General features: G+C 30.5%; 7 protein-coding genes across 13 annotated transcripts; 5 read left to right on the top strand and 2 right to left on the bottom strand.

Annotated features, from left to right (window-relative positions):
• The first annotated feature begins 55,516 nt into the window (after positions 1-55,516).
• LOC130450901 (M-phase inducer phosphatase-like) lies at positions 55,517-61,018 on the top strand. The gene is made up of 3 exons (XM_056789611.1): positions 55,517-55,733; positions 58,310-59,335; positions 60,085-61,018. Exons 1-3 carry the CDS (start codon positions 55,684-55,686, stop codon positions 60,338-60,340), a joined length of 1,332 nt encoding a protein of 443 aa, XP_056645589.1. The 5' UTR covers positions 55,517-55,683; the 3' UTR covers positions 60,341-61,018.
• A 10,920-nt stretch (positions 61,019-71,938) lies between these two features.
• On the bottom strand, positions 71,939-88,083 carry LOC130451308 (EH domain-containing protein 3-like). Its single transcript, XM_056790249.1, has 2 exons — positions 86,537-88,083; positions 71,939-77,354 (listed from the first exon to the last, which is right to left on the bottom strand). The coding sequence occupies exons 1-2, from the start codon at positions 87,939-87,941 to the stop codon at positions 77,155-77,157; spliced, it is 1,605 nt and encodes a 534-aa protein (XP_056646227.1). The 5' UTR covers positions 87,942-88,083; the 3' UTR covers positions 71,939-77,154.
• Positions 88,084-88,615: 532 nt separating this feature from the next.
• LOC130451295 (mitogen-activated protein kinase p38b-like) lies at positions 88,616-108,619 on the top strand. Its single transcript, XM_056790233.1, has 7 exons — positions 88,616-88,860; positions 91,855-92,032; positions 102,637-102,780; positions 105,156-105,390; positions 106,143-106,222; positions 107,038-107,290; positions 108,118-108,619. Exons 1-7 carry the CDS (start codon positions 88,757-88,759, stop codon positions 108,174-108,176), a joined length of 1,053 nt encoding a protein of 350 aa, XP_056646211.1. The 5' UTR covers positions 88,616-88,756; the 3' UTR covers positions 108,177-108,619.
• Positions 108,177-166,143, bottom strand: LOC130451294 (beta-1,3-galactosyltransferase 5-like). Of its 3 annotated transcripts, XM_056790231.1 has the most exons (4): positions 165,989-166,092; positions 140,967-141,035; positions 123,439-123,579; positions 108,177-109,604 (listed from the first exon to the last, which is right to left on the bottom strand). In XM_056790231.1, exon 4 carries the CDS (start codon positions 109,600-109,602, stop codon positions 108,511-108,513), a length of 1,092 nt encoding a protein of 363 aa, XP_056646209.1. In that variant the 5' UTR covers positions 109,603-109,604; positions 123,439-123,579; positions 140,967-141,035; positions 165,989-166,092; the 3' UTR covers positions 108,177-108,510. The 3 variants fall into 3 exon arrangements, with proteins under 3 accessions (XP_056646209.1, XP_056646208.1, XP_056646210.1); XM_056790230.1 differs by lacking the exon at positions 123,439-123,579 and having other exon boundaries at positions 165,989-166,143; XM_056790232.1 differs by lacking the exons at positions 123,439-123,579; positions 140,967-141,035; positions 165,989-166,092 and adding an exon at positions 110,797-110,899.
• A 583-nt stretch (positions 166,144-166,726) lies between these two features.
• LOC130451336 (uncharacterized) lies at positions 166,727-187,814 on the top strand. 2 transcript variants are annotated; one of them, XM_056790293.1, is made up of 5 exons: positions 166,727-166,839; positions 167,044-167,124; positions 172,129-172,644; positions 175,979-176,112; positions 181,467-187,814. In XM_056790293.1, exons 2-5 carry the CDS (start codon positions 167,073-167,075, stop codon positions 181,575-181,577), a joined length of 813 nt encoding a protein of 270 aa, XP_056646271.1. In that variant the 5' UTR covers positions 166,727-166,839; positions 167,044-167,072; the 3' UTR covers positions 181,578-187,814. The 2 variants fall into 2 exon arrangements, with proteins under 2 accessions (XP_056646271.1, XP_056646270.1); XM_056790292.1 differs by having other exon boundaries at positions 175,979-176,118.
• A 1,724-nt stretch (positions 187,815-189,538) lies between these two features.
• Positions 189,539-233,544, top strand: LOC130450674 (arginine kinase 1). 3 transcript variants are annotated; one of them, XM_056789198.1, is made up of 6 exons: positions 189,539-189,782; positions 189,970-190,116; positions 231,461-231,639; positions 231,710-232,021; positions 232,078-232,454; positions 232,511-233,544. In XM_056789198.1, the coding sequence occupies exons 2-6, from the start codon at positions 190,073-190,075 to the stop codon at positions 232,721-232,723; spliced, it is 1,125 nt and encodes a 374-aa protein (XP_056645176.1). In that variant the 5' UTR covers positions 189,539-189,782; positions 189,970-190,072; the 3' UTR covers positions 232,724-233,544. The 3 variants fall into 3 exon arrangements, with proteins under 3 accessions (XP_056645176.1, XP_056645174.1, XP_056645173.1); XM_056789196.1 differs by lacking the exons at positions 189,539-189,782; positions 189,970-190,116 and adding exons at positions 220,089-220,161; positions 224,423-224,490; XM_056789195.1 differs by lacking the exons at positions 189,539-189,782; positions 189,970-190,116 and adding exons at positions 220,098-220,161; positions 224,419-224,490.
• Positions 233,545-245,796: 12,252 nt separating this feature from the next.
• Positions 245,797-270,269, top strand: LOC130451845 (adenosylhomocysteinase-like 1). 2 transcript variants are annotated; one of them, XM_056791159.1, is made up of 12 exons: positions 245,797-246,039; positions 246,569-246,613; positions 247,282-247,366; positions 256,323-256,457; positions 256,631-256,803; positions 257,142-257,340; positions 257,626-257,776; positions 265,640-265,792; positions 266,647-266,812; positions 268,566-268,812; positions 269,360-269,480; positions 269,559-270,269. In XM_056791159.1, exons 1-12 carry the CDS (start codon positions 245,944-245,946, stop codon positions 269,563-269,565), a joined length of 1,578 nt encoding a protein of 525 aa, XP_056647137.1. In that variant the 5' UTR covers positions 245,797-245,943; the 3' UTR covers positions 269,566-270,269. The 2 variants fall into 2 exon arrangements, with proteins under 2 accessions (XP_056647137.1, XP_056647136.1); XM_056791158.1 differs by having other exon boundaries at positions 256,311-256,457.
• Positions 270,270-288,358: the final 18,089 nt, after the last annotated feature.

The following is a 288,358-nucleotide window of genomic DNA, read 5'->3' as shown; positions in this document are numbered from 1 at the left end:
AATGCGTGTTCTATAACAAAGAAAGCACTATTATATGATGATGTACAAAACTATACAGTGTACAAAGTAAGTGATCTAGCACACTGCACATCCAACTCCATCCGTCGTCTTCTAACCATCAGTACAAATTATTTTTTTGTCGACAAAATCGCCTAGTATGGATTTTGATATATAGTATCAGTACTTGATAATATATGTTTACAATAAAATATTATGCCCTATTTCTTATTATTATTTTATATTTGGACTCCAAACATTTCACTACTAAGTTATCCGAATACATTGTGGTTCATAAAAAATGAGTAACATTTCTGGTTCTGGAAATAGCACCATAACGCAAACACTTGAAATCTCTTAATATCAAAGAAGTTAATTTCAATACTCTCAGCTGAAAGCCATTTTGGGTAAGGTTCTGAAAGAAAGAGAAGACAAATCAATTACAGTTAACAAACATATATAAAAATGAGCGCCCCAACAGATAACAACGTGGAAATTCTGAAACAACAACAGGATTACGGAAAAACGAAAGTTCGAGTCCCACCTTAATTGTTACTCAGTTATATATACCCTAAGTACTAGATGGACTAGGAAATAAGAAATAAGATACAAAAATTCAAACAGAATAAAATTTCGGACAGATAACTACGAAAATAGAAATAGAGGGTACTGAAACAGAAGTAGATGCTTCCGAAATAGACCTATAATAAAACTGAAGGAGCTGAAATAAATCCAATAGTATAGGAAACAAATTACCGGTATTATGTGACGAGTAATGGCGTCATTAACAAAAGAAATATCTGCGGGACCAAGTTGAAAGTTTTTGAAACAATATACCTATAGACAAATATGAGGATCGTAACAATGAGAAAACAATTTAAGCAATATTCAAGTATATAGAATAATTATGGCTGGATTTATCAAGTACGAATGGAAAGTAGTAGAAAATTAAAAGAATATGGAAAGAAAATTTATAAAGGAATGAACGAAAAGGAAGACCAAAATTAGCAAGGTACAAATCGAATGTAGGAGTACTAAGTACGAAGAGAAACGTGGAACGAAATAAATACACTTACACACTTATGGTGCCTACTGATTACTTCCATACATAAAAATAACTATTATTAATGATATTTACATTTAGTAGAATTTATCATAACTTTTATATGCATAATTTGAACGGATTTAGTTTATTGAAAATTATGGGACACTTGAACAAATTTAACGTTTTTTTTACAAACACATGTATAACCATATATCTCATGTGAGGCCCACATTGGCAATATGATGTGTGAAACTCAATATATGTTATTAATGGCGATCTTGGTTATACACATTATTAAAAAATCAAAGCAGTTTCCAACGAACATCTGTTTATATTTCGTATAAGTGGTCCAAGGACAGTGGCATCATCGTCTTCGAATAATCCATTCTTCCTACAACATGTAGCTGGCTTCTTCTCAATAATATATCAACGGGTTTTATACAAGGGTGAAATAAAAGATAGTTTGGTAGAAGCCAGAAAGAATTTTCAAAAAGTAAAAAGACTGGAACGTTTTTCTTAAAAGAAAAATTCAATGATATTTTTCATTAGGAAAAGTTAAATATATTGGAAAACTTGCCACTGCAACTATTATTATATATTATATATATTTTGGCACGTATATAAAATATGTGAAGCCACGTTACACTCTCGGTTTACAAAGGATAGCTTCGAGAGAACAATCCGAAAGCCCAACCGCTGTTTTCTGTTTTCTTATAGTAAAAAATCATGAGACAAATCGTGCGAAAAGCCAATAAAAAAGATTGTCACAACCTTCGATAACTAAATACCCACTAGTATTATAACATATTTAATCCACATATAGGCAAACGTAAAATCAGAATAACGAAAATGTAATGCAAAACTGAATAGAGAGGTTATAGCAAATGTGAAAAATATGTAACGAGGGACTACCAAGATGTTTAGGAATATTTTATTTAAAAGATGGATATAGCTTATTAATACCCTTTCAACTTAGAATGTTCATTGGTCATTGACTAACAATATGAACTTAAAACAGGTTTATTTTGTGCAGAAGATTCAGATACATTTATAATTAACGTTGAACATATCTAACAAATTTTTATCGTTCAAGCAACATGTAATAGGCTGCACCTGACTTTCGAGAATATTTGGTAGAATAAACTCTAAATAACAAAATATTCTTGGCAGAATAAAACGGAATAGAGGAAAACTTCGGTCCTCTTTCGAATGTTTCGTCATTCTTCAAACAATTGCATTTTTGATAACGTGCATACACGATCTGAAAAAAATTGATAAATTAAAAAAATAAATCAATGTTTTATAGCGTAGGTAAGAAAAAATTATCTTGAATATTTATGTGACTAAAAGTAGCTGCGTACCATCAAAAATTGGGATAAGAAAAATTATGATTTTAGAATAAATTTTCCAAACAAAAATTTGATAAATGATCTCTTATTGGAATAAGGAATGAGGAATGAGGAATGAGGAATGAGGAATGAGGAATGAGGAATGAGGAATGAGGAATGAGGAATAAGAAATAAGGAATGAGGAATGAGGAATGAGGAATGAGCAATGAGGAATAAGGAATGAGGAATGAGGAATGAGGAATGAGGAATGAGGAATGAGGAATGAGGAATGAGGAATGAGGAATGAGGAATGAGGAATGAGGAATGAGGAATGAGGAATGAGGAATGAGGAATGAGGAATGAGGAATGAGGAATGAGGAATGAGGAATGAGGAATGAGGAATGAGGAATGAGGAATGAGGAATGAGGAATGAGGAATGAGGAATGAGGAATGAGGAATGAGGAATGAGGAATGAGGAATGAGGAATGAGGAATGAGGAATGAGGAATGAGGAATGAGGAATGAGGAATGAGGAATGAGGAATGAGGAATGAGGAATGAGGAATGAGGAATGAGGAATGAGGAATGAGGAATGAGGAATGAGGAATGAGGAATGAGGAATGAGGAATGAGGAATGAGGAATGAGGAATGAGGAATGAGGAATGAGGAATGAAGAATTATTAACCCTTTCAGGTGAAATTTATCACAGCAAGGGAAATATTCTTCACATTGATCTGTTTATATCTGTCAGAGGTTAACCATCATAAGTGCATTTTTTCCACAGTTGAGATTTTCACCTCAAGTGCCCCATATTTGATTTGATTTTTTGGACCTTTCAAAATTTTTACCAATTATTGTTTTAACCCTTCGCCGGGCGCTACGCCGTCCGTAGGAAGGCAGACAGGTATTTTGGTTATTATTAGGAAATGGAAATTTCCGATTACCTTTTGGGTTAAAGTTATTCTATCTGCTATTCATCCCCTGCAATAAAAGGGTAAAAGTGATTCTCAGTCGTTCAATGAACAGTGAACAGTAAGCATTGAAGTGAAAGTTGTCAACTGTCGTTGTGTGTAGTTTTGATTTCATCTATGCATAATAATGATGAAATCAACAAAGACACCAAGAAGCCAGAAACGATTATGGATTATAATACCACCAAAGGAGGAGTTGATACTGTCGACAAATTATGCTCCAGTTATTCGGCGAAAAGAGTAACAAGAAGATGGCTGATGGTAATTTTTTATCACATAATGAACATAGTTGGGATCAGACGCAGATATTGTTTACTTCAGGATTACCATCAGAAGCTCCTGATCGAAGAATTATCTTTCTAAAAAATCTAGCTCAAGATCTGATGAAAGAACAATTGTATGCCCGGTCAGAGATAAAAAATCTTCCCATTGACGTGAAAGGTTTTCTAAGGCCTTCGTTTTCCGAAAAGATCTATTGAAGACGTCGAAGAGACGGCTACCTCTTCAGATGCAGTGCCCACAGAAAAGCGGCTAAGAGGTTCGTGTAAACAATGCAAATCAAGAAAATCAAACACGACAAAATCGTGTGAAAAGTGTTCATAGTTTGTGTGTGGAAAACATTCCAAAATAATATGTGAAGATTGCTTGCACGCCATGGAAGGTGTTAGCGAAGGTAGTTCATAATACATTTTAATAATATTGTGTGATAAAAATATAATCTTATTTTGAATAAATTAATTTAATTTTTTTGTTAATATATACTTTTTGTAATATATTGTCTAATAAAATTATGATCATGATAGCAAATAAAATCATCCCTAGGAGTGAAATTGGTAAGTGAAATAGAACAAGATTTGTACGCCGCCGTCCAGAATACGGTTAGCGCCTGGTGGTGTTGCAAAACCTTTAGCGCCTGAAGAGAGGTGGGTGGAGCTGATATATATATATATATATATATATATATATATATATATATATATATATATATATATATATATATATATAAATCGATGGATCACTAAAAAGAAAAATTAGCTTATATTATATATATGTAAGAATAAGCGAATTCTTTTCATCATATGAAAATAACAAATAAATAAAAACCAAAGGTGTTTCGCCGGCATTGGCACAATCAACAAAAAGAAAAAAAATTTATGAAACCCACACTAAATGTGAGAGTTGCTAATATAGCAAACCACGCACATTTTCTCACACGAAAGTAAACTTAATGGCAAAATTAAAGTATACATGGAAAGATTATTATAATGAGTGAATAAGATATAAGTGCATAGCCGTTTTATTCGATTCCTTATTTGATGGAGTATGTACTGGATAAATCCCTTGTTCATTGAACATAAAAAATAAAAACAAATAAAAAATATTAGTAATGCAACAATAACTGATATAATTTACCAACAGAAAAAAATATTACTTTAAGAGTAGACTGAAGTACAACGAACGTATATAGAGGAACAAACTAATTATTAAAAATAGAAATAAAAAATAGTTACTGACTAGAATCTATTACAGAACTTAAATAGAAAATAATGGCATAAAAAAGGCATCTAGAAACAAAGTAAAGATATGGAAAACAAGGTTGTCAGATAGTTTTTTAAAAATTTCTAAGCTCAACATTCAATTGCTCCCCTTTATTATGTAAATTATTAGCTAGTCAGTCTTACCGCCTGATTAACTTCACGTTCATTTTCTTAAAAACTATGAAGAAAGCCGTAGAACAATATCTCAGAATCACGTCGCATTTCACACAAAACAATTCGCTTATCAAAAAAGCCACTACAGGTTGGCTATATTTTCTCGTTAAAAACTTGGAAACAGCTATTGACAGATACCGCTCTAGCAGCCTACAACGACAAGAAGGCTCTTTTAACAACAATTCATCAAAAGAGCATTAAAAGAACGGTAGGTGGAAATCCCTACTTTATAATGGTCCGAGGCAATGCTCTCTCAGAAATAAACACTTCCAATATTATTAAAGGGCTGACCGCAAGGAGAAATTCTATCACCCCTACAATGGTCATTGGTATTCGAGAAAATTATTACTAGAATCAGCAGCGCTGGATTCACAGTCGTAGACTACACGGATGATCTGATAGTGGTATTAGGGGCAAGCATGAAGACATAATCTCTGCCAAAATGGTTCAAAGCTAGCGCAAGCAACTGGATTGGGCATTTGTGATTCAAAATGCAAGTCCTCCGAATCACTCCATACGTACGTACGTACATTACTACTGTAGTCTCATGAGATGCTACATCAATAACTGAACGGATGGCTAAAAAATCAGATGGGAGTCTCAATGGAGAAATACTCCAAATCTAAGAAAATCCAAAGGATCCATAACCATTTCAGTTACTACTCTCTCAAATGCCACCGTAAGACGATAGAGATGGCAGAGAGCGGCAACTGCAAATTTCGCAGTAGAAGAATGAGTTAAAAGTTTTATACCCAATATTATCTAGGCTTAGGTGCAGAGTGGCTGAAAAGCTAAAACAACTCTTTAAAAAATCTACAAAAAACTATTTCCTGTCCCGGAATAATGGAACGATAATTCCATGCCAACCTATACATTAACTTTCAGAGGTATTTGTGTATGTGTCTCTACGAATAACTCTAACAATCATCCAACAAGGATAGTTATGGCGGCCCGTATACGCTCAATTTAGATCACGATCTGCGATACAAATCAATGATCGAGGGTCCAGATTAACAATGTACGATGGTGTAAAGGATCACAAAATATCTAGAAATTTTGAAATCTTGATTGCGATCCCGTCAAAATGGACTCGTCCACCTCTTATTGAAATTTGACGCATTTTCTCTTACATTTTGAACACATTCCTTGTTTCTGAATTTTTAAGAATGATCAAATTTTCGTTGGAGCACCGTGTATAGTAGTGTGACATTAAAATATATCAAATCAATTTTCTTGGTGTCACACTTCTACAATTATCATTAATAAAAAAATAAAGATATTTAAGAAATTTATGTCAACCTAACTTACAAAAAATATCAGTGATTTTTAGTTTGGCTGATAGATATATCCTACTATCTAGAAAGTCAGAATAGATAGATAAACTGAATAAAATACTCCATAACTGGAAGAATAATCATTGTTATTAAAAAATAATGATTCGTCGTTAAAAGCTATGGATAATTGGTAATACAAACAATCTTACTGTAACAAATTATGACTGTTTTTCTAATAAAAGCAATAATCATTCAATATTTGGAATTGTTATTTATTCTTATATGGTGTACATTTGTGGTTTTGTGGTTTTGTTTTGATAGCTATTGCTTTTGGAGTTTGTACTGCTACGTTAGTTTAGACATGTACTTAATAGCTTTCAGGACCGTCAAGGTCACTTGGCTAACTAGGAGAATGTGAATGTGCTTTCTAAAGAGGTTTCTATCCAAACACAGAGCATATTTGATCATTGCTAGCAACTCGTCCTAAAAAAGGGTGAGTGAAGTTCCTATTGGTATCGAAGCATACATTTCGGTCCACAAATGTCTAATTTAATTCCTTGCTCTAACTTCGAACCATCTGTGTTCTAAAGAGATCTTTATTGACCCATGATTGACGGTCATTAGTTCTTTGAATGGGATATCTATGTCTATCATACCGTGCAAATGGTACATTGATTTTTCACTATTTTCCAGTTTCATCATTTCTATAATTCTTAACCGATCTGTCAGATATGCTGGCTTTTTCTGTATGGATTAGCCTGTGGGCGCCGTTAAATGCCTTAGCGACTCTAAGGCTGTAGTGAGACAGGTTGTTATTGCCTCTGTAATATCCAGATAGATCAGTTTATGAATATTCTTCAGTTATTGTTTATTCAGTTTTCGACCACCAAACAAACGCTGAGTATGTAATCATGGGTTTGGTGACTGTTTGATATACCCAGTATACCATTTCTTACTCTGTCCGCTATCTCTATATCTATTTTTCCTTCTTACATTATTAAATCCTCCACATGTTCTATTTTTTGATTTACTAACATTCTGTTGAATTTCTTGATATTTACTTCCATTCTATTGTCTTGAACTGAATGCCTACTTTTTTTCCATTTTCTTAAATTTATCTGCCACTATTACTTTCTGTAGCCAATTATTGTTTCCATTTTCTAGTCTAGCTCTTCTCTTTTATTGTTTATATCATCCTATCCATGACAAGTACGAAAAGAAGAGAACTAAGACTTATTTTACCCCCATCTCCATCCCGACTTCTTCGTTCTTCTTCTGTCTATTTTACCTTTTCCTCTTATATTTTCATATATGCCTTCTGTTATCTCTGTTATTTTCTAGTGATGTCTATTTTCCTATCTACTATCCCATACGATTTTTCCATCTATTGAGTCGTGTATCTTTCAAATCGATGAATGTAATATGTGATTCCGCTCCGTATTCTAGTTATTAACGAACTGAATATAAGCATATTGCACTGTAGTCATCTCCATTTCTATGTAGTAGTATCGGTTGATTTTATTCTAAGTCTCTGGCTATTTGATTTATGTTTCATGCTAAATGGAATATTTTTGATAGGCACCCTTTTCCTGTTTGCCTTGCATACTCGCTTTTCCTTATCGCTTCCTCCACTTTTTCTCTCGTAATTTCCTCTCTTCTATCGTCGTATAATTCCTCTTCATCCTCCAATTCTTCTACATATTTTCTTTACTTTTATTTTTGAAATAATTTTTTCATGTAGCTTTTTTGGCTCAACCATTTTCCCTATATTTTCTGTGCACCATCTAGTTTGGTGTACCTACTTTATTATCCTTTTCCCGCAAATTATCTACCTAAAGAGACATCAATAAATGAATTTTGATATGATAATGATACACGAGTTTTAGTGATATATTAGACAGATTCGACTACTAATTTGATGTAAGTTTATTATTGTAAATTCTTCTCCTACAGATTATAAACTAAAATATCAATTAAAATAGCCGCACTGAGCCGTTACAAACAAATACATCAATGAAAACTTGAATATAACATAGTTGCGTTTCTTAATAAAAGAGGTTATTAGGTTACTATTATCTTATGTTTGGAATCAAATTGCGTGTGTGCGAAATTATAAATAGACTATTCAACAAATAATGCATAATATAATCCGAATATGAGTTGAATTTTCATACATAAGTAATAGAACACATGACAATTTCATGCTTGTATTAAAAAACACATAATGAAACAATTTTCTATTCGTAGAAAGTCATATCATCCCCCTGCGTTGTCATCCATTAAAATACATTTAACCTACATACATGTTACCATTTAATTGGCAATAGAATGTGATTATTTAACATTTAACTAATTCAATTCATTGTCATACGTCATTTATCCCCTCATCAGTGCGATACCACGAGCACGAGCCATTATATCCACAAAATACTTCAAACAACGCATTTGGATACTATTTGAAGATCGTAAGTAACACTTACCATATGAATGTGATAGTTCAATTATTAGAAGTATGAACATTATTTACAAAATTTGAAATTTTTCTTTCTCAATTTGCAGTAACAATCTTTGCTTGGCACCATTTCTATTGAAACGCTGCCTCATACCTCTTCCTTGATTTTTCTGGCAGCAGCGACAGACAAGCAATATTTATTAATTTTCCTATATCAATTTAGGTGTTATACAAATCAATAATTCCAATGTTTGTCAATTGTTGATAATGAACGAACTGTCAGCTTGACTTTGTTGATAAAATAACAATGCTTATAGTCCAACCGGTCAAAGCTGCCCCATAATTTGATGCGAAAAGTATCAAATATATTCAATTGATAAAAATTTGAAAATAAACTCTGCGGAAATGGAAACAATCTTATCTTCCTCACGGGATATAAGTATATTTAGTAGTCTTAAACTTTACTGCCAGCCTTCGCTCAGGCTCAATGTTTTACCCGACTATAATAACTATTAAGCTTCGACTATATCGTCAAAACTGTGGTGGCTTTTTGTCGTTGCTTACGTCGCGTGTCTACTTTTTTTGTGAATATAACAAACGTGAAGAAATTTAGCAATCACTCCAAATCAGCTTGTAGCTGATGACATATTGGTATAAGGTTGTATAAGAAACAGATAAAATGTAAAAGTTATATGGCATAGTAGAGAATATTTATAGAACTTGTAATAAATCTTAATTCTTCACTTTCTACCATAATCTTTTCTCTGTAAACTGATGATTTTCTATGCCCCAAGTTTTAAATGTTGTTTTTTCAAATACGCGTCTTTCTCTGTAATTACTATTGTATTTTTTGTTAGTACTATTCCTTTTAATCCTCACAATATTTAATAATATAGGATACATGATTATATAAAAGGCAACGAATCTATTACAGATTTTTCTTGTAACCTATGGTTTTACCTACCAACGTCTTTAATCACGGCCAGTTATTGAAAAAATTTCCTTCACGAATGATTATTATTATTGACAGAAAACTGCTGAGGAGCAGAGGAAATTGAAGCACTGAAATTTGTGAAAATACGTAAACAAGTATGAACAATGTAAACACGGCTACCCTCTAGATGTATACCAAACGAAGCGGCGAAAATTTTTAAATAGATATGCGTAGTTTCTTCATATTATAGAAAACGAACTTAACCTAGTCTAGTTATTACTATTATTCCGGTCAATTGAATTATTTTTTAAATTTGTTAAAACCGAACACTTAGAATGAATTAGAAATCTACAATAATCCATCACTATATTTAGATTTTTGTTAACAGAAATATTATTAATCCCCGCAATTCACGTCATCCGCTGCAATTTATAATCACTGAATTTTTGGTATCTCGTTTTTTCAAAGTCTTCCAACATAAGAATCGTAAATTACTCAAGACCCACTGGGTTGTTAACCAGAGTTTAGGAGATTAAAATTATGAGTAGGTTTGCAAGAGAAAAATTGTGCATCGTAAACGGGTATTTGTCATAAATTGGAGTAAATAATATAACAGATTATACATATATACAAATAACAAACTAATTGAAATTTGTGTTCTTCAAGTATGATTGAATTTGTGCACAAGTTTGTGATAGTTATGGAAACTATGTGCCGGTCTAGTATATATCAGTGAATAGCTTTGTCCAAATATCTCTATTTACCAGGTAAAGACATGTTTTATTCGGTTGCATTTGTAACTAGTAAATTTTCTAGCTCACATTTAATTTTGTCTGTTGTTGATTTACGGACGTTTGTTATATTACTTGTCTTGTAAATAGACTCATAAACCGACACCAAAATATTCTCATTTCTTAGAAAATAACAAAGCACATTTTTTAGATATTCCTTCAGGTACGAAATTATAATCCTCGCCATGTCGGCATGACATCATTTTTAGAGGTATTGAATTATTTTTAATCAAATATTCAAAATAAATTGTGATAAATATTGGTTTATATACCCTGTATAAAAGTCTATAGACGTATATAGAGTTTCCCTCAAAATAAACAATTTTCACTGTCCCATAAATTATGATGAAATCGACCATTTAAGTTTTGTAAAATAATGGGCTGTTCCAAAAAGAAATGAAATATATATATTACAAAAAATATTTAAAATGAAAAAAAGCTCCATAACATATTTTGGAGACTATGTACAGAGTTAAAGGTCCACCACTGAAAGACGATTGAATAATAACAAAATATATAATCAAGAAGCCTTCTTCACAAAATTTTCCTTTGATGAGTTTGAGTTTTTGTAAATAAGTCTTTAAATTTAGAACAAAGTTCAAGTTCGAATATTATTTCTTTTAAATAGTCTATCAGTATTTCCAATCGCGAATTTTTACATAAAATAATATCTATACAATGTGTCTCAACTCAGAAATATGATATCATCGTTGATAGGGTTGAATGGTAATAATGTCATTGATAAGTACTATTTGTATACAGCAAGTTTTACATAATTGGCATAAAAACTTTTTTTCCTTATCAAATACTAGAAAAATTAAATTAAAAATATTCTGGTACTAAGACCACCTATATATATTTTCATTTTAGAAAACAAACTACTTTAAATAAAAAACGGTATTGCTGTGATATTTAATCTATCATCAAATTTTTGAGGTTTAAAATTTTAGTCTGTTCTTTTGGATAAATTAGTTTTATTATTGTTTATTTAACTGAAATGTCCAAGATTGAAAGCTTAAAAATATGGAAAAAGAACAAGAATAATACAAGAGTTACGCATATATTAATAGAAAACTACCCCGACATGCTCCATATAGCAAAGTACTGTAATTTAAATGAAAATATAGTTTAGGGGGAACAGGCATGTAAAAAAAACAAATTGTCGACAAACTGCCTTTAGTGGAAATATCAATTTGAATACATTCCTATCTATTTAAGAAAATCCCATTATCCCTACCAGAAAAATATCAAATAATATTGAAATTAGCCAGTCGTTAGTTACATAAATTACATCTTTAGAAGATCCTTACAAATTTTCAATCCAAATATTGCGATTTGTGAACAAATTATGAATTGACTAAACGTGAACAACACTATAGTAGAACATTCTGTTTTGTCAAAATGATGGGGTGAAAGAATAAAATTATCGAAATTAGGCTGAATATCTGTGATTTAATTGTAAATATTATTTAAATTAGAACCGTTGTAATACAAAAACTTATTATAGGAAATCTCCGCCTAATATACCCGTAAATTATATTATATCAAATAATAATATATCAGAATCCAAACAGTATCTGTCATATCTTCAGATCTCAACATGCAGAATATATCAGAGTATAAGACAAATGATCAAAATAACAATCAATAGAAAATATTTATTATGAAATTAAGACTATGATATCGATAGATGATGTTCTCAGAAAGTATAAAAGCCGATATTAAGTTGTAGCACTCAAAAATTTCCAGAGCTTTGAGAGCAAAAACGCTTGGAACAAAATTTCAAAAAATGATTTATGGAATAACTGAGCATCCTCAGATTCAATCTCTAGTATTTTTAAGTTGAAAACGATAACTAAATGATTGAGAAAAGATCTATTATATATAATAAATTTATTTATTAACATATCTTTCAACAAACTATTTACGCCTGAAAAAAGGCTATAATGCTATCCCGTTAACTATTGACAGATTTAACTGAGGTGGCTTGTAGCTTATTCCACTGTATCTATTTCAGATTAATCTAAATCTAAATTCATTCTCCTGATGCCTTATTCTCTATCAGCTTAGACACAATCTTTTAGGTAGTTCCTTGTCTAGTGCAGTGCGGTACTTTTATATGCCTATGGAGTTTACAATCCTGGCTAACAGTTTTAAGCGTTTTACTAATTCTACTTATCGAGTCTGTCGACAATTATGGAGGTTTCCTTGTCTTTGACCAGGTAAATTCTTCCATCATAGACTAGAATTAAGCTACACGCATTTTTTTGAGTTCACTTTATTTATTCGCGAATAGATACGGCACCATTCTTCCAGTCTACCCTACTTGATATAATTATTTTGAATTTGTAGTTAAAGTTATATCTTGTGACTATTTTATCGATAGGTTACCTTATCCGCTTTTAGCTCCGCAATTAGCTTACTATGGTCCGCACTATCCATGTGGGTATATTAAAATCAAACCTATCGAATTTTCAAAATATCAATCATTAAAATGGTTAGGTTACGCTAAACTTTAATGATGAATAATAAATAAGTATAACTAAAAAAATAACGTCATAATTATACTGACAGTAGAATTTTTCGATCTTATTTACCAGTAGTAAACATTGTTAACACGTGTAGCATCAAAAACCGTTAGTTAAATAAAAATTATTCGCCATTTGCTTCTTTGACCTAACTTAACTGTGACCTAATTTTATACATCAAGTGTTGCAATTGTTTTGCTCGTTCTGCAATTCATTTATCTCTTAATGCGTCCAGTGTCATGTTAATGTTATGCAAAAAATATTGTTAAAAAAATATGAGGCTGTTGTTTTTTTTATCAAAGTAATCCATTCATGTATTGATTCATTTATATATTATATTTATCTAAATATAATAAAGAAAATAGCAAAGGATACTCTTTTTAATATATATTCCCAGCCTTATACTAGCTATACTAACTATATATTCATTCAGGAGGAATTAATTAACTGAAAATGGTGGTATTAAATTTTATAATCATTACTTTGACGTAAAAACACAAACAATTAAAAAAATCACTTATATAAAAGAATAATATTAATATATATTAATAATATATAATTATATCAAATTTATCATTAGTTAATTAATAATTCAATTTAATTTTACCTTGTACCTTTATTGTTTAGTTGAAATTTTTTAGGTAAGTATACTAATTTAAATATTATCTTATACTGATTTCTATTCATCGTTTATATTTGTATTTGAAAAAAAACTACTATAACTGTATTCAGTATATCTATAAATATTCTAATCATTTCATTTTTATCAATTATTTTATTATGAGTATGCTTCCAGTAAGAAGCGAAACGTTATTTTACCATATAAATAAATGCGATTTATTTATAGAACTAAACATCATTTTATCGACCTACGAACCCACAACAAAGTTACACTGTACAATGAAACCTTTGGTTTCTGAAGTATATATCTGGATTATAGAAACGCGTCAAAACGTGAAGTGTTAGTGTAGTGGTAGGAAACATTGTGCTCCGTGAATTGATCATGGTCTATTTTCAGTTAATGGTATTTTTAATGAATAATTAAAATAATAATTTAATCGTTTTTTGCTGTTGAAAGTGACTACTACTACTACATTGCCGTTATAATTATCAGTACACTAATATAATGAAACATTCTCCAAATTGTCAACTATTCCCTGATTTGATTTCTAGCAGTATACTGAATATAATTTAAGCGACCTTCTATATCATATGGATATTTTACACTGTTAAAAATGCTTTAAAATTGAGCGCTCGTTATTTACAAAGAATAAAACAAACAATTTTAATAAAGAGAAGTATTCAAGAGCTACAGAATATATTTAGAATGTCAACAGAAATATGCTTCCTGAAGGAACAGAGGCGAAACGGGTTAGTTTCACAAATATGATGCTAGATCATAGATCTTACAAGGAAGAAAGGGATGAAAAATAAAAAAGGAGTACCAAAAATTGGCTAGACCCAATACTCTTATTCAATGAAGAAAAATAGTGCAAACAATTGAAAGACGATAAGAAACAAGTCATTCTCAAAAATTTACAGTACATACAAAAATAATGATTTGCCGACCTCAATGATAGTCTCACATTAAGAATGAAATGATAATATTTGCAAAAACTTTTCGTGACATGTACCTAGACAAAAAATTAATGATGTGTTTGGCAATCCCATACCTAAATACAACTGTCTCCAAACCATTCGTCATCAATTTGAGATTAGTAACAAAACCGTCTTTCTTGAAATGCCTATCTTAACGATTGGTGCTGTACTAGTCTGCTTTCATATAAAAACTATTTTGTAATTATGGTGGGAAATAAAAGGCAGATTTTTCATATTAACCTATTCTAATTATGATATCGAAGTTGCCAAAATCAAGTGTGACGGAAAGTAACGAGTAAGTTGATACGAGCAAGACGATGCATGAAAAAACAAAAAATTAAGTATACCTTTGTAATCCCTTTAAACTAGAAGCACAAAATAAAATAAAAACTATTTTGATCGGAGTAGTTGTTCCAAATCCAAAGAATTTTACATAATTTGAAGATAAAGCCACTGAAGGATAGTATAGAGTTTATATCAAAGGAAATTGCTACGTGTTCATTTCAATATTCTATAGAATTTCCGTCCTATTATTTTCAGAAATAAGAAATATCCTTAAAATAACATTTATCAAGTGGATGGTTTAGATTTTTTTAACGACTAAAAAATTCTGATAGCTGTTTTAACTGTGTACCATCTCAATTTATATCTGAGAGATGGCATCTTTGTCCTTGGCTTAGACCCCACATCCACATTTACATCCGCTATTGATGTTTTTAAAGTTGATCTCTTGTGAGTCGTGAGAGAGAGATACTACATAATGACTAGTGTTCCTAAAGCTTCACGTTCATGGGCGGATGTCGGTTTAGGTTTAAATTACCACTCGACAACTTCAATTTAAGTTATGTGTCGATGAGAATCTAGACCTTTACGCAACAGTAACTATGCCGTAAAAAGTCGAATATCAGGATGAAGGTGTAAAGAAATTTATAGGTATCTTAAAAATATTTAACTTTGAAAACAGTACTCAATTGGTCATATATGTTCTAGGAGGTATCATATACATCGATACAATTTGGAATACCTTGTTTTAGAATTTACCCATTGTTATAAACTAATTAGATAGTAATAAATCAATCAATATAAATACATAGCACAAGCTAATACCATCCTCACGACATATCCATCTCAACTTTTTTACCGTCTTAATTCTTTTTGTCATATTCGTTACATAAGATTGACATCATTAATTAATAAGTACAATTCATCATTCAATAAGAGCAGAATCCATTTGAAACTTATCAATCCACAATTTTTTTGTGTTTTCGTATCAAACGAGGTATGGGTATTAAATAATGGTAACGGATGGCGGAAGACACGGAAGACAGTCGTTACCATGAAATTTTTTGTTACGAATATAATGTCCTTCTACTATGAACAAATCTGTACAACAATCTTCAATTCGCATTAGAATTTTTCTTGTTTTGAAAAGATCGTATGTGTAAGAGTATAAAATTCACACATTGCATTATGTGAAATTTGACGTGAAACTTGGAATGCCGCAATTGAATTCATTAAAAGAAGTATGGTAGTGAAAGTTTATACCATGTATATGTTTTAGGTGGTTGAAGTAATGATAAGTTATAGGTGAAAGATTTTCGACTTGGTTGTTGGAGTCAAAAGATTATGTCTGGCAAATTTTATGTGTATATTTCAATACGCATAAGTAAAACAATATTTGAATTCGTTGAAGCTGTAAAAGAGAGAGCTAAAGTCCTAGAGGATCTGATAGAAGACTTCCAGAACTATATCAAAAAATAGCATTGATCGTTGTAGGGCTAGAGAAGGGATATATACTGAAGGTAAAAATAAGTCGAAGTGTGTGAAATAAAAATGAAATATTTTACAGATTCTCGTACCTTATATTACAAACAAAAGCGAAATACTCAAGAAATTAGTACATTGTAAAAGTTGACGCATCCATTTGAAAGCTTGACTTTCACTCGCCAGTCTATATTTAATATGATTCTTTAAAAGGTATAAGGAGTTTCTTAAATTGCCTAATGAAATTTCCCTCAAGGATTGAGTCTTCGGCTATATCTGAGGAAGTTAGTCTTCATTGGAGCTGAGTACTGTTTAGACATCTCGCTTGAATATGAATGGAACGTATTTTGGCTTTGGCCGGTGGTCTCCATAACACTCCATATGGTACAGTGAAATTTTATACAGCACGCTTTTTCTGTCACAATTTAAGACGATGTGTGATGTAGTCAGATATAACTATTGTGCAGTTTATGTAAACATAAACAAGAACAACTCGAATTCTATAATTATTGTTTTAACTATAGACACAAGATATAATCAAGTGTGAAGTATATTGGTATCTATCTTACACATACACACTTAGCAAGTATTTCAGGATATAACATTGAAGAATTTAGGAAACGAACTGAAATAAAAGCACATTTCCAAGTTTTACATTAAAATCTCCTTTACGGATATTATTAGGCAAGTACTATTTACTCATTCCCAATCGGGTTATACGATCACTTTGTATACAACAACGAGGTCCACATAATTGATTATGTTCGATAAAGTGTTAAATTTATAATTTCTTAAAATATTATGTCATGCATTATGACTGGTTATAAACCATTGGGTCATTTCAAAAATACGTACGTGGGAAAAGTAATGAGACGAAATTTTAATTTGCTAAAATTTTATAGTAGTCAACGTCGACAACAATACACCGGCGCGGCGGGTAAGTTTTCTACTCTTTGTAGTAGCCCTAGAAGTCTTTCACTGGTATAGCTTCTAATTGATCGCTCAAAGTCATAAAACAGCTATTTTGACGTCGTCGTCGTCGTCATTTCGTTCACCGTCCAGGTCACTAGGCACTGGGTAAAAAATTATATAGAGAAGATGTTTCCAATCAAATGCTCTATTCTGGTTTTGGCTCTAGTTATGATGCCACGCCTTTTGTTTTGAATAGCACGGCAAGTTATCTCTTAAGGCAAAAATCTACTAATAACATCATATTTCTGTCACAAACCACGGTACACTTGATTGTTTGGACTGGAAATGTTAGAACGCGAGCGCGGGCGTTAATGTTTATAAATTACACTTTGTAATTTGTTGGATTTATGTAACAAACGAAGGGGCCAATGCGAGCGCGAGCGTAATAGTTTATATATTGACCTTAATGATAGAGACGCAAGATATCAAACCAACTTAGTTAGCTTTGTGTACACTGATGAATTTTTTGTACTTCGGTGGAAGAAACAAAATTTGAAATTCACTTTTACTCTAACTTGGGTCGAATATAAATCATATACCTCATTAATTCTGCAAAATCAAGGTATTAACATTACACTATCTCTACACCGACACACAATACATTGTAGTCGAGCGTTACAGTAACCAAGGTACGTTTTCAAGTACAGAAGGTGAACTGTTGTCAACTTACCTTATGTCTACTGACAAAAGTGCACCATCCATTTTTGAAGATGATTAGTAGGCTATCGAAACGTGCGTCAGCTATTATAATTTTGAGTATCGACGTAGTGGTAGTAAGCAGAGTATTCAATATTTCAGAACATAACAACATATTAACAACTTTATCAAAGAATGAAAATGAACAGTTTCTGATACCATATTAGTGCAGTTACTAAATTTAAAAATTTTTAATAAATAAAAATCACCTCGTTAAAAAATTTTGTAGATTAACTATTTATATTTATACCATATATGTACATCTAGTGCAAAATTTTAAAGTTTTTTTTTTGGAAAAAAACCTAATATTTCAAATTGAAAAATATTATCAATACCCAATCTACAGATAAAAATACGGTAATTTTTCTTGAGGTAAATTCTATGAGGCCGGTTTTGTTAAGGACTCTTATAATGTGGGCGATGCGTGGGAGACTTTTTAATAGATCTAGGTTGGGCAAAGGAACACGTACAAAGACCTATTGATATGTAACTTGAAAAAAGTTTATAAATTCTCTGTCTTCAACAAACAGGTAATGTATAAGAGCATCACTTAAAATAATGAACTTGTGTAAGTAGAAACACTACAGGGTATAATTAAAAGATGAGGATCCCTTGATTTCTATGTCAACAATTAATTTCAATTCGAAAATGAGAGATCTACTGTATTTATGTTCTTATAAGATTGAGATATATTCTAAAAATAAGCACATGAAATACAAAGCTGTACAACTTGGCGTTACTGACGTTCTTTCTAACGCTCACCATATTCAATGGAGGTTGAGTAAAAATTGTTTATTAATAATTTCTTGTTAGAATCTCCTTATATCCAACTCTTATTATCCCCCGCAAACACATCTGTCATAGATACTAGTAAACCCAACCATAAGTTTGTATGTTATTCCAGTGAATAATACTCTGAACGGAGTAATATGGTACCTTTTCATCCGAAAACATGAAATCTGTAATATATCAATAGAAAACAAAGCTCATCCAATTGATTTTCTGATGAACTTATTATCATATTGCTAGAAAAATTGTGAAACAAAGACATTTTCGATATACTCAAGTTGCATTCATAATAACATCTGATATTCATATAGTTACGACAAATTTGATTGAAATATTACAATTCAATGTGACAACGAATAACAATAGATTTAACATTCTTTACACCCTCGTATGCCACTTGACGCTGAAAACTGACTTTTACAAAATACCGTTTCATAGCTCAAACTTAAACTACCCTAAAATGTCAACTGTTACTTAACACAAGGTTATAGGTGTAACTACGTGAATAGGCAGGAAGAATCCAGTGTGTTGAATGCATTCATAAAGTACTCCAACAATTTCAATGTATGAATAAGTACTTTTTATTTCCTGTACACTCAAAACTATTGCTGCTCTTAAAAAAACGATGATTGAGTTGGTACCTGGTTTAAATGAACTGGATGCGGACAAAAAAGTCTCTGTAGTATCCCTGATCAGTTCCGCGTCAATCTTTTGTTCCATATGTTTTCGTCTCGTCACAACGACATCCTTCACTTCACAAAAAAACTCGTTAGATAATTTAAATACGAAATAATTTTCCTCACCTACCATATGCATATCTTTGTTTTCTGTTCAAAGTTATGAGAATTGATGGCTTGATAATCATATGCCATAACCAACGTTACAATTAAAAAAAATTATCAACTGCAAATTTTTCCTTATCTGAAATACTGGGAGATCATTGTCGGAGAAACATATTGTAGAACTAAGTCACATTTGCCGTATCCCATAGACATATGAAACAGAATCTGAGATTTTTATTTTGAAGATATACGTAAACAAGCGTAAGTGCGTGATTGCTGCTTATTGGTCGCCCTTAAAACTACAATGAAGGACACCTGCTGCCGACGTATCCTTTAACAAAATTGGAATCAGTGTCAAATTTAACATTGTTTTTATAGATATTTCCATAATTTTTTTAATGGAATCAAAATGTTTTGAAAGGGACGTCATCCAAAACACTCATTTGTTCAACCTATAAAGCTGTACGTTAAACATAATTTCTTCTTTGTTAACACAATACACAATGTGAAAAGCTGATCTTACTTCTCTATGTTGAAAGCCACAAAATAGCCAAATTTGAAAGTGTTGCCCAACATCGGGTGCATACCGGACACACAATCGATTTCAATAGGACCAAAACTATCGCCCAGCTCCGCTCCTTCAAGTCCAGGATTATACCAGAAGCTATCGAAATAGAGAAACGTTCAAACTGTCTTAATACATGGGACAATAACCAGATATTGTTGGCAATTTGGAACACCTTCTTCATCCACTACACTCCAATACCACTCCAACCAACAACAACATTTTCTTTATAACCCCCCGAGATGCCGATATCCACACATATATTACCCCTCCCGCCAATGATATACTTCCCCCGCGCGAGAAACCCCAAAATCATATCCAGGCGACTAGCTCCGGAGTTATTTCAAGACCGGCAATGAGTGTGTTGGTGTCAATAGTGTTCTTGATGATAAGCATATTATTTTTATTTTTACAAAATAATTATATTGTGAAACGTATTTAACAAAGACAATAAAAATCACACATATATCACCCAGAGTTCAATCCGTCAATGCAAATTGCACATTGGAAATTAAAAGCATATCTTTTTTTATTAAAAATATTTGTTAATATTTATTTTTATTTTTATATTTACAGAAAACATCACAATATATATATATATATATATATATATATATATATATATATATATATATATTTCGAGATATGAAATATAAAATAAAGATGATTTAAACAGTTCAACAGTCCTCTATCACAGCATAATTTTGACCTATATGAAGTATATAAGAAGAAAAGAAAAAATCTTTCAGCTTTAACAGGAACGACACAAAATCAATGTTAGAGTTCAAATAAATAGCCATAATCAAAACGTTATGTATAGGCAAAACTTTGCATCACCATACGAAAGGATTATTTGAGGGTACTAACCAAAATAAAGCGTTTTAGATTGAACGGTTATTTGTTTCAAATAAATTTTTTTGAAAGATTTTCAATTCAATACTAAACGGTTTACCTTCAGTCTCTGAAGACGATAACTTGGTTATCGAAACATACGTCAGACAGTGTAATTGTGAGTGTTGATGTAGTAGTAGTGTAAACAGTGTGTTTAGTATGATAGTCGCCAACGGTTCCAGAGATTCCAACAAAGTACAATGTGAAAATATGTATAAAAGTATTGTGTGAGAATTGTGGCTTGTTGGAATTCATCCACAACATTATCAAATTCATAAGCTCCAAAACTCAAAATTCAAATTTTCTCGTGACATAAATATGGATTCTGGCTGCTATTCAAATGGTCCTGAATCTATATTGGTTAGTTGATAAATTACAAAAATGATTTGAATATATTTTAATAATTGTGGCTTATATATTATTATATCCATATGTTTGCCTTCTTGAGTTATATCATTAACGAGAAATAAACCACTCAAGGGTATTAAGTGACTTGAAATAATATTTTAATTCTATTATTTAATTTGTTTCTATTAAATTCTAAGAAAAGTATCTGATAACGCTAATGAAAATTCCAAGTATTTTGCAATGATTTTGTTTTATAATACGGTAACGGAATCTGAGTTATCGTAGATGACACTTTCATAATTATTGTATCTTAACTATTACCGAAAACGTTTTATCTACCATATTTACATAGTACTGAAAAAGAATCTTTAATCTCTACCTGAGCTCTTTAACGATTCTTAAAACAAATGATTTGGAATGTTGTAATTTCCTGTTGTTTACAATGCTTTATTTTGTAGAATGAAAATGTTTCATAGAGTTAGGATATGTAATAGTTAAGGTAACGGCTTGAATACCATGAACGTATCCATATCCTTCCTCAATCATTTTCTTATACTTATTCACAGATATAATAAAAGAAGAAACTGCTTTTCACGAAGTATATCTAGTTTAGTAGAATAATATATTATTTTGCATTAAATACATTACATGAAAAAATATTATAGAGGTGATTGGTCGAAGGAATCACCAAACATGTTTCGAATATTCGAATATTTCTTAATTCTTAACAATTTCATTATCGATATCTGTTGAAGTATATATATATATATATATATATAGTAATTTAGTAGTGGGAGAGTGACAAATCAATTAGCGTTTAGAATTACAGCTAAAAGGATTCAACGTAAATTTGATTAAACTTTTTGTGCATAAGTTTTTCGACACACTCTACAGTAAATATAATAACTATAAGATATTTCCCAGAAAAAATGTACGCTTCTTTGAGTTCACTTAAAAAAACACTTATCATTCCTTTATTTTCAGCATGAAGAATCGAAATTTGATTACCCAACTATCTTAATAGTTCCTATTAAATTTAAATCAAATTTATCCGTTGGCCCTCCCACGCTGTGACAACAATGTAAGAGGCGGGTTGATAGTAAATAATTAATCACTGTAGGTTTATATAATGTACTAAGCTTGCAGTTTACAGGTATCGACTTTTTTATATCTGTGTATGCTTAAGAAACTTCAATTTCAAAAGGCGCTAGCTTCCTTTGGAAAATATATATCTAGTTCAGGTTTAGAAGGAGAGTTTGTTGACACCCTAAATATAACTAAATGGTGTTGGCAATGAAGCAACAGAAGAAGCTATTTCACGTCTTATTAACTTTTGAGATCCTGCAACAAGTATAAGGAAATTTCATACTTACATGATTTATTGATAATAATTTATAATAAAATAATATTGAAAATAAATGAAGATGACCTAAGCAGACACAATCGTGAGATTATGACAAAAAATACTAATATAGTTTTTTTTTTGGAAAATGTAACGGAAAATGGACGTTGTTGTAATAGATTGACCATCATTTCATGCAAATAAAAAATGCAACGAACTAAGAAAAGACACTATAAACAAACGCTCACCTTTCACTGAGTAGCAGAGTTTAACCAAATTTTGAAGAAAATCCACAAAGCGGTATTGGATGATATGCCCAAGCTAGCAGACATAGTAGGCATTTAAAAATTGCGGTACATCGTATATTAACTGAGACTTTGGACATGAGAAAGCTGTGAGCAAGAGGGGGGTGGCGTTTGCTCAAAATGGAACAAAAACAGCGCCGTGAAGATGTTTCCATCGAGTGTTTGACAATGTTTCCCAAAAATTAAGTCGAATTTTTGCGCCGCTTCATAACTATGGATGAAACGTGGATCCATCACTTCACACCCGAAACTAAAAAACAATCAAAACAAAGGACTGACAAGGGAGAACTGGCTCTAAAGAAGGCAAAGACCGTTCCATCTACAGACAAGGTCATGGCGTCGGTTTTTTGGGATGCGCGTGGAATAATTTTCGTTGACTATATTAAAAAGGGAAAAACTATCAACGTCGAGTATTATTAGAAATTATTGCAACTTTTGACCGAATAAACCAAGCAAAATCGGCCGCATTTGGCTAAGAGGAAAGTGATGTTTCATAAAGACAATGCACCAGCTCACACATCCGTTATTGCAATGGCCAAAATAAATGAATTAAAGTTTGATTTCATATCTCATGGGCCCTATTCGCCAAATTTAGCCTCCTCGGATTATTTTCTGTTCCTAGACTTGAAAAAATGGCTTGGTGGTCAAAGATTTTCCAATAACGATGAAATGATGTTGGCGATTTTGAGGAGCTTGACGATTCTTGTTATAAAAAAGAGTATCCAACTTATTGAACATCACTGGGAAAAGTGTATGGAGCTAAAACGTTGAAAAATAAATATATTTTTTCCAAAATTTTTGTGTTTTCTTTGTTGGACTTGGTACTTCTTTGTATGGTATTATTAAAAATTTCAGTATGTAAACCACAAAGCAAAATTATATTCTCTTGTCGAGAGAGTAAATAATCGACTTATTTTCGTACAATGATAATACATTGAAGTGTGAATTTTCTGTAGACACGTCGTAAAATCATTCTCATTTAAAAATTATTTTTGAATAATTTTTCCGTCCAAAATATGCAGTAGATATGATAAATTCTAAGTAAGCTTTTCTTTGTTTTAAGTAAACACACAACATAAACTTCAAACTAATAAGAGCTGTCGAATCTAAAAGTTATTAGCTTTTTTATATTTTTAGATTTTATATTTGAAAATTGGAAATTTTATACTTTTAGTATGAGGTTTGTCATTTTAGTATTGCTAATAGTTTGTACTAGTTACACTTGGGTTGGGTTTGGTAATCCTTGTTTTTCTGCTGACCTAATAGTGAAAACAATTTGTTTGATTCATATAACTCGATCGGTTGTCGAATTATAATTTGCTTATAAAGGTTCAAGGAGTTTGAAAAATTTATTTCGAAATATGTAATATTAACATATTAAAAATCAAAAATTAATAATTCCAAAGTAACGGTCCCGAGTGGACTTACGTCGATTGTTGACAATTTGTGTAGAAATAAAACTTAAGTTTCATATAATTTGATATTAATAGGAGTGTAACATTAGATATACCAATTTTCAATAATTTAGTAATAAACAGAACAACAATTTAATTGTGAGTGTTGGTTTAGTTCTAGTGTAAACAATGTGTCAGTAAGATGTTGTCTAGACGTAAACATTTTTTCAAAAACGAGATGCTCAAACAAATTACAGTAGAACAGCTGCGACTCGAAGATACTCACAATTATACTCAAATCTAAAGAAATTCAACTACAATGCTTCGAAATTTTTCCAGTCACTTGGTAAAGTAGGAGTCTGTACGTCCTAGAAGTCAACATACTGCTACAAAAACAGTCACTGTCAATGAAAAAGATGAAGTTTTAATCTTTTAATGTATTGGATATAATGCAGAGATAAACTAAACGTCTCTTTTTCGAATACTGATGAGAAAAAACTGCAGCCACATAATTATCTACACATCTATTCAGAATTTGTCACCACAATACGCATCTATATATTGTCCAAATTTGGCATGATAAACAATATGTTATTCTAGATTTTATAATGATGCGGCAAAGTTTATCAGTCGAGGAATGTTTAATTGGGAAAACAACTATTTGTGGGAGTCTAAAAATTCCCGTGCTAAGAGAACCATGCGTCGCCGTATATGATTAACATTGGTTGTGGTGTTATAGTTCCTTTTCAACTGTCAACTTCTATATTTGCATTTCCATCCAGAACATATACAGTTTAAGAGTAGAGAATACAACTCTCGCCTTACATTATTTTCACAAATTGACCAATACTTACGCGAACAATGGATTGATAGTTTGGTTCTGGTTGCAATATTTTGTATTTGTTAGTTTTTGGCGAATGAAGACATTAGTTTACAAAAAAATTAATTCTCTTACAGAGTTACGACGTAAAATGAAAAAAGACGGGATTGAAAGTAAACATAATAGAAAAAGGGTTATTTAGTATTTACTAATAGGTATTATGAACATTTATTTTTTCAGTTTATCAACTCTGTTTTTTATTTTGTTATTATTACAGATTTGTAGAAGATCATTTTTTATAAAATCAACATTGATTCAACTTTTCAATAAGAAAATAATTTGAAAGCCGTTCGAGTTACGTGAATCCAACAATAGTAAATCTTTTTTGTAATATTTTCCGCTTTTTATTGTTTTCTCATGAGTTTCAAGCCGAAAACAAAATTTGCTTTGCTTCACAAAGAAATAAAAAATTGTAATTGTCGATTTTCAAATAGGAAATGTGCAAATATGAAAAGTTATTGCAGAAATTAGAATCCATATTCCAATCTTTGAAAAGCCCCATATCTAGGATGTTAGGTATGTTAAGAGTAATCATAATATTTAGGTCCTAAAATATATGATCAAGAAATTGGGCATCTCCAATTAATCATTTTGTAATATTACAAACATGTGTGATAATTCTCGTAGTTAGTGAAGCACAGCAGATGTTACATCCAGCTAAAATACAAGCACCCCCTCGACGTGATACGTCGCGACATCAAATAGGTTTGCAAACACGTTTGAAAAAGTTACCACAATTTTATGACGCCATTTTGAAGATCATCTGTGTAAATGAACGTTTTTAAATGTCAGCAAATAGAAACATTGCACTAAGGTGTTTATAGTGACAAGTTAGTAGACTTTTGTTTTTTTTTCATCCACTTTTTCACTACATTCTTCAAGGAAAAAATACCCTGTGTGAAATTTTTAGATTGCAAATGGAACATTTATCCCCACATAACTGTGGGTAAAAATTTTTTGTACAAGGAGGCGACTTATATGAAATAAAAAGGTACCAACAACTATCCATTCATGCCCGTCCCATTGTTTTTAATTATTGTACCGTCTATATATTACAGACCCTTCATTGTTTCCTAAAAATATATGGTAATTAAATTGATAAAAAATACCCTAGGTACCGGTTATTCTATCGTGGGTCAATTTTTTATGTAAATCATAGGCGGGTCATTTGGATGGTTCTCGACGGCTTATTTATTAATTTAAATTGAATGATGTATTTTCCAATTAATAAGAATTGAAATGACATCGCTTATAGAAATTTTCAGCATATAATTAATTCTAAACTCCTGAATTAGCATTTAAACCAGACTCCTTTCTATTGTTTTTTTTTCTGGTATATAATTTAACTATACGTATGTTCTTTAGATTAGTAAAATCTCCTCAAATTATAGCAAAATTCTCTAGTCTACTTCATCTACTCAGTTACAGTTTAGGTTTCTCTTTACTTCAACGGATTTTACCAAGTAAACAATATATTAATCATTCATAATAAGATTAAGGACCGCCACTGTTAAGAATAGTAGTTCAAAAGGTCATTCATTTATTCTTATTCATCTAAATTGGCATAAGGAAAGAAAATCCCAGCCTCCCTTTTTTGACCTTCTTTTCGGTTGCTCTATTTTAGCGGAACTACCTGAGATCTCAGAAAGTTTTGGCGGGTGCGAAAATCAAACGGTTAATCGGAAATACTACCTGATAAAATAATTTTATAAACATGAGTTGAAAAATCTTTGACCTCATATAACGAATAGGCGGGATTTTGAAATAACACAATGAAAATGTCATGAGTTGGATAACTATACATAACATTTTCAGTAAAAAAACTATTCGAATGACATGAAAAAGTTATTTCAAACAGACTTTAGACGTTATTTATGAAATTTAATTACATTTTTTACTTCATATTTTATTTTCTATGCCAAATTTTTTTGGTGATAAATTTATCATAAATAAACAAAACAAAATGATAGTATGTATATATTTTTTCAAAAATGTAGCCAAGTAAATAAATCACAATCTACTATAACCTCATTTATATTAGCTTAAATTGAATAGAGCTGTATTAGAACCGAAGAGATATTCACAAATTTATAAATTTATGTAATGAACAGTGCATTTCCAAATAGTTATATCAAATGTGAGTAAACAGAAAACGTTCCAACAATAAATTAACCGAAGATCAGTTACCTTAGGAAAAATCAGTGTTAAACTGGCAGTTTATTCAATGTTTTTAAAGACAACAACAACTAAAATTCTAAATTATTTATCAAGTTTCTTCCCTCAAAAATACTTCCCTCTCGTTTTCTCCTCATCGTAATAAAATGTGGTAGTATCGCCAGTTGTCCCGGAATTAATATTATTTGTACAGATAGTTATACATTGTACTTCCTATAGCTCGTGTCCCTTTGTTAAGAAGTAGGCCCCTTTGGTTAAGATTTGTCAATCTTGAACGTTATGCCAAGAACGCAGCTGCTCGACTTAAGATCTCCCAGTTTTTTCTCCCTCAACAGCAATTTTCGGTCTCGGTACTCGGATTTGTACGTTACCGTTTCTACGAGGAGCAGACAAAAATTATCTAAAGAGAATGAAAATATTTTTCAGATACTGATTACATAAATGTATTAATATATAATATGTGAAATATAAGAATTAATACAAATTGCTTAGTAATACATAAACTAAAAAAGGAAATTATATATTAAATATCAACTACAAATCATAAATTATAAAGTTAGTATCATTGAAAAGCTCGATATCCAAAATACTAAACATACTAAAAGTATGGAAAAGTTGCCATAAAAATTATACCTATTTTTTCCTCAAATAAAAGCAATTAGTACACTTCACAAGTTGAAGCCTCTTGTTTCATAAGTGTTTATAAATAATTTGAGAGAAGTACGTCTAGTATCCGTCTTTTCTCATAGATGCGAGTTATGTTTGCAAAGAAAATTCAATAGTTAAATTCAAATCCATTGTTAGTACAAGTGAACAAGTAATAAAATTATTGAATACAATTATTTATCAAGTGAATGTTATCCATCAACTTACGATATCCTGAACACGATTTTTTTTACATTACATACATATTCGCTTGGGCCGAAATGGATCTATAATAATTTCTTAAATTTATCTTTTGTTCGGGACCTGACTATATATATATATATATATATATATATATATATATATATATATATATATATATATATATATATATATATATATATATATATATGTATATAACATACAGTTTGTCTTCTTAAGTTGGAACCATATAGACAACTTTTTTTCTAGTGCAAAAGTTAAAATGCAATCATCACATATCAATTTTTTAAATTTTTTAAAACAGTTTTCAAAGTTAAGTTGTTTTGAATTAAAAGTTATATTCAAATATGCAACTACAGTCATTTATTATGAAAAGTTTTGTGATTATTTATTAATCATTCCGTATCAATTATTCTGGCTGGATATAACTTATCTCTCTTACCTGTTAAAAATATGATAACCTTTCTATTTATTACTATTTTTGAACAACCTTGCATAATAATTATTCATTGTAGAAATTGAAAAACTCATAAAAAGAATATTTATTAAAGAGAAACAAACATAATTAAATTTTAATTCAATGTCCTACAGCTTCGACATATCTACTTTCTCTTTGAAAACATTTGATTGTTCTTTTGTCAAACTCTTGTATTACTTTCCGTATCATATTTGGAGTAATATTTTGGCATTCTTCAGAAATAATCCTCAAATCCCCTTTTCAAATGAATCCCTACATTTTATTGCATATTTAGAATCAGGAATCAGCACTTTACAATAATCTAGTGTTGTGATGTGTTTTATGGGGTATTTAAAAAGTTATAACCAATTTTCTATAAAAATCATAACAAGTTTAATACCCTGTACAATTTAGAAGAAATTCAAAAGATCTGTTGTAGGCAAAACATTCTAATAGTAGTCAAAAATCTCGAAAATTATTTATTCAGTCAGTATTCATCGATTGTGATACAGGGTGAATCAAAATACTAATACATTATTTACTCGGATTTTTCAAATGAATAATATATTTGATGTAATTTTTATAAAGCATTTCCTATACCTAAAACTGTTAGTTCTAGGGATATTTTGATTTTTCTGTGCAAAACAATGATTATGTACCTATATCTAAGATAAGTTCTTGAGACATTTTTTCGACAACAAAGCAAAATTTTATCAAAAAATGTAATTATATGATGTAATAACTATTTTGAAAATAATTGAAATCAACAAGACAGACACAAGATGGAAAAAACCTCTGATATGAGTTTATTGATACTCACAGCTCATTTGACTTTATTTGGAAAGTTATTCCAGTGAAGACAATAAATACCAAACTTACATTGAAGTGAAGTTTAAAACTAATGTCAACCATATTTTTTGTTTTCCAATTAGGGTTAACGATTGAAAACGCCTCAGGGGATAGAAATACTTATTATATCTCCAAAGAGTAGATAATGCCTCAAGAAACTACCTATTGAAGAGAAGCATTAGTGAAAATTACATTGTCCGACCATCAGTCACCCACGTAATGTTCTTCCATTAGTAATTGTTATTAAATCTATTGTGATATGTGTGGAGATATATATTTCACGGCATTCTGGGGACACAGAAATGATAGAGTATTCAGTAGAATCGGCGGAGGTCTTCCTTCACGTGACTAATACGTCAGGATCAATATTCATAGGAATAAAATCAAAATGTGTCATTTCAGTAGAAATAATCGTTTTGTCTAATATTCCAAAGGTTGGCCTATCACGAATTGGTAATTAAAAATAAAATTTAACTTTTTATAATTGTTTTTTTATTTATATAATTAATATCAACATATTTAGCAAAACTCTTTAGATAAAAATGTCTATATACTGAGTGAATAAGTTGAGGAATCCAAAATTAATATTATTGTCCTACCAACAACTTATTTAGTTTCCTTTTTCATATATCCAAATTTCATCTTTTTTTTCGTCTACAAATATAACTTTGCTCTATATTTTCGAATAAAACACATTTCGGCTAGCAATCTTTGTTCGTTCTATTGAATTTTTATACTTAAAACTCAAATGTTTCAATAACACCCATAATAGGTATTTCCTTATTTTTCAGTCATTTTGACAGTAACATGTTTCCCTGAAAAGTAAAACCTAATCTTTATAGTTAAATATATTCTATTTTTAACACTTTATTACCAATTTTTTCTACCAGTGTTGACATAAATCATGAAATGACAAGACTCAGAACCTCTATGATCAAACTGACATTAAATTGCCAGTTTTTCAAGAATCTCAAGTACACCACTATGAATATTGAACGGTCTTATATTATTGTTTCACATATTTATTTACTTACTTTGTTCATACATGTTATATAAGATACTCCGTACTCTCATTTTGGTCCCCTGGGGTATATTCTGTGTTTTCAGTTTTAATCGAGGTAACCGACTGAGTGGTATTGGGAAATATATAATATAAATAGAAATGTCCTTATATAGATACGCTTTTGATTTTTTATATCTCAAAATATTAAAATTTGTAACAAACTCCTGTGCCCTTGAATTAAGCTATGTTCCAGCTAACTTCTGAAAATAACTGGTTTTTAATATACACTACCAACCACTAATAAGCTGTAAAATAAGCATTATAATCTTCCCGTCTTACAGAATTTTTGGTATAAAATGTCAATGTCAATTTAAAGAAACTATTGCGTATGTCTTGTAGTTGGTCTTGTCTTGTGAAGAAGACAATCAATCTTATATGATGATTATGTTCGATTTCTATTGATAGAAGATAGTTGGTATATATATATATATATATATATATATATATATATATATATATATATATATATATATATATGAATTGTAAAGAAGTCTTTTCCAGCTATATTATGAGCGGTTTCGTATTGGGAACGTGGCAATGAAACACCAATGTGGACGAGCTTTCGAATACTTATGTATTCATCGTCTGGGAAATAATTCAGATTTTCGGTGGTTTTGGATAGTATTAATTATTGTATAAATTTTCAAATTCATAGGACTCAAAATTAAAATTGACGTTGATAGAAATATTTATTTTAATATATCAATAAACATTTTATATATCAATTTCCATTTTTTAGAAAATTAGTTTTCTTCAGAGTTATTTTACACAGTTTGCATTATCATATGTAAATGAAATTCTAGGCTGACCTTGGAAGTAAAAACCTATTATTTTCATTATATGTTGAGTTGGTACATAGTCTTTGTAGTCTTTTCTTCAATTGGCTTTATAAAATCATTGTTTTTCTTTCCCTTTACTCCACCAATTGTCATATAATTGAACGTCTTCATTGGAAGGTGGAAAACGGGAAGAGAGAAAGTTATGTTAAGACATAATTAAGTAGTGTATTAAGTATAAATATAAAGCTAGAATTGGAAAGGTTAATTACAATAAATCCCATGCATGCACTTTGACCTTTACTGAGTAAATATTCTATTTTTCCTCCCACTATTATATATTTGATAGTTGTCTAAACTTTTTTTCTTAACAAAAAATTTAAAAAACTATCCCCTCCACTCTATCTGGTTCATATTAATGAGCTGTGATAACTTAACTAATTTTTTTTTTAATATAAATTTAAAAAGACCAAATATTTATTTAAGCTGGCCAATTATCAGCGTATGCTTGTCGACCATGCACAAGTAGAACTTTCTAATTTTTGAGCGAATGGGGTGCTAGAATTCCTCAATGACCTTGAAAAACTTTAACATTGATAAAAAGTTTCCTAACGCTGATCAATTAATAAGACCAACTGGTATTTTCTCACCAAATGATTAACGAAATTCCGCGTGGTGCTACGATCGCGGGGGTTATATTACTTACCTAATAAAACATTCAAATAATCTAAGAGAAATTACATATAAAATGTTGCACTTTTAGCAACTGCCAATCTATTTTAAACTTAATCCAACTAATTATTTCGGATAGGGCTGGCTGTCTAATACAAAGGGCAGATTAAATAGTGAATGGGTTTTCCAAAAATAACTCAATGATTGTTTCTCAACAGACATTTCAAATGGAAAAGAAATTAATTCATTTTAACAAGAAATTTCCCAGTCCTTAGCAGCTTTCAAGAAATATTATCAGTTGAGTCAAATAAACTTGAAGGAGGATTATAGAAAGAAAATATTCAATTATGAGTTTGAAGTAAAAAAGATATCGTATAAGGATATATATTAAATAGTTAGATTATAAACGGTCAGATTATAAGTACTTCTAAAACAAAATGTTGAAAAAGTTAACTCAGTAATAACAAAATCGAAAAAAACTTTTATAAACCTTCCTAGCTGATATTGACATAAAAACATAAGATAGACTCCTTACTATTGATGAGAATTGCTTTTTCTTACAAAATGACATGTTGACCTAATATGTTACACGATGTACGAAAGTTCGATACCCGCCAAGTTCGTCTGGATTATACCCAGATGTACCTGTATCGATAACGCTTATATTTTCGTCGTGTATACGCATATAAAACGGAAGGGGGTGTCGCGCTTGGTGAATCACCACCCGACCGAGTCTCCATCTGTCCATCTGTCATTTCACCCTCGGTGCGCATAAACTTTCATTAAAACAGTACACATGGCAGTGAACGTCGTTCGGCCTTCAGCCCCCGCAAAATGAATTGCGTTATTGTCAGACTTATAGAGATTTCTGATTTAGGAGTTATTTATTATCACTAATCTACATAATCATGTTAGCATCTAATAATTAACAACCCTAACGTAGTTACGGTACTGCGTTCTACAACTTCTGCTCATGTGATTTTATCATAAATAACAAAAGGTACTGGTCACTTCTTGCGACAAACTGTACAGAGTATATGATGCGACAGATCCTATATGAATATCCCAATACCTCTCTAGAAGCTTGGTGCAGCAATCTGCACAAAAAATACATATTCCAACTAAAAACAGATCTTTGTATAAATTCTATTTTAAGTGTGAAATTTCCATTCTACCAAACTCCTCCGAAAGTACTCGACTGATTCTCATGAAATTTTGTGTGCATATCGCATAGGTCTGAGAATCGACCAACAACTATTTTTCAAACCCCTAAATGTTAAGGGTGAACCAATTTTTTTTTATTTTTTAGATGATTTGCCAGGTATGCTAGATCTCCGATTATTCTGCTCCGTAAGGTTATCCCACCATGGTTGTGTAATGGCACACGATTAATGAAAAACGTTATTAAGCCCAACTTTTTGAATGGCAATTTTCAAGGCAAGATTCTATTGCTGCTACGAATTCCTCAGATTCCTACAAATGAGCCAATTGAATTCAAACATATTAAATTCCCAATTAGATTGGCTTTCTCAATGACGATCAATAAGTCACATGGAAACACCATCTTTTTCCCACGGACAACCAGTTTGTTTGTATTGGCTTAAGACGGACTCACCAAGAATATAGTACACTCTATTGCGCTGAGAGATTGATCTTTATTTTTTGCAACTACCATAATTAATAGCAAAAATATGAATAATCATTTTTGATATTTAGATAGCTTTCAAAAATTGTAATTGAAAATGTATTCGTTACTTTAATAAAGAACAATTTATTAATCCAAATAAAGCATACTTTCATGGTCAACAACGCTTTCGGTTATAAATACATCCCTACACACTTATAGTGAGTTAGTTATTGTCATTGAACTAAAAAAATGTTTCCTAGAAATTATTTATATGGCAAAACAACGTTTGCTCGGTCAACTGGTCGTTTTTATAACATAGTAATTATGTACCGTTTTGAATTGTAAGTAAGTATGAGTGAGAAATATACGGACTGTTTTCAAAAATGATAGAAAAGTCTACTTCTAATTCGAAATTACTTATTTATAATTATATTATATTTCTTCTATTTATCATAATTTCATTATTTAAATTAACGCGCAGTAATAAATAATTTATTGTAGAACAAATTATTTCCGGTGACTCAAATGTTCTAGTTTCGCCGTAGAAGAAATAGAATTAATATAAGCTTTTCTATACAAATATTTTTTCATTCTCTATATGCTATATTTATAACACGTGGCAACAATGCTAAACAACAAAAATGGGGAATGTTACTTTAACTCCATTGTTTTAAACGAGCCTATTTACAGATGAGTTAACCCTTGTATAATTGACCTTAATCATGAACACTAAAACTGTCGACTTGTTGAAATTAATAAAAGTTGCTGGTGTTATTTTAACGGACGCGTTCAGGTTCAACAAGCGAATTTAAGAAAGAATCACCCATTTTGTTATTCAGTCAAATAATTATTCATGAATAAATTATTATAATGACGACTGCTTGTCAAAAATAAGAAATATACTTTAGGTATTAACTTACGATCTTATGAAATTATATAATAGTATATAGCCACTAATAGAAAAATATTGAAAGATTGGAATAAAACCAGAAGTAATCAATGTTTTTTATAATACAAGTGAAAATTATTGTAGCAATTCAAAATCCAAGAATAATAAAGAATAATAGTGTGTTGTATATAGGAGGAAGGTTCCAGATGTACTTGGTCTGACCTAGAGATGGCGCTAGTTGCTTGAAAAATACCAATGTATTAGAATTTACCCAATCTATACAGCATATGTTTCAAGTTTAAAGACGCCAAGTTTTTTATTATTTCTTTTGCAGCTATCAATAGTGGATGTTTTCAGAGTTTAAACGATGCCGTACGATCTGAGAAAAACAGCATCACAGTGGTCGACCAAATGAGATGATGACTCCAGAAATGTTGAAGAAAATCGACAAAGCGGTACTGGATGATCGTCTACTGAAAGTGCGCGAGCTAGCAGACATAGTAGGCATGTGTGGTACATCGCATATTAACTGAAAATTTGGACATAAAAATCTTGGTGCTGCGTTTGCTCAAAATGGAATGAAAACAACATCGTGGTGAAAATGTTTCCATCAAGTGTTTGTCAATGTTTCACAGAAATAAAGCCGAATTTTTGCGCCGTTTCATAAACATGGATGAAACGTGGTTCCATCACTTCACACCCAAAACGAAAGAACAATCAAAACAATGGACTAAAAAGGGAGAACTGGCTCTAAAGAAGGCAAAGACTGTTCCATCTGCAAACAAGGTCATGGCGTCGGTTTTTTGGGATGCGCGTGGGATAATTTCCGTGGAACTTGAAAAAGGAGAAACTATCAACGGCGAGTATTATGCGAACTTATTGCAACGTTTGACCGAATAAATCAAGCAAAAACAGCCGCATTTGGCTAAGAAGAAAGTGTTGTTTCATCAAGACCATGCACCTGCTCCCACATCTGTTATTGCAATGGCCCAAATAAATGAATTAAAGTTTGATTTGCTACCTCGTGGACCCTATTCGCTAAATTTAGCCTCCTCGGATCATTATGTTCACAGACTTGAAAAAATGGCTCAGAGATTTTCCAACAATGAAGAAGTGGTGTCGGTAGTTAATGGCTATTTTGAGTAGCTTGACGATTCTCGTTATAAAAAAGGGTGTTGAACTTATTGAACATCGCTGGGAAAAGTATATGCAGCTAAAAGGAGGTTACTTTGAGAAATAAATATATTTTTTTCCAAAATTTCTGTATTTTCTTTGTTGGGCCAGGTACATCTGGGACCATCCTCGTAAAGGCCACTATCATTTTCCATCAGTTTTCCCAAAATTAACTAAATTGCTAAACATTTTGTACAATTGTTTTCTTATTGTAATCATATCATTACTTTTATCTCATTGTAAAATTGCGATTTGAGAATCAAATTCGATAAATAAATATTTTTTGTGGTTTATTGATTTTCTGGATTTTATTATATTATTATACTAGGTTTGTGTGAAAAGTTTCCGATAACAATGAAATAGGACATTTTTTTTAACATAGTCTTGTAATTTCTCCCTATACCTTATCAAGCATAGTTGCATAATACTCTCCTGTCGAAAACAAATCTTTAATGACGGTTCGATACTCAATTTTTTTCTATTTTTATAAAAATCTTTAAAACGAGTCATTTATACCATTGACAAACAGTAACTAAGCGTCCTAAATGGCTGCAATTTTAGTGAGAATTTCTCAACACAAGCGCAAATACATTGAGATTGAGACAATCCTCATATATTTTCCTTTTGGGTATATTTTTTACCAAAGTTTCTTGAGCTCCTAATTGATATTTTTTATTGGATTTCATTTTATTTTATTCATTCACCGATATTTTGACAATAATTTTAACAGCTTTAACCATAGTTTTAGATTGCTTCGATGTGATGGTAGGTATGTTATGTAATTCACCGAATACTTTCTCTCCCCTTCTCCTCTATGATTGTTCTCACTACTCTATAGGAATTTTACCGTGAGTTTTCATCTTTGATAATGTTTTTTGAAATATTTTTCAAAGTAAATGAGTTTTTAATGTATTTTCGGTGCCCTGCTCTGACAAAAGCATAGTGTTCGTCCTACGTCGTAGGAATTTCCATAAAACCGGCGACGATCGGTACACATTTGTTCTTCTTGCAAAAGAAATTCTTCGAAACAGTCGTACTTGGGGAGTGCTTCCATCAAATAGTAATCTACTTCGCCACAAGGTCGATTTTTCCACACTTTTATATCTGGGATTCCTAAATGTTGAAAGATACTGGATTCACTTGGGTTCCCCTAGTAAGTAGCATAGCTTCTGTCTTCTCTGGTGCTAGTCTAACCATATTTGTTACCATCAGAATTCCCACATTTGCTTTTTCCATAAGGTCTGCCTCCTCTTCATCTACAACCACCAATGCTGTTATTACCCTATGAAGGTAACGTCTTTTACATGTTCTTCGTAAGCAGATCATTAAATAGGATATTCCAAAGTGTAGGGCAAAAAATGGTGCCTTGTGGGACACCGCTGATTATTCCTACCTTCCTCGTTCAGAAAGGTATGAGCTATCGGATCGCAGCATCACATATATGTAATGTAATGCATGTAGAGACTGTCTAGCTTAGCCGATTCTTATCCAACTTTTTGGTTCCTGGGATTCCACCGCTTGTCTCTTGCTTTCTCAGCTTGTCGTGTTTTACAATTATATACATATATATAAATTAAAATATTTCTTGATGTAAATGATTATAATGAGATTCATATATGGGATAGTGTTTTATTTTTATCAGTCAATTGAAATGAAAATTATGGATAGGGAACTTATCATACTAATCAAATTCATATCAAGTATTATTTATGGTTTGTTTAAATCGATGACGTTTAAATTTCTTAACGAATTTCTTTAGCAAGGCCATCGTGTAACTGAGAGATTTGTTTGTACGGACATTCTCTGAGTGAATCAATTGTTATGAAATAAATGCAATATTTCCCATTACATCATCTAACAATGCTTTTTGATACAGTCCTGACCCCTGCTCCCATGGGAACCATTTTTTGTCGACGAAAATATGGACCGACCTTTATACCTTTAACTGTCTACCGGTGCCTAAATATTTTGAACCTAATTAAGTTTTTCGATTAGCAAAAATTCGAGTATTGACATAGCCAATGATGTGTGTCTTAGAATATAACTTATAATAGAGGGAGCAAATTTTTGTCCCAATTATCTATTGAATTCAGGTGATATTTATCTAAATTTTTCATGTTTAGTAGCATTTTTAGGACAAAATCTAAATCGATTGTGCAATTTGCAGAGTAACATAAATTTAGAACATTTATGGAAACTGAATTTGAATATAAAGCACATAGACCTTCTGTTATAGTTTATTTTAAATATTCTTACAGTAATGAATATTTATTTTATTAATGAAACTCAAACTCAAGGAATCAATGTAAACATTAATCTATATAAATTTTGAAATTCTATTACCTATAATTAGATTTTGTATTTAAATCTGACATTTATTTATTCAAGTGATACAATTCTTCCCACTTACTAATTCTAACAATTCTGATAAATATTTAGTTGGTTTCAGTGCAATAAGAAAATATCAAAGTTCAACTAGTTAGACTATTCCTCTATTAGACTATTCATCTTGCACATACAAATCTAACACGAAACATCTATCAGCATCAACATCTATCGTTGTTTAGGAGTGGTAAGGGGTAGTAAGAGTTCCAAAAATACATAAAACTATACGAAATAGTTGATTGGAAAAATACTGTGTATATTTTTATGATCACTAAAATTAACATAGATGTTGATTTTTCTTAAAAAAGCTTTTACTTTTAGCGATGAAGTACAAAATTATAAACGCATATCAAATTTCCGATTTATGTTCGAATGGGCAAGAAACGAATCGGAACTAATATCGGCTAACGACTTTTCCTTCAAACTGTTACCGAAGTTGATAAAAATGTGGGCGACATATGCATCAGAACCGTATGAATAAATACGGGGAAAGCCAAAGCTACTTGTGATTTTCATGCAACGTTCGTTCTTCTCCTTTTCGAGGGGCGTGTGGGTACAAGAATATATGGGTTGCGGGTATAACGTACAAAAACTGCCATTTGGTTCAATGTTTCATTAAAACAAAATACGTTTGTTCGTTAAAGCAATTTCGCAAAAATATAAATCGGGCTAATTTTAATTCAACCAATTGCAAAAGAAAGAAGAATATTGGAAAGAATGCTTGTACAATTTTCCCACATAAATTGTACAATGGAAGTGAAAGATTATGAAATTTCTTTTTTTTTTAATTACGATATTATATACGATAAATTACAAAGATGTGAAAAATTTTTACTGCATATTTACTGCATATTTTGTAATTACAGAACATTACGCCGGTTATTTCTAGTACTAGATTGTGTCGTGGCAGAAAGCTGGTCTGCTCGTTGTACATATGCGTCCCTCCCTCGCTAAAACTGTCATTCGTACTGTTCTCAATCCTTTAGTAGTCGCCGAGGTATGGGTGAATGAGTATGGTTTTTCATTACAAGTTGAAAGATACTTACTTCTGACATTCACCCCTAGAACGAACTGCATAGATGACTGTGTACTAGTATATTAAATTTGCCTCGGGTAGAACAATCGTACATAAACAGGGTTAACCAAGTGACCTAGGAGACGCAAAGGTTTATGATTAGTGAACTTTCTAGAGAATTTCAATACACTTGTTTTCTGCATAAAATTGTGACCTCGAAGATGCAGAAAATTGTGTGTCTTTCCAAAAATGTTGAGCAAAAAGGCACCAAATTAAGCGCGTCAGCCTTAGCATTTCTCACTCGGTGAAAGGAAAATAGACTGTTGTTACTGAAGATGAGACTCGGATCCAGAAACCACAGAACAGAACAGAGCATGGATATGCACGCACTCCCTCAACAAACAAAACATTTTTTGTATATATGCTTGAAAGAAGATACTAGATATTCCTTAGAATGCCATAAATAGCCCAGATTCTGGAATAAAGTGTTGGAAACTATTGAAAACCCACTAAATATTCACAATTTGGAATCAAGGTAACTAGTTTCATTAGCTTCGTTCATATCATCAGCGATTAAATTGTCATAATACAGATTTCTGTTGATACGATAAGCTTGAAAAAGTTTATTATATTTTATTATATTGTTATATACCAAACGTCCTATAGATTCATATACTCAAATTATTGATTATTCAACGACCCCGCGAATTATTTTAATAGCGGCTATAGTGCAACCAAACATTGCACGCCATGTGTACACTATAGTGACTTGTAATCAGAGGAGAGGGCATCTGTTACGATATAAAGTTTGTGGGAGCAATGATCTAGGGTTGAAAATAAGGAACTTGAATACAAAAACACTTTATACATCCAATATGCAGTTTTTTCGGACATTTTAATTAATAGCCTTCGCGAGACCATAAATGGAAAATCCGTTTTAGCATAATATGAAATTACTCCTTACTTTTTTAAAGGCCACATATTTTTCACTCACTACCACAAATTTTATTTCCAATATTTGTTAATCACAAGGAAAGTGGAGTTTTACAAAAAAATTTTCACAAAAGGTATTTTTATTCCCATAATAAATCACAGTCGAGAAAATATTTGAAAAGTAACAATTCCAGTAGAATAAATGTTCACTGCACCCATTAGGGTATATTTCTGTATAGAGTAATACAGTTATACAAAATTATATTTAGAAATAGACAATTTTAATTTAATAATACAATCGTAACTTGTTGGGTCTATTCTTCATTGACGTACTTGAGATACTCACAACTTTAACAAATCTCATCAAACGACCACCGCGGCACCGTATTCGCTTGTATTCTCTCCGTCCCATCCGTTGATTTTGATAACTTTGGTATAGTTCGTAGCTTTACTATAAAGCGAGTAGCGTGTAGAGGTAGGTATGCACTAGAATTCTTTGAAGTACATCAAGAATTTTATTAGATTAAAAAATGTTCTATTTTTGACTATGATTTTGATGTATTGACGCCACCTAATTTATTGTCTCATATATTTTTATATCCGATGATGATAAGTGTGGAATTTAAATCGTTCGAATAGCATGCTACACACTATTGGGTCTGTGATCAAATATTAATCTGCCCGAGAAATCCTTACTATTAACGTCTATACCACGTTCTATTTTTTAAAATTTTTCCCCTAAACTCGAAAATCATAACCCCTGTTTCTCTTTGATATAGATCAAGATCGTATTTTCTGCATACTGTGCTCTCAAACAACTTAGTAAATTATTCTTTTTTTCCGTTTCTCCCGCCTACTTCATTCGATTATACTTATCTTCTACTTATAACCAAAACGAAATATAAATAAAAATAATTTATATCAAATATAGTGAATAGAAAAACCCTAGCATGTACGTATAAGATTACATAGAAAAATTCGTCTGTTTTTCGATGTGAATGAGTGATATACCATTGATTGAAATAGTCGATTAGACCCTTAGCAATGTTACCGTTTTTCTAACGATTGTCATACGTCACTGCGTAACGTAAGGAAGTAAAAGCTGGCGCTAAGCGCCAAAGTGAAAGACGTTAGTTTTAGCGCGTGAAAATCACATACCGAATCAAGTCGGTACCTATTTACTGGTATGTGTGGGTCGTATACATCCCTAACGTTATAGCACGTGCTGTCAACGGACACCTCTTATCTTTGACTTTATTTTCTATATCTTCATTTGAAATGCCAGAAAATAACTTCACAATTATTTTTCAAAGTAAACTGAGAGAAAATTTTATTCGATGCTTTATTGCGAAAAAAATCTGAATTTTAAAATCGAAAAATTTTACCTGTAAATTGATCAAATAAAGATTATTTGATTGTGAAATGAAAAAATATTACGTATCTACAAACCCACGGATATTGCCGAATTAATCATAGCTAATTAAAGTCACATTATTTGTAATAAGTAACTTATTATTTGCGTTCCTACTAACCACTTCTTACTATGACTCTATCACTGAAAACATATATACATAGAAAGTCAAATACCGGGTAAAAAGGATTTTAATTCGATGTTATATGGCGCACATATCAGGGAATGAAATTACACTCCAATTGGGTAAGGATAAGTTTCTGCTCACAAACCTTAATCTCCACAATTCCTTACTCATTGTTTAATGTGTCTAGGCATATTCGTAACATCTCTATCTCCATAGAATAGCAAACGGAGGCTGAGGAAAACAGTGTAAATTTATTAACTTTATACTAATTATGTCCCATACATGTTCCGAGGATCTATAGAATCAAGGTGAATGAACGCTGAAGTGAAGAACCATAAAGTTCTAATGTTTCTTCATATTGCCTCTGATGAAGACTAAAGATGACTTTGAGACATAAGCAATTTTGTTTCTCATACGAGGATTGCTACTAAGCTTTGAGATAGACAACTAAAAACAAATAACTGGACATGGCTTTATTGTTTTTCAAAATATTTCTCATTAAGATCAATAAACTTTTACATACGTTTGAACCAATTGTCGAAGTACTTATTCCATTCTGATTGAGGTACCTCCAAAACATGTGATTTCGAAGCATAAACCGCTTCTTTTGGTGTAGAAAAACGTTTGCCAAACAAGGACTACGGCAGAAGACCCATCGATTAGAAGCTTTGATTGTTCAAAAATGTTTTTGTATGAACTTTTGTGTGAACGCTCGCATTGTTCTGGTGGAGAATTATTCGTAAGCTACGATTAATTTCCCTAATTTTTTCGAACGCCCAACCATTCAGAATTGACCGTTCTACGTTGGTCTAATGGAACAGGTGACCAAGTGCTTCGTGTGCGAACAACTTTTGTTGGATTTGGCTCGTCTTTAACCTCCCATACAATCAATTGTTGTTTAATTTTTGACAGCCAAATGTTCATGACGATCTTGCAATATTAGCTTACGCACAGTAACAATGCTTTCTGGAACAACAGCTGATTTTGAAAAACCTTCGGTGCTTTATTACCAAAAGTCAAAGATAATTTATTGGCATACTGCTGTTAGTTTAATCCATGTCATAGAAAATTATCGCACGAAAATGTCTATTTAATCTCATTTTGTAACCAAAATGAATGTTTCAAGTATCAGTAAACAACTCAAATAGAACCGTTCTGAGTACGTTTACCATTAAAAATGTCATATTTTATTATGGCAATGTCAGATTTGACATATTCACCTCAGTGTTGCCATATCTCAAAACTTGAGTAGCAACCCTCGTACCATAACTCCAAAATGCATTGCATGCATGTATAGACAAATCCAGGATACATCACTGAAGATGATAGCTTGTGTTTCATTTCCGATTTCACGCTAGTCGTTTCAACCGCCATTGGAATCGATTTCTTAATTGTTGTAGAAGATAACACCGACCGAGCTGGATATTAGAAGTCTAAACCTTCTTATCTATTCATAAATTCACTTTTTGAAGACCATTCCATCTTCTAACAACCACTTAGTTAGTATTGTGCTTTGCGATTAGAAACAACGCTTAAATCTAATAATTTTAGGCCTTCCATTGTCCTAATCACTTGACCTGTGCCTCTAGCTCTTCGTGTTCGGACTTCTTAGTGTTATGCCAAATAACATTGACTACAGTATCAACAATAACCAACAATTTTTCGAAACGGCAGCCCAGATTCCCGAAGATCTCTCTTGAGACATGATAAATACTAATAAATTCTTGTGAGGCAACCTTCAAAAGTAGTATATTCAAATAAATTCTGCATTCTGATACAGCAATAGGCCGGTTCGTTTAGTACTTATATTTTCGGCATATAATTTAATCCATTACTTGTGGTGAGGAAACTGCTAAAATGCAAGCAACCAATAATAGAAATGGCCACTTTCATATGTGCACTAATGTATAATAAACTATGACATGGTGCAACGGCTTTTTTAAAATAATTTTAGTGGTACTTAATTCATGAAGTTACCAGTTTAATTTTACTTTGATGTTTTTTGTTAAACATATTCTTGCCACAGCTATCATTCTTAATGAGGGGGAAATTTTCATTTACTTTCATTTATTATGATTGTCGAGATGGACAATATTTTTTTTCCTTAAGTTTTTCATGTCCATGAAAATAATAGTATGTATAATTCGTGAACCCAATTAATAGTAGTTTTGGAAGGGTTGGGTTTTCTTCCATATAAATGGAAAATAAGAAAAATAAAAGAATGCCTGATCTAGCATGAAACAAGAATATAAACGGAAAATATACATACATATGTGTAGGTAAATTATCGCCTTAAATTTAAACATATAATTTTAATCCTAAAACCTAATAATAAGTTTAATTAAAAACATCTTTTTGTATTGATATTCATAGTATTTTTAGATGATTAACCATCTCTATGTATGGAGAATAGCCAAGTTCATTATATTATTATAATCGTTTACAAGACACGACAAACAAAATTCGAAACATACATAAACTCTTAACGCTCGCCAATTGTTCATATCTCTCTTATAATATAATTAGAAATTATCACACACAGAGGAAGTTCTTATCGTCTTGATTTGGATTCACTATAAAATTTGCTCCAAATATGTTCGCCTTTGGTCGTTTCGCGCTAAATATAAGGTTAATTTTTGCCGATAAAAATAAAAATAAGACCTTGAGAATAAGTTGCGTTGTATCATAACATGAACAAATGATATAACTATATGAAATTATATTATCAAATGTTTAAACAATTATATATTTGGTGAAATATATTATAGGAGGAACAAAGTTCAGGTAGAGTATTTCATCAAATAATCAGAATATTCCAAATTTTGCTAGTGCATAAAATAACAGATTAAGCGCAAAATGATAGTTTCATTTTGTTACACATTTTGTATTTTTTTATATACTCCGAAACAAGTGTTTAGGAGTGTGTGAACCTACCATACTTAAACCTAACAGTGTCAGCAGAAATATTCTATCAATTCACATTTTTTTCTTCAACCAATTCATTTTTTCAACTATCCTATGATGTGACTTAAGTTTAATATTCCTCAACATATCGTTAACGTGCAATATCTCGTTTTTGTTAGGTTTTTGGATAGTTTATAATCTGAGTGATTTCAGTGAAACAGTTAAATGTGTTAACTATGGATAAGAAACTTACTTAGTCCAGAAACAGAATTCAAGTTTACTCGAAGTTCTTTCAATGAGAAGAAGAAACCTGTCGATATACTGATATCCCGGAACCCTTTGAAGCAATGAATCAAAGCTATAAGAAAACAGAATAGCGATTATTCGTTGATTCTTAAAAATCTGAAAGCTATTTTTTGCACAACGGGATTTACAAAATACTCTTGTTTCCTTTGTGAGACAGCAGTTCGAGAGAGCATCGTTATACACGAGAAGAAAGGCCTATTCGAAATAAATATACTTCGGGCAAAATTAACATCAAATATAACTCGTTGGTAGATCATACATACACATATACATTATTATGCCCCTTTTACATATTGAACTGAAAACTCAAAGAGGAAATATTTGTTGACTCACAGATTCGTAAAGTTTTAAAAGATCCCCAGTTTGAAAGTCTCTCTTTTAATTGAAAAACTGCTTGGAAATAATTCAAAAAGGATGTCGAGAAGTTTTGAGAAAATGAAAAATGAAAAAAGTATAAAGATGCTTTCACTGGTTTATTAAAAAAAGTACCACAGATTGTAGTGAATATCTCATTGAATATTAAATTCCTCATCAAGGAACAGTAGACAGAAGCAAGGAAAAATATTGTGAGCATTATATGTAGTGTTAACAAAGATGAGTGCTTATTTTTGCTCAATTTGATCGCTTTCCACAGAGCACTGTGCTGATAAAAAACTTATTTGTTGAAATTACTGAGCTGAATTAATCGTTTAAATTGCAACGGAAGTACATTTAGAAGAAACGCATCTAAAACCAAACCCTTAGTATAATACTTCGGCCTCTCTTACTTAATCGAATCAAACAAGATTTGATAGAATCATAAAAGCCAAAAATCTAAAATACCTTTTCTTGGCTGAGATGAAATTTTCAACTTTTTTAAAACATCACGAATATTATTCCGCATGCTCAGATTACAAATACTGACAAAGAAATAATAAATTCATGGAAACATCAGGGTTGCTATTTTTCAATACATGTATATATATATATATATATATATATATATATATATATATATATATATATATATATATTAATTGTCGTCCGTTATTATTTAACTAACATAATATTTGTATGTGAAAGTTTAAAAGAACCAAATATTCAGAATCTCAACTTTAATGTTTGATCAGATAAATGGCAGAAATTGTTGGAGGAATTCATTTAGTTTTAATTTAAAGTTGAAGTTCGATCGTGACAACATTTACAGCTAAGTTGCACCCTACTGCCCCCGTATTTAAACACAAGGGCTTTAAATAAAACCTGCTATGGGTTATCCTCATAAGAAGTTTATGCAAAATAATTAGTTTTTTCACAAAACCATGAATATGTGATCTGAGAACGAACTTGTAATTGATTCACACGCGTCTTATTGTAAAAGTTGATTGTGCCAAACAGAAAAATGTTCGCCAATTTTGGAATGGAGTGAGAAAAGATATGAAACCACAACGTCTCTATAACCAGAAGCTGTTTTTAATTGGAAGATAAATGAATTTTCATTCATACAATATTAATTTTTTTTTTAAATAGATTAATCAATGTTAAAATTCTTACTTTTCTAAGACCAAATTATTACAATTATTTTAGTAAATTTCGTTAATTTCTTATTTCTTAGATCTTTTGATATGTTTATGTTTCTAAATATTCTTGATTTTAGGTCTCTTCTGTTTCAAAATTAGTGTTATTAATAATTTTTAAAAGATAGATAAAAATTGACGGTTTGACTTTTCTTTAAGTCTTTATCAAAATATTATTATTATGGAATAGGTAGTATGTTAGTTAGTTATCAATAGATGCCTTGAAAATTTTAATTTTCTAAATATAAATATGTAATCAACGGGAATAATAGATAAATCATGTTTTTTTTGACGAATATTTACTGACAAACATATTCGTATAAAATCAAAAGTACGAACCTAATAAAATGCTATCGGCTCAGTCACTAAAAACACACCCAAGTGGCGGGATTGATGCAGCTAACAGGAAAAGAGTAGGGCTCAGTAGAAAAGAATAGTGAAGATGAATTGTGACATCTAAGACTGAGTTTGAGGTCATAGCACCGCTGATGATGTCATCATATTCCTGATATTTAAAATCGTGCAAACGAAAAAGAATCCAGAACAAAAACAAAACTTAGTTAAGTCTGATATAAAATTCTAGAATTGGGTTAAATCTGCATATAACAGCAGAATCCGAACTTTAGATTCTGAGCTTCATATATAAAAATCTAAAATACTCAATTTTATTGATAATGATTGTAAGAACGATAAAATAATGTTTTATATGAGTCCGCCGTGTATTATTTTATGGGGACGTCATTTATGCACCTACCAATAGAAAATAAAATGTTACTTAAGCTTAAAAATTTGGAGGGAAATCGCTGCGTTACATTTATATAGAAGATAAGAAACTTCAAAGTTTCGATACTAACTGAAAACAGCACGGCCAAATAGGGTAAGAATTTTATATAGAAAAAAGTCGTTACTATTCGGTCGCCCAGAAAAGAATTTCTTGACATTTTTTGATCTGTGATATAGTTTATTGTCTCAATATAAATATTCATTCATAACAATAATAATTGCTTTATAAATATTACTATAAATAAGTGCATCTCATTTAATTAAAAAGTCAACAATTGCATTAGATAACATGAGTAATATTCTTAACTACTTAATAAGTTCACTGACTTGCAAACATGTTGTCAACGGGATAGAGAAATACGTTCTTTCATGCCTTATTTATTTTATGTTCGTTAAACGCCGCAAGTTGCTTTAACATTAAAACACAATACTGATCATAAACTGCATACTTCTTATAATAATTCAGAAAATTTGTATCTTTATGAACTTTTTTTCCATTATAATTGTAAGAAAGTTTATTTCGGCAAAAGCTTCGAACAAAACTCACTTCCGGGTCTGGTGCTTGGTCATATTTTTTTACATAAATAATACTTTATTTCCTTCATTTGTAATAAAATACTTGTTTAATGTCACTAATTCCTATATTCCCTCCAGCCTTGCCCAACATTGTGTCCATACCGGGCACACAATCGATTTCAATAGAACCAAAACAATCACCCCACTTTGCTTCTTCAAGATTCGGATTATTCGAGAAGATATCGAAATAGACAAATATATATATATATATATATATATATATATATATATATATATATATATATATATATATGGTGGCTAAACACCCCAGATGGGGTAACGCCGCTCTTACGAGCTTTCTAGATCTTTTTTTTTCTTTGTTTCGGTGTAGATCAGTCCCCATTCTCTTCTGTTTATATCTTGTGGCACATATCCTGCCAGGCTCGTCTATCTTTCGTTTTTTCTTGCCAGTTCCACATCCCAATTCTCTTAAGGTCGTCTTTTACCTCTTGCCACCATGTAGACCTTGGTCTTCCTCTTCTTCTAGCACTTCCAGGGGTACAATCTAATATTGAGTACGCTACTGTTTCCTCTCCTGCTCTCCATACATGTCCCAGCCATCTTGCTCTTTGTTGTTTAATTTTTCTTACTATGTCCTCTTTAATTTCTTGTGCTATTTCATGGTTCATTCTTCTTCGGTACTCATTTTCTGTTAGTTTTACTGGTCCTAATATTGTTCTTAATATTTTTCTCTCAACAATTCTTAAGTCTTCTTCTTGCGTTTTTGTCATAGTCATAGTTTCTGCAGCATACATCATGACCGGTCTAATAACTGTTTTATATATTCTCATTTTTGTACTTTTTCCTAGTATTTTGTTTTGCAGTAGTTTTTTGTTAGCGTAATATGCCCTGTTAGCTGCTGTTATTTTTTCTTTGACTTCTACCTCTTTATTTCCGTCACTACTTAAGGTTGTTCCTAAGTACTTGAATGTATCTACTTCCTCAAAATCAAAATTTCCAATTTTTATTTTCTGTTTACCTCCTATAATACGTTTATCTAGCCTCATTATTTTTGTTTTCTTTTCATTTATTTTGAGACCCATTTTACTTTCTTCATTGTACACTGTATTAGTTTTCTTAGTTTGGGGTGTATTCCCAGTTCTTTTAGTGCCGACATAAGCTTACTTCTTTTTATCGAATCAAACGCTTGTTCAAAATCTATGAAGAGTATTTCCACTTCCATTTTATACTCATGCGCTTTCTCCATTATCTGCTTGACCGTATGGATAGCATCTATTGTAGATTTTCCAGATGTATACCCGGTTTGGTACTGTCCAATTATGGTTTTGGTTTGTTTTGAAATTCTTTTATGTATGAATGTTGACAGTATTTTGTATATATATATATATATATATATATATATATATATATATATATATATATATATATATATATATATATATATATATATTATATTATATTATATTAGTCTATTTTATAAATATTGAGATGTCTGCGTCACAATTAATACAAGGTACTTGATACATAATATTACTTATTTTGTTTTTTGTTCTAATGGATTTCAGTTTATTGCGGATATGTATTTTCATTCAATGCAGCTTTAACTTTTTGAATAGCTAAGCATGGGTCTGATAGTTGGATAGATCTATCAACCAAACTTATTACACTGATCTTTTTTGTGACATTGGATGAGACGGTAAGGCATTGTGAATTTTCGATTTTTTTGCATCTGATGGCGAAATAAAAGTTGTTCTTCCCAACATCGAGCTAGATCATTATTTTGTTTTTGATAAGAATTCGTAGGGTGTTGTTTAATTTTTTTGTATGTTGTCTTATCGTTTAATAATTTCAACATTTTATTATTATAATCTTCTCATTTCATGATAACAATTTTATTAGATTTATCTCCTTTCAAAATTTTATTGATAAATTTTTTTTAATTATATTTTGGGGTTTAATATTGCTCTGTTGCTGTTTGTTTTTCAATTTAATTTTGAAATTAGTGATAATATTACAAGTATAAGAACTTATTTTGTTCTGAATTTCGTTATTTAGATGATTGATTGGTGTTGCATAAAATATTTGATATTTGTCACAGGTAATTCTTTGTCACTAAAAATATTTTGTGCAAAATCGGGACCTAAAGATAGAACTTCTTCCACTTCATCTGCACAAGCCTGACATTTCCCTTCGACCGATTGTTTCAAGTATTCAATCCCATCTTACCCCATTATATAATTATTTGAAAAATATTTTGAAATAAATTTTATACCAAAACAAATACTTTATCAAAAACACATGGGATTTCAAAGAAAACCTTAAAAATATAAAAATTCCTAGCAAATATGTATTTATTTCGTTAGATGTAGTTTCGTTATACACAAATGTTCCTACTGCATTGTGAAAAATATATTGTTAAAAAATGGGACAAAATTAAAGAATATACAGAAACACCTCGAAACGAATTAATAAAAGCTATAGAACTCACTCTAACAACAACGTACTTCAAATGAAAATGAAATATATAAACAAATTGATGGTTATGCTATGGGAACTTCCATTTCAAGTGTTATAGCACAATTAGGAATGGAAGATCTCGAGGAAACTGTCCTTAGCAAACTTGATATAGATATAGATATTTCATTCTTTTTTCGATATGTAGATGATTGCATTACTGCCGTACCAAAGAATCAAATTTAAAACATAAATAAAAAATTCAATTCTTATCATAAAAAACTCAATTCACAATTTAAATCGAAGAAAATAATAAAATCAATTTTCTTGATGTCACATTATATTAAATTAACAATAACATAAAAACACAATGAAATATGAAACCAACTTAGTCATCAAGATATTTGAACTTCAATTCATGTCATCCAATGTCACAAAAAAGATCAGTGATAAGTTTGGCTGATATATCTACCCAACTATCAGATCCTGAATTTAGATACTTAGCTATTCAAAAAGCTAAAGCTAAAGAAAAAAGTAAGCAGACACTACAATCAATTAAAAAACAGAACAAAAAGGAAACATCAAAACATAAAACATTTTTCCTTACCATATGTACAAGGACTTTCCTAACAACTATTAAATTATTTTAATAAGTATGAAATTAGTATAAGCCATAAAGGACATAATACGTTATCCAAATATTTCACTAAATTGAAATCTAAAACACCAAAAAACAAAAGAGGTAATATTATACATCAAGTGCCTTGTACTAATTGTGACGTTGTCTACATAGGGCAGACCTCTCAATATTTAGAAAATAGACTAAAAGGTCATCAATACGATAAAAAAAAATAAAACTGCGTTAACAAACCGTGGAATATCAAAAAAAACATAAATTCAATTATAAAGATTCGAAAATTCTTGGAACGAATTTAATACACGAAAAAGAGAATTTTTAGAAATTGTTTAAATTCATAAAAACGAAAAACCTGTGTTTGATAGAAAAGGCCTAAATAATTTAAGTAAAATTTATGGCTCTATTTTGTAAATTCTAATAAAACTACAAATAATTTGAATGATCAAGTACTGTTACATATTTAAGATGTAAGGACTAAGGAAAAATCAATTTTACTTATTAGAACATTTTCTATTTTCATTTTATTCTTATTTTGATATTCATGTTGTGGGTGATCTATTGATTAATATAAATGCGCAAATTGTCAGTGACAATATCATATTTTGATAAAGACTTAAAGAAAAATCGAAACGTCAATTTTTTTATCAATGTTTCAAAAATTATTAAAAAAAATTAAAATAGAAGATTTAGATACATTAATATATCAAAAGGTCTAAGAAATCAGAAATTTATATTTCTTTAATTTCTTATTTCTTAGACCTTTTGATATGCTTATGTTTCTAGATGCTCTTGATTTTAGGTCTCTTCTATTTCAAAATTAGTTTTTTCTAATAATTTTTAAAAGATAGAAATAAATTGACGTTTCGACTAATTTTAAGTCTTGATGATATTGACACTGACAATTTTCGTATTTATATTAATGAATATCTTGATAAAGACTTGTACCACTAATAAAACTTATTTACTAATCCAAAACTTATTTCGGTCATTTTTAATATTATTACAGAACAATCTAAATATTTCCTATAATCATAAATACACCTGGGCTAATACAAGTTTTCAAGCTTTTATTGGTCTTTTTTAACCATAAGCTGTAGGTACAGAATAATAGATAAAAGGTTTGGATTGGTCCAAAGCCTTCAGTATTTAAGATTACATAGCTGTATAATAAGATCTATAAGTACCTCTTTGCCAATAAAGAATTTTTTTTTATTTCCAAGAATCTCTTTCCAACAAATTTCACCGAACATATGATTTTAGGTTTTTCCATATAAGTAATAAGGAGGTCCAAGTTGTGTATTTTTAACAGCTTAGTTTAGTTGTAACTTACAAGGTGCAGTGTGCAATTCATTGTGGATTCTAGTGTGATGATGGAAAATTTGGAAAGCCACGTAAACGCCGAAAAATCGATCTTTCACATTGTTAATGAAAAATATTAATATTCGATTGTTACGAATCATTAACAGAAACATTTATCTAAAAGTGGTGATGATTAGTTAGTAGTAAACTTGGTATTGGAATATCTACGATTTACAGAGTTATTAAAGAATAGAAATGTGGAGAATTTTAAACCAAAATATCAAATAGAAAACCATTTGAAAGAAAAAAGGAAAGTACATGTGTTCTTCTTTGAAAAAGAATTTCCAACATTAGATAAAGTTGTTGTCACGGTTTAAGATGATAAGGATTGAAAGAAGTTTTCGCTGGAAACACATTTTTTATAAAAAGAAACGATATTGGGAAGAAATTACTTATTAAAGAAATAAGAAACCAAAGAAGAAATATATTTTTCTTAGATGAAACATGCATCAATGTGGGACATACACCAAATAAATTTTGGCAAAATGAAACTGTTACAGGTTGCAGACAGTCTTTTTCAAATAATTTAACCTCTAGTTTGAATCCACCAACAGAAAAAGGGCGCAGATTGATAATAGTACACATCGGTAGTTCAAACGGTTTTGTTAAATGTGTTTTATTGACTCGAATTGACTTGTTTCGGTGAATACCACGAGGACATGAATGCTGATATTTTTAAAGGCTGATTCGAACAAATGATAGATCTTCTTCCTCAGAACTGTATAAAAGTAATGGATAATGCAAGTTATCATTCAAGACTTTTGAACAATTGCCCACAACCAAGTGGCTAAGAAAGATTTACAGAATTGGCTAAATTCAAAGAACATTAAGTACTTACTCTCGGTTTTATGAGAGAAGAACTGTATTTTTTTTGTTTCCTTCTTAAAGAAAAATTCAAGAAATAAGAAATTGCAGAAAATAGTGGAAAGACGGTGGTTAGATCTTCATCATATCATTGCGAACTAATCTCGATTGAATTGGCATGAGCATAAATAAAGGAAGCGGTTTCGTATAAAAAAACAACTCTTGTAATATGAGTGACGTTGAACAGTTGTTTCGTTTTCCAATCAACCTCACAGGACTTCCGAGTTTGTGCATGTCAAATTAACCGTTCAATAGTGTACACTGTACGAGGATGTATTGCCTAGTTAGCCTAGACCAGTTCCATTCATAAACAAAATATTACGATATACCATAACAACGAACAATAACTTATTAGAAGTGTCAGTGTAAAGTGTGACGTCAAAAAAGTAAACCAGAGTTACGCAATAAATTAAAAGAAAAAAGATATCCACCGAATTTGGAATTGGAGTATCGAGCCATCATCAAGTATTTAAAAGGGTTAAGAGGTAAGCAGACTTACGAAGATATGCTTAATACCCTTGGTAATCAATGTCCTTCGTATGCGACCATGAAAAATTGGACTGCAAGCTTAAAAAGAGGTAAATTTTCCATTGAAGATGATGACCGATCGGGATGGCCAGTTTCTGTGTCAGTCCCCGAAAATATCGATGCAAATCATGACATTATTTTATCAGACCGTCGAATTAGGCTAAAACGAATATCTGAAGCACTAAATATTTCATACGAACGCGTTCATCATATAGTTCACGTCAATTTGGACATGAGAACAATTGCGGCAATATGGATCCCCAAATGTTTGAATGTTGATCAAAAGCGTGCAAGGGTAAAAGCAACGCGTTCGCTCTGTGCTTGATTTGAAAACGATGTAGACAATCGATCGAATGGCGACACTCTGGTTATCCAAGGCCTAAGAAGTTTCGTGTCCAAAAATCTGCTAGAAAAGTTCTTACTTCAGTTTTTTGAGATTGCCATGGATTTATCATGATTAATTTTTTGGATAAGGGTAGAACAATAACTGGAGATTACTATTCGACACTACTGACCACTCTACGGGAAAAAGTTAAAGAGAAATGACGCGGAAAGCTATCCAAAGGTGTTTTGTTTTTGCAGGATAACGCTCCTGCACACAAATCTCATGTTGCCATGCAAAAAATTCGTGATTTATGGTTTGAATTACTAGAACACGCCCCTTATTCACCAGATTTGGCTCCATCCGACTATCATCTCTTTCCTCAATTGAAAAAAAGTTCAAAAGGTCGTAAATTTTCTTCCAACGAAGAGGTAATAAAAGCTGTGGAGGTCTGGTTTGCAGAGCAAGAAGAAACATATTTTTTAAAGGTCTAGAGACGTTGCAGGTTCGCTGTAGTAAATGTATCCAATTAAGAAGACAATATCCTAAGTAATATAATATTTTGACAATGATTGGTTCTATAGTAGGCTAAAATTTTTTCAGTATATTCTCGTAAAAACTTCTAAAGCCCTTTTTTCTTTTGACTGGTACAAACAGACGTTTGCTCATTAATATTAGGAACTCATATATGAACAGTTCAAATTCAAAGAAATGTACTATACCAAAATTAAATAATTTCTTATAATGTAATTTAGAATAATTCATAATATACTTATTTTTGGAAATGTAAATATCAAGCGAATTCTAACCTGCACCTTCGCCGAAAATTAAACTGGAAATAGTCAAAAATTTATTAGCCAAATCTGTGAAAGAACATCTCTAAATTAATTTTTTTTACAATCTATGGACAAACATTTAAAAAATTGATAAAGATTATGCGCATAAATATAAGAATAGTTCTAGTTTTCCAAATTCTTTTTTCTTGGAATTTTTATTTTATATAGTCGTTATACTAATTTAATGAAGCTTAGTCTTATACGAAATGGGAAAGTGGAAAATGTATTATTTTCACTCATACTTTATGAAACCATATAGTAAAATTATGTGAACAGTTGGATACTCTTGTAGATTCTACAACTAGCCGAACCAGTGGAAATAAGTGAAAATATTGGATTTCAAAATTAAAAGTAAGGTGTAGATATATTTGTGAACTATAAAATAAAACAATATACTTAGGCTGATTGATGATACGAGAAAAATTTCTAGAAAATGTGGTTTTCTTGACTTGCAAGTATGTTCCTCCAAATGTGACAGTCGAACTAAACATAGTAAAACTTTCCAGTGTCAATAAACTCAAAGTAGAGGGGATTCTACAGACAACCATCAAAACATCCCTTTAACAACCGATAAGGGTGTATCCCCACTCTTAAATCAAAAAGAGGTGTGGGACAGACCAGTTTTAGTAGTTCCGTTGCCTCGTTCACAGAGTGTAGTAGTCAGTAAGTGTTTGAACTCGCGAGAGTACGTTAATTCGTAGAGCTCAAGGACGCTATAAGTCTTTGTACTAAGTTTACTATAGTTTTTGTTTTTGAGTTTCTGGAATTGTGCTTTTTGGATATATTTATATATCTATATATATATACATATATACAGACTCACAATGTGGGATTCTCCTAACAGTGGTAACTGTCGGACATGCCAGTACAGCAGGTAAGAATTTGCTTGAACTTGTTAATATTATTAAAAACATTTCATTATACTTTGGGTTTTCCTGTTCTATAAATTATGAAGATAATAACTTACACAGGTATTTTCTTACATTGTAAACATTAATTCATAATACTAGAAATAAACTCCTGGTGAATTTTTTAAAACAATTTAATGATATAAAAAGTCGTATTCAGAAATTTCTATGAACATTCGTTGAACTATGTTTTTACAAATAAAAATAATATAGATAATATAATTCTATATATGTAGTTTCTAATTGATACATAGTAACGATTATAAGTAGTTATTCATGTTTGTTTCATCCGTTAAAGTTAGAATTCACACCAGTCAATCAATCAGCTGGTAAATTCTTAATTCCCTTATGAAAAAGTTAAGTCGAGTCATAATAGAATGAATAGTTGTTGGCGCGAAAAACTTTTGCATTTATATATATATATATATATATATATATATATATATATATATATATATATATATATATATATATATTATATATATATATATATATATATATATATATATATATATATATATATATTTATATATTTATATATAGTTTTTTATATAAAAGGATGATAGAAGTTGTTGTACATGGACATCCAGTTGACACTTAACATACCAATTCACATGTACTTATTTGAGTAAATATTTCATTATTATATCATTTATTTATCTTTTTCTAAATTATTCATATCAGCAATAATAGATATCATTTTGCATTTTCGCATATAACTAAAACGTGGCTTCAATAAAATTTATCTCTTTTCACAAGATCTATAAAATACCTGCCTAGGAACTGGTCTATGTTAAATTGCGCGGGAATAAGTCTGGAATGTTGAGAGTCACTAACCCCAGAAACAGGTACCTTCGCTTTATGGAATATAAAATCGAAGCCGTGTATTTTGAATTCAACAACAGTAAAATCAACTTATCCAATGGATTCTAATATTTAGTGATTGATTATTGAACCTATATGTTTTTACAGTTAACAGTACACTCACTACCTCTTCCATTGTTTTCATCTTTATTATTATAACTCACTTGTTAATAGTATTTTATCAATAAAAGCTTCATATATTCTTCAAATCAATTAATGTAGGGGGAAAGTTATGTTTTTGTCTATAATACAATATTTGAATATCAATACATCTAAATGTTCTTGATTTTAGGTCTCTTCTGTTTCAAAATTAGTTTTTTTTATAGTTTATAATAGAAAGATAAATTTTGACGTTTCGACTTTTCTTAAAGTCTATCAAAATATGATATTGAAAATAAGGATAAAATCAACTTAGAACTTTGTTTCAATAAAAATAATTAATTTTTCCTTGGTTTCCACATTAATGTATTAATATATCAAAATATCTAAGAAATAAGAAATTGAAGAAATTTATTTGAATAGCTCGAAATGTATTCACTCGTAGCCTAAAAATAGAATATGATTCGTGCAAGACAGACTGCTCTTGTGCAATAACACGTGTTTTTTTCTTAGTTCCTTTAAATTTATCATTATAAGGGCGCCAAAATGAAAAAGGCGCCATTCTTTAACGCGGGAATAATTAAGTGCTTATCTGTATTGTTATTTATTCACTTAACTCTGTTTGGTTTGAAGATATGAAACATGAAGCCACGGACACTAAATAACAACTTAAATCAACGTTCTCATTCTTAGTAAAATAATTGATAATTGATGTGGCGATTTATAATATATATATATATATACATACATACATATATATATATATATATATATATATATATATATATATATATATATATATATATATATATATATACAAAATTGTATAGTGCAAATTTTTGTAAAGCCTTTTTTATCATTTGTGGTGGATTTCAATATCGAATAAGGAATTGTATTAAGAATTATTTTAGAATGAAATTATAAAAATCACGTTGACGTGGCCTAAAATTATTATCAAAATTATATCCTTAAAAATAAAAACACTGACCTCTAAAAGCTTTATTTATGATAAAGTTTTTCCGCTATTGATTTAAATAAGTATTAAAGAATAGAGCCATCTGATGGAAACTGAAATAAGTTCATCAGTTCCCAATTTTGTACATTGTATTTTTAATAATGTTACTTGCAAGTAGCTCATTTTGTATTGAATACAACAAAAAGTTATATACGATTGATTTTAATCATGGGAAATGCTAAAACATAGTTAAAAAATTCATTTTTATAATACTTGGTTTAGATTTCTGTTTCTCTGTAATGTCATATATTTAATGGTTTAAAATAAATCAAAATTGTTTATAAAACTTCTATCCAAATAGAATTGTTCGACACGAATAGCTAGTTTCAATTGCGGACATGAGCGTTGAAACAGCCAAGTTAAGTATCCTTTTTCATTGAATATACTATCCCAACCCATACATTACAAAAAGTCACATTATATCAGAGGTAGTGATTGGCGCTAATGTTAGTTATTTTTAAGTATGACCTAGATAATATATAGATATTTGATTGAAAAGACAAAATCCTGTATATAAACTAAGTCAAATTATCCAACATCCATTGAACCATTTATATTTTCCAGTACATCAAAAATGGCCTGTGATTCAGTGGAAGGGCCTTATCTAGATAAAGAAAATATGCAGCCTTTCAACCACATGAAAAACGATGAGCTTTCTTTATATGATAATGGGAATGTGGAACCTTATCATCCTTCATCTCCGTCACGTTGCCGTCGTCCTCTCGAAGAACATGACTCCAATTCTCTGGATTCTGGCTATGGTGCCAGCTATTATGGTGAAAAATTTTTGTCCTACGCCTCTCCAACAAGAACAACTACTGCATCTTTTAGCTCAATGTGTTCTATGGAAGACGAATTTTTGGATTTTTCTGATGTCGAACCCTTAGAAAAGCCGTCACTGCCCCAGGATTTCAAGAAATTGATATCAAATCCTCTAGTACTCAAAACTAAGCCTCAAAAAATTTGCTCTCCAAAAGATACCATAATCAGACCATTATTTAGAAGAGCTTTATCCTTGCAACCACAGAGTGATAACACACCAAACAGCAGTAGAGTAAGAACTAGTCTGTTCAAAGGGGACCAGGAAATGCGATCTTTTAAAAGACCCGACCCTCCTAATAATACTACAGTCGTCGGGGTGAAAAGGTCTAGGATATTTGATGACGATGATGACAGCGATGCTTCAGTTCCGATGGCAAGACCATCCCTTCAGCGAGCTTTCTCTGTCACAGAAGAAAGTATAATGTGTGCTGTACAGAGATCTGCGGTCGAACCTGATCTTATCGGAGATTTTAGTAGAAGTTTCAGTCTTCCTTTAACAACAAGTCGTCATCAAGATCTAAAAGCTATTACTCCACAAACTTTGGCAGCTCTCATTAGAGGAGAATTTAGTAATACAGTTACCTCCTATAAAGTTATTGATTGTAGATATCCCTATGAATTTGAGGGAGGACACGTAACGGAAGCTATTAACATTTACACAAAAGCACAGTGTTTGGAACTTTTAGACTCAAGACCACCTGTAACTGAAAATTCGAGGCATATTTTGGTGTTCCACTGCGAATTCTCCAGTGAACGAGGCCCTAATTTGTAAGTGTTCATTTTTTATAGAATTTTTATGATCATCAAACTCAAAAACTTTCCGAAGAATAAACAGAGTTTTTAGATGCATTGCAATCTATTGCAATTCAAGTTCAAAGTCATAGTACTCCAAGTTTTTTATTTTATTTTAAAAGATAGTTTAAGTACAATTACAAGCAGTACTAGTTCTAAACAAAACAAATTGTCTACTGTATGACCAAAAAAATAGCAATCAAATCAAAAGGAATCCATCATCATCTACAATAAATAACTTTTAAAAAATTCCTGTTTTTTTTGGATATAACTTTTAAAACTAAACACATGATTAACTACAACACAAATTACCTCAACTTTGAGTAATCGCGATAATAGTCCATTTCAATAAGATGTGTTAAAAGTCTTCTGTTATCAGCAAGACTATGAAGATGTATTGGTACTAAAAATACACTATCAAACCTAGTGAGGATAATGTCTGGTTTGATGTGTTTTTGGCAAAATTAATCCGGAAATCTTATGAAGGAAACTAGTAAATTTTGAATATTTGAAATTACTTACAGTCAAGTAGCTAATGATAACCTCAAACATCTAGCCTTTTCCTCGTTAAACTTGTTTTTGAAATTAAATTTATAGAATATACTATGCGAGAAGATAATAAGACAAAACGGTTATTGAGTTGCTTCCTAGCTTTAAGATGGTTGAGTAAATGTAATTATGTAAGTGTTTTGTGTCATATTCTCAAAGACCAAATCCCTTTACAGATATCGTTTCCTGCGTAAAGAGGATCGCAATAGAAATGAAATAATGTACCCATATCTGCATTATCCAGAAATATATCTCCTAGAAGGTGGATACAAGAAATTTTTTGAAGAGTTCTCCGAAATGTGTACGCCAGTCGCTTACAAAGAAATGTTGCACCCAGATCACGAGGGAGATCTTAGACATTTCCGATCAAAATCGAAAACATGGAACTGTGATTCACGTCAGCGTCCAGGAAAAAAAAGACTAGGGATGTAAATATTTCCAGGTTTATTGCCATAAATTTTTATAGTACAAATAATTTAATGATATGTTTTTGGTTCCTAGTAACTTTTACCTAAATAACAGATCGTTAAGAAGTAAAGTGGAGTATGTATAAAGAATATTGTTAATATATCTGTATTTCCCACAACTTATCAATAAACTGGGTATTAATTATAATCAAATAAAAAACAACACTCATATTCAAATACTGTTACATAAATAAACCAAATAGCAAAATTGTACATTGATTTTACTAGAATTATAAACATTTTATCATGGACAAAATCTAACTGTATTACCAATTTTGCTCATATAAGCTGTTCATGTGAATATTTATCCATTATTAATTATATGCTACAAAAATTTTATTTATATGTAAATGGTCGGTAGTAAATACTAAGCTATTCCATCCTCAATTATGAATTGTGGGCTTATTTTTTTATACAAAATAAAAAAAGCATGACGTTTGTCAAGTCAATTCTTCAGATTTTCAGAATATACTCCAAACAAATGTCACATTCTAAATGCCATATCATTATATCTTTAACAGATCTCAATTTATAGATAATATTTTTGATATTTAGTTTCCTTTTCAAATTATATCTATTTGTATAGCTTTAAAATTTTGTGCACTTGTAGCTCTTGAATATGTTTGAATCACTTCAATTTCTGTAATGGGATGATTCTGGATATATATATATATATATATATATATATATATATATATATATATATATATTTCATTATATTGATAATGGATACTGTAATTTCTTCCACCTCATTTTTTGTTTTGTGAAGACAATATTAATATGTGTTATCACAGTTTCTTATAATGATATAAAAAATATTCACTATTTTCATAAAATATCCAATAATGTGTATTCTACTTAACAAATCAATTAAAATATATAATACAGATTCTTGGGAATTTTATAACTAGAATAAAGAGAATCATTAGTCCATACATAATAGCAACTTGAAAAATTGTTTCTGCTTGCATTAATATGTTTCAAATCAGACAAAATAAATTTCTAAAATATAATTTCAATGCCTATTCGTTGTCTCAGAAATGCTTTAAATTGATGTGTTATGTCTTTCACACTAGCTAAATATTTTCACATGCCGAGAAATCACATGAATATTGTTATTAGTTACAATGAAAGCATTTTGGTTATATTCTTTGAATTTCATTATAAATGCTATTTACCGACATTACTAGTAAATTGCTAAGATTTAAATTAAATATAATACTCCCTTAGCTTCATATTTGTATAATATAAAAAACAGGGAATTCAAACCTGTCCACGTAATATATTTAATATCAAAACAAACATTTTTAACTCTGAAAACAGTTGTATTTTCAAAAAAAAAGTTTTCTACATTTTACCTTTAAATTTTCATAAAACAATTATTCCTAATACTCATCTTTGATTCTTAATATCCCATTTATTTATAAAACTTGTTTTATTGAATCTATGATTTTTTTCAATTTTACAATAATACAACAATCTTTATGCCGAAAATTAGACTGTCATTGGGACAACTCATTAGGCAAATAAAAGTTACTAAAGAACTAATATACTTTTATATTATGATGCACCATATTGGCGCGTAATTATCTAAGACATAGTCTTTTACTATGTATATATGTACAGAGAATTTTTTTGTGAAAATGATCTTAATCATTATATTTGATCTCAAATTCGTAAGTGCCAAAAACATCTTGAATATTGATAGAGAAATTATTTTGTACTCTAACTGCCTATTTTTTTTATATGCTAAGTAATCAACATTTTGTCACGAAGGTGATTATCTTTACCTAAGCACTACTAATAATTTTGAAAAATATGCTCAATATGTCAAATATTGTTATTGGATTGTTTATTCTTACTTAAATTGAGAGAATGTTTTATTAAAAATTTGCAGGTGGTAACTATGTAAATATGCAAAATACAGAAAAATTTCTATGTTATATCAATGTTCATAATTGTGGAATTGAAAGTTGGACAACTACTGCACCAAAATTGTTCAATAATTGAATGTATCCATATTCATAGAGGCAATAATTGGGTAACTAGTCACAATTATGAACTTTGTTGTAACTTTATAAACAGTATTTAAGCTTTGATAAGGATTATTTTCACCAAGTAACTGCTTAGTTCTGTCATTTAATGCCAGAGAACTGAAATGCAATGTTACGTCAACCAAAGTATCATCATTTTTTTAAATATTTTGACTGGGCCCAGCCTATTTATTTAACGTGCAATTTTTAATGCAATAAAAATGTGATGGTTATTTGCACCAGGAGATGCCCTGTTTGTAATGACTTTGCAAATATATTTATTACATGTTAAGATATCGATTTAATATTATTGTGTGCATTTTTCAATTTTTTTAATTGATTGCAAGTGTGTATCATATTATTCTTTTGTAAATTAAAGTGATTTGTCTTATTGACAGACTGAAATTTTCATAGAATTTGTAATGTAATGTGATAAGTAATATATATTTTTTAAATCATTTATTCTATTTATTGTTTTCCTTTTATAATTGAATGAGTAGAGTGTGGAGTGGAGTGTAGAAGTAAGGATAAGTATTACATGGGAGAAGGAAAGTGAAGTGGCCAACTACATATGATAAATGACAGTTCAAAAATCTTTCAGAATGGCGCAAGTGTAGACAAAAGGTATGGTATGAATGTAGCAAACTATGATCAGGTTAACTGGATCATGATCTGAGTGTTCGGAAACTGACCCGGTGTACATTCATTAATCGGGTCGCAGTCATAGATTTGATCTACCCTGGCAGACATCAAAAAGACCCTGGAAGAAAATGATTTGTTTTATAGAAATATTTGACATGGATATATTCGTTTTCATTTCTGTTACCAGAAAAATGCTAGTAAATAATTTGCATCCATAAAAAAACTGAAGAAAATTAGAATAAACCGTGCAATCGAAAAATATACTTCTAGGAGAAAAATGGAAGCTTTCGAATAAATATAGAAGTAAATAGTTTTAATTCAATTTTTAACATCTAATTATGTCAAATTTTCTATATGCATTCCTCCAAAAACCCAGAAAAAAATTATTACTTAAGGGCGGATCAGCTGCCCAAATGTTCGTAACTTCTGTGCATGTATGGTAGAAAATTCTAATTCTACAAGAAAATTGAATCAATTTAAAAGAAATCACACATTATTTTCTTTGGTTTCATTTGTACTACCTATAAATTATCATTAATTAATTTGCACCCCCAGGCAAAGTGGAGAAAACAAAAGTAACGGGCGTTACAAAAAAAGTTAGATTGTAATTAAAAAAAATCTTATGGCTAAAACTAAAATGAAAAATTGATATCACAGTTCATTATTGAAAATTTCATTGTACAAAATTGTGAAAAGTTGTCCAGGGCCTAAAAAATATTTGATGCTTTCTTCAAAATTCACCCTGATTCTAATGTAGCACCACCCTTATTTAATTTTGACGGACATTTTTTTACATATACAGATTGTTTTCCTTACCTGTACTCTCCATACTTTTTAAATATAGTAAAGTTCATACTTTATGTGAAATTATGATAGATAGTAAGTTGTGTTGCCTAATCAACAGTGCACTCACAAAACGTGGCAATTCACAAGTACATGAGCGCGACTATTTGATTTAAAATCTTGACAAATTAATCAGTGGTGTGGCAATCAATATGGGAAATGGTGATTAGTAAAATCTCTGCGCTTTCTTGGCTTTGTTGTGATGAGCTTTGTTTATTCAATTAAATTAAAAGAAAAACGCAAACAAAACGTCGAAAACCAACAACAATTATACGCACTTAATGATTATTCGCCAAGTATACGAGTCGTTTGAGCCCGGCTTTATATACTAAATATATAAATATTAAGGGACTAGGCAATAAACCAAATTTATTAAATATAAAGTCTATAGACTGGGGTTGTCTCTCAAAGTTATTTTTCCAAACATTCAGATCTTTTGATACAAGTATAACATTGCGCTTCATACCCAAAACATTAACTAAAATATGTTGAGTCGATTCAAAGTTGTTAAAAGTCTCTGATATCTCTCGGATGTCGAGACGATTATAATCTAAAATCATTTCCACCATCTTTTTTTTGGTGTTATCGTCGTTAACAGAGATGGATGGAAGAAATGAAATGTCAACGGGGAAATTAAAATATATTGAATGACTAAATGGCGGCCAAAGTGGTTAAGAGAGGGGATTGGATTTGAAAATAATTGGTGTTTAAAGAGAAATGTAAGACATGGCTTTCGAAGCAATGAAGAACATCGAGTAAAACTGGGAGAATAGGCTGTTAAAAAAATGGAACGGAAACTGGGTGAGTTAGTGATCGTGAAACAATGACAACTGTTACTAATATATGTATGAAAAAAGTGTTTTTTGTCAAAATACTACAATCTCTGGAGAGCACAGCAGCTCATTCAAACATCAAACAATCCTCCTCTAACAGTAAATCGCCATGTTCTAATGGATGAAACTCCCTGGACGGTGTATTGAAAATTTTACAAAGCATTCCAGGAGGGCGACAAAAAGGTTCTGCGCCTAGTTAAATATTTCTTCTTCGTCCTACTAAATTTTAGGCAGATTGCCTGTTCTTCTTCGCAGCATGCATATTGCCTCAATTGATGGTAAGATTATCACTCCATCTTTTTCGTGGCCGAGTTAAACATTTTGGAATGGCGATTTCAACACCGATATAGGCACTTATTTCAGACCTGGAAACAAAACGCCGACGAAACATTACAACAGTTCAGTGCCGAAATCATGTGCCAGGAAAAAATGGATTTCAAATTAGTATGGAAATACCCTCATTTCGACTATGTCTAAAACTATCCTGACTTAACTTTTGAATACGAAATTATATGAACAAAAATTGAAGAAGGGCATAGGAACAAATTTTTCCTACTGAATCAAAATTAACAAGCAAATTGATGGCCGAATTCATTGAAAAGAGAAGAAAAGTAGAGTCCAGATGCCCTTAAGAATATACAACTTAGTAATGAAGACATCGGATCACTTTTTGGGTTAAAAAAATGAACAACGACCCAAATGGCGATTGGATTTTTTAGTCGTACAGCAAGGAGTATTAGAGAAATTATGAGAAAGCGTAGATGATAAGAAGGGACCCAAAAGGATCGTACCCACATCAAGACAACGAGAGGTGCTCACGTAGATTCATGATGGGACTAGTGGAGCTCACAGAACTCACTTACAAAACTGGATAACGGAGAGCCTGTCATACACCATTTCCGTTATATAGACAAGTAAAAATAATGGTCAAAGCTCATTTGATACATTTTGAGCTCTACTTAAAGGCACTAGTATACGAGTAAGGAGGTCATAGGTAAAGCAATATCCTTATTGTTGGCAGTTCTCCATCGAAGAAGGTTGTAAGAGTCAAAAGAAAACGTTTGTCTCCGTCTTAGTAGTCGATGAAGAAGGTCTGCTATAAAGTAATGGACCAGAGATAACTTCAGAAATTTTAAGACTTTCGATATCGTTATTGAGTGGAGATTTAGTGGAGAATTCCACTCTAAAAACCCTTCTTATAGATAAGGAGAAAAGTTTTTTCTTCTGCCACATAGATGTTAGACGAAGGAAAACTAAATTCGAAAACCTGCGATAAAGGAGAAACGGTCGCCAGAAAGTTTTCTCACTCAGAACACTTTAAATTTCTTTCAAAATAACTGCATTGGTCAATTTACATTTTTTTTATTAAAGTTTTCTGTATGTTTTTATAGTACACTTCTGTAAAAGAAGCTATTCCAGTGTTCCCTGAAAGACTACTCCTCTAGTTTTTTATATTTGTATTTTTCTAGTTTTTTTTTCATTTGTATTTTTCTAGGTTTTTTTAATTTCATTTGTTTTGGTATTATATTATTATATATTCGGTATTATATTTCTTTTTCTTTTAAATTTTTAAATTTATTTTATTTCATCAAAAAACAGTTTTTTCAAATTCATAGAGAACAAATTTATCCTCCAATATCGAATTTTATTCTATATATTATATCATATATTTTTTATTTATTATTATCTTTATTTATATGAATATGTATACCATTCATTGGAATTAATATTAGTTGTAATTTAACAATTTTATTTTTTTTTGCAGTTTCAAGTTTAAGTGTTTACACTTTTATATTAGCTGGTTGATCTTCAAATTCTAATTATTCATTATTGGAAAGTTTACGTTCTATTGTTCAAACAATTTCTTATAAGGTTAGATTAGCTAAGATTCATTTTTAGTGTTAATTTAATTGATTTAATTAAATATCAAGAATTTATTTGATTTATATATTTATTATTGCCATTATGTTTTATACGGTTAGTTTCTAGTTTAGCTGAAACTAATCGGACTCCATTTGATTTTGCTGTAGGTAAATAAAAGTTAGTTTCAGGTTTTAATGTTGAATATAGAAGAGGAGGATTTGCTATAATTTTTTTAGCTGATTATGAAAATATTTTTTTTATAAGAAAAATATATATTTTTTGTTTATAGGTGGATATTTAGTGAGGTTTATTTATTTTTTTAAATTATTCTTTTTTATCTTTTTTTATGGCTAAGGTTATTTACTTATTTCATATATTATTCACTTTTTTTGTGGAATAAGAATATTTTTCTTTATTCTAATAATTCAGTTAAATGTTTTTAGTATAAGTTAACACAGAATTTTCGCATTTACAGGAACAAGTAAACATTAAGTTAAGCTTTAGGAAAAAATCAGATGGCGCTCATAAGTAAATACTGTTTATATATAATTTTTGAGTGAACCACACTCGTCTTCACTGTAAGCTATCCGGAGCCTAAGGTTGAATTGAGACAGCCGAAGAAGATAAAATTGTAATACTCAATCCAAGCTAGGAATTTCGAGGATCGAGTATTTCAGAAGATTTGTGAGATCTTTGGAATTAGGAAGAACGATATTACCTCTTCACACCTCAAATTGGACTAACATTAGCGAACATCAAACAATTGGGACGAACTCATACCCTTTATCCTGATGGCTTTCCAATCGGCTGTATATAAGACCACGGGATGAACTCTAGCTAGTATCGATTTTGGAAGAGAGCTTCGGTTAGCAAGCGACCTTCTATTTGGTACTCATTAGAGTTGGAACTTGACGCCGACTATAATGCCTAAAAACTTAGTCGAAGATTGTGATGTGGTCTACTATTCATTTAGACAGGTTACTCTCCTTCGCGAGTCAGGCGGAACAGATTTAAGATGGCACAGCGTGATAGGTGAACATATGCCATGTGACGGCGCCGGTCATAACTTAATGTATTATAGATTATAAAAGATTGTGGGTGGCTCCATTTAGAGGGAAACATTTGTGCTCGATGTTTCTTAGCTGTAACTAGACGAACAAAGTTCCACAATGTTCTGGAACTATTCATATATGAGGGCTTTCACATGAAAGCAATTAGTAAATATTGAAGAGTGGTACAAGACAATCCAAGGCAAGTATCAAGTGGAATATCTAGTGAAGTGTTAGTAAATTGCTAACAGTTGTAATTGTGGTGTAATAAAGTCTTAAGTTTTATCCTCGAACCCAACCCGGGGAATGCTACAGTAGTTTATATGTCGCAAATTTAAAAGAAAATTCCTCAATTTGTGCTTACCAAGTATCTTTGTTCTATTTTAAAATCAATGAATTACGTCTCTGTAAATTTTCACAATTATCACTCTATAATGCAAGTAGTAAGTAGAGTAATTGTAATTAATGGACCATCAAATATTTGAACATTCAAGGAATGAGTCATGTGAACATAAACGGCTTGTTAAACGACTAGATTCAATGACCGAAAACCAAAAATTTCCATTTAATGCTAATATTGAGATTTTTATTGTAAACCTTGAAAATACTATATCACTAAAGTTAGCAGAGTAGAAAGAAAAAACAATAAGCGGAAAAATAAGTGCTAATTAAGTACCATATTACGAAATTTTCCGCTGTGCTCGTGTGGCCTCGGTAGGGCCTATATAATTAAATATACAGTAAACGTTGATCTGTGTAATCACTGTAAAAGAACTATCCCAGTCATTTGACTTGAAAATACTTGCACAACAACATATATGATGAAAATAAAAATCGCCTTTATATTTATTGTTTCATAAAGTATTGCATGTGTATACAGGAAAATATACATTTTACATGCATAAAAAATTTAATTAACATGTATAAGAGCTCAGACCTTGTGATACCAACTATTTATGGCAAACTACTACCATCATCTCCGCTTCTTTGGGATACACTTATAGAATAATAGTAAAAAATAAGATTACCTTGATTAGTCTGTTGGGTATCATCAATTAGTAGCACAAGAAAATTATTACCTATTTTTTTAGATAAAATCTGTACTCCTGGTTTTCATGCTGGAAATGTATCCATAATTTTGTTATCAATATCTTTTCTACTGATAGCGCCGTCAAAACGTATTATCTGACAATGTGCTTTTTAATGCATTTAAAGAAAGGAAAACATCTTTTCCACTTAATTTTCGACATTGGTGTTACACAAATAATATCCAACGGTTTGTATGTGAGCTTCAGATATTACTATTCAGTCTACGACGCTTTTATGGCATTTTTCATGGTCGTTTGCGACTGTTGATAATGTCTACATCAATCGTAAATCCTGCCGGCACTGTGAGGTACGTGCTGTTATTATTTTCTTTACATTAGAAGCGATTGATATTTATCGTAAAATTTGTGCAGTAGCCACCTTATGTCATTAGTAACAATTTGGTGGCACATGTTAACCAAAAAATATAAGAACTATTTGAACAGTTTATGGAAAAGGAATGTTGCCGGTGGTTTTTTTGCCTTTTGGGAACATAATAAAATCAAAATTGTATTGAGAGACTTTGGAAAAACTTCTGCGTGCACTTCATAACAAAATACCTGGTATATTAAATGAATATATCATTTTACTTCATGATGATGTTCGCCCACGGCTAATTAAACATAAGATCTGATCAGTTGGGAACAAATTGATCATCCTCCTTACAGTGTAGATCTAGCGCCCAGAGACTACCATATGTTCCTTAAGAAATAGTGGTAAACACGATGTTAAAACGGCTGTGGTTGAGTATTTAAGTGTACTGATGCAAACAGTGTGTTAAGTAGGAATATCACTGAAGGTTCTAAAAGTAGGAGTAATTTTCAAGACAAAGAATTCTTTGGAGACGAAATTTAAAATCTAATAAGACGATATAGCAAGTGCCTTAATATTGGTGGAAATTATACTGAACATGTCGAAGAAAAGGATTTCATATATAAATAAAATAATTCATATAAATCAAAATTGTACGCACCTACTTTAAAAACGCGCCTCGTACATGTATTTCCGTTTTTGATATTACTACTGTGGCATTTATCTCTATATATTATTTTGTGTCAATTTTTTTTATTCTCAAAAATCATTTTGGATGTAATTTGGATTATAAAATAATTTTTTCTGATTGACGTTCTGAAACATTTGTCCCCCAATATCTGCATTAGAAAATTACAGTTGAAAATAATGACGGTTTTATTATTAACATAAACAAGATCTCAAAACTAATTGATTTGTAATAAGATTGTTTACACTGTTGAATAATTGTTTTAACCTAGTTTCTCTTTGTCGTTTATCTAAATCCGCTTTCGTTACAGATATGTATTAAGTGAAAAAATATGTATATATGTTTCTGTAAAAGCCTGAATATTGTAAAATCCCAGATTTTACAGGAAAAGATAACTATTTAGGTTTTTGTAAATCCCAGGTTTTACAAATAGAGGTCAGTAAATTGTTTGACAGATGATCCTGGCAAGCAGGTGAGAACTATCATATTGATAAGGAAAAATATATAAAAGTAATTTAAAACTACACAAAACGAGAACAAAAAGAAAATTGTTCATTGCAGATGTATAAAGCGTTTTAATATTTTGAGTATAAGCGATAAAAAAGTTCATTGGACCGATAAAAGATGAGAATGGAGAAATCAAGTATTACATTGCGAATATTTATTAACGTTCTTGCTGTTCCGTAGGATAGAGGGATGGAAATGCTCAAGGAATGTTGTCACAAAACAAATGAAATATAAAAAGTGACATCAATTTTTTGTCCCCTTAAATGAAATTAAACATTTTTTAACTATAAATCCTTTAAATGTATGCTGAAATCAACTTGAATGGTGATTTAAATCCGCGTTTGATTGGACTAGATTAATTAAATTTGATTAACGTTTTTTAAACCCTCGTACTTTTACTCCTCGCAGTTTTATTCCCATTCCGGTTTTTCGCGAAACAAATATCAACAATATTTATAAACGCACGTGAGTAATTGAAATATATTAATCAATATGCATTAATACTCATTATTCAATTGGCTAAAAGTATGAGCTCAAACTTTGTTTATTAGGATTCGGTCATTAGTTTCAAAATTTGTTTTGTCTAAATAAGAAGATATTTTCTAATCAAGTATCCGACTGCTAAAAAATATATTTTTTTCTGTGAATAATATAGGGAGACAACATATATTTTGTCAATATTTTTAATAATATTTACTCCTACTTGCAAAGGATTTTAAGATATGTTGAGTTGGATGGGTTCTAAATATTTTCTTATTTGCCACAGTGTTACACCAATAGAAGTACATATTTCCATTATTCCATAAACTATAGCACACTAAACATTTGGATTTTTTGTCAAAATAAATATTTTGCGCCATGTGAACTACATAATAGATACATGTTGGATTCCCTAATATCTTAATGTACCTGCACCAAAACATCTTTTGGACTAATTTCATATTAAGTACAATACTGTATATATCATATAAATTTATTTTCACCCATTCGTATTTACCTGTGCTGATCTCTAGTCCGCCCCTTACCCATTTGTTATTCAATACAACTATTTATCATCACTGCGAAATCTGGAGCTGTTGGAGTGTTCCTACAGTAAAACCCAAATAGTTACATCTCAGTATTAAAATCCATCATGTGGAGCATCGTGCTCTAATTTTATATTTACGTCTAAAAGAGTTGACCCCAACGCAAATTCATTGTCTTTTCTGACAAGACAAAGAAATTTTTTTAGCAAGATTGGTAATAATAGATGAGTCATGAATCCATTATTATGATGTAGAGATCAAAATTCAGAACGAGTAGTGGGATATCTTGATAACCGTATGTTGATATGCCAAAAACGCATTTTTAATAGATTACCTGTAAAAGATGTTTATTATGTCAATTTACTTCCACAATTACGTGAGATAATAAAAAAGAAACTCCGAAAGAAGCTGCGCCACGGTGTTCTCTTGCATTACGATAAAGTAACCAGTCTCTGAAAAGTTGATCATCTGCGATATTCTCTAGATTTGGTCCTCAGTCATAATCGACTCTTTCTAATTCTTAAAGAACACATACGTGGTAAACCATTTTCTTCAAATAATGAATTCATACATGTAGTATATCAGTGCTTTGTAGATATTAATCAATTTATCTTTTTTTTCATTCCAAGTGGGTCAGGGGCGGAAGAAAGCAATGGAGAAGGAAGAAATAAAACAAATGATATAACATATAAATTCATTTATTTTTTCTTTTAAATTATTCACTACTAAATAATGATAGGATATCAAATAATATTAACAAACTCTACAAGTGCTTAACAACTATAAATGTATGGGTGAAATAATATACAAAAATATATTAAATTTGTCAATAATTTAAATTCATTCGGCAGTTGAGGGTATGCTCCAACCCAAATAAACATATTAAGTGACCTAAGTTAAACTTATCTACAGTGTGATTTATAATACAAATATACATGCTACGAATTTATTTATCACATTGTTCATAGTAAAATTGCCAATTAAATGGGATAATGGAAGATCAATACTTGGAAAAAAATAATGTAGGAAAATAAAGTTCTACAATTAGATCTATAGAAATGATAAAAGAGGATAGATATTTTTTCACACTGCCACCCACAAGTGTCTGACTACGTGAATTTTTCTTTATATTTTTATAGTTGTATTTTAATGAAATCTAAGTATAGTATCTGGAAAATACTTTGATCCACAAAATCATACCTCATTATATAACTATAATAAGTTGACTTCCGTGTTTTTTTAATTGAAAAAAATAGGTAAAATCATAGAATAATTCATGAGACAAGAAGTATAATTAATAGATATTGTAGAAGTTAACTAAAAATATATGAGATAGATTAGGTGGCAAAATTTTCGTAAAGCTGTCACATAGGCTAGTCTTGAGACTAAAAAAACTATTATTATTAAAATGTACGATGACTTGCTAATAAATGGTAAAATTTTTCTTGGTAGTCACAAACTATTGTTTAGTAGTTTATAATTATAGGTTGGATAGAATTGTGAACCTCTTTATCACATTAAGAGATACAAAAATATGAAAGTATATTTATGAGTAATATAATCTTATAAATTGCAACTGTTAGAAACAACTTCAGGTTGTTTTTGTTGTTGTTTTTATAGCCTTATTCTAGCTTTTTAAAAATCATTAGAGCAAGTCCAATCAGTTACAGTGTAACAAATATCAATTACCTACATTAGATTTGATTGTTACAATTTTTTTCCGAATATGATCCGCCAATATATTAGATTATTATTTAGTTAGAACTAGTATTACAAAACTTTTGGTATTTGTAAAATAAAGCAAATGTAAATATAATGTTCCATACATATCTCGCCATTTTTCATTATTGTGAACATGGTTTTTTAAATTTATGTTTGAAATCATTTCAAAAATATTGAAAAGAATTTAAAATTGAAGTAATGGCAAATCCAGTAAGAAAAACAGTTAATTATCCAATCCTTACAATTGCTCCCACAGTATGTTAAGACAATATAAAGAAAGTGTAAAAGAGATTGGATACTTTTGATTAGGATATACTGTTCTATCATTCATTACATTCACATATACTGCTTAGAATTTTATTCAGTTCATATTGTTTCAATGTCTTCATATATACCTAATTCTATAAATAGCATCACTAAACATTTTTAAAAATAACTAGTGCATAGGAGTTAATATTGCAAGCCATGTAAAAGGAGATTTGAGGAGTCTGTTTTAAAAGGTCTTATTTTAACTATCCATTTGAAATTACTTATTCAAGAGCGAATATTTTGTGTTGCAAAGTTGCGAATTGTTTGAACTACTCTGTCGTAACTGAACATTTCCAATATTATATTAAAAACTCCTATAAAATGGTACATAGTTCTTGTCAGTTTATATTTGCTATGACTACACCCTGTATTACATATTTCATGGAACAGGTAAACACCCTTGCCATATTTACAATTAACACCAACCAAATATTAATGGCGAATGTACTTGTTACAATCTGAAATTGTGTTACCATAAATCTGTTTTATTATTGGTAGTTATCATCAAAACAGCAAAAATTGAGGACTACGGTTAAATACAAGGAAAAATATTTAGATGTTGTTGTATTAACATGTGTAGAGTAGGTTTGGTTGAGAAGCTGGTTTAATTTGTTTTAGTAAAAACCTTTCACAATGTGCACATGAGGCTATTGGAGAGATTTATGAGAATCGATGGTACAAATAACATCTTCTCCAAAATTATTACAGCGATTTTAAAAATTTCAAAATTCTTCAATCACACATTCTACTTGTATTTCAAAATATATGCTAGCAGTACCGTGCCCAGTGGTAATGATGTCATAAACTGATGCTATATTGTACTAGTGAAAAACAACAACCAACATCTGATCGTAATCAGATTCACTAGATGAGTCAAACTGTGTTTAAAAAATGATACTAATTGTTGCGAAACCTAACATCTCCTTTTTTGATATAGATTGTAGTTTATATTTTTTGTTATTACATAATAACTTTGGAGGTCTATACGTTCCTTCAGATATATTTAAGTTAGAATCGTGAAATTGTAAGCAACACAAGCACTATTTTAAATATGGCGCTGATATATAACTTAAACGTGCCGACCAACAAAATATTTCTAATATCATTATCACTGGCAAGGATGCTGTTGTAAGTTCCGGAATATAAGCTCCTTATTCCTCAAACAACTGGAATTGAGGAATTGAGAGAAGAAAATAACTTCTCCAAATTCAAAAGAATGAAATGTTGATTCAGTACAATGTTACAAATTGATGAAAATTATGGTCAAATATAACAAATTACTTTGCCACTCATCACTCAGTCCAGATCTGACATCTGGTTGTTTGCATACCTCAAAAGAATGTTACTGTTTTGTTATGTGTTACACCAATTCTGACCAGTCATATTTGATTGTTATCATTGTATCTACTTAAAAATTAAACTGCGAGAAGCGAAAATCACTTTTTGGGCGAGAGAATCACATTTTTAGCAAGTTCTAAATATAAAATTGTAATTATTTAGAACTTCAATTAAAGATGAAAATATAGCCCCTAAATCAAATGAACCACTTCAATAAATAACCTTCCAAAATTTTATGTTCTCTTATCGAATTTATACTTCTCTTCATATCTTCAAAAAAAAAAAAGAAAACGGCGAATCAATAGGAATTCCGTTTTTGTTTTTTCGAATAACAAGGGAAGTTATCCAGACAATAAAGATATAGTCAAAGTCCAAGCCTCATGATCTTTCTGACTCATTTGGAAATATAATTTAAATAAACATCTCTACTTTGGAATTGTTATTTTTAAATGATTGGTTGTTCATTTGAAACAGTGTACCTACTTAAGTTAGTGTAGAACTAAAAATGTTAATGCAAATATATTAATTCATTTTGCTAATTAACAGTTCAGTATGAATGATATGGATACTGATTATGATAATCTAGTGATTAAATTGAAATGAAACATCAGTAGAAATTAATTCAGTTCATTAAATTTTCTGCTGCGTGCAGATTTTTTTATTCTTTTTTCGATATGGTAACACCGGAAAAACCAATGCTTTTGACTTTTGATTTTGATCATGGCATATCTAGTATCAGTCACAATTTTCAGCTCTATTTCAGTTACTGCAATATCGAATACATTTCTTATTTTTATTGTGCTAATAGTATTTTAAATTAAATTTCGAATTTGTCGTAATTTATTCCAAGTAATCCGTACAATATAAAAGGACAAAAGTTTTTAATAAACTGAAATAAAATTCTTTTTTTTGAGTTTTAAATATTTGTTGAGTTTAAAAAGAGTGTTGGATTATATAATTGGATAAATATTACAAAAATAGTTCAATTTTGTATAAAGATCAAAACATCCGCAAATGTATTTTAATATAAATAGTTTAAAAAATTATTTAAATATAATATATAACGCAAAAAATAAATAATTAAATATAGTCGTAATTTTATTCTCGAGTATTTGTTAGTATAACTCTATTTTTTCTAGGATCAACTTAGCTATTGAAAATATTTGAACAGTGCCCTTCCAAAGGCACTAGGTGTCAAAATCAATTTATAAATGCTGAGACAAGGTTGATAGTATAGATGAGCTTCTTTCTTTATAATTGAAATTATAAAGCTGTTAAAACTAGCAACATATTGAACTTCCAAAACATGTACGTTTCCAAAAATTGTTCTTAAATATGTAGAAAGTTGGTGGTGAATATTTTTATATAGTCAGAAGCCTAGGTTTCATAAATGGGAATGAGAAGATAAAGCAGGCATTGGCATCTATAGTTTTCAAATAATTATAAACAAAGAATTTCTTTAGAATCTTTGAAGCGAAACATTTTTTATTCATAGCAGAACCTGTCATCTAAAAAAAGGTATAATTTTATGGACAACCATTAGAGCCATCTGTGCATAGATCTGATTAAAGAAAATGACATTATTTGGCCAAAGGTTCAAAATGAATTGTTTATTCTCCTAGTTCTGATGATGAATTAGAAAGTCTAAGCAGTAGCTTAAGTGAAAATATGGATTCAGCTTCTGATGAAGAGGATTTAATGGAGGTAACAATATTATGTACAACTAAGGTTTTCTCTTATTTAACAAAAACATATTCCCTTCATAACTAATTGAAAACAGGTTTCTTTTGAAGACAGTTGGTTGCTGATGAAGTTTCAGGTGAATAATAGAAATATTCACTATTGTATAGTATCAGTAACACTGAAAACGATGTTATGGTTAAACGCCGCGACGAAAAAAGTTTGATTTTGTTTTCCCGATGATATTAGCAACTCCAACAGACTACATCATATAGAAGAATATTCTCAATTAATCAAAGAACTAAACAAAAAATTAAAAAACCACCAATGAGATTACCGCTAATAAAATAGTCTAACTTTCCTTATTCCTCACTGCAAAAATGTTGAAAAAATATTTTGCACAAGCAACAGCTTAACTAATATCTCCAATTTATACTTTTTCATTATGGGAGCCTTTCAGTTTTAATATTTTATTTTCTATAGAAAAGTTTGTATTCCATCCCTTACTATTTGAATTTAATAATATGTTAAGATGTTGCTAACTCAAATTGTTTTCAAACTATCGTGCAATTTGTGAATATGACACTTAATGTCTTTGGTACCTTCAGCTTCCAACATTTTTTTGAATTTATTATTACTTTGTAAAAATTGTTTAAAACAAAATCAACAACATTAATGTTAAAGCAAATGAGACTGGCAGCAATATATTTTGTAAAATTATTTAATCTCCGAATATTTATCAAAGCGAATCTGTTTTGCAGCAGCAGTAAAAGTCGATACTTCTAGATATATTTGATAAAATCTATAAAATGAATAGCACTTGCGGATTGTGATACAAAAATAGTGAAATTAACGTTTTGACGGTGGGATTAAATGTGTAGGTAACTCTGACGGTAAATCATTATTATCAATTTTAATATTTATTAAATGCATAGCTAAAGCAAATTCTTCCTCGTCTAACATACCGTCTCTATCCACATCTGCTAGTTTCCAAACCTTGCTAAGTACTGAGTTTGGAAGCTTCGACTTCACCATTTCACGTTTTGCAGCTGAAATAAACGAAATAAACGTCAGTACTCTAGACTCACCAAGCTTTTAAATCGTAATTCAATTTTAATCTTATTTTATAATTGTGAAACACTGACATCATATCATATTTAATGAAAATTGTTGCAATTTTAATCATTCATGTTAATATTTTATTCATCTGTAAGATTGTAATAATTTTAAAATGTGAAAACCATTGATGATTATAATCCTTCAAATTTTCAGATTGGTATGTCAAAGGACAAAGAATGAACTGAACTATATACATTAATCGATCACCCTGTATACCCGTCCATGGTGTATGATTTTGATAGCCAAATCTCCGTTTAACTGAATTGAATCTTTTTTTATATACTGTATCGTGTAAAAAGTTATATTTCGATATGAACACCCAGTAAAAAAATATATGGTTATAGTATGTATGTAAATGGTGATGACTATTTTAATTGCGAGTAATAAAAGAGGCCTATAAATGAAACTGACGTTGACATACAGACAAGGTAATTGTTATCAGTAGAATACTGATGAACAAATACCAGATAAGGTTAAAGTACTATAAATTATCAATCGATTATTGTATACCTCCGGTTGTATAATATTTAATTACAACAAAACTACATACACAAAATTATACGTTGATAAATGTTATAATACGATTTGTTAAGAATAAAAAACTAGCAGAGTAGTTTTGTTTGTATTTTATCCTGTATATTATTGTAATGTTACGTAAGGTAATTGCATGGATTTAAATGAAAATATATCTGTGTTTTATACAATATTTGATTGTATAGAAATACAATAAGGAAAAAAACTAAAACAACAAATTCACAAACCAAAGTTTATACAGTGTAACCTAACCATTTATGGAATAACACAGTTTGCGCCATTCTTTTAGAAAATTATTGAAAACTTCAAATTTAACTAAAACATAAATTTACATTGACGTAAGTCTAGCATAATATCTACTGTTTTGTTAATAAATTTTTCTTAAACTGATTTTAACGAGCTATAAAAATTGGGCCCTATTTCCTAAATCATAACTTAAGTTGTCCTTTTGGACCACTAAATTTTCATTGCTGGTGTGAACCCTACCCATTCGGATTATCTAGGTAACCGCTTACATTTTAGTATGGTCAATTATGGTGAAAATATATAAACAAATTTATTCTATAAGCGGTTTCCATATTATATACAACCAGATGACATTTTTAGAATTTTTATTGACCAGTTTAATGGTAATATACCAAGAATATATAAAACTGACTTCCACATTACTGATTAATTAGTTCAAACACACACACACTGATCGCATGTAGTACTCATGTTGACCTAAATAACAAATGATTTTGAAACTTATCGACCATAAGTAGTAATTATACATCATAAAAATAAGTTCCAATGATTTAATACCCATATATTTTGGACTGAACCAAATGGTAATCTAAAAAATATCTGAAGGGAGAAAATATTGCAGGAATGGAAAGGATGAGATATATGAGGAATATGATAAATTCAACGAGAGCAGAATCCAGGTGAAATATTTTTTCACACTATTGGCTAAAATAATCTACGGATTCTAAATGCTGGTTCTTACTAGGCGAGTAATTTAGTCGATTACAAAGTAATTTAGTAACAAAACGTGTATTAACAACAGAACAAGAGCCGAGTAGTGTACGAAGGTACTCCAATTTCATTTCAATCTGTTCTTGTCGGAAGTTAGAACTTATGAAAATAAAGAACGGATTTTAAAAAATGTACAAAGTACAATCAATATATATTAAAGAATATATAAGATTAAAAAAGTATGAAGATAACAATTTATTCTTCAGAAGAGTCTCTTATTACTGCAGCTGTCATGATAAGATAGGCTTGTAACTCGGGCGAGTATTGTCACTAGCGTGCGTTGTCACTGACTAATCAGTCGAACAAATCTGAACCTGTGCAATACCTTGCAGAGCAAAAATATCGCTGGAGGGAAAAAGCAAAAATATATAAAAATCTTCATGGTGGAAACGGGACTAAGATAGGAGAGAACACAAATCGATATATCCAATAGGTATAAAACGAAGAACGAAGTCTGTGATTCGTGACTACTGTAAATTTTTTTTCTAAAATTTTTATGCTCTTGGACTTTTTCTTCGGAAATCACATTTCAGGACTAGGAAAAATTACGTAAACATTACACATAATCATTTTATGGTTATTAATACACAATTTTTATTCGTTTGGAACGAAACTATTTCATAGAATCTTATCGAGATTATTACCTAACTGTGCAAACAGTTGATAGAAATGCAAATGATAATATATCGATAAAATTGAGTCAAGTATGTAGAGTTTTTATAAACTGGTACATTGAATCTGCCGAGATATTACATAATATCAATTTTATGAGTCATTGAATACATTTATAAAAGTGCTTAAAGTAAACGTAACTCGAGTCTTGAAGCACGATATTTTCCAAAAAATTATTCGGTCTTTTATTCTGCCACAATTGTATAGCATCAGGTGGATTCAAATGTGGTGAATAAATTTACGGATAGCAGGCTAATAATAGACCTGGAATGTAGACACATTGCAAGAAATATATTTCGTTTACTAATCCTATTGTGTCATAATACAAAGAAATATTCTTTCATTTAATAGATTTTATTTATCATGTTAGTAATTGTCCTTAATGCTTATGCACACGGCATATTTTTAATACGCAGACTATTTAGCAGTAGATATGTGGAAAAATGTTGTTTTTCTTTAGTAATACATACTATTATAGGGACCTCAACCTTATGGAATTGTAGCTATTAATCGAGCGAATACATTCGTAGTTTTTGAAATATTTAAATTTCATAATACATATACGTAATGAATATACAAACCATTTCTGCTTTGCCTGCTTTGGATACTTTTCTGTTAATTTCATTAAGAAAATATAAACCCGAAAAACATTGATGTTCAAGAAACTTTGATAAATTCAAAGGATTCAGTTTTCGCAGTTTAGTTACTTTAAGAAGTGATGCGTGAGCGTGCGTATGTTGACACATTTGGAATTTCCGAACAACTATCAATTATTTCAATAAATATGATATTAGTAAAAGTCATAGAGGACATAATACATTATCCAAATATTTCACTAAACTAAAATCTAGAACACTAAAAAACAAAAGAAGTAATATATATCAAGTGCCTTGTACTGATTGTGATGCTGTCTACATAGGGCAGACATTTCAACATTTAGAAAATAAACTAAAAGGTCATCAATATGATATAAAAAAATAATGAAGATTCAAAAATTCTTGGAACGAAAAAGAGAATTTTTAGAAATGGTTCACATTCATAAGAACGAAAAAGCTATAAATACATACAATAAACACCAAGGAAAAATTAATTTTTCTTGTTAAAACAGATTTCTATTTTGATTTTATTTTTATTTTGATATTCATGATGTAGGTGATCTATTAATTAATATAAATACACAAATTGTCAGCGTCAAATCATATTTTGATAAAGACTGAAAGTAGCCAAAACGTCAAGTTTTTATCAGTTTTTGAAAAAAACAAATTTTAAACAGAAGTGACCTAAAATCAAGACGATTTAGAAACATAAACCATTGGATATGGATATATGGACTATGGCATTTCAACGCCATGCCAATAGGGCTCTGTAATACGTCCGCGACAACATTTAAAATACTTATGGAAAACGTTTTGAGAGAGGTTTTCTTAGAACACATGCCTGGTCTATTTGGACGACATCGCAGTATTGGGGAATAAATTTGACTAATATTGGAAGAATTTAGGAGACGTATTTACGTTGAACCCGAGGAAATGTTAGTTATTCCAACTGAGTCAACTATCTAGGTCATATAGTAAGCAATGAAGGAGTGGCGGTGGAACCAACCGACAAACATCAAGCTAGGAGTTTCCTTGGACATTGTACATATTGTCGAAGGTTTATAAGGAAATTTGACGATATTGCCAAGTCATTAATTCGACTCACAGAAGAAGCAAGACCTTACCACTGGAATGAAGACCTTAGAGAGACATTTTACCACGACGCACATTTTAGGATATCCAATACCAGAGGGGGACTTCATTCTTGACACTGACGCAAGTAACGTAGGAAATGAAGGAGTTCTCTCACAGATCCTAGAGGAGCCAAAGGTAGTACTGAGATACTTGAGTTAAAGTCCTTTCGAAACCAGAACGACACTAATGCGTTAAGGAAGAAAACTTTTGACGGTAGTGACGTCCGTGGAGTACTCTAACCAGTATCTATAAAAAAAAGTTCTTGATCCGGACTGTTCATACAGTACTCAAGTGGTTAATGCAGTTAAACAATCTCAAGGGCCAGATTGATCGGCTTCAAGATTATAGTCAACATCGAACATCACGCTGGTGTGAGCCACCGAAATGCCGACGTCATCGAAGAATGGTCACCCACCAGTCCAGTCCGCTTTCGTACAGATCTCTTAATATCAAATAATCATTGTCTATTATTTTTAACTACATCCGCGGCTTCTATTTTCCGTCGCAATTGTGGAAGATAAGTAATTTTTTCCATGTAAACTAATACCTTAATTTGCGACCAAATTGAAAAATCCAAAGGATTTAAATCAGGGCCTCTTGGTGACCAAGCAAACTCACTTTCACGACCAATCCATCGATGCGGAAACTGTTCGTTTGTATTGACGAACTTGTATATGTGGAATAATGTGGTGGGGCTCCGTCGTGCAAAAACCCCATATATATTATCTTAAAGCGAAAGGTATATCCTCTAGTAATTCGTGTAAATGTTCTTGAAGAAAATCTAAATAAAGAGGTCCATTTAAATTGGTTGGCAGTTCAAAAGGACCTATTAAATACCCACATATTACACCACACCAAATGTTAACCTTAAACTCGTGCTGAAAATATGTTTCCCTCATAGCTTGTGGATTTTCAGAATCCCACAAATGATTATTTTTATAATTAAATATTCCTCGTCTGGTAAATGTTGCCTCATCAGTAAAAAGAATTGTATCCAGAAAATCTGAGGTAATAAATTCTGAACAGGAGTGTAATGATATGGATGCAATTTTTCCCTCTTCAGTATTCTAAAAATAGATGATTGGCTTATACCTGTTTACAGATTTAATCGGCGAGTACTGATATCTGGATTCTCCGTAACAAAAATTAAAATTTCATCTTCATCGGCAGTGATTTTTTTTTGTAGCACCGTGCTCAGTTTTAGAGCATAAAGACCCCGTTTCTCCTAAGCGGTTGTAAAGATTTCGGTACAGTTTGTAATTGGGTTGCCTTCGATTTGGGTATAATTGTGAATATCTTCGAGCCGCAGCTGGACTACTATAATTTAATTGAGCAAACGCACAAATCATATTGCGCATCTCATTATTGGAAAAATCGTTATGCCTAGGCATTATTTGATAAATAACTATTACACTTGTTAATTACTAGATTGTTAATAAATGGTATACTAATGTATTACTTATTCTTATTATTATCCAATTTGTGCTTCTTCACAAACTGTCTAAAGGGACACAAGCCAACTTAAAAAAAACGAAAAACTAAACTCTACTTAAACTGTCTAATAGCGACACAAGCCTACTTGAAAAGAAAACGAAAAATTAAACCACGGCTTAATTCACGAATGTGATTTTGATATTAAGAGATCTTTACGAAAGCGGATCATAAAGTGTATTGAAGTAAGTGGTGGGCATTTTGAGCATTTGCTTTGAAGTTTTTTATTTTTGTTTACAAATTTGTTATTGTTACATATTTAAGGAATAATAAATTTTTTTTATGAAAAAATTAAAATTTATTGAACTTTTTAGAAGCAAATAACTCGATAACCAATTAAGTCACACGAATCAAAGAATAACTTTTTTTGTAGAATTTAACGCTTTTTAATATTTTTTTATTATTTTAGTTGTAAGTCTATCCCCTCTATTAGCAATGTTAAATTAGAGTGAAAATTATGATTCCTCATGCCAAAAAACATAAAATTGCCAATTTTCAAAGAGAAATTGTGAAAACATAAAAAATTATTGCAAAAATCAAAATTTAAATTTAAACTTTGAACACCCCACCCCGCATCTAGGAAACTAGCAATATTTGCATAAGGTATGTTGAGCAGAATCATCATATTTTGAGATCTAGAATCTACAGTTCAGAGATTGGACATTCTTAATGAATCACCCTGTACAGTACCAAAAATATAATCAGTGCTCGCCAAGCTTTCATGAATGCCTGTCAGCGAGTATTAAGGTGCCTGCAGGTAAAGGGAAAAGACTAATAATCGTCCATATCGGAAGCGAAGAAGCATTTTTAAAAGAAGGTTTGCTAACCTTTCAGTCGTGCCCCATACGGGAGATTACTACGAGGACATGGATTCGGATGTTTTTGTGGACTATTTTGGTGAAATGATAAAATATCTTCCGGCTGATTCAGTAGTAGTTATGGATAACGCAAGTTATCATTCTCGACGCATAGAGAAGACTCCAACTTCATCTTGGAGAAAACAATAAATTGTTGACTGGTTAACCACTATTATATAGTATTGAATTTGAAGATAATTTGATAAAAAAAGAACTATTAGCTATAGCAAATTTACACAAACATCGTTTTATGAAATACGTCCTGGAAGATATAGCAGAAAAACATAGTGTAACTGTGCTGCGCACATCGCCATATCGTTGCGAACTGAATCCTATAAAACTTATATGGGCGCAAGTGAAAGGATTGGTAGCAAGACACAACGCGACATTCAAAATGACGTTAAGCTACTGTTTGATCAAGCCATTAAGGAGGTGATATCAGAGAACTGGCGAAAAGCATGTCATTAAAGAAGAGGAGAAAATGTGGGATCTTGATTACTTGATCGATCGGACCATGCGTCGACCCGTTAATTATAACGGCAAGAGGAGATGACAGTTCCTCAGATGACGAAGAATATTATGATTTTTTATAATTCAATTTCTGTATAATGTATTTTTTGTATAATGTTCAATAAAAAATAAGTGTACCTGATACTATGTACATAATGCCCAATTTTTATTCTGTTAAAATAAAATTCTTTCCTTTTTACGAGTAAACTCAAAAAATAAAAAAAATATTTAAATATTGCAAAGCCCACATAATTAGAAAACAATTAACCAAAAATTGTGATGTAAGTATTTTTATAACGTCAAAAAAATTCATAAACTTTAAGTTTGAGCGCTGACGTGCATCATTTGTTCTGAAATCAATGCCTCAAATTTTTTTCAAATTTTCTTCAACTATTGCAAAAGACACTCAATAAGTAATCTATTAACAAAAAATTGGGATGTATTTTTTAAAACATAACAAAATTCATGGAAATGTAATATTGAGTATGTAATAGTTCAAGAAAATTAGGAAAAAAACTCGGGGCTTCGATTTCAAAACTAACGATTGCGTCAGCTTTTAAACATAAAAATTATTTTTTTTTGGTGCAATAAAAATACTTACATCACAATTTTTGGTCAATTGTTTTTTAATTAAGTGATCTTTGTAATAGTTTTCTTTTTATTTTTTGGATCTTTGGTTCAAAATAGTGAAATATGTACGAAAACGCGCGTTTAAAAATGTTTTATCCACTTAATCTTCAATTTTTGGTAGTAAAATTATGTAGCCCATTATAATGTAATTAAATGTCTTCTCTATTAACATTTAGTTTATGCTGTAAAAAAATATTTGTGGTCAAAATCCGTTTACCACACCTAGTTTTATTTTTGTCTAAAGTTCCAATTGTATCGTAATTGAAAGTAATTTTGGCACTTGTATGGATATTGTAGCTAATTGCAGTGAGTCTATATAGTTAATATACTTCATAGTATTTATACATAGCCAATGTAAAGTTTAACTTTTTAATTTCAAGTGTGACTCATCAATTCATAGATTTTTCATATTACTGTAATCAAGAATATAGCAGTCTGGCCCTAAGCACATCTAATTAATTTATTAGTTTCATACATTCAACCAAAATCTGTCCTGTGAATACTTAATTTCTGTAGTAATGTCAGTAGTATTCATGTAATAGTGTTATTAACTTTTAATAATGATAGAACTAGATGGTTAAATCTGATGGAGTTCAGTAACTTTATGGTTATAACTATGTAAGATCTCAAGAATAGTAATGGTAACAAGTAAACTTTGAGGGGAAGGCACATAAAGTAAAATTAACTGCCACATTAGCTTCATTCCTTAATGTGTAAACTTCATCTACCACATATATTTTTAAAATTTAGTATTTTGTGTCTGGATAATTCAACTATGGTCTTTTGAGTTTCACTGTTTCCATACCCAACAAGTACATAGTTTCAAAACTTGTAGAACACTATAGTGTCCAAGTGTATTATCTGAAAATTGGTCATGACCTAAGTAGCAAGTTTCATGACCACAAATATAAAAGTTTTAATGTGAGCAAAATGAGAAAATGTTTCATAATATTCTCAATAAGTCAAGAAAACTATCACAAATATCTAGGATTACATCAACTAATTAGCTATGAATTTTAACTAAATAAAAAAATATCTCCAAGTATTTAGAATTAGTTCAATAGTAATATATTATCTAATAAAGTAGCTGAAACAGATGAAGGTAATCACTGCTGGTAATAAAGTTATCGTCTTCAAAGACTGAAGGTAAACTTAGTAAAGTAGTGGTGAATAGTGTCTTAAGTCACTAGTACTAAAATGTTACTGAAATATTAAGTAATTTTCAAAATTCATTTAAAAAATTTTTCATTCCAAACATAAGGATTTCACAGAAAATATTCTTACAGATTACACTATACTACAATAAATGAATATCAGTTTCTTGTCTACAAAAAATAAGGCTTCGATTTATAACATTTGAAATTAAATTGAATGAAAAATTAATTTTCATTGCAGTTTTAAATACACATTCTGTTTTTTCTATATGCAATTGTTTGTCCTGAATATTAACCAATTTTGATTGCAGCTAATTTGGCAAGAAATGTCCTAAAATTCAAGACAAACACTTATATAAAATTATCTAACTAGTTTGAGTTTCATGTTTATTAAAATCAATCAATTTCTGTACTTTGAAAGTTATATAATCTGACATATTTTGTTTTATTTTATAGATTAGTTAGATATCAATTTTCAACAAACCCATTTTATTACATACAACAAAATTATATTCACCTGTTCCTGTAATTTTTCCATCCACAGGACACAATGAATTGAATATTTCATCATATTTAGGCTTCTCTCTGAGTACTATCCAGTCTAACTCTCCTGCTCCAGCATCTATACCTTCACCCCTCTTATAGCCAAATGGTGAAATTGTATCTTTAACATTTGTAAATACTCCACCTTGAACCATACCATCACCATTCTTAGCAGACTTCTCATCTGCTTCCAATGGAATTTTTGCCATCAATAATGATATATCATCAGACAACATTCTTTCAACTATATCTAATAATTTTGGTTTTATGGGATTGAATTTACTAAAATCTAGATTAATTAGAACTTCCTGCATTTTTTTTAATTCCGGAAAATCTCCTGGAGAAATATGATGCTCCCTTTGTAATTTGTCATATATATGACTTAAATTCTTGATTAGTTCTTTTTTCTTTGAATCCTTACCAAATACCGAAGGCATCTCTTTCCTAAGTTCAGCTATAATATAGGCATGAACCTGTGCGAGTCTAGCTCGTTTTATCAAATCATTTAATTTTCTAAGAGCAGCATTTCTTGGTAGTGATTGTAGATCTTTAAATAAGTCTTGTTCTTCATCCTCAAAAAGTCTCCTATTTACATCATATCTTAATGGTTGATCCCAAAATGAACCTATATAAACTCTAGCCACTTCTGGTGTTTGTAATACTTTTCCCAAAGACCACATAAGAGCTCCATATACTCTCATAAGTTGCTGGTGATCTATCATATCAGCTTTATTTAAAACTATACGAATTTTATCATCATGACCTCGTAGAGCTTCTATTGATCTTCTGAATTCATCAGAAATATCAAGTTTATGTGCATCAAAAAGAAGGATAATTCTATCAACTCTTTCTGCAAACCATTCAAGTACTCCAGTGAAATCATATCCTCTGTCAACTCTTTGTTTTTCTCCAGATAGTATGCCAGGGGTGTCTATAATTGAAATATTCTGTAGTACTGGAGAGTTTACCAAGGAACATTGAAGACGATTAAGAAAAGCATTGCCAAACTTAGACAGAGGTCTAAACTGCCTCTTAGGGTCAACCACAAGAGCATTGCCTGGTATCATACCTTCTTTATCATCATACATCACTGCTATGAACCTATCAGTTGTAGGTTCTGGGCCAATTCTTATCCCTGGAAATTCCCTTTCTAACAAATATTTTATAAAAGTGGTTTTTCCTGTAGAATACTGCCCTACCAAAAGAATCATAGGCTTTGCATCAAAATCTGAATCTTCCAACTTTGGAGAGTGAAAGTCATGAAACTGATAATGTTCTTCAAGGGGTAGAAGTTTGTTTTTGTAAATATTTTTAAGTCCTTCCACCACATTTTGATATATTTCTTGTTTACTATTATCCTTTGACAACCAACTGAACATTTTGAACTATTATTACACTTTCACTATAAACTATTATAAATTTCAAATGATACTTTCACGAATCTATTGCAGAAATGATTACAGAAACATATCTATTAGTAATAATAACTTGGAAACTCCCACTCGGTACAATCAATTTGTAATGTTGGTTAAACTGTACTGACACGTCAAATTGAAATTAAGTAACAAGGTTTTGCAAAGGTCGACCCATTAATACAGAATATTTTTGTGAGAATTATTTTTTGAAACACCGCAAAGGCTTGTTTTCGAACAATTGATAATTGATAATATTTAGTAAAAAGAAAATCTTAAGGCACTGAGATACTTATTTTAAGATTGAAATATATTTGTTACTGGCACTTGACTACTGTGCTTGACAGCAAAGGTTGCCATTATTTTTGTAAAGAACTGATGAAACACAAACTCTGAAATTTACAGCAATGCCAAGCCGAAGAAATATGTAGGTCACAAATTGAAAAGAATTAGTTTTGGAGAATTTCAATTGAAGTTTTAAAATTATGCACTGCTTATCAACTTAAGAACTGTATATATTTGTGTTACTAGGCTATTTTATTACTTTGTAAAAACACATGAACTTGTTGTGGCAACAGCTTTTTGATTTTCATTGAAAGATGATTGTCACTGTCATTAGTAATGTATATTATTTCTGTCCTCGTTTTATTCACCCCCTCAGATAGCATCTGTATGCGTATCATCTTATCTCTTTCTAGTGTTACCAGTTTGTTAATTTTATATGAAGTGTTTAATTGTGATAATAGTTAAACTTTGAAAATTTATTATATATATTTTTGAAAATGTCTAATTTTCACAGAATTGAAGTAAATAAAACGGTGTGGGAAGTGCCTGATAGATATCAATCGCTATCCACTGTAGGTTCAGGTGCATACGGACAAGTTTGGTAAGTAATATTTGGACTACCACTGATCAGCTGTAATGAATTACATTAAAATAAAGTCAATTAGAGGCATATTTACTAGTTTACACAAAATAACTATGTGTTTAAATAATAATACAAGTCTTACATATATAAAAATATGAGATTACTATATAATTTATACTTTATTTACCTAATATAATAAATAAAACGTACATTGCTTGGTATAAGTATGTTTAGTGCTACATACTAGATATATTTCAACATATTCGTATTTATAATTTTTTCAATTTATTTTCATATTCGAGTATATTATTCTGCTTTAATTATATTTTAGTTATTGTTGTTAAAATATATTTTTGTTGTTATTTGCTGCATAACTTTTTTTAATATGCCAACTCATAAAATAGTGTTAATTATTGGCCAATTCATTTTTAAATGCATTGAACTCTGGTTTATGAACAATATTTTATTTGCTGAACTCATTATTTAAAGTTTTCACTGTTACTTTTTCAATATGTAAAAGTTATAAGACACCTGCACCTTAATCATTCAAATAATAGGGTCTTCTTAATTCCAGAATATTTATTGAAAAAAACTCTGTGAAGATTTTCAATATTCATTATTGTAATCCTAGTGAAAACAAATCAAGTTAATGGATTGATTACATTTTCAGTATGTTAATAGAAAAATGATTAGTTGTTTGAAAACTTTATTGATTGAATATGAAATATTGACCATAGATGTGGTATACCAGCTAGCTTTGATACAGATAGAACTTATAATAAAATCTATTCTGAAAAATATTATTTTCCAATAGGTTATTCAAAGTATATAACAGAATTATTTTGGATACTATTCATAATTTTTTCTTTCAGTCCCCAAGAACATTTATGTGTTCTGTTATAATCATTTTAAAATTCTCACTTGTTCAGAGTTTTTTTATTACCATTTATGAATTCAGATTCAAGGTAAATGGCTTATGAATGATATGTACTATGTACTATTTACAGTCCTAAAGAGTTGTGCTGTTGTATATTGATAATTTTTGAAATGTCATATCAAACTATATAGAATTTTTAAATAAAAATTATATTTGATACATTTATATAACATTTATGGAGAAACATCTCAATAATCAAATTGCCAAACCTCTAGAATGTTTCTATTCTTTCACATTAATTGATTTTCAATTTAAATTCTGATGGGGATAAGTTTGAAATATCACTAGATTTTAGGTCTGGTTATATTATGAATTTTATAGGTTAGATTAAGCTTGGTCGTTACGAATGATGATAAATATTTATTGCTGAATATTTATTGGTTAGATTATGAATGGCATTACATTAGCTAGGTCGTTATGGAAGGAACTGAATGTTTGTTGGTTCAATTATTTTTGTAGTTATTCTTAGTAATCAAAACTTTGGAAAATTCATAATTCATAGATTGACATACATAACAAACATGTCATGCCAAAGTTTTGAAATTCCTTATTTGAATTATGACATCAAGTACATTGATCAGTCGAAGAGGTCACTCACTAATCGGATAACCTCTCACAAAAGTGATAACAAATTATATCCTGATAGGTATTCTTTGGTTCAACTTTTAACTGGACAATGTCACCTAAAAAGCCATCTCCATACTGTAGGGATCACTGATGCAAGTAGGAGGAAAAAACTGCAGACCATGTTCCTGGTGAGTGCATTGTGCTGACACGTACAAGGTTCAAACACATCAAAGTTAGAAGATTCAAGCAACGATCCCACCAACAAGCTTCATCATTTCAGAATCTCGCTCTTCTTGGTAATATTGATCTTGATAATCGAACTACATCATCTTCAAAAAAAAAGGAAATAGATATTCTTTATGGTACTTGATTCTATGAGATATATTTTAGATGTAATTCATTTGCTTGAGAATTCATCTGTTTTGTTACTTAATCTGGCTTGTTCAGAGCATTATTTAGTTATAGTACATGCAAAACGGTATTTTCTTATGGCTCCTTTTGCCATCTTGATTCTGACACAAATATGCTTGTCATCATACCCCGTTTCTAGAAATTTGGTTGATACTTTTTAGACTATTTTTTATTTCACTAAAAATTGAATTAATTGTAAAGTGTTAGCAATTTTCATATGATATTGTTTAAAGATTCAGGAAAGTTTAGGAGTAATTGATTTTATATATGGCAAAGAAACGCCAAAGATGTTGCCTTTGCACTTTGGAATTACAGAAATTTTGAAAATTTATCCAGGTTGCTCTATTTGGTTCCAAAATGACAGAGAGCTGAGAATGAAACTATTAGAAAATTGAAAAAAATCCGATTTTTGAAATTGAACCGCATTTTTATCGAATGATATTTTGAAAAAATGTAGCACAACCGCTAAAACTGCGTTGTTTCGTAAATATGGTAACAGCTCCAAATTGAATTTTCTCCAAATTTCTGAAAAATAAATTTTTTTCGGACGAGCTATGGTAGAAGAGGGGGGAAGCCTCGAAAAATGTAGAAAAAAACTAAAACAACTCAGAACAACATAATAAAAATTTCTTGAAATAAAGCTGGAAGTGGGATATTAATTATCTTAAAAATAATTCTTTTCCGAAAGCAATATTCTGGAAAAATTAAGAACAAATTTGAAACAACCTAGAACAACGATTCAAATTGCGATAGCTCGAAAGTGTGTTGCTTTAAAATTATGTCTCGCAAAATTTTTTTAACGTCATATTTTGGAACAAAACAGACTATCTGCTAGAATCGCAATACCTTGAAAATGCTGGAACAACTTCCAAAATTTCCAAAGTGTGATGCCAACTTTTTGGGGGTTGTAAAGAAGTATAACTAAGAAAGCTATTACTGTTAGATATAGAATCACTTGCAAGTTTGACTTATTTAGCTTATCTCAGGTCCAAAAATAATTAATCATTGTATGCAAATAAAACGACTAACCATGGAGACGATGCAAAGACTGGGATTATATATAATTAATTATATACAAATAAATACTTTTATTTCAGCTCTGCATTAGATACACAAACAAATAAAAAAGTAGCAATAAAGAAATTAGCCCGTCCCTTCCAGACAGCTGTCCATGCCAAGAGAACCTACAGAGAATTGAAGTTACTGAAACATATGAGGCACGAAAATGTAATAGGGCTGTTAGATGTATTTTATCCAAAACACGATAATAGTCAGGTTTGTATACGTGTATAATAATAATAATAATAGCTTTGTTCGGGGGTCTGATTTCGAATCAGTTTAGGGACCGATCGCATGCGCACTTTAGCGAACGACAATTTTGTGCGCATGCGATCGGTCCCTAAACTGATTCGGAATCACACCCACGAACAAAGTTAATATTGTAAAGAGATTAGGTAGATTGGTCCGATCAATAGGTTATTCTCGTTTCCTTTGTAAAAATATCGTGTTGTCGAACACAGTAAAACAGTTCTGATAGTGTTCGATTATATTCCAGAAAATAAAATTGGCTATAAAAACGTCACAATTTTATGTAGAGAGTTATAAAAGTTGATTTCTGTTTATCCATTATTAAATCATTTCAAACCTCCCGATGTATTACAGTATCATAAGTTTGTTTAATAATAGATTAGTAACAACTGCTGGTTTGTTAAATAACAACTGGTTTTCATAAAAGTTATCTATGGCATTAGTTAGGTAATTAAACAGCTGTTGAAAAGTTGGGAGTATTGATTGAAATCGATTTTAAAAGCCAAAACAAAAAATTTAATTATATTTTTTTACAGGTTATATATTTATGTTGAATGGCAGACAGGAATCATAAACTTTTCTTTTCTTATCGTAGAATACTGAAAATCGAATAAAGTGCTAAAATAGAATAAAGAAACAAGAGAATTTATCAAATAATTCAATAAAAAAAGAATAGTTAAACTAGAGTTAATATTCTGTATTATCTCCATTGGCACGTATCACAGCAGTCTTGGCATGCTTTCAACCATAATGACCAATAAATTTTGTACTATTTCTGTCCTAAGTAGTGGAAGAATATTTCTAAGCTCCTATATGATCGAAGATTGTTATCAATGGCTTCTGGTAACTGATCTCAAGCATGCTCTATGGGTTTTAGGTCAGGCGACCTAGGTTTAAATGGTAGATGAAGAAATTATTTATCTCCCATTTCTTCCAATACCACCGCAGCTCGATGATTGTTACTTGATTCCTATATACGTGTCCTGTAATGTTTCCATCCAATACAATCAACTCATTAGGGCCATTTAAATAATTCTCTCTAGTACCTCCAAAACTCATCTGTGAAGATCACGTTACTCCATTTATTACGCCATATTTGTTGTTCCAATGCTCAAGCTATGTAATATATGTTGTAACTTAGAGTGCCATATACATTGCGACCCAAAGGATCAATTGTGTCCCCTTTTCTTGCTGTGGCGCTAGAATATTCTGTGTTCATATATGATCTATTAATTCCGTTCCTTTTAGAACGTTGATGACCTTGAATGGCTCTAGCTGCCAAAGATCTTCATATTCTATTACACACTCTCCCAAGTGTCCTTGAGGTCCGTTCATAGATTGTCCTGGTTGCCTATCTCAACCCCTATAAATTGTTGTAGTAACTGCTTTTTCAATATTTATCTTTTTCTTGTATATATATATATATATATATATATATATATATATATATATATATATATATATATATATATATCACTCACTGCTGGTCTTGAGCTAACTGATTGTTGTGACTTTGTGCTTTGTGAAGAAAGTCGCGTGAAGTAAGGTCACATTATTCACGCCATCTGTCAGTCCAGGCGCTCCTCGATCATAAGAGTTATCGCGGCAGTGCTGCGGCAGTTTTCAGGGCGGCAAATCATACGAAAGTCCTAGGTTTCTTTTGAACTAATGCCCAGAATCCAATACCCTTCAACTAAACTGTCGCGGTTATATTTGCACTTACCATTTGCATATTAATACAGGGACCACAATTTTGCCACGTGAATGTTGGTCAGCCTTAACAACTATTTCTCACGCAAATAGATAACTAAACAAAATTTCCCATAGGGTATCATGGTACATATAACTGCCTATAACTTATTAAGGGGTCGTTTCTTAAAACTAACTTTCACGCCGTTCGACTTAGTAGGTAGTCCCTTATCGAAATATATATGGTCCCTAAAAATATTTATACATATTACTAAACTGAAGTTGAGCCGAAAACAATTGGATTATCAGGTAATATAAATTTCTTTTTTTATACGTTTCTATTGATAGTGAACTGTTCCATTCTGATCTATCAACTACGGTATTAAAATGATGTTGATGTACAAGTCATAACTGAGCCAACCTTCATTAAAATGTCTTGGATTTTCCACCAAAATTATTGATTTTAGAGATGCGGCCGTTCGACAGAATTATCTAAATATATAAAAGTTATGTTATAACATTTTTGAAGAATGTCATTATTCAATCTACGTCTTGCACTGTAAATGTCTAATATTTTGCTGGCCAAACCACCATCATATAACATTTTTATTATAGGAATCACGTTTTATATATGATTTATATGAAAGTTTAAAACTGTCAATTTCTGAATGAATAAAGGATATACAAATGTCATTTGTAACAATATTTCATTTTCAAAAAATACACTTATGACAAACTTACTATATAGTAGTATAAATAGATTTTATTGGAACAACTGTTATGAAGATCTTACTATAAATAGTCATAAAAACGTGTAAAGTAAATTAAATTACTTATTAAGCAGTCGTCTGTCTTCTGGCTCCCTATATATATACTAAAATCATATTACATAACTACCAAGAAGTATAATATTCAGTTAAAAAAATTTATTAAAAAAACAAATAATAATGTAATGTTTGTGAGTCTATGCAAGTTTCAATGGTTTCTCAACAAGAAACTGAAATTATTTTTACTTGTGGGATAAATGTCAACAGTGTTTAATTAAATGGCGGAATTCTGATTCAAGTAAGAAATAAATCCTGGAAGTAGCTGGTTACTTTGCAAGAAATAATCGCCTGGTTTTGGATAAGCGCCAAATTTAGAGGTTTTGGGCACTTTAACTGCAGAACCGTGTATATCACTTAGCAGTTATGATCCGTTTCCTCCGCCTCTGCCTCAGTTATAAAAAATTGAAAAATATATCATTTTTAATAGTCTTGATTAAAGTCAACACATCCTTCCCATCGATCTTCTAACATTTCGAATATGTCTCCAAAGAAATATTCATGTAGTTTTGGACTTGAATTGGCATACTAAGCACCTGTAATCGTGACTTCTTTTGGCAAATAATATACTAAAATTACGATTTCAGAATCCCAAAATACGATTAGTATGACCTTTTCCCTCTGAATATTGCCTCTTGAGTTTTTTCTGCGATGATGGCCCCGATTTTTTCACTCATTATTTTGCATTTTGGATTCTTGCAAAAACATTTTTTTTGTTCTGTGAATTAAACGACCACTGCATCACGTAATATTAGAGGTACTCATCGTGCATATGTTTACTTTCAGTCACTGAAGACGATAATTTTGTTATTGAAACGCGCGTCAGTGGGTATAATGAAGTTTTGGTGTAATAGTTGCAGTAAACAGTGTGTTTAGTATCAACGTCAACTAATGAGAATTCAGTGGGAATTGCAAACCTCTTTATACAAGGGTTAGCAATCAAATTAAAATACAAACAAAATTATTATACATTACTTTTCTGTCACCAGTATGTCATTCAAAGAATTTTTTCCCATAATAATTTCTATGCATTTTCTGGACATGAGGAAAAATGCAGGTTTATAAGTAAAATTGGTTTTAGAACATAGTTCCTACTATATCCATTATTTCTGCACTACGAGGGTTGCTACCTACGTTTTGAGTTTTTTTGGCAACACTGATGTGAATATGTCAAATCGGACATTGCCATCATAAAGTTTGACATTTCTAATAGTGAACGTACCCAGAACGTGTTGGTCATGTGAGTGCTATTGAGATATTTGATACATTCTTGGTTAAAAAAGCAATAGCAGTGTGCCGATCAACTCGCTTCGACTTTTAATGATGAAGCACCATCTTAAGCCACCATGTTACACTGGTTTCGCATAAGACGAGTCATTCTCCACCACGAACTCTTACACATCAGTTCAAACAAAACATTTTTGAACAGTCAAAACATCGAATTGATAAGTCATCCGTCGTACAGTCCTTGTTTGGCACCCAATGATTTTTTCTTATTCGCGCAGATCAAAAATAAATTGCGAGGTCAACGTTTTTCTACACCTGAAGAAGAGGTGATGCGTTCAAATCACATGTTTTGGAGGTATCTCAATCGGAATGGATAAAATGCTTCGACATTTCGTTAAAACGCTTGCAGAAGTGTACTGATCTTTTTATAGAATATTTTCAAAAACAATAGAGCCATATCCAATTATAAATATTTGTTTCTATTTGTCTATCTCATAACTTTAGTAATAACCCTCGTAATACTAAAGAAGCTGCAGTGTTGATATATTTTTACATTCAATTTGATGTTTATAAAGATGATTTTTGTAGAATTTGTGCACTCAAACAATATGGAGTCACTAGTAAGATAAAGAATTAAGGAATTTTATCATTTTATTGACACATAAATTACTATGCTTCAATTTTATTTTTAAATATAGCTTAAAGTAATTTGAAAAATATGTGAATATTAGTAATACACATATAATTGTCTGGAATCAGACGAGACATTCAGGTGCGTATAATATTTTTTCGAGCAAACATAATTTTTAGAAATTTCGAAGTATTCAAAAAAATATCGAGGTATCTTATGTTCAATTTGCAACGAACAGCTAATGGTTTAAAAATAAACTACCCGAGATTGTTTACATATATGATCCATTCTTCTAAACTTAAAAAAAAATATCATTCAAGTTTGTCATATTGTTATAGTCCAGGATCTATTTTTGCAATTGATCACAATAAAGCTAATTTTCTGTTTTCATCTTGATGATACGCCCACCTTTCTTATTTTTGTTTTGTTCGAAAAATTACTTGTTGTACAAAGTGTGTGGTTTGATCAAAAAGTACCCTCCTTCCGATACGTATCGATAAAAAGGTCAACTTACTAGCCGGTTTTTTCTATTGCTTAGTTTTTATCTATATAATTAACAGTCACATTGTCCTACAAATTACATGGTTGCATTTTTATTGCAATACCATTTTTCTTATCACCATCTTATTTTCAATCTGCAATGATATATATATATATATATATATATATATATATATATATATTCTTCTTGATTTTAGGTCTCTTCTGTTTTAAAATTAGTTCTTTTTGATACTTTTAAAAAGAAAGATAAATTTTAACGTTTCGACCTTTCTTTGAGTCTTTATCCATCTCAAATATATTAAATTTATTAGAATTTACAAAATAGAGCTATAAATTTTACTTAAATTATTTAGATCTTCTTTATCATTTATAACTTTTTCGTTATTATGAATGTGAACCATTTCTAAAATTTCTCTTTTCCGTGTATTAGATTCTGTTTCAAGAATTTTTGAATCTTTATAATTGAATTTATCTTTTTTAGATATTTCATGGTTCGTTAGTGCAGTTCTATTTTTTTATCGTATTGATGACTTCTTAGTCTATTTTCTAATTACTGAGATGTTTGCCCTAACAGTACAAGTACAAGGCACTTGATATATAAAATTACTTTTTTTGTTTTTTGGTGTTTTAGATTTTAATTTAGTGAAATATTTGGATAATGTATTATGTCCTCTATGACTTATACTAATATCATATTCATTAAATTAATTCGATAATTGTTGGGAAAGTCCTTGTACATATGGTAAGGAAAAATGTTTTATGTTTTGATGCTTAGCTGTTTAAAAAGCAAAAACTGCATTGAAAGAAAATAATTATCCGGAAAAAATGATAAATAACATATTCAAGAAAAGGATAAACAGATACTACAATCAATTTAAAAACAAAACTGAAACGAAAAATCTTCTTTCACCGCTTCCCTCCGCCATTTTTTTGGTCTACCTCTTTTCCTCTTGCCCTCTGTTATCTTCCATGCAACTCGTTTCAAGAGTCTGTCTTCGTCCATTCGTTCTAAGTGACCTAGTAGCCATTGTAAAAGCCATTCTTCGAAATATTCTTTCCATCTTCTAATTTTTTCTTCTTCGTCACCTACAAGGTTTCATTCATTATCTCTTATATAATATGTGGTAGTACTCTCGTTTTGTTTTCTTATGTATGTATCTTCGTAAAAATTTTTAATTTCCTTTTTTTGATATTCTTTCCCTATAGTTTTTATTTTGTCTTCTAAAGATTCTCTTTTTTCCTCCTACATAGTTTCTTTACTTTTTTTCTTTGGTTGTTATATTCACTTACGCTTTTCTCGTCTCTATTCTGCAACATTTTTGGTCTAAATTTCCTTTTTTGCTGTATTTCACTGTCACATTCATCATCTAGCCAACTTTTTCTTTTTTGTGATTTTCTCAGGCGGAGATTTTTTCCCAGTTTTTTTTTCAACAGTTAGTGTGTGGCTTTCTTCTCGACTGGTCAAGTATTCTGTAATGTCTATAGTATACTTTCTTTCAATATTTTCTCTCTTTAAATCGCTTAAGCCGTATAAAATTTGTTTTGGTTTTTTTGGTTTTTTCCATTTTTTTTATCCTTATTTTGACACCTACCAAAAAGTGATTCAAACTTATGTCTGCTCCCCGATATGTTCTCACCTTTGTGATTAGTTTCGAATACTTCTGTTGTATTAGAACATGGTCGATGTGATTTGTATCATTTCCTAGTACCTTTATAGAAATATTTTCTCTGAAAGTGGGTACTCATGATATTCATATCTCTTTCGACTGCCAATTCTATCAATCTAAGTCCATTATTTGACTCTTCGTGCTTGCTTTCTCCAATTACAATTACTATGTCTGTGTTTGGTATAGTATCTCCATTAGCCTTTCTAACTCTTCATAATAAATAACCTTTGTGTCTTCGTCTTTCTCTTCTGTTGGTGCATGTACTCGTATATTAACGATAAATATGTTGTCATTATTCCCTTTCATCCCAATGTCACATAATCTATCCGATGTTGGTACAAAGCCTTGCACTCTATCTTTTAACTGTTCCATATGTCATATTTTGGCTTCCGTTCTTAAAAAATATATAATTATTGGATTTCATGAAAAATTGAAATAAATCACCGAATAGTTGATCTACATGAGATGGACTTTGGAGATCATCACACCAGTAAAATTCATACTGAACTGAACAATAGATATGCACGCTTGTATTAAATTGTCAAATGTGGTACACAATAATAAGTGAAGTCAACTTCACTTATTATCATGATTCTTTTGTTTTCTTAATCTCCAATGAAAAATTTAACAAATATTTCTTTGAAATTGTAACTCTTCAATAATCTGCAGAAATCATCGGATCCATTTTATTGTCTTTACGTGTAACATTGTACTATGTACTCTTTACCTCTCGGATCATGTTCAAAATCTTGCATACTCGTAAATATAATAATAAGTACGAGGTTTGTCTAAAAAGTTTCAAACCTAACATAGAAATACGAAATTACTTTGCATAATCATTTTTTTTTCAACATTGCCCCCTTTTAAGTCCATACTTTTAGTCCAGCGGTACCCAACCTTTTTAATCTTTCCAAACAATAGTTGCTGCCTTTGTCCTCAAAACGGGTGTTTACGTATGCAATAACGTTCTAGTCTAATGAAAATATTTCTCCTGCGAGTTAAACTCTAAGTTTAGGAAATAGGTAAAGTCGATGGGGGCTAGATCTGGTCAATAAAGTGGGTGGTCAACCAATTCGAAGTGCTATTCGTGGGAAGGGGCATTGGACTGATGGAAAACACTTTGTTTTTCAAATTTTGCAATCCCTTTATGTTATCAAGCAATGATGCGTATAACTCTTCTGTCACTGTTTTACCTTTTTACTGAAAGTCTATGAACACAATCCCATGACTATCTCAAAAAACAGTCGGAATCTTTTTTCCAGCCGATGAAACCGTGTTTGCCTTTTTCGGAGCAGGTTTTGACTTTTGCAATCCACTCTCTCGATTGTTTTTTTTATTTCGAAGCGTAGTAATGGAAACTAGGTTTCATCTACAGTTGTGAATCGATGCAAAAATCCGATCCATTCTGCCTAAGCCGCATCAATAAAAACTGGGAAATATTCATCCGAATGCGCTTTTGGTCCAAAGTGAGCAAACCCCTCTTTTATCTCTCTAACCTTAATTCGACAGTCGTCTATTTTGGTGTACTTCGATTATATTCCTTCTTTTCCCAGTTTTTGGCCGTTCCCAAAAAATATTTACAGACAATAGAACCGAATTCAAAAATTCTGTTATTCTAGAACTAAATTTGCATGAAATTAAAATTTATTTGTCTTGTCAAGAATATATTAGATTATTAAATACCCAAGGATCCCTCAAAATACCATTAACTTAAAAATACTTTATGCAATTATAGCTTATAATCATTCAATACAATCCACGACAAAAAAAGATGTAATTAGCGGTCATTCAAATTAAACTTAAATACTTTACTCTAAAATTAATGAAGACTTGTTAAACAAAAACGAATTAAAAAAATTAATAAAAACCATGATGGCCCAGAAATTTTTCTACAAAATCAAAAGACATAATATGTTAAAACTCACAAAAGACAAAAACAAGCAAATACAATTAACAAAACTAAACAATTTCGACCAACTCAAAAACAAAAATTAACATGGAAAATTTAAAACGGCCTTCACAGAATACCTACAATTTTCCTAATTAACCTTTATTCTTTTCAATCTCTTTGAGGGTGGGTGCAAGGAGCGCACGTGCATCGAGCGCACAAGCACATTTAGAAAATATTTAGTCCATCTAATGCACACTACCTGTGCCGAATCCGAAAGATCGTTCGACGAGCGCAAAGCTTTGTAGATGTTAGATGGATTTTTACTGTAATAATTAATTCAAATAATGAAATGATGTCTTATTAATCAATTTCATATTCGACCCTTATTAATCAGTTTCATATTTCTTGTGATACATATAACTCTGAAAAAGTACTTTATTTCCATTATTTGAGTTTCTCTCTTAAGTATGTTTTTAAATGCCTAAATTTCGTTAAGAGCTGGTCTAAACATTATTTTAGGCCTTTCTTTTGAAAATGTTTTCTTGATGCATAATAAATTTTAAGTGTTGCACTAATTCGTTCGTTCACCCTTGCCTCTTGCTTTCCATTTCTCCTACTTATTAAAAGTAATTATCTTTTTTTTATTTTATTTTTCAACTGGAATTGGAATAAAGTTGAAAATTAAATAGCAAAAAATTCGAAGAAACTAAGAAAATGACCGGTATGAAATACCAGTATGCCGAAATTTTAATTATATCAATCATTGTAATTCTTTTTCAAAGTTACTTCTGAGGTGTGATTAAAATAATTTTATCGTGAGGATGAGAGCTAATAATGTGATTAACTGATAATGAATATTGTAAATGTAGTTATATAGGACATCTTACACAGCACTGATCTTACATAAATTGTAAGCGCAATAACCAATAAAATAAAAATGGGTCTATACAGAATGTTTCAAAATTTCTGCCGGTCCTTTTTGAATATAAATCGGAGGCTGATTCAGTGGGAAATATAAAAAAAATTGTGTCATGTCCTTTATTATACTAATTAAAAAACAAAGACATAAAAAGTAATTTTCAATTTTATTACAAGCGAATAATTGTTATAAAACTAGAAATTTATAACCAAATCAAACAATTCGCACCGATACAAATATTTATTATTGAATCACGAAGTCTTTGTGGCATTTTCTTACGTACAGGGTCAACATGTAGATCGGAAACTACTAGTATATACAATATTTTCATACTGGAGATTTTCTCATGGGATATGTCCTTGAAAATATTTGTCTTCTAAGTAAATTTGTACACATTGTAAATTATTTTGCAACCTTGACTGTGAGTAACTATTACAATTACTCATGGTTAAATGTAAAAATATACGAAATAATATATGAATAGATAAAATCAAATACTTCTCATTAAAATAACAATCCTCCAATTCATTGCGAAAGGTAATAACAAAAACATTTGCGTTTTAATTTGAGTATTCAAGATTCATATAACTTGAGTTAACTAGATTACGGTTAAGGAAACTCAATCAATGCTTAACAATGTTTAAATAAACAATTAGTATAACCCCAAAAATAAACCAACTACAAAAGCTTACACTGTATATGATATACACTCATCGACGTTTCACGCTTTGGAATCTAATTGCCACTAATCCCAACAATCACATTTGTTAGCAAAGACTTTCTTTGCTAATAAATTTCTTTTGAAATGTAGAAACTATGGAAAAATCAATATTATATGTTTAGAATGATTTTTATTTTGATATTCATGATATAGGTGATGTATTGTTTAATATAAATTGTCAGTGTCAATATCATATTTTGATAAAGACTGAAAGTAGTCGAAACGTCAATCTTATATGCTTTTTAACGAAATTTTAATTAAAAAGGGACATAAAATCCAGATCATTTATCAACAAAATTATATAAAAGAAGTCTAAGAAGTAAGGATTTAAAGAAAATTATATTTATTGAATTACTATTATAATGATAACCATATTGCGTAATTGTTGAAAAACGTTATAGCATAACATATAACTAAAATTTATTTACTAAAATATATAATGTGTTAGAAACGAAATAATTTCAATTATAATTTTCCTCTTATGCATTTTTCTATTTTCAGATATATTTAGTCACTCATCTAATGGGTGCGGATTTAAATAATATAATCAGAACCCAAAAACTTACAGACGACCATGTTCAATTTTTAGTATACCAAATCCTTCGTGGCCTGAAGTACATACACTCTGCGGGAGTTATACATCGCGTAAGTATTTTCTTTACCTTCGTAACAAAACATTGTACGAATGATCTCGTTTTTAATCACTGAAATTGAATAAACTATTATTTTAACTGAACCTAAAAAAAGTTTTGTTATAATCAACTGGGAAACAGCGGTAATTAGTAAAAACCAGATAAAGTTTTAATATTCATAAGATGGACAGCAATAAAGTAGAAAAATATTGAAAACGAAATTTTTATCGACAAATAGTCCAATTTTGACATACATAGTCTATATTACAACTAACTAAATATCTTGTGGTAATCCTGTGATGATTTCTTAGCTTCTTTTTATAATAATATATTTCAATTTAAGCACATCAATAAATGCTTTTCTTGGTGGCTGTTTTTATATTTCATCGGTTTCGGGATCATATTTTCGATCCATATATAACTAAATTGAAATTTCTGGAACCGTTGGCGATATTCATAGTGCTTACACCAACACAGGTAAACAATTTACTTTCAGTCTCTGAAGACAATAACTCACAAAAAGCACGTCAAATAGTTTAATTGTGAGTGTTGGTGTAAGCAGTGTATTCAATATAGATCCATATAATTTGATGCTGTATTTGGCTTAACTTATGTCATTTTCATTTTTCAATTGGACTTTCTTCACTAATTTATTACTCCGATTGAGTACAGACTACATCGCAAAATCAAACACAAAAACGATTTCTTGATCAAACAAGATGTAGTCTGAAATCATGTATGAAAATGTGGTAGATAAAATAAAAACTTAACTCAACTTAACCTGAAACAAAAAACATTTTATTTGCGTATGCGTCTATAGCTAACCTATTAATAAGATGATTACTAAATTATTCATAAATATGCGCTAGACTTGGTTTTAATTAATAGCCAAAATCCATATATTTATAAAAGTAGTTTCTGATAATTTTTGTCATATTTATATTTAGTTATTATTTAGTTAGTTAGTTATCTTAAGGCCAAATTAACATGTACATTTGTACTTGTATACCTGGTATTCAGTTTATTGCTCAGTTCAAGTTTTTTTGCAAGTGTCCAAAGTATACACGGATATGCAAATCTCAGTGTTATTGTAATACATTTAATTATAATTTTTTTCAATGCGGTTTAATATCAAAGTTTCAAGTAAAATTGATTCAGTAATTGTTGCAGTTATTATGAAACATTTTTATTTATCATTTGCCAATCAGTATTAAATTAAAAGTGACTAAAAAAAAGTTTTATTCTTTTTTTGATGTTATATTCTTTGTTCAGGTAGTTATATTATTTGGTAAATAAAAATTAATGAATAGAAAATCATTTGTTATTCTATAAAGATAACAAAAACTGCCAGAGATGTCAAAGAAATATAGGAAAGTTTGAAGTACTGTTTTCTATGGAATTTCTGTAGGTTTTGTATATTAAGATATCATGCTGATGTGCGAGAATATCAATTCCTCATATTTGAATTATTAAATGAACGTGACACTTATCCAAAACTAACAATATTATCTATCTCATAAATTCTTATTATTATTCTCATTATTCTTATAAACCAGTTATAAAGTTGTATTACATTTGTTACTGACTAGACAATAGGGATAAAAATTTAATAAACATTCAACTGTATCTTAACAGTGTTTTTCAAACTATTTGTATATATATATATATATATATATATATATATATATATATATATTGCAAGTCATGAACCTCTTTAAGATAGACTGAATGGAATATAACAGTATCTTTTTACCTCTTTGCTACCCAACAAATTCTAAAAAGAATATTAATGAAATATTATCACAGTGTGCTAGACTAAACAAATTATTTCTAATTTTGTTGATTCATATAAGTGAAAGAACATTAGATAGACAAAACTTTCAATAGAACACTATGACGAGTCTTCAATAGTTTTTATATAATTTAACCAAAATTATACAACTCAAACTTTAGTCTAAGTTTCATTACATTGTTACTTGTTTATACTTTTTCATTTCTTGTAAAAGTCATCGTTAATAAAAGTGTTTATAAAAAAATAAGTTTTCCAAAGACGAATTATATTTTACACTTCAATCTTTTAAAAAAATAACATAGTTTCAAAATTATTCAAATATTCGTGTCACACAAAGGACCTTTTTATAAGAAGTTATTTTATGCAAGGCTTACGTAGGAATCTGAATAAAAAAAATAACAGAGGATGGCAAGTTTTTTTAGAATTTATATTAATTTTCTGGTGACTTTGCTGTGTCTTCTCTACTTCCACAATATATAAATTGTCTCTTGCCAACTAGTTTTTTTTGTTACTGCGCACAATGTTTTTGTAATTTCCGCATATCAATTCGGATTCTTCATAATCACTGGTTTTAATATGAGTATTTGGTTTTTTAGGACTTAAAACCATCGAATATAGCTGTGAATGAAGACTGTGAATTGAAAATTTTAGACTTTGGATTAGCAAGACCTACAGAAACTGAAATGACCGGTTATGTAGCTACTAGATGGTATAGGGCACCAGAAATTATGTTGAATTGGATGCACTACAATCAGACTGTAGATATTTGGTCAGTTGGCTGTATAATGGCAGAACTATTAACTGGAAAAACATTATTTCCAGGAACAGATCGTATCCTTTTTTAATGAGAATTTATTTAAAATTTGAACCTACAACTGTTTTGGTTAATAGTCGTCCTCCAAAATGTTTCAACTTAAAATCTTCACTTCAATATATAATCACGAGTTGTGACTAAAACATTGCAAAATTAGAAAATTACTACAGAAAAAACCACTAGAAATCTGCAAGATATGAAGGAATTATAATTAGCTAAAATATAGCTATCCCTGTAATTATATTTGGAAAAGATAAGCAAACAATTAAACCTAAACTTTCAATTGATAACATTTTTATTTGCAATAGTTTGTGGACTTCTGTTAAAGAAAATTAAGAAAGTTTGACAATCCTGGGATAAGTCAATGAGCTGTATCATATAGCTTATTACCTGTGAACAATTATGTTTATCGAGAACCCTCAACTTTCCAAAATCATTTGAAACGAGGGTTCAAAACAACAAAATTGAAGGAATGAAAAGAGTAGCAAAAAAGGTTAGAAGATTGGCTAGAGTACAAATTAAAAACAAAAATAATTTTCATTTTATCAAAACCAATATTTGTAATTAATCCAGCTAAATAAATTATGTATTCACAAATATTTCCTAGATTTCAGATATAATCTGCAGTTTTTTATACAGAAGAAAATCAATATGATACCCATAAAGGAATTTAGCACAAAAGGGATTGGTATAATTGTAAATTCGATCAACTATATTTTGTGATAATATATTACACAGTATACGTTTATATTTTCTAAATTCCAAATAGATATTCATCAGCTCAATCTCATAATGGAAATTTTAGGAACACCTTGTGAAGACTTTATGCAAAAAATTACTTCAGAAAGCGTGAGTATCTACTTTATGAAATTAATTTTAGAAAATATCCATGTTCAATGTCATTCAAAATTAGCATGTCGCATTTATAATATTTATAATGCATAGTTTTCTTGATTGTCATCATTATTTTTACCACAGTTTGAAATCTCAATAACATTCGGAATAAAGGCTTTTTAACATATTAATTAAGAATGAGGGAAAATTCTTGAAAAAAAATTGTAATAAAAAATGTCCTTCCTGAATATGGGGTGCCAATCATCCAAGTTTTATTCTTCTATATTTTGATTTTTAGATCAAAACATAATTTAGATAATAGGCATATTAATAAAAAATAGTTCAAATTTCAAGCCTCTTAAAAGAATGAATCTGTATAACTCTTCTTTGATCATTTTACAATAGGATTTTGTCTGTAATAAGTCAGGCCCAGTGCATTTTTTAATATATTTCCTCATATATAGTAGACAAGCAGCAAAACGATTTAAAAAATAAATTTATAAGAAACATACCTCAGAGAAATTACTACGTAGCAATTATTGTATTCGTATTTTGTTTAGGAGTATCAGGCTAGACTAAATATGATCAGTTATAAATTATAAAGTGTATATATAGAAGTATAAAGTAGACAGTTCATTGTTTGCTAGGAATTGTAGGTTTGACTATAATGAAATTCAATTTGCAAAAAAGCATTTGAACACGTGAGAGTTTATAGTGTTTAATATTATATAATATTCTTTATATACCTATCATATTTTAAAAAATTATTTTAACTATATCAGTTATTTCAACCTTGTGCTATGTTAGTCTAATATTTCATTTTTTTTCAGGCTCGAAGCTATATCAGGTCTCTTCCACATATGCCTAAAAAAGATTTAAACAAATATATACTTGGTGCTAATCCATTAGCAATAAAATTGCTAGGTCTTATGTTAGAACTAGATAGTGAGAAAAGAATAACGGCCGAACAAGCTTTGGCACATGACTATTTGGCAGCTTATGCAGATCCAAATGACGAGCCTACCTCAGCGCCTTATGATCAAAGTATTGAAGACATGAATTTGCCCGTAGAGAAGTGGAGAGGTAAGATATGTCAAAATAACTTAATATTACTCAAATAACATCAAATTTTCATTTTTTTTCCACTAAAAATAACGAAACAGTTGTGTGTGCATAGTGAAACATGGATTTTCAAATTATTCTGTACAAAGAATTCACAATGATTAAGTAGCAGCAGAATGCATAAGTATAGGAGGATCTATAATATGAACAGAATAACATTATGTTAAAAGAGCTATAAAATTCAACAATTCAAATATCTAGAAATACAATTGAATAAATAGAACAAAATAAATGCAAATAGACATTGCTCATTAAATCAGAACTTTGTAATCAGAAACATCTAGATAATTTCAAGAACATTAGAAAAGCTTTTAGTTTTGAAATTGGATGAATATACCACTTCTACTATAGAAAATATTGACAGTAAATGAAGGGCAAATAACATCACGTTGTTAAAAAACAAAAAATGTCGCTCCTATATGGTTCCTTCAAAGACTTTAATGTAGAGAAGAATTTGGGGCTGGAAATCCAGTTTACCATATAAGTTTTCATTTAATCTTCATAATTAATTATTTACAACACTCAATTAAACTATTCTTTTAGGAAGTACCAAACAGTCACAGTTGAAAAGAATCTTATTCTGCCGAAAGTTAATTGTTTTCGTTAATTGTTTTTTTAATCAAATGCTATTTCGACTTCATTAAAATTTAAGTTATTTAAAGGATAATTTCAGGAGATCATAATTAGTAGATATCAACACAAAATCATAGTCAGCACAGAGGCATTTTTAAAGAAACATTATTTTTGGTAGAGTTCAATTTTTGTATAATGGAATATTTTATTTTCAGAGTTGGTGTTACAAGAAGTGGATTCATTTGTGTACAAGCCTCCGCAAAATGATGAATAGTTTGAAGAAAAAGGATCTAATTATTCAATCTAGAATTATTGTACAAATATATTTACAATATTGTATTTTATTTGGCCTAAATGGAATTATATAAAAGTGGGTTTCTAAAATCTTATGTACATGAGCGATTATAATACAAAATGTTTGTTTTTTAATATTAAAATACAAAATAATAATTTGATTATTTAGGGTGTGATGTGATGTATTCTTTCTCATTTCTAAGCTAATAGATTATACAATTATTTATATAAAATAATTTAACTTAATATAAAATACTGTTTATAATAAAGAATTATAAACTAATCACAAGTCTATGTTCAAATCATCATATTTATTATTTACACTGAGCTACATCATGTAATTTCTTCCATAAATCGTATTGTTCGGCACCTTTAACCATATGTATACTAATTTCTTTCTGAATATTACAGGGGGTAAATTTTATTCGTTTATTAATGAATTCTGGAACATGTACCCGTTTTATTTTCAGTCCATTTGCCACTATCCCAGTGACGAAAACATCTTCAAGCTTGAAATAAGTATAATTTAAAGAAGCCAAATAGAGTTCCTTGACTATGAGAGCTGGAAACAGATAAGCTGGACCTGTAGTAAAGTCTGGAAACACTGGGGGTTTATATTGTTGAGGTGAAATGTAGTACTTGGATTTCTTGTTCCTAATTGGCTTCCATTTTCTGGCCAGACGGCCAAATATTGCTCGTTCCTCAGGTGTATGTTTGGCTATAAAGGCTAATAGACGTGAAACGTTAATAAACATGTCATCATCCGTCTTAAGTACGAATTGAACTTGTGAACAATAATTATCCACCCATTCCAGCATTGAAATTGTTTTAAGAGTAAGATTGTCATATGTGTCAACAAATTTTCCTCTAATAATATCACCATAAATTTCTTGTTCTTGTTCTATTCTATTATTCACAGTCTGGTTTGAAGTAGAACCTAACATAAAAGCTATAACTATGTCTTTTCTTATAGCAAAATGACCCCAAGTTTCTCTTACAGCTAATCTGGCACTTTCATGACTGGGGGCTGAAGTAATTGCTATCAGCAATTTCAAATTTTTGCCCATATTCGGACAAATTTCAGAATCATGGCGCATGTGACCCGCTTGGTAGATTTTTTCTGCAGTTACACCCTTCGAAAGATCTGGTCCTGTATTGTTTGCCGTAAAGTTGGTGTTAGCTGTATGTAAAGTAACAAAGGGCGATACTTGCACTTCTGTCTCTGGTTGGCTAACATTTTGACCACTACTCTGGACTTGCTTAATTTCATAGGTTCGTAGAGGTGATGCAGTAGTATGGAGTTGGTCTGAATTGAGGTACGATAAACAAATTAGCAATGGTATTGTCATTACAGCAAACATTACCATGTGCACGCATCGCACTTGGGCCAGCCATGACATCCCCATACCTACAACAAAACCATGCAAATATAAGTAAAATAGATACTTACAGAAGTCACATAAAAAAATAAAACTTAAAAGTCTGCATTAGAGAAGTTTGAATCATCTAATAAAAAATATGCCCTATCTTTCTCCCCCGCAATAATTTAAAAACGGTGGACTTTCCAACTCCAGTCATTCGGGAACATCGATCGGCAGTTTCCTGTACAGTAAATTTCGAGTAATCGTATTTTATGCAATCATATACATTGAAAATAATAAGTTTTTCATTCACTGATAGTGGAGAATTATTGGAACATCTTTTCGTTGGTGTAAATGTCGCCCTTTTATTACTAATCTTATAAAACTGTGAACACTATTTACGGCTTAAAAGCAAATACTGATGCGTTAAACTAAACAAATATACTTATAAAGATCTAAAAATTTTGGGAAAGCACCATTGCATTTACGGCGCATGGTTAAGCCGAATCTGAAATAGGGTTGGAATTAGGCAGAGGCACTAATAGAAGTTTAAGCGGTACCTGTTAAACGCAAAACGTAACTGTATAATCTACTACCCAAGTAATTCCTACACAATATTTCAAGTCCTACACCTATGGCGGACACCGAAATTGAGCCGAACCGGACGGAATTTCCCATTTTATTGCTCTATACATTTCTGAAATAGACTATAATTCATAGTATACGAAAGGAAAAAATTATTTAAATTATTGAGTCTTAATAGTCACTATAATTCTAACACCACAAACTTCAAAAGCCTTTTAAATATCTATCTCCAGTAATTCCGAACTCAATGGACATAATACCATCTGTATCAGAGGAAAGTCTATGTTTAAACACCTCAATTGAAAATCTACTCCACGACATTGCAACTGTCGCTGTTATTGTCTTCACATTATATTACGTTTAAGCCCATACAAACGATAAAAAGTTGAATTTTAATTTTTCTTAGTTTTTTGTTTAGATAATGAAAAAAATTTAATAAGCAATAGAAATAGGTAATCTTCAAACTTATAGTATAAAAACAAAATTCTATAAATTCATTAATCCTAAAGGAGATAGAATAGAGAATAGAAACATAAACATGCCCATTTCAAATAGATATTTGTACGCAGCACCTGTTTTTAGTATAGTTGGCTATAGTATTAATTGAGTATTCATATAAATAGGAATGTTTTGAAGTTATAATTAAGTACGTACGTATACAATTGAATCTAATGTTTTTACACAAATTATTGGTCGACCAGCAATGAAATGGATACTGAATGCAACTTTTGGTCTGCTTGACATTACTCTAGCATATACTCAATTACTTCAAGTATATAAAATCAAAAATATCTATGTAGTGATAACATTTCTATATTAATATGTAATGAGATAAGAAAGGATGAATGAATCAAACACATACAAATTTAATGGATAAATTACTTATTTATTCTAAATCTATATTAATTTGTATGGTTTATATTTTGTTGGGTCAATTATAAATGCCGCGCATTGAACTAAATCTTTGTTCGGGGGTTACAACAGTTTCTGAAATAGTTCATAAATCAGAATCGCTTATATATACGCATGCTTACGGACTGGACCAGGATTTTCTTTTATTGTGAACGATTTGAGGATCAAGGAAAAGTTGAGCTTTTGACTGACTATGATTACACACTACTTTTATATATTTTTGTTATTTGTGCCTAAAATCTTTACACTTAAAAAGAGAGAGACATATGTAATAAACTGGTATTTCAGTTTATTTATGTTTACACTTTTGATATTGCGTATGAGCAACTGAACCAACTTAATACGTTAACTGTTAGAACCGATTCAGGATCAATGATTAACTGAATAGATGTAACCTACTAACATGAAGCTTTGAATGAAAATTCAGAACTGAACAAACCGTGAGCGACAATTCTGAAAGTGCGCATACGGCCATTCCTTGATCTGGTTGAAATCACACAAACCATACATGATAAAAACAAACTCGTCCAAATATAGAAGAATAATTATTAAGAAACTGATAATTAACTACAATACACCCACACAACATAATTGATTTAGATGTAATTATTGGAAAATAAAATTTGTAACAGGAATTCTACTGTTACAATTAAATTAAAGAAACCAGTGTTGTTTTCATTACCAAATTATACACATAATCTTTCAACCAAAATTACTACACTTAGTCGCACTAATCACATTTTATGTCTTCTGAAATTTTCTTTCTTAAAGTTCTAATAAACTTAATTATTACAAACTCTGACGTCATGCGTACTGACCTTGTTAACGCCTAGCCTTTCTTAATTTTTTACTTTTCATTGCAGTTTTAAATCTTTATAGCGTGGCTTTCTACAAAAATTTTCATATTATGCTTCAGTTTTGAAGTTATATTTCAGTGACAAATTTGAAGTTTTCCATAAAAAGTGACACAACAGCAACACAAATCTGTCGTCGATTGAAAGATTTTTCATAAATTTTCAGTTTGCAGAATTAGCATTCAAATTATTATCAGTTCCACATGTCAAATAGATAATTCCAACATTTTTTTAATCAGTCAACAAGAATCAACTATTATTATACTTATATCGATTATTAAAAATATCGTAACGGATATATCAGCAACGTCATCCATTGCAATCCAAATGACGAATATTATTATCTTTTAATAAAATTATGGACAACAATATTTTCCATACAAAATATGACACAAATCAATCACTATTGAGGTCTAGATAATTAGTGAATTTTTAAATTGAGGATTGTCTTGTCATCAGGAGTAGGTAAGCGTGCAAAATTTCAAGTCCAAATATTAACGGGAAGTTAGTGTAATATTGATTAGAAAATTTGTAACATAAGAACAATGTGGTCAAATGACAGTCAACGAGAAGTAATCAAAACAACTAAAACCAAAAATTTTACCATAACAATGTATTTAAACCAATGATAAAAAAGACCTTTACAATTTGAGTGGAATTATTGAGATATGAAAACTACGGATAAAAGAAGATTTAGTACAGTTAAAAAAGAGTGTCATTTGATATTCATGTTCATTGATTATTTATTATAATTATTCAAATTATATTTTGATAAACATCAAAACGTCAAAACTTTAAATTTGTTACCTGTTTTAAAAACTAAAATCAAGACGATTTTTATACAAAAATATATAAAATGTCTTATTCTTCTATTCTATTCTTAACCTGATATTGAAAAAACAACCTATTGATAAAGATACACAAAAAATAAAATCAAAATGAATTGAAAATTTAGCAGATGCCGAAATACCAAAAGAAGTGAATGTTATCTTTAGGTCCCAATTTTGCACAAAATATTTCTAGTGACAATGAATTGCCCGTGACAAGTATATTATGCAATACTAAATATAACACCAATCATCTAAATAACGAAACTAAAAATAAATCGAAAAACAATAGAGAAATTTTAATCCCGAAATTTAACCAAAGAATTATTGAATAAAACAAAACATCTTAGAATTTTGGAAGCAGATAAATATAAAAAAAAACTATTATGGTATCAGAAAAGAATGATGAATAAAATGATGAAATTATTAAATGATAAGATTGTAAAAATATACGAACCCTACGAATTCATAGTAAAAAGAAAATAATACTTCCATTCGATCTTGGGAAGAACAAATTTTTATTGCACAATCAGAAATTGGAAATTCACAACCATACCCCTGCTCAAATCTGACACACCTCTTTGACCTATTGTATTAATTATTCTAACTCTTATCATCCCATTATCTAATTATTTTAAAAAAAATTATACCATAATAAATACTACATCAGAAAGGGATTTTGACAAAAAAAAGAAATATAAGAATCACTAATGTATATGGATTTATTTCGTTAGATTAAATATATCCATGAAAAATGGGCAAAATAAAAAAACACACGGATATACCTCAAAACAGAAATAATACAACAACAAACTCCAAACCTGAGAAAGAAAAAAACAAATTTATGGTTGTGCTATGGTGATATCCATATGAAGTGTTGTAGCATGATTAGTAATGAGAAAATTATAAATAACATATTCAAGAGAGGGAGAAACAAATACTATAGTCAATTAAGAAATAAAACATCTAAGTGTAAAACTTATCATATGCATAAGGACTTTCCCAACAAACTATTTTAATGATATGGTACTTGTATAAGTCATAAAAGATATAATACATTATCAACTTATTTCACTAAACTTAAATCTAAAACACCCAAAAACAAAAGAAGTAATATTATATATTAAGTATATATCAATGATTGTGACGCTGGTTACATAGGACAGACATATAAGTATTTAGAAAATAGATAAAAAAGTCATCAATACGATAAAAAATGAAACTACACTAAGAAACCATGAAATATCAAAAAAACGTACATTCATTCATAAAAATTGAAAAATTCTTGAAACAGAGTCAATCAATAAGAAGAGAATGTTCAGGAATGGTGTATATACATAGAAACGAAAAAGCTTTAAATGATAAAATGGACTTCTAAAATTTGGGTAATATTTATATTTTAGAAACTTTAATGCAACTATACATAATTTAATTGTAAGTGATCTATTTATTAATATAAGTACGAAAATGGTTAATGTCAAATTATATTTTAATGAAGACCGAAATAGGTCTAAACGTCAATAATTTTATCTGTTTTAAAAATCAATTTTTAATAAGAAGAGATCTAAAATCAAGATCATTTATCAACAAAATAGGACAGGAAGGAAGACGGAATAAATTTTCGCATGGAGAATCCATGCATTATGGTCCCGCTAGAAGTCCAACAAGCTCGCAGTACCCGACGGCTCATAGGATACTAAATAATTTATTTACAGATGAATACCCACATTGCCTAATAAAAATTACACAATTATATCTCTACAATAGAAATTTTCATATTAAAATAATAATGCTCCTAAAAACATAATTTAAATTAATGGAGGGGTTCCAGACTTCTTTCCCCATCTTTATTCCCAATTTGCACGCATGACCTTCTCAAAAACAAGTATTAATATCTTGGAATATCCACAGTAATGTATGCAGAAGATGTAATGTCTCCTAGACCTACTTTAGCTTAAGTATGCGGAGAATTGTATAAGATATTATTCAACTCAATAAACACAAAATTTGAATAGAAAATTTGATGCACTACCCTGTAAAAATTATCTTCTTTTCAACAATAAATAATCGCACTTGCCCACACTAACGGAACATCCTATACCCTAAATGTAAATTAGTTTAAATTCAAGTAACATTATATGTCGGCATTTTTATCATTATTTTCGTTATTATCCTCAATTTCTAATGAGTTTGTGAGTGAAGAAACTATTGTTCTATAGTTTTGCAAAAGCTTAGGTATCAGCTCTTATCAGACTGAAATGAAACGTTTTAAAAATAATTTTTTTAATTTATTTGATGTTGGGGAAAGTAAAAGCAATCTTAGAATTCCTTTTTATCTACGAGATTAAATTTTATCTCACAAAAACGCTGATTCTCGACTTATTTCATTCAACGATTCATGCGAATTTCCAGGAAACTGCTTCTAAAGGGAACCGCACTTTTTAAAATATATTTAAACAGATAATTTGGAATTATTTGGTTTTTCCAATTTATAAATCAAAATAATTATTAATTATTAAGTCGCATTGTAACCTATATGAAACTGACAAGTTTGAAGCGTGCCTACCATCAGTCTCAAAATGTATCGTGCCGAGCATCGCACGGTGATTAAATAGTTGTGTTTGAAAGTGTTGACCCAAAGATTTCTCTTAACTTTTCGAAGGAGTTTTTTTTGTTTCCTTGATAATTTCAATTCGCGTGTATTTTGTCTCTCAATTTTCTCAGTACCTTCAAACATTCATACAATTTACACTTTTAAATAGACAACATATACATTTATAATTAAAATATCCAGAAAACGTTCGTTTAGCCGCCGCAGCCGTCCCTTTTACTCTTCTTCCCGTTCACGTTTTTCTATCTGTCCAAGGTCTGTACGACCTTTCATAAACACAAATTCGATGTATACATAAAAAATGATATTTTAAGTTGTAGGTGTAAAGCTGAAATGTCTGTAACTGATATTTTTCTGTGGGCTCTGTTTATCCGAGGCTTACGGGATGAATGGGTTCTAGAAAAACTTCCCCATATATCCGACGAAAAGGAGTCTACTTTTGAAAAACTTCGAGAGATTACTATTGCCGTACAACCCCAGCTTGCCACTTCGTTGAACGATCGATGCCAGTCTTGTAGGGACGGCAGCCGTCATCAGCCACATTTTCGATGGCCAGGAAAAGCCTGTTACATATGCATCCAGGTCTCTAACCAACACAGAGTCCAACTGTCAAGGAAATTAAACCATAATCATTATATATCTAAAAAGGAAAATGGAAATGTGGATTGTATGTCCAGGGCACTGATTTCACAAAAGGCGACAAAAAAGGACACGGTCATTGATTTGGAAGTTAACCAACTTTATGCCGAGTTAATTGTCCAAATCTCCAATGTCAATTTTACAGCTACAACTATAACGAAAGCAACTTATGAAGATCCTGATTCACTAACCTTGATAAGAAAACTGCAAATCGATTATTCTCCATTCATCATTTCCAATGGAATGCTGTTCAGAAATGATCGCGTCGAAGTCCCATAAACTGTGCGCCTAACAATCTTGCGTGAGTTGTATGCTACCCATGTAGGAATCACCAAAATGTTTGTTCGGAGTTATGTTCTTTAGCAAAGAATTGGCCGTGATATTAAACTCCTAGTCAAAAGCTGTACTGACTGTGCTATGCAAGGAAAGAATCCTCCCGGAGTTTATTTACAATAATTTAGTTTCAACAAGTACAAGCCGTTTACATAACCAGCGTCTTTGCCAATTACTTTGTTATAACAATATACATACAAGTGAAGCGTTGACATTCCGACTTTTTTAAATCTAGTTATTATGATATTAGGCCCCTACATATATTATAAAACGCCAAGGTAACACCAATTTGATGATTTGTGAGAAATAGATTTCTTAATAATCTAGAAATTCTAACACAATTTATTAAAAAAGGTGCTTAAATGATGACTTAAGAATAACTAACTAACTCACTTTCACATTTATTTTAATGAAGTGACATGAACCTGGAATAATTATTAGTCAACACAAACCACAAAGGAGTACTAACCAAACATACTTTAATGAGTACGAGACTTTACCAGAGACCACTAAACGGATACTTGTTTTTTTAATAGGTAATCAACCTTGGCAATAATAATTATCTTCAGATGATAAATCAATATTTGTTTCGGCGAATCTTGGATATTATTGTTTATATAAAAAAGAGTGATAAAATAATGTTAAATCATAAACATTATCGTAGTCTCCTTTATTGTTTTTTGAGTAATTTATCAGTGGTGTTCGTCATTTTTGTTTTCATGTTTCTATACATAGTCTCACGCATTAAAAATGAAACAAGTCAGCTACATTAGCGGTACATAAAAACTTGGAAATTCAGGCACTAATGGCAGATGGATTTGAATTATTTATGAGATTCTAATATAATTGTTAATTAAAATATTGGCTGTGTTTTGTTCCAAATATCACTGTTATGTTTCATGTTTGACGAATACAAAAATACTGTTGCAAATCAATCATTCAAACTACCTACACTTTAAAATTATCTAGTCCAATTTTAATGTAACTATTACGAGGGTTACTACTTAAGTTTTGAGATATCACAACACTTTTGTGAATATGTCAAATCTGACATATTCATTCATAAAGTTTAGACATTTTTAATGGTGAACATACTCAGAACATGTTGTCATACGAGTGCTATTCGAGTTGTTTACAGATACCTGAAACATTCATGTGTGGATTAAACCCACAGCAATGTGCCGATCAAATCGCTTCAGATGGTGATAAAGCACCATCTCGAGCCATCGTGTTTCGCTGGTTTGCCGAATTCAATTATGATTGCACTGCACTACGAGATGAGTTTCGTGAAGATCGTCCAAAATCGGCTGTTGTACCAGAAAAGATCGATGCTGTGCGTAAACTGATATTGCAAGATCGTCATGTGACATACCGTGAGATTGAGGCATACTTGGACATCAGTTCCACTCGTATACATTCAATATTGCATCAACATTTGACTGTCAAAAATATTTTTTCGCGTTGGATGCCGCATAATTTTACTAAAAACAACTCGTGTCGGTTGGCGTAAAGGAATGCTGAAAAAACTCAATCGCGGTACTTCAATAGACGTCTATAAGATCGTAACAAACGACGAATCATGGATCTATGAATATGAACTCGAAACTAAACAGGAATCGACTGCATGCGTCATCTGCCGTACAGTAATTGTTTGGCACCCAATGATTTTTTTCTTATTCCCGAAGATCAAAAATAAATTGTGCGGTCAACGGAATGGAAAATATGGTTCAAACGCATGCAAAAGTGTATTGATTTCAATGGAGAATATTTTGAAAAGCAATAAAGCCATATCCAATTATAAATATTTGTTTTTATTTGTCCATCTCAAAACTTAAGTATTATCAAGAACAACATGAATACCATGGTACAGTTAGTATCTACGTATTTAACCCCATTTTCCCATAACAATGTATTTTAGATATTCCACTATTTGAAATGGGAATAAGTTCGCTCCGGCGATTAGGTTACAAAGTGTTATCTATTAAAATAACGGATTTTCGATAAATTGCAAGAAGACAGACATACGCCACACTTTGAAGCGATCGGCATTCGTGATCTCGTGATAGTTGTTAGATTTTTTACATACTTCTTTCTTTCAGAAATCCACTGTTATTTACTTTCAGAGTTACTGTGAGCCGCTGTCTGGTTTTTCGACTAATTATTAGTTGTATCAACCTATACTTTTTTATCCAGCATTCACGTAAAAGTTTCGATTTTTTCCACGAAATTCAACCTTTTTACGATTCGGTGGTACCTGACGCCCGCCACAAAGTTCTTTTTTATGTAGAATTCAATCAACTGTGAACGAACTCACTTCTGATATATATTCACAGCGACTTAGTGCTGAATATGTCTCGACGGGATTCAAATCTGGTGCCCGAGGTAACCACGATAAATAATAACGCGACCGTCTTGGAGAAACTCTATATTTCGACGTGGAACATGTGGATGTTAACATAACATAACATAACACTCAGCTGTGGTATTACATAAGATAACACTCAGCTGTGGTATTACATAAGATAACACTCAGCTGTGGTATTGCTTTGAAAATATACAAGTTTTTATTTGCTATTCGAACAATAGCCCTCTTAATGGCCCTGTGTCAATGTCTTTCAACATCAAATCCAATATAACGTCCGCATAGCAATATTGTTCTTCTGCAGCTCAGCAGAATCGCAATTATACGCTGAAAAATCAAATGAGCGGTAAAAACACTATAGCCAATTAAAATTTATGGTGAATTTTACAAATTACCCCGTAAATTAATAAAGAAGAGAAGTTAACACTTTTTAATAGACTCTTATTATTCTCCCTGAGGGGCTCTACATATGGTAAAACTTCCTCATGACTCATCCTGTATAAGAAGGCCTTAAAACAGTAGACTGTTACAATTATTATTTCTATAGGTTTTTATTATGCAGAACATCGATAAAGATATCTATCAACATAACTCATTGAAAAATTGAAGGAAACAATTCTAAATCTGTTTAATTAATATTATATACATATATATATAATTTTTTTCAATTACATTAGTGACACGTCTAAAATGGTCGTGCGGAATCCCATGTGCAACAATACGTAAAAACCAATAACAATGAACCTTAACTTGACCCTATCATTTTGAGGTCACTTTTCTCAAAATTTATTTATAACAATGGCAAGAATTTTTTGGCGTGTCGAATGAACTGTCACCCACAATTGTATGTCTTTTCTAATCATTTTTCGCAGACAATTCTCAACTTATTATTATTAATGTTGATATGTTACTAAGAGCCATATAGAAGCAGTAGTTTTTCAGCACACTATATGTTTATATCACTTTTATATTGTTTGTCCTCTCGTCGAAAATTATTTTCAGATATCGTTACAGTTTTCATCTGCTCGAAAGAATAGAAATCCTTAAGCTCACTTTGAGAATCACCGACTGTTGTCAAAACTAACAAAATAGCAATAATAATGGGATATACCATGTATTTCAAACATCTTAAACGCTTTTTTTAAAAATACCATTCAATTATCACTGTGACCTAGAAATATCGATAACTCCTAACCTTTCATTCAATGCCTCTTAATATATTTTATTTTCTAGAAATCCACTCAAGATTTGAATAAATTAATCAACTATTGGAACTAAAAATCACACTAGTGTGATTTTCTTCAATGAATATAGGACCAAGAATATCGGCGCAAACGTTCATTTTGTTCCTATACTATATATGACCTTCCCATCAATTTTCATCGCTGTAATGGTGCCAATATCGTTTGTTAACATATCCATTAAAAAACGTAAACTCAGGAAAACACATATTCTGATTTTAAATTATGAAATCTGTCATTATTTAACAAAATACAATTCTTCGGTTGAAACCGTCGTTACGAAGCACTCTATACGGGTGAAATTTATTAAACTTTTCTTATTGTTTTGTTAGCCATTCTTACTTGGAGTGGCATATTGCGAAGTGATGCGAAATGGTGCCAAAATTGGTACTTTATCCAAAATACAGCGATTATTTCTCTTTTTCTTAGCTACGGAACCAGTTTAATAAAACTCTTATTAAATATTCCACATTACCCATTATCAAAAAATCATTTTGGTTCTTTGTTCAAGTATGTAATTTACTACTTTAAAAAAAAATTAACGTATAACCTTTAACTCACAAAACTAATTTTACAACAAAGTAAATATAGCGACAAGAAATCGTGTCGGGAATGGTAGAGGAAATTTTAGCAAAGACCCTATTTGGGCTCGTTTCTTCTACGTTATAATCTGTACGAATGCAAAAAGTCTAGTTTAGGTTGATTACATCGTTTTCAATGACAAGTTTATCTGAATATTGTGCTTTTTTATTATTTTGTTGGATATTAGAAGTGAAGGTAGTATAGAAATTTACAGTTATGTGAAATTCCTTATAACCCAAAAAACAACACTAAATGTTTTTAATACTTTACTTCATACTTCACAGTTTTCAAGAGATTTCTTGCGAAGTTAAAAATATATTTTTGAAAAAATAGTTGAATGACCTTTAAAATGAGATGTGGGTAAAATTCTATTTACATTAAAAATTTTAGGGATTCCGTTCAAGTTCACTAGAAAGTGATATAATTGAAAATGAGGCTACAACTTCATCAAAAAAGTGTGACGTGGCATATTTATGATCATTATAAAGGGGCTGAAATATAAAGGGTGCTAGATAAAAATAGTGGAGATAAATATTGAAGTTATATTGTTCTTATTTTGGAAAATTATTAGAAACGCTGTGATGGGACACGTCATCTTAACACAAGTACACTAAGATTTTTTTTTACATAACCACTGCAGATATGGCAACATTGTTAGCTGACATATCTTTCTAGTAATATTTTCATAACAATGCCTTGTCTAGGCAATTCTATTTATGTTCTACAAGAAGAATAGAGACCCTATTGTGAGAGAGTTTATTTTAGACTGCAACATTCGGATACAACACTAAAACTTCCGGTACATTATTTTGATTAAGAAAACAGGGTTTGACGATGAAACGATTATTTTAGGAATATTAATAACGTCGACTAAATTTAATCACAAAAATATTGAATCTAAACGAGGAAAGCAGATGGTCATTTGTGAGTTTAAGATAATTATGTCCGATTTTTGATTTGATGAGTCTGATTAGAAGCAATATTCAGGTTAGGCACAACTGGTGCAAGATTATATACAGTATGGTGTAAATGAAAGGAAAAACTTCGTTATTTCGTAAGCCGGTGACTTTAAGGAAAAATCCTGAAGCCCGTCGATTTTCAATTTTAAACATGCTATTCATAAGGATGTTTTTACCTATGCCTTTTTATTTTGGACGCATCTATGTGAGCGTGATGACGTCATCGCTAAAGTTTTTAAATGGAAATGTGGGTGTTGTAATACATTATTTAAAAGGTCTTTTAAATACCTATTCAGCCATATCAATATGTACAGTAATTGATTTTTGTATTTGTTTAAAAATTAATAGTTTTATTATTACAGTAAATTATGTTATCCATTAAATAATGGATCAAGAATACATAATTTAATAACTATCCCTATAATAATATACGCAACATGGAGACTAATTTATAGTCTATTTTTATGAATTAGAGAGTAATAAAATGACGAAGCATTCGTAATCACTTCTTTTCGTAAACAGTTGAAATATTTTTTCAAGTTAATTCTCGGGTGTTTTCGTATGAAATGACTTTTGTATAAATAGATTGCATATATCGAGTATACACTTATACTTTCACCTAATTAACCTGCTTATAATTGCAATTTTTTTAAAAATGTTTCATTTTTCCTCAAGATATGAAGAGCATTGTGTCATACTGGTTATATTTGTGGAAGAGTTTGAACTCAAATTTTCAACCAACCTTACGTTCATAAAGAATAATTTTAATAAAAAAACTCATCAGTATAAGTAGAGCTACTGGTCACAAATCCAAATCAAAATCAGAAAATGAACTGTTGCAACCAATTTTCCAATGGCTCAATCATTTCATCAGTAATATTTTCCAGCTTCTACATTTTCTCTTCTTTTTAATCATGATTAAATGTCTTTTCCCAGTTTTCAAGCTTCACATTATTTACAGCATCCAAAAACAAATATTAACATCACTCATTTTAGAAGAATTATTTTTTCTTGAAACTTCTCCCTTTATCTATGCCTATACCAGTTCAATCGGGTTTAGTTCGCAATAATATGGTTGAGATCTAACCATCGTCATTCCACGATATTCTGCAATTTCAGCAATTTAATATTTTTTCAATTTCTCTTTTCAATTCTGTATAAACCTTTTTTTTACTACTTGGTTGTGGACAATTTTTTCTCAAAGTGGTAACTTGCATTATCCTTCATCATTATACAGTTCTTAGGGAAAAGATCTATCAGTTGTACGAATCATTTTTCACAAACATCAACAATGATGTCCTCATCGTAGTTAGCGGAATGAGTAGATTCAAAAGTCAATAAACCACTTTTAACAAAACCGTTTGAACTGCTAATGTGTACTATTATCAGTCTGCTCCCCTTTTATGTTGGTGGATTTACACCAGTTTTTAGATTATTTGAAAAAGCCCGTCTTCGACTTGTGTAACAGTTTCATCTTGCCAAAAATTTATGCAAGCAATAACTGTCAACTGAAATGAAACATTGGAGAAAATTGATACTAAAAATGAAATGGCATTGATGTAGAAGGGATGATGACGGGAAAAATCAATAACAAAAAAACAACGATTCCACTAGATTCTAGAAAAAAACTCGAGCACTTATCAACAGATTTTAAAATCCTAAACCGAAACATGGCAAACGAAGAGTCTCAAATTATTAGTAGCCGCAATACTACAGCATCTAGTACTATCCCCTTTCTACGGGTATAATTGTACAGTTACAAGTAAAGTTAATCACATCCACTTCGCTTTTACCCTAAAGTGGATTTAAAATAACACTCATTAAATAGATGATATGTTAATCTTCACAATAGGGACCTTAAATGGTATAGGTTCAGTCACAAAGAGAAGTCTAAAACATTTCCTCAGCTCCCAAGATGCCGAATCGACTATATCATCTCGAAACGTTCTCTTTATTTCATTAGCTCCCCTACTTACCAATGTGGCGGCGCGGACTACTAGTCCGAAAGTGACTCTCTTCTTTCCTCCTTCAACTCCCCTATTCCTGTCTCTACAGAACTTGGACTGCATACCCATCGATATATCTTTGGATAACGCGACTGCCAGCCTGCTCTCTTACTACAAACACAAAAATCAACACATTTCTATCGAACTTTTCGAATATACGTCCCAAGAGCCATTATCATGAGCAAATTGCAATATACGTCGATAATGCAGTTTCTCTTTCTCTCTCTTGTATAAAAAGATCCAACCCTTATGAGTCACCTAGGCGCCTGCATTATCGACTAGATAATCTTCACAAACAGATTATTAAGCATAGAGGACGAATACTTAATAAGCGACCCCATCAGACCACTTTTACTGGTAAACATTTAATTTTTCAAACCTCCCACCAACCATTTTCCATATATCACAAATTCTAGAAAGCCGATTGTTATTACTTTCCACGTCTCCTACAATCTGCCACAAATAACTGATTTCATAGATAATCACAAAAAGGTGTTTCAATTTTATCCGATTTTAGAAATATTCTTAAAAACTGAGTTGAAAGCGTCATCTTTAAAGGGACTTTTGGATAAAGGTGTTATAAAAAACCATTCGGAAAGAGTGTAGAGCAGGGATGGGGAAACTTTTCTTCGCGTGCCAACGAAATATATAGCGGGCCAAGTTGTAACATTACATTATTTACTAAAATAAAAGTATTACTTCAATTTTTCTGAAACACTAATATATTGTGCAATATTAAAAAATAACATTTTCAATTGCAATTAATTGTACTCAAGTTAGCTGCGAAGTAAAAGGTCGAGGAGCGCTGGTCTTTGGGGAAACATGTGATATGTGGAACTGTTTTTGTTTGTGCATGACTTTTGTCCGCACAAATACCTTGTACCAAACATAGCCATTATTTTCTGGGCGTGGGCAACTATATTTGGGTATTGTGTCCTAGATAAGGACTTACAAAATTCCAATTTGCTGGTGTTCAGAAATAGTTGCTTCAAATGGATAGTGCGTTCGACGACAGACGCACCTACCCGAGCTTCATTTTCGCTTTTCGCTCATATCCCCGTCCGCGCTCGCATATGTTGTTTCATGTGCGATGTGCACTGCCATCACTGCCAATTGATGAGAATGTAATTTCTGATAATACGAAAGCTGTACTTGATTTTTTTTTATGGCCTCGGACCGGATTTCAACGCTTTGCGGGCCGGAGATGGCCCGCGGGCCGTAGTTTCCCCATTCCTGGTGTAGAGTAATAAATCAATCCCTCTCCTGACCACCATAGCCGTAGTCATATTTAAGAACAATTTATCATATTATTTTATTAAACCTTAGCAAATGAATCCAACATTTATTTTCTAAGACATTTATTGCGTCAAGATGAATTTTCCAACTATGTTTACTTATCGGCTAAAACAATTCCTTTGGGTTATTTTAAGAAAGGAATGATGTTGACAGGTAAATATTTCGCAAAAGTACATTCAACCCATAGTTCTGTTATGGGTTTTAATTAAACCAATAGGAATGCACAAACGTGACAGTTAATAGGCGGAGCTACATCCACATGGAAAAAGAATAAATGTAATTCACTACACATTTTTTGGTTATTTTTACTAATCTCTTGCTAGGACAATTTTGACCAAATTTGATATTCTGGTACATTTTGGAACTTTCATCACAATGAATCATGTTAGTTCGATCTGGCGACGTTTCTTTTCAAAAGTTTAAAACTATATTTTCACTATTTTCCCTTATTTTAATGGGAACCAACGCATGTTTTATTATAAAGAACAAATTTTAGATAATGTATAAATACACTTTTTTATCAATTTACATTTACCATTTCTTTATTTAATAAACAATATTTTGCAAAGCATCAAAAACGGTCCCAATTTGAACAGCTTAATTCAATTTCATTTGTTTTAAAAATGGCCTTGTACCTTTTTAAACATATAAAATACTTAAAGTAAGTTTAATTTAACAGAAGGGGAAATCCTAAGAATATGGTGAATAACTCAAGAATGAAACGTTACCCGTTGTTCGATTGGAGATTCTAGCGGACGAAATCTACTTACCAGAATGCGAAATTTAACAAACATTTTAAATCTAGCTGAAAAAGTAAGTTTTTAATGGACTTTGCTTTCATATTTTTCCTACTTTTAATCAAGAACGTGAGTGTGGATGATCTAAGTATGTGTTCGAAGATGACAGGTCTAGGAAAATCAACGGTCTACAAACTTCTTAAGAAAAGGAAAACAAGTGGATGTTTAAGTCGTATAAAGTCTCGGTTAAGAAGGCCAAAGGTTTACATCGATGAAGATTACAAATATGCAATCCGAGGGAAAATCCACTCATTTTACTTTAAAAAGAAAATTCCTACCATTGATCAAATTTTGGCGTCCTTTTTGTAAGACAAATGGCCACCAATCAGCAGAAATAACCTTTGGCAGGTTCTACATGAACTAAATTTTTGTAGGGAAAATTCATATTTAAAATATTCCGAAGAAATCATATGTTAGAGAACGTCTTATTTACGAACGATTAAGAAACTCCAGGAGGAAGGAAAATCTATTTTTTATATGGACGAGACTTGGGTTAACTAGGGGCACACAGGATTGAGAGGTCCATCACGGAAAGGCAGACGATTAATAGTAACACATATTGGCAGTGACAGAGGTTTTGTTGATGGTGGCCTACTGTTATTTGAATCAGAAAACACCGGTGACGGATATGAATGCAGATGTGTTCGAGGAATACTTTATACAAATGCTAGAGCTAGATCTTATTCCAGCCGGATCTGTAATTGTTCTTGACAACGCCAGTTACCACTCGACACAAGTTGAAAATCTATCTACGACGTCATGGAGAAAACAAGACATTATTAACTGGTTAATACAAAAAAATATTATATTCAATAAGGACTTGGTGAAAAACGAACTTTTGTCAATTGTCGAAATAAATAAAAATCCCACAAGAAATATAATATTGATGAAGTGGCAAGAAATCGCCAAATTTACTATTATTTGTCTTCCTCTCTATCACTGTGAACTCAATCCGATCGAATTGATATGGGCCTAAGTTAAAGGCGGAAAAACACAACATTTAAATTAAAGGACGTTGGAATATTACTAAACGAAGCTTTAAAAAACGTTACTGCTGAAAATGCATTCAATATGTTATCAAAGAAAAAGAAAAAAATGGGAATTAGACAACATTATTGATCAAACTGTAGAACCTCTCATGATTAATTCAAACAATTCATCCACTAGTTCTTCGGAATAAAATACATATATTGCAAATATGTACATACTTTAAATATGTTACAGGAAATATTTGTAGACTGTTTTATATAATAAACTAATGTGTAGTATATAAGTTTAGTAGTTAAGTTTAGTATATTTTGTATTTTTATTTTTCATACACTTATATGTATATACTCATATTTGTGAATAAGTAACTGAAAATAACTGTATATATTAAAAAGCAATAATATTTTATTAATTACGAAAAACCCATTGCAACGGCTATGATGGTAAGGGCCTTCTTACTTTTGGGGAGATTCAGAGGTTGGTGTGAAAGTATTAAAATGGAGACAGAAATAAAGATATCCTTCAATTTTGGAAAGAAAAGGATGGCCATTCGGATTATCTAGGTAACCGTTTAGTACGGTCAATTATGAGAAAAATATATCTCTGTCCAGTTACTTATTTATCATTGGCATATTTACATATTCCAAATTTTGGACGTAAAGTACCGTACTAAAAATTTCAGGGTTTTGCATTTATGATTTATAGTTTGGGTTTAAAACGAAGGTTTCTAGTCGTATTATGTCGACAAAAAAATTTATTTCCTGTAGTATTTGTGATTTTCAAATCAGCCATAGTCCAACCTGATTCTTGCATATATTAATAATTATTCTATCTACTTGTTTTTATATTTATGGGAACAAAAAAGCCCATCGGGGCAGTCTATTGTTTTTCTCACTATCATTAGCATTTTTCTAAAACTAAAAGTATATATCGTTTGAGGGTGGGTAGTTCATTTGGTAAGTTTGTTCAGTTATTCGTGAAAAATAATTTCATAAGAATCGGGTATACCCAGTTTATTATGACATATAATAATCGACGCATAGAATTTCGGAGAAAGATTTATTAGACAATGACCTCAAAAAACGGGTCAAAGAACTAGCCGACTTGATTTATTTACTTAATAATAATATTAGGTTCTTTTCCTATCGTTTAGATGGAACTGGGCGGTTTCTGGGAATATGATTAATATAGAATGATGTAATCAAATTGAATAGCGGCATATATACAAAGACAACGTTCTATTTACAATAATTGGATTTCAAAAAATGCCACAAGCCTTTCTTCTTAAAAGTCGAAGCTAGTTTTAAGCATTTTATTTTTCAATATCGCCTTCTTTTAGTTCGTATAATATAGACGGTGATCATTTTATCCTTTTTAAAGTTGTAAACGACACCATGTCTGTGACCATGACTCTGCTGGCCGACAGACTCACCTTGACCACTAGTTTCATGATACCTCGGTTTCCAATATATTACGGTGGCCTTACGTTTAGTCCACTTCAATGAAACATGTCCTAAACTTGGTTAGATTGGACATCGCCGAACACTCATTTGAACTAATAATACACTTGCGCTTAGGACTGGACACAAGCCCGATTGCATGAGCACATTAAATCTTTATTCAGTGTAGTACCCTTAGAACAATTAACGGGCTGAGTTTCAATAGTACTCATTTATCCAACCTTACCTTGTTTATTTAGGACAAAAAATGTTCATAAGAACATGAGACTAACTTTTCATAACTAACCTAACCAAAGTTTGTTGGGAAAGTCACTATGCATTTGAGAAGAAAAAGTGTTTTACGTTTTGATGTTTTATTTCTTAATTGACTATAGTATTTTTTTCTCCCTCTCTTGGATATGTTATTTATCCTTTTCTCATTACTAATTATGCTAGAACACTTGATATGGTATCACCATAGCACAACCATTATTTAATTTTGCATCTGAGTGAAAAATTTTTTCGCTGCTTCTGTTTTCAATTTTGTGGAGGGATAAAAAAGACCTATATAATTTAAGTAAATTTTATAGCTCTATTTTTTAAATTTTAATACAACTACAAATATTTTAATTTGATGGGTGCTACATATTTTTGAGATGTAAAAACTGAGGAAAAATTAATAATCCTTGTTAAAACGGATTTTTATTTTGATGGTATCTTTATTTTTATATTCATGACGTAGGTGATCTATTGATTACGTAAATCAGTCAGGGTCAAATCATATTTTGATAAAGACTTACAGTAGTCGAAATGTCAAATTTTTACCTGTCTTTCACAAATTATGAAAAAACTAATTTTATAACAAAAGAGAACATTTAGAAGAATAAATATATATAAAAGGTCTAAAAAATTAAATATATGTATATACATATATAAAAATTTTTAACCTCATAGAATTCAAAAATCAATATTCATTATCACGTTCTACAAGTAGAAGAATGTATAAATAATGCACTATAAAGAAAGAAATTTAACTGAAAACTGATGGAAGGTGACGATTCACACAAAAAGTTATAATGTGTGACATTTATAAAGCCAATTTGATGCCAACGTTTAACATGATTCAATAGAAACTGCGTATCTACCCTAAGTATGACTATACATGTTTCAATAGAGTGCGATTCTAAATAGAAAAATCTTGACAACAGAATAGTTATTATGAAATCATGTCCCATCGTCGACAAGAATATTTACGAAGTATTAAGACATACCGAGACACAAATAAAAATGTACTATATTTGGTTTGGTACACACGACGTAGTTAAACGTGTGCGGAGGTGATGATTCTCAATATTGTGTCTTGAATAATATTTGCTCAATAAGGAAACGAGTTAAACGAATTATTCTTCATCCAGGCATTAAAGATGGTTTTGTACCAAATGCATAGCTCTTATCCATTGAAAACATATATAATAATTACAAACATTGGGAACATAAATTACCCACAAAAGTCTTTGGTACAAATTGTAAAAAAGTTATAATTTTAAACGAAGTATGTTATTGATAGCATTTGTAAGAGTACAAGAAACTATGCAATTGTGATCGTTCACCTACTTTAAGTACAGTAGTAATTGAAAGCATTCGTCAAATTATCTCGAAATTCGACAATTATGTATGGAAAAATTATGTTGAACACGTAATAAAGAAATAATAAGAATATTCTATTCCACCACCCACCTGAAACGGCAATAATAATTAATCTTCACATGAAATGACTCGCTCTTCAGATTAATAGAGATTTTTATAATAAACTAGTTAACCTGGCGAACTTTTTTCCACCTTAGAAGCAATGAGCAGATATTGGATTTCACCTTTTTAATAGAATAATGAATATAAATAAAAAAAAAAACAAGTATTTCGATGATTCTTTTTTGACCAGGTATTTTGATACATACACTCTTAATTGAAGATGATTTTCCCACTCGTGAACATGCCACATATAATTGGCCATGGAAAAAACATGGATTTCAGACCAAAAACTTTCAAAGATTGGCCTTATGATTTTTTAATGATCATGGCCATGCAAGACGGAAATGGAAGTCGTTGAAACTCAAACGGCAAGTCGGTTGGGATCATCGGGATGCTCGGAATGAAAACTTCCTTATCTTCGGATTTTCCTTTGAGTACCATGGTGTAATTCACTTTGTTCATCAATTTACTACCCACTAAATGCGTTCCGTTCCACAGTTTTGGTTAGTTTATGTTCCGAAGCATATTTACTAGGGAGTCAACCTTCAGCTTTAAATTGTGCGCTAGTAAGCTAGGCACATTCAAATAAATAAGTACCTTTAATGTCGGATTAAAGCCTCGTTCTTCGATAATGTCGGCCCCAACTAATATTTCTTTGATTGTTTGATAGAAAATTTATTTATTCAGGTGTTCCGCCACGGAGCGATGAATGTTTCATGTTACGGAGTTGATATTAGCAACACTTTCTCACTAAGGCAGCACGATCTCGACGTTCTCTGGATTTCAATGCGTCACAATATTCGTAAACAACGTCCATTGGCCCAATACTAATGCAGTAATTCGAGCTGCAATCCTATCGAAAGCTGCTCAATTCAATAGAACTTCATTAATTTCTTCTTGTGTGTTGAAAAATATCCAGTTGTTAATCTCTGAGTTTTGCTTGACGATTTCGCATTGCCAACCGAATGTTTCGCGGGCTGCCTCGCTTTGCTCTTGTGATTAAGAAACACGAAGTCGAGTTGTACTAATGCGGTGCTCTTCACATGCAATTTCTTGTTCTTCAGTCCTTCCATTCGCTATGTTTAGCATCCTAGTTGCATTACGGCTTTGTCGGGAAGGATAAGATCGTTTTGATCGCGGCATTTTTAATGATTTATTTATTGAATCGCTATTTAATCTTTTACTATTTAACTGTGCCTTCTGCTTTGCGAACGAGAAGGGGCGTTTTCACATTGGACGACACTACAACGACAGCGATGTCGGTGGACGCTTTATTTCATGTAATTGAATAGGAATGCTTTCACACTCGCCGATATGTCGGTATAGTGTCGTAGCAAGCAACGACATGTCGGCGAGGAGCGAGGAGTCCTGTCGAGTCGTGCGATTTTCCTCCCAGTTGCACGTGAGTGATGTCAAAATACTGATGTTATTTGTGAAATTATTCCTGAGTGAAAGTAATAAAAATGACCAGTTTTAAGTATGATATAGTTACATTGATTGAACTAGTGGAATCTAAGCCCTGTATTTGGGATAAAACCCATGAACATAATAAAAACAAAATACTCCGTGACAAAAGTTGGCAGGAAATATTTCAGTATTTGGAGGATGGATATGAGGAATTATCCCAAGCGGAAAAGAAAAAGACAGGTAAGTACTATCTACTATCTTTTATTTAATAAAATTTAAATTTTTGACAACTGCCAGGGTAATTGTCCAGCTTCACTAACAAAATAATTTGCGAAACAAGTGCGTACCCCTTGTTCTGGTTTATAAGTTGTTTGTGTAGGTGGTAGGTTTTGTAATTTAGAACCAGAAGAAATAATCAAATCTTCCGTGCGATATCCGTCTCTTTTGCGTATTATATTATGAAGTACAACACAAGCCTTAATAATGTTTTTTGAAAAGATTTTAAACATTAATTGATCTGTGGAATATTCGCCATTTGTTGCTTGAAATTCCAAATGCGCTTTCCACATATCTGCGAGCTCTGTGTAGTCTGTAGTTAAAAACTCGTTGTTTGATACTCAAATTATGATTTGAGAAATCTTTTAGAATATGCTCATTCATTGGAAACGCATTATCGGCAACAAAAACATACGGAACTTCTAGGTTTATTTCTGGTGTTAAAGGTCTTGATTTTTGTATATTTAATTCACCGATCGTTAGTCTTCTCCAAAACTCAGTACTTTGAAGAATGGAAGAATCGCAATCCTTCCTATATGCTCCAATATCCACGAATAAAAAGCAATTGGCGATTGCCAAAAGAACTACAGAGTAATATTTTTTGTAATTAAAATTCATCGATCCTGCATGTGGAAAGTTTTCGATCCGAATGTGTTTCCCATCAATAGCACCAAGTCACTGAGGAAAATTGTTTTTTTCTGGAATTCAGTGGCTACTTCTATCCAGTCTTTTTGTTCCATCTCTTTGAGGTAAAGGGGTCGGAATGTATTCCATATTTGACTGAACACAAAGTTTATATTTTTGCTTAATGTAGAAATCCCAATTCTATGAGTATAATGCAGCTTTGTCAGCGTGCACCCCGTAGCTAAGTATCTAAAAAAATCATTTAGTTGTTTTTTTGCAGGGGAGATGATTATGGCTAAATGGGCAGATATATGTACTCATGTACTCATTTTTAAGATCTGTAAGAACAAAAAGTGGACAAGGAGCAAAAAAAAGTTATATATACAGCGAGCACCTCCAATTCTTACAATCCAACATCAGACTTTCGCAAACACAGCCTACTCCATCAACCTCTCGATCAACTTCACGTGAACATCGGATAAGATCAAAAAGGCAAGTGGATGAAATAGAACGTGAAATTTTATCAGAATTAAAAAAAAAGAAAACAGGCAGTTGAACTATGGCCAGGAAAAGCTTCACATTTACAAGATTCTCGGTCCGATCAAGAAATATTACTAATATCCTTTATTTCATATATTCGAGATATGACTGAAACAGAATTAATGGATTTTCAAATGGACGTTTTAACGACAATAAAAAATATTAAACGACGACGTATTCAAAATCAACGGCCTTCCCAACAGCAATCTGTTAATCCGCACAACTGTGTAATCTTCAACCTTTGTGAAGCCACGTACGCCTTGGAAAGCGAAATATAGTAGACTGGGGTATTGTTATGAAGCAAGCGCACACCACGGCTAATTTTACCGCGTTTTTTTTTCGATAATTTTCAGACGCGTCTACCTTAGTAAATCAAAATATTGTTGATATAACTTTTTTGTGTGAATCGTCACCCTCCATCAGTTTTCGGTTAAATTTCTTTCTTTATAGTGCATCATCTATACATTCTTCTACTTATAGAATGTGATAATAGTAGAATATGGAATTGAAGTTAATTATTCAATCCATTTAATGATAGTATTTCCTGACTTATCGCCATGTTCTCGTCTTAGACCGTCAAACATTTAAAATATTGGACATTGGACATGTAAGTCTTCATATCACACTCTTACTGACTCGTAGAAACAGTTTTTTCACTATTAAACACTATCGTTTACTTCAAAATAGCGTCTAAAAGCTACCACTCTCAATGAACTTTTGATGTTAACAATAAAAATACTAGAATTAAATACATAAATCACAAACTAAGATGCGAAAAACAAATTAATTAATGATAAAATAGGTAAAATACAACATTGTGAGCCGCCACTGTCCACAGTCGAAGCCAAACAAAATATTATATTTATTTTTCTTTATGGCGCACATGATCTTTGGCGGCAGATTGATTTCTTACTAAGAATTGAAAACAAATAAAATTCACTACTTTTCAAAACTTGCCCCATGTTGTAACGAAGTCTTTACCAGCTATATTATGAGCGATTTCATAATTTCATATTGGGAACGTGGTAATGAAAAAGTCCAAAGCGGACCAACCCCAATATACCCCAAGCACTAGGGTGGACTGATTTTAATGTTTTCCGAGCTTTCGAGTGCTTATATGTTCATCGTCTGGGACATAATTAATTGAGATTTGTGGCGGCTTTGAGCTGCACAAATTCTTGTAAAAATTTCAAATTCACAGGATTCAAATTTCAATATTTTTTTAATATTTCTATCAACGACACTTTGAATATTGAATTTTGAATCCTATGAATTTGAAATTTTTACAAGAATTTGTGCAGCTCAAAGCCGCCACAAATCTCAATTAATTATTGTAAGTAAAATTTTATTATTGTTATACATTATGTTATTTATATTTCATATACGATGAATACATAAGTAGTCGATAGCACGGAAAATATATAAAAGTTGTCCACATCGGTGTTTCATTGCCACGTTCCCAATAAGAAACCGCTCATAATATAGTTGACAAAGACTTCGTTACAATTCATATATCTAAATGTTCTTGATTTTAGGTCTCTTCTGTTTCAAATTTAGTTTTTTTTGATAGTTTTTAAAAGAATAATAAATTTTGACGTTGCGACTTTTCTTTAAGTCTTTATCAAAATATGATATTGACTCTTATTGACAATTTTCTTATTTATATTGATCTATAGATCACCTTCATCAAAAAATAAGGATAAAATCAACTTAGAACTTTGTTCCAATAAGAAAAATTAATTTTTCCTTGGTTTCCACATCTCGAATATATTAAATTTATTAGAATTTACAAAATAGAGCTATAAATTTTACTTGAAGATCTTTTTTATCATTTATAGCTTTTTTGTTCTTATGAATGTGAACCATTTCTAAAAATTCTCTTTTTCGTGTATTAGGATTCCGTTTCAAGAATTTTTGAATCTTTATAATTGAATTTATGTTTTTTTGATATTTCATGGTTCGTTAAAGCAGTTCTATTTCTTTATCGTATTGATGACCTCTTGGTCTATTTTCTAAATACTGAGATGTTTGCCCTATGTAGACAGCGTCACAATTAGTAATGAAAGATCTTGAGGAAACGGTTCTAAACAAGCTTGATATAATTAATCCATTCTTTTTCCGATATATAGATGATTGCGTTACTGCTGTACCAAAGAATCAAATTGAAAACATAAGTAAAAAATTCAAATCTAATCATGAAAAACTTTAATTCACAATCGAGGTTGAGCAAAATAATAGAATCAATTTTCTTGATGTCACATTATATAAAATTAACAATAACATAAAAATAGAATTTAGATGCTTAGCTATTCAAAAAGCAAAAACTGCATTGAAACAAAACAATTATCCGGAAAAAATGATAAAAACATATTCAAGAAAAGGATAAACAGATACTACAATCAATTTAAAAACAAAATCTGAAACGAAACATCAAAACATAAAACATTTTACCTTACCATATGTACAAAGACTTTCCCAAAAATTATCGAATTATTTCAATAAATATGATATTAGTATATTTCACTAAATTAAAATTTAAAACACCAAAAAACAAAAGAATATTATATATCAAGTGCCTTGTACTAATTGCGACGCTGTCTACATAGTGCAGAAATCTCAATATTTAGAAAATAGACTAAGAGGTCATCAATACGATAAAAAAAATAGAACTGCATTAACGAGCATTGAAATATCAAAAAAATATAAATTCATAAAGATTCAAAAATTCTTGAAACAGAGTCTAATAAACGAAAAAGAGAATTTTTAGAAATGGTTCACATTCATAAGAACGAAAAAGTTATAAATGATAAAAAAATATAAATAATTTAAGTAATAAAATTTATAGCTCTATTTTGTAAATTCTAATAAATTTAATATATTTGAGATATAGAAACCAAGGAAAAATTAATTTTTCTTATTGAAACAAAGTTCTAAGTTGATTTTAACCTTATTTTGATATCCACGATGAAGGTGATCTATTGATCAATATAAGTAAGCAAAGTGTCAGTGTTAATATCATATTTTGATAAAGACTTAAAGAAAAGTCGAAAATTTATCATTCTTTTAAATATAAATATATATATATATATATATATATATATATATATATATATATATATATATATATATATATATATATATATATATATATATATATATTATTACTATAATTTGTTCACATTATTCTAATGATTCTGTTTCTGTCTCTATCATTATGGTAAACTATAATTATTTTTGCACTCAAATAATAATCCATCTAAAATTGGTATATCTACAATTATGGTTTCCAAAGTGAACGGGGAATCTTGTCGAACTCTAATTTGTTACTTTTGTAGTTACTTAATTTAATATAATTTCGGAGAACCATTTGTTATTACTTTTGGAATATTTTCAGGTTTTTCGCTATTTATTCATAAGTATCATTTCAACATATCAACATGAGTGCTAACACGCAGAAAGAATATTTTCTCAAGTTGAGCATTAGGCGTAAGGCATATGCTTCAAGTTTAAGGACGTCACGATTATCACCTTGTTAGCCTGGCGCAGTTACTCTACAAAATTGAAGTTGCTAGGAGCGAGGTGCCACACACTATTTTTCTGATATCAAGGGAATTTCTTGCAAATACTATCATTGAAGACATTATCCAAAAATCAAGATTGACCTTGGCAACATCATAACAATATTTAGAGCCGACTATGATAACAATATCTTTTACCTTTTTCTGAAGAAAATCTCTTTACGAAATCCGGTTAGTATAACTATTGTTTGTTAATGAGAAAGTTTCTCTACTGTTGTCGATCATAATAAAATGTCTCTAGTTCGAAGATGTTAAAATTACCACTATGTTAGGAATTTTGACAAGAGTAGAATTGTGACCTATTCAGATGTTGGTTTATCTTATTTCGAAAATGCCTATTATTTCAATTAGTCATGCGTATGTGGGCAAAAGAAGGTTCAGAAGCACGAAGAAGACCAACTGGTTAATCGAAGCGTACCACCGATTGTCAAAGTAGGTGCTTCAGGTATTAAGCTCTGCGAGACCGTTTTGATCTCTTTTCATGCCTTCCTTCTTTATTAGTCCATCTACTGCGGCCTATTATTGTCAACATTTGAGCTGATATACAGGACGGAACCTTGAGAGAGCTGCCACAGTGGAGAAAGATGTAGTATTAATTTTAATGTTCAAAGGCATATGAACAGAGCTGTATATGAACACGTATGGGACATACAATTTGCACTCCCTTTCATCGACTCTGGTGAAAGAAGTGCCACAAACAGACATCGGCCATCTTCTTCTGTTGATGCCTACACGTATACTGGACATAATCATAATGTTTTTTAAATACTTGTCAACACACTTTCTTGCAAGTTATCATCAAATCAAATATGAATAAATGAATATATTAATTGACTGATTTTATATTCCTAGTTTCTATCGCCAACACTACCACCTGACTTAGCATCTCTAGATGGAGGCATCTCAAATTCGATGTTTATAAAGCACAGCCAAAAGAATAATAGCTGCGTGCAGAAAGGTTCAGGCAAAAGTTTTTCGAAATGACAAAGAGACATTTGGCAGACTTTATCACTGTTTCGTGTATAATAGACAACATTTCCAAATTTTAATCAGATAAGACTCATTATTACTTTTTTATATTTTTTATTGATTTCTTCGAAAGTACTGAGAATAGATATCTTGCTATTTTTTGGAAGGTAGTTAAAGAACCTTTAACATAAAATATAACTACTCCCACTTTCCAGTTTTCGGACTGTATTTCGATATCTCTATAAAAAAAAAACAAATTTACGGGTTATAATTTATTTTTACTCCTTACTTATATCAACTGGATTATATTTATTGTTAATTGTGTTCCCAAAGTGTTTATTTGTACTCGGCTTAATGCACCGGTGTTGCTATTTAATTTTCCTGCTTTGTGACTTATTTTGCATATATGATTATATACCCTTTGTTTGTGATTTCTGGTAAACATTATGGATTTAACCGAATGTTAAATTTTATTCAGGAAACTATGTATTTATTATATACACATAATTTAGATATCCCATATTTTTCTTTAGAAATACAAAGAGAGAGAGAGAGAGAGAGAAAAATGGTTTATTGTCAAAAAATTGTTATAATTTGTAGACAAAAGCTTGTAAAAACTAAAAAACAAACAAAAATAACTAAATAAAGATAAAACAGAGTAAATATGCCCTTAAATTATTACGGAATGCGGAAAAAGATGATATCGATTTGATTTCAATTGGCAAGTGATTGTGCATTTTTTTGCATTGTAAAATATTGAGCCCTCAACTAGTTATTCTGAACGTGGAGTAGGTAGATAAAAGTCGTGCTCTGCGTTCCTAAGAGGATAGCCGTTCAACTATTTTATTGAAATTGGAGAAGCGTGCTTACGAATTAGGCAAACGGTTTCAAAGATGGATAAGGAAGGAAGAGTTAGAATTTCTAATCTTTTAAAGAAGTCCCAGTAGTGAGCTCTGCTATTAAGTACGAGTAAATATCTAACAGCTCTCGTTTGTAATTTGAAGATTCGCTAAATTGAGTTGCCCCACACGTACCTCAAAAGGGAAGGGCATATCGGAGATGCGACTCAATAGAGGCATAATAGACTGTTAAGGAGGTGGATAAGTTCAGTTCTTTGGAAACTAATCTCAGCGCAAAAGAGGAGGAACTTAATTTTTTAGATAAGGCGGCAATATGTAACTCCCATTTCAAGGAATTGTCCACTACAAGCCCTAGGAATTGAACGACGTCAATGGTGGTGTTATTTAATAAAAAAGGCTACAATGTATTTTTATATGACAAAACTTTGTTTTTAGAAACGTTGAGACAAAGAAGATTAGAATCACACCAGGATTTAAGAGTGATTAGTTCACTAGATATGGTCCTATGAAGTGCGATCGAGTTGCTCTGCAAGAAAAACTAGTATCGTCTGCAAATAGACATATTTTACACCAGTGACCTAATTTTTCTTTCAAAATTTCGTATACATTCAACAACACTACAATAAAAGGAGCTGAAATTTTAATTTTACATGAGTTACCCTTGTTTTATATTATAATTCTCGCTAGGAAATCTTTCATATTTATGTAGTGCGAGTTAAAGGATATATCAATAACATGGGCCTTATCGATTTCAATGGTCACTTCATTATATCTCACTATATTTAACAATAAAAATGAAACTTTGAAACGTCTCTACGAATAAATTCCAGACAAAATAGATTCACTAAAGACAAAATTATTGTTCAAAAATACGAAAAAATATCTAGCTCGTCTACATAATTTATACAAAACAAAATAACGCATGCAATATCATAAATATTAAGGCCGCTTGACATGATGCAAGACAACGTGCAAGAATTGCATGCAATTTATTGCAAGGCGAATATATTGTATCTTTAAATATTCGTTTATACACGGTGTCTGTAAAAAGTTAGAGCAAGGGATAATTACACAAATGAGATGAAAAAGTCCATTTATTTATATTGGAAATCGCCTTATTCAGTTAGTACAATGCGTTAAATTTTTAGTAAAAAGAAATAGTTCTGCTCAGAAAAAAGTGGGCTGTCATAATTTTTTGAGTGACTATAAGTCAAGTTGTAAGATGGTTTTGGTTCAAATCTATAATTTGTAAATGTTTCAAATATCCATCTTGTCGTACAAATTTGCTTTTATAGCTTATGGAGGAAATTTTTTTCCACAAAGATATTTTTTACGATGTAATTCTTGATAACTTTTGTGGAACCGCAAACAATGGAATGCTATGGTATGTGATGTAGAGTTGAATAAGTCTAAAATTAATATTTTATACTTGTTTGTCTACAATTCTCTTGAGTGCTCAGAACGATCCTACGTTAAAAAATGATCCTTTAACATTTTTCGATCATATTCAACTGCTAATTTTCGTCCTAAGACCATATTCCGTGTATACAGGTGTAAAGAATACTTTGGTCTTCGACGTTCTTTACAAAACGGTCTACACAGTCAATATGAAATGAGGAGGCGTTTTGACATCCATATGCTATTTCTAAAAACTAATTGCAAATTCTCTAACAAACACGGTAATGCATTTTAGAGAAAATTTGAATACATGTCACCATTTAACCAGGCAGTTAGAACAACGTGATCTATGAGATATGAGCCAATACAAAATCGAAACTCATGTTGAAAATGTCTTTATTTGTTGTGTTAATTGGTTATACCTCTTCTAGTAACGCCTATCTATTGAACGAATGTATAAAATGTTAGCCGCACTTGGTGATATGCTGGTCGGCGTTATTATACACTTTGAAGATGATTTTATATTTGTGATTTATGAATTTCGCAAGAGTGTCTTCAATTCACATTGAGTGGTTTGAATTTCCCATTTTCATTTTTATTAATTATATTTAAAAATCAGAAAGTGATGAAACACAAACAAAATTCCATTTAGTATCAAATTTCCAATTTTCTAAATAAGTTTATTTTTTCGAATTTAAAAAATTAAATTCTTGTGATACGTCTTCCTCGATTTATATTCAGAGTGGGTAATTCAAAAAGGGGGCCGGGATCCAGTGGAACAGTTAAATTAAAGTGTTTACTTTTTCCCAATACCATAATATTTTTCTAAATTTGGTCAGTGTGTATAAATATTTTGTAGATTCTCTTACGAAAAATATGAAATAGCTATATAGAATTAGTTAAATAAGTATAGAACGACTCAAGTATGTTAGAAACGACTTGCGCTTTTAATAAATTTAAGGTTTAGTAATATGGCTGATACTATAGTAGTATTTATCATTCTGTATTTTTGGTTTGAACTTCTGAATATTTTAATGCCATGTTCACTAAATATTTCAATGCCATAATTTCGGAGTTATAGATACATTTGTATATCTCTGTCGTACTTAGAAGAATAACAGTTTTGACGTTTCAATCAACTTCAATGTTGGTGGTTATTAAAGTTACATTGGATCATTCATCTTAGAAAAAACGAATACAGATTTTACCGATATTAGTGTATAGTGATGTGGGAAGTTTAGAAGAAACTTGAATCTTATGTTCTGACAGAAATACTAGACCCACGGAACTCGATATTTTGTGAATATTCATAATGGATTCCATCCATACAAAGTAAGGTAGTTGTGATGATTTCGATAGATGTGTAAATAAAAAATATGAAAAAAGCATTTAGATTTTTAATTGTAAATAAATTTTAGCTGACCAAATAAAATACAGAAAACTGAGATGTCATTGATATTTCTTATGCCTATTGTTTAAATGCTATTTAGTTATCTAGCAAACTATTTATAAAATAAAAAAAAATACCAACTATACTATTTATTGATCAAAAAATAAATTATAGTGTATCCAACTTACCAACTAGGTTGACAAAAATAAGAAGATTCTGTAAATCAGCAACCTTAATGACGGCATTTCGTTCGAACTCTGTGAATAAAATATGAAAAAATCATTAATATTTTAAAACATTATCTTAGTGTAGATTACAAATTCTTCTGTCAATAAAGTCAGGAAAATACATGATTGTTTGTGAATATTTTTCATATACGAGGTATTTAAATTAAATAATAAGACTAATTTCCTAATGTTACATTTATTTTATATTTTTTGTATCTCTTCCAAACATTATATTCTACGCTAATCGTTTAACGTCTCTCCACTTGATCTTCCTAATTCTGGCTCCATAGACTTTCGTTCTTATTATATTTTCGTACATTCTATTTCCATGGTCCAATGATATTTGAAGTCTATGGGATTTATCTTTAGGTCTAAATGTCTCGTCCCTTTTCCGGTCTCTTCTTTTGGATAATTTCATCATTTTCTTTCTTAAGAATAACATTTGAGATGCGATTATTTCGATTCTATCAGGCTCCAGGATTCTTTTGCATAAATAATTGTAACTTGGTATCTATTCTATTTCTCGCGATTCCAATTTTTATCTTGTGTCTTTTTATATTCTTGAACTTTTACACTCTTCGTTACACCTTTCACATATCATTGTTTAAGTCCATTTATTTCATTGAACTACTCCAAATGTAGTTTCTTCTAGTTTGTTGACGGCATTTTATAACATCTATTAAGCTTATCATTCTGCAAGCTATGTCTAGTCTCTTGCACGACAAACAAGAATTCCTAGCAATCCTAGATGTACATGGTTTAGATGCGTGTCTCATTTCTGAAAGGCATTTTATTAATAATATATATATATATAATATATTGAATTCAGAAATTATAAAATTTATCATATTAATCATCTATAACTAGCCATAATAATTAAGGATAAGATCTCACATAGAATGTGAGACCAGAGAAATCTTTGCCAGCTAGATTATGAGCTTTTTTGTTTTGGAAATTAATTGGCAAAATTAAACACGAAAGTGTACTTACTTTAATATATTCCGAGCTTTCGAATACTTATGTAATCATCATCTGGGACTGAAATTATGGTTAAATACAATATAAAAATATGTATAAATGTATAACAATAATAAAATTTACTTACAATAATTAGTTAAGATTCGCCGGTTTTAAATTGTGTAGTTTCTTATAAAAACATCAAATTCGTAGATTTCAATATTCAAATTGACGCTTGATAGAATTAATTGATTCTGGTTACTGTAGAATCATTATTTTCATTGGTTGGATTATGAATGACGTTGAATTTTTGTAGGTTTTATTATAAGGTTAGGTTGTTGTGAATGATACTGAATATTTTTTGATTCGATTATGAATGACATTAAATTTTATAGGTTAGGTCATTAATGAATGAAGTTGAATTTCATAGTTAGATAAGGTTAGTTGGTCCTCAATGGTGTCGAATTTTTTATAGAATTTGTTTTTTCAAAATCTAAAAGATATGCATAGATTACACTAAGGTTATTTAAATCAGTCATCTTATTGATGGATTGAATATTTAGGCAATATATGTTGTTTCTAAAAAAGACGATTTTTGTAGTTTTTTTCAATTGTTAAAACTTTGCAGGCTCATATTTCATATTTTACGAACTATTTTTTAAGGTGACCACATTTCTTTATTCATCTATTAGATTTTTCAGTTTAGGGGGTTTTTTGTCGCCTTTATTTAAATAGTTGTTTGTATCTTAGTTTTCCTTTCATTATCAAATTCTTTCTCAATATTTCATTTCAATGCGGGCAATTGTAAGTATTTTGTATAAATGTTTTTGTTCTCTTTTACTTTTAGTTGACCGCAATCTAATATTCTTAGTAGATATGAGGTGTGGTAATTTAGCTCCGAGAATACAGTAGAAAATCCAAGAAAATGAAGTCGCCGACAATTTCAATATCGATCTTCACAATAGTTTGCATTCAACTCATCAGAGTTATAAATTGTTTAGAACCATAGTTACCTTTTCACTAACCTCCTCTACGCAACCATGTTGAGTTTCTTTGAGGTAGGACTTCATCTTGAGAAATAAAAATTATCGCAGCGGGCAGTATCGCGACTACTGTCGGTAAAATAGAATAGTCCAGCCACCTTTGGTCATTAAGAGAAAATTAACGTAGCGATAAAATAAAAAAAATACTTTATATTAACATATTCATCATTGGAAAATAGCAGACTGCTAGCAGATTTTGAATATACTTCTGTTGTAATTTTTAGTTTTAATACTTGGCCACACAATCGTTGGCAATAAAACTACAGAAATAATTATCACTGTTTAGTGGGATGGAGATAAGTGTTTTGAAAAATAAATGAACTAGGCATGAATAATAAAAATATAATTAGTGAGGCACATGAAAGTATATAAATTATTAAAAAATATAAGGAATAGAAGGAATTATATAAAGGATCTGTAGAAAAGCTTTCTACAAAAGGTACTAGACAAAAACTTGATAAGATGGAAACAGAGAATTAATATAAAATACAACCCATAAATTGTAAACGGTATGCGAGGAGTAGTGGAAAGTAAGAAATAATCGAGAAATCTTAAGCGCAATGGCAATGAATATTTATTATTGATCATCAATTTTGTGATTCTAGAGAGAAAAAATGCTTTATTGTCAAACAACCAACAAAATTTCACAAAAGAATTTTCTCGGCAGAATGACAATCATTAATCGGTGAATGTTTCTTTTAATTCTGACATGGATAACGGTTCACATTTATGAAATTATTCTATTTCCATCGATTCTCAATACTAGAGCGGCATTCAAAAGATTTATAAACAATAACGAAATAGGGATATGAGATGAGAAGACTAATGGACTAATAGACATAAAAAACAGATTCTGTGAAATGACTTAGGAAATGGATAGAATATGCTTAAAGAAGCCGATATATGAATGCAATATGAACGAAAGAAAGAAAATATATATATATATATATATATATATATATATATATATATATATATATATATATATATATATATATATATATATATATATATATATATATTTCTTTAATTTCTTACATCATAGACTTCTTTTGATATATTAATGCAAGTACAAGGCACTTGTAATGATTGTGACGCTGTTTACATAGGGCAGATAAAAAAAAAATAAAACTGCATTAACGAAAAAGATACAAAAATTCTTGGAACGGAATCTAATACACGAAAAAGAGAATTTTTAGAAATTGTTCACATTCATAAAAACTAAAAAGCTATGAATGATAGAAAAGACGTAAATAATTTGAGTAAAATTTATAGCTCTATTTTGTAACTTTTAATAAAACTACAGATAATTTGATTGATTCAGTACTGTTACATATTTGAAATGTAAGGACTGAGGAAATATTAATTTTTCTTATTAGAACAAATTTCTATTTTGATTTTATTCTTATTTTGATGTTCATGTAGCAGCTGATCTATTGATTAATATAAATACATAAATTGTCAGTGTCAATATCATATATTGATAAGGACTAAAGTTATACCGAAACGTCAATTTTTTATCAATCTTTCAAAAATTATAGGAAACTGTATACTTTGATCTTGTGCGGTTATATCTGACGAAATATTTTACTTCACATGCAATGAAGTAAGTGTATATCAAATAGTACATTGGATAAAGTTTAAAAAAAGAAAAATATGTTCGACATTCTGAAGAACTGCTAAGTCGTCGGAATGTGTTGAATTAATGAGATGAATCAGCTAGTAATCCACAGCCAATCAAATGGTTTTGTTTCATACTCATTTTATTGTCAATGGCATGATGTTTCTTCGATTAGATTTCTCGGTATTGGACCTTTTAAATCAAGGTTTGAGGAATTACTTCGGTTCTATGTCATAATCTAATCCGATGAATGAGTCAGTGGAAATATAGGAAGTGTGTGCAGCCCAAATAAAATTCTATTCAAAATAAAACTATGAAAATAATTTTTTATCGATGAGATGTGCTTATATAAAAATATTTTGTTATTAAAAAAATCAAAAAGTGCGAACAGGTATAATAACTTTTTATTTTATTTCAATCAGAATCTAATTTCAAAGGTTAAATCATATTTTATTTTTAAATACATGTGGTTAGGTGATTGATTGACAAAATTATATAAATAGTCAATGACAGATTATATTTTGATAATGACTAAAATTATTATTTATCAAAGAAGACACATGACAAGGTCTAGGAATTAAGATAAAATGAATAAAATAATCCTTATCATTTACTTAGTATACGGAAATAGAACTGAACAAAATCTCATAAATTACAAAAAAATTCTTTCAAAAAATGCCAAAATGAAAAACTGAAGAATTTTCTTACTGGAAGGCAAACAAATAAATGAAGGCTTACATTTCTAAAGCTTAAGTTACCTCCTACAAAATTTACAAATACTCGCTTACAGGACGAATATTTAAATCACGTTTTATCTACTACCCTAATAACGAAATTAGAAAATGAATTGGAAGAAAAAACAATTGAGATAGGTAAACTAACTCATATTAATATTCAACAAAAATTCAAACAACAAATAAAATAAAATTGGATCGAAAATTTATCCGATAATAGAATATCAAATAATACCAAAACTTATTTCCATTTTAAAATAATAGAGCAGGAGTAAATAACCTCAGCGTTTTTCATTTCATTAATTCACTTAGGAACTTAGTTCTCCTTCTAGTTTTTACGTATTGCTAATTCTTTACAGAAACCGAAAAGTAATGTCGTTTTTACACATGTCGTTAATTGATTATCATTTGTCAGCTCATTGTGTATCTCAAATTCATGTCAAAGATATTTTGAGGTTACTCTGACTCGTTTACTTGTAAATAATTAAATATTATTATTTTTTTAAAGAGAAATGGCCAATACCATAGGACCAGTTTGTGCTTTGTGAGTTTCGCAAAGCTATTAACGCCACAGTTGCAACCAAAAATATTTACGACATTCATCCAACTGCATTTGACGTTCTTGAATGCCAAAGATGGTTCTTCAAATTAGACTCAGTAATTTCTCTATCGATAGGAAGATCAACAACATTAGACAACGACATGTTCAAGCCGAAAGTGGAAGCCAATCCATCAGACAATCGAGGAACTATTAAACACCCATAAGTAACCTTGAAACCATCCAAGAACATTGAAAAAAGGAACAGATCAGGTATTTGGATTCCTCATAATTTTCTGAAGAGAGCGTCATCACAAGCAACGTATTGTTTCAACGGCATCATACAAAAACGTTTGTCCGCTTGATTACTGAAGACGAAAAATGTGTTCTATATGATAATCCAAATCACAAAAGGCAGTACTTTCTCCAAATAAATGATCACAAGGTACTGCGAAGCCGGATTTACATCCCAATATTATACGCGGAATTCAATTTGAAATGAAAATTTTATTAGTGGCAATTTTTTTTGAAATTTAGATGATGTCAAAAATGACTTCTCGAGATATTTTACTCGAAAGCCAATTGATTCTTATCCGTGGGGCATTAAAAATATACACACTAAATGTCAACATTACAACGAAGGTACTTACATTCTTGATTAAAAAGTGAGACTTGTTGAAAATGTATTGATTTAAATTTAATTCTAGAAAACATTACTTTCCGGTTCTCATTTTTGTAGATTGGTCAATCCATCATTATGTGCTTCACAAAGAAGAACGGTTGTTAAGCGCGGCCGAATTTCCGGAGGTCATTAAGTGGCCATCAGTCAATCTTGTGTGGTTGATTTGCGATAGACTAAAGCTATTCTTGTTACTTCAAGGTCATAACTTTAGATAGAGATTTTGGGTCTTAGTTATGTAACATGAAGAGATTGATATATGTTGTGTATGTTTTGAGTCAATAATTGGTTAGTTAATCTAGATTTTATTGACTTGATAGAGGATACGGAGTCGGATAGCGATATATTTCTACGAAGAAATTAACTGAAAGATCTGAATAATAATAAACAGTAAATATGGGTAGTATTTATAACAATGTGAGTACTAGTAACAGCTCCTCCGACATCAGTGGAATTTTGGAAGCATCTTAGTAGAGTACTAAATTAATGAATTCCTTGTAATATAGCCAAAAATGCTACTTTCATAAGAGCAGGGGGATTTAGCGTGGTAATAAATGGTAGAGACGTGTTCAATATGACTAAAGATAGTTCAGGGGAGATATTAATGGTAAGGTTGAAGAAATGTGTTGTGTTTAATAAAAAAGCTATGAAGTGGGACAGGTTTTATGGTTGAACGAAAGAAGTTATTGATATAAAGATTAGCTACAGACGTGAAAAACACGCTTAGGTTACATTATTTAGGAACGGCATATGTTAGGAGTAAATATAATCTTCTAAAGATGAGAAGTGGGTCGGCGAAAAACGACAAGGTAAAGTCGAAGAGTAACTACATGTGCTGGGTGCTGTCAAGTGAATGAAGCAGTCGGAATCTTATAACATTGCTTTTTTAGCACTATCGATAAGGGTACCGACCCTGCAAGTCCCCTCTTAGACCCAATTGATTAGTTTCGATTAGCTTCTGTCCTTTATCATTTCTACTGATGGTAATTCATTCGTGTTTTCAAGTTTCATCACCTCATATACTTCATCTTTCTTTTATTTTTAAAATGAAATTTCTCAAAATTCATTTGCTAAAATATGTATTTATAAACTGAATTATTATATAATTGTTTCCATTGGATTTTGCTATCGCTCTGACCACGAAGCCTGTATCAATGATTTTATTTGGCAAAGTAACAAACGTTCGTTTAATTTGATTAACTTTTATCTACTAAATATACTGATATCTGGTCGGTATTTTCGAGCTGTTTTATAATTTCGATTCAATTGCTAGGCGTATTTTAGTAATCAGTGAAAAAGTATCGCCTTTCTGGATGACCTTGTTGAATCTGCTCCTCAATCTACATCTATTACATACAAGGAGTTTCTAAAGTCATGTGTCAAAATTCGAAAGGTAATTGATCGGATAAAATTATGACGGGTTTTTCTATTACACCATTTCCTCGGCCTACCTTCTTCAATTTTTTCTCAAACTCAAGTAGTTAAAAACTCAAAATGTATCCACTACCACTATAAGTCGGATTTATTCATTTTATAGCATGTATACAAATGATAAAATGACCGATATCCATATTGTGTAAGGTCTGGCATATGGTAATTTTCGTGAAGCCACACGTCTTCATTCCTATTTGTATGTATCACTAATCCATATTTGATACTGAATGTTTACACAACACTGGACATTTCAAAACAGTTAAAAATGTAAGGGTCCCAGAAAAAAGCACTAGGAAAAATGCTGAGAACATTAACACTATTAGCCACATATACCATGCAGACTTTTAAAAGAACAGCAATTATACCCTCACCACTTTCCACGAGATTATTTCGAGATTTTCACCAATTGGTTTCAATATGTACACGGATTACATGGTCAATTATGCCACATATTTGTTTACATGAGTTTTTCTATAATATCCATTGAAAATTTTCATAATGATTATGTATAGACGGATGAGAACAATATATAATTTTGTTCTCATTATATTATATATTGTTCTCATCTTGGAAAATAATATGCCCGAAACACTTAAGAATACCTCACTCAAATATGTGGTTCATGCAAAATGGTGTTTCAGTACATTCTTTAACTGTTCTCCACTGTCAATAGTTTAGTATTTAATAAAGTATAAAAATCATGCTTTATGTATTTTTTTCTGAATCTATTAGTTTTAGAAAAAAACTAAGGTATTAGAATCATCATCATGTAGTTGTTTTTGATAATTTTGAACTGTTTTCAGTTTAACAAGTGTATTAATAAAAGTTGCTACATTGTTGGTTATTCATTCGTTTAATTCTCTAGGTCAATATTCACAATTTAGTTTTTAAAAAAGAATCGACCGCGTCATTTAAACAGTTATAAAGAGCTTGAACTTTCATAGACGTGAGAATAAGTATGCATTATGTGGCTGAGGACACATCACAGAAAACGTAGTCAAGGTAGAAGATCTACAAGTCAAATTTATGAGCACTTTCTCCGACACCCAGGTATTCAAAAATAGAAAGTGTACTAGTAGAGAGCTCTGTAATAATGCAAAACGTCGTGATTTCTGCATTAACCCTAATAGAACGCTTACAATTGCACCGCTATTTACTGCAGATCATAGATCGCGCCGATTGAGATGATACCCAGTGGAATGTTGATGACAGGAAGAGAGTGCTTTTATAACCAAAATATTAAGATGGTCGCGATAGAGGATGGCATAGAGCTGGAGAAAGATTTTCTGATTGTTTCGAAAGGAGTCATTTGGTAGTATGTCAAAAATGTTCTGAGGGGAGTTCTGAGAAACGCACAAAGATCCTCTCCGACTAGTACAACACGTTTTTGATAATAGGCACTTTCAGCGACCAGTATGAATCTGCAGAATTAGCACAGCTTAAATTGAACTAGACAATGAGACGAGTAGGGGGGATGGATGACAGGAAACGGACTCTCGTTACGGAAAAAATTGAGCTGATCTTTCTCACAAGGTAACGAATACAATCATTTTGTTTGTAAATTGTAAAAATAGTTTGAATAGGGACAAAGGGCTATTTCTCACAATCTGCTCTATAGTTTATTTATTATTGATATTTGAAATTTCCCGCCGAAGTGGTTTTTTCCACGGAAAGAGGTTTAGTGGTGGTTGTTTTTTCAATATTTAAAAGATATGTATTAATTACATGCTTATTTAAATCAGTTTTTTTCTATTAATACATCGATCATCATGAGTAATATATGTTACTTCTACAAATAGTAGTTTTTTGTAATTATTTTCTGTTGGTAATAATCTGGCAGATTTCTATACCACAGAATGGCATTCATTAATTACCTGGTAGGAAATATCGCTGAATGTGATGTTTTTATACCGTAGCCCATAAGTCAGAAATCCTCAAAAATTGATATCAGTAAAATCGGGATTATCATATTTACTCAAACAAACTTATAAATACAGGATGATGTATTTGAAATATGATGACGTCTTACCTCAAAAACTGTGACATGAACAAAAAATCTACAAACACTATAACATAGTAATAATTTACAAAAAATTTAATTTGATACAATTTTTCATAAAAATTATAATTAAGTCATAAATTCTGTGTTCCACCCATTTTGCCTGACCCTGTATACACCATTACAAATGGAAAGAACTAGCTTTTTGGTCTTGAGTAACCTGTTTGGTGAATCGACATATAACATATAGGTAATTGGTGAACTAAATTTAAATGGCAATTTATACATTAAACTTGAATTATTCCAATTTGAAACATTATTTCTTTTTGCTACTATCTATTTCTGTTTCACAGTGGTGTTGGTGTTTTGATTTCAAATAAATTACTTATTGAAGCAGCCCAAAGTGTAGGCCTACTCATAGACAAAGCTCAATCCCGAAGCTGGGTATAAACTATAGATTTACTCATTATTAATTATCTACTCTGTATAATAATAATAATAAAACTGTTTATAGAAAAAAAATTAAATACAAGTTGTGTGTTTTTACATAAGTGTTCTAATTTAAAATGTTAAATTTTTTTGAAAATAATCATTTTTTAAACAAAATTTTGAACTGGACTTGATCAGCCATTCATCATACAGCCCTGATTTGGCATCCAATGAGGTCCTTGCTTTCCTGCACATAAAAATCGGCGTGATCAACTAATTTCAACATTAGTCGTTTTTTGTCCCAAATACATATTTTGAAGCTACCTCTGTTAGATTGGAAAACGTAATTCGAAAATTGTTACAAGCACATAAAGTAATGTGTCAATATGAATTGGGGATTTTTTGGAAACAATAAAGCTGATTCCGATCGTTTCTTTTATGTACGAGGGCCGTTTTTTTTTCAACCTCCGATTGATCCGTGCAGACGCTACGCGGGCACGCGCTGTAGGCGACTGTGAAGCTCTCGCACTACACACTCCGCCATTGTTGATATTCAGGTGTCAGTCGGCGTTGAGCTACGGCCACTTAAACATGTCTCCATTATTGATGCTCCCGCTAAGTGTGAATTGCGAAGTGAAATAATAATGTATTACATCTTTTATGACTTACACTAACATCATATTTATTGAAATAATCCGATAGATGTTGGGAAAGTCCTTGTACATAGAAATATTTCAATTAGGCAATATTCAATTAGTTAATACATCAAATATATCATTAAAAGCAAAAGTATCATAATGGTCTTGTCTTATCGTTAAAAACAAGGTTTTGATATAATTTGTCATACAAAAAGGCATCGAATTATAATTTCATAGAAGTAATTAGAAAGAGTCTATTCAAAAGAATTTATGTTTGAGATAAAAATTTATTAATAAGGAAGGGTTACATATATGAAATTTAGACCAAAGGTTTTTCAAATATAGTCATTAGAATTAACATATGAACATATAAACCGTGATCCCAAAAGACTAATAATTTATTTTAAAACTGGAAATTTATTAATAATTATGACAATACTTGATTGTTATAAAAAAGATTCTAGTTATTAGTAGGAAACGATAGGAACATATAAAAAAGGAGAAACAAAAAGAAATCTCTATCTAGAAGTGTTCCAGAAGTCAAGGTCAGAACTGTTTGAGGGTCAAGAGGATGATGGAGTTTCGTTTTGGGGGAAGAAGTGAAGAATTATAGATTGTGGAACCGGTTATAGACTTAAGGTCAGTGAAATTATTCATTGATACAAATCGCAGGAATAATTATCTATAATTATCATTACTGATTACTGTATATTATGCCAAATCGAACCATTTCATGCAGATGAGTCCCCAATGATAAAAAAACCACAAATGAAATTGAAAACTGCTTTTATAAAAACTGTTACGAGGTTAACGAGATTCATAAAGAACTTTGATTGGGCAACACAACTGTTAGTTTACAAATTGAATCTTGAATAAATATAGGCATTTTTTTGCCAATACGTTGAACGGAACTGAACAACGAGTGTTTAGAATAATCAATTTATCATTGCATGCTTATAAAATGTACCAAGTTTGTAGGTAGTAATGAGTTGTTTAAAAAAAAGCAAACAACGTTACCTACAAAGGGTGCTAGCTTTCTCTAAGAGATTTGAAGCTTTTATATGAGGTTTTATAAAGTTAAACCGAGTCTTTCAAGATGTTTGGACATATTTATGTGAAAATAGAGAGTAAGTAAAGGCTCTGTAGCTTACTGTACGTTGAGAAAAAAATTATTTTACCTAACAGAGTTTTGTAATATGATGTATTCGATAAAATTGTAATTATTTTCTCCTTTGTATGCAGAAGCGTGAACATAGCATCTTGTTTTAAATGCAACACCCTGTTTTTTATAGCAAAAAAAATTTGCTTTTCATTATACACGTAGAAAAGCGTTATACGAATAGCATCAAAAATATATATAATAATAATAATAATATAGACGGTATAATATAGACGGTTTCTCATTTCAAAAAGTATATATTTCTTTAGACCACAAAGACATCTACTATTTTTCAATATTTTTATCAACTCTTATAATTACACATTATTACACTTTTTCGAAATATTAGTGTACCGTGTACATCTGCAGATGTCAGTTTTCTAAATTCATAAAATAATATTAAATTAACCATATCCTCTTTTAAAATTATAGTTTCAATGAATAAATATCATTCAAGAGTGAGTTGAGATTTTTCTCATTTTAATATTTCTTTATACAACTAGCATTGGTTCTATTTTACAATCTATAAATTCGAGTTGGGCAATTGTGAATTCGTCCATGCTAATAATAACGATCAGACGAACTTTGTAGAACTTTGAACTAAGAGTCCAGAGTCCTGAGAACCCGTAATCCAAATTCAAAAATATTCGACCAAAGGGAACTTAGATACAATTGTTGGAAAATATGGATAAATACATTTCGTATTATCAGTACTTATATCAATATATGTAATTTATTAACAAAAAATTCAAAAAAATACAGATGATCAATTTACTCTGTCAAATCAATTTTCTTTCTTCTGCTTTATGATGCCTTATTTTTGCATACGTTTGCTAGTCGGTCTCAACTCATTCCATTCATTGTTCCCGTCATTGATTCACATGTTTATATTTTGTATACTACATTTTTCTCGTATGCTGCTATTTCTCCCACACTCTAATTTCTCTTTAAAGGTTATTCATCTTTTTGTTTTTCTTGTCTCTTAATAGTTAAATATTATTACCCGTTTTATGATAATTTCTCCCTTTTTAGTTTATACCACCGTGTGAATGTGTTCTGTCTTGGATTTTAATATATATTGAATAAATTGTGAAATATTCTTCTTTTGCAATTTTTATATTATGACGTTCTAAGATTCCGGAAAGTTTAGAAAAATCAGAAGATTTATATAGAATTCGTTTCAAAAGATATTAAAGTTTTATAAAATTAGAATCTTTCAGAACTCTACTTTTCATCTGACAAAATTAATCTCAATATTACGTAGGTGATATCTATGCATATCTTTTGAAAACAAAAGTTTCATGAACCTTCAAAGTCTTTTATAACGGCATTGAACTATAAAGAGTCACGTCCAAAAAAATAAGTTAAAAAATATAACAAAATCTGTAAACGGGCCGAATGTTGTTTTGAGAATTGTTTCTTGAAATATTTGAATTCGTTTTTTTTTATAATTTTCATACATTTACTTTGATTCTCAATTTAAAATTATATAAAAATACTTATTATTATCGATGTAATAAAAGTAAAAATATAGTGCTATTAATGTAACTTAGTGTTTTGAACAGAAATGGATAAGTTAGATAAATACCTTTGAAATGCTACTATAAAGCAATTATGTTTTGTAACTATTACACAAACATGAACTTTCCCCAAATTAAATAAATCTATGTATAATTAGGAGGTGAAGACTTATAAATTAATTCAATCAACAAATTATACTTGCTTACAGAACAAGGTTTTATAATGCTATGTTGTAATATAAAAATTTCTTTAGTGAATTTCAAATCAGCTTTCATTCACTAATTTTATACGATATACAAGATATTGTGAGAACTGAATTGAATAATTTTAACTAATCCATTCCTTATAAATGAGGATATATTTTTGTATTTGTGAAAATTGGGATCATTTTGAAGATTTACATTGAACATTTTATTGAAATCATTCTACTTTACGTCTTGTCCTTCTTTGTTTAACGAACAACTTCAGGTTATTCTGATTCAGTATCTGTTATTGCACAATTTTTAAGTTACTACTAGTATACTGTTACTTTTCATGTGTCAGACGTCAGACCATCGATTCCTTTAATTTCATTCATAGTTCTCTTTAAGCTATCCCATGTAGGAGCTCCCAGACTCGAACGACGGGGCTTAGCTTGGGCCAACGCTGGAACACCTGGCCTTGGCAAACCAATAATGGCCCAAGCCTAGTTGAAGTCTGGTTAACTTAACCCCGGTCATTCTATAGTCAGCCGAGCCTGGTTGAACAAATAACCTTACCTCGGCCATGTCATATTCATCCAATCCTGATTGAACTATGAGTAACCGACCTCGATTGAACTATGAGTAACCGACCTCGGCCATCCTATAGTTACCCAAGCCGAACTGAACTGTGGCTAAACCGACCTCGGAAATCCTATTGTCAGCCAGGCTTGGCAGAATTCTGAGTAACCCGACCTCGGTCATCCCATAGTCAGTCAGGCTGGGCAGAACTTTGAATAACTATATAAAGTTTTGTTCTAATATCTTATCCATAATAGATATATCAATATTAAAAGTAATAATTTTTTAGAAATAAAATTCTTTTATGCACAAAGGACATTAAAAAATAGAATAATAAAAAATAGTATCATTTCTTTATGTGTATAATTATTTAACTAATATTTTTATGTACATTAATTAGTAAAGTGCATTAATAGAAATTTGTCATATATAATTTTATTAATAATACGAGGTCTGGCTATCAAATAACAAGATAATTATTCTACATTCAAATGCTCCTCTTCAATATACTCCCCCCCCACGCCACACACCTTTCCATACGTTTTTTCCATTGATCGAAGCAGAGATGGTGAGTGCCTTTAGGAGTTCTGTCGTTTTTTTGCTTTACCGCTTCCATCGACTCAAATCAATTCCCTTTCAAAGCAAATATTTTTCTAACCTTTCAAGGAAATCTGAGCTGACTTGGTCAGGGGTCAAATTTTTTGGCACCAACTTCGCACAGACTTTTGTCATGTGTAATTCCTCGTATAAACTTTTTCTAAACGTTTCTTTATCGACGTTTACAGCATCGGCAATCATCCGGATGCTCATTCGACGATCTGCACGCACAATTTGGTTGATTTCAAGTGAAGTAATTTTCTAATGCAGCAACATTTGTTCTCGCAAACGAATAACTATAAATTGGCAAAGATAACATTTTTATTATTTAACCTAGTCTCCATTAAGGTTAATACATTTTTCTCATAGGAGCTCTAGCATTTCTAATCCGTTTCGAAAGATAGTTTGTTTAAACTTTGCAAACTATGATTTACCGTACATATGAGTTTATTCAATCACCACGCAAGTTTTAGAAACAGTCTATCTTGCAAAAAATTTTTCTTTGTCTTGTTTAAACTGCATTAAAAGAAGACTGCAAAGATGATGGACTTTTAAAATTCTAGCAAAATTGTAGTTGTAGGTACCGTTCCCATTTACATTACGTCACAGAATGAATTATTTGGAGTTTCTTGCATCTTTACAGTTGGGTACAAAATTGCAAAGAAAATTTTCGGACAACTTACGATATCATTTTATTTTCCTAATTGCAATGAAATAATAAATTCATCATTTGCCGGCCAAACTTCGGAGCACCCTGCATACATTTGAAACGAATATTACTGAATAATGATTTGATTTAAATATTTGTCCATGCGCGGCTATTCGAAACCAAGATCTCATCAAATCACGTGGTTAGGATCACCTTGAACAATATCCCTACAGCCATGATCTAACGCCCAGGGATTAAAACATTTGAAAAAACCAGTGGTTAGACTAGGGGTAATTACCATAACCGGTCGCTAAGAGAGGTCGATTTGAGCGGAAAATCTAGTTGTTTGTCTGGTAGAATGATGAAGGTTTAGTGTATTTCGAAATCATTCCAGACGGTCGAGATATCAATACCGAGGCGTGAAGTGGTCAGCTGATGCAAATGTATGAGATTTGGAGAAATATCAAGGTTTAGTTAACAGAAAGCAGGTTCTTTTATAACAAGACATTGCGATACCACAAACTGCGAAAGTTAGCGGAATAGCATCGAATAACTCCTACCCCATTCAGCATTTAGTTCGGACCTTGCAACATCAGATTACTATTTACTCAGATCTATGGCAAATTTTCAGCGTAGGAAATACGTCGCGTTGAAACTGTAGAATACTTCCTTTTATATGAATATTTAAAAAAATAAAGTGCACATTGAAAACGGACATTATTTATGAGACATCTTATATAAAAAGAGAAATAAGCTAGAATTTGATGTGCAAAAACACCGCTAATTGCAGGAACATTCTGGTTTTTTCCATTGAATCCAACATAATATAGCGAGTTCCCATTATCAGGAATATGGAATATGATTAATTTTCCACTTAACATTGTGAGATACAGAAGGAAAAGACTTTGATTGGTGACGTAGCTGTACTTCTCCTCTTTCAAAAGTATCTTCTGCATCAATTTGAGTTTTTGCCTTGTGACAATCTACAGTCTTTTCAAACATATGAAGGTTAAAACTATGATTCGAGTTTTTTTCAAGAAATAAACAATAATGACATTGCCAAGAATATCGTCACAAACATGTATGTCCTGAGTAAATCCAATTAAATAGCGACAATTTTTTTTTAAATTACCATCCAGAAGATATTGAAATACAAACAGATAATCAACAAAAGATTAGGGCATTGATTCGATGAAACACTACTACCAAATCGCCAAAATTTTTTGAATTAGGAAGATTATCTGTTTCTGTAGAGTTGGAGTGCTATTTTACAAAAACTTGAAACTCGGAAAGCCTATCAAAATGATCTCCTTCTCATTACAGATTTCAATGGAACATTTTTCCGTTATAGGGGGTTAACACATCAAGGCTACAAATAAGCATGTAAAGTTTATTAACTCATTAGAAGCACAGAATATTTTCCGTTTTTCCTCCAATACCTCGAATATATTCAGCTACATTTAATACTGTATCGTTTTTTCAAAACTTGTCATATATACCGTTTGATATCTGGAGTTATTTTCTAGAATTTTTCAGAAATTCTTCTTTTATACTAATCAACATCTTAAAAGGGTAATTTGAAATGTAAGTCCTTCGGCTTGAAAAACAGATGAATGTGCAAATACGTGTTCTGTTTAAAATACGCGAACTCTTAGAATCTCGTATGGGTACGTTAAAAAAAAAATTTAATAAATTATTTGCAAACAAACCGAGTGAGTGCCAAATTCGACTTCTGACTGATAATTACCATGTTTCATGATGCACGGAATTGAAAAATCATCAATATGCAGTTCCGAATTTCATTGCCACAATTTTTAATGTGGATAAAAGTTGGGTCTATGACCTTGAGATAAAAATTCATAGTTCTCAATAGAAAGCCGGTCATACACTTAGTCCTAAAGAGGACAGTCTACTTAACATCAAGATCAAGGTAACAATCATTGTTTTTTTCGGGTATATCAAGAAAAAGAGTTTGGACCAAGAAGTACAACTGCACAATTCCACATTTCTACAAATTCGCACCTAAATATTTCTTTTTCTTCTTCGTTCGTCATCAAGAAAACAGATTTGAAAACAAACTATGAAACGCGTTTGAAGAAAAAGATCTCCTATTATAAATAGAATTGAAACGTAAGTTGTGTTATTAATAAAGCTTCAAGAGAGTATAAATACATTATATTTCCAAAATATTCTGAAAGATTGCTGTAATGTAATACGTGATAAGCCTTGTCGTTAATGAGTAAGAGGGCGTTGAATTGTTCTTCATAAACGAAGGAAGCAAGTGAAAATGATTTTATGTTTAGTGACGTTAATGATTTTCACAAATAATACAAAAATGTTTCACTGGCCATTAAAGTATTTATAATCACCGTATGAAATTCAACGCAAAAACTCCTCTTTTAACGTATCAGTCAATCTATTAGACGTCGTTCGGATGCATAGTAGTCCCGATGACATCAAAACGTGGTCCAAAGTATATGTAAAGCTTTTATTCGTTTTCAACTTGTAGCACTTGACAATCAATCTCAAGTCAACCATATGCATTATTAAACAATGACAACTTGTAATATTGAACCACCTCACATGGGCAGACTTATACTGATAGGTGCTGACGTTATCAAGTTGAGGTCGGAAGCTTTTCAGATAACCCTCGTATTATAATCGGAAACGTAGTAGTACAATCAATTGTACAGGGCATTGTGATATTGAAATTTATTGCCACAATGTTTTTTCCGTATAATTTATTTAAAAATGAGTTATAGGATAATTTTATGACCCAGGCGGTAAAAATATAACATCAAATCAGTGACATCAGAATTTCTAGAATGAAATGTTTAGTATTTTTTAGCCTATTAAAATTTAATGTCATTCATAAGCTAACCAATCAATATTCGACATCGTTCACAACAAGCCAACCTTACCTAATTTATAGATATTTAACCAATGAAAATTGGTAACGATTTCCTTAGCCACCAGAATCAATAAGATAGATATATATCTATCAAGCGTAAATTGGAATAGTGAATTTTGAAATTGATGAAGCTAATGTTTTTTAAACATTAAGTAATTTTTATCATTTTTATACATATTTTTATATTGTACTTGCTCTGAAATATATTAATTAGAGTTAGTACACATTGGTGTTTAATTTAGCCATAATTCCATTACGCAAACGCTTATATATATATACAGGGATATATACATATATCCCTTTCCCTCCTGAAACCTGAAACTGAATTTTTTTATAAATTCAGTTATTAGTACTAGCAGTTTATGAGCTAATTAGTAAGATCAATTTTTTTCATATGTTTAAAATGAGAATTTCGGGTATTTTAAGGACTATCATAATTGTGAATATGGAAGTCAACATACTACCAGCACAAATGTGATTAAACTCACATTTTGTACTTAACTAATATATTTTATATAGAATAATTATTTACAGTGAAATTTAACAAAACAATTTTGATCCTTGTTTAAACACAAATAAACCTTACGAGTACACTTATCACACTTTATTCTTGACCGACTTTGACAAGTTTCGAGACGACACATGTTGGGGTTTTTTTGATTCTCATGAACTGGTTGATTGATTGAAATGATTGAAGCCAGTAAATATTTTGTGTTCACAAGGAAGTGGAGCATATCTCTTAGAATTGGGCCTCGGATATTCTTCTCCTACATCAGAGTCTCTTTCTCTTTCCCTTTTTTGTGCCACAAACTAAAAACTCTCCTAAACTTAGAAGGAATTTCAAAAAATCCATGATATCTTTGGACTTGAATTTATTTGTTACGCATTCATGTCATATTCCATCCAGCTATTAACTATGCATATATCAAATAAATGAAGAATTGTTTCGTTCAGAAGCTATTCCAAAGGCCATAGAAACCATGACAACGGATTTATTATATTTTCATTTTGAAGCACATATTTTTTTGTCACTTCTGACATACTCCTCTGCCTGTCCTCTTTTCATCTCTGAATCTTTTTTGAAGACACATCCTTTCATTCTGTTAGACATTATCGTCCCTGTACCTCCTATTTTTAATTCCAATAATTTATAAAGCAAAGGTAATGTTGAAAAGTATCTGTCAAAAAAACTGTGCTTCCTTGTGGCAAAGTTTTTACTAAACGCAAAACGACTGATGGCCCTAAACCAAGCTCTTTGTTTTCCGCTGGTGTTAAGGATCCTTGATAAATCTCAAAATCTAGTATCAGACCATCTGACATTGTTAGAACAAAATTTTTAAGGCCAACAGGTCCTGGCTTATTCTTTACAAATTGAATTTTCCACAGGTGGTTCAGTTTTTTGACATCTTCGGAGACCGCAAGGTTATCTACTACATGAAAATTTGTACGAAGTTTAAAGAATCTGTCCCGATTCATTACATCAGTAATAATTGGTAGCCGATACATAATACTCCGGTATGATGAATACGGAAATTTAAAACACCCCATGATAGCATGCATGCTAAAAAATTGTTTGTTCTCTTCTAAGTAATTTTTTGTTTTATCTCTCTGTCAGTTTGCTGTAAATGATATTTATATGTCAGTTCTGCTCCAACTTCGAGAAAATCGTTATTTAAATATTTGCTGAAGTAACCCCAAGGACTCAAAACTTCAGCTACATTGTCATTTGTGATATTTTTTAGAAGGTCTTTTCCTTCAAATTGCATTTTAATCCATTTCAAATCCGATGAAGAGGTTTTTTTACTGACATTCGACGAACCTTGCTTTTCATCGTTGCTACTTTCTTCAGATTCTTCTCCGTCCGAGTTTTCGGAAACAACTGTTGGAGGTTCAAAAATATCGTCATCCTCATCACTGTCGACATCAAAATCGGATCCAGTTTCGTCAATCAGATCGTAGATTGTATCTGGATCTGCAGAAAGCTCATCCAAGTTGATATTTCGCTTAGTTCCTGTAAAACAACATTAAAACCTAACCTCAGAGAATTTTAAGCGTTTTTATTGTAAAATGTTTAGTACTATGCATATTCTAAATAATTATGCATGCAAAGCTTCATTTAATAACAACTGGACCAATACTTACGATTTTTTGCCATTGTAATACTTAACATTGAGAAGAGACCTTCAATCACAAGACAAAAACGCCGCCAAACATAAACTTTTCGTTTTAACCAGTTAAAATGGGTGCAGCACAGATGTGTCGCATGGGCGTCAACAGAGTAAAAGCAATTAAGAGCTTTATATAGTCTTTCGATAAGACTTCCACAATTGTGACAGCGTGGAGCGTATATATATATATATATATATATATATATATATATATATATATATATATACAGGGTGATTTTGTGATATAAATTTGAGGGATTATAGCCATCATTAGTCTTCACATATTAAAATTGTTGTGATTTGCTCTACGGGGTATTTAAAAAGTTGTAAGCAATTTTCCATAGAAATCGTAACAAATTCAGTACCCCGTACAATGTAAGAGAAATTCATGAATGAAGATCTGTTGCGGCAAAAGCATTCGAATAGTAGTAAAAATTATACAAAAATTATTTATCTCGTTAATATCAATTGAATCTGATACAGGGTGAATTAAATACGAATATATTATTTTCTCAGTTTTTTCAAATGAATCACCCTGTATACACAGGAAAAACGAGTATATTACAAATAAAATACAGGAACGAAACAATAAAAAACTATCCTATTCACTACAATATATGCATGATGCACGCTTGAAATCGATAATTGAAAGAGTTAATCACATTAAGAAGCATTTCTATAGAAACATTCCGAAATTAATTCCATATTCTTTCCATTATGTCATCCCTTGTTGTTGGAGGTGTTTTGTACACTTCATTCTTAATGTGATCACAGAAAAATTAATCCATTTTATTAACATCTGGTGACCTTGGTGGTCACTGCATTGGACCATTCCTTCTGATCCATCTTCCAGGAAATAGTTCATTCAGTTCACCGTTAATTAATTAATTAGCGTGAGCAGACGCACCATCATGCAAAAACCACATCTATAGTAAGTGGAACTTCTAATAAAAGAGATAATTGATTTACTAGAAATTCCAGATACATCACAGCAGATTAATGTTTCCTACTACATATTCACCAACAATACCTCCCCACACATTCAACGAAAATCTAGTTTGACTCTATGTCACTATGTGATATGGATTAGTTGATGAATAATTGTGAAAATTTTACCTATTATCTCAACAATTTTTATTAAACGTGGCTTCATCTCCAAATAGAACATAGTAGAAAAGTCTCTGTTGATTTTCTTAAAGCCCACCTACAAAACGCCAATCTTTTTTCAAAATCATCATCAGTTAATTCCTGATGTAAGTAAATGTGGTAAAGGTGCATTTTGTTTTTGTCAAGGATTCTTGGCACACCGTAATAGTTTGTTTGCTGGAAATACTTCTTACACTTGTGTATGGGTTTTCAGTTACTGCCAGCAAAACATGAATTGCATTTTCTTCTGTCACATAAATTTTTGATCGTTCATGCTTTCCATAATCAACCCATGCAATTGAATCGCTCACTTAATATCTCCAAGCTTGCTTTTGTAGGTTGCCGCCTTTCAGAAAAACATTCATGGTAAACTCTAACTGATAGTAAGGCGTTTTCATTGCATTTTCCCAACCTCCAGATAATATCAATTCATTTCATTACTAGTGAAATTATCATTTTTGCCATAGTTCAAACTCATCAAAACACCAAAAAGTGTAACAAACCACTAAATCCAAAAATTCTAATTTACCTTTTGTCATGTCATGTCATTGTCAAATATCAGTTTTTGAAAAAATAAGTCATAGCCAACTCACAATTAATTATTAAATGATAGGCAAAGTTCTTCCACCCTTGCTGAAAAATTTGTTTGATCTACCATAGGCGTAGATACCTCATTTTATAAATTTATTGATTTCATGAATACTTTTAAAAATACGTATATCTTATGCAAGAAATTCTTCTTTAAAAGGCAATCGAATCATTATTAATTGGACGGCATTATTCGCCGTTACTAAGACAGATGCACTTAATTGTAGGAGACTGATTATATTTTTGTAATTCTGATTTTACGTTAAATATGCAATAGTAAGGAGGTATTCTGAGAAGAGTATGACCCTGTTCTTTGCACAGCTTGTCCATATAATAAATTCTTTAAACCTCTAATAATAGTAATTAATTCTTTGTTTGTTGGGCCTTTTTTTGCGATCGCTGACAGGTAAAAGCTGTTCATTAAATCACTTTTCATATAATTCTGCTGTCATATCTTCATGATAATCAGTTGCACAGGTTTTAATTTTTTTAGCAGATATTGATAATTATAATGCGTTTCCCTTTAGCACATAGTCCATTCAAACAGCAACTTTTACTATTGTCAACCCAACCGAAATTTACTACATCGTGACTGTCAAACCATGTTTTATCTAGATAAATTATGTGCCTATTAGAACTTCGGTAGTCTTTTATCTGACGCAAAGAATTTTGTCGCCATCGAACGATCCTTGACGATTCGGTTATTGTCATCCGTTTATTTAGTTTTTTGTGTTTAAAACCACATGCTGACAAAACTTGACGCAATGTTTCTAAACTGGTATAATTGTATTCTGGATAATCTGCTACCTTTTGCTGTATTACTTCTAATGTCGCAGCTCCGTTCTCCTTATATAAACTATAAATTGTCCTACGTATAAAATCTTAAATAGCTTTGTCAATTGATTTCAGTTTTTCTTTTCATGTTTTTCGGTTCTATGAATGATCCACAGAAACCCCTTTCAGGACTACTCGATAAATGGAAAATTTATTTATTCTAGTTGATTCATCAATTCTTATTATGAATGCATTATCAGATTACTGAATATTATAATTTTTAAACATTCGAATATATTTAAAATAACTTGCTGTGTTTGTATATCTAAATCTTTATTATTAAATTCATACCTGTCTTCATTACCACTACACTGTGCAATTTCATTGTCTTCATTCGCTCATAGTGTAAAGAACGCCATATTTCTATTTATTTAAAGAAATTTATGAATTAAATGACTGTCACCAATCGACACCACTGCTTATCGCAGACTGCCTGGCAGGAATATTTCGAAGACATTGTGTACATACGCCTTCCGACAGCTTCAGCCAATAGAAATGCATTTATGTTTACGATTCGATGTTTTCATTGGTAAACAGTGGAGATGATGAGTTTTGACACACATTCATCAAGTCCACGTGGACTGACGATTTGTTAGATATTTACCGAATTTTATACGGGTAGTAAACATTATTTTTCATTTCTTAATTTGATATGAGTGCAGTGCGTATTTATGAAATATTGATTGTTCATCGCACTGTCTCCTGAAATTGATATTAGAAGAACTATACATAATCATTGTTTTGCTCAAAGAATCAAAACACCTCAAGAACTAATAATTTAAGGTATAGATGCCTGATAAAAAAATTATGGTTGTAGTACTTTTCGATACTCACATAAAAATACTGGGTGTTACATTTGAAAAAAATCAAGAAAGTAATGTATTCGTATTTTGATTCCCCTGTATCAGATTCAATAAATAATAATTTTTCAGAATTTTATTCGAATGGTTTTGCCGCAACAGATCTTTATTCTTGATTTCTCTTACATTGTACAGGGTATGGAACTTGTTACAATTTTTAAATACCTCGTAGATTACATCACAACCCTATATTATTGTAATGGGAAAGTCAAGCTGATTCCAAAAATGCCATATTATATAGGGTGTTTTATTTATAAAAAAGGAACTTTGATATGGTACAGCATTCTGGAACACCTTGTAGGATTGTAAATAATTTCAAAATGTGAAGACTAATGATGGCTACAAACTCTCAAATTTTCAAATTGATATCTCAAAGCACAAAGGACGCACTAAAAATTTTATCACAATAATCAATGTATATTGAAGCTTAATTTAAATAGATAGAAGTGAAAATATTGAATAAAATAATGTTGATAATAGTAATGATTTGCAAACTTATTAACTACTTTGCTTATCTCTCCGGTATTTCCTCTTCCTCTTAGTTTTTGTCTCCTTAAAAACATATATTTTCTTTATCACTCATAGCTTTGATATTGGCTGATCTTTTTTATTCTATTGTAATCTTTAATATCATCCAACATATATTTTATTTATATTACCTATGTAATTCTTATTTCTAAAAATATTTACGGAATAAAGTTTATAATCAATATTGAACTTATATAATCCATTGGCTCAACAATCTCTTTTATCAAATATATTTTCAGTTATTCTTTAATATAGATTGTATAAGTAATGTATGACATATGCTACAGAATCACTCATATGGTTCACATTTGATGGATACAAACATTTATCTCATATTTATTGGCTATCTGAAATTCGCTATTAATATTATTGTAGGCATACAAATATTTGCAGGATCAAAATTTGATAATATTATCACTATTAAAGTTGCAGACATTAAAAACAGGGACTAAATTCTTATAACACATGGCTTGATGGATTGGTTAATAATATTATTCAAATTTTCAGTTTCTTTTCAATCTCACAAATATTCCAAAAAAATTCTAAAATTCAATGGAATTTCAATTAAATAGATATTGAAAATACGGGATGTATAAATAAAACTTACTTTTCCATAGTCAATTTTGCAAACGCATATTATTTTTTGAAAAATAAATAAGCTTCGAATGTTAAAATAATTTTGACCATTTAATTAGAAATGGCTATACACAGTCTAACTTGATATGTTCAAAGAGACGCAGTGGGATGATGTTAATCATTTAATTGTTATACATTAATTATTACCCATGCTTAATTATTATAAGATATTCTATACATTTACAAAGGACATAACAATTGCCTGAATGAACCGCTGTTCGATGTTCTGAGAAATCTTAAAAAATTAATATTCTCAGAAGGAAATCAACACATGTATATAAATGAATGTGAAATAAAATTTACGAAATGCAACATTTGTTGTACGATCTTCATTATAAAAATATCAAAATTGATCACATGAATCAATAGAAAAAATAGAAGCCATGAATGTAATTATTGTTTGCTTGCTTTGAAAATATTAATTAATCAACACTCCTTATAGACCATTTTAAACTCTATCAAAAAATTGAAAATCGCGCCAAGAAACTGTCAGAATATTTATAAGGTATTTTATTGATAAGATAAGGAATAGAAGTAAGTAGATACGACTTACCTAATGTTTATGTGAATTACGTACGTTGGCAATAGTAAAACATCCATAATCCATAGTATCGCCGACAACTGATAACACACGTCACACCAATACGTAAATATAATGGGTTTACCAGACGATAAAAAACGAATGTGGTTAATTTGCTACGTCATTTCTCAATTTTTCGAAATCCCATGGGAAAAAATATGCCAGTAACTTTCTCATTTGTATTTTGTAATATTATCATAAGTATCATATTTAAGAGATGAGAATAGTGAATGTCCCAAGATTAAATTAGAATCCGAATCATATGAGAATGAAATAAATGGATTTAATAAATGGAATTTTTAACAAATGGTATATTTATTGGATCTAAGCTTACACCATAATGGAAATAAAGTTTTATAAAGATAAATGGAAAGAATCGAACTAAAATGGTTAACTTTTATTATTATAGACAAAATACTATAGTTTTTTGTCATAATAAATTCGGATGACCCTCCGGTTGGTCAAGATGTCCTTTAACTACACGTTATTGTATTTATAGACATTTTGTGAAATGATACAACTGTTCTTTAAAAGATGGTATTGGTGTTTGTTTAGTTGAAACACTCGAAAATTTATTCAAATCCGATACTCTTCCGGAAATTTCCTTTTCTTGATAATAGTGGATCTGAATTCTATATTGGAAATAAATGCTCCTGCAAACTTAACTTAATATGTCACAATTCAAATATTCTCCTTCACTCGTTAGTTGTCATTGGTTGAAACTTCCAATGTCAAGTGTCAACTGAAATTATTTTGGTTGTATATCTGCAATGGTTCATTTAATTGAATTGTTTTTGTTTATGTTCAGAATATATTGAGAGAAGGTATGTTCATAATCAAAAGACGTGCTGTAATTGAAGAAGTATACTAGTTTATCAGAACTTAATCAACTGTATTAAAAATATGTAGCGACCTCCGCGTTCATATGACTTATCAACTCAAATAAAGAGAAATCATAGTATTATATCAGTATTAGTATTAAAATCATGTACAATGTTATATTAGATAATTAGAAATCTACCTTTCAGTTTTAAATGTGGATTGACTTTTGGAAATCATGACACACTATTGGTGGATGCATTGGTTTTGGATAACAACCTGGATTTCTTGTAAGTACCTTTTTAAATAACTTCTTTGAACAACATTAAAGTATACCTTTAAGACTCTGGACTTATAGTCTACTTTTCACTAACATATCTACTTTCTTTCATATTGTTATAAGAACATGTTTTAATATTTTGAAATACTTATAAAATATTAATTTCCTTTCATCATAAATGGGTTGAATGTGATTATTTTGATAGTTAACTTCACCTACAAAATTATTTTAAAGATTTTATTTTATTTTTATCATAAACATGTAAGTAACATATTTTTGTTACTAATGTCAGGCAACAATCAAACATTAATTGACTATACAATGTCAATGTATTTTCTCTCTCTCATTTCCTTTCTCATTTCTAAGAATCATTTCTCTAATAAAATGTGATAAAAAGTTTACAGTTATAATGATGAATTTCAGAAATCACAACTAAAAACTACTATTTGTAAATATATTATAGCTGAGGATATGAAGGTCAATTTATTACTGCTTCTTGAAATTATTATTTTATTGTTTACTGTAGTCATTGATTTTAACCCAACATAACCTTCTTATTTAAATATTGTTAAATAGTGTTATGAATAATTTTGATTCTATAGATAATAATGATATACTTCAATAAAATAAAACTTATTTGGAAATATGTGTCATGAAAAATTATAATTTGAATTATATGAGAATTGTGTTAATTGTATGAGGTCTTATAAAAATATATGGTTAATTATTTTTTTAAATGGCAACAAAAATTTGAATCAATCTCCTTCAAGGTACTGCCCTTTACTAGCAATGCACTTATCACAACTTCGAATCTATGACTGTAAGCATTTCTTGAAGGCTTCTTTTGAAAATATTTCATCTCCTCTGTCATGGCCTTCTAAATGTTGAGAATGGTATCACAACGTTTACCTTTCAGCACATTTTTTATTTTTGTAAAGTGCCAAAACTGTCATGGTGCTAAATTTGGAGAGTAAGGCAGATATGGACAGGAAGACTTCTAGTAGCTAAAAACTAGTGAATGAAAAGTGAATTTCAACAAGGTGCATTGTCGTGATGAAAAAAACGCTGTTGGCTCGTTTTTCAGCTTTATTTGCACAATTCTCCATAAATATTTAAACGAACAAGTTCGCCCAAAAACAGTCATCAAAGTTACTACATTATCACCATATACAAATTTTAACAATTCGCCATGTACTTCTCTGATACTTTTCCATTGTTCAAGCTGTTCCATAACCTCACTAAAGAAGCTATAGTAGCAAACTGATAGGCTTCGACAGGTTCAAATGAGTTTCAACCTGCTTGTTTCAACCATGATGTAATGAAATATACTAATTAAAGTAAATGCAGTAAATTGTTATTTATTTCCACCCACCATTTTTTGTAACAACCTTTATTGCATTTCTTCTTTTCATATTTTGAACCTTTTGATTTCCATCTTCCAACTTATTTCATTTTTAATTTCTCAATTTTTTCTAATTCACTAATATTTGTAAATTTGTGTTTATGTGTTGTGTATCAAAATTTGTAATTTACTTAGATTTTTCTATACATAAAATATATTAATTATTATTGAATATGAGATACTTTTGTTAAATTCTGTTTCCACTATCTCTTATTTCATTTAAAATTTTCCTTCAAAAATATACTTTGTGTAATCTACAAACTAATTGTGTGGTTGTATAAAAATTTTATGGGACCAGTTTCCTTTAAATATTTACACAATATATTGTTGGACCTGGCTGTTTAAAAATTAAATATAAATATTGTTTGCTATATACAAGGCTTTGGGACTGAATACTAGACACTTGAATTAATAGTCAGTCAAAAATAAAAATGTATTCTTAGATTTTTGCTGTTCACTATTTTATATTGGGCCACATTCATAAAGTGAAAGATATGCTTTTGAGTAAAGTAGAAGTAAACAGTTATGCTTTGAAGAGAAAAGTATAAGTATAAGCATTTCTTTGTTTTCAAATTTATGATATTTGATCATAAAACGAATTCTTTGATAGTGAAATAAGTATAAATAATTTAATAGAAATAAATACATAAATCTACTGTAGAGGTCAGCAGCAGAAATGGAAAATCCATCATTGATTCTGTTCTCATAAGCAAGGATAATCGAAGAGGTGTGAGAGACATCAGAATGATGCGAAGCCCAGATATATACAGCAATCATTACCTTTTAAGAGAAAAATTGTCAAGGACTGTAATTCACTGTGTTATCCACTGACAACATTTTCTAGCCATAAATTTGAGAAATAAATTGCACCAATCGCTTGAATTTATGATTAATGCAGTTAACAAAATAAGCAATACATTGATTACGAGCTTATTTGTACAATTGTGCGATGAAAATGATGAAGCCTTCCAACAATTGTTGTTACATACTGAAGTACGCTGGTTGTCGAAAGGTGTATGTTTATCAAGATTTTATTTACTTTTTGACTCAGTTCTAGAATCTCTGGAAAGTAAAGATCCTGATTTAAAATGAAAAGTGTTCAATTTTAAAGCAGACATTGCTTATTTGACACATTTGTTCAAACATTTGATGACCTTCACTTACAATTACAAGAGGACAGCCTCAATTTAATAAAAACAAAGAGTGTAATTTTAGCTTTTCCTGGTAAATTGAAATTTATGAAGGAATTTGATTGCCTTGCATGATGATTTTAAAATCAGACTTGAAGATATTCTGTCAATGGAAATACCACCATGGATTATAAATACACTTGATAAAATGGAAGTGGAGAATGTGATATTACAAGAGAAGCTACTTTGGCTTAGCACTAATGAAGAGCTGAAAGTGATTTTTAAAAAAGGGTATCAAAAATTTTGGCTGCAACTAGAAATACTCGAAAAATATCCTGATCTGTGGGGAATTGTGCAAATGCTTAGCCTGATCGCGTTCTCCTCGTCATATCTTGCCAAAGTTTTAGTGCCGTTACAAACTTATTTACAAAAAAGGAGCAAGAATATCACAGAACTGGGTTATTCCTTGCAAAACTCAAGCCAAATATTGATATTTGGCAATCCATCAAGTACATCCCTCTCATTAAAATTGTAGTTTTTTATAATTACCATTGTAGAAGTTACATTCCGTTATAAGTATTTGATTTTGATTATATTATGACTGTTATAACAATAATAATTAATACTGTAAAAACTTATATATTTTAATAAATACTTACAACACAAGAAAATATACTATATTTCTTTTTACCACTCCAAATGGGAAGTTTCCTAAATTTTTGAAAATTGATTGGTTTTTGTACTGTGAGCCACTGTAGATTTCAAAAAAGTGAAGTTGGATGTAGTCACTTTTTGATATCCGCTCATAGCACAATCAATTAAAGTTCACTTGAAAATTTGTTTAATTTATTTTATTAACAAATAATTAACCCTATCAAGCAATCTTTTCTAACCTTTTTTTTTTTCGAAAACTGTCAATTCGTCCTTGAATCTCAGCCACACTGCAAGTTGCCATAGATAGATTTAATATTAATTTTTTTTGAGTTTTGGAAAGTGGTTCATGGAAGAAAAAAGTTTGGGAATCAATGATATAAAGAATCCCGACACATTTCACTTGAATTATCATATGGATATACCTTATTATGTTCAAAATCACTAAGAAGCTAATAAGTCCCAACGAACCCATTGATTTTTCCGCACATAAATCAGCATATACCCAAATTAGGTGTCTAAATAAACAACTACCGGATTTAAAAAGTTGTAAATGATAACAGTGTGTTATTAGAAACTGATAAAGGCACATATCATAAAAGTATCATTAGAAAACCTAGAAATAATTCAAATAAAGTAATGAAGTCACTGACACTTTGCTACTAATAACTAGAATAGTTAGTATTAGAAAAAAATTTAGAATACCCTTAGAAAGTATGATACTAGAACTAAACCTTTACAGGAAAATAAAAAACATATATATAAAATAATCCCACTTGTTTAAAAAATTGTTTGATCTCTATAATCAATCACTGACAACACTTTGATAAAATTAACAAATCTTCATAATTTCTAGAAAAATTGGTCGATTTTTATTCTTAAATTGACCATTTACATTATAAAAATATCCCCCCTCTAACACCAATATTATGCGGCTTCATTATCTTCATTTTACGTCAAGTTTTGTGATATACATTATCAAAATTTTACATCTTAAAAATTAATTTTCTCATCAAATTTAAAAAACTATACATTGCCGAAGATCTTTCTTATTTAAAATTTTCGAGGGTGTGCTAGAGGGGGATAATATTTTCCTACTGTAAATTGTCTATTTAAGAATAAAAATCGACCTATATGGATAATTTGATAGAAGATGAAGAAGAAGCACTGTTGTAAGGAAAATTCACAGAAATTATAAATTGGTTAATACTAATAGTCCAATAAAATAAGGATTCAAATTACGAATCCAAAGGTAATCCTTCGTTTTTCAATATAAGTTGGTTTTACCTTACATTCGAAGGATTTATAGTTGAAAGATTTTCAATTATTTGGGAGTAGATAATAATAAAAAATTACTGTTTATAAATATCTCAAAAACATAAAAATAAATGAAAACAAGTAGTAAAAGATGTAGAGATTAAAATTGATTACTTTTGACGTATTTGCAATAGAAATTTTTTTTAAATATGCCTCATGACTAAGTCAATAATTTCGATCGTTTATTGCAAATATCTATTTTTATGAAAAATCGTCAAAACAGAAAATTTCAATCCAATTATCTTTTATTTGATGTGTTTTCAGATTTACATACCGTTTTGTGGCATTGTCACTATAAATCCTTTAAATATATATTAAAATCATCTTATTGAAAAATATATGCTCTCCCTTTGGATTGCAATTTATATTATCATTTTATCTGACTATGATTTGATTCTAAAACAATTTCAAAAATCTGAAAAGGATACGTTAGTAGAGGTAGCACGGTAGATTTCACCACCTCCTTCACTCTGTTATTACTTTTTGAATTAATTATTTTTTTTAAATGTTTCAGTAATAATGTGTAAAACATCTTCCTCAATTACACATTCCAATGGTACCACTCTACCTCCTTTTAACATAAGTCAAAACTTGAATTACTTAAATGTAACAGGAGGCTTAACAAATCCGCCCACACGTTCAACCCCAACCGTCAGAGCGAAAAGCACCCCTGCCCTGAAAAACACTTCGTACGGTAAATACAACAAAACGTCTCAAAGGAAAACTGAATTTTTGTATGTGAACACTACCACGAAGTATACAAAAAAAGGAGACAGAGATAAAGTCAAGGAGAAGTTCAAAGAATCTGTGATAAATATTAGTGAAAAAATCACTGATAACCAAATCTTGATAAATAATAGTTTTAATGCAATAAATCGGAACGATAATCTAACCTACTTCGAAACGGATGTCAATCTTAATCAGAGTTCAATACAAACTTCCGAAAGCTTTGGAGCAGAAGAGGTGAAAGAACATATTAGTTTTTCTGATAGTGATTTAAGTGCAGCGGGAATCACAGGAATTACTTTAGGTACGTAGTTTTTGTCATCACTATAATTGTAATACGAGTTATTACCGCTATCAAAACTTTAACCTTCTATTGCAGTAATATTTCTACTTGTTGTCGTTTCAAGACTTGTAGATCAGCAGTTTATATAGTGACGTATTACATTATAATTAATCAGTGTTATTGTAGCTTTTCTGTTTTTGTTTCGTATTGTAATTTCTTTTCCCAAACACTGTTAAATAATTAGTTTGAGTCTAATTTTTTCATTTTTTTTATGAATATATAATTTTGTGACTATCACCTTCCTATTTTCTACATGCATTTCCATTTTTCCATTGGATTCTTCTTCCCTCCACATATTCATTCATTTTTCCATTTTATTTCCTTTTTGCAGAATATAGTTTTTCTCATAGTGCACCATACCTGTACTTGTATTTCACTTCTAAACTTTTTTTTAAAAACAACCTTTACGTGGTGTCAGTTTGAATACTTACTACCCTTTATATTTTAACTTAATTTTAAATCTAAGACATAATAAAAAAATATGCATAACTTCATCACACTTCTTTTAAATATCGTTGAACCATTTCTTCAAAAATATCATATATTTCCGAATTTTTTAGCAGAAATCTAGTAAAAACTACGAACAAACTTCGGGTGTCAAAAATACTTACTTTTAGGACATTCCCTAGTTATTCGTACTGAGCGTATTAAAAAAGTATCTTAATTTGAATACTGATAAATATAATTCAAAAAGTCTAAATTTCTTTCAAACATAAACATAATGAATGAATAAATGAGAAAGTAATTTTCAAGAAACTAAAATTTGTTTAAATGGAATTTGAATACTATGTTTTTCAAAGACTATCCGGCTTGGAACAGCTAAATGGAATAAATTATTTAATAAATAAGAAGACGTTTGCATATGTCGATTTGTATTTTTAAATTATTTACATTATTTTCAAAATAAATTATACAGGTTGTGTCATGTGACTTACTTACTTATTTTAAATGCAACCCTTGTAAATTATATATTTTTTATATTTTTAATTCATGTACAATGTCCTATACCTATCAACTGTTTAGGAAATATTAAGATTTATTACTTTCTAACGTTACTCAACATCTTAGGCGTGTCTGATCTAATAGCAAGCGTGATTCGTTTTTTTAAAGCATCTTAGTTGCGGGGTTTAGTTTTGTATACAATACTTTTGAGCTGGAAAAATTTGGTTCAGGTATTACCGGACATTGATTTGGTGATGTGGCGGTGCTTTATCATACTGAAACCATATTATATTCGCAGATAGGTAAGTTTTCGTATTGACACCCTTGACAACTTCATAATACAATTGACATATTTACACTTGTTGAATAATGTGCTATGTTTTGTTCGTTTATCAACATTTAAGGGTCTAGTGCTGGTTATAATTTTCAAAAAATGAATATTTTTTATTTTTCGATTCCTGTTACTTTCAAAAAACCTCAAATTTCATAGCGAAATTCGAAATAATAAGAAAGTTATAATAGTTCGAGCGCGCACGCGTTTTCGGTGCTCTACAAGCAGTAATTGATCAGAGAATTGTAAAAAAATAAAAAAAATTGCCAAGGGAAAAAAAGTGAAAAAAAATTAATTTTACATATTTTTTTAACAGCCGCCATTTTATTTTGGTATTCAATTTTTTATTCAAAGTTGGTAAATCACGATATAAGTAAGCTAACTTCCTCTTTAAAAAGCTTTTTGAGTTTTTTGTTTCATATTTACCAAATTCGAGATTATCTCATCGCAGTATCAACTTTGGCGCCCTCTATAAAATGATGTTGAAAAATCAAAAATTGAAAGAATTTTTTTGTGACACTATATTTTCAAAAATAAAACAAAAAGTTTTATATGGAATTATAATAAAGAAAACGAGAACAAAAATATTTAATTATGCGTCATTTTTTACCCTTATAACCCGGTACTAGACCTTTAAGCATAATGTAGAACATCTTTCACTAAAACAAAATGAACAAGACAAACAGATATTCGATTAATACAATGAATTAAGAAGTCTTAAAAATTCACTCTAATGTTAGAATTTAAAAGATATTTCTACGCTACTGATGGTTTTTAATAAAAAATGTGCATCCGTGAGGTTTTAATTCTAATTAATTGTAGAAATGACACTTGTTTACATACTTCGGTCAACGATCAATCATGTTTATAAACAAGTAAATAAAAGTAATTTACTTTTGGGAACAACAAACCCTAAATAATATCAATTTTCACTCGATGTGGTTACTGTTTCTATTAGGTGGTGCTATATATGGTGAGAGTTTTATAAATTTTTTTTTACCAATTTTGCAAACTTAAGGGTTTTGACCATTGTTTTAATTAATAGTATTGTTAAAAAATCTAGACAACAAAAATAAGGGCTTACTTCTCATAATTTGCTGATATAGTCTGATTCTATTGATTTGGAACTATTGTAACATGCATTTACAAAAAGAATGTTAGGTATTTACAATGAAATAAACCTTAAATTTACATAGTTTTGTATTGAGATTCATTGTAATGATTTCTATGAATTTAAAATATTGTTCTGAATGTATAATATAGCAGAACATATTTAAATAATACTGAAGTATGTAAAATTATTCTTCAGAACACAAATCACAAGTGTAATTATTCGTTATGAAGCTTTAATTAATATGCAGTATTAATTCACATAATAGTTCTTTGTAGATTAGCTTTTTCTGAAGCCGTTCAATAAAATATCACTTTCAATATTGTATATTAAAATTTATTTCTTTGAAACCTAGACACTGACCTACAGTACTTTCTACATCATACTAATGCGCCTTATTGTAATTTTACCATTAATTTTTCCTCGAAACAGAATATATTTTGTTGGTTTCTCTCTTAAATGAAATCCATTTACAGATTTTTTTTTTTTTTCAGAAATGCAGGTAAATTGTAAAACATTGATTGGTGAACATTGTCTACTTGAACAAATTGTTTCTCTATTTTTTTGGAACGTTTGTTTCTTCTATTTATTTCTTGAAATTAATTTTTTTGTTATTTCTGCAGTTCACTCGTTGTTTATCTATATTGTCAAGATATATGCTTAGATTTTGTTTTTACCTGTTGCAATACTCCTAGATTTTATAGTAAACAGCTGTAATTCATATTCAAGTAAATTTTTCTCTCGCTAACTAATCAAATGAAATACTTTCATAATCATATTTGCATCTCGTAAAAAATGTATTTCCTAATATATTTTCATCAATGATTCTATGATATTCTATATGTATGATTCTGATTCTATGATATTATGTAAATTGAGAAATTTATTAATAATGTCTAATATTTTTTCAGGTTGTGTTGTTATTGTGGGAATATTGTCTGGTATTAGCTATTTTATATATAGATATCGAGGATTCAACAGGCCTCAAGTACTTAATGATCGATGCAGTAATCCAGATTCAAGCGGATACCTCGATGATGCTTCAGTAAGAGTAAGCTTGTGCTTTTTGGGTTATTTTATTGCTCAATTAATATTAGTTTGTTTCTGTTTTCAATAGCACGCATCCAACCAATATTAAAACGATAAAAAAATTGATTCAGTACTAAGTATGTGCAATTTCTACAACATTGTTCGCTCATATAAATTTTCCCTTTACAAAATTTTTCGTGAAAAATGAAATTTGAAATTTTAAATGTTCCCTAAAATTACTTTAGTAACAATTTCAAATTAATCTGTCATGTAATCAAATTGTTTATAATCTTGTCATTGATGAAGGAGCTAGAACTTTATGAAGACGTAGATTCCTAGGGTTGAGTTCTATTTCTTTGAGATCTATTTCTTTTCTAAATCGTTCGATTGACATACATATCATGTTAATAGCCAAAAATGATTGTAAATATGCTCATTTTCATTTCTAAAAAAATTCATTTCACTTGCTTAAAATCAGAAGAAAAATGTATCCACTGGTCAGTACTCTATGTACAGTATATAATTACATATTTGAATACTATTTTTGTTATATCCTACCTTTTACTAACAAATTTACGTAATTTTTGATTATTGAATTGGTTGTTAATATTGTATATAAACCTCTTGTTTACTTAATTTCAAACAAATGTACAATTTCGTAAGATTTGAACGTTAATATGTTGAAAAAGAATAATGGGTAATTGGTATAGACCAGTGATTTTTGAGTGAGAGTTGAAGTGAAATTTTAATAATTATTTTTTTAGATCTAGCTCGTGGGATATATATATATATATATATATATATATATATATATATATATATATATATATATATATATATATATATCTATTAATTATTTAATTATTAATAAACATTTTTATGAATAATAAAGTTGATTGTAAAGTATTTAAAAGAAATTTTGTCGCTGTTCATTTTCAGACAACTTATGAATATTTGATTTATATTTTGAGTTATTTAACGCACTTCGTAGTTAATTCAGTATCAAGTCTATTTCTGTTTAAAGATTTCACAAAGTTCATTGACGAAAACAATTTTTCACATGAATATATGAAAGTTTTTTCACTGATAAAAAATTATTTGGTAACGAATCCCATATGTTTAATATAATATTTTCAATCATTACTGGGGGATCAATATTATCTGCACTTCTTTCAGACACTTTCCCTTCTACTTTCAAAACCAAGTTTTCAAATTTTGTTTTTCACACTACGCTGTTTCAAAATTCAACTAATCCCATCTCTAAATTATCGATACCTAGTCACATAAAATCGGTTAACTCCATAGTTGCCAATTACATTTTGTGTGGATATAAAAGAAATTTTCCAACTTTAAAATTGATTGAATCTCTCCTCAAATGCTTGTTTCATTTCCTGCTTAATCATTTTATAATTTTTTATTGCATTTTCTTGAATGTCAACCGTGTTTTCAAAAACTATTATGTTTTGAAATATTTTTTATAATTGTTGAAAATATTTCATCACTTTCATTTCCAAATTTTTGGTAAAGACATATCATCATTAAAACAATTAGTCTATGTCCTTGAAGTTTTTTATTTAGCTCATTAAAATGCTGAGTGATATCACATAAAAACATTAAATCATTTAACCAATTTATATGAAAATTCATCAAAACTGTTTTCTTTTTCAATTTAAAAAAGCTTAATTTCTTCTAATAATGTTACAAAGCTATTAAGGACTTGACCGCAACTAAACCATTGCATGTTGTATGTTAAAATCCCTGAATACTAGAATTCAATTTATTCCATAAAAATTGTGCAAATTGTCATTTATTAAGATCTCTCGCGTTTATAAATTTGATTTTATTACAATTTTCATTACATCGGAAATTTTGTTTAAACCTTGCTTAGCATAAAAAATTGCTGGTATATTCTACAATGAAATTCAATCAGATAATGTAAAATATTTTGCCTAATTTACTGAATATATCCAATGTTTTTCCCCACCATACAAGGTGCACCCTCTGTTATTACAGAAACTATTTTCTGTAGGTCAATAACCATTTCTTAAAATACAACATCAAATTCTTTAAAAATATCAAGACTGGTGCACTTCCCTTTCAACGTTACTAGTCTTTTTTCATTATATTCCTTGACTTATTCCAAAGCAAAAACTGCTAATTGTGTATAACCATTTACATCATTATTCTCATCTAAAGCAATTGAATACATTTCTGTATACGCAACTTGAAAAATAGCAGCTGTAATGTTATTTTTTTGGAACCAAAAAACTTTTTGAAACACTGCTTCATCTGTTAACATGCCGAGATTAGAATGCAACTTCTCAAAATGCCTTTTTACATTATATGTTCGTGAAGTTATTTTTTCATTACAAATTACAAATATGATCATTCTATTTCTTTCAATCACACCATATTTATCAAATCATTCAGTTTGATCTGGTCTGTAACTTGTATCTCTTGTTTTTAATTTTTTAACAGCCGTCATAGTGCAGGGCTGCAATTAAAAATATTAATATTTAGTATGATATAATTTGAGATTTTTCTCATTAACTTACTTAATGTACATATTACATATAATACACATCACTTTTAAAAAAAAATTGCCACTTGTTAGTTCAGCACTGGTACATCCCCCCACTCTGCGATGCAACGAATATGCATGCGCGTCAAGTAATATTACAGTAATACAATTGAGATAGAAAATCAGCTAGCCAATGTCCAGTTGGAAATATTCTTTTATCAATTCGATTGTAGATATACATTAACTTTTTTTTGACATAAAAAATAAGTATGGGTTATTTTAACAGCTTGGGTGGGTTAGTGTCTGACCCACGGGTCATAGGTTCGCTATAAGTGGTATAGACTGTATCTGACTTGGAATTTATGGAATGGTCATATTCATATTGAACACCCTGTTACCTTCCTCTACACCCATACTCACAATTACACTGACTGGTCCTTCCAGTCGGATATCAAGCAGAGGTTTGTGTGTTTAATCAAAAGAGCATGTGTATTAAACACACTGTTTATGTACCAGTACACACTCACTATTACACTGTCTGGCATTTCTTTCCGTGAAAAATAAGTCCAGGGGGAAATAGATCGGACTGTAAGGAATAGGCCCGTTCTCCCTAGTTGTAGGTTGTAAATAAAAATGTATATATATATATATATATATATATATATATATGAATATCTAACATTACACTATTTTTATATGATAAGCATGAACTTGTTTAGTACCTAAGCTTCAATTTAACTGAAATTTGAGCTTGGTAAAGAATGCTTAATGTTTATTTATTTGCGTAGTTTATCTAGTATTAGTGAAAAAATATTGAAAATTATATATGTATAATATATCAGATTAGGCTATTTCTACTACATATTGAATGTTTTATTGTTATGTATTCTACTAAAGAGTCGTAACACGATAAAAAGAACTTTTAGTTACTTCCTTCCCGAATTTTTGCCTTCTGAAAATTTTTCTTCTTTAGTGAATTCCACTATTTCTTATTAGGCATATCATTTTCTATTTTTGATTTTACTATTTATGTTACATGGTTTTATAATTTTTTCATCATCATAGGGCAGTTTTGAATATCAAATGTAGGGTTTGCAACTAAATACTGGCATACTCAATGGAAAGAGGGAAACGTAAAGAAGCTTGTGAATTATTTTTCATGGTCAATTAACAACACATGCAACTTAAGTCAATTGCATAAAAAAGTCGCTTAGAAAACGAAAAACTGACCAACGCGTTCTAGTCGCTAAAAACCATTGATCTTTATATTTTCGAGGGTGTTGAATACGCATACGACATTTATTTTTCTCCAAAGTTAGGGGAACATGGTCAAAATCGAGTTTTAAGTCGAAATTCTAGAAAAAATGAATTCATGATTTTTGCAGTTCTACTCGCTGTATATTGGCGAATAATAAATATTTTTTCATGAAATTTTTTTTGGCATGCCCTTGAACCAATCCAAAAAGTAAAGAAATAATATATATATATATATATATATATATATATATATATATATAAATGTATATATATAATATAAATAGTAAATAAATAAATTTTTTAGGCTCTCCCGACTTTGTGCATACGATTGACAAAGTTGAGTGAGGAAGTTTAAAATTTACTATCTCTGAATGCATGGTACTAAAATTAATGATGTGGGAGAATGTCTGAGACCTTAATATGTAGAAGAAAAAAAGATGCTGCGTTACGACGATTTAAATCCAAATCCAAAACAAGAAGAACGAAGGCGTAGGTACGGATGTGGCGGTAATAAAATTGATATCTCTGGAAATCGTCCACTAAACGACTTGAACAAAGTACTTTAAAATAATGAAAACAAATCGAACCCTACTAAATTTATTTGTGAATACTTGAACATTTGCTTCAATGCAAAATTATGGCTGGTAGCAATAAAAAAGTGTGTCTGGCTGGTGGGCTAGAACCAAGAGGAAGTACATTTATTGTTGTTGAGAAATCCACCTATATCGACGAGCGATTTCAGTGCAACCACATCGACGCCGATACTCGTATAATTTTTCATTCACACAAGATTGAATTATTAAATAACGCCAATCAACCACTTATTATTGAATCACTTGATACTGACGTTTTTATTTATTGTTGGCGAATTATCTCAATTTTGGTTCAGAAAGAGAATGTTGGTTTTATACGGGGAAAATAGTCAAACCGAGTCGACCATAGGCGCTACATACCAATTCATATACTTGTGAAAAAATTGCATTAATTGCAGCATTGCCAGCAGCTCACGCATTGAGTGGTTGTGACACTACGACAGCTCTCTATTTTATAGGAAAGAAAACAGTTTTTTCCTCTTTAAATAAAATATCAGATCTTGAGTTGAACGCCTTAGCTGATTTGACAAATCTTGATTCAAAGTCTAATTTAAAAGTTGTCAGCAATTACCTAACTATGTTGTATGACCCTGAAAAAAATTCAAAAGCTTTGCGACACTCCATTAATTCATTGAGATACCATATTGCAATTATCTTAATTCCGTATAATTACTCCACAATCAGAACAGTTTGGGAGAAATTGGAAATTATTCTATATAATTCTGGACCATCTTGTGTGTAGTGCCTTTGGTAGTTTTATGAACCTTTCAGCTTTCTTTCTATTTCCTTTGAAGATCCTGTATATTCAAGAATCTAGATTTGTCAGTTGATAACCTAATTATTGAATAATTTCATTTTCGTATATATGAAACATGCTTGTTAGATAATCTTAAAATATTTCATGTTGTTTTTATTTTATAATAAGAATAACACTGTTCGTGTGTACTTTAGAAATATTAAACATTTATTATGCATTAACCAGTTTAATGATTTTTACAGGATAATTCCGAAGAAATGTATAGCTTAGATAACGATTCGTTCCTAAACAGTTTGGAAGCCATGACAATTCAAAATTATTGGACTGACACTGTCAAACACACAAAACTTTAGTTCCAGTTCCAGTGTATAAATTGCTGTAAATATATTGACTTACTTCAAGTATTTTAGAAACTGTGATGCATATCAATAGCTTCAATGATAGGACCAGTAATAAGTTTATGTGAAAAAACTATTTTTAGTCAAAGATTCTAGATAAATCTCCTATTATAAACAATTTTGTCACTATCTTCCAAATTACTGCTATTACATAGATTTTACAGTTAACTAAAAGCCATAATGATCCCAGTCTACTTTCTTTTTAAGAAATAATTTTTATAAGAATTAAATTATTAAGCTTAATATAACAATGATAAATATAGAGCAATTATAAATTTGATCAATTATGACCTGATATTCAACATCACTACATCACCAAGAAATATCTTTACTGATTGTTTCTATTAATTTATGGGAAATTTTTTCAATAACATGCTTGGTAAAAATATATGCACAAATACAACTACATGTGTATCATATACTCAATATACAAAGTGATCCAGAATTATGTACATCAATTTCTAGAGCCGATAATACGCCTAATAGTACTGTATATTGTTTTCTATAACTCCTAAAAAATGAAGAACATACAAATCCTTTAAAGAGATGAAGCTTTGCAAGATAATAGGATGATCCATTTCATTTTATCGCTTTCCCCATACCATATAATTACAGGGTTAGGTTAGGTCAGGAGTAAAATGCATTATATACCTTCGAGTTCACATAAATCAAATATATGTGTATCTATAGAATTATAAGAGCATCTTACAGCATATGAAAATAATTATTCATATATCGTATCTTTCCAATAAAAAATATGAACTCTATAATCAAAACCATTTAGTAGACATTTGAAAAAATTGGGTTTTCTAGGTTCTCAAGTTGTTCTGCTTTATTATTCAGTTTTCGAAAAAAGTGTATTTTTGAATAGCTGTAAAAATTGATGTACATGATTCTGGACCACCTGGGAGTGAAAAATCTTGGTTATATTAATAACCTTCCTTTTGTTACTAATTTTATGACTATTAATGTTGTAAAGTAAATAATAATAATGTGAATACTTGGAAATTCCACAATGTTTTTCGAAACTATTTCAGGATTTAAAATAATTATTGTTAATTATTCATACATGTATGTATTTACTTTTTATAATCTGGAGTTTATCTAAAATCTCATTTTTTAATGTACTATAACTACTGATTTCTACGTGTAGTAGATTGTGATTGTTTTTCCGTCTTTATGTTATGTGTATATTTAAGAAAAAGTACAAAGCAGTAAAATTCATTTTTAAAATAAATAGGATACAACTTATAAATAAAACTAGGTCTAATAAATATTCTTCCATTATATGTTGGTTGTAGAATGGATTTATGTGAAATCATTATTCATATGGGTAGTATACAGGTAGTTTCAAAAGTTATTTGAACTTTTTGGTCACAATATTGAACACCATAATGCAAAATATCATTATATTCAATAAAACTAGACATACAGGGTGATTTATGTAAAACTGTTTCAGATAATGTTTGAGTAATTCTTAATTTATAATTTGAAGGTAAAATCATTATTAGTACAACCACTTAATTGATATGTTGACACATTATTAGGAAAGTAATTGATAATTTTATATAACTTGAATTATAATACTTGAAAAGTCTATCCTATTTTGATAGTTGTGATTTACAGGCCTAGATATTTATTATAATTAGAGATTCATATTCAGGATTTCAATAAGCCTGTAAAATATTTGTACAAGTACAGAAAGTATAAAAATAACAACATTTACAAAAAAACGGAAATTATTTTGTATTCTGTTAACTTATTTTTTTTGTCAGATTTTTTTTGAAAAAGAAAATGTTTTTATAATCTATAACTTGCAAGTTTGTTGTTCTGTTACATCACATTCCATTCGCATATTATGAGAGTTTATTCTGTTTATTAATTACATTAGAATTTTCTTTTTTTATATAACAGCAATGAAATAGGCATATCAGTAAAATCACTCTTCATTGGCTCTTCATTGTGTTCTCTTCATCTCTAAATTCAAAATCGGCATTTTTATATCGAAAATATATAGTTCCTTGTTGATGGAAAGAGTGTTTGTTTATAATGAAAATCAAGCAACAGTTTTCATAAAGCTCTCTTGAAATTTTTTGCCATGCTACTGCTGTTAGGATTTGAAAAAATATTACGAGTTGGCAGGGACCAGTGCCCAGTTTGTATGAGAATTAATATAAAAAACAAAAATAAATTTTGATAAACGAGAATTTGAGGGTTGATTGCTGAAGTTTATAATGAATTTTTTCAATTTTCGGTAGAACATGATTTTCGCTTCAACCCATAACCTTCCGTTCTTTTTAAAGATTTTTCCTAGCGTGTTATCCGATGTTACTCACGGTCTTCCATTTTTCCTGGCATGTCACTATCCCAATTTTTTTAACCAGCATTGTATTATCCATTCTTTGTAGATGGCCCCACCTTTCTTTTTGCCTACTTTCTTTGCTGCAGCAATTTTACTCTTTTCTATCTGTCAATACTCAAAATTCACAGCCGTATGTGACAATGGGCCTAAATATTGCTTTGAACACTTTCTTTTCTGTTTCTTTGGAGATTCTTTATTTATGAGCCACTTGCTTAATGCATAGTAAAATTTCTACGCCTTCTCTATTTTATTGTTTTTTCTAAATCCTCTCTTTCTGTCTATTCCGACAATAATTCATTTTACATTTACCACTACCATAACTTTGATTTTCTTCTTGTTCATTTTCATTCCGTTTTCTGTCAATGTTTCATTCTAGTTGATTAAATTTTCTTGTAGATTCTTCTGCTATGATTATTATATCAACTGCAAAGGCGCATTTCGATATATTAATGCGTTTAAGTTGTCGAAATCCAATATGAAGTGGTTTAGTTTTCTTTTCTGTAATTCTAATTAATTCATTCATGTAAGTTATGAGTAGTAATGAGCTCAGACTGCCTCCTTGTAGCACTTCTTCTTGTGTTGGAAATGTCTCTGATTTCTTGTTTCTGCTTATGACATCGTGTCTCGTTTCTTCGTACAAGCATTTAGTTACTCTCGTTAATTTGCTGCTAATATTTTTTTTGTAGGTTCGTTCGTGGTATTTTATCGAAAGCTTTTTCCATGTTTAGGGATTTTTTTTCATATTATTTCTTATACACATCATCTGCCATTCCGAAATCCACTTCGCATCTCTTTCAAAGTTATTTCTATTTTAGCCCACAGTTTATTTTCGATTATTTGTTCAAAAAGCTTTACCTGTGTATATAACAGGGATATTCGATATTCCCCTATAACTATTGCAGACTTTGCTGTGTTCCTTTGTGTGCACTGGTAGTATCAAGCCCATTTTACAATCTTCAGGGATCTTTTCTTCTTTCCATACTATATTTGAAATTTCTAGTTTTTTCTCCCATGTTCTGTATCATCTCGGTTGTGATTTTATCTTCTCCCGGGGCTCTTTGTTGTTCCGTTTTCTTGTGTGTTTTATTTTCTGTATCGAGCAGTCCTTCAAAATATCCTCTCCAGCGCTCCATTTTATCTACTTCATTTACCTTTCAATATTATATAGAACTGTTTCTGGTTTGTTCTACTGTCTATTTCTAATTTGTCTCCAAATTCATCCTATTTTTGATGTTTGGACTGCAATATCAATTTTTTCACTTTTTTACTTTGTTATTTGTATTGCTCGTCACTTCTCTGCGTTTTTTGTCGTAGGTATATTTGCCATTTCATCTTTTTAATTTTAACTTGGGTTTTTATTTATCAGTCCACTATGATGTCTGTTTTTTTCTTATCGTTTTGTCTAATTGTCCCACAGACGTCTCTTACAGAGTCTGTGAGGGTAGCTTTTTAGAGCTGTCACACTAACCATGTATCTTCAATACATTTTTACCAATCTGTGATTCCAAATCAATATTTTAAAATGTCTTATCTTATCACTTCGCCCGCGCAGGTCGGTAAACTCGGACCCTGACCTTTATCGGTAGTTAATGCATTTATATTTTTACATCTTTTTAGTTATTAATTATTATTTTTATTATGTCCTCAATCAACTAGTCTTACTTTTGTAGTTTTCTGGATGTTTTATACCACAGTATATCTTTGCACTGCACTTACTTATACTTACTTTATACTTTAGTGTTTTATTTGCTCCTAATTCTCCATAAATTTGAAGTTTATTATGGAATAATAATCCACATAACATTATATTTATTATCCAATACCGGAATCAAACAATATATGTTTCAATAATACTTCGAATTTAGAAAATTCGGAAATGCAATTTTTTGCTCTGTTGAAAAAAATTGATTTCCATGATAGTGTAACTTTCTCCGGCACTCTACGGTATTTACATACATCTTCAGCTGTTCGTAATCTTGAGTGATTTAATAGACGAATGAACATGCTAATGTTCAAAATCAGCCTGGGCTGTGTATGAACTTGAAAAATCCAATTTTGTTCTCTATATATAAAACGGTAAATATTTTGAAAATGTTTTGAAGTTGTTTTTCAGTTTCTAGAGTAAAAATGTTTAATACACAAATTTTATGTAAAACATTTTACACTATAAGGTCATGTTCTGATCAAAATCGTAAGAATTCATTTTTAAGGGCTGAAAACCATCACCATTCCACATTTTCTTATTTTTTGTTTTTATTTATATTATAATTTGAATAAAATGATGCTACTGGTCCATGTCTGAACAACTTTTTTGTTTTAAAAATCCTAATTATTTATTCGTTTTAGATACGGGGAAAAAGGTTTCTTACATAAAAAGTTTCAAATGCAACTAAATAAAAAAATTCTAGGTATATATAATTCAAAGTACATGAGAGATTTACATTAATATATACGAGAAGAATTACATCAGAAAGATGTTTATTTAATACACTATTACTCCTTTGTTAGATTTAGTTTTGTAAGTGAAATGTTGAAAAGAATATCGTCACTACACTTGTTTCTTTTCAAATTCAAAATTATTGCACAAAATTCTATGTAAAATTTTAACAGATATTAATGGCTTCTAGTAGTACCTTTTAAATAGATTTTGGTATATTCTATGAATCTTAATATCAACAAATAAAGAATTTATTATGTATATAAGAAATCCATACTTAGAGCAACATTCTTTCTCTGCACATTTATGATATACCTGCTTTTTACATGACCAGTATATATTACGAATATTCGTGTGGGTATCGGTATTTAATGAATATTTTATGTATTTAACAAGAATACACATAGATGAATATACATACTTAATTATATGTGTAATATATATGGGACTTACTGTATATTCTTTGTATACATATTATATCCTGTGTTATCTGGGCAGAAATTCCAGATAGCCACCTAGGAAGTCTTAAGAAATTTGTTTAAAATTGAAAAAAAAGATCATCAAGTTTGTTTTTGTTCTATATAAATCATTCAATATCGACAAGGGGAGGAAAGTATCTTTTCCAGGAAGATTATCGCTTGCCTCAATGGGATATGTACGTCCTGCAAGGAATCATCTAGGCACATTTTGTTTTTAGAATCTTCGAAAAAAAACTTTACTTCAAATTCAAAGAATACATAAAAGTTCATTTCTGTCAAGTTGAATATTTCAAACAACAAATGTGTGATTAACATTCATTTCCCATTTTAAAACAGCTTTAAGTGAATATATTCTTTGAATTACTTATATTTCTGTTATCACGAAGGTACGTGCAATTATTTCTTATGCTACAACGAATTAACACAGAACCAAAATCAGCAATCACCGCCAAATCGGTTTTTGAAAAAATCATTGTGGCGCAGAGTATGAATGTGGCAATGGAAATCACATCTGTTAAACAAACTCCTACTAGATTTTGCTTTAAGGCTTTTGAATCGACCAGTCAGCTAACATTACCTTTTTTATTTGATTGAAGTTTAAAATAAAAAAAAATATATAATTCAAAAGTGAAAGTATAAGGATAATTTTTTTTAGTCGGAGCTTAAGATAGTTCCAATATACAATTTCTAATATTTGAATATTGATAATATTATAATCTAACATCACTGACTTGATATTTATTTTATTTATCAATTTGTACTAATAATCTAGCTTATTTGGAAACGGCCTGTATTCACTTAATGTGAATTCCATTAATGTGCAATACTGATTTTTACAAATTAAAATTACTTAATCCTGTAATTAAACACGAAATACAATTGTTTTGCAAACATTTTACCGTGTTCTTATTTCTCTTATCCATGTCCTATATATCCATATAATTTTTGACCTTTTAAGTCACATCAATATTATCTAGTGTTTTACATAAACGAGGGTATACGGGAACCAAAATTTCTATACCCTGTTAACTGATAATATATTTTGTTTTATAAATATCATTTCTTTGATTGTCAATTTTTGATAATTTTTAACTTGAGCTATATTTTAGTATTTTTTAAATTAAATTCATACTTTTCATTTTGTTCATATTTATATAATGCGGTTGATGCATTTTTAGTTTATTTGTGATCCTTTATCATATTTTTCAGATATTCCCTTGTCATTCCTATATAATTTCTCGGACAATTTAAACACGGTATAGGGTAAATAACATTCGATTTTTTTCTATTTTTGGTTTTGCTTTTTAATTTTGTATATAATGAGGATAGTGTTAAATTTCTGTGAAGCCACATTGTACAGTACAGTGTACAGTAGCATTGAAAAGCGAAACAGGGTGGACTGGAGTATTATGAAAAAAGCGCACATCTCGGCTGATTTTGTCACTCCTTTTTCCGATAATTTGTTGACGCAACTACCTTAGTGAATCAGAGTAATATGTCGCTTTCACGGTTGTATTTGGTGATGTATTGATGTTGTATTACTTGAAGTTAATCCAAAGAATAGCCCCGCAGTCCCAAAATATTGTAGCTTTCTCTTTTTTTATGTTTTTTTTGGCACAGGCTCTCCTTTTTGTTGTCACTCCATGAAATTTCTTTTGGATGCCGAATCACTGATCCGATTTCGTCACAGAACCTTTCTCACGTAGTCATATTGTTATGATTCTCATTCCTAGCGAAACAATTTTTAATTCAAAATAATCGACACAAGTCACCGTAAATAGCCTCCATTCTGTTTTTGTTTTGTGTTAGTGTTAATCCTTCTTTAGTCCAAAATCTTAAAAAGCGCGAAACTCAATTTGAGATAGTTTTCGAAACAACTTCACTGAATTTTTTTAATATATATTGTGAGCTTTCGAATACTTATGTATTCATCTTCAGGGACAAAAAGATTGCTAAAAGTACAATATAAAAGTATAACAATATTAAAAAATTGTTTAAATTAATCAATTGAGGATTGTGGTGTCTTGAATTATGTTTAATTTTTTCAAAAACAAATTATAAATATTGAGTTTATTGAATCTAAATGATATTCATATTGCTGTGAATTTTTTTATAGTTTAGATTATGAATGACATTAAATTTTGATATGTGAAAATATAAATAATTACTTTGAATTGCTTTGTTTTTTTTATCTTGTCATACCAATCGACAGCACAGGTAATTTGGAGTTTACTGTATAAATGATATAAGACACTATTGCTTTCGTGGTTTCTCACAAAACTACTAGATATATTCAGTTTACCTTCACCATATTGTATCCCTATTTGTACATTTTTATTCAAGATTTTCATGTTCGCATATCAAAACCACCCGTACAGAATATTTCAACTAATTAGAATTGAAGAATTTGGATAAATGAATAAATAAATATAAAGCTTACTTAGAATATTCACTGACTCGACTGCTTTTTATCTGTGCATAAATTCATTTTTGAAAAATGCAGTATTCATTGATAAAAACTGTCAAATGAAATAATCCAATTTCAAAAGTATGTTTAGTTGCATACATTCGGATTTCGCGCCTTTCCAATCCGAAAACTCAATAAATACACAAGGACCTAAGAGGGTTAGCTTGGCAAGTTGACCCATTTTCTCAATTTCTCAAATGCTTACGAATTCTTATTAACCTTTTATTGAATAAATTTATCAACGTCTTCGTTTTGCGTACAGTTTATTATTAGTCGAAGTAAAAAGCGAGTTTTTTTTTAAGAATACGACACTGATCTGAAATATTTCATTTTTCAGTGACACAAGTCATACCATAGCTGAACAGTTCTTTTATTCGGTAAAAAGAGTTTTTCAGTGATTTTGGTGAACCATAGGGTGAGTAAATATTCTTATACTTATGTATTGATTTGACAAATATTAACACGCTTTTGTAGCTGCACGTGAAGTATTTTTAAACTTAACAGTGATGCAATACCAATTTCACAGTATTTCTGAAGTTACATTTTTTGCAAATATATGCTACTTCAAGATACACAAGAGAAGTATTGAATATTTTTTCTAGGAACATTTGAGTAGATCTGCCAGTAAAAGGGTGGCTATAGAACGGGAGAAGAAGTATATTCATTGTGTATTTGGCGTTCAACATTTGTCGTAGTTTTTTCAAAATGTTTGCCTTGTGGTATGGAACTATTACTTACCGACAGTACAGGTGAGTAAATATTTATAATGTATTGTTTTTTTACAAAAAAATGCCGGCTTTTACGTATGTAGTGTCTAAATAAACTGTTTGGCTTGCATCCAATTTGCTATTTGAAGATGAAATTCACATGAATCCATGTAATATTGTAGTCAAAAATTAAACATGAATTTTTTAGTGATTCAACACTAATAAATATAGATGTATACTTAAAACACACCCTTGTGATATAACTGTAAGCAATTGTTGAGGTTATGGCAATATTTTAGTTAAATTAGTAAAAAATTAAACATATAAATTGATATGTGTCGAGTAAGTACTATTATAACACGAGCGCGAAATATTTAAAGTACTACATAGAATGCGTTTCACCTATAGAAGTACGCTGTTGCCATATCTTGTAACATAGTAATATTATTTCTTAGAAATAAATAATATTGTACAACCTAAATTATGTTACATATGTAACACTCCGGCAACATCGGTTTTTTTGTATTCTCTAAAACTGCCTGCACACGCAGTACAGTTAATCGAATGAGCTGAAGTATTTAGTATTATTTCACAATTACATAGATATTTCAGCTATAAAAGTTGTAACTCAGTTTATATAAAATAATAATAAAGCTCCTCCTACTTAATTCAATGTATCGACTTCTATTTTTAGTTAGGTATACCAATACCAACTTTCGCAACTTATTGATTTTCTGTTACATTTCCTTTCAGAGCAATTTTATCAGCTGTTTTCTTTTGAGCAATGTGATATTGACTAGAACAAAACAATTTATGTTTTAACAATATTTTCTGCAAAATAATCTCAAATCGCACCAAAAATAATAAATTCTAATGTGCATTTAAAAAATTTTAGAGGTTTGATAATTTACATTCGTATGCTGGCTTGATAATGTACAAATAACTTATGAACTAAATGAAAAATAGTCGATTTTAGAATTGTATGTATCCAGTACTTTTAAATAGCATATACATCCATTCAACGGTAATTGTGTGTCAGCAGTTTAGTTCTAATTATTTATTAATTATTTGAATTTCCGCATTCGAAATTTTCAATGTTAGTGCAGTTCCCATAGGCTTCGTTAAAATCAATACAGTCTCAATAGACAATACAACAAGCTTGTAGATTGTAATTCATATTATATGCTCCATTTCCTGGCACATGTAAAAACCGTTTTTTGAAGAAGATAATCTCGTTATCGAAACGAGCGCCAGGTAGTGTCAGTATGGAGAAGCAGTGATAAAAAGTGTATTTAGTTGGTACAATGATTGTGATAGTTCCATCAGAAAACAGCCTAAAAATATATCTCCTTTCCATAAAACTGAATTTTGAATATGTTTTGTGAATTACCCAAAATAAAAAGGTGATGTCAGACGCAACTAAAGATAGATTCTTTGCCAGATTGTTGGTTGAATTTTTTGTTTTCCGTTTGTTCAAGTCGATCTGTGAGATGGAGCACTTTTTAAATAATTTTTGATAACTCTTGTATCTAGTGACAGGAATAATCGATTCTAAATGCAAAATGGAATCAAATTTTGTGAAAGCCGTTAACAGTAATTTTGATACATGATTAAACTTAATGAAATGATGAAGTTTGTGATTAATATATGACAAACCTTCAGGGTTAATTATTATTTTGTATCATATCATCATATTTTTATATGCTTTCATAATGGGTGTTGACACTTTTTTGACCAATTCGGTTCTTTGCCTTGTCGAAGTTTTCTAGAGAAGATCATACAACAATAATAAAATTGACTTGGCAGAATTTCAATTGCCAAAAGTTCAGTTTTATATTATTGGCGGTATAACAAGTGAGGTACCTAATCTTAAACGAAATCAGTGAGTTCATGAGCAGATAACATTCGAAATTTCACAAAACGCGGTGTTCTGCTGCATTGTAATGTTAAAAAAGATCCTTATAGCTTATACTACAAGAATAGCTAGTATTTAATTAATATCTATATTACTTATATCAAAGGCAGTCTCACACATTTGAATTTGGAATCTTGAATAAGCAGATTTTTCATTGAGATTAGTTGGATTAAAAAAATGGAAATGGACAATATTCGTGTACTTTTTAAGTGTACAACCAACAGTACACCAACAGTACTCAAAAACCTGATTTAGAACGGGTCAAGAGGACAACATCCTAATGAGTACTTTTGCGAAATAATTTGGGAGTTTTTAAATATAGAGAAAGTGCCGCTATCCCTGTGAAAATTGGTTGCTAGGTTCAATTTCGCTAGTTAAAAATATAAAAATAAGCTTTGTCTTCAAAAGACTAAATTCATAAGATGTTCATTAAATATTATAAAATATGAAATGATTCCATCGATTTTATAAAAGGGGTTGATCTTAATTTTTGAGATTTTTGGGATAATTTGTCACGTTTTAAATTATCTAATTTGGAATTTTGGCTGAAGCAGTGGCCTGATCCCCCCTTGATATCCTGCTTAATCGGAAACTTGGCATCATACATTGAAATCCTTTAGGTATTCTGATAAGTGTTGGTAATTGATCTCTGAAAACTCTGTCTGTGGACTGATGAAACTATTTCTGGTTTCTATGAAATAATAACTACTTCATTATTCGGGAGGAGCGCCTGTTTGTATACTCACAACTGACAGTATAATCTTGTTTACAGTATGTTCCACATTATGGATATCTCTGAACGGTTTGTGCTTTTTTCACAAAGAAGTATTATTTTGTAACTTGCAATGATCGAATAGATGTGATAGAAAATATTTTTTGAAATGTGACAATGTAAAAGTTTTCTTCGAAATGAAGAGACATTAGTAAATTTTAAGATAACCTTGTATTTCTCAAAATAAGTTGTTATAGGAGACGGCATAATAACTTGATCTAGTAACTTGCACGAGAATCGTGTATTGTATTTGTGGTTTTCTGATAAATCATTATTGTATCTTATAGGGTCAGTTCCATTTCTTAAACTATCACGGAGATATTCTGCATCGAAAATAGAATGTTAACTGTGCCAAAGCAGAGGACAAAACTGCTATAGGGACCGTTTCATATCAGTGTGCTGTGAAGTAGTGATGCTTTGAATTTTATACATTGATTTGGAGGTTGATGGTCGGCCACAGTGCGGCAAATCTACATTCATATCTTATTTTAAAAATCTTTAATCGCATTTAAGATAATAGAACACCATTAAATTAGATGATAGCAATAGATATTATTGCACTCAAATTTATTTGTATCAATAGATATAATGATAATTCTACAAAATTATCGTATAAATACGGCTCTGTTAAATTGTTTGTTTCGTAATATTATAACATCTAAATAAAATACTAATTGTTACTATTAGAAAGTGGCTGGGCTGCATCGACAGACCCGGCTAGTTACGTGCTATCCAGAAATAAAATTCTTACGTCCAGGGCCACGGTCATAGTCTCGTCTCAGTTAAATATAACTATGTTCCTATGTAACCATTGATATTTTCAGGACTCTAACGACTATTAGAAAAGTTCGTTTAGGATTCTACTGGATTTCAAGAGATGAACTAAAAAATTGGAATTTATAGATGTTCACGTCGCTTTTGATATAATCTTGACATCCAGAATAGTATGATTCGAAGCAGATATATTTCTGGAGAACGTTCTTTAAGATAATTTTCGAAATAGATTCTCATTTTTTCAGCCTTTTTTAACATCTTCGTGTTTTGGCATGATAATTGCCAGTTCGGATTCTGATTTAGCACTGCTGATGGAGGGCGCTAGTTATACTTGGATATGTTTAGTGAATTTGTTTTTTACAGATGAAAAAATATTAAAAAGCGTCACCTTCTACAACAAAAGTTACATATTTTTGATTAATAAAGATTAATATTCACAAAATACACAGAGTAAATGCTTATAAGTTCAGTAAAATTAACACAACTCATTAATAATATATTGCAATAATAATGCGCTATGTTCGTAATTGAAACTTAATCCCTATCAAATCCTTATAACTGCTCCAGATCGTCTCAATATTCTGCTAATTGGATTCTGATAGTTGATCCAATTCATTCCATTTTGCCGCCTTTAGATATTGATTTAAATCGTGTAGCCCTTACTCTTCTATAAATTCATGTTCTATGCAGGATGCAGACCTGGCTGATAAATTTTGACTTGTAAGGTTATTATAATATGGGTGATATTATGATGGTATGGTTGTTTCCAATGGATCACCATCTATTTTTTGTTTTTAAAATTCTTGAACACTGAATTTTATTAATTGAATACTTCCCTGTACCTGATTGCATCATTTTGGAGTTATAGCCACATAAATTAACATGGTTAAATACGAATAATCTCATATAATTAGATCTTAAATCTTGCTCACACAGCAGCGTTGCTATACAAGCATTAACGCCTGAAACGGGGTGCTTTAGACTTATGCTATAGAGTAAGAGAGTCCTGGGATGTATAGACACGCCTGGTAAAAAATAAGACAATACACACATAGATGGACCTTCTGTATCTTTCATCAAATAACTGCTCCACTTAAACAAGCACGAAATTTGATTGTTGGCTAGCCTTTCAACTGGATAAGGTCATCTAAGACGCCATCTTCACACTATGGGCATCACGGACGACTCGAAGTACCGCTGGTGCATGGAGGAGAAAGAAACGACGTCACCTGTGAGTCCCCAGCACTCACACATACGAAGTATAAACACTTGGTCACGATTCTCAATTTGTTTAGTGACGTCAAGTAGCTCAAGCCAAAGAAGGCCGAAGAAGGCCTATGCACTCAACGGTACTTAACCGATCACAATTCAACTGTGGACTATGAACTATCATCTTAGATACTTAATATACGCAGTAAATATGTTTACCGATAAATTCAATTACGTCGGACAATTCAAGATTCCTGCAATGAAATTGCAAATAATAATCTCATTTAAGATATTTTAAAAGTGTCTATTGTAGTATTTTCATTGCGTCAGCAAACTCACGTTTATCGAAATTAGATATCATCTGACAATTCGTCAACCAAACTTATTTTATATGGATGAAGTTTATAATTATATAAAATTATCTTTAAAAACGTTTGCAAAATATCAAATTCTCTGTATATTAGCTTAGCACGCACGTATGGATTTTGGATAATAAAAGAAATATGTATTCAGCAATATAAATAATTTACTGAAACATCTAACCTGTAGTTGCAGTCATGACCGTCTGAACGTATTATTTTAACTTCGCTGGAAATATTGCAAATGCTGCTATAACTTTGAAGTGGAGGCAATTAGTGATAGAGAACATAGAATAATAAACCAAAGATCTGACAAAAACTATCATAATATGGATTATTTTACAAAATCTCTACAAACAAATAATTATAAAAATCGCCCAAGCTGTGTTTGTGAGAATTGCTTGTTATTAACTATCATCCGAATCGTTCGAAAAGTTAATAAGAAACCAGAACTTTCGCCAAATCTGCAAATATCATTGAACCGGTCAGAACTTAAGACATCAATATTTAGAAACAAAGTTTTATGAATTTTCTATTGAAATAGTACTAGCAACTAAATATTACCAAGAAAAATGATGGAATAATCAAAAACAAAATTTATATCACTTTATTCAATATTTGATTACTATCAGCTACGTATGCGGTATAGCTAATCTATTTTTAACAAAATTGCTGGGTACCCAGTTTGATTCTATTTTTATTTGAAAGCAATTAACGAAGACATTTGTAAGATGACTCGAATAAAAATATTGGACTGATGTTTGCATTTTCCATTTCCTGGTAAGACATGTCGCGTTATGATAAATCTGGTGGTTAAGGCGGGTTTGGACAGACAGGACGGCAAAAGAACACGATAATAAAAACGACTATTGGCACTGCGTGTTTCCAAGAGGAAGAAAAAAGTCATTTACTCATTTTTTAGATCTCTTTCTTCGCATTTCACTTAGCAAATACCGCAATCGTCTCTTTGAAATAAAAAGTTTGGAACTGTTGTTCGAGATCTTAGTTTCACGACAAGTACCGGTCTCACGAAAATGGCTATAGTAGCAGAGTAACAAGCAGAAAAAGCTTCAAACTTGTCACTGATTGTATCAACACATTATGGTTCGAGCCATACTGTTGATGTAGGTGCAGCTTAAGTAATTACTGGTATAAGTATTCATTTATTGAATTTTTCTTCACGCCTCTTACTAGTCATTCTTAATGATAGTTCTGATCTTGAAATAATATCTATTTTTCACTTAAGATATTATTTCAAAATCTAATTTCAATAATTCGAAAATATGATCTGTCGTTCTCAAATGGTAAAAAACTACTTTCCTGGCTAATATTGCGATGAATATTGAATTACATATCCTCCGAATAGCCTGACGTCCTTCGACATCCCTAATGGCTCACGATTACAAGGAGACTGACCTGTTTCGAGATTAGTACACCTCATAAAAGCAGTGCACCGTGTTGAAGAGCGACAGACCATATTTTTGATTAATTGAACTTCGAAATAATATCCGAGGCCTCAAGTACATATTATATATTTTAATATATTGAACGCACCTCATATATGATCAAAAATTTATTTCATATTATCGCCGACTATGGTTAGATTTTATTTAACTGATAATATACAGAAATGAAAATAGTTCGAAGAATAGCGGGAAGAACATTAATGGATAGAGAAAGGAGTGAAAACATAAGACGAACATGCGGGATAGATAACATCAATGACTGGGTACTGGATAGAAAGATAAAATGGAATGAGCACATTGACCGCATGACAGAAGAACGAATTGTGAAAATATCAAGGGACAAATCACCAGCAGTACAAAGAAGCCTTGGAAGACCTAGGAAAAGATGGAGTGACAACCTCCCAGGTGACTGAGCAGAGGCAATGATGTGAAGAAAAACAGGCAATGATGCCTATAGACAGCAGGAAGAAGAAAAGAAGAATATACAATTGTGTAGTGTCCTCTTTTTAATATATATATGTCTAGCTTTCGAAAACTATGTATTCATCCTCAGGGTAGATTTTTGGTAAAAAATTTTATGATAAAATTTTAAATTCATATAGTTCAAAAAATATTTATGTCCGATGTCATTTTGAAAATTGTTTCTTGGACTATATGAATTTAATATTTTCTTGTGAAATCTCACGATCCCACGATACTCAATTAGTTAATTCGTCGAGGATGCATACATAGTTATCGAAAGTTTGGAATATATATTGAAAAGAGTACGCTTTGGTCTATCATTACTATAACCTCACATTAATCATTTTTATATGTTTGGATACCTCTGTAGAAGTTCTCTATAATGCGGACATTGAACCTATTTGAACAATATTAATTCCAATTAAATATAGAACTTGGTATTTTATGTAGTGTATTTACCACAGACACTGCGACATTAATTTATTTATAGTAAACTTTAATGCACTCGTTAGCTAAACCATTTTCTACATGAAATGTCTTAGAATTCACAGAAAGTTAGTTTATTTCAGAAAATGGCAATCATAACAAAGATCTGGTATAGGTTCGATAAGAATTATTGAACAAAATAAATTGTATGCCATAGAATGATTGTTGAATTTGAATAACATGGAAATAATTCCTATTATATGAATGTCAAAATTCCTCCTACTGTGAAATCAGAAATCAAGACGCTGCAAATTGTAGATAGGTAAAAATTATTTTGTATGTTCTCAGATATTTTCTAAATTAATTTCAAGCTAATCAATTGTCGGTTTGGTTGCTCTTCTCAATATTTAATAATAATGAAATTTGTACCAGGTGAACCAACCAAACTCTGTAGATCAATATGCTAGAAGGCTACCTTCGGTCTCTGAAGACATGGTTAGGCTATCGAAACGCGCATCAGCCCTGGTTGATTGTGTTTGTGTAGTGGTAGTGAAAACAGTGAGCTTCAGTATGAATATCACCAACAGTTTGTTGTTTGAAGTCGTAATACCTTACGAAGCTTCATTACATTATATATTGGATAAATAAATTAGTAATTGCTCTCGCTTCCTCACAAATTTAACTATCGCTCTATTTAACTAAATTTTAATTACTAAAGGAAGAGGTATAATGAATAAATACCTGTTTGGATGGACTTGGATCAAATCATTTTGACGAAATTATTCTTATTCATTCTTCATAATAACTTAAAATTAAAAAATATGTGAGAGGAAGATCATACAAAAAACTAATAATTAAAACCCTATATAAACGTTCAAATTATTATCCATCGTAAAGATGTAACTTATCGGTGAATTGGCTTCAGCTATTAATATACGTTTTGACTTTGATATAGTAAATCTCTTCATGATCCTGACCTGCAAGTGCGCAAGACACCTATCATCCTTCCATTTGATAGGTAAATCATGTTTGCAAAGAAACATCTACCATGCCCATTGTTAACAATACTAATAGCCCATGAAAGTTTTGGAATTTAATAGTCATAACCATCCCTCTCAATATTATAGAATCAATTCTTATTTCACCTACTTCTTGTTAGTATTTTGTAGGGTACATAATTTAATTTAGTAATAAACAGGAAAAGGTAACGAAGTCTCTATATTTTTATTTTTTTGAGGAGCATGACACAAGCCACAAGTATATATTTGAAAGTGGAGTTTTATCTACACACATAAAAAAAGTTATGTTGAACGTATATGACGCTATCTTGTTTCCAATGTATAAGATTTAAATAAAGAAAAACTGGTTTCATTGTAGAATCTGCCAAGAAGTTACATGTGAAAAACCTATAGAAATTGGTTGAACTTGTTAGAAATAAAGTTCAATTGTTTTATCTTAGTAGTAAAGCAAATACCAACAATACGAAACTTGAGAAAGACTATTATTGTATGTACATGAAATCTGGCTAAATGAACAACGAAGTATGTTCCAATATTGGGACGGATGAACGTTTTGTGCATATTGATTTCCTTGAAATTGTGTTAAAGTCTATCTCTATCAATTTACTGACCGATTTACTTTTTATCTATTTCTCCATAGTTTTAGATATTGCTATCATGCAAAGTAGAGAAAAGTTTTAATAATACGTAGTGTTGGCTAGGCATTTGAAAATACATTATTGATGAAGTGGCTATACTTATGCGAAGTTAATTCGATTTGGGCACAAATAATGAGGATACAACATTTAAACAAGTCATGTACAGTCTTAAATTATTCAATGTTCCATCTTAAACATAGATTTCAAAGTTTGAGTCGCATTTATATTTTATGGTTCTATTATTAATGCATCCAAAAAGCTAGAGATTGATGAAGATGAAAGATAAATTACCAAAAAAAAAAAAAATAATATGAACGGGTATAAGCGAATATACATTTATTTTAAACACCACTCACTGGTGTCTTAATGCTATTACTTCAGTGGGGTTTTTGTGTATTCGATTTTACATTATTATATTATATAATAATTTATATATATATATATATATATATATATATATATATATATAATGATTTTTAAATTATTAAAATAATAAAATCGGATCCTTTGGTTTAATATTAAAGCGACTGCTTGTGAATATCTGTGACATGTTCAAATGATTATTTCAATTAAGGACGTTTCAATTTGTTGGTAGTCCTAGAGTCAGAACAACTTTATTGTAATGTAATGACAATTTAGATTTTTATATAGTGTGCATTGAAATAACGTAACAAATATTTTGTCAATTATTCAATAACTCTTGAAAAAGTTTGTGTACAAATTGATTCTATTACTTTTGGGTTTATATCACTTAACAGACTGAATTTACTTAGTTTCAATTTCGATCAATTCATAGGTTTTTTTACTTACTAGATACCTACTATTTTTGTAATCCCAGGCAAACGATGAAATTTACCCAGCTTGTTCTAACTGTGAATTGTTTCAAACAGCTGGTTCCTGAAATATTCTAAATTTAAAGTGGATTACACTGAACAAAATATATTTGAATTCATCCAAGGTTTCTAGAGAACTTCAGATTCAATTGTTATAGAACAAAGAAAATAAAAACTCAAGCTGTGCTTAATTTATTGCCAATATGTTTTTACAATATATTAAATTATGTATATATACGAAGTTGATATTCTTCCCACCCTTAATTTCTTCCAGTAAGTGATATGACTAATGAAAAACAGGTTAGTTTTAATCACATGGTAATAATTACCCCTAGAATTTTAAATGGGAATGGCTCATATTTTTGATGGTCGCTTATTGTAAGATCTTATTTAATTCTAGGACCATTTCTAAAAATTCTCTTTTTCGTGTATTTGATTTTCTCTCAAGAATTTTTTGAAAAATGTAACGTAAGTTTTTTTATTTTATAGATTGTTAGTGCAAATTTATTTTTTATCGTATTCATATATTTTTTAAATATTGAGATGTGTCTCATATATAAATAGCATCATAATCATTACAAACTACTTTATTTTTTCATTTGTTTTTCGTCTAAAAAAGTTGATGAAAATTTTATTGACATGAATGAATGATAATAATAACAATAAAAGAAAATAATTAACTCGTAAAAATTTTGAATAATGTATTCAAGGAACTGATAGAGAGAGGCTATTATCTATTAAGGAACAAAACAGAAACTAATGCAGTAGGAGCATTAGGGCCCATCCTATGCGAGTATCGCGCAAAATACCAATGTCAAATACAAATTGTATGAGGTAATATCAAACTTCACCATGGTGTCTTTCTATCCGTGCTTTTTGGTATTAATCGCTTCGCCCACCTTCCTCTTTGATCTTTTTCTAAAAAATTGTTCCTTCGTGCGAGTTGTTTCCTTTTGTGCCATTCGCATTTCGAAGAGATTTATCTGCTTTTCTCAGGTACATTACTCTTGTTTTGAAAGAGCAAGTAGTTTCACCCGAAAAAACTTCGGCAATCACCATTATAGCTTGCTCCGAAACCGTTCGACACGTTAAAACAACTTTCAATGCCACTCTTTTCTGCACCTGTGCTAGCTTCTTTTAATACTTCTGTATGATCAGGATTTCGGCTCAGACCTCTGCACCGTACGAAAGTATTGACAGCTCTGTGTTAATCTCGTTGGAGACATCACTTTAGCACATAGGAAGCATCGAACTGGAGGCGAACAGTCCTTCCATCCTGCGATCTACTTTCCTATATTTAAAGCAAGTATTGCTCCTATCTGGCCCCCTACATTCCCTGGCACCTATCGCATCTATTGATAATCACCTGTTCACGGATTCTGCAGCTTACCCAGCCAATTTTATATGTTGCTTCCGAATCAGTTTGTCAGCTTCTGTAACGGTTTCACTTTCACCTCACCTGCAGCAATTGACAGGTTTTTCCAACTACATCTTCTACTTCCTAATCAATTGTTGGAATGAAAAGATCCCTGAACACGACATCTTCAAGAGAACAGACGCTGACCATGAGATCGCCCGTCTGGGGAACAGACATCACATAGTGATGCCGGTGATGGTAGACCAGAAACTCCACACGAATATATTCATATTGTAGGTGATCTATTGATTAATATAATTATGAAAATTTTCAATGTCAAATTATATTTTGATAAAGATCGCAATGGGTTATTGCTTGTTATGGTCGATATGTATGATTTTCGTTTACAGTCAGTAGATGTTTTGGCTATTCCGTTGCTTTTCATTATAAATACTTTTGGAAATTAGAATATATTATTATTGATTTTATCTTCCATATAAATTGGGATTAAATATTTTTGTACAATTATTCAACTTAGTTCCATGAAGGTGCAATCTTCTTTATGATATAATATTATGCACACAGTTGTTTTGTACAATGCCGACGACATGATGAGCCAAACAAATGTCATTTTAACTAACGTCATTAGGTTGTTATTCAATATACGTGATAAATCGCACATACATAATAATCTATGTTATTAAGGATCTAAGGATTGATTCTAATAATGCATAATATAAAATCGTAAAATCATCGATAATTTTTTGTTTAAATATCTATCAAATATTGCACATGACTGTACAAATATTACACTGAATATGACTAATATCTTATATTTGCCGTAATAGCGACAAATATATTGTAAAAAAATTATTTGTATCAATAAAAATATTATCAGATTTATTTTCAATATCAAAGAATTATAAACAATCTACCTCTTATCATTATTGTTCATTAATCAATATTTCTTTATTTTGTAAAGAGGTATTTTTCATTCAATAATTTTTCCAGTCCAAATTTCAATTGACGGTTTCTAAGTTTTAATTTTTTTTAATGCATATAAAGGATGATTTGAATTTGAATCAATTTAGAGTTCAGTTGAATGCAAATGTCCAAGACTCAATTTTGATGACTATAAGTAAAGACCAATAAAATACAACTACATAACACTATATTTTTTAAGAAGTGAACTTGTGAACCGTATTGGTTTCGCTCGCATAGTATTATGCCTATAGATATAGATGTTTTTTCTACGAATATATTAGGGTCGCATTAGCTTAATCTGTCATAATATGTCGATTAGATTTAATTAAAATATAACGTCTGCATTCAATTGAAGTATTTTCATCTTTCGTTATGTAGATATACACATAGAATACAACAAACAAAAATAATTCTATATGTATAATATTGCCTTTTTACATATAAAATGGAACATAATATTTTGTCTTCACGTCGCATTAAGCGAGTCCGATGATACACCCATGTTAATTTTTTTCGATATTCCTAATTATATGGTGTGAGATAATAATGTGTATTAAATTTTCAGAGTAACTAACAACTAAAGTTGATTAATTTTAATGAAGGCTTCGTCTCAATAACTTCCCAGTTATTGAATTGCATATATTGGTATTATTATATCCTTTAAAAATTGATGTATATCCCACCATGTATTGTTTGTTACATCTCAAAGGGATTAGGCAGCGTTTTCGACGAAAGTATCCAGGCGGAGCGCTAATTTATCGACACTTTCAACATCTTCATATCTCAAACTAATTAACTAAATCATTGCAAATTATGTACTTAAACCTTTTTCATGAATCACTATCAATTAAAATAGCATAAAAATATATTCAGTACATTTTTAATTTATTACGAATAGAAAATGTCAGATGCGGCAGGATATTTGTTTTATAATATGTTCTTCAAATGTCTTGATAAAAAATTAAAATTTGGTTTTGAACGTTGCACTACAAGAAGTGTTTAAAGTGCGAAGACATGCAAAGTGTTGGCAATTAACTTAGTACAAGAGGGGTGAAATTGTTCGTATGTTGGAAACTCGGCTGAATTTCAAGAAATTGTATATAGAATAAACTGGCATATGGTTAGGACCAGTCCACACAGCGATTTTTCACCCCGTGAATTTTTTATCGCTATTTTGTAACACTTTCAATACTATAGGAGTAGCCGCACTGGCGGTAAATAATTCGCGCGAAAAAAAAATCTGTGAGTATAAAGTTGTGTAAATGGCAAGATGTCATTTGCTTCGTTTCCCGCCCGATCGTCAAGCGCGCAGAAAATACCAGAAGATGATAACATTGATATAGAGCAATTAATCACGCTAATGCACAGGAGATATCCTGTATGGGACAAGTTTGATCCATTCTGTAATATCTGAAATAATTTTCACTGTATTTTCGTATCTCTTGATATTTTATGTAAAAGAATGGGTCTTAAGGCCGTAAATGGATGAATCCAATGTTCAGTATCAGGTAAATCAAAATTTTTCTGTTATCAATTTTAGACGTCCTTCTCGGTCGGGAACTATGTCGAACTGGCGAAATACGTACGAAATTTTATTCATAGTGCCTATTAGAAGTCACTCCGATGACGGATTTTAAATCGCGAGAATAAAACTCGCGCGGTGAAAAATCACAGTGCGGACAGGGTCTTACTGTTATCAGATGTTACCAGGAATAGCATCAAGAAGACTGAAAACGTAGAGCTAGATCGAATGACTGAGGTAACAAAAGGCCAGTAACGCTACCTTGTCATCGACAAGAGAAAGAGCAGCTCAGTGTTTTCCAGAACATAGAAGTATCCTTGGAAGAAAAAGAATTTATGACTGCTAATTTCAACTGTGGAGCATCGAAAAAATCGACTTCAGTGGTGCCAAGAAATTGGAATCAGAATGAGGACACTATCGTCCTCAACGATTAATTCTGGTTCTGCCTAGGTATCTATGATGAACGATAAAGTGTGACAAGAAGATGAGTCAAAGGTCGTAATCATTGATTTTTTATACGAAGTTACATCGAACTGTTGGGTGTTATAATGTAGGGTGCCATCAATTTTCGTTCAAGGTGACCTCTAGTCTTCATCAATGGCAATATGAATGCATATCAATACGTTCAAAAAAATTTGGATGATCATTTGATTCATTACCTAAGGCCCTTTAAACTCCAACTGAACATGTGTAGGACCTAATAAATAAGTAGACGGTAATAAATTTACAGCATCAAACTTTTATGGCTAATGGATATTGTTAACAATTTTTTCACCATCTAGCACTTATCTCTATAAAATAGAGATAGCATTGAGTGAAAAACTCAAGAAGGTTATTGATCGCCTGATTATGAGTATTTCTGGACACATTAGAAGGTGTGATTATTAGAAATTAAATTATCGTCAACAAATTTTGATTATTGTTGTCTTAGATATTGTTTTAAATTCTTCATATATTGGTATACATTATTTAATGGTCTTTAAGGAACTTGCCCCATTCTGCGTTGAAGTTATATCTAATTCAAATTTCGTAAAATATTTTAAAGAGCCGTTTCCTATAACATTATTATTATTGCATTATTATTGTGTGCTTGAACCTCTTGTGTTATTATTATACAATTAAAATGTTGGCAACCTGTTTGAAGCAATATTATTTCTTAATGGTTAAAAATTTTGGCATTTACTATACAATACTTTGTGCCAATATTTCAAATTTATCTTCGTTAATCATTCTAGCTTACAAGTTATAATTGATGAGTATAGGTTTAAAAATATCTTTGAAACGAATATACGGATCTGAGCAATTGTGTTTTTTCGACTTTATACTTTCAATTTTCTTTTTTGTTTGATTGATATATTTTTATATTTTCAATTACTTTCCATGTCTGACGATGTTTTGAATTCAAAAGAAAACTTTGCAGATTTGTGATATTTATATATGTATATATATATATATATATATATATATATATATATATATATATATATATATATATATATATATATATTATATGTTACAGGAAAAGTGGATTCTCCAGTAAGAGTTGACTCTTCCTAAGTAAAGTCAACTCTTACTGGACTTTTTAGTAAAAGTTCATTAAAAGAGAAAAGTGATAAATTTTGAACAACATTTACTAGACTGAGTTGACTAGACCTAGGGAATGTATACTCTTACTGCCTTTGCTGCCTATATCTAATGAAATTATACTCTTACTACCTTGAATTAGTGAAAGTTGACTTTCCGTAAAAAATAGTCTTCCTAAAAAATAAATAAAAAAAATAAAATAAAAAAAATAAATAAAAAAGCAAAAACTCCTAACCTAACCTTACCTAACCTAACCTAACCTCAAATTCGGAGAATCATGACACACATTAGGTAGATAACTTTACAAGTTTAAACTACTTCGTTTACTCTATTAATGAAGTTTTATAACAAACTGCAACTAATTATTGAAATGTCAACACTTACTGAATCCTTGGTCGCTGTTGTAAATAGCATCAAATTAAACGGTAAGACAACGCTAAAGACAGTAAACAACTAGAGCTGGAATAAACATAAAGAAAACAAAGATATGCGTTAACTCTTCCTAGGAAAAGTTGATCTGTTTATTCTCATCCAACTTTTACTGAAACTTTTAGTAAGAGTTAACTCTTCCTAGACAGAGTCAACTCTCCCTAACAATCTACTTTTCCTGTAACATATATATATATATAGAATAGAGGTTCCTAATCATAAAACTGATTTCATGACATGAATTCAATACATTGTTCAACACTTTTTTTTTTTAATTTATTCCTTTTAAGGAATATTTTGTACACAATACTAAAAATAATCATAATTATTTGGTTACGTATTTGGTCCCATAGAAATAATATACAGTCATGTTTAATTAATTTCATATTACCTGTCTAGAAGTATACATTAACACATATATTTCCGACTAATATATGATTTCATAACTTGTTTTTCTATAGATAGTGATAGATAACCTTTTTATTCCATGATAATTTTTACTTGTACAAAATATTCCTAAATTTATTGTTTTATTTCATTTATTTTTTTGTTTTCATATCACAGAGATGTCATTTGGAAAGAATTCTCTAAAAAGCAACCAAAAGAAACTGCATCAAGAATACCTGTTACCGATACAACAATCAACCGACCTGTTACTCCCAAATCACCTCAAACTTCATCTTTAACTCAATCAAATCCGAAATCCGTTCGCGAACCTAACGGTACGTCTTCATTGAATAACACACCAGGGAATATATTGGCCACAAATGAAGCAACTAGATCCATTGATTCCCGTGAGCCTTTAACTCATACGGACCCTATAAGGACTGAAAAAATAGAACTAGTTAATACTAAAGGGCCATTAAAAACACAGACAGAACAGATAACTGTTAAAGCTCCAGAAGGACCTAAATTAGAACCCCCACCAAAACCTCCTAGATCTCCGTCTCCCCATCCTTTGCGTACAGAAGCTTTTGAAGAAATAGAATATGAAGAAGAAGAAGAAGAAGAGGAAGAAGACGAAGTAAGTAGTGAAGGCGAAGATGATGAAAAAACAGTTATATACTCAAACGAACTTAACGCTTCTACAGAATTGAGGTAGAAAATTGAATTTTAATTTTCGTTAAATTCTGTTTCTTTTCAATTGTAGCCATGAGTTTTTGATTTAGTAACTCTACTTGTTATTTTTAAATATCTACAAATAGTTAATTATGAAAGACATGTCAGTTTAAAAGAAGAGTTACTTAGATTCAGAAAGATTTGAAGATTTTCAATTTTGATCAATATACGTTGTTATTGTTGTTTACAAAACTCATGCCTTAATAACATTCTTGTGATTTCTTTATTATTTGTAGTATTCCAAGCATTGTATTGTTTTTTGTTCTTTATTTTGTTTTGCTAATAAAGGAATTGAATGATAGATTTATTTAATTATGGAAGATTATCAAATTATATGAGAATTATATATATTCAAAACAAATTAATGTTCTTTCTGAACTTTAAGCTAGTGAAACTCTATACAGAGAGATGCTTTGAGATCAGCTGAAATTTCCTTAATATAATAATAATAACTTATTTGAATATGGCACCCGTCGATCACTATTTTCAATTGTGACTTTTGTATAATATGTTTTGTATAATATATAATAATAGAGGGCATCCCTATTCACGGATATGACATTGATTTTGTTGGCAACACTCTCATTTCGATGGTTATTTTTATATTCTGTGTAATGTTGTATGTACAGCCAGATATCAAATTTTTATTATTTACTAGTTACAATAAAAATCAAATTTGAAAATGTCACGTATTGATACTTGTATAATAACTTGTATACACATGTTTAGAGAATAAGTCGTCAGGAAAAAGCCTACACAAGCTTCACCTCAGAAAGTGATCAAACCGCCTTTAGGATATTATCAAAAAGACAGAAGACAACATTCTAGGCATCTGCTTGATTGAAATAATAATAAATCCAATTATTTGATAATGACAGTGACGTCATATTTATAAATTGAGACATCTTGTATACATTATTATTGTACATAAAAAATTGCGATTGGAAATCCTTATTTACAAATTTTAGCATTTTTCCAAATCAATTCGTATTTGGATTTGAATTTCTTTCACATTTCTTGTTTATTAAAAGCTTTATACTTCAAGTGTTGTCAACGAAACAGAGCAGTTCTTATTTTATTATAACAGGGTAATACATTTCAGAAATCTGACAAATTTTTTAATGTGAGTTTGAAATCATATTATACATCAAGAAATACTCTATCTACAAAATAATTTTCTAAAATGAACAATATGAAATTGTATGAAGCAAAATGTTTACGTTTCTATTATGCATAGAAATAAAGAGTGTCAGGTCGGACAGTAATTTTTCATATCACGTAAAACATTCGACGTTAGGTAGAAGAATTTTGTATTGAGCAAATACGCTGAATATCGAGTTTTTCATAAACTTTATTCCATACGCCAATACGCCAACGCCATACGCCAAATTGGAAATTCCACTATGTGTATGAAGCGCAGTCTATAAAAAAAGAATTTTAAAGTAAAAAGGTGAGCTAATATTTTGATAGGTTTAAATCCAACGTATTGCTTGAATCAATAGATTACTACAACTTTCCAATCAACATTACTTGCTGTTCAAGTGTTCTATGAGACACCAGAGCTAATAGTATTTCTAAATTTCATCTACTCTATAGATAATCTGACACATAAATAATGCATAACTATTAACAATAAAATTACAATTTAGTAGTGTTATTATTTGGATTAACATACGGTTACTGAGTCAACCATGTACAATAATGAAGTAGTTGGAAAATACTATATCGCTTGATCTTAGTTGACACCAGAGTCATTCATTTTTTATGATCCAAATCCAACTTGCGGTAAGTAGTGGCTTTACCAAGCTTAGTTTATTCATGTTAAATCCATAAAAATTATTTTTTTACTATACCTGCACCATATTAATCTGGATGATGTCACTAAAACGGAAATAGTTTTAGTAATTGTGAAAATAAAAATATTTTATAAAACGTTGCAAAATGGGCTTTATTAGCGCTTCACTCTTGTCGCTAAAATGTCTACAATATCATTTTGGCACACCATTTAGTGAACGTCTACGAAGTAGCTAAAACTCTAAAGATATCCACAAAATATGAAGAAGTTATTTTCAAAATTGGTACCGCTTGTGTTAAAAATAAAAAAAAACAATGTTGTTGTTTAAATCTGTTTCGGCAAAATAAAAAAAAATGGAACCCACAAACCTATAAAAAGGGAAATTAATCTCCAAATTACATGAATATGTATCTTCCTATTCTTTGAGGAGATAATCAAGGCGATGGTTACATATGTGAAAATGAAATTCTCTAAAAAATATAACTACATCACTTTAAATATTAAAGGTGAACACAGAGCGTAGCAAATGTCCTATGTCTTGTTTATTCAAAGACCCAGGAGCTCAATAATATCTGAGCTTCTGAATGAATTGAATGAATGCAATTGATTTATAATTATTTGTTTCAATGTATAAGAAAGGAAATAGCCGTCAGGTTACACTATCACTAATGGCACTCCCAATGATGTTTCAAACATTCTTCACATTGCTAAAATTCTCTTCAGCGTAAATAGTTGCCGTAGCTGACGAGGTTCATCATCTAATTTCATTACAATTTGCCATAATGGAAGTGAACGTAAATCCCGTATATTTCGCAGATTGTTCCAATTTAAGATAATGTGTATTAATTGCAATTATATTAATACTAAGACGTAAGAAAACTTAGTTTGTACTTTTTGAGGGCTCAATGATAAATACTGCTTCACTAAACCCACATAACTTAATCCTTCACTGTTGCCAACAGTACACGTCGACCCTTTACTCTCTTGGAAGGTCGGACAATAAAAAGTGATATGCTTCTATTATTCTTTGATGTCATACAAGCGTAAATTACACATTTTCCGTTTTCTTCAATTCATTGAATATATATGCCTTCTTGGATATGTTATTCTTGCCAATTACCTGCACAAATTCATATACTTTCACAAATAATTTTATACCGACCCCTTCGTTAACCCTCAAAATGCTTTGCAATTTCGAATGGATAGCCTTGTACGGCTTCGATATTTTCTGAAGATAAGCAAGTACAACCCTTACGAGTTATCCTTTGCTCTTCCGTCCATTTGACAAATACCTGCAGGTTACCAGTATAATTGTGGATGAGTACAATCTTGCAGTAGCATCAATTTATTGCCCACCTACACACGCCATAAAACACGTGACCTTCACAATCAGATGAGAAAACTGTTCCTCCGTTACAACAAATGAACATGAAATTCCACAAAGGGAGAAAGTCAAACACCTTGGTATACTTGGTATACATTTGGATAGGAGACTTTATTGGAGGAAACAGCTCGGGATTAGACAACTATAATGGATAATTGACGAAAAATCACAACTATCCATCGAGAATAAGTTATTGGTATACAAGACAGTTCTTAAATCTATTTGGACACATGGAATCCAGCGGTGAGGTTCACCTTCACGAATTCAGCGTTAACGAATTGTATATAATACATCTGACAGTAACTTTGACATCATACAAGTTTTACCGTCTAACACTAATTCTAATGATACTATCTTACCTATTCATGCACCTTTCCGAGGATATATTGAAAAATTCTTAACCTACCATAAAACCAAACAAAATTTCAATATCAAAAAGCTTTATTACTCAACATATTCTCCTGTTAATTGGATACATTTATTACAGCGAACTTGCAACGTCTCCAGACCTTTCAAAAAAAAATGTTTCTTCTTGCTCTGTAAACCAGATCTCCACAGCTTTTATTACCTCCTCGTTGGAAGAAAATGTAAACTTTTTTTCAGTTGGGGAAAGAGATGATAGTCGGACAAAGCCGAATCTGGTGAATAAGGGGGGTGTTCTAGTAATTCAAACCCTAAATCATGAATTTTTTGCATCGTGAGATTTGTGTGCAGGGGCGTTGTCCTGCAAAAACAAAACACCTTTGGATAGCTTTCCGCGTCATTTCTCTTTAATTCTTTCCCATAGAGTGGTCAGTAGTGTCGAATAGTAATCTCCAGTTATTGTTCTACCCTTATCCAAAGAATCAATCATGATTACTCCATGGCAATCCCAAAATTTTATCAAAGATAAAACATCAACCAATAAATTGCCTAACATAGCTTATGAAATTACTTGTTTAAGTTGTGATGAAAAATACATTGCTACATTGCTATATCTAAGAGATGGCTCAAGAATCGGTAAACCTCTTACAAAAGGGACAGCAAATTATACTCTGACAGATGCTTTTGCTTGCTTTACACATTTTATAGATAGGTCATTGTATAAATTATAAACCTGTTTTGACAACTGAAAAATAAACGCCTGTTTTTGGAAACAACATATATTGCTCAAAATGATCTTCAGATTTTGGAAAAACTAACGTATATAGACTTTTTAGTTTTTATATATATACCAAGGCGGACTAGTTATAACAAAACCATTATATTGGAGCTTGTAGTAAATTTGGAAATTGGGAATTCTTTATTAAACTAAAAATCCAAGCTTTCGGGAAGTGCTCTTCCCATCATCAATATATATATATATATATATATATATATATATATATATATATATATATATATATATATATATATATATATACTCCACGCAACGAATCGCCCCTTGTTTTGGTTAATTCCAAGGCCTCAATCTGCCTACTCCTAGGAATTTCACCAAAGAAATGAAAAGCTGAAACAAAAAAATATAAATTGATTGAAACAGAAAATAAAAATTATATGCTTACCATCAAGAACACTGTTGACACTAACACACTCACTGCCGTTCTTGATCTAACTGAGGAGCTAGTCGCCTGGACCTTGTAATTACAGAAGACCTATTGGCGGGTTTAGAGGTTTTGGCACGCGTGGGAAGTGCCTTATTCTCCCATCTAATAAGACTCGTCAAAGACAAAATATCCAATGAACTCTATGGAGTGTATGAAATCCCCTGCTCAAATTGCTCCCGTTCCTTTATTGGCCAGAAGCAAGAAAAATAAATTTTCTTGAGAAATCTAAACGTTTTAAGCAAACTTAATATAAATATTCCATCCTTTTTCCGTTTTGTAGCATTATAAAAAACTTCAATACACATTCGACATCGAACAATAAAGCTAAATTAATTTGCTTGATGTCACATTATATAAAATAACAATAACATAAGAACAGAATGGTATACGAAACCAGATTGGTCCTCAAGTTATTTAAACTTCAATGCATCTCATCCTTTGTTGCAAAAAAGATCAGTGATCCAACTATCATTCTCTGAATTTAGATGCTTAGCTATTCAAAAAGCGAAAACTGCATTGAAAGAAATAATTATCCGGAAAAAATGATGAACAACATATTCAAGAAAAGGATAACAGACACTACAATCAATCAAAAAACAGATCAGAAACGAAACATCAAAACACAACAAGTATCTACACTAAACTTAAAGACGGCGGCTTATATAAACAATTACATGCATTTCTTTCTATATAATGACGTGTTAAACAATTTAATTTTATAATGCTATCAGACTCTTTATCTATACTGCGCATGCTTGAGAATGCACAGAACTTACCTCAGAGGATAGAGAAATCGTTGCCATTCTGTCTTCCTTAGTCGGAACAGCCTTCCACTTATAGAAACTGTCCATATAGAGTATTATATATATATATATATATATATATATATATATATATATATATATATATCAGACTGTAGCGAATGGTTTCTATTGTTTCCTACTATGCATGTATCACACTTTTGTCTCTTGGTATTTGTTGTTGAGCCAATTATTAGGTGATATTTGAGGCATGCTCAGTAATTGAAATTATATACATCCACTTACACCTATTATTTCGAATTTCAAAGAATCGAATTATGGTTTGCTGTTCCTCAAAGAAGAAAACAGCTACTTTCCTGACCATTACCACAAAGAATATTTAATTACATCTCCTCCGATGAATTCCCGAAATTTGTAACCCTAATAGCGAAATAGGGATAGAGAAAACAACAGTAGTTGTTTTCTCCTTTGAGGAGAGGCAAACAATAATTTAGAATAGTTGAAATTCGAAATAATAGATGTAAATATAGATTATTTTTTTAATTAGTGAGCACATATACAGGGTGTTCCAAGACTTGATGCAAAAAATTCGGTAGTTAGTAGATGACGTGAAAATAATGCTGTGACATGACAAAATTTTAAATTTGCGAAATAACTAAAATATGGCTTCACTAGAATATGAAAATTAAAATTGCAATCGATATTTAGATACAATGAAAAACAGAGAACCGTTTATTCCGCTAAATTGATAGATGACTCTGTCATTCTGCTTAGTTCGACAAGTAGTCATTTCTTCTTCTTGAGTTATTATGGTATTGTTGAAGAAGAAATTTTTGAATTAGATATCAGAAATTTAATATATTCAATCAGTTGATTTTACTGGAAGCTTCTGTGATTATTAGAAAGATGTTTTTATGATCAATAAATATTGATTATCTTATCTTATATTACAGATATAATTCAATTAAAAAGTACCAGCAATTTCTCTGAAATACTTTTTGTAGACAATTCTCTGATTATATAATTTTGTGAAAAAGTTAGTGAGAATATGCATAGAATTAAAAATCGATATTTACTGATAATTTTCATTCATGGTATCAGCGTTTATTTATACTGTTATGGAAATCTCCAAATTATAACTAAGAAGTGAGTTTATTTTTCACGATATTCAGTGTACCTTGGAATCAGTACCGATTGTCTATCAATTATCAATTCTTATATAAGTACCTGATAAATAACTGATAATGTTATCAATTGTTTTAGTGTACTTCGCAATATATTCTAAAATTTATGAGTTATTTAGATATCAATATTCAAGGTATTTTATAGACTTGAATAATGAATTGCGTAATACGCTTTTATTTATCTGGCTAATTGATTTATGTTGAATTATCATGGGTTTCAAGACTATATCAAAATAAAGCCATTGTTATAGTTATAGATATAGGAGGGATTTTTCAATAATAATAATCTTACTCGACTTACACTTAGTATTAGGATATTCACAACAAGTTAGTATAAAGAGTACCTGGTTGGCTCAAGGGGGTGATTCTGTCTCAATTTTAGTGGAACTTGGTACATTATAGTATAGCTACCTAAGCTTTTGATATGTTCTCTCTGGGCTGACCTCTTCAGTGAGAGTATGTGGAAATAAAGAAAAGAGAAAGTGCAGAATAGAGAAATGCTCTGAAGATTAACATGTGGAACAATGTCGATAGAAGCATTCCTTCTGCTAGTTGGGCTCTCACCTTTCTGTCAGGATTAATTATTATACACAAACTAACTAGGGATGTACCTACGGTTATTGGTGGTTAGATGTCTCTCACTACGTATCTTCTATTTATATGATATTCATTATAAGATGCTTGTAATTAATTTAGGAAGCGGCTAACATTTATTAATTAGCAATTTAAATCCTATCACCATGTCAAAATCAAGACTGTTACATTATAATGAATAGATTAAATCCACGGTGGTGAAGAATTGTTCTTTGTTAGTTAAGTGGATAGCAACTTCTTCTCTTTTTCGTTCATTAGCTGTCTGATGTATCGCGTCTTGATGGAAAGAACATGCAATAAGGTTAAAAGGATTATCGCTTCGTTTTAAGGTGTAATGATGTAGTTAAAGTATCGGAAATAAATTCAAACAATGTAATACAAAATGAGTTTTTCTACTCCCTCGAGAATGGGAAAATAGAGTTACTATAACCATTGTAATTCAGATATATTTATGAATATTTATCAGCTACATATTGAGAAACATTACTTACTAAAGATTTTCTCATGAATATAACATGGCGATTTAGCTTAGTTTTCAACAATTCGTTGTTTATTCTATCTGTATTGGATTATTACTTAAATCATAGGTAGGATACAGTGACTACAAGAATGGATTCACGCTACTTTCGTTTTGAACATCATATGAAGTGATTACTGGTAGCTAGATAGGATATTGTTGTGACGCGGTAATATATCTGTGTATGCCAAACTATTGAAAACCCGAAAAGTTTCCAAAAACAACCTAGAAAATTTTTATTATCTTTTAAAACCTCTCGAATTCAAGCAAGTGCTTTGAACATTATGGCGATTCATCGCATTATATAGATTCATTAACAAATTTCTTGGCATTGTCCGATTTCATTTCATGAACTGCTCATTGTTTTAATCTGTATTATGACTATTACACAAAATTTTTTTTTTAACTCAAAAATATCATTTGAATGATTTTAGTATGGGAAAATTATTGAGATTTATATTATGTCGATAATTGTGAATCGATGCTGACATTATTTTCATGCAATTCTATAACTGGATCAGAGAGGGTACAGTACATATTTCGTCTTCAAATCGAGATTTTAATTTTTAAACGCGGTTTGAATACGTATAATAATCCTATTGGACTAATATAATCAACGTCAGAATGGTGGGAATACTCAAAAGCTCTCTTCCACACAGCGCGCGGAAAATTTCAGTCGGTTCATACTTTCGTGAAGTGTATATCTAGCCGAAGGTCTTGACCTAAGCTCAATAAGGTAGACAAAATTTTTTGTACAAGTTTTCGCCCATGCTTTAAATTTGGTGTCAAGCATAAATGCTGTTAAAATCAATAACTATAGGTTTTAGTATAAAGCAAATTTTGCAACATTTTCGAGCCTCCGAAATAGCGCAAGTATCTTATTTTCAGAAGTTTAGTTTTAAACTATACTTAATAGTTTGTAGCTTGAACATTCAGTGTAAATTTACCAGTTTTATTTTGCAAAGGGAAAGTTTTGGCTATGTATTTCACCTGCTCTAAGTTTGATTGTCCTTTTAATGAAAAATTTTCGGAATTTAAATAGACATCTCAGTTATGTAACTTATAAATGACAGTAGTAAATTCTCCCTATTTAAATTATGAAATTGTTATATAATGAATAAAGGAAGCTGATTCATATTCCAACTTACTAAATGGTTAAAGTAGACAACTCATAAATTGTCTAATTGAGTTCCGAGAAAAAGACACTTGGAGAGATTTTCAAACTGGTGGATACAGAAATTGGATATTACTACTTTAAGAGATGCATCATTTTTTTGAATAAAAAAATGCTCATCTACGTTTGACAAGTTTTGATAATGATTATCTTTACAAATTTTCAATAAAAAATATTTTGCGCTTATTACATAATGTGAATGTAAATCTTATGTCACGTCGAATATAAAGTTTTCTAGGTATTATATTCTATTATGACTACCATCAATTTTATTTTGAACAGATTTAACTTTAGACAAACTGTTTACGAATATTTTTGAAATTAGCTTCTCAAAAATAGATATAGTTGTGTTCATAAAATGTTGCAACAATTGTTGTGTTTATACTGATCTAAATTAAGAAAACTCTCCTCTTATATATTTCTATGTTTTTTAAGTATATTATAATGGGCATATTCTGAAATATCTTCATAGCAAGAGCAACAAAATATTCTTTGTTCTTATTCATTTTTTTCCTCTAATCCCTGGCGTGAAGTTTCTCGGAACATATTAATAGGAAGGTTGTTATTCATATTTCTGATCCAACAACAAAAAAATAAGTATTTATGATCGAAACTTTCAATTTTCAATTTTTTCAAAATAGTTTCAATAAAATGTGGAAAATTATACCTAGTTCATGATGAAAAATAATCCGCTTCTTCTTTGAGGGTGTCCGAATTTCTCTAATGATTTATGACAAATAAATGTTTGTGTAGGAGTTTACCGAATTACATGGCTCTAACGTCACTGTTGTCACGTGACTTGTAACTCTAAAGAAATTGGCAAATATTTACTTCTTCTGCGAATATATTTTGTTGGATTTGGCTTGTATTGAGAAACAGTTTTGTTTTGGATATATATGCATAGATTCGTCAACTGTGCAAATGTTATACCCCATACTTCTTTTGAGTAATGGTGACGTGAAGGATCCAAGGGAAACATTTCTTTCCAGCCAATGTCTCACTTTCACGGTATGTCACCTGACGATCTTTAATCGGTTCATGCATAGCGTCGGTGTTTTCAGACATAGCTATGGTCTCCTTCATGGATTTCGTCTTGGAATGAACATCGGACGTGTGAATTTATTATACCAATTTGTTTGTAACGCCGTAGGATCGGGTTAATTTCAATATAATTATCGAGGTCATTGATGCACTTTGTCTAAAGTTATAAAAAAAGTTGCTGGGGTATATTTCATTTTTACTGCAAACAACATGAATCGCTCTCAAATGACCAAATGCGGGAGTTACGGTTACGGTAAGAAATAAAAAGTTTGCTCCGAAAATGTAAGTGCTAATGAGAAAGAATCAGTGCAGCCAAAACTGAAAATGTAAATAACAACCCTCGTATTACTTCTATATACACCAGTCATACATCTTGTATTTAATAATTGTAACAAAATATAGAATATATTTCATCCATTTTTTGTTCTTATCCTACTAGAATAACAACCATACGGAAAACAAAAAATTATGAAATATCAAGATAAAGGATTCTGGCACAGTAATACACTTGATAAAAGAATTTGAATATAGCTGTCGTCTTTATTATTGGATCAGTCAAACTGAGTGTGATTGAAAAAAATATTAAGTCTATTACTACTAAGGAATTTATGATATAATTCCTATAAGGTTCTAGATCATTGAAATAATCATAGGTTTATATTGAATTTTATTATATCCATCAATATAGTGCCTTCCAAAGATAGGGTTCGAGGTAATATTTTTTTCGGATATCTAAAATCTATGAATAGGTGGAGAGCTCAATCTGAAATATGAAAATAGGGTGGAAGGGAAGCATTAAAAAAATTAATTTATATATTTTTTCATCGTTGCTCGTGACGCAGTGCGTCGTCTTTGTGAAAATGACCTTTTTTCGTTACTTTTAAGACGGTATAATTGGGTCATGTACCGATCACTATCGATTATCTTGGTTTTATAATCGGAACTGCTGGAAATAATACCGTAGGTATCCATAAATACGGACGTTATAACCTTGCGAGAGCTATGCTGTGCTTTTTGCCGCTTAGGACCGGGTTAACCGACTGCTGGCCACTGGACTGAATGCATACTGATGTAAAATATTGAATATAAATTTGGTTGATTGTGACGTATAGATGCAAAAAACCTTTATATTTACACCAACCTTTCCTTTATAAAACTAATTATTCACCAAAACAGCAATTACGTACTTATGGCCAAATTGAGATTTTATCAGCCAATGTAGTTAACAAGTCTAAATCAATACTAAAATAAGAATGTTGCGTAAGGGTACTGAATACTGCAACAGTAAAATCTTTACGAAAACTAGTCATGTGAAGTATAAATTGAGTTATCCTGATTCATTCTATTCTGAACTTCCAGCTTGTTATTGATTTAGCATTTCACGGTCATGGAAACTGTTACAAGTTGACCTGACATAGCAGTGATGTAACAAATTTACCTGGGTACATCATTTCTAAACGTACGTGTTTTTTCAATTCGTATTGATTCATTGTTATTTCAGCAAAACGGATAATATACAACATATTTATTCAACTCAAAATTATTTTATATCATAAAGTGAAATTATTTATCAATTACATTGTACTCCTATTTCGAATTGTATTCCCTCATAAGAGCCGTTTTCGACACCGCAGAGCTGGAGTATCACATGGATAATAATAATATTTCTGCACAGCGGATTATTCGGCCAATTTTCAAAAATTTTGAAAATTCAACATAAAAAATTTATATTGAATTTTACAGAAAATTTGATCTAATCTGTTATCTACTATTTAGGATAAAATTGAATAAAACGTTAAATAAACATAAAGTAATTAGGAATAAATTCATCAGTTCATAATAAACGATTTGTATTACGAATCCCGACTTCATCATTGATTTTGTTGATTGGATGACTCTCATGTCAACTATTCTTATAGGATATATAAAATTTTACATAAGTGCTAAATATCAAATATTTATTCCTTATAAATTACAAGATAAATCAAACTAGAAAATGTCACGTAAATATCGATATGTGGACTACATTATCGTTTTATGAAAAAACAGAAATCTATTTAAACAGATGTCAAACAGAAAAATGGTTGATATGGTTTTAAATAAATTAACAAAAGTTTCGTAGTTGAGAAATATCTATGATTATCAAAGTTACTTCTTTTGAAAAAATTATGCAATAGATTTAAATAACTGAAATGTATAAGATTGCAAAGCTTGGATAGAGTAAGAATACACACGTTAAATTACGCATCCTTATAAATCGTCTAATAATTACTGGAAAATAATGCCAGTTGAAGTAGTTTTGTAAGAAATTTATGGATAGAGTATATTCATTAATATTCTAGCAGAAATCATTCGGTTTTTTGATCAATCTACAATTATATTATTTTATGAAGTGAATAAAAAAAAATTGTCCATATTGGACGAATGAGAATCAGAATGGTTTCAGAAAAAATAATTGGACAGGATTGAAAGAAATCAAGTTAAAAGACCAGCATTATTTGACGAAACTTTCAATGGAGTACAATGTTTGGAATTCTTCCAAGAAGAATTAGTGATGATCAAGTAATTTCTTCAATTTTTATTTTTTACATCATCTTTCTTTGCAAGTATCCGACTCTCCTCTCCTTTTATTATATCGATGTGTTGAATACATTCAGTTTTTTCAAGTACGTGATATCATTGAATTTTTATTCAATTGCTTGATTAGGGAATTTTTGACTTGGCACCTATATCTATAATTTGGAAAATCTTAGAGATTTAAAATCTTCTCACAAGGGTCAGAATTAAAATTTATTCAATTTCATTTTTCAATTTATAAATCAAGTTTTCAATTTATCTTAACAATAATAATGAAACAATATTTAAAAGATCGAGAAACTTGGAATATATGAAAAATAAATATATTTTCAAATATCTCTGCTTATTTTGAAATTAATAGAATCATGTAAAAGTTTTGTTGCTAGGTTTGTAACTTGATCTTTTATTATTACGAATGTAATCTACTAAGATACATCTTATCACTTAATTGAACCTTTATCGCTTTAAATCGACAAATTGAATTGGAGATGAGTATCTGATAATATTGAATTATGGGTGTGATATTATATCATTTTCAATATTTAACTACTTCATACAAGTTGTAGGTGTGCATATTTGAAGCTCTCCAGGCTGTCACAAATTTAGGTAAATTTATTTTTATTATCTCATAATTTTATTTAATGAATCATTATCAAACCAAACTCTATGTTAATTTGGATCCATTCCTTTTTGTCGTTTATCTATTTACTCCAATTTTCTTCCTACATACCTCTACTTTTTAGAATTCTATCAATACTCTTCCTATTTGTCTTTCCATTGATTTTTTCAACAGCCCTTCTACAGTACCTATCATCAATTTTTTTTTCTATTTCTTTACTGGACTATTTAATCTCTCTCACTCTCATCATCGTTACGTAGTCTGTCTCTCCTGGTGGCACCTAAAATAATTTGAGGATATTAATTGTCTTCAGTTTTTCTTTTGTTCATGTTTTTTTGTATCCGGATGTCCCTTCCTCTGATTATATCGGTACGCAGATTGTGTGAATTGTGATAGTATATAAATTCGTAGTTTGTTCATTTGTGTTGTTACTTTTGAACTATTTTCATTCTCATTTAACTTGAGTTTTAAATTTTTGCTCTGCATATAAAGTTCCAGATTCAATTCTTAGCCATTTTCTATGTTCATTGAATATTTTCTTTTAGTTTACGTTTTTCTCTCTACATATTCAGATTCTTCGGGACCTCAATTTTCGCTTCCTACATGCAATTTGATAACTCTTTCTTCCATGATACTTGTGCAGACTACTATTTTTGCAACCTATCCAACACATTTCTGAATCTTCATTATACAATTTTGTTTAAAACATTACCCTAGTTAATGATGACCAAAAACACAACCTTAAAGTAATTTTATGCTTTTGCACTTTATTAATATAAAAAATGTACAGATATTTGAAAAGTCCAAGTAAACCAACAGAGACAAACTATAAAGTATGAGATATAAATATAAATAACTGTAAATGCTTTGATAATTAAAAAGACTATTTAATAAATCTTTAGTAAGCTACAAATGATACAAAACGTATTTAAACTTATTTTATCACTTTCTTATAGCTCTTTAGACCTACTGCGCTGAATTATATCCTCTATAGATAGATATTAGGAATAGAGAATAGTCTACTGGGGCTTCAAATTCAACTATAATTCTAATTTAGAAGAAAATTAATAAAACAATTTTTTCCTTCTCTTGTTTCTTCATCCTCTTTTTGCTCAGTATACGGCATCAGAAACTCTTCATAAATATAAATTTATAATATCCAACGTTTCTTATTTCACATACATGTAAAATGTAGACACCCACATTTTTTTGTTATTGCAAGGAATTCAGATTTGAATTTTCACTTAGTCGTACAGGATCGTGTAACTCATAAACTGAAATTCAAAATTTATATTTTAAAATTCCATTTCCATACTACGAATCAACCAATTATTGATTGTTTGCTGAGAGGCAGAGGAATCGAAAATAATTATTAGAAAAATATGTTCAGAAAATTATTTTGACTCAAATTCTATTTTCATGATAAAATTCACATTTTAATTTAACCATACCCATGAGTAAATATAATTTTTTCTCAAAAAATTTCACATACCTATAAAAAATTACCATGCACTCAATAGCAACAGTATATTTTTTATTATTTTGACTTTATTTTAATGTTAGCTAGAATGTCGTTATATACCTGTATACTTGAGGTAAAGCAGGTATATTAAGTCGAAATGCTAAATATTTAGGAGAGCAATTTAAAGATTTTCTACAGCTCAATAACAATGCAACGTAGAATATCGATTCCTAAATTTGTGTCAAGAAGATAATTTTTGTAGAACGAGAATTTTTTTGTGAAGAAAACTGAACTTAAAAGTTTTTTTTTAGAAAAAAAGTCATTAAGCCAAGTTCATCAGCATTGAAATTAAACTTAACAATTGAAATTAACAAGTCCTGAAGCTTATTTTTTTAGTTAAATAATTTTTTTGTCGGTTTTATTCGAAAGTGATTATTTTCTATTATTATTTTATACACTAATATATAAACTAATATGCATGAAACGAACTGTCAAAAAATTGGAAAAATATTGCCAACACAAAACTATTCATTAAACATAAAAAATCAATCAAAAACAAAAAAGCATTTTAAAATACAATAAATTTAGGTATTATGCAAGATAACATCGTTAATCGCCTTCTTCGATGTAATCGCCATGAGGAGGTAGGTAGAAATCAGCGAGGTGTGATTGTATCTTGGGTTTAAGGTTTGAAAAATAGTTTGAGTATTTCGTTTGTTCTAAAGATAATTCACTGAACTGTCTTCTCTGACTTGAAATTGAACTATTATTGATATAAGTAATCTTCAAATTCATTGAATTTCTTTTTCACAACAAAAGGTGCAGTATGACTCTCTCCCAATTTTTTATAGTTCTTGGCCCTCTCTACTTCCATATTGACTACTTTAAACCTATTTCTGACACTGCCGCTAATCCTAAGGTGTGAATATGAGTGACTGAGGAATTTATCTTCATTTTCGTTCAATTACCGATTGATCGGCTTCAAAGTGTATGCATCTCTTTGCCAGAAACTTGATTAATCACTTCCAGATTTGGTTTTAATTCGAATATCCAAATATTACACATTATAATTTGAGTTGCAGTTTTGAGAAGAGCAGTATTATCTGACCAAGTTATAAGTTGCTCAATTTTGTCAGTAACAGGAGTTCAAGTGTAGATATATCTACATACATACTTAATAATGTTACTCACTAGTCTCTTCACGGACTTACATAATTCAATAATAAGCAAACCATTTCTGGCCAAAATAAATTAAAGTGTGATTTTTGTTTAATGACTTTACATAAGAAATTTGAAATGAACAAAGTTTGCCACTGGCTTAACTTTGTAATAAGTAATTGCATCCACAACTATTTTCGTAGTTTTGTACTACTAAGAGCATGGCCTTTAATGGGGGATTATTCCAATATTTTCTTTTAAATTCATTTATATTCTAATTATAATATATCACTAACTTATATTCAATATATAAAAATATTGATTCGCAAGACGCACTAAATATTTCATTAAAAAGAGAAACATGAAATAATTTGTACATAGAAATAATAAAACAAAGTTTGTCATGAAAGTAGGTGTGGGACTAGAAAAATCTGAACAAATTTTTCGATATCTCTAACGCGGAGTCATATTTGCCCAGTTGTATTGGGCAGTGTATAAATTTTTATTTTCAATCGATTAACTTTAAAAATGGGTAACATAACCAATGATATAATGGTTTATCGTGAATTTGTTTCTCAACAGACATGTCTGCGATCTTGTTTTTAATCTCGGTAACGTAAACTAGAATTAATTCTGTCAAAGATGGTAAAAAACACATAATATCTCTATAACAAAATTTGTTGCTTTTTTTATAGAAAAGTTTTCTAGTGGATTTAAATGGCAGCTTTCTTTGCTTAAATTTGTTTGTCTTTTAGTAGAATCAATTATTTTAGTAGTTGTATACAAAATTATATTCACTGTCTAACAATCGTGCTTTCATTTCGGCTCCTTAAACAATAGTTGATTTTATCTAATATGCCACGTTTAAAAATCAGTTTTCTCTGCCAAAGTTTTTCCCTTTTTGCAAAAAAAAACCGTTTCAATGTACAATAGTATAGATTGTTCTATTAATTTTCAAATTTTAATAACATTATCCTCATTTTGATAATGTGAATGATTATTGAATTAAATGTGGAATAGGATGAATTTCATAGTGCCCGAATAAGGTTTTTCTCATGAACATTCAAGTTTATTCTCAATTGAAACCTCTCTTATTTTCTCAAATCAGGAATTAAAGAGAAAATTGAATACTATTATTCATGAGTCGTTTTGATAAATGTATACATGTATGTAAGTTGGCTTAAGCTACCCATAACTTATTTTAATGTACAATTCAAATAATGTATTGAAATTTCTAAAATCGAGATTCTTCAAATATATTCTCGCGGAAAGGCCGGCAGATGTGCTAGTGAGCCATCAGAGGACGGAAAATTTGATTTGTCAGTTAGAGACACGTTCAAAATGAGTCGAATATCGATTATGGCGTGAAAACTGCGCCCCTGTACCAGAGAATTGAGCACTCGAGTAGCGGCGCGGTAGCAAGATAGTCAATAGGTGGAGTGTCATTAGACCAGGAAGTCGGGAATAGAGTATAGGTTTGTGAAGACGCCACGAGGGATAATAGAAGACAAGAAAGGCTATACAGTAGGTCTAAAGAACAAGCGGCAGGGCGTCACCTAAAACACTCATGCCGAAAAGTCCCTCCAATCACTCAAACGTACTGTTAAAGTGTTTTTTCATTTAGCTAGATACTAGATTCAAAGATGGGTGGTTGTGCATCCAAGGAAAGTAAAAAAGAAAAACAGGACGATACCGGGTTTGTACAAAATACATATCCTGTTGATGTCAATATGCATGGGTTAATAGCACGATAATGGGTGAGCCTGGAATGTGTCGACCGCTTTTTGTAAATGTAAATGTCTACTATCAGCTCAAAAGTACGCAATATTTTATTATTTTCACTCTATAATTGGCTCGATACACTTATCATATTTGCCGGAATTTTTGCACATGTGAAATACTAGTCAGTTATAAACAAGTCCAAGGGGTTTTTAACGCTCTGTCTAGTATACTTTATAGCGAAAAGGTGTTTCACTTTCAAATACAATCACACAATCATACATACACCTTTATAATATTATATTTCTATACAAATAGCTTTGCTTATTACATGTGCATGTTTATTTCACTTATTTAAGCGGAACTGTCACTTTTTGTTTTTGTTTGAGATTTTCATACTGTTACTTTGTTATTGTTCCTTTTCAATAACTCAATTTTAAAGAAAATATCGTTTTTCTTTTTAATGTGGATATATTTTCCTGCTGAAATCCAATTAATAAAAGAAACAACTAATCCTTGGATAGTTGTCGACTGAAAAAAATATACAAACCCAATACTTTCCAAATTTATAGAAAATTATAATGCTTTGACATATTTTTGTTCAAATATTTTCCGAAAATCTAATTCTATCTTGATAACTAGGAATCGTTATATTTTCTTCGAATTATGGCTCAACTTGTTGTACACAAAGTTATTTATTAGAAATACTTATCATCAACGTTATTAATGATAGGTGAAAAACTCCATTACGATATAGTAGTTCTGGTATTGAATATATAAAATTATGTGTAGATCCTAGAACATACAAAAAATATAATTTATATGGTGTGCTTACGAAAATGAAGCCAACGCCAACCTTTAGTATTTTTGAATTTAAAAATATTCATTATAGGGATGATTGTTGACTGCTCTTCAAAAAATGAGTTTGAAAATAGAAGACAAATTTTCGATTCTTATTACAAAAATATTGTTGATGTCATACTATATGGAATCAAAAGTATCATTAAAACACAATGATATAGAAAACCAACTAGATCCTCAAGATAATTCATATTTTTCAAAAAGATCAGTGCTCATTAGTGTGGCTGATGAGGCTGTCAAACAATTTGATACTGAATTTAGATAACAGCTCTATTGAAAAATACAAAACTGCATTAAGAGGAAATAATTATCTCGAAAAAATAATGAGTTACATATTCAAGAAAAGGAAAAACAGATACTATAATCAATTAAAAAACAAAAGATAAAGTAAAAATCAATATAAATTTAAAATCTTAACCAACAAAAAAAGAAAGAATGTTATATTTTTGTAATTATTATAACACTGTTTACATAGACAGATATTCTATTAACTGACTTTCATGTTAACAATAAATAATTTGAATGGATAATTGTTTTTTACGTATAACAAAATTTGAAATATGCCATTTGAGAATAGAAAATCTTTGTATAGAAGAAAAAATTGTATCGGGTACGATTTTCATATGGTAGATGGTATATCAAATATCAATAATATCAATAATAATATTCTAAGTAATTTAAATATGTAGATACATACAGCACATTTTTGAATAATATTGGTTCTCTTTTTTCTGTACCTATTAAATGAAGTAGCATCAACTAACAATGAAATCACAAAACTATTAAACTATAAAAATTCTTAAAACAATAGAATAAAGTTTGTTCCTTTGATTCCAAATGTGTTTTCAATATTCAATGTGTCAGATGTGTTTATATTTTTATTATATTTTTCCAGTGAATTAGATCTAAAATTACGATACTTTATTCATTTTATGACCAATAGAAAACAGATATATTATTCAGAAAATTGATTATGAAGATGTACAAGATTTTTCTTAACAACTATCAAATTATTTAAATGAATATATTTTAGTATAAGTCATAAATAGCATAATACATAATACAACAAAATATTCATCACCCAAAATTACTAAATAAATGAAGTAATACTATATATCAAGTTGCTTGTAATAATTGTATATACAGACATCTCAGTATTTAGAAAATGGAATAATAAGTCATTAATATGATAAAAAAGTAAAAATGCCTTAATAACCATGAAATATAAAAAAACAAGCATTTAATCATAAAAATTGAAAAATTCTTGAAATTGAGGGAAACACAAGAGAAAAAATTTCAGAAATGAATGAATTTTTCATAAAATGGGGAAATTTCTTCTTTTTATATAAACATCTTACAGTGCAGTGGCAAAAGTTTCTTATTTATGATATTCGGGTTACTCGTATCAGGTGTATTTGCCACTACCATCCAATTTATTATGTTTCTCGCTCATTTTGCTTGGGTGTAAACAAGAAAACGACAGTTTAGACATCCATGGTAATCCAAGTTGATCATTTGTTATAGAAAGATAATAAATTCTAAACATAGAAGACGGGTGTTTCAAAATAAATATTGTCACTCTGGAAACAGTAGGTTCGAATTTAATTACTAAAATTGATATCGGAATTATTACATTCACAAATGATCTCATGTTAATTTTTCATCAACTCATATATGTATATGTATTTTGTAAAATCACTCAATTAAATGTATATAATTTCAGAAATGTGGCCTCGCATTACCTCGAACTATAAAGATGTTATATAGTGTTCGTATAAATTTATGATGGGTGGTTACTACAACTATATTATAAAATTAACTCAATCCACACTTTTCTGTAATATGACCCCTTTTTATCTTTAATTTAAATAAAGATAGAAACTTATACCTAGTAAATATAGTGGAATTCGCATTTTTTTCTCCGAGTTTCCCAAATTCCCTAATAATTGAAAACATTTACCATCAAGTGTTGGGAGACTTTGTGAAGATATTTCAGTTATTCTCAAAATTGATGGATGAATTATTGAGTTTCAAAGCAGTTGCATTATGATTTCATTTTAATTTAAACAAGATCATAAGGTAACATATTAGAGAATGTAGAGATTTCGGATTTAGCCTCTTAGAAAACTAATCAATTTATACTATTATTATTGAATTATTTAAATCAAAATATGAAAAAAGTACAAAATTTATACCAAACTAAACCAAATTGATACGAAACAACGTTGAAAATTATCTCTGGAGCTGTTGGAAATAGAAGCCGGTCCCATACTGTTTCGTATACATCGAGCCACTTCGGAACTTCTTATATTGTTCCTTTTTTGTTGTTATAGCTTTAGTTGTTCATTGAATGCAAATAAATTAAAATTTTAGAATATGGAGGAGTCGCCACAGTTGAAATAATGGCGAAGGAGTTTTCTTATTACTGGTTATTAATTTTCTGTTTCTGTCTCTCCATTTATCCATTTGTTACTGATGATACTGCGTTAAAATCTCTACGTCCTATTATTGTCTTATTTAATGTAGTACAATGTTGTTGATTTAAAGTGCCTAGGTGTTATTAATGCCTCTGTTTTCTAGTCAGCTGTCATTATAGTTCTCAGATACTTACTGCTGTTTCTGGATTTCCTACTATAAATACGAGTATATAATCATAGTTCATTTGTATATTCTCAATATTGACTATTTTTCTTCCAATTTATATTCTATTAAGTTCCTCCTAAAATGTAGTGTATAGCTTATAGCTCGTTTGTGCTAGGATTCATAATGTTTTTTGATAAATTGGTGTCATCAAGTTATTATAAAAACTTCAAACAAATGAAAATTTTCTAAAAAATGTGATGTGATCTGATAGAAAAACCTGTATTTATAATGTCTCATAATCACCCTCGTTCGAACTTCGTAATTTATCTACTTGAAGAGTTGTACCCACCTTATTTATCACTTTTAGAAATACTATATATACTATACTATATATGCAATGTAATATATACATTTTTTTGATAATTTGTTTGCAATTTTTAGCGCGCGCGGTACACTTCTATTTTATTTTCTTGCTTTGCACGAAATGAAATAATAATGTCAACTATATCTATTCATTATAAAAACATCGATGTCCTCAGAAACATCCAACGACCCAACTAGCATGACAATTGAATATTTTTTAATACGCTAAATAAATCACCACGGCTGTAAAATCATTTTTGAACAAATTGATGTATTACTATATGTAGCTTTAGAATGTGAACATCCCTGAACTGATTTGCTTCTTGCATCAAAGTCGTTTAAGGGCACAGTACTTAGATAGAATAATTACGAGTTAATTAATTAGGAGATGTGTAAGTTTCTGAAATTGGACTGTTTCTGATAATTCTTTTTCGGATGGTACTTAGGTCATCTAAAATTTAATATATAAATTCCTCGTATTAAAATGGAATGGCTATCAAATTCTATTGGGCCAGTATTTATCATGTCATGAGTGTCTCAGATCAAGACGTCGATCTACTGGTTGAATTTTTCTATTCACTTGACTATCGTTTGAGAATTGCTCAAGTGCATTGTATAGTAGATATTTGGGTGTTAAGAATTTAACTTTGCAAGGACAGTTGGAATTGTAGTACAATTCATATTTCAATACAAATTTAGTTTGCGGAACGATTACCTTCGACTGTCTCTACTCTGGTTAGGTATAGGACACAAACTGTATGGGTCTTAATTGAGAAACTTTTATCAAACTTTAAAAAATTGGAATATTGTTTATTTTTAGTTTTATGATCATTTAACCTTCACCGACGTTTCTGTATAATTCTTCCAAAAGTTTGAACAATTCTTTAGGCCTTATTTTGCTGATGTATGGGATTCCCTTGTTTGCAAATAATACTCAAATTTATACAGAGTATCCCGTATTAGAACCGACATAAAGCAGAAACGTATAGAGGAGCCTAATATCTAAGGACTGGGGTCGTTATAAAAATCAGCTCAGCAGAACCGAACTTACAATCATTTCTTCATAATAAGGTTTCCACTCTCCCCCGCCTTTATTTGAAAAGATAGGCTAAATTTTATGGAATGAAAAATGCGCAGAATTTGTTGAAGAATTCGATTATCGTATCTAAAGGGCCAAAATTTTGCTTTCTCAAATTTATATTCTCAAATACGCACTCTAGTAGCTGATCTAAAATTCTGAAAATTATTTCCATGTGTTTCTGGAGGCCACTTTTGTTTTAATTTTCTTTTTCCTGAAGCTGTAATATAATTTGTTCCTGAGATATGGACCACGGCCGGTCTTACTTGCCCATCCGGTACTTTAATTATTTCTAACAACATCCCAAGGTCAACAATTTAACATGACCTAAATGAAGTGGAACTCATAATGTTCCATCAAATAATCATCTTGTTAACATTTAATATTTAGTTCATAGTAACAAATGATTAATTATCACAAATTGAAACAATAAGCGATTTAAACAATAAATGAAGATCAGAAAAATGAATTTATTAATTCCTATTCGTATTAGCCTATTAGTCAGGAACGGCTTTCGTAACATTACTTATCGTTTTTTTTATATAATCTATATTGTTTTCGAGCAATAAGCTTCGAAGAAAATTAAATAAAACAGCAATAGATGTCTAACTTCGAATTAGATGTGTGATATCTTATGACAAGGTACTCAGACACTGATACAGGACAGCAGAAGGCTGAACAATGATCCTCCTGTAATCCTCATCGTTCAGAAGCTCTAATCTGAACTGAAGACAATAGTCGGAGCTGCTACTTCGTTTGTTTAAGAATTCAAACACTACCTTTGTTTTCGAAATGGAACAAAATTAGCTGATATGGAAAGTTTATTGGTGGTACTTCGGATCTATGAAGTACCACCAATAAAGAGATGAAATCGAAGAGCGAATTGGTTGCAAAAACATTTTAAATCGATTACGGCACCTTTTTGCTAGTCAATATTTTATATAGTTCAAACTAAAATATTTTTATAGTCAAATAGTTTGGCCTAATATCCTCATTTATAAATCAATAACAAAAACGACAAAGTATTACGCAAAAAGCTCTTGAAAAGTATAACAAACATCATTTATATCAAAAGTGTCATTTTTTTGGCCAATCACTTTGATTTAGTTCCTTAAGGTTAGGTTATTTTTATAACAATTCTCCAAGTTGTGGCCAAATTTTATTAGATATTGAAATATTTAAATAAGCATGTTTCCAATCTGTTACACGGTAATTCAATAGGTTTCAAAAACAACTTTTTGATTTCTACAATTAAATAATTTTTTGTTTATAAAAATAACCATAATCAGAGAAAAAAATATATGCATAGAAAAAGTAATTAGTATCAATGAAAATTAGTATCATATCCGAGATAATAATTGGAATTTGATCGAAGAAAAAATGTTAAATTTTGTACAGTGGTAAAAGATGAATGGTCATATTGTTATTATAGCCTACTCTAGACTCTAAACTCATGATGTTGCCAATAAATCTATACTTTCTCCTTCTAGATGTAACAGTTCTTATTCTCACTGAATATATTTCCAAAAAAAATGTGTATATTTGTTGCGAATAATAATAATATTAATACAGTATTGTTCTTAAGATGTGTAAGATTTGTTATTGCAATACGCTTTGGTCTCAGGGTTTCAGGGTTAAATGTTCTGAAAAGTAGCTCAGTAAATATGATTATATACATAAATTATATATTCTCAAACACACTTATAATCATCTTGGAAAATGAATTTCAATTCATAACTGTATTCACTGATCTACGAAAAGAATTCTCAAGTAAATACAAAAAAATCTTAAGCCCCCATTGAAGCTATTTTCATTTCTATAAATTATGATGACACGATGACGGTTCAAAGATTTTTAAAACTCCAATTTTACTATGAATTAGATTCATTTTTAGACATATTCTATGTGGATCAATCACTAGTTTAATTTAAACTGTAATTAACAATTCTACTAAATTATATTCCAATAAGTGAAAAATAGGCTAAATAAGTATTTTCAAAATTGTATTTACTGAATTCTGTTATATGAACAAATTAATATAAAAGTATGGATTTTTTTACAGAAAAGCCATTATGGTTGACGCCGCAGTTTTGGAAAAACTTGAAAGTGGATTCGCTAAGCTCAAGGAATCTAACTCAAAATCCCTCTTGAAAAAACATCTAACCCAAGACATTTTTGACAATCTCAAGACTAAAAAGACTCCCTCATTCGGTTCCACACTTCTTGATGTCATTCAATCCGGTATGTTGTATATTATTATTCTATATAAAAATGTTTCTGAGAACAAGAACTTACAAATGTTAATTTGTAGGCCTGGAAAACCATGATTCTGGAGTAGGTATTTACGCCCCCGATGCTGAAGCTTACACCGTTTTTGCTGACCTCTTTGACCCCATCATCGAAGACTACCATGGTGGATTCAAAAAGACCGACAAGCATCCTCCCAAGAACTGGGGTGATGTAAGCGTTTTTGGTGATCTCGATCCTACTGGCGAATATGTAGTATCCACCCGTGTCAGATGCGGACGCTCCATGGAAGGATACCCATTCAACCCATGTTTAACTGAAGAACAATACAAAGAAATGGAACAAAAAGTTTCCAGTACTCTTTCTGGACTTGAAGGTAACTTTTGATAGTTTTTCAGAGTGCCTATTACTTGAGTTACTTTAATTTCTCAGGTGAGTTGAAAGGTACCTTCTACCCATTGACTGGCATGAGTAAAGAAGTTCAACAAAAACTCATCGATGATCACTTCTTGTTCAAAGAAGGTGATCGTTTCTTGCAAGCTGCTAACGCTTGCAGATTTTGGCCTTCTGGACGTGGTATCTACCACAATGATGCCAAAACATTCTTAGTTTGGTGCAACGAAGAAGATCACCTTCGTATTATCTCAATGCAAATGGGAGGAGACTTGGGAACTGTCTATAGACGTCTCGTAACTGCGGTAAATGATATTGAAAAGAGAATTCCTTTCTCTCACAATGACAGGCTTGGTTTCCTCACTTTCTGCCCAACTAACTTGGGAACAACTGTTCGCGCTTCTGTCCATATTAAGGTACATATTCTTCTTTCTTCTTATTCTTCCTTCAATTAAGTTTTGAACCGTTATAGGTACCAAAATTGGCCGCTAACAAAGCCAAGCTTGAAGAACTTGCTTCAAAATACAACCTCCAAGTTCGTGGTACCCGTGGTGAACACACAGAAGCTGAGGGAGGTGTCTACGATATCTCAAACAAGAGACGTATGGGTCTTACAGAATTTGATGCCGTCAAAGAAATGTACGACGGTATCCAAGAAATCATTAAAATTGAGAAAGAATTGTAGACTTCCTAACGATTCGTGATTTCAAAATAATTGTAAGCAATGATGATGATATATATATATATATATATATATATATATATATATATATATATATATATATATATATATCGTTGTCCAGTTGTATTTTCTAAAGTATCTCGTTTGCCAAAGGTGTCATCAGAGATTGCTTTTAAAATGCTCTATTAAGTTTTTGAAATATTAAGATATTGATATATCTAAAACAGCTTCATTCTAGTCGTCGATACTTTTTTAAATAGATTATTTGGTAATAAAAATGTCAAACAGTGAATTTTCTTTTTATTTTTCATAATTTATTTTTGTTTTGACTCTGAAAATATAAGTATTATTTTAAAAATTGAATATGTTTCATATTATACCTTCTTCATCTTGTAGAGAGAAATCATTTTCGATATGATCCCAAATTTCTTATTAATAATACTTGATAAAGTTATTATATACACTAGATAGAAAATTTGATTAGAATTGATAAAAAGTTAATAACCACTATTTAAAAAGTCCCTATAATATATGTTAAAAATTCAATCAAAAAGACAATCAATCAACACAATTACAGTTGCTTTTGGAAGATTTTTTCAGAATAATCTGAAATTGTGGGACCACATCGATCTGAAGTATTCACAGAGGAAATAGAACTACCTGAAGACAATCCTAATGTCTCATTGACTAATCTTTCTTTTTGAATTTAAATTTTAGCTGTTTCTATTTTTGCAAACCTGATCGTTTGTTAATTTTCATTTGCCCTTCCGAGGTTTTCCAGTGTAACTATTTTAACAAACTCAAATTTTAAATAAACAGAAAATATAAAACATTTTGGTTTGAATTTATCAGAAAGGTGAGCACAAATATTTATAATGAAGTATACTGAAATAACGTGTTCCTTTACATCAATGCTATTCATTGACAATTTAAAAGTTTATCTACCTTCTAAATTAGTCCTTCAACCTTACGATAAAAAGAAAACTTGAAAAAATATAGAAAATATTGTCGAAAAACAATTTTTATAGCGCGAACTATCAATGAAACCTCATGTAAGTAAACATTTCTGATCTACTTGTGACATGTCACGCAGTGTTATAGTGACTTTCGGGAGGATAACATAAAGTTAAATGGGAATAAGCAATCCTGTGTGTATGGGAGTAGCTATCAGAGCGGCTTTGTACCATTGTTTTGGATACATCAGATCGTTATAATGATTAGAAAAAGATTTATTAATGGTTCATATATCTAAAACTGAACAACCAACAACAACCAATAAGGTCACAAGTTTTATCAGCAGATCTGATGATTTTAGAGATAGAGATGCAGAAATAACTGCATAATCAACAGAAATATATAGAAGACTATATGGATCATCTTCTGTAATAGTATGTTAATCTACAAGGAAACAACTTTACAGAAAAGCGGTTCTAAGATTTGGTCTGAAATGAGGACTACAGAAAATTTAGTTTTGAAGCCAGCATATATTTTTTGATCTGATTTTATCACTTAACACATAATAAATAAATACAAAATAAAGCTTCTTGTGTTAAGTCAGATAATACATTTTTGCTAAATTGAATATTTGTTTCAATCCAAGTTAAAGAAGATACTGAATGCTTTATAAAAAAATATATTATTCTGAATGTGCTCATTCAATACACAAGCTTGGTTACTAGTGATATAAAATAAAAATCTTTTTTTTAAATACCGCAACGCTTTTATAACAAAACGAAAACAAAGAGGAAAATTTGTCTAAATTGTCTATGGAGACAAGTTCTTCTAAACCCAATCCTCGATTTTTTCTTTGGACAGCATCTGTTTTCATCTTTTTATTATAACAAGTACCTGGGCTTCGCCTTCTAAGTTTAATTTCATTTATATAAACTACAGCTTAATTTGTACCCCACATATATAAAGCCAGTTCATTTTGTTGTTTTCGACATAAACTTTTTTGTTAGTTGTTACATTTTCGAACTGTCCATCTTATCATCTTATTTCACTTTGTTTGTTTTCTCCATAACTTGATTGTAATCTTTGTATAGGCGGTTATGAGTTCTTAAAACACCCTCTACGTCGCCGAATTCCTAATCATTTGGAAGAAACGTGTGTCCAAGTGACAAAAATCGCATTGTATAGTTTGAGGATTTAATTAAGTTATTATTTATAGTACACAATACCAGTAGGTAATAATGGTAGAGGATGTTTTTTTATAAATCGAAGAAAGTTTCAATACTCCCGTCCTCTTTTTTTTAACGAGAAGTCCTCTTTCATCTTAATACGTAGAATATTTTCATGGTCAACATATTTTTATTGCCTTGATCTCAGCTCTGTTAAAAATTATATATTTGGCTACTTCCTTTTAGGCTTCAAGTATCTCACATCTTATACATCTATCTTTTTTTATTTTGAGGGACATTTTCTCCAGTTTTCAATGAAGGAAACTTGTTATCATTTGGTTGCTTTTCCGAAGTATTCTCTTACTGTACACATATGCAGTATTTCTATGGATCTAGTTTTTGTACTCACCCTAAGAATAGAATATCTCATCAAAAGATGCGCTAGGTCCTGTAACACACAAAAAACAAAATAAAAATTTTTGCAAAAGAAGTTAAAAGAGGAACAGAAGCTTTGTAGTAGTAAAAACATGTACAAACCTTGTAGGAGAGTACTGCGCTGACCTTCACTAAATGAATGTTATAACGTGTAAATGCAAAATCAAAAGAACGTAAATATTTAAAATCTTACAATCTACGTTAAGGGGCATTTTGGGTTAACTTTTTACCCTTTTCTAAATTATTGGATATATTTTTAACTATATGTCTTTTGCGAAATGTAGAGAGTCTATTAACAGTTTAAAAAAAAAATTTTCAACATTTTGTAGCTTCGCAATGCATCACGGGGCTCATATGATGAGATGACTAACATTCTTGAGAAACTTCACGTATTATTATTTAATTTAAAAGTACTCATAAACTAAGTCGAATAATATTCGAATGACCAAATTATAACTAAAATTTGCATAATAATATTCCACATAACTATCTTCCTACATTTTATAGACATAAATGCATTTAGTAGATTAGTGGAATACAACCAGATAGAAATGACAAAAAATCAAATACCGACAAGATTTTAAAACAACTTTAATCTAAATACAAAAACCAGACAAAATCAAACTAATCCAAATTCTAAAACCTTTAGCAATACGTAACCGTAAATTCTATTAGGAATGGTGAGTGACACAAAAATAACTTTTGCCATCTGCAAAACATTTTACACAGTTTTGATAATATGAAATGGAATTTAAGATGTTGAAAATTTTATTGGAACTGATACTTGCATTTCACAAGTAAAGTAAAGATCAAAATTAGTACCACAAATCCGTATATACCTAATTTATAGATATCCATATGCATTCAAAGAGTGAAATACTGAAAATGTAGTATGGCATCATTATACCCAGCTAAGTTCGGGAAGTAGTTCGATTAGAGAGGAGTCAGTACTTTATTACACTGTTCTGCATTATCACTATAGATAGATTGTAAGACTTTGTGACTTTGTTCAGTACTTTTTTAATAATAAATCAAAATGTTAATACGTTGTTCAAGATCCATGTTTAACGACAGACATTGCAAACCAGGAAAGCGACTATAGCGGTTATGGGTAAAGTACGGCTCCCGGAGTAAGTGCGGCCCTTGTGTCAGATTTTAACACTTGAAGAACTTGACAACACAGAAGAAAGGCTTATTAAAGACTAAATAAACGAAGCCAGCCACTAAATGTTTGAAAATAGGCACCTCCAGCAAAGTTTATAAATTCATTAAACACCAATAATGTTGACAAACGCATCTATTATTCGGACTTTACAAAAATTATGTTATAGGCTTACAAAAGACTTACTAATTGTATATGCATCTAGAACGTTAAAAGATGCTGGAATAAATTATAGTACTATAGAAAGGAAAAGTGGTGACATCTCATCAAACTGCACATATCTGTTTAATATGAAAGAATCGAATTTAAAGTTTGAACGGTGGGGTTAAAAGATGCTGAAATAAATTATAGTACCATAGAAAAAAAGTTAAATGAATACATCATAGATATGCTTCAAAGTCATTTAGGTATTATCTTTCTGGTGACAGATCATCAAACTTTACATAACACTTTAATATGAAAGAACCAAAGCAAAGTTTGAACGGTGACGATAATTAATTTCTCCGAAATCGCTTACGAAATTCAATATAAACCGGAAATTCAGAATAAAAACGAGCAAAAACAAAAAAATATTCGATGCAATTGATTCTTTCATGAGAATCCGCCGATATGAATAAAGTTAGAATAATTTCTTAGTAAACCTCATCAAACCAGCTGATAATGCAGATTCATGTAAAGATATCACTTAGACAATTTGCTAAATTGAAATAATTCAATCTAAATAAGATTTGATCAAAATATTTAAATTCACAATAATGGATCTATCCATATAAACTTATATTGTATATTAATCCTAACCTCCTTTCATACAGTTATGGAGGGAACAAGTACTTGAACCGTAGAGAAAAATATGATATATGGCTTATGGTAGGATATGACGGAGCATGTTAGTCTTGATCAAGTGTTCCTATAATTTACGTCTTATCAAAAGACATTTAACGTTCAGTTTCCAACTTACGAATGGTTCGGAGTTTTTTCTCATGTAACATTTCATAGGTAAATTACTAAAGAAATTGTGTATGTTTAAATTCAGAGCCCGATAAAATAATTTGGGCTGTACTTATTCGAAGTTACGAGGTCTTAAATTATTTCATACCATTTACTTCAAGTTTGTGATTAATAACTTGTGTTTTGCTTAATAGTATTGCTAATAATAATTGAGGTATTCGATTCAAAAAAGTATTATAAGATAGATTTCAATTATCTCAAGTTAAGGTACCTAAGTATATTTCACATACGTTTCCCACATAGAAAATGGAGGTAAATTTCTTGCAAATATACCATAAAATTATTATTATCTATATCTTAATCTCAATTATTGTTCGGGGCCTTAAGTTTAGGCAGAACCAATACTCTGATTTTTATATTCTAGGTATGCGGCGTCAAAGAACCATAATAATCAAAGACCCAACAAAATATGTATGAATATTATAAATTCTCTTCAAATTTTTGATATGTGTTTTTAAAGTTTCCAAGAAAGATCAATTGCAAGATTTAGTGGATTGAGACTACAGGAAGAGTTGCTGGTCTCCACCTAGAAGAACTGTTATCTGATCTGTTCACTGTCATGTTTTTTTAATATTTATAAAACACAAACTACTACCTACAGTTGAGTGAATATTAATTTTTTATATATGGCCAGAATTATGAAAATTATGAAACGTTAAGTTAATTGTACATTCCCTACTTTTTATCATAGCGGCGATGTGTTTATATTGTTTTTTAGAACCAATTTCGGGGAAGGCTTTGATTGATTTGATGTGTTCAATTCCACGAATTTAGCTGTTTTCAATAGGTCCCTTAATGCAGTGAATAAGGATTTTATATATTTCAATTCTTAGAAGATACCTGCTACAAAACTGATATCAGAATTTATAATAATAAATTACTGATTATGAAAAAAACAGGTTTTCTGAAATTTATAATAGATATATAAAGTCTACAAATTTTATGTAAGGACCTCAAAGATACAAATTGATTGCAATATTTTCCAATGTTTAAATTTAATCAACTTCATACTGAATTATTCTTCGCAAATGTAAGATTTTATGGTAGGAGCGATTATAATCCAACCGCGAAAGTTCAAAGGCATATACAAAAAAATTGTAAATCATCTTAAATTGAGGGACAGATTTAACGGATAATGTATTCCCTGCCAACGGTTATCAATATTAAATAGTTCATCCGCCATCCAACGTATAAATAAAAGTACGAATAATATTGAAAATAATTCAGATAATTGTTGTTAGTTTGGATGGCCCTATTTTACCAATTTTTCTGGGGTTGCCAAGATTATTGTTCTTTATATCTATAACAGGATTTGTAGTAAACTGCCTTTTAACACTTTTACATTATCATCAGTGCACTGATAACTTGTCTTGATTGATTGACTTGATTGTCTAATGAAATTAAGTCAACCTATTTTTCAATAAGGATTAAGAATATGGGTAATTTGATTTATCCCTCTAAAAGTGTTATTAAAATTTCTCTGAAAAGACTAATCTAATATCAATTTATGTGGAGGAAAAATATCGAAAGATTTAAATAAACAAAAAATTCTATTTTAGACAATGTTGTAGGTGTTGTTTTACTTTGTAGTTATTGTTTTTCATTTGTTCTTTGTACTGTCACAAAAGACAGTTGGCATAGATGTCAAGAAAAAATAACTTATGTCATCTATGTAGGTCTATCTTATATAAAATTACGAATGTAAATAGATATATATGCCCACCACTATTTAACTAAACAGTCATGTTTATTAAAAAATCTTTGGATTCAAAGTAATGCACAGTACCTATATACACAGAATGATGGGTACTACATTGGAACCAAATACATTGGTCCTTCGAACCGGATACTTTTGTACACGTTGAAAATACACAAATTATCTAAAATAACGATTAATTGTTATGTAGTGGTAAACGTAAACTTTAGAATTAATAATCGCAGCAGAGCTTACATATTCTTTCTATCCACACAACTCCTATAACCCACGTTCACAAGTAAGTTCCTTTTTTATTTTACTAAATCTCAATGGCAAACAGGAGCTGAGAATTCTAGTTAGTAACCGCAGCAGTTTCAAGAGGCAGTTAATGTTATTCAATAACTTCCAAATTAGATGTTAACAATCTATCAAGCATTTACGTCACCAATTCAACACAAAGATTAGCAAAAATTGAAACGTTACAAGATCTATTTCTCGGGGTACAAAATGAAATTGCAATGTTAGGGAATGATCAAGATATGGAAGAAACAGAAACATTTCAAGATTCTTATTACAAGTCAACAAGCCTAGCCAAACAAATTATAGTTAACAGATAACTTTAATAAATCAATGCCAGACAATGTTGGAAGAGAAAGTCCTGACAGCTTTGTTTATTCAAAAGGAAGTATTGTTTCTGCAGACAGTCACAGACCAGCAGGTGACTATGTTATAGTGCAAACCATTATAGTGGTCAAAATCATGTTGCAAGGTGTGTAAAAATGGTCGACTTCACACATTAATACACAAATCTAAGGATATTATTTCAAAGGTAATACCTAATAGAAGCACTAAAAATACAGTGGTCAACTGCGCAACTGCTGTGCTAGAATCACGGGTTCAGTTATCAACTGCATTAATAAATGTTTTGGATTACCAGGGAGAAACTCAATTTTATTTCTGAACGAGCACGTGAGTTTTTGAAACTTCGCACTAACGCAAATTTAGGAGGCAATAATCAAGGATTATGTCATATTACACTTTAGACAAAAATAAAAATACAATCAAAATATAACGGTTACTCACTATTACCCGATGTATTTCAAATCGCAAACTATTCGTATGCTGTTAGGTGCATTTTTTATGATCTATTGTGTGTGGGACAAACACGTCAGAAATCACTAATATTGCAACAGACAAAGTTAAGATGGATTGTGTCAGGTCCATTATTTAATGTCAATCCTTAATAGAACACTTCATATTTTTGTCAATTAACGAACTTAACAAAAACATAGAGAAATTTTGGAAACTTGATAAATTCACTACGAATAGAATTCCTTTTAGTGAAAAAGAAATAATTTGCGAAAATAACTTTAAATAAACTACAACTCGGGAGGCTGATGGAAAATTCCATGTCAAAATCCCGTTTAATTCTAATACAACTGAAATAGGTAATTCATACGCAATGTACTCTGATATCATCAATGAATATTCACTCAATCATATGACAAAAACTTAATCTAATTCCAAAAGGGGATTCTGTCTTCCTCACCATTCAGTTATAAAAATTTATATAAAACCATTAAACTGCGAGTGGTCTTTGATTGTTCATGTAACTTAAATTCTGGTCTGTCAATTAATGAAACTCAGTGTACAGGTCCAACAATATAAAATGATATATTTGCTATTCTTGGGAGATTCAGAACCTATACTTATGTACAGACAAGTGACGTAGCTAAAATTTCCCGCCAAATATGGACATATCCTGTTCATAAACAATATCAACGAATAATTTGACGAAAAAATCATGAAGAAACTTTAGAACATTACGAACTGAACACTGTTACATACGGCACCACAGCAACACCATTTGTAGCAATTCGACCTCTTATGCAATTATCTTTTTACAATCAGGATGATTTTCCAAACGAGTCTAGGGTAATCAAAGAAGACTTCTTTGTCGATGAATTTTTAACAGGGACAAATTCGATTACAGACATCCAGACAAAAAAAATGTTAGCGCTATATTAGAATCTTCAGGTTTTTCTCTACGTAACTGGATAAGTAATGTAGACTTTATTAACGACAACGTTAATAATGTAGCAAATGAAACTATTAACTTATGTAATAAAGTAAACAAGATGCTAGGTAATCAATGGAATCAAGTTTCGGCTTCATTTTCCTACACCTTCAATTTAAACAATCAATTACAAATAACAAAATGGACAGTTATTGCAACAGTAGCTCAATTATATGATATTTAGTTTTGTTAGCACTTACAGTCATTATAGCTAAATTTGCAATTCAAGAATTATGGCAACTTCGTTTAGGGTAAGATGAATCTCTTACCTTTAGTTTACAAAGTGGTAACGATTTAAAAATAAATTTAAACACGTTAACACAATCCGCGCTTAAAACTTTGTGCAGCTTTACTCTCAGCTCAATCAGCGGATACATTTAAATCGTTTATTAATGTAAAGCTGACATCTAAATATTACTGGTGTGACTCTAAAATTGTGTTGTCACCTAATGTCGCAAATCGTATATCAGAAATTCAAACTTCAACTAATCTGGTGTTACATTCGATCTACTGAAAATACTATTGATGCAATAACACGTGTTATTTTACCAGATCACTTAGCAAAGTTTAATATTTGATGGCATAGTCCTGAATGCGTATCTTTGAGATTCGACCAGTGTCCAAAACTTTCACTTGAAAGTATCACGGATAATACATTAGAAGCACGTAATCAAATTAGTTCATGTCATGCATCCAGTTGTCAAAACATATTTTTAATCATGAATTGTCCTTTATTTAGTAGACTAAATAGAGTCCGGTTTACGAATAATTACAAATAACCAAAATCTGAAAGAAATTATGACTCTTTAACGGTTACCGAGTTAAATACAGCATTAATCAAGTTAATTAAAGTGGTTCAGTTTGAAAATTTTTCATACGAAATTGAATTATAACAATCTGGTAAACAGGTACAAGCAAAGAGTAGCCTGTTGAACTTAGCTCCATTCATAGATGATGAAGGGTTGATTAGATTTGGAGATAGGCCACATTTATCAAAATTCTCATTTAAAAAAACATCCTATCACCATAAAAAGCTGTTACATGCAAGTCCAAAGCTTTTGCTGAGTGTTGTTTTGGCCAATTAACGGTAAAAACTTATCAAAATACATAGGTAGAAAGTGTATCAAGTTTTTTAGGTTTAAAGCTAAACCAGGAAATCAGCTCATGGGTTCTCTCCCAATGCAAAGAACCGATTTTAATTATTCTTTTCACTCAATAGGTATACACATTGGGATAGAAAAGTAAACGGTGTGTTTAATGAATTATGTTAGGAAAAACTAAACAAATTAGAAATCAGAAAATCATCACACTATTGTTATCTTTTGATATTTCCACTTAATGTAAGTAATGATAAATATTAAATGAGTAAATAATAATTGACTTGACATTGCCAACACATTCAACAAATACTTCACTAAAGTTGTAAATAGATAGGTAAATAAAAGCTTTTCTCTAAAATCATTGATGAATACCAGTAAATCCCTACTCATTTTCATGATACTCCAGGAATAAAAGAAAAGTTATAGACGTAATACAAGCATTAAAAAAACAGAAAAGCGACAGGAAAAATTTGCAGTATATAATAGCATTGCGTATCATGTATGGGACCAGTTATAGATGAAATCCAAAATATCAACATTAATTGTAACTTTCCACGACAGTAATACTACACTTAATGGGAACGGAAGCTGAGACGAAATATAAAAACAACGAATGTTGATAATCAAATAAAAAACACAGATGCTGATCAAAATGAAAAAAAAGGGAGTCAAAGGTACCTACCACAACGATATTGTAATGTTTTTTTTTTTATATATTGAAACAGTTTTCAAACGGTAGGGTGAATTTATACACACTGTGTATCTAGCTTACGTAATTTACTAAAAGACTAAAACTAAACTATTCACTATGCATTAATACTTATGACTCAATACTTATCTAATTTATTCAAATTAACCATTAGATTTTATTTTACTATTCCGATGTGTTCACTACTACATCAAATGATATACTGACTACTAAGATAGAAACTCATTATTTACTCTAGCTCCGTTTACAACATGTTCAAATTCCTGGAAACATCTAATTTGTCGTGAACAAAGAAAAAAGCCTTCTTAGAAAACTTAGAAAATAGCCACAAAATAATGTAAACATGTTATGAAAACAATACAAAGAGATTTCCGCCACGTAACCGGCGCATTTAGCATCGATGAACATAATTGAACAGGACCGGCTTCACAGTCTATCTCAGTAGACGAGTTCGTAATAATATGAAGAAATTGAACGCATACTCAAGTGCAATGTCAAGGTAACTTTATGTACATAAAAAATTCAAAGTATGGTATAAAATCAGGTTTGTGTTGAATGGTACAGTTACTCGTCACAATTGTAGATATTATAGAGATTCTGATCATGGGAAATCTAAAAGCCTTTGTGTACAACATAAAGTAAACCTGATAAAAAACTGGAAATCATTTTCTTTAACTAATCACTCCTCAGAACTATTTATATGTTTTTCGTGATAGTTTCTTGTGATTTTAGGTTTCTTTTCTATGAAAATCAGTTTATAATAATATGTAAAAATTGACGTTTCAACCTACTTCGGTATTTATCAAAATATTTTTGATAAGGACGAGAATATCATGAAAAACTGAATATTAACTTTATGAATATTAACTTAAGGGGCTTCAAAATTCAGTATTCAAAAAAAACGTCATTTTGAATATTGAGTTTCGAAACTTATAAATTTAATGTTTTCACAAGAATTAACAAAAGTTAAAATGGCCCGAAAAATCTTTATTAATTATTTGCCAGACGATGAATACATAAGTATTCGCAAGCTCGGATTGTATATTAGTTAGTCGGAAGTTAGTCGACTGTGGTGTTTCATCGCCAATTCCCAATAAGAAAACGCTCATAATCTAGGATATCGTTGCAATTTAAATATATATATATATATATATATATATATATATATATATATATATATATATATATATATATATATATATATATATATATAAGCGTTTTCTTATTGGGAACTTTGGGAACTTTAATATATTTTCCGAGATTTCGAATATTTATGTATTCATCGTCTTCCAAAGCTTCGTTTGTATTTTAAAATTATACTCATATTTAAAAATTAAAAATAACATCTAATTAGTTACGTTATTGTAATTTGGAACAACCGAGCATAGAGCTACAGAGGAGGGCCTGGACATAACGATTACTCCTCAACTTACGAGAAGTTCAACTCGATCTTTCCATGATCGTTCTGCATTCAGTGGTAGTCAAAGCAATACAAGTCATCAACTCTAGTTGATGACTAAGCAGTAACAAGTGTATTGTGTACTTTCTACCTATGTTGTAGTGTTTTAGTATCTGAAGTTTGTTGTAGAGCGGCTTTCCTTTTATTTCGGTTGTTTCTGCTGCTTTCTCTGGCTAACTTTGGGAAGTGATCAAATATCAACTGATTATGTCGAATGAGCTTAGTGGAAAAAAGAAAAAAAGAAATGAAAGAAAACGTAAGGGAACTGCCAGAAATTAGTTCATTTTGTAAGCTCCCTACATCTGGGACTAAAGAAGACATTAATGATTATGAGATTTAAGGGCAGTTCTCCCTACTACTTCCAAACCAACCTAACTGTAGACATGAACTCAAGAGTTAGAAATTATATCTAATTAATCTAAAGCCAAAGAGAAAGCGAAGATTCCGACGATAAAGAAGAAGGACAGTTGTTCTTAGCATTCAGTGATATTGCAAACTACAGTGCTTCTTTGAATGAAGAAGAGAAAATTTCAATATAGCTTTTAGAACCGTACCGACGACTTGAAGATCCGTTTCCAAAAGACGGCACATGGTGCCACAGTGGCTCAAATATTAAGTACATTACTTATGTTGGTTCCCTGGAAAATGGAATCAATTTTTGATTCAATACCGATCATTCGAGAACGCATTATTTCTTATATACAAGTGACGATATCATCTTCCACAAATATCTTCAATGGTCCTCCCCCTGTCCCATATTTACTCGATCCGTTCTCGAACAATTATGAAAGTGATAATGATTGGTCAATCCGATCATAGTATCCGAAAAGTCCTTGTATAACGCAGTCACCGATTTTAGAGACTTTTTGTCTATTGTGGTTCCTTCATTCTGAATTTTTTACATTTGATCAGAAACGATTCAGATATTATCATTGTTTTGAAATTTGTCAACTGTTATTAACCTTATTACAAACGTAGTCACAGACATTTAAATTCTTTATAGACTTAATTTTTTCAATTCAATGTATTTTTATTTTCGTTTTCAATAATATGCATTCGCTCTTTTACCGTGTGTCTATTAGGTTAATTATTATTTAGTTTGTCGTTCATTATTTCCAGCCTGTATAATTTTAATACGACTGGTATTTTATGTCATCGTTTTCAATTTATCACGTTTTAAGTAATTTCTAGTGATGTGATGCAAGTTTTCTCCTAATTTAAAAACAGGATATACCGCATCGCAACACTAGCTTTTGGTGGTTTTCTTGTCATGACGTTGGTAATTTTTTAGATTTACCACTGGCAGCACTGTCTGTGAACCAGAGTGGGGAAGAAACTAGTGGTTTATTTAGTAATAAAAACATTATTCTTATGTATTCTCTTTAAACTTTTAGAGAATTTTAAGTTTTTTAAATTAGGAATAGTTGTGAGGAAGACGATATACTTTAGATTAAAAAATGTCAGAATCCATAGAAATAAGAACAATTATTGAAAACAGGAACATAAATGCAGTTACTGACACTCCTGTTACAGATCCAGCATCTGCAAGCAAGGTAAATTAATTTAAAAAATATGATAATCATTATACATATGGTTAACTTCCCAAATATGAAGTGCAATCACTTTCAGTTCCAAAGATGTGTGATAAATTTCGAAAATTCGAGATTTTCAAGCAATTACCTTGTTTTTAAACGTCTCAGTATCAATGAAAGTACAGTGTTCTAAATTCTTGAAGTATTTGTGCAACATTACTACTTTTGAGGTTACATTGAAATGTGGCCAATTTACGCACAAATTTACTGTTACTTGTAGAAATGAATTAATAAAAAGTATTACTAATGTGTCAATATGAATATTTTATGTATGTATGTAAAGATGTGTTTCTCTTTCAATTCAGCATTGCAAAATTTAAATTTTTCATAAATATATATTCTTATTTAAGTACATCATTACTTTTGCTTTTCTGATATTTATTTAGGTCATCTAACTCCAGGTTTAGAATGAATAAGGGTAGTATTCGTCAAAAATATATTGTAATTTTCACATTATAACATCCTCATATTTAAGTACTATGTTTTTTAGGATTTGGAAGGAAGTAATGCATTTGTCTGCCAAAGATCTAAGTTGGTAAGATATATAATCTCTTTTCGAATGATTTATCTACTTATGCCTTTCTGTTTTTAACTAAATCGATTGCATGTTTATGCTTTGATTTTGGTCTACACATACAACATAAAAAACCCTAATAGTGCCATATAATAGTATAACATAAAAAAATAGCTTGGTTTATTACATATAATCTCAAATTTGTCAAATTCATTAGTGCTATTCTTGTTTTAAAAATCATTTTTCCAAAAATTCTTCAAAGAAAAAAATTTATATATGATACATAAAAGAGACTATCTATTTTTCTAAAATCTGCCTTAAGATGGATATGATAATGCTTATCTAAATCCATATACTTCGGTTAAGCTGTGGGGTAATTGTCATTGTCATAGTAATTGTCAGATATGACATATATTTAAAAGGAACAACACCCAAAGCCATAAAAATTAAAAAAACATTGATAGAATGAAATACAAGTTTCTTGTCTATCTATTTTATATAATATATCTAGTTTCTTCTCTAAATAGAAAATTGAACAAGTATCTTCCTATTTAAATCTGTTTGGCTTGACATAACTATAGGTAGAAATATGATAAATAAATAATATAATATTACTATCCATTTATATGCCAATTAATCACATTGTAGTTATTTGTGCAGATTGAAGTAGTTTTCATCCTATGTTTTAGGATACTAAAACAAGTGCATTAAAAAAATCTAGTCGATATAGAAGCCGTTCCCTTTCTGCATCATCAACTGATTCTTATAGTTCAGGTATTATTTTTTAATATTTAAATTCACCAAACTTTCTTCTAATGAAACTTATCCTTAAATTTATTATCTTTTCTAGACACAACAAAAATTTAATTACGTTCATATATATTATATTATTATATTATATATATATTGATTTAATGAAAAATTAAAGAAATATATAAGTTATGTGAACTATTTATGTCAGGTCTGTCATGTGACCCACAGGTGGACCATATTAATAAATATGTATTCAAAAACCTAATTGCAACAGTTGAAAATGCCATCTTATTTTTATCTCATCTATTCAATGGGACAACACTACTAAGGGGATTCCATAAATATTACTGTATTGTCACTGATAAGCACTGATCCTCAGCTACGATAGAAATTGAAATTGGATTCACAGGACTTTTGAAACAAAATAACATCTATATGTGATACACTTTAATGTTCATATTATGTAGAAAATTTTTTACTCAATGCTAGGAAATTCCTATGATCCTTAAAGATGAAGATAAGTTCAACACTAAGGAAGTCAAATGGTAGATACACAATATTCAATATTTTGCAGGAAAACAACAGAATATTATTAATTCAATTGGATAAGTAAATAGTTTTAAAAATAAAATCAAGCTTTTCAAGTCTTCATGAATGAAAGGTTTAGAGGAAAATTTTTATCACATATAATACATTGACATAATTACAGAAGAATTATTAAATCAATTCATTGATTGGAGGAAATTGAAAGAAACAGATTACTTTTTACTCAGCTCCTCAAAATTTTAGTTGAAAATGTAAGCAAAACAGACAATTGTGATTTGCATCACATGTTCACCTCAAAGAAAATGAAAATATATACATTTCCTCTTTTATGAACCAGTTATTGATTTACTTTATTTTCAGTTAAATATATTAAATTTAATCCTTTGCACTGGTGTGTAGGCTCTTTTCTAATTACACTGTACTCTGGCTATTATTTTATCTACATATGTATCTACTCGATTTTTTTAAAAATGCGCTATAATTGTGTAGTAGATACGCTTAGTGCAAAATAAATAAAAATGTGAAAAATGTTTATTATTATAAAAAAAAAATAGCAAAAATCTCTCAATGCCAAAAATAATGGGATGTTTTTCAAAAATAATATTCTTGGAACAGATGTTTATTCAAATTTAACATCATAATTTATCACCATAATAACATTGAAAAAATAAAAGCTACATTTTATAATGTAGTATATGATACTGAGTATCACCAATATGAAATCCAGACTTACAGGTAAAAGTATCAAACAAACTTTAGATGTGTCATTGGTTTTTTGTTTTGGTCCCGTTGTGAAATTTTATATAATAAATGAACATTGACACTAGATGTTTCAAGTTCCCAGAAAAACAAACTTTCGCCACAATTTCAATGACTACAGGAAACAGTATGATGCTGAATAAGAATCTGAGCGGTGGACACCTTCCATAAATTTATTGTAATTGACCAAGTACAAATTGTGTTCCTGAAATATTCCATCATCAAATTACCTGATCTACATGCAAAAGTGGTTTTTTGTTTGAATCAGATATAAACTCCAGGTTGATTTGAATAGTGCCTGTCAAATGGACATTTAGTTTAACAACTATTTTGTAAGTGGCAACTTTGTATAGTATCTATCAGTGTAAAAATGTATCTTTTATACCTTGGGTTATTGTCCAGTAAATTTTGATACAGATGTAACAAAATCCTTTTACTAACAGGTAGGTACGGCAAAAATGAATAAACAAACCAGGTGTTAGCATCTGCCATTACATATTTTCTGATCCCCCATTTTGTAGTCTTATTAGGGTCGTAAATGTTTTTGCCACTGTTTGTATCATTATTTTTATTATTAGCATCAATAAAAATAGCTGAAAATTTATAGGTTTTGTACAGGTATCTGGAATCCTGATATGTGACATCCTGCCAGAATCCAAAATTACTAGGTTGTGTTGTATTCTGGTCTTCTTCACTGCTACTTGAACTTTTCTGTCTTTTAGAAATTATATCACCACCACTTCTAAAGTGACTTTCTTCACTGATATTACCACTATTGAATCTATCATTTTCAGGCGGCTCAATATAAAATTCAATTCAAAACGCAAAAATGGTGCACATGTGAATACTAAAGAGGTTGTATCGTACTATCTTGTATTTTACATAAACACTTACTCAACGAAAAAAGCAATTTAGAAATATTATAAATAAGCTTAGGAGATGACATCTGGCCAGCTCGCTGTAATCATAAGACATGAGGAACGCAAACTCTGATCGGGCTAAACCGGTTATGATCTGAATGTTCGGAAACTAACACAGATTATGATCGTCTTGTTCGGATTGAGTTAATCGGGTCGTAGTCATATAATGGGATCTTTCCTACCCTGGTAGACACCGGAAAGACCCTGGCAGAATGATGACTGCTATTATATTAATATCGCACATGGTTAGCTTCGTTTCTATTTTAACTACCATGGAAATACTATTAAATAATTTGTACCCCTCAAAAAGCAAATACCGGCTCTCAAAAAACCAATGCTTCTGGTAGAAAAAAGATACCTTTTGATTAAATCGAGGAGTAAATAGATTCTAATTTATACCATGTAAATATATAAAATTTTCTATTTGCACCCCTCTAGAAATCAAGAAAAAAATTTTTTAAGGGCGGACCAGCTGCTCCAATGATCGCACCTTCTGCGCATGTGCGGCGGAAAATCCTGATTCTAGCAGAAAATAAATTCAGTTTGAAAAAAAATATATAAAACTCGTTTTTTTTTCAATTCTACTATCTATAAATTATTATTAACTAATTTGCACCATCAGGAAAAGTGGAGAAACCATAAAATGTAAGTGCTTTTTAAAAAATTATAATCCTTACAGAACAAAATTAGATTGGAATAAAAAAACCTTTTGGCGTTATTTTCATTTGTACCGCGTGAAAATTTTATTTGCACCCCTAGGAATACATAGAAAAATATTTTCTTAGGACCGAAAGGCATATCTTTACGAGTAAATTAGAATTTGACTCGTTTCATATTCAATTTTCAATAAATCTTTAGCGTCTGCTAAATCAATCAGATTTTTATTATTTGTTGCAAAATTGCTAAAGTGATAACAGTAATTAAGTTCTACTGTTCAATTCAATTGTATCATTGTGTATTATCTAATTATAATTTTTATACTATTCCCACCCTAAAAAGTGCTGGTGTGGGAATTTGTTTCTGTAGCGTCCAACATGATACTCAAAATATTTTACATGAACTAGGATAAAGATGGCATTATTAGAAAAGAATAAACAGCCTGGTACACAAGCTCTACTACTATTTCAACTCAATTTCACCAGTTTTGGTTAATATTTTACTAATATGGTATATTTGTTAAAAATAAGAATAATTTCTTCAACAGAGTAAAGCAATATCACTAAGGAATCTTTCACTATTCGTAACATCAGGAGTTCAACGACAACTAAAAAGAACGCTGTAAAGATTGGCTACCAAACGTAGGCTATTTTAATAATATAGTTGCACGACTACCATGTAGATACTGTTAAACGTAGGTTACGAAAATTTAATGTGCGTTTTAGGTAGTGTCTAAAAACATTTGCAAATATCAGTAACAATGCAAAAAGATAGTTAAAAAGTCGTTTGCTTCTTTATTTATTTTTGAGTATGGGATGAGACTGCTCAAAATAGGTATTTAATTAATATCTTAATAGAATTTTTCCGCTAATACAAATAAAAATGAAGCTAACCATGTGCAATTTTTCTATAAATCAATCATTATTCTGCTAGGGTTTATCTGGTTTGTGAGTAGATCAGTTGGTAATGCGATCAGCTGACGGATTGCTTCATTTGACTATGGTTTTTTGAACATATTTATTCCCATTAAATAGCTGTCTACCATTAATTTTCATAAGCAGCGTCATTCAAGGTTAATGATAGATTATTAGTATTAAATTTGAGTGCAAAATCCGTGTGAGTTTGTAAATCGTTGATAACCGCTCAACAGTTATTAAAGATCTAGAGTCAATTATACACGTGAATAAATATGGAAGAATTAACGCACAAAAAAATAATAAAAAGCTCTTTTTGATCATGTTTTAAATTTCCACCGAAAATTGAACTCGACCTTCGGAAACTCATTTAAATCTCGTTTTGGATTAAGACCTGCAATCAGCAGATAGGTAATCTATCTGAAGCCAACTTATAGCTTATATGTAATACTTTTCTATGGACAGTTTAAATAGGAAGGAATGTTCTACTATTAAAGTGCTGACTATATACTATTTTCTCTATCGTTCCAGATACCTCGTTCAGGTTGCACATGCTTGAGAATGCGCAGAATCGAGCTGAAACCTCGGAGGATAGAGAAAGCGTTATCATTCTGTTTTCCTTAGTCGAAACAGCTTCCACTTATAGAAACTGTCCATATAGAAGTATTACATATATGGTTTATAGTGTCAGAGGGGTCTTATGATGTGCCACATATACGGCAACATTCGAGTACAAAAGTTTAATATTAACATATTTGATATCGAAAATACTAATACTACGAATAATTTAATTGATGGTTCCTACATATTTTTGAAATGTAACAACTAAAGAGAAATTAATTTTTCTTAATTAAACAGATTTCTTTTTTGATATTCATGATAATCTATTGATTAATTACGCAAATTCTCTAATTCTCATTATCTAGTCATATTTTGATAAAGACAGAAGTAGGTCGAAACGTTTCTACCTGTTTTTTAAATATATATATATATATATATATATATATCCGCCGCAAAGTCACTTTGATTTTTTGAAAAACAAAATTTAGTTACACATTGAGAACTTATACATAATATAATAATCGTATCGTAACTATTTTACGGAAAATTTAAGAATTTATATGTTACATTGAAGAAATGTCAGGATTTATTTAATGAATTTTGACACGTTGAGTCTTTCCATAAAGGTATGGAAGTCGCTATCATTACGTGACTTTAAACTTGTTTTACTTGCACTTAATTGAAATTGTTCAATAACCAACAATTTTTAAATTATAATAAAAATAAATTAAATCATAAATTGAACGATAGATGTTATAAATTTTTTGTTTTCACTTCAGGGGTCTTTATGTCAATTTTGGCTCTTTTTTTTGGAAGGATATCGTGGAGTGTGTGTTTCATATTTCTACTCTTATATCATGTGTATAGAATTATCAAGGCAACGATAATTGTACTTGTAGTGTATAAAAACCAGGAAATACTGTTCTCAACAAATGGCTTAAGCCAGGGGTCTCCAAACTACGGCACGAGGGCCACATCCGGCCCGCGGAGAGCTAGCATACTTGAAAACTCCTTTTAGAGAACATATTTTTTATAGCAAATTAAATTTAGTTTACTGAAGTATTCTAATTTTTTGTTGAATAATGATTAATATGACATCTACATTGATATGGTCATGGGCTAACTACTCATAACATTGTTGTAGGCTTATTGTTTTTGTTATAAGTTGCATAAAGAAACACAGAATTGTAATGAATAAAAACATGTATAATATGCAGAAAATTTAACGTCAGTATATAATAACTAACAAATTATTGAAATGAATCCAACCAACATTTTATACATTTTAAATAAAAACATAACTTATAACAAGCATAATGACGTATGAAATACTAATGAGATTTATGTAATTGAGATTTGCCATGGACAATAGTTAGTAGTTGTGGACTAATTTTACTTGTACCAATTATTAAAAAAGATTTAAGATGCTCATCAGTTAATTTAGATCTGTAAAAATTTGTTGTGTACTTTATTTTGGAGAAGGTCTTCTCACACAAATAAGTAGTACCAAAAACAGAAAAAAGCCCACGAGCAAATTTATGCAAATTATCAAATTGTGTCAGTGGAAGATTCATATAAAATTCCAACAAAGATGAGTTTTGATATTTGTTCTTAATTATATCACTGCACTGTAGATCAATCATTTCCATTTGAAGTTCCGGGGCCAGGGTTTCAATGTCAATATCAAAAGGATTCTGAAAAATCTTAATTTGATTCGCAATGGCTTCAAAGTCCGAAAAACGAGTATCAAAATTTATTTTCAAAGCACTCAAAGTTTTGATTGCAAAATCGATAGGAAACTCAGTCTCAGTGGTGTGGCTGAATATTTCACATGTTTTAGAATGTGAAAAACATTTACTTCGTAGTTGTTATTGAAACAGTATCAATTTCTTCCGGAATGATTTGATATTAGTGTATAAATCAGGAAGATGCTGGTTTTCTCCTTGCAATCTCAAATTCAGTTCGTTCACATGTTTTGTCAAATCAACATAGAATGCTAACTTCCACAGCCATGCGTTGTTTTGTAATTCAGTAAGAGGGCGATGCTTTTCATTCAAAAAAATTTCGATCACTGCTCGAAGTTCAAAAAAGCGCTGAAGGACTTTCCCACAACTAAGTCAACGTGTGGCAGTATGATTAGGTAAGTCATTTTTTCCAATCTCTTCAATAAATTGTCGGAATGGTCGGTGATTCAGCCCAAAAGATCTGATAAAATTAACAATTGATATGACTGGTTTCAGTTGATTGTTGGGTAAGAAAACTTAGGGCTTTTTTCAAATATATCTTCTATTATTTTTTCATGAAAGTCTTGTAAATTATTTTCTTGAAACATATTTGAAATATTTATTAGAATAATCAATCAATAATTTTGTTTATATAGTTCGACAAAAAAGAAGAACTCTTTCAGAAACTTCCCATCAATTTCCTGTTTACCTTCATCAGTTTTTTCGGATGACTCTGCAATATTAAGAGTGGGGTAAATTGAGTAAGATAAACATTTAAAGTTTCCTAGTTTTGGAAAAAGGAAATGAAATATTTAACTAATAACTATAATGAGGGCTATGAAAATCTTGATGTTATAATGGAAAGTTCTTTGTTGATCAAAATTTGTGTTGGAGCTATTTTCCAGTTGTCCTTGAGGTCTATAATTGAGATTTGGTCTAATTATTGAAGGGAGATTATAGGTTTTACTGATTATTTTGAAATTGTGAGTTCAGCTTTTGTTAAGAAATTTGGCATATTTGGTTTTATAAATTAGGGATTTGCTTCGGTATAAAGAGACCTGGAGCTAAATTTTGAGATTGTTTTTGGCGTGTTAGACATTCAATTACAGTATTCCCTATTCTTAGACTAAAATTACATTGTTTGGGGTATTTTGACAAGTCCACGAATAACTAAATGATTTGAATTACGATTACCTTGGAATTTGTGGCTTTCATAGTAAATTAATTGAAGTTTCCTTTCAAGCCATGAATTAGCCGAAAGGACAATTATTGGATTACTAGCCCTAACAATTAGGCCGATTTTTGGATCTACTTAATAAGGTATTTAAGAGAGTTTGTTATCTCGAAACAAAAATCAAAGGCGATTCGTTTGCTATTGTTTCATTCTTTGAAGGTCTTGAATTAAGGAATTTAAATCGTGAGAATCTCCATAGTGTATAGTTAGTAAATTTTTAATATCTTCCCTAAAATGAAACGAAATCTTTACCATATATACGAGGATATATTGAAAAATTCTTAGCCTACTATAGAACCAAACAAAATTTCAATGTCAAAATATTTTATTACTCAACATATTCTCCAGTTATTGCTCTACCCTTATCCAAAAAATTAATCATGATTACTCCATGGCAATCTCAAAAAACTGAAGCAAGAACTTTTCCAGCAGATTTTTTGACTCGAAACTTCTTAGGTCTTAGAGAACCAGGGAGTCGCCATTCCATCGATTGTCGTTTTGTTTCTGAATCGTAGAAATGTACCCAAGCTCATCCATAGTAACAATTCTGTTTAAGAAGTCTACATCGTTTTCAAATCGAGCACAGATCGAACGCGATGCTCCTACCCTTGCACGCTTTTGGTCAACATTCAAACATTTGGGAATCCATTTTGCAGCAATTTTTCTCATGTCCAAAGTGACGTGAACTATATGATGAACGCGTTCGTATGAAATATTCAGTGCTTCAGATATCCGTTTTAGCCTAATTCGACGGTCTGATAAAATTTTTTCATGAACTGCATCGATATTTTCGGGGACTGACACAGAAACTGGCCTTCCCGATCGGTCATCATCTTCAATGAAAAATTTACCTCTTTTGAAGCTTGCAGTCCAATTTTTCACAGTCGCATACGAAGGACATTGACCACCAAGGGTATTAAGCATATCTTTGTAAATCTCCTTACCTCTTAACCTTTTCAAATACAGGTACTTGATGATGGCCGATTTCGATTTTAACAATTTCGGTGGATTCTTCTTTTAATTTATTGCGTAACTCTGGTTTACTTTTTTGACGTCCAACTTCACACCGACTCTTCTAATAAGTTATTGTTCATAGCTATGGTATATTTTTTTTATGCGTGGAACTGGTCTAGGCTAACTGGATATCAATACATCCTCATATATATATATATATCAATTTAGGGAAGATATTAAAAATTTACTATATATATATATATATATATATATATATATATATATATATATATATATATATATATATATATAGAGAGAGAGAGAGAGAGACTTTTTTATATGGTTTTGTTGATAAATTGTCTTGATTTTAGGTCTCCTTCAATTGAAACTTCGTTTTAAAATGGATAATAACCTTGACGTTTCGACCTATCAAAATATAATTTGACATTGACAATTTTTATAATTATATAATCAATAGATCACCTAAAACATGAATATATTTCTTGATACAAACAAGTTTTTCCTATATATATCATACCAATTAAAGCTTGATCATAAAATTCACTACAATTATTTTATAGTTGAACAGCAATATTTACCTTTATTTAAATAGAAATGCTGAAATAGAATTACATGTCTTTTTTCATTGGAATACTTCATTTAAAAAAGAAATTAATATTAAAAATATATATTCAGCATCTTGTACAGGCAGTAGTTCAGATGACGATGATATTTCTCCTAGAGAAAAAGTTCAGAAAAATTCAGCTGGTAGTTCTGATTTTTGTGTCCGAAACATCAATCAACATGCGTTTGGAAGACGTGAAATAGAAATTGCTGAACAAGGTAATGATAAATGAAAATAACATTTATTCTCTCAAATTTGTGATAAGATAAAATTACTATTGCTTGGTAGATATTAAATATATATATACAATGAGCATTTCCTACCATTACAAAAGAACCAATTTACAAAGAGGTAAGTTATGTAACCAAGTTAATTATCCTATATATTTTAGAAATGCCTGGTATAATGGCTCTGAGGAAACGGGCAGCTGAAGATAAACCTTTAAAAAATGCAAAAATTGTGGGATGTACTCATATAAATGCTCAAACTGCTGTTCTTATTGAAACTTTAGCAGCTCTAGGAGCTAGTGTTAGGTGGGCAGCATGCAACATTTACTCAACACAGGTACATTAACATTTCTTTTTACATTATTGAAACGTTCTGTTGATATAATTCTCTTAGAATGAGCTATCTGGTATTTTTCATCTCACTTGGCACTGGCATTTTTTGATTAAGGCAATCCTTGCTATATAGTCCCAAACAAAAACTAACTCTAATTACTGTATTTCCTTTCACAGCTCATTAATTTTTTTAATTCTTATTATAATTACTATTTTCATTTTATAATTCATCTTGTATTACGTATATTTCAATAATTCTGTTTAGCATGGATAATGTATATTGGGGTTGGACATAGTAACCTTCACTGGTAAGAGATTTACCATCTCTAAACTATTTTTTAGAATGAAGTTGCTGCTGCGTTGGCAGAAGCTGATTATCCAATTTTTGCTTGGCGTGGTGAGACAGAAGAAGACTTTTGGTGGTGTATAGATAAATGTGTAAATTCTGAAAATTGGCAACCAAATATGATATTAGACGATGGAGGTGATGCCACTCACCTAATGTTGAAAAAATATCCAGCTATGTTTAAACTCATAAAAGGTAGTGTATATTTTTAAATATACATAACAATCAATTCAACAAATCAAGTTTTAACATTCTGTATCATTTGATACCATTACAATCATCAACTTAATCATGTTGTTTTCTGCTTGTGTTGTAAGATTCTTTGTTTGGATAATTAACTTTATTTCTTTCAAACATTTTGAATGCTGTACTTGTAACTTTGAAAATGAATTTTCAAATTGCTCGCTATTAATTTTGAATCAATGCTAAAATCCAAAATTGCGTTTAACGGACCAAGTCCATTTTTGTTGATGGTTTAAGGAATAGTAGAAGAAAGTGTAACTGGTGTCCACAGATTATATCAACTATCGAAAGGTGGAAAATTAACCGTCCCTGCAATGAATGTCAACGACTCTGTGACCAAAACTAAATATGATAATTTATATAGTTGCCGAGAATCAATTATAGATAGGTAAGTATATATATAGTCCAAAATTTGGTCATATACAATGATTTATCTTGATTTTAGGTTTCTTTTCGTATAAAATAATTGGTAAAAATTTTGAACTATTGCAGCCTTTATCGAAATATAGTTTGAGATTGACAATTTTCATAATTATATAAATCAATTAATCACATTCAACATGAATATCAAAATTAAAATCTATTTTCAACCACATCAAATAATTTTTTGTTCTAAGCTGTTAAATCTTAAAATAAGTAGCAAAATAAATTAAATTATTCATACTTACATTGAAATTTATAAAATAGAATTATAAACTGTACTTAAATTAGTTAAATCTTTTTCATAGTTGATAACTGTTTTTCTGTGTATATACCTTTTCTAAAAATATATCTTTTTTATTGTACTATTTTTGAATTCTTATAATTGAACATATGTTTTTTTTATATCTCATGGTTTGCTAATGCAGTTTAATTTTCATCATATTCTTAACAATTTTCTGTTATACAAAAAACAATCATGGGGAAAGCAGTTATGTGAGAATTATTAATTATTTTTCATACTATACCAAACTCTCCAATAACTTTGTATCGATTTTTAAGGTTGTAATAAATACCTAAGATACTGGTTCATAAAATAAGAATTTTCTAAATTTTTGTTATTTACTTGTATATTAAGATGATAAAACGAAACCAATATCGCGAAATTCCACATCAAAACAAATAATTTAAATTTCATTGTGAACTACATTATCTTTATAACAAAACTTTGGTTTTGGAATGAAAAATTTTTCTATTTTTTGAGGAGTTTAGTAGTAGGTGCTGGCTATCTCCAGTCGGCCAGAACTCAAGGTGGGAGATTGAGTTAATCAAAAAATTAGTTTTGTGACCACAGTTTTTATATTCAATCATAACTCACAATAGTAACCAATTCCAGACCATTTGGACATCATTAGAACCAGTTGCTGGGCTTATCACACTGGTTTGACTTTATTACAATAAGTTTCCTGGGATGGGTTTACAGCCCGAAAATGACAAACATGAGGGGTTCCGAATTTCGCGGAATTTTGACTCATTTCGTCATGCCCCTTTTCAACTTATTCAAAAGTGGTAGGTGGCGGCTGTCGACAATACAATATGAATATCAATATACTTATTTTTCAAGCTCTTCAGACGTTTCTACTATTCTATGAGTCCAAATAAAAAAAATTTCACAAACTCCAACTCTTTTGTATAACATTCTGACTATACGAGCTTAAAATCAACTTGCTACCAACAATAAGTTGGTAAGAAATCGATAGGAACACGTAAAATTGGTCTTTATGAAATCTAAATTAATTATTGTAAGTAAAATTTTATTATTGTTATACATATTTCTTATATTGTATTTGACCATAATTTCAGTCCCAAATGATGAATACATAAATATTCGAGAGCTCGGAAAATAAATTAAAGTTAGTCCACTTTGGTGTTTCGTTGCCACTTTCCCAATAAGAAACCGCTTATATATGTTTTCAATGGTAAGAAGTGATCCGATTCCGTGGTCTCAATCTGCCTGCTCCACACAACGAATCACCCCTTTTCATGGTATAAATGATAAAAAAGACTTGAATAATTTAAGTAAAATTTATAGCTCTAATTAATAAATTCTAATAAAACTACAAATAATTTAATATTTGAGATGTTAGGACTAAGGAAAAATTAATTTTTCATATTAGAACAAAGCTCTGGTTTGATTTTATTCCTATTTTAATATTTATGATGAAGGTGATCTATTGATCTATATAAATACGCAAATTGTCAGTGTCAATATCATATTTCGATAAAGACTTAGTCGAAACGTCAAATTTTATCCATCTTTGAAGAAAGAAACTTAAGTCAAAAACATTTAGAAACATAAAATAAGAAATTTATATATATATATATATATATATATATATATATATATATATATATATATATATATATATATATATTTGTGTGTGTGTGTGTGTGTGTGTGACACACAAATATAAGCAACTTAGTATATGAATGAATTTAATATTGTGTATGCTTTTGCGATTAAGTACTAATAACCAGTTAGTATTGGGCGGAGACGTGGTCGTTATTCGTTCATTGGTATGATCCGACTCAATCTGCATCATTGGCGACTGAAATTAAGTCAAAGTCAATGTAAAAATATCAATAAAAGTATGAAAATTTGATTCACCTCAATTCTCAAGTAAATGTAAGTAATTTTTATTATTTGTTATACTTTTATAGATATTTTTACATTGTAGTTTGACCGTAATTTCAGTTACAGATGATGAATACATTTTGTATTTGTATTTGGAAACTCGGAATATATTAGTAAGTAAATACACTTTGGTGTTTAATTTTGCCACAATCTTACTAAGGAAACGCTAATGAACTAGCTGGAAAACACATCGTTTGAATTCATGAGTAATCACACCTTAAATCGAAGGTTTACGCCACTGACTGTGACAATATTAACGTTTTGAAATGAGTATTTTAGTGTGCGGGGATTTTTATGGACATAAAATTTATTCTAATTGTAATTGTTGTGAAGGTATTTTTGTGAACCGTAACTTTTGAATATTATGTAATAAAAACTTATATCCTATTAAATAACTACATTTTATCTATAAAATATTCCAGTAGCATAAACAAACCCTTGTCTATTCCTAATCTCGGTAGCCAAGCAGCCATTAAAGCTTTAAGCTCCAAAATCATAAAAACATAAATTTTTGGGCATAATAAAATGAAACAACGAAATGCCTAAATTGCACATAAACTGTAAGTGTCTCAGCTGCCAAGCTTTGTCCTTATTCATCGCACGTAATAATGCGTGCATCTTCTCTCTTGCGCTTCCACTTACCTGGAGCGAGAGTCGTTCAAAAAAATCATGGCAACCTCTGTTTGCGGCCAATGTGCAACTGGCAACCATGGATTTTCATGTTCAATGTATATTAAACTTTAATTTTGCATGAAAATTTAAAAAAAATCGACGAATGCAGACCGAGAGCTGGCAACCATTTTTATTTTGATTTGTGACATCATTTTCTTTCAAATGCTGTAAGATTCACTGAAAAACTTATAGCTGCAAATCATATTAGTATATTAATGACATTAAAAATAATTACAGGTAATTGCGGCTCATTTTTACAAGGTAATTTATCCTTAATCCATTCCATACATCCTCAAGATTCCTTTAAAATTAATTTTATCAAAAAAACAGATACCTGCAAGATCAAGCGGTGGGATCTTAGACTATAAGACCCACCCTATTATTTAACACATATGAAGTTACACAGGTCAACTTGTAAGATATATAACACTTTAAGAAAATCATTTGGGAGTCGAGGATAATTACAAATTGACTTTACCAAGTCTACTAAACCGATTAAATAATGTTTTGATTGTATTGACAAATAGATAGCGGCTGAAGAAGTATTGTTAATTTTTTTTTTAGTGTAAAGTAGGTACTTTTTATCTTATAAATTAACAAATAGGGGTAGTATTAACAACAGCAGCAGCATTTTATATAAATACTATCCTTTTAAAATGTAATTCGTCCAAGAGCTACTCACACATAAATATGGTAATATAGCATAATATGGTATCGGAAAATATTTTACGAAACCCAGAATATAGAAAATCTTTTACCAACTTATTTTCAATCTACCAGTGTGAATAATAAACTTAACTATTCTATTCTAATTTTCGGTTATTTTGTTAGCATCGAGTTCAGTTGAAATCAAAACAAGAGCGGAAAGGTGCACGCCTAGTTCACCAAAATAAGAATTTTTAAAATATCATATATTGAATTCAACGGTATGAGTATGTGACACGGTATGTCACAAATAATTCAAATTGTTAAGTCTTTCAGTCATAATGACTTGGAAATAAATAAAATAATAATCATAACCCTCCCAAAAAAAAACTTTTGAAGATTAATCGGTGGATCTGAGAGGACACTTGATTATAACACGTGTACAAATAATTCTATTAAACATGTTTTCCGAATAGTTTTGAACCTCCCGTATATTGTGAGCAGGGAAATTGTCTTATTGAAACCAATTTTCATCATAGGTAACCAAAAGTGATTGGTTTGTAGGATTAATTTGATGTCGCAGTAGTTTCAAATATTTATTTTCAGTAATCCAAAAGGGACCTAAATAACGTAATCCCCCAAAAGAGATCAATATTAAGATGATATTGAAGTGGACTGATTTTTTGCATTGTTTGTTCTTTGAAACAATGGTAATCATTTTATTCAAAAATATTCATTCATATGCAGCTTTTTGTTTGCTTGAACAGGGATCATTGGTTGGTTTTGGCGCTATACTATTATTTATTGCTGTTTTTTATCGATAATTATGAATAGCGAAATGTGATATGATGTGAGTCATCTTCAAAATACCATTTTAATACCTGTATGTTCTCGTCTTTGCTGTACATTTTTTTTAATTGCAATAACTTAGCTTATGTTGCAAAAGCAAATAAATGATGAAAAAAGTGGAGTGGGAATCTAATGGAGTAGGTAACAGTGTATTGTAATTCATCTTTACGTTTTTGGAAATTCATGAGTGAGTAACAGTCCAAATATATGGTACAATCTGCTTCTCTGAATAATCTTCATTTAGGAAAAATGTATAGTAAACAGACAATTGTAGATTTTGGCTAGAAAATCACCCACATGTGTAACTGTTAACAAAAAACCTGAAATATAACATAATGTGCCAAAATCCTTTGAAGTTCAATGTATTAATTGTATTAATGTATGGAAACCAATGGAATTCAATTTGGGTACCATATAATCTGACTGCTAAGCTAATTTATTGAAATTATACTCGGCTCCCAAATGATTCATTTTTTGGCATTATGAATTTTTAGGATCTCCTTTTATAAGAGGATTAAAAATGTAAAATTGTACAAGATGTTCCATTTAAAAACTGTAAGAAGTGCTCATAGGTAGGAGGGGAAAGTTATAATGAGTATATATCAGCAAAAATACTTTCTCTTTATATTATTTTTGACGTATTTGTACCCATTTTTTATATAAAAGTTTAGTATAGAGGTATTCAGATAAATAAAATTTTTTAGCAAAAAGTCCCATGAGGTGGTCCATACGTTGCATAACTAACTACTGGGCTGGAAGCTGACATAGCAGACTTGAGGCTAATTTGCACGATTTGGAGGATGTGGTGATAAAATAGCAGGTTGTAAATCTGCACTTTCTCTTCTCGTCTTTCCTCCAAAACATCTAATAACTCAATTGCCTTGCCTTTCTTTTTTGTTGGCTGCTAGATTCAACCTGCTTAGTTTATACTCGTTGTCGTTAATATCTGGAAATAAATAACAAAATTAACTACCTACGATTATTTTTCCTCGCAATTTTATTTATTACTCAATTGTAACTAAAACCTAATTAAGACATTCACTAATCTTGTTACTAATTATCTACTTGAAAACATTAAAAAAATCGCACATTAAACAAAAATTTTCAACTTATTTCTCAACACACATACAATTCAATACCATTAATTTTAGTCTGTTTTGCATAAACCAGTGTATAGGGGAATGTTATCAAGTATGGAGCCTTTTTTGACAGTAAATTTTCATACTGAACACACTGATTACACTACAACTACACCAACACCCACAATTACACTTTCTGACGCGCAAGTTATCTTCTTCTGATACTAAAGGTAAAATGTTTAACAACGGTTCCAAAAATTCCAGCTTAGCAAATGTGCTAGTCACAAGACCTACAATTAGTTGTTTGAGTTTTTATTTCTCATACATTGTTTACGAAAAAAATTTGAAATATAAAAAAATGCTGAAATATAAAAACAATTTGCCCTAGACACTTCTATATATAACATCTTCTCACCATTCCTCAAATAATTGATCGGATATTTTGAAACATCTCTTTAATTGGGAAATAATTAGTTATGTAACTTGAAAAATTAAATTTTCGTTTCCTAATTTTTCAAGGTACGAGATTTGAGTCTGATCGTAGTTATTTCTTAATTTTTTTTTATGTTCAAATAAATACATGTTCTGAAAATATAATACACAATGAGAGCCTTTTATTGAACTATTGTTAACAAAATAAATTTTAAATTTCTTTAAATTTGGGTGAACTTTTCTTTATTCTAAGCCCAATTATTGGGTGATAAATCTTATCTTCTGAGCTGATATTTAATATTCTTGAAGGAAATTGTGCATTAATGCCAACATCAATTGAATCTAAATGCACAGGTTTTAATTTAGTAATATCTAAAGTAGAATCATTTATATTAATCTCTAGTTTTGGTAAATCAAAGTTCTTATATTATGACACTTTAGATTTAATAGTTTTTGCGTAACTTCTGTTCACAGCCGCGTCTGCACCAAAGTCACATTCGAATGAACATTTCCCAGGCTTTATTGACGCGGCTTAGGCAGAATGAATCTGATTTTATGCCTCGATTCATAACTGTATATGAAACTTGATTCCACCACTACGCCCTTTAAATTAAAAAAAAAAACAGTTAAGGCAGTGGATTACATAGGGCGAACTTTCGTCGAGCGGAAAAGTGATTGCCACCCTTTTTTTGGGGATAGTTATGGAATTGTATTCATCGACTATCTTCAAAAAGGTAAAACAATAACAGAAGAGTAATGCGTCGTTGCTTGATATGGTAAAGGAAGAAATTGCAAAGAAGCGACCGCATTTGACAAAAGAAAAAGTGCTTTTCCATAAAGAACAATGTACCTTTTCACTTTTCCGTGATCGCCATCGATAAAATTTACGAATTGCACTTCGAATTGATTAACCACTCACAGTATTCACAAGATGTGACCCTCAGCGACTGTTTGCTGTGTCCTAATCTTGAAGTTTTACTTGTATGAGAGATATTTAGACGAGGACATTATCGCATATGTGAGAACTATTTTGAAGACAAAGACGGCAACTATTATTTGGAAAAGTTGAAATGAAAGGAGACTATTTTAATAATAATATATTCTATTTCTAGCGTAAAAGGTAGGTATGATACTGGAGGAGATATGAAATTTGTTGGAAATACTAAATATACTTCTTGAAATTGTGTTGGTGATTTGAAGGATTTTATATTATTAAATTTAAACTAAGTTCAAATTATATAATAGTTTTCAAATTATTAAGTCTTTGATTCGAATAACTTTCTCGTAACTGTTAGGTGATCGTAAATGTAGGAAAATTTCACTAGTTGAAGGCAATCCAGGGACAAAAGTTTTTTAAGTTAATTGTCGTATTTTTCAAGATTTGAGCATTTTTCATTAACGTTTTAATGTGAAAAACTCAATTTTAAAATAATTGTGACTGTGATAAAAGGGGCTATAGATTTATGTAACATAAAATTCAAAATAAATATCAAGAATAAATTTCAAAAAAAAGAATATAAATAATTTTCATTGTCCTTTTTTGGAAAATAGAATTTGGAATTGCTTATCTGTATAGAGCCATTTAAATTGCATAAACAATCACAACGCGAGAGGATGTAATTTAAATATTTTCTAAAAAAGTAATTTAATTTTGTTAATTTTAGTAAGAAGTAGTGAATTCAAGAAATGCCTCATTGTACAATTTCCAACATCTGACAAGAGCGCACTTAATACCGACGTTTACCAGTTTTGGTATAGTATATTGAGAATAGCGGGAATAAATCCTTAATTATTATAGCCAGGTTTGAAAATTGTAAACAGAGTTATGAGAATTGATGCTTATTTTTAAAAATATTTTTTTAATATATTTGAATCAAATACTTTGAAATAAAATACTAAATTAAAAAATATACTTCATTTGAAAAATAAATTATATTTTTTATGCTTATTTTTATTTTAGTTTAAAACGATCAACTGACGTCATGTTTGGTGGAAAACAAGTAGTAGTTTGTGGATATGGCGAAGTAGGAAAAGGCTGTTGTCAAGCTTTAAAAGGTTTTGGTTGTGTGGTTTATATTACAGAAATTGATCCTATTTGCGCTTTACAAGCAAGGTAATATTTATTTCATATAGGTTCCTTTTTGTCTAATGTTTGAGAGTAACGAGACGAACAATCTATGCCTTATCTACAATATATCAAGAGTATTATTCGATGAAGAACGAATCAAACTCTGATGAATTGAATACTAGATTATTGTCCCCTCTCATATGGCATCATAGATTACAAAAATTCAAGTTAATAACCGTTATTAAATACAGATTGTATTGTTGTATTTGAAAGAACAAAGAAAATTAAAGGCTCAAGTTCTCACGCACCCTGTATAAAAAACAGGTTATAATTACATTTTTATCGAATTTGGAGATATCGCATTGTATTACTTTCATTGTTCAACGTACAGGAAGCCACAGGAAATATAGGAGATCTCATAAATTGAAACATATGTTTAGTTTGTGACTGAGATATGTGATTCTCTTTATAATTTGAGGCTATTTTAAAGTATGGACCTTTAAAACATCTACCATTTTACTTAATAACATCTTATCATATCTCCAATAACCCATTTACGGAATTTTGTCGCAAGATTGATTCAACTTGTATTCCAAGAATCAATTTTTGTTAATAATATAAATAATAATGTCTTTTCTTAATCGCATTATGGGTAACTATCATATAAACATTGTTCTATCCCAACTGATTCGCTAGCTCGCTATGGATGGAACAAAAATCTGCAAAATATCATCTTTAAATCACAGAAACGAACGTTTTATTTTAAAAACGTTCACTAGTGCTTATCACTACCATTTACATATACATAATGTTGTAGTACTGAACTAATATAGTATTAGATTGAATGATCATTTTCCATGATGGCTGAAAAAACAGTATTAATTTACCTTCTTTTGTAGTATGGATGGGTTTCGTGTGGTAAAACTAAATGAAGTTATACGAAACGTTGATATTGTTATAACAGCTACAGGAAACAAAAATGTAGTAACTAGGGAACATATGGACAAGATGAAAAATGGTTGTATTGTATGTAATATGGGCCATTCTAATACTGAAATTGATATCGTAAGTTTTTTATACACACATATAAATAAGCGGTTTCTTATTGGGAACGTGGCAACGTGACAATTCATATATATATATATATATATATATATATATATATATATATATATAGAAACACCCTGTATATATATACAGGGTGTTTCTATATTCGACCGGCAAAGCTCTACCACGGAACGGAGAGATCTCAATAAATGATTACGTTAATTGTAGCGCTCATAATCAAAAAGGTTATTAGTTTTTTAACTAAAAATGTTCAGGCATTTTAAAATAAGAAAAAAGAATTAGCTCCAGTGGCGTAAAAAATAAGAGGATAAAAGTGACAACTAACCCTGACAGCGCGCCACTGGTTAAATTTTTCCAAAGTTTGTTTATGTCAAAATATTACTTTATTAAAGAGCATATTGGTCACCAAATTTGAGAAAAAAAGTTGAAAGGCGTTCTTAATTTATTTTTGATTTTGATTTAAAATTTTGAATACCTTATATCTCAGCAACTAGGCCCCGTAAGAGCTCCCATTCCCATATCAAAATGAATCATTTATTGAGAAATCTTTGAGGTAGAGCGTTGTCAGTCGAAACACCCCGTATATAACCTTTTATATTATATAGACTTATATATTTCCAAATTTTTCAAATTTCTAGCTTAGTTTCTTTTTCACTTAGTTATCATTTTGTTTTCTCCCATCTCTATTCTTTTGAATTCACCACGTGAGCCCAAGAGTTGTATCTATTAGCCAAACTTATTATCAGTGGTCTTTGTTGTGACATGGGCAGACATCTCATTATTTAGAAAATAGACTAAAAGGTCATCAATACGATAAAAAATAAATTAACGAACCACGAAATATTAAAAAAACATAAATTCAATTACAAAAACACATTCATCACATTCATAAGGACGAGAAAGCTATTAATAATAAAGAAGACCTAGATAATTTAAGTAAAATTTACAGCTCTCTATTTTGTAAATTTTAATACAAGTACGAATTAATTATTGAATGACTGCTACATATTTTTGAGATGGAAAAACTGAGGAAAAACTAATTTTTAATGTTAAAACAGATTTCTATTTTGATTTTATTTTTATTTTAATATTCATGATAGGTGATCTATTGATCAATATGAATAAGCAAATTGTCAGTGTCAAGTCATATTTTGATAAAGACCTTTACCTGCACTTTGCCCATCCAGTACAAATTTTCTTCAGCCCTATAATGTATAAATAATACCAATGCTATTAAACATAACTTTAAATGTTAACAAAATGTTTGACATGATATAATATGGTTGCTCTTCAGGCATAACATACAGCTTTATACTCCAAACTTATGTTGAAATCAGAATAGTCAAGACCTTTCACAAAGAAAAAATAAAACAGCCAAATCTAAATTTCAAAGAGAATTATTTCCATGCTCAACACTCAAAAAATTATATAAGAAAATCTGATATCTGTAAATCCCTTGCATGAGAAGTTTTAGATTGTTTAGATTCTACTGATTCTTTGAGTCACATTTTTAGATTCTATTCAATTATAGCTAGAACATTTATTAAACTATTCTGGGGCATATAACTACCCTAACCGTATTTTTAACAATATGATCACTTGTACACGTAGTTTATTCCATTTTGTCAAAAATTTGCAATATGTGATATTAGATATTGAGTCCTAAAAATTATTTGGAAAATTATATGGAAATTAGACATTCATTCACTTGTTCAATAATATCTAGTCACTTCATTTTTGTTCGTTTTAGAATAGTTTGAGAACCCCTGATTTAACTTGGGAAAAAGTTAGATCGCAAGTGGATCACGTCATATGGCCAGATGCTAAAAGAATCATACTCTTAGCTGAAGGACGACTAGTTAACTTAAGTTGTTCAAGTTTGCCTTCTTTTGTTGTTTCTATAACATCTGCAACACAAGCTTTGGCTTTGATTGAACTTTTTAATGCCCCTCAAGGAAGATATAAATCTGACGTTTACCTACTACCTAAAAAAATGGGTGAGTGAATCAAGTTATACATTTTTCCAATTGAAATAGAACTAATCAGCTCATAGTGAGGATAATAGATTTTAAGTGGGAAAACAATAGTGTCACAGGAGAGTGGAAAAAATCAAGCAGAGCCTAGAAGATGAAGAAATTCCTACGGTTTTTATGTATCTAATAGATATCTTGATCAACTGAGAGGTAGACATTGTCGACTAGAATTTGGAGAAATTATCCATTTACCATAAAAGATAATTTTAGTTGTACGTTTAGAGTGTCTCATCGGCTTTCTACTTGCTGCGAAATCAGCTGACCTTCTAGAAATTATGATTTCTAATAAAAACCGGAGAAAAAGTTTACAAACTTTTATTACGTAATAATTCTAGAGAACTGGCTTATGGAACCGAAGTTGATACAATATTCTAGTTCTATTCCAATAATAAACACACTCAAATATCTTTTTCTTTATTTGTTATATGTTATATATACATAATTTTTTTAAGAGATTTAAAAATATTTTTATTTGCATATTTCTAATCATGTGTATTGAATCATTTTATAGATGAATATGTAGCCAGTTTACATCTGCCTACTTTTGATGCTCATTTGACGGAACTAACGGACGAACAAGCTAAATATATGGGGTTGAATAAAGCAGGCCCGTTTAAACCTAATTACTATAGGTAAAATTTTATCAATGTTTTCTTTTCTAATTAAATATCAATTCTATTAGATAATAATTCATCCTGTTTTTATTTTAGGTATTAACTAGATTTATTATTTTTCGTCAAGTGAAATAGTGAATCGATTCAGTGTTATTGCTGGTTAGTTTATTACTTCTGATGAATCAGTCTGAAGTGTTTCCATAAGAGAGCAGTAGTTTTTTCAAATCTGTGTCCAACATTGAAGATTTGGATAAATTGAAATACACAAAATAAGTTATAAGATCAAATCACCAAAACTTCCTAGATTTCTAGTATTTACCATGATGTTTTCCATTAATCACAAATTGAATCTTACAAAAAATATTGAAACATGGCCGGTATTAATTGTTAAGTAATCTGAAATTATATATATATATATATATATATATATATATATATATATATATATATATATATATATATATATATATATATATATATATACATATATATATATATATATATATATATATATATATATATAATTAAATTTTTACGACGCCCCCTAAAGCTTCTTTTTGATGGAAATACACTGGTAATTTCTTTTGAATCAAAACAACACGTGCCTCTAAGTTAATTTTTCGGTATAATCATCTTTTTAGGGAACTTTTTATTTGAAAAATATGAAATTATAGAACTCAATAGAAATAACAATAAACAAAAATCTAAATTCAAAAATTATCCAGTTGATTTAGTCTTCAGTGCATGAATCACAATAATTTTTTATGAGCAAGTGTGTCTTACAAAATGTTTTTTTACACATTGAACAAAAGGTTGAGTGCTTTCTATCGATTGTTGAAGGGCATTCCATGCAGCGTCTGCGCTTGGTCGGTGGTTCTTCTTCATTGGCTAATTCTTCGATATTTAGACTACGTTTTTTCGTATGATCTTCAATCAGAGATAGTCCTAATTTTTTTAGAAACAATCGTCTCACTGTTTTTACATTGTTTAAATTTGCGAACACGAATAAGATTTGACTGTTTACACCAGCTATATTTATAATAGCATAAAATATAGCAAGGGGCTAACCTTCGTGTTCTTCGGTTACAAGAATATACCGCACATTTTTTATCCAGAAAGTCTACTCCACTTTTTGAAGAATTGTAAAATTCAATGATTTCAGGTTTATGTCTGACATCACTAACCGATTTATCATGGTGCATAGAAGATACTAAAGTTACACTCTTATTCTTTTTTGGCACGAATGAAACCAAGGTATTCTCCCGAGTGAAACCAAATAAAGAAGAATTCACTTCACGAGTTTTATTGGGTAAAAATTGTGGAGGCAGTTCTCGCTTATTTTTTCGTATTGTTCTTATAGTAACGTTTCTGTTGGTGTGCATAATTGGAGTTACCAATTCTAAGACTGAGAGTGTTGGAATAGACAGCTTCTTAGGATAATCAACATGTAATTTTTTTCCAGTGTAAACGAAAGCGTTCAGAAGGTAATGAGTTTTGGAGTCACATAAGCATAATATTTTTATTCCGAAAACTGCATTTATCTCGTAATCCAACCAACATCTCGTCAACAGTAGTGTAAGCATTTGGTGTATAATTGTCCTTGCAATTATCAATAAATTTCTGAAAGAGTTCAGATATAGGAGCCAGTTTATCAGCCTCTGCTTTTTTTGTTGCCGGGTCTCTGCATCATCAAAACGCAAAGCTGTTAACAGAAACAGGAAACGCTTCAAAGACATAGTGAGACGAAATATATCTCGTCCTGTGCCGTCGGTATACCATAAGGAACTTGCGTCTTCGTGAGGTGATTTGAAAAAACCGGTTAGATATAGTAATCCTAAAAATGCCTTTAGCTCTATTTTATCAACATGCTTAGTAAAAAAAGGGGTACCTCCATAGTTTAGTTGAAATAGTGTAATTTTTTGATTGGTATACGTTATTATCATTTCAAGAATATCGTCTGTACAAAGTAGAGACTATGCATCTAAAGGTGAACCTGGTTTGTTTACAGCAGCATTTGAGACCTGGTAGTTTCGTTATATTTTCTTTTCGTGTTCTAGAAGGTGCCGGTGGATTTTTTGACCATTTGAAGTTATTACGACCATAAAAGTATTCTCTCATTTCATCCTGAATAGCTTCTTCATCACTGGATCCTTCAATTTCCGTGTCCGTTTCATGCTCTGAGTGCTCACTTTGCACTTCCACGTCACTAATATCGTCAAAAGTGTTTTCGAGGTCCACCTCATTGTCACTCAAGCTTTCCAAGTTATTAGCAATGTCTTCCAGTTCTTTATCACTAAGATATTTTGTCATTTTGATGTAAATACCGTTTTGCTATTTACGTATTTAACTGGTATGATTGGGTCAAAATTGAGCCGCAACGACTACACAGCTTGAACGATAAACGGGAACTGAACTTCTAGTGTACTGCTCGGTAGAGCAATGAATACTGGGGGAATACGTTCACGCGCGATATCGAGTGATGCCTACTCAGGAACAAATTACATGCTTGAAGTTGCTCTGGGGCATCATTCACCCAACCATACCAGTTGAGGGTTAACAAAGTGAATATGGGAATTTCCAAAGTAATTTTAAAGAACACAGAATTTTTCAGAAATGGGATCTTCGAAAGAAAAAACTATTTGGTTTTAGGTACTATACATTCTTAACTAAGTTATGTGCAACCGTCGATGACATTCATACTGAACACACTGTTTACACTACCACTACACCAACACTCACAATTACATTGTCTGACGCGCGTTTTGATAACTAAGTTATCGTCAACAGAAACCGAAGGTAGACTAAAACTTGACTTACATAGTCATACTAAATATTCCACCAATGAACCTCCTCCCGCAAAAAAGAAAAAAATATTCTAGCGAAAAAAACCACTTCGGCGGGATATTTCACTTTTATTCTTTTTCAAAAATTTCATATTTATATTTATTACATGGTTATCACTGACAGCATTATCAGCAATACTCGATTTTTCTGACCTTCCATATTTTAAATAAGCTAAGTGCTCTTTTAACTGGACATTTTTCGCAAAAAGAAGTTCATTGGTGAAAAATTTAATAAACGTAAGTAGGTCAAATTAAAAATATTAGGTTTTTAGATACTTGTACGATAATTCTGTATTACGTTAGTATGGACAGCTCCTTTCTTATCTAAAATATCATTATCTTATATATATATATATATATATATATATATATATATATATATATATATATATCTTTGATGACTGCTTGGTGTATGATTTTTAATAAAATATTTGTTTTATGTGAATTCTAGGAAGTATAGTTATCTTTCCTAAATGTAATTTTAGGAAAAAATATGTTTAAATAAACAAACTATAAAAATTATGTGATTTGTTTCTTCTTTTTTACTATTATCATTTTGGATCATTCAAAATATTCAGGAAAAAAGTGGATAGTCCCACAGATTTACTTAAAGTATCACGAAAAACCGTCCAAACACAAGATTTTTCATTTATATTGGAGAAAGTTTGGCGGAGACAGGGAATCACAAGTCTATGTTTTGAACTCATCCTGTGTGTAAATTTTATATTAGACTGATGGTTAGGATATTTTAGGATAAAAATGAAGATTATCTTAGCCATATTTCTAAATAATATTAATGTCAATGGTGTATCATTCTCATATCACCTATATTTAGTTGTCTTGACAATGTTAATTGCTCTAACCAAATTTACATCGACTGGAAATCTGAATCTGAACTATTAATATGACATCGTTCATAAAATACTGGTAAATTGGAATTTTATTAATGGTGCATAATTTAAATTATTTGAAAGTATTTTTTCCTTCTACATTATAACAACTAAATTTATTAGCTGTAATCAGGATAAAAATATTAAATTTCTTGTAAAAGCACTATTTCCATACTCATGTGAAATATGGACAAATCGGTTCTAATGGCATTATGATAATTATTTAAGTATAATATGTTGAAGAATCTCGATTCTACAGTTATTTTTGTAGCGGCTACTACAGAAACTGCGGCTTTTCATTATGAATGGTTGGCGGTCCTGCTAATGACATTTTTAAGTGCTGTCATCTTGACTTTTATTTTACTTCATGTATTCTGATATATTATATTTGTAAGTTACTAAAAACTGAACTGAACTAAACTAAAGTAAAAAGTTTGTTTAGATTAGAACATGAAAATCACTTCAGGTTATGGTCATATATGTAATACTCCTATATGGAAAGTTGGTATGGGAAAAAACATCCCTACGTTACGGTGCCGATAATATTCATTTTCTCTCTTGTTTGTAACACTTTATCTATACTGTGCATGCTTGAGGATGCACAGAACAGAGCTGGAACCTTGGAGGATAGAGAAATCGTTACCATTTTGTCTTCCTTAGTCGGAACAGCCTTCCACTTGATAGAAACTGTCCATATACATTATTATAGTATTACATATATGGTTATGGGTGCCAGTTCGACTAACTGTGCCGTATTGTGTTCTGAGATCTAAGCAACCTAGAAGTGCTGGTTTTCGCCTGCGTGTGTTTTGTGATTGCATCAAACGCTAAGTTCGAGTTCGTCTCGCTAAAATGGATTGTGTAAAAGGTATCAAAACGTTGAGAGGTGCTGAAGATTGGCCGAAGTCGAAGGATCGGGTTATGGACGTGTTGGAGTTGTATGATGCGGTCGGAATCGTTGGTACCAGGAAGAAGCCTGAGTTTTCATCTGTATCGCCAAGTAAGACTAAAAAGGCACAATTCGAAGCATATAACACGTCTGCAGCTCAAGCTAAAATAATTTCTCAGTGCGTTAACGACAATTTGTTGTTTCGTCAATGTCTTGATTTTTCCAGTTTTGGATGAGATATTAACGAGGATGCTTCATCTGTTTTATCTCGTGTAAAACATCAACACCTTGAGTTTGTTGCCGGCTTGAATACGCGTAATATAGAAGCCGTAGAAGATTTTCTTGAGCTGTTATACGTCTCCAGAATACTTCACTTTTTACCTAAGCGTTTTGTCGAGTTATCTAATGATGAAAGCAAGCGACAAGAAGTCATTAGAAGATCTCTCGTCTACTTTAATGGAAGAAGGGCGTACAAGGTAATGTGACCGATTCCCATGTTGCTCTAGTCTCGATTAGGGATGACGTCAAAATGGCTATCACAGATGATCAGTTGTTGATTGATAATGGAGCTACACACCACATTACATCAAATTTAAACTGGTTCACTGATTATTAGCCTTTTGTAGCAACTTCAAATGCTACTGTCAAAGCTACGGAAAAGGAATTAATAAAAGCTGAAAATATTCACGCTCAATGACGTATAGTATGTGCCCAACATATCTCGAATCCTCGTCTCTGTCCTTGCTGCTCACCATCGAAATCCGAATAGCAAGTTTAAATTAACTGACACTGATTGTCAGTTCATTATCTGTGGACAGACAATCTTTAGAGTTGCCTGTGATACGCGCGGAACTCTTTATGGTGCCTCGTTTGACACTATACTGCCGGCAGAAGTCTGCGTTAGTGTGACTGAAGACAACAAGACACTTCAGCTGTACCATGAGCGCTGGGGTCACATAGACAAACACCACATTTGTTTCAAAACTTGATTCTGTACTAGGTGTCGAGGTAACTGGGGATCATGAAATCTGCGAACCATGCCAATTTTGTAAGGCACATAGGTTACCATTTAGAACCCTAGTAAAAGCCCCAGGTGAGCTGTTGTCGGGTGATTTATGCGGACCTTTCGATCCATCCTTAAGTGGTCGTCGCTACTCAATGGTAATCAAAGACCATTTTTCAATATACCGCTATTGCTTTGTTGCAAGGAAAAAATCTGTCGTCAAAGAGGCTTTGCGTGAAGTACTAGCGAAAGCTTGTACTCTCGGCCATCGTGTTAAGGAGTTTCTCAGTGATAATAGTGAATTTGACAATCATGAAGTTCAAGAAATCCTGAAAAATATGGAGTTACACAACGTCTGACGACTCTTTGGTCCCAAAATCAGATGAATCTAGTGATGATAAACCAAGTGACAATTCAGACGCATTCACTGCCGCCAATGGCCTCTTCAAGTTCCGAGATCGTCGCCTCGGGAAAGGAAAGCTCCTGCTTGGTTGAAAAATTACGTGACTACTTTCCACTTTGCTGAAGTTCTTCTCACAGAAGATGGTCCTAAGACTTTCAATCAAGCTATCCTGTCTGAAGATAATACCGAATAGAAAATCGCAATGGATACTGAAATCAAATCCATGTACAAAAACGATGCATGGGAATTAACCGAACTTTCTCTATGAAAGAAAGTAATCAATAATAAGTGGGCCTCCAGTGAAGCGTAATCCGGACGGTAGTATTGACAAGTATCGGGCAAGACTAGTTATAAAAGGTTGTGCACAACGACCTAGCATTGACTATGCAGACACCTTTAATCCAGTAGCCCGACTTAAAGTGATTCGATCATTGTTGTCAATAACAGCTGTTGAGAGGTTGGTTTTGCGGCAGTTTGATTTCTCCACTGCATTCTTATACGGTGATGTCGAAGAGGAAATCTTCATGTAACAACATGAGGGTATGCGTGTTTGTCGTCTCAAACGAAGCTTTTATGGTCTAAAGATTTCAGCAAAGCCGCGAGGATCCTTGTGTGGATATTCTGCATATTGAAGGTGGCAACGAGCCAGTCAGTATTGGACTCATTTATTGGACAACTGCGCTCTCGATTTGAGATTGTTACAAAAGAAGTTTATTTTTTTGGGCTTGAAATTACCTAAAGTGACGGCAACATCATAATCAACCAATCAGCCTATATCAAGAAAATTCTCGATCGATTCAATGGAGCAACCAGTATTCGCACCCATAGAAAAACTTACTGCTCATGCGCCAGGGAAAGCTCCTTAATTTATATATCGATCTGCTGTTGGCTCTTTTTGATATTGCCTAAATTGTTAGTGTCCTGTCAAGTTGACTGCAGATTCCTTCCGATGAAGACGTGGTCAGAATCAAGAGAGTTAATCACTATCTGGCGGACATGGTCGAATTTAAGTTGGTGGACAGCGGGAACTGCGGTTTTCATTATGAATGGTTGGCGGTCCTGCTAATGACATTTTTAAGTGCTGTCATCTTGACTTTTATATTATTACATGTATTCCGATTTACTTGTAATTTGAATTTATGTTGTCAAGTAATAAAAACTCAACTGAAAAAGTTTGTTTAGATTAGAACATGAAAATCACGTCATAAAAACCTAAACAAAATGTGTTACTATTTATAAATAAGATGAAAATAAAACTTGGCTGACCTCATTTGCCATCGGCACCTATATTATCGGCGACTACGATAGATTTCTACCTGACGAGTATTCGCTATTCGCTACATATACCAAATAGCGTCGCTCTTTGACGTTGTCTTCAGTCCGGGACTCAAACCGGAACGAGAGCTGTTAAACTGCTCTGATGAGTTGTAATGACGTCGAAACTATTCAGTAGTTACAAACCCTCCTTGCAATTGCGAGCCACGCACTTCAGAGGAGTTTTAATTCATTATTAGTTGAGCCAAAGTCGTTCGAAAACTTGGTATAGAGTATATAAAAATTCACTCGAAAAAATTCTCTCATGACTGCTTTCTCCTTGATTAAAAAATTGTATTTTTGTATTGCAGAGAAGTGTAATTGTTTTTCGTTAATATATATATATATATATATATATATATATATATATATATATATATATATATATATATATATATATATATATATATAAACGTTTAAACGTTCTTTAAAAAGATTTGGGATCAAATGATTTACATTATTAGATATTTTAAACTTAGAAATAAATAAAACTAAAATTAGGAAAACCTGATGATAGTAAATCATCAAGACGAACTGTACAATGCATAGTTAAATTCTCCAGTTTTGTGTGTTTACGGCTTTGATCACAAAATTAATACAAACTTGATCATCTGTATGAAAAGTCTAAAGTAGGTGGTAAGTAATTGGAAAATATTTTGAGAAGCTTAGGTTGATTAATTTCTACTGTAGGATTCTAAAATAAATGGCACTGCTACAAGTTACAAAGCCTTAATATAAGAGACCGAAAAAATGTATTAGTTGATCCCCTTCAGTCGTAAATTCCTCAATAGTGAGAAATTACAATTTTGTCGTAAACAAAGTGTAATATGAATTATATAAATGCAACTATTTTTCATCAATTTTATTCTATTAGAATTATACACAAAATTCAACAGTTATGCAAATGAATGGAATAATCTACGTTATCATTGTAGTGAAGATTTTATATTAGTCAAATGAGGTAAATCATATTGTAATTATATTGTGTTGATAATAATTTTATTCTTTGTTATTTGTATCAAAGCGCAAAACATTACATTTTCATTTTGCACAATCGTCTTAGACAATGTATTTCGCAATAAAATCAATAAAAAATGTAGCTGTATATACTACTATCTAATATAAAGTGCCAGCCTATTAAAACTTTTTTAGAGCTACAAAACGATTGTGTCTACTTTTTTATCTTATATTTTTCATTTAAAAATCTGAAATTGGTTAACAGGCAATGAAAGTATGAAAAAGAAACATTTTATATTCAATGTTGAACTTGTGACCTTGAATAATATTTGATGAAACGTTCAAATCGAAATAACATGAAGCTTAAAAAACTTTGGATAAATGGAGCATGCTAAATGTTAAAAGTGAAGAGTTTATTAGTTTGGTTGAAGGCGCTAATATCAGAAACTATTGGTTCGAATAAAAAAGTTATTTTATTGTAGGATAGCCGAATTAGCCAGTAATACTATATGTAACATAACGCTACGATCGATATAGGTATCGATGAAAAATATTTTTTTAAATTGGTGCTCAAACAAGGGCATCGCTAGCCGTTGGAAAGCCACACAAAAACAGACTACACTTTCCCTATACTATAAGAAAATATAGTAAATGTTATGTTTCATTAGCTGATACCTGATAATTGAAATAAAAACTCATATAACAAAAGGAAAATTGCTGAAAATACCACTCAACCAAAACACATACTTGGGTTTTTCGCAAATTCTTTAACCACTCAGTTGTTGAACTCGTCTCGGTTAAAAGTTACGTATTCAAATCAAAACATCAATCACCTCCATCTCGTTGAAGTTCATGTCGGTGCCATATGAATTATCAAGATGGACAATCACGTCGCAATCATTGGTGTAACTTTCTAATGTCTTACATTTGAATAGAGGCACTCAGCTCAATGCTTACACTGTCACGTTTTATTCTAAAACCCTCTTCCCTAGAAATGTTATAATGGAATTAAGGCAAAGAATAACTAAAGACTTTCTCCAGTACAAAAATAGTTCTCAACTGGTTGGTTGCTTTTATCAATTAGTCTTTTTGCTATTAAGACGAGGGAAATAATGAGTGCACCTTTTAAGGCAGTCGTGTGGAGCTAATAAGCATTTTTCGGGATAATCATTCTTAGAAAACTCTGATGGTCTTATGTTTTTCGCTTCTATTGTATAGCAAAGTATTGAAATATTTGGTATCATTTTTTTCGTTAGAAAAATTATATTATAAGTAGTTAATATTCTTGGTGGTATACATGGTATTTTGAATTTTTGAAAGGCTATTGAGATAGTTAATTAAGAAATTAAGTTTATGTGAGGCAGTATGGAAAGTCGTTGAATCTAAGTCCAACACATTGCTCTGTATTGCGAGATTTTCCCTATAATCTAAGAAATTGGCACTGCGAGAGACTATTGATTTGAATTGAAAATAAATCTAGTTTAGGAGCGTTTTCGTATTGGGAATCTCCCGAAAAAGGCATTCTTATTTTTGAAATTGATTTTGCTCGTCTTCAGGGCCAAATGAGGACATGAAGGGGTATATGTTTGGTGTCTGGATTATGGGGAATAAATGATAAAATATATCTCATGTCTCATCTTTTAGAATGGGTACATGGATTGCAAAAATTAATTTTGAATTTGATATTGTTACTTGTGTGCCTAGGAATTGATAATACGAGTAGGTAGTAATATTTTCAAAGCGAAGAATTTATTTAGAATCGTACATTGTGCGAATATTTAATCATTGCACTTAGAATTATATAAATCTGCAAGGAATTAAATTTGAAAAATATTATATCATTGTCTACATTATCAATTTACGAGTAATCAATAGTAGTTTGACTATCCAAATTTATGTGAGAGATGATAACTTGGAGACTGGAATAACTTTCCAGAGTTATTGTTATATATAGTTATATAAAATGGTATGCGATAAGCTATGATATGATATAGGGTTGCTGCTATTAATTATTCTCATACTACTTTTTATTATATAGTAATGATTCATTAAACTACTGTTTTTATTCGCTCAATAAATATTTCTTAATCCACGTAATGTGAAAATGTATGTTTTTGTTTACTATAAATAATTTTCGAATTTCCTATTTGTATAGTAAAGAGAATGTTTTCTACTTTGGTTATTGATACATCCTGTTCAGTGCTTGATGTTCCTGAAGTTTTCATGTTAAAGTTTTATGATATGTGCCTTTATCTGTTTTAATCGGTACACCTTTCTGTTTTACGATTTTGGCTCTTTTATATGTCCAGATTATTTAAGTGGTCGTCTTAATCAATGGGGAATATTTATATGGACTATATTTTGTGACAGAGTGTAAAGTGTGCTTGTAACAGAATATGGCATTTTTTACTAGTTGATCGGGCTTCATATGTTTATTTTCGTCGTGTAAACATTTACAATGTTCAATAAAAGTCGAGTGGAATTTCTCGATTAAGGCTCAAGTACACGGGGCGAGTTTACAAACTACAAGCCGGTTTTTTCACAAGTAGCTCTTGAACTCGTCCAGTGTACTTAATGTTCCCGCTCCATTAGCTGCTTGTAAAAACACCCTGGAAAAAGTTGAACTGTCGGCGACTTTTCATAACACTCGCCGGCTTTTGAGAGAGTTAGCTTGTAAACTAGCCGCGTGTACTCACAGTAGCTTGTGCACAAGTTGCTAATAGCGTTGGTCTTGAAGATGTCAGAGGAGCTGGTTCTAGCAGGAGTTACAGTTGTAGCTAAAGTGGTTAAAAACGAGTTAATTAGACGACAAAAAGTTCATAAGAGGAACGTGTGGGTGAAACCGTGGATAGGAAGACGTACTGATTATGGTGCCTCAAATACTTTACTGAAAGAGCTGAAGAACGAAGATTCAGCGGCGTATAGAAATATTTTGAGAATTACAGGTAAACAGTTTGATCAGCTACTGGAAATGGTAGACGAAATGTTGTCAAAACAGGACACGACAATGAAAATGGCAATCCCAGTAACTACAAAATTAGAAATAAAATTACGCTATTTAACGACTGGTGATTCGTTCAAGTATCTGGTGTACCTGTTTCGAGTTCCAGAAACAACAATATCGAGGTTTCTACCCCATGTACTTACGGCGATTTGTTATGTTCTTCGACCATTTATTGAGGTAATTGTAAATAATTTGTAATTAATTTCCAAGAATTTATTTCATGGAATCTTTTCACATACTTTGGGAAAACATATTAATTATAGCTGTTTGTAAAATGTCGTCTTCGTCGTTTGAGAAATCAGTTGCAGAAGCTATTGAGTGCGGCGACGGGAGTAGAGAAAAGTTGTTAAAATCTTCTTGGACTGATGTATTGTCCAATATGTCCAACTTAGCACGAGCTATACTATTTTGAATTTTCTGCTGCAGTAAGATTGCTGCTCGCGTTGGTAGCTGACGGAATTCACTGGCTATATACTTGCCAAACAGATCGTATGGCTTATCCGCAGCAGCATTATTTGAAACGTCGTCTAACTTCTTGATTGCTTGCGATATTTCCACATTGTCGGATTTACTAATTTTCACAGTTTTTCTACACCTTTTTCTTGGCGTCAATTCTCTGTTCATCTTGTTATATATTTTGACTTTGGTTTAGGTCCTGAACAAAATAAAAATATTAATAATAATGCATATTTTATGTGTTATTCATTAAGACATAATAAGTACTTAAAAAGAATCTATTTCTGTCAGGTACCAAAAAGTGTGGGAGATTGGAAAGAAATTGAAAAGTTATTTCTCCAGAGTTGGAATTTTCCTAGATGCTGTGGAGCGATTGATGGTAAACACATTGTCATGAAGAAACCTCTCTGTTCAGGTTCATTATACTACAATTACAAGAAAACCTATATTATCTTTCTATCTGCTATGGTAGAAACAGATTATTGCCTCACCGGATGGACGAGCAAGTGATAGTGCAGTGTTTAGAGATAGTACTCTGAACATTGCGATGGAAAATAATTGGGTTTGCCGAGAGTTGTTTGAGCTGCTTGCAGTTTGCATAACTGGCTGCGAAAGACTACCCCAAGGCACTATATGTCTCAACAAGCGGTGAACAGAGAAGATTTTAACACGGGAGATATAAAACCTGGCGAATGGAGACAAAATACCAGTATCCTACATTCAGTGACCAGACTAGGCAACAACAATGCAAGCCAAATCGCGAAAGGGATCAGTCAAGCGTATATGAAGTACTTCACGGAAAAAAATACACTACCGTGGCAATGGGAGAAACTTGGACTTTAAAAGGCATAAACAATGTTTTAATAACATAGTATGCATCTGTGATGTATTAAATTCATAATTCATTAAATTTACTTACCAAATTTGATGTACTACTTCTCGTTGTCACAACCTCACTCAAATAAGTAGCATCCTTAAACCATATTAACTTTGGTACATAAACTTCATCAGTTCCACAGCCACTCTTTTTACTTTTTACAATTTTTTGTAATTCCGTTGTGTAGACATCTTTAATGAACTTAATTTTAGACTTAAGTAGCTTGAAACTCGCATCCCTCAACGATTGATTGCTGTAGTCTTTATCTTTAATGTTCCACAATGTAGGAAATTGTTGGTATACTTGTAAAAATAATGAAATATTAATAGTGTTCCACTTCATTTTCACAACAGGATCTAGATAGGACACTGTAGGGAAACCACCAATAACTTAGCAAATCTTCAAAATAACCTAACCAAATTAACAGCAGACGGCAACAAGTGGTTTCAACCATAGAGATATTACCACAGAGTAGGCAGAGTGAGAGCGTCTCGCGAATGAAAAGAGAAAGAGAATCATTTATGTATTTCTATCTCTTTCTTTTGTTGCGTACTGCGCATGCGTGTCTCTGATTCAACGGGCAATGGTAAAGTGCGTACACGAAATCTAATCAACGCGCATGCGCCATTAGACAAAGACAGCAATACATAAATTATTCTCTCTCTCTTTCTATCGGCCAGACGCTCCCACTTGTATGGGCGCCTATAGCATGCCTACTCTATATGTAATATCTCTATGGTTTCAACACGCCAGCTAGTTGACAACTGAGCAAGGGGGAAGTTTGTGTGTACTCCAGGGGTTTCTCTCATAATTGTTCTTCAAACAAGTTAACAATTGTTTATTAATTTTTCGACATCGTGATTATAGGTATTTAATTTTGGTTGTTCTTCCGTAGTTCCTCGTGCAATGAGTAAATTTGAACGCTGAATTTTTGAATACGTTTTGAGTTGTAATACAAATATTCGCATGAGAGAATCATTTTGAAAATATGGAACATAAATTTGTTTGGGGTCGATGTATTCTTTAATAAATTGTATTATATTAAATTCACTGTTAAATTTCAGTATTGTATGTATTTCACCTAGTGCACATACTTCACCGCATACACCGGTATTCTCATGCGTAGGCACGCACCATCTCTCTCGCACAAAGTGACGTCACGTTGGAATCAAAATGTTGATTATAATGTATGCTGTATACCTGTTAAAAAGTTTTATTTTGATTCCTAAAGTAATATTTGATGGAAAGGCATGTCTATATGTATATGTATTATATATATAGTTATTGAAAAGTGACTAGGTATTTAAATAATGATTATAACATTATGAAATTAATCAATTTAATAATATTATTTCTGATATATTATGGGTATATTTCATACATTTCTTTAAGCAAATCATATATAGATAAATAAACTATGTTTTAAACCTAGACATTATATGGAACTGCCTTCTTCGAAATGAATAGACAAACACGCACTAGTATAGCTATTGGAAAAAAATAGGAATTGCGTGTTCTAATTTGTGATTTACGACATTTATTTACCATATTTTAAATTAATTTTATCCTTTCGTCCACTGCTTCGCCAAATATTTTTTTTTGGAAACCAAAGTATTTAATACCTGTTACTTTGGTACTTCGATTAGTGTTTTTGCATATAGCGACTGCATTATGATTTCATAATAGAAAGTCCAATTTTTCTAATAGAAAATAATAACAGTTGGTCCAATTCCGTAATAGCCGCTAAACACAAAAAAATGTGTATCGTGACCTAGTGCCAAGTAAAGTTGATTTTTAAACATATTTAGAGATTTTTCTTATATTGGAATATTTAGGATTATATTTTCAACTACTGTGTGTATAGTGTCTAAAGTCTTGTAGCTATCGTCTTTATTTTTTGATGATGACTCCAATATTTCTGATTAATCTACATCGTCTAGATTCGGCACAGTCGAATTTCCAAGGAAGGGGTCAAGTGGGTCATGACCTCCTCCAATCTGTTTTACTTTTAGGAAAAATGTTAGGAAAGCATTAAAGCTTCTGTACAGTTTGAGCGAACTGCCGAAATTAAGGGGAGACAATAAGGTAGTCGCCTGTAAAAAGTTCACAGTTTACTTTTTCTTTCTTTGTTATTTCAATTCGTGTTGTTGTCAATAGGATTCTCTTGTTCTTGTATAACTTAAGATCAATTAAATCGCTTTCGTCAAAATTTACGTCAACACGTGCAGTTTTGAGTGCGTTAAGATTTGATACGTTATGTGAAAGAGCGTCTTCTACTGAAAATAAATATTTATATTACTTAACCTAAACTTGAACCATATTTTGAAATTTCGATTAAATAATTTTTTATTACATAAATCAGTATTTACATTCATCATAAAAGTCTTGGAAGTAGTACAAATAATCATTACACTTAAATTCTGGAAATGCAGGTACTAAAGGTATCTTATATTTCTACTTCCTTAGCTAATGATAATTTAACATTTGAATGGTAAATCGTTTGTGGATATTTCTCTGTTACAGATGGTTTAATTATTAACCGAGAACTACCTGTATCTATTAGCCACTTTAGATGATTTATTTCGATTACCTCATCTCGCTGAAAATTCTCTTTTTCTGCAGGATTATCAAGTGGTTCTTCTATTGGTTCATAATCAGCCTCTATGTTAGGATCGTATTAATTGGAGTATAGCTCTTCGGCTATGAAATTTGGTCTTTACTTCGGGTTATTTTGAAAGTAATTATTATTTTTATTAAAGCGATTTTTTGTTTGTATCGAAGAGATTCTCGAAGTTGCGGACATCAGTATGGGTTTTTGTAAATTATTTTGATTTGGATTAGGTTGAAAGGCATTTTTCGGTGGACTAAATACTTGTCTGCTCGTGAAATATTTTCTTTTTTGCGGGATCTATTGAATTCAAAGGGTTGGCTGATAAGATTATTATGTGTTTTAATTTGAGTCAAAGTGATAATTTCTTGGTTATGGAGAATTTTTGGGAAACGGCATGTTTCCGTAAAAGTTATGGTTATGCGTTTTGTTAAAATTAGATCTATTTGATATTTTTGAAATTTTCGAATTCCATTAGCTCGCATAATCCTTCAGACTTATTAGCCTTTTCAATTGCATTTTATTTTTGAGTATACCATTGCATGCAGCGATGGATGCATTTAAAGCGATTATATTTGCAATTAATATTCAATTAATATTAATTGTAACCTACTATCAAAGTCAATTCAATGTGCACCCTTAAGGGGTCTACTACTGGTATTCTTGTACGAGACCGTCTAGATCTCATCTGTCTGAGAAACATTGTAGACATGCTCGTTTAAATTTATCCCTACAATTTATTCCTGTTCTATTGCCTAGAATAAACTGAGTCTCTAATATCTTTTGTTCGCATTTTAAAACGTGAGAATTCAATTCTGAATCGTTATATGTTTGATACGCTCTCATTAAATTTTCACATCTTCACATCAAAATATCGTTTATTATTTGAATTATTCATCCAATGCTTATCAAATTACTTACACCAAAATATCAATCGAAGACCTAAGAATGACTAGGAAAGGTGAGAAAAAGAATAATTTGCTAGTTATGTTTTGATGAAAAAACGACTGCTCACAAAATTTCCTGCTTCGGGTGCTCCAAGGAATGGGCTCTGTAGCTACTTAATCTTCTAATCGAACGGTTAGAAAAGAAAAAGCTGCAAAACCACCGCAAAGTCACAACACAAATGAACAGTTCTTTAAATTACAACTTGTGCTTGTGTGATCTTACTGACTGCGCTACTTTTATATTTCTTATTCCAAATAACGTTTTAAAAACATTTTATTTCGATATATTAAGTAAAAACACAACGATTGAAGTCAAGTAAAAGAATGAAGAATATAAAACAAACTTAGTTTTATAATACAGAAAGTATAAGCGCATTTTGATTGTATTGCAAATCTGCGGGTGTTTCTTGATAACGTCGTAAACATACTCGTATTATTGCTAGCTATAATAAGTGGAAGATATTCGTGATAACTAATTCACATTGATTGCGGAAAATGTAATTGTTAATTAGATTAAAAACTCATGAATTATATAAAAATATGTATGTAAAATATTCTGTGATGTTTATGATCCACATTCATAAATTAAGATTATTAATGTATGAACTTTTGCCGGAAACACATGTGGTTAAGGTAGGTTATGATATGAATAGCGGGAACTCTGTTAGATGATCTTTAACCATCAATATGGGAATTGTCGATAACTACAATAAATCAATTATTTGTGTGTGACTAATTTGTATGGTTAACCGATACGGTTTGCAACTCAGTCATGTTTGAAGTGTATATATCTAACTAATAATTACATCATCCGCAATTAATGTGAATTAGTTATCAAAAATATGTTCCACTTATTATAGCTCACGTTAACATCTAGGAACCCATCCCCAAGTTGAAGTAAGTCACTTTTTTGACATATTAATTTTATACATTCATTCAAAAATCCGATCTTTCACTACATCCTATTGTTAGTGCATTTAATCGAACCACCCAACTCCTAGCCAAACATATTGCGGAAATTCTTCAGCCAATTGCTAAACAATCCCAATCCTATGTCAAAAATTTCTCCCATATATATTCCTGTCTGCTTTGATATTATCTCCTCATTTGCCAACATCTCCATCGATGAAACTTCTATCTCAGACACTAGTCACCACATCGCCTCAGATTACCTTCCACTCATCAAACATGGTTTGTCCAACACCTACTTCATATTCAAAGGAAATTTCTACCGGAACTCAAAAGTGTCCCTTAGGGATCCCCTCTCTGTCTCGTCATTGCCATTATTTTCATGAACCATTTTGAAAATAAAGCACTATCCTCCTCCCCTCTCCGACCAAGCTGTTGGCTACGATATGTTGATGACATTTGGCCCCATGCAAAAGGTACTTTAGATTCCTTCCTACTCCATTTGAATGGCGTACATTCTTGTACACAGTTCACAATGGAGGTGGAGGAAGAATCATCTCTGTCGTTCCTTGACGTCATAATAAAAAAGTCCTATAGCGACGCCTATGTGCTCAAGTAATTCGTGAATAAAAATAAGGTGCCTGCGACCCGACCCACTCTGCAGAGTCACCCTCACTCTCTTTAAAGTGACTCAGTTGAAGCTGCGTAGACTAGGTAGTTTTTCGACATAAATACGAAATATATATTAAAGTAGTATCATCCACCAAAAGAGAGAGCATATTAAACAGGACCGCACTTGTCTATTATCTACTAATTATTAGGAGGATATGTAGCTGAAGGAATAAAAGTATATTTTTCAGAAAAACTCAAACTTTCTATTATAGATTTTCAAGGAATTTTTTATCGCTACTTTACTATATGTAGCTAAATTATCGAAAAATTTCATTGTTATGCCAGAATTTATTGCAGATGAAAATCCTGGAATAGGACGATTTTAAAATGCTGATTTTTAAACAGTGTGCGAAAATAACGTCACCAGTTTGACAAGATGACGTAATCGTTGATTTTTAAAAGTCTTTTAATCATGAATTCAGCACTATCAGCAACAACTATTATATAAGTTAGGATTGTTGGAAAGAAGTAGCATAAATTTTGTTCGCGGACATTGCAGATAACGTTCCCCTATTAGATTTTAAAAAAATAAAGATAAATAGTTATTTTCGCCCAGATAATGATTTTTTTAAGTCTTAAAGTATGCACTTCAGTCATAAAGTGAGGAATATTCTTACTACAGTATCTGCAAAGTTGACGATTGACGGCTCTATTTAGACAGAATTTCGCCTCATCGGAAAACATTTTGTTTAAGAAAACACATATTGCAGTTATTGATGTAGCTGAATTTTGTATAGATAGTACATTTTGTCTTTCAAAATACCTTAGGACGTTAAGCATTTCGAATAATTTTAACATGACAATTAAATTTTGTCTCAATTTTACTGACTGTTGATCGGTTGATTGGTCTAGGTACTTTGCATCAAATGAATCACGTGTTTCTCCTTTTTTCATTGAAATTCAAAGGAGATATTCATTGACAATATGTTTGACATATATATCTATGTATGGTGAGATTCTACTTTTCATAAGCTCGTCAACGACCTTACATATAACATACCTTTGCATTTGAAAAGAAGTTGTTACGGTTGCAGCTAACGGGTTGAAGAGAAAAATTATTCTAGTGACGATAAATACGTCCAATCTAAAATCATTTCACGAGTTTCTCCTTTTTTTTAAGTTAC

This window comes from Diorhabda sublineata, chromosome X (assembly GCF_026230105.1).
Source record: "Diorhabda sublineata isolate icDioSubl1.1 chromosome X, icDioSubl1.1, whole genome shotgun sequence".
In the NCBI taxonomy this organism is placed as follows: domain Eukaryota; kingdom Metazoa; phylum Arthropoda; class Insecta; order Coleoptera; family Chrysomelidae; genus Diorhabda; species Diorhabda sublineata.
Note: the sequence above shows the minus strand (reverse complement) of the source record. Positions and strands in the feature narration are given on the sequence as shown.

Bases quoted from the DNA above. Each gene is read 5' to 3' on its own strand.
- LOC130450901 (XM_056789611.1), top strand. From the start codon at position 55,684: ATGTGGGATTCTCCTAACAGTGGTAACTGTCGGACATGCCAGTACAGC. The intron at 55,734-58,309 runs GTAAGAATTTGC...TATATTTTCCAG, and splicing joins CGGACATGCCAGTACAGCAG to TACATCAAAAATGGCCTGTG. The intron at 59,336-60,084 runs GTAAGTGTTCAT...ATCCCTTTACAG, and splicing joins AGTGAACGAGGCCCTAATTT to ATATCGTTTCCTGCGTAAAG.
- LOC130451294 (XM_056790230.1), bottom strand. From the start codon at position 109,602: ATGGGGATGTCATGGCTGGCCCAAGTGCGATGCGTGCACATGGTAATG.
- LOC130451295 (XM_056790233.1), top strand. From the start codon at position 88,757: ATGTCTAATTTTCACAGAATTGAAGTAAATAAAACGGTGTGGGAAGTG. The intron at 102,781-105,155 runs GTAAGTATTTTC...TTGGTTTTTTAG, and splicing joins CTGCGGGAGTTATACATCGC to GACTTAAAACCATCGAATAT. The intron at 105,391-106,142 runs GTATCCTTTTTT...AATTCCAAATAG, and splicing joins ATTATTTCCAGGAACAGATC to ATATTCATCAGCTCAATCTC.
- LOC130451845 (XM_056791158.1), top strand. From the start codon at position 245,944: ATGTCAGAATCCATAGAAATAAGAACAATTATTGAAAACAGGAACATA. The intron at 257,777-265,639 runs GTAAGTATATAT...TTTTTATTTTAG, and splicing joins CGAGAATCAATTATAGATAG to TTTAAAACGATCAACTGACG. The intron at 268,813-269,359 runs GTGAGTGAATCA...ATCATTTTATAG, and splicing joins CCTACTACCTAAAAAAATGG to ATGAATATGTAGCCAGTTTA.
- LOC130451336 (XM_056790292.1), top strand. From the start codon at position 167,073: ATGACACACTATTGGTGGATGCATTGGTTTTGGATAACAACCTGGATT. The intron at 167,125-172,128 runs GTAAGTACCTTT...TAAATGTTTCAG, and splicing joins GATAACAACCTGGATTTCTT to TAATAATGTGTAAAACATCT. The intron at 172,645-175,978 runs GTACGTAGTTTT...ATATTTTTTCAG, and splicing joins AATCACAGGAATTACTTTAG to GTTGTGTTGTTATTGTGGGA.
- LOC130450674 (XM_056789196.1), top strand. From the start codon at position 224,438: ATGGGTGGTTGTGCATCCAAGGAAAGTAAAAAAGAAAAACAGGACGAT. The intron at 224,491-231,460 runs GTTTGTACAAAA...ATTTTTTTACAG, and splicing joins GAAAAACAGGACGATACCGG to AAAAGCCATTATGGTTGACG. The intron at 231,640-231,709 runs GTATGTTGTATA...GTTAATTTGTAG, and splicing joins TCTTGATGTCATTCAATCCG to GCCTGGAAAACCATGATTCT.
- LOC130451308 (XM_056790249.1), bottom strand. From the start codon at position 87,941: ATGTTCAGTTGGTTGTCAAAGGATAATAGTAAACAAGAAATATATCAA. The intron at 77,355-86,536 runs GTGAATATAATT...CGTTTATTTCAG, and splicing joins TGGAAAAATTACAGGAACAG to CTGCAAAACGTGAAATGGTG.